Raw genomic sequence first — 288,358 nt, 5'->3', positions numbered from 1 at the left:
ATAGAGGGGCCTGAATCGAGAGGAAGGTGTTCAGAAAATACTGAACACCTAGGCCAAGCTAAAATGTATCAAGCCTGGCGTGCAAAATCAATGGTCACTTTTCAAAATCTCGCCCATAATAATAATACCCAGATGAAAACGACACATTACCTTCCTTTATGCTGAGTACCAATCGATCAGAGGAAAAAGAAGCAATGAAGAGCTCCCATTTGGCAATCCTGTACGTGCTGCACAACACATGTGCAGCAGATCTCCAAACTTTGCACACAACTATCTTTTATAAGAGGTCAAATGTGGCTCCATTTTTTACTTGGTGCAATCACATTCAGTTCAAAGGCTCTTTTTGCTTTTATCTCAGTAGCAGGAAAATGACTTGCAAATAAAGGTGAGAGATGCACTCCATATACCTCCCAATGTACATTTGCAGTTAGTACAGCAGAAGTTAGAAGGGCATCTGAATGTGGCCTGTTGGAGATTAATTTGAATTTGAATGCCTCATAACTCCTGAAAAACATTTGTATGCATTCTAATGAATACATTCAGTGTTCTATATTGGGAATCATCACAGGGAACCCATCCAGACTAGGATTAATAATTATGGGTCACATCCCAGCCTTAGTTACACGGATGGAAATCCGGAATAATTCCACTGCCTTCAGTTGAGTTACTCCAAATTTACACCCCTGCAGCTCAGATTTCAATTTTGCCCTATATTTTTATATTTAATTTCCTCAAACATCTATTTTCTTTTAACTTGATTAAGAGATTTTCAGTCAATTTTGGAATAATTGTACCTTATTTCTTTCCAATGGACTTTCAGACAGACATGAAGAAGCCCAGAATGCTTTAAATAAAACTTCTGCTAAAGAAGAATAAATGTAAATCCAAAGGAAAGTGCACAATCCCCACCTGCCCGGAAATCCTCCTTCTATTCACATCCTGAAACTTGGAAGTCCTTTCTTTCCATTTGGGTCAGAAGAAACCTATAGACCCACAAGCCATTTCAGAAAGGTGCACTGGCTCAGAAACTCACTTTTATAAGTGACTACAGGATGGTATTGGATGTAATGGTCTCAGAAATCAAGAATTCTGGGACATGGAGTTGGTCGGGCTGATCTTATTGGTTGGTGTAGTGAGGCGCCCTGGATCCCAGCTGCGCCTGAGAGGGCCAAGCCTCAGACGCCGCCAAAGTGGGCGGAGCCACCGCCGCCAGTTACCGCCCCCCGGAAGTCAAGGGGCAGGGCAGGAAGTATAAAAGCCCAGCCCCGGTGCTCACTTGGCGGCCGGTCGCTGAAGAGAACAGACGCCGGTGGCCGAGCTCCCGCCCGGCCTGAGCTTCCCCGTGCCCGGTATCCAGAGAAGCTGCCTGAGCTCCCCCGTGCCCGGTATCCTGAGGAACCCATGGTCTGGGATCCACCAGAGGACGCCGGCGAGACTCAGGTACCCAGACAGGGGGAGATTGGAAGTGGCCCGGGGGTAGCCGACACTAGTCTGGCTCCAGGGGACCCCGAACCAATGTCAGTGTGTTGCGGCCAGGATCCCCACTGACCCACAGCAGACTGCCTGCCGCTGTTAGGGCCCCGGGCTGGGACGCACTGGAGTGGGAGGGCCTGCGTCCCCCCTGCCACCCTTCCACGGGTGGCAGACTCCCCCTCTTGCTGGCCTGAGGAGGTTTTTCTTATAGACTATTTGTTTGCTCAAACCCTGCTGAAGGGTCTGGACCCTGACCTACTTGTTGTCTGTAGTGAGGTGCCCTGGATCCCAGCTGCGCCTGAGAGGGCCGAGCCCTGACACCGGACGTCCACACGTGGTGCCTTCTCTGAGGAGTTCCGCCCAGGATGTGGGCGCGAGCTCTCGACTCCGGTGAGAAGGGGGCTGGGGGAGAGAGAGTCCCCTCCCGAGAGATGGATCTGTCCCAGCTCCTTGCCCTCATGACCGAAAATCAAGAGCGACAGCAGGCGGCCCAGTCGCGGCAGCAGCAGGAGCAGCAGGCCGCCCACCTCCAACAGCAACAGCAACTTGTAGAGCAGCTGGGAACCCAGCAGCACCAACTGCTCCAAGAGGTGATCACCCAACATCAGGAGTTCCAACGCCAATGCATCCAGCAGCTCGCGGCAGCTCGGTCCGCACCGGAGCAGCCCCAGCCGGGGGGCCCGGGTGGGGCCCCGTGGCCCACTCCCCCCGATTTGGCTGACAAAGATGGGCCCCGGCAACTACCCCGAGGCCTACCTCGTCACATTCGAGCGGGTGGCGGTCGTCGCAGGGTGGGCCCGCGACCAGTGGGCTGCCATCCCGGCCCCTTACCTGACAGGGACCGCTCAGGTGGTCTATCGAGGCCTGTCTGCAGAGGCAGCCCAGGATTACGACCGGGTGAAGGCCGCGGTCCTAGACGCCCTAGATGTGAGCCCGGAGACGTTCCGACAGCGATTTAGAAGCCTGGCCTACCCCATCGGGGCCCGGCCCCGTATAGTGGCCCAGGAACTCCGCGAGACCTGCAAGCGCTGATTGCAGCCAGAACGCCGGACGGTGGAGGAGATAACGGAGCAAGTGGTGCTTGAACAGCTCACCCACATCCTTCCCCCGTGGGGAAGGGCCTGGGTCCTCCGCCATCGGCCGGCGACCCTGGACGCTGCCGTTTCACTGATGGAGGACTTCCTTGCGGCTGAAGTACCGGTGGGCCCGGTGGTTCGAGCAGCCCCATCGGGGGCAGAGCGCCCTAGCTCCGAGAAGAAGACCGTGCTCACCCGGGCTGACAGATGAGTTGCCCATCGGGGGGCGGAAGCCCAGACCCGTACCGTGGCAGCCCCCAGGCGACCCACTCGGACCCTGTTTCCGACGGCGCGGGGAGGCCCCTGGAACCCTCCAGGCGACAACCCAGGGGCCCGGCCTCGGTCCGGACAAACAGACCTGGGGCCCTGTTATTCCTGCGGGGAGTCTGGCCATCTACAGCGGGACTGCCCCGGACTTGAGCGCACCTTCGGCCAGGTCTGTTCAGGAGAAGCCCATTCCCGTCGATCCCAGGCAGCCAAAATCACCATGCCCGTGATGGTTGAGGGGTACCCGACAACGGCCCTCCTCGACTCGGGCTGTGGACAGACGTTGATCCGACAACGCTTGGGTCCCCCGGCTTATGCTCATCTGGGAAAATTCAGCTACAATGCCAGGGCCGCCCAGAGGAGGGGGCAATAGGGGCAATTTGCCCCAGGCCCCGAGCCCCACAGGGGCCCCCACCAGAGTTTTTCGTGGCCCCTGAGCGTGGTCCCTCACTCGCTCTGGGGGGGCCCGGAAAACTCTTGCGGGGCCGAGCGCAGGAGCGTCTTCGCTCCCGGTCTTCGCCGGCGGGGGGTCCTTCCGCTCCGGGGCAGAAGGACCCGCCGCTGGTGAATTACCGCCGAAGACGGAGCGGGACCCGCCGCCGAAGTTCAGCTCGGTCTTCGGTGGTAATTCGGCGGCGGGAGGCCCTTCCGTTCTGGGACCCGCCACCGAAGTGCCCCCAAGACCCACGGTGGGGGGCCCCCCGCTGCCGAATTACCGCCGAAGACCGGGCTGCACTTCGGCGGCGGGTCCCGCTTCGGCGGTAATTCAGCGGCGGGGGTCCCCTACCGCGGGTCTTCGGGGCACTTTGGCGGCGGGTCCCAGAACGGAAGGGCCCCCCGCCGCCGAAGACCCCGGGTCCCTGGAATCCTCTGGGTGGCCCTGTACAATGCATCCACGGGGACATCCAACCTTACCCCAGCACCTGGACCCAACTGACGGTTGATGGGGTCACCCGCTCAATGGTGGTGGGGTTGGCGCCGAGGCTGGCATATCCGGTGATCCTGGGCCGGGACTGGCCTGAGTTTCCCGCAGTCCTACGCCGCCACACCGGCGAGGGCCTGGAGCCCATGCTGGCCTTGGGAGGGGAGCCCCCAGAAGCCGAGGCAGACGAGCCGGAAGCCCTCGACCGCGCCGACCGGACGGGAGGTTTGGAGGACATCTCCGCGGGAGATGTGGAGGATCCCTTGGCTCCCAAGGATTTTTGCCGAGACCAAAGGGCTGACCCTACACTCAAGCAGGCATAAGAACAACTGGCCACCGTGGATGGGACCATCCTCGATCCTGGCCGGGTGGAACAGTGGCCGCATTTTGAGTTGAGACGAGAACGCCTGTATCGGGTCGAGAAGGACCCTCACACCAGGGAGCCCCGGACCCAACTCCTCGTGCCCCGATGTCATCGGCGGGCAGTCTTGTAACTGGCCCACGACGTCCCAGCGGCCGGGCACCTGGGCCATGAAAAGACACTGGCCCGGCTACTGAGGCGCTTCTTTTGGCCAGGTATATATCAGGAAGTAAAACACTACTGCAGCTCCTGCCCCGAGTGCCAGCTGGCTGCCCCAGCAAGAACTCCCAAGGCACCCCTAGTGCCCATGCCGGTAATCGAGACCCCCTTTGAACGTGTGGCTATGGATCTAGTAGGGCCTCTCCCCAAGAGCATTGCAGGGTTTCAATACATCCTGGTTATGCTGGACTATGCCACCCGGTTCCCCGAGGCAATTCCCCTGCGAAACATCACAGCCCGCACTATCGCAGGCAAGTTGGTGAAGATCTTCGCCCGCGTCGGCCTGCCCCGGGAGATCCTCACAGACCAGGGGACCAATTTTACCTCGCGATTACTATGCCAAGTGTGTGACCTCCTGGGGATCAAGCAGCTGCGGACGTCGGTATATCATCCCCAGACCGATGGACTGGTCGAAAGGTTCAATCAGACCCTAAAGGACATGCTGCGCAGATTCCCCCAGCAGGACCTCCGCCGATGGGACCAGCTACTCCCACCCTTGCTTTTAGCGGTACGAGAGGTCCCCCAATCGTCGACCAAATTTTCGCCATTTGAACTGCTGTATGGCCGCCGGCCCCGGGGCCTCTTGAACCTAATGCGGGAAACCTGGGAACAAACCTCATCCCCCGCCCAAGGCCTTTTGAAATACGTGATCCAGCTGCAGGAGCGTCTTAGGCAGGCGGGGGCCCTGGCCTGAGAGAATTTGAAAGCCGCCCAAGAAACACAGGCCCAGAGCTACAGTCGGGACGCACAGACCCGCGACTTTCAACCCAGGGACCGGGTCCTTCTTCTTCCCTCCAACGAGTCCAAGCTCCTGGCTCGGTGGCAAGGACCGTATGAGGTGGTTAGAAAAGTAGGCCCAGTCACCTATGAGATCAACCAGCCCAACCGGCGAAAGAAGCTACAGTGATACCACATTAACCTTCTCAAGCCCTGGTGGGAACGAGAGGATCTTTTGATCAACCCCTACCCACCAGAGCCTGAGCTCGGACCCCAGATAACCCACACCAAGGACCCGGAGGGGCCCCAGCTTGGGGAGACACTGACGGAGGCACAGCTTAAGGAAACCCGGTGCCTCCTACAAGCATTGTCCCGCACTTTCACGGCTCAACCAGGACACACCACCCTGGTACATCATAGGATTCAGACGGAGCCTGGGGTGGTGGTCTGGGGCGCGACCCGGCCCCTGCCCTATCATAGGAGACATATCGTGGACGAGGAGGTACGAAATATGTTAGTCTTGGGGGTGATTGAACCCTCGCAGAGCGAGTGGCGTAGCCCTGTGGTGCTGGTCCCGAAGCCCGATGGCTCCCAATGGTTCTGCATCGACTTCAGGTGCGTCAATGCCCTCTCCAAATTCGATGCATACCCCATGCCCTGAATAGATGAGCTGTTGGCCCGGCTAGGAGAGGCCCGTTATATCACTACCCTGGATTTAAGTAAGGGATACTGGGCAGATCCCCCTCGATCCAGCTTCCAGGCAGAAGACAGCCTTCGCCACCCCTATGGGCCTCTATCACTTTACCCGGATGCTCTTCGGCCTCCATAGGGCCCCGGCTACATTCCAGCGCCTGATGGACTGCCTCCTCCGGCCCCATCAGGACTACACTGCGGCCTATCTGGACGACGTGGTCATCTACAGCCGCCACTGGGAGAGCCACCTAGAATGGGTTGCCGCCATCCTGAGGTACCTGCAGGCGGCCGGGTTAACGGCCAACCCTAAGAAGTGCCGCATCGGCTGGCAAGAAACCACCTACCTGGGGTACACCATCGGAAATGGACAGGTGAAACCTCTCGTGGACAAGGTTCAGGCCGTTGCAGCCTGTCCTCCGCTAGCCACAAAACGCCAAGTATGTCAGTTCTTGGGGCTGGCGGGGTATCATTGACAGTTCATTCACCAGTTCGCAGCGATCGCTGCTCCCTTGACGGGGCTCCTAACCAAGGACAGTCCGCGACAAGTGAAGTGCACCCCCGAGTGTGATGAGGCCTTTCAAGCGCTTAAAGCAAGTCTCTGCCGTAAGCCAGTCCTGTATAGCCCCGATTTTGACCAGCGATGCATCCTGCAGACGGACGCCTCGGAGGTGGGGCTTAGGGCTGTCCTCTCCCAAGAGGTGGACGGGGAAGAGCACCCGGTCCTCTACGTCAGCCGGAAGCTGTTTCTCCGAGAGGAAAATTATGTGGTGGTTGAATAGGAAGCCCTCGCAGCGAAGTGGGCCTGCGATGCCCGGCGGTACTACCTCCTTGGGGTGCCATTCACCTTGGTCACTGACCACGCCACCCTCCAGTGGTTGGCATGCATGAAGGACCATAACATGCGGCTGCAGCGATGGTACCTAGCACTGCAGCCCTATGCCTTCACCATTCGCCATAGGGCCGGGAAGGATCACGCAAACGCAGACTTCCTTTCCCGCCTGGGGGGCATGGAAGGGTCTGGCCCCACTGCACGGGAGCCAGCCTTGAGTGGGGGACTTGTAGTGAGGCGCCCTGGATCCCAGCTGCGCCTGAGAGGGCCGATCCTCAGACGCTGCCAAAGTGGGCGGAGCCACCGCCGCCAGTTCCCACCCCCCGGAAGTCAAGGGGCAGGACAGGAAGTATAAAAGCCCAGCCCCGGCGCTCACTTGGCGGCCGGTCGCCGAAGAGAACAGACGCCGGTGGCCGAGCTCCTGCCCAGCCTGAGCTTCCCCGTGCCCGGTATCCCGAGGAGCTGCCTGAGTTCCCCCTGCCCGGTATCCTGAGGAACCCATGGTCTGGGATCCACCGGAGGATGCCGGTGAGACACAGGTACCCAGAGAGGGGGAGATTGGAAGTGGCCTGGGGGTAGCCGACACTAGTCTGGCTTCAGGGGACCCCGAACCAATGTCAGTGTGTTGCGGCCAGGATCTCCACTGACCCAGCAGCAGACGGCCTGCCGCTGTTAGGGCCCCGGGCTGGGACACAGTGGAGTGGGAGGGCCTGCGTCCCCCCTGCCACCCTTCCACAGGTATCAGACTCCCCCTTTCGCTGGCCTGAGGAGGTTTTTCTTATAGACTATTTGTTTGCTCAACCCCTGCTGAAGGGTCTGGACCCTGACCTACTTGCTATCTGTAGTGAGGCGCCCTGGATCCCAGCTGCGCCTGAGAGGTCCGAGCCCCGACACCGGACGTCCACAGTTGGTTAAAAAGTATACCATCCAAATGTTCCCAAAAGAAAGTTGTGTTATTACGCTTATGAAAATGATGGTTAAACATGCATATCCATTGCTATACAGCTGTATGTATGGTCTACCTATGCACATCACATATGCAGGGACGCTATCCATGTTGCAGGACCTTATAATAAATTACAATTACCTTTGGCCACCTCATCTGGACCCTCCCCACTAACCCATTTCTACTGTGACTACATACATGTGTTTCTATGGAGGGACATGTGGAGGTGAGGGACATAAAGGGGCATAGATCATGCAAATACTCCTATGGTACATAGCAGGGTACATGAGTTTATTGTATCACAGGGCAAGTGTGACAACAAGTATTAGAAAGCCATTATATAAATCAGTGGTGCAGCCTCATCTTGTTTTGTGTGCAGAACTGCTCACTCCATCTCAAAAAGGATTTTAGAGAACTGGAGGGGTTCAGTGAAGGGTGAGAAGAATTCTCAAGGGCTTGGAAAGAACTCCCCTATGAAGAGGGATTGAAAAAAGATGGATTGTTTACTTTAGAAAGGAGATGAATAAAAGGAGGTATGGTATGAGCCTAGAGTAGATAGTTTGTGAGCTCCTGTTCTCCCTGTCTAATGACACAAGAATAAGAAGACGTCCAATAAAATGAAAAGGTGGCAAATTTAAAAGGAAATACTTTTTCATACAATGTGCAATGAACTGCGGAACTCATTGCCACATGATGTTCTTGAACCCAAAAAATGTAGCAAGATTTAAAAAGGGATTGGACACTTGACTCTGGATATTCTTGTTATCCATACGTCATAGTTGCTACAAATTTAGAAGGGCTATTGTGCTTCAGGGTTTAAGCCAATCTTTAAATACCAGGGATAAGAGGTTTCTTGCACCTTCTTCTGGCCACTGTCAGAGACAAGCTGCTGGATTAGATGGGCTGTGGGTCGGCTCTAGGCTGGCAATTCTCATGTTCCTGAGGGAGAAGGTAGGCTGTGTATGGTCGCAGAAATGTCAAGCAGCGGTTGCAGCCCTCCACACTAAGAAGCAGTAAATCCAGAGGAAGGAAGGTCCAATGGTCAAGGCACTAGCTTAGGTGTGATGCGTGGCTAGAAAGGGTTAAACAGCTTGCAGGCTGAATGACCCAAAGTCATGTTAGAAAGGTATGCGAATGAGAATTAGGGCCATTCATGCTAAATAGGCTAGAACTTTGAAATGCAAACCTATATCTTTAGAAATAATACTGATAGTGTGGATCTTAGATGCTACCCCTGTAATCGGGCAGTTCCTGTCTGTCACTGTAACTATTGATTCAGAGATCAAAAGGGAATATTAACATTTGGATGAATTTTGAGTAAAAGAATGTCATTGTCTATATGTCTCTCTGAAGTTTGTAATAGACTGCCTGATGGATAAATTGCCCTATGTTAATTTGTGTAACTAATTACTGGTGGTGTTTAGAAAGCAATAGGTTACATCAAAAGCCTATTGTTTAACCAGGACAGTGTGGTCAAGGGGCTGCTAGAACACCATATAAAAAGACCCTTGGGTCCTGATTCTGTCATCTCAGATCTGCTTAATCTTCGTCAGGGGAAGCGTGAGTCGCAAGACTGAGGTCCCAGTTATGCTGGTACGCCCTGAATATGATATTTGGACATTGGACTATGACCTATGAACTGAATTCTAAAGGAACTCTTTGCAACTACAAAGCTCACCATCTCTGCTGTGAATCTGAACATCAACGGATTGAACTCATGTCTGTATGTACATTGATCTTTTAGCCATACTATCTTGCTTTTGTTTTTTAATAAATTTTAGTTTAGTTAATAATTGGCTGTAACGTGTATTTGGGTAAGATCTGAAACATTCATTAACCTGGGAGGTAATGTGTCCGATCCTTTGGGATTGGTAGAACCTTTTCTTTTATATGATGAAATAAGATTTTCAGAAATCATCATATTTGACGTGGGTACCTGGATGGAGGCCTGAGGCTGGATCACTTTAAGGGAACTGTGTTGTTTGGACTTCTGAGGAACCAGTAAGATAATAAAGAAGCTGTTTTATGCTGGCTTGGTAAATCTAAGGATGGGAATATCCACCAGCTTTTGGGGGTCTGGCTGCCCCATTCTTTGTAGTTCACCCTAATTGAGTGACCACAGCTGGCTCCCCACTAGGACCTGATTCACACTAGGATTTGGTAAGACCTGGGTTCAAGTCCCTGTTCCTCCAGACTTCCAGTATGACCTCACTGTGCCTCAGTTCCCCATCTGCACAGTGGGGATAATAGCACTGCCCTCACAGCGGTGTTGCAAGAATAAATCCATTAAAGATCGTGAGGTGCTCACATACTACAGTAATGGGTGCTAGATAAATACTTTAGATACTTCCAACCCTGTGCCCTTATGATCCAGTGTACAAGGTAAGAAAAAAAGAAGTTGGAGTCAGGCTGGACACATGTGACAAGACAGGAGCTTAAATATGGTCCTCAGCATGCTAAAGAAATGCCTATATATGTGCATCTCTATTGGTCCTCACTCCTATTTGCGAGGCTGGAGTAACTTGGTGGCCCTATGGCAGGGTCTCACTAATGGAGGACTGGAGTCCCCTGTTCTCATCACTTCTTACTGTGGAGTTATAGGCACAACATTGTGCAGCTGTGCTGCCCAGGAACAAGCAGAAATAGAGAGAGAAGTGAAGCGAGGGTGGTGATGCAGGGAGATTTTCAAAGTTGCCTAAAGGATTTGTGGGGCCCAGCTAATGGGAACTGGCAGCTTTGCAAGTCTCTGCCATGATTATGTATTTAAATATTTGTAAGCCCTGGGGCCTGCTGCTTTGGAGAGAAGGGAGTTCCAGTGCTGCCATTTGTTGGTGAAAGGGGAGAAAAGCATCCCAGAGCTGCTTAGGAATTGCAGACAGACAGCGAGAGAGCTCTCCGGTGGCATCTGTTGGAGAGCAAGGAGAATTGAGTGAACGGGCCAGGCATCATTTGCATTTTAGTTACATGACAGTTTGGGGCATTTTGGTTAAAGTACAGTAAACTTTAGAGTGTGGGGGCCATAAAATGCAAGAGACCTTGTTGGGAAATACGAGGACAAGACATCAACACTGAACGTGCCTGGGATCACCATGACCGACAGTTTCAGGCACAGTTTGGTAAGGGAACATTGGTCAGCACTAAGGCCTGGGGAGAGAGGAAAAGGTTCTTGCCTATTGTGGGGAATGCCTCTCTGGCTGTGAGGACTCTGAAGGGCCCTAGACACCACGGATCCCTCTCTGAGAGCTGAGCCAAGACTGCCGGAAAGCAGCAGTAGCTCTGCGGTGAAGGATGGCTCAGGGTGGTGGTGGTGGAAGCGAGGTGGTGACGGATAGCTCTGGGGGTGGTGGCAGTATAGTGACGGATGGCTCAGGGGGGTGGTGGCAGCGTAATAGTGACGGATGGCTCAAGGGGGTGGCAGAAGCGGGGCAGTGACGGATGGCTCAGGGCGGTGGCGGCAGCATTGTGGTGATGGATGGCTCAGGAAGGTGGCTGCAGCATAGTGGTGTCAGATGGCTTGGGGATGGCGGGAACATAGCGGTGATGGATGGCTCAGGAGGGTGGCTGCAGCACAGTGGTGACAGATGGCTCGGGGGTGGCGGGAACATAGTGGTGATGGATGGCTCAGGGATGGGAGCAGCGTAGTAGAGACAGATGGCTCGTGGTGGTGGCGGAAGTGAGGTGGTGACGGATGGCTCAGGGTGGTGGTGGCAGCAGCTTAGTGTTGATGGATGGCTCAGGGTGGTGGCAGCAGCGTAGTGGTGACGAATGACTCAGGGGTAGCAGCAGCGTAGGGGGGACGGATGGCTCGTGGTGGTGGCAGAAGCGGGGTGGTGACGGATGGCTCAGGGAGGTGGCGGCAGCAGCAGCAGTGTAGTGTTGATGGATGGCTCAGGGTGGTGGCGGCAGCATAGTGGTGACGGATGGCTTGGGGGTGGCAGCAGTGTAGTGGGGACAGATGGCTCATGGAGGTGGCGGAAGCGGAGTGGTGACAGATGGCTTGGGGGTGGCAGCAGCGTAGTGGGGACAGATGGCTCGTGGTGGTGGCAGAAGCGGGGTGGTGACGGATGGCTCAGGGGGGTGGTGGCAGCAGCAGTGTAGTGTTGATGGATGGCTCAGGGTGGTGGTAGCAGCATAGTGGTGATGAATGACTCGGGGGTAGCAGCAGCGTCGGGGGGACGGATGGCTCGTGGCGGTGGCGGAAGCAGGGTGGTGACGGATGGCTCAGGGAGGAGGCGGCAGCATAGTGGTGACGGATGGCTCATGGTGGTGGCAGAAGCGGAGTGGTGACGGATGGCTCATGGTGGTGGCAGAAGCGGAGTGGGGACAGATGGCTTGGGGGTGGCAGCAGCGTAGTGGGGACGGATGGCTCGTGGTGGTGGCGGAAGTGGGGTGGTGACAGATGGCTCGGGGGTGGTAGCAGTGTAGGGGGGACCAATGGCTTGTGGTGGTGGCGGAGGAAGCGGGGTTGTGACAGACGGCTTAGGGGTGGTGGCAGCAGCTTTGAGGTGACAGGCAGTGCAGAGCAGTAAGAGTGGAGCAGACCTGAGGCAGTTTGGGCTCAGCCACTGAATAAGGAGCAGTCTACCTAAGGGACTCCATACTCGACAATTAAGGCTGAAATCACCTCTGCTGGGTCAGGTGGTAGAGACCCCAGCCTGGCTCCATCCCCAGATAGCTAATCATGAGTGTGGAGCTGAGGAGAAGGGAAATGGTTTTAAACTCCCTATTACTTGGAGAGCTGAGGTTGGGATTATGGTTAAGGCTCGTGGGGGAGGGAGGAAGAGAGACTTACCTTATAGAATTTGTTGATTTATTAATTGCTGGTTTCCCCAAGTTTATTCTGTTATGCCCGTTGTCCCTCCCCCAATTCATGCTTCAGGTTTCTTTGTTTTAAACCCTTGACCCAATGCTTGCAAGTTTGGAAGTATTGTCCTACAGGGGTACCCAGGGTGATGAATAGTTTCCCAAGTTTCTGGACATGGAAACGCCTGGAAAATTGAACCCGGCCCTTTTTGCTGCCAACACCTGGTAGGAGGGCTATGTATTGTCTTGGAATAACATTTTGTTATTATTTTTATTGCACAATATTCAAATATCATAATTCATTTCTTAGATTAGTCTCATAGTGTGGCTGTCACGCCACAATTGCAGTGAAAGCACAGACTGTTTCCAATTTATGGGACAAAATTGGTCTTCAAATCCAATCAGGCTTGGAATTTATATTCCTAACAACTTGGAATGACAGATAATGTAACCCAACAAGGGTGCTATTCTTTTCCTCTTCTCAGATGTATGAACCTTTGAAATAATGTGAACCTTTAAATATAAAAAACTACCTGCCTGACTCTCCTAGACCATAATTCATTTTTCTCTCTTCCTTTATACCAATTGAAGGGCTGACATGAATGGAGGTCAGTTGCTCGTTTGTTTTGGTACCACCTATTGTAATAGATTTCTTTTCAGGTGCCCACTAAAACAGTGGTAGAAAATGTCATCTTGCTTTATTAAATGAGTGCAGTGGATCTAGGATACTCACCACAGGAGAAATAAGCTAGAAATCCATTTGCTAGACAAACAAGTAAACGTTTATTTGTAGTGAGTTGATATTGTGCCTGAGGCATTTTGGGTAGGAACAGTATCAGCAGAGAACTTGCATTGGGAGATCTGTTTGAAGGAGCTACCTGAGAAATGGCCATGCTTTAGCGTAAAGAGATATCAGAGTGGCCTGCAGCAGACCACTAATGAAGGCTGGTGGGAGAAGGTGGTGAAACTGGAAGTGGGTCCAGGACCAGGCACAGGGTGTGATGAGAGAGAGGACATCTGTTGTTCCTTCCTGAATGCAACCTCCTCCTTGAAGAGATCTGCCACTAGCATTAGAAGGGGACCCAGACCATGCAACTGGATTGCCCATTAGATGGAAAAGCCTGTGGAAAAGACATCTGAAGCAATTGCAAAACATGCCAGATTGTTTCCTGCAATCATCACACTGAATACATCAGCCCCAACCTTTGCTATGGAGGGAAATACCCTGAGTACCAGTCAGTGTGGCGTTCAGATTATCCAAGGGAAGGGAAAGACCCCTGAGTGCATGTGCAATAAGCAGTCACTCGTCTTCCATTCCTTAGCAGCAGGCTTTACTCTCTTTCCAAAGGGGGTGTAAGGTGGAAGCAGGGATGGTATGGTATGGCTGCTGGCCAGGAGGACATGGAGGAGTATTAGGAGCAGAAATGTGGGGGGCGGTATTGGGGACTGCAGCTGGGGATGCAGTTGAGGAGCTGCCATAGAGGGATGATGGGTAAGGAGGGATTGGAGCTTGGCTGGGAAATGGGGTAAGGAGCTGGGCCAGGGGGTCAGAGCTGTGTAGGGACTGGAGCCGCAGGAAAAGGATGGGGAAACAGGGATCCTGGGGAGACCTGTCAAGAGGGTGGAGTTGAAATGCTGGAGTTTTCCCCCAGGGGATGGATGAAGAGGAGGATGGTAAATAGCCTTGAATATGGGAGTTCCTGTCCTTGAGGAGACAGCATGTGGGGCGAGGGGGCTTGAGGCTGGAAATGTTTGAAATGGAAGCGGAGATACATGCCTGGGAAGTTTAGCAAACATTTTAACTCTGCTAATAGGTTTGTTTAAATGTAAGGAGGTTATTGGGATAACGTGGACATGGTAGCATTACAACATCCCAGAGGCTATTCAGGACATAAAACAAATCCATGAGGAGGAATCAGAATCAGCCTGTGAACAGAAATAAGAGCGACATTAATCAGCTACACAATGAAGCGTTCAAACAGCTGCAGACAGAACCCCAGCGTTCCAGGCTCCCAGTCCTGTGTTCAGACCGTCCTGTTATTTCTATTATGGTACTGCCTTGGGGCCAAACCAGAGATCAGGACCCCACTGTACTAGGTACTGTCCAAACACAGAACGAACTGCCCTGAAGAGCTCACAGTTTAAGTGTAAGACAAGAAACAGGTGGGTAACAGACAAGGGAAGCACAAGGCAATAATGAGGCAATTATTACACTGAGTTTCTTCCCACGTAGAGTTTGAAGAGACAGGAAAAAATGGACCAGGTGGGACTTTTATGGTTCCTAAAGTTCTGATTTGCGTAGCCAATCGTCATGATAAAAGCGAAAATACTGGCCAGCAGAACGGGATGAGAGGAAGTCTGGGTTCAATTAATAAGGTCTCATTTGGCTTAAACTACCACATCTGCTCATTTAAAGAACGACAAGTCATTTGCTCCGCACGCTGGGGACCAATGTTCTTTCTATGAATCCTTCCTCTCTTGTTTGTTGAGCCTCCCTCTCCTCCCTCACTTGTTAGTTCTTTCTGGAAGATTTGTGTGCATGGTTTTAGGCATATGAAAGGAGGAAAGTAACCTCCTGGGTCTGAGCACTGCAGCAAGGCACTGGGCAAATGTCTGCTTGTGGACCTGTGACTCATGAACTGATCCAGGAGAAGGTACAATTGCAAGGTTAAATCATAGTGTATACAGAATTACTTTTTGATAGTTACGAGTGAGGCAGATGTAGCTGAAATGCAAGTAGGAGGACATATTTTATGCATATTAGTGTTAATGTAGGTCTGGCAATACACTGAGGCCCAGTAGATGTTGGCATAGGTTTATTAACATAGTTACGCTATCTCTTATGTTACTTAAGTGACCCAGCATTATAAGAGTGTTTTGTGATAAACCAGTTAGCCACAAGAGAACAAGCCTAAGGAATATATACGTATTACACATTATTTTTGTTTTAGTTAACATGTACCATGGACGTTAACCACACTGAGGCACTGGAAAATATTGACCGATATTTTGACGCAAATATCTATGACAATAATCCAGACCCCAATTAGGGTTACCTGGAAGGCCAAATACAGACCACACTCCAGGACTTAACTGGAGTGTGGTCCAATAGTTATAGCGATGTAGATGTATGAACAAAGGGGTATAAAAACAGATGTACGTATATTCAGAACTAGGCTAATTGGAAGGATAGGCAGAAGGCAACCCAGTCATCATTTCCCCTTATGACGGTCTCTATTGACTGTTTGTTCACCTTTGTTTTCACCAGTCTCCATGAAGGGGTATGTCAACTTTGGGAATTGCTTTATACCGGGGTCGGCAACCTCTGGCATGCGGCTCGCCAGGGTAAGCATCCTGGCGGATCGGGCCAGTTTGTTTACCTGCCAGAGATTGCCGACCCCTGCTTTATATTTTCAAGCCATTTAGTGCTCATATTTGTTTAGCCTGGGATGGCTTTGGCTTTTAAGTAAAATGTCCAGGTTTGTGTTTGTATCTCACCAATTCAGTAAAACTTATTACATAGCCACCAGAGTAAAAGAACCTGCTAGTTATGACTTGCATCATTTGCACTCTGGTTTATCAAGGGCTACACACCCCAGTGCACCTTAGCCCTGACTTGCAATGCTTGCTGCTGCTGTCCCAGACCTCAGCTTTGTCTTGAGAAGACACTGACCATCATGCTGCAATTTTGCTGAATCTAGAAATGAAACAAGTTGGGAAAAAAAACAACATCCCTGGATCTGGATTCAGGCCCAAACATCCCAAATCTTCAGATCCATCAGCATTTAAAGCTCTTCGCGGCATTCTCCGAAGCGGAATGCCAATGCTTCTGGCCCAGAGAGCCAGGAGAAGGTGTCTCTGTAAATAGTGCAGCTGCTGCCTCTTAACTGAGCTGCTACCACTGCATGCTGCAGCCCAAAGAGAGGGAGAATTGGATGTCTCTTCATGACCCAAAGTCCCCGCACATTCCAGCTGTCAGGGCAGCCACTGGCCCTTTGAACCAGCTCAAGTGAACATTTTTAATCATTCCCCAGAGTCCTTTTCAACAGCAGTTAACTCATCCCAAGAAGCCTTCACTACCCTATCTGCAAGAAAATCACTGGCTGGCTTCTTAGCCGTTGTTGTTGGGTGTGGGAACAGTTTACAAAGGACAGCACAGGGGACTTTTCCCTGAGTAGTCACTGAAAAAGTTTAAAGAAAATTCATCTGCAAAATAAGTGTCTCAGATCCCTGCACAATAACTCTTTGCTTTTACTGCAGGGCATGTTTGATACTCAAAATCAATGGCAAACACTTTGTGCTCACATCCCATTTTGAATATAACAAGACAACGTTGCTCTATTTCCTGTCTTAGGCCCTGGTTCAGAAAGGTACTTAAGCACATGCCTAACTTTAAGCACATGAGCAGTGCCGTTGAGTCAGATGGGACTGCTCATATGCTTAAAATTACGTACATGCTTAAGCCTCTTGCTGAATCAGAGCTTAGGCCCGTGAGCTCCAGTTCATGCAGTATGAGTCTCTGGATGTTTGAGAACTTTCTCCTTGCTGAGTTTGTGATGATTACGTTGGCTGGTCCATCATGCTGGTGCTATGCAAACATAAATGAAGACTCCACCCCAAGGAGTTTACATCTGTGATTCCACCACTTATCCTCCCATTCAGGAACACCTTACTTTACCGTCCCACTGATTTCAGTGACACATGACATCTGAGGGGTGAAGGGAGGGATATACAGTCAGATCCATACCCTCTTTATACACACATTTACCCGTATAAAGAGCCAACCAGCTCACCCCATCTGCCACTCAACCCAGCCAATGGCAATTGGACAACTCCCTTAGGAGCACTGAGGCACAGGTGCCTCTTGGAAAGGCGTTTGACAGAAGGGCAGGTAGTGGCTTAGCTAATTAATTCTGGGAGTGCTACATGAAGAAAAGAAAACATTCCAACTCGGAAGAGAACACTGTGATGATCTAATCTGACCTGTATAACACAGGTCACAGAACTTCCCTAAAAATAATTCCTAGAGCAGATCTTTTTTTCTAAAAGATCCAATTTTAATTTAAAAATTGCCAGTGATGGAGAATCCACCATGACCCTTGGTAAATTATTCCAGTGGTTAATTACCCTCACTGTTAAAAATTTGCGCCTTCTTTCCAGTCTGAATTTCTCCAGCTTCAACTTCTAGCCATTGGACCGTGTCAGACTTTTCTCTGCTAGACTGAAGAGCTCATTATCAAGTATTTGTTCCCCATGTAAGTACTTATAGACTGTAATCAAGTCACCCCTTAGAAGAAAGTGCAAAGGCAGTTGTGCACAAAGCTGACAAGCTATTTTTGAATCCTTCTTATGCCTTCTCTTGTGCCTAGCAATAAATCCTCATGATGGTGCTGATTCAGGACTTACGTAACAGCAATTTCACAAGAGAAGAGCTACAAGGAGAATGATAAAAAGGAACAGAAAGATCCTCAGATGATTATTTGTCTCTCCTCTAGTTTGGTATTCTTGTTCTGCTGTGTGGGAAGTGCCACCTTAACTCTGCATTCTCTGGGTTTCTATGAATGTGTGTTTTGTTTGTTATTGTAACAAACTACCTACTCCACTGAAAGGGGGCATTTAAAGGACCTTAATTTCCACATGTCCTGGTTTTCCAACATTTGAGTGATTGTCCTATTCTGGAAGAGCATGAAGAGGACAGGGCATTGTGAAGGACCTCCAACCTTAACTCCACAGTCACAACGAGTTTTGTAGACACAAGGGGTTACATTCCACCATACACTATAGAAAGCAGAGTAAAATCTGAAAACTATTGTCATAAACTTCCAAAATAACATTTGAGAAAAGTATATATGGCAGTTCTGTTTTGCCCACCCCAGAATGCTTTGTAGAAGCATCATTCTATTCTACACCATGCCCATCACTGTGGAATATTATGGAACTTTTATTAATGGGACTCAAAACCCATACGGCGGAAGCTTTTCCCATTCTGTTACTCATTCCTCCCAAATGAGGAAATGTCAGACACAATATAACTTAGCAATTTTACAAGCCAATAAAAGATGTTGGAAGAGGTTTCAAGAATTTTTGGCATTTCCTACCCATGGGGGGAAAACCCTCAAAATAACAGCATCTTAAATAGACTCAGAACAATAGAAAGGACAGGCTAGAGTCTTTTAAACATATTTTGATATTATATCATGCTGCCTATGACGCTGACAAGTCATACCTATGGTCCCCCTGCCCTCCAACTGAATATTTAAATAGTAGATCAAGCATGGCATGGAACACATGGGCATGGTTGTAACTCGTATTAGGGAGGACTAAAATTGGGAATCTGTGTTTTCATTCCACTGGTAGAATTCTTCAGTTGCTGTTCTCTGAGGGATAGGGGGTTACTTGCAGAGAATAAGCCATGAGGCCTACCTACAAGCCTGGCAGGGGCCCACAGATCTGTGGGAAGCCAGAGCTATCCATGTAGAATTTCTGTGTCTCCATAGCATCCTCACCTCTGGCAGCACGTGGTGGCTGGAGAAGTATTTACAGTAATATGCAGTTTTGTGATGGGGGAAGAGCTGGACTGAGCAGGAATGGTCCAGAAAGAGGAATGGTCCAGAGAGGAGCAAGGAATTATGTGTCAGGAATGGATGGGAATGTGAAATGAAATTGATTTGGGGTGGGGTGGGGGCAGGAGATTGCTTTTGTGAGGCATTTCCTCCCTACCCCACCACACACAAGTAATTCCCCCATGATTTGTCTTGCTAGGGAGATGTAGAGCATGATTTGTCAGGGAGCCATCCATGAGGGAATCTGTCTCCTGAGAACAAGTCTAACACTGTGGAAAAAACTGTGGGAAACTGTGGGCTACCAGGTTTCTCATGGAGAAATTTACCTTGTTATTCAGACTCAGTTTCCCTGCATTTAATTTTACTTCATTACTCCTTGTATCTACTTGGCTTCACCTTAAACCTTTCCTCTGCTCCTCTGGAAGAATTACAAGCAAGACAAGGTCTTCTTCCTACATCTCCTTCTCAAATGGCTCTACGTTCCCAGAGAAAGTATCTGTCACATTTTTAGATTACGGGCCAAATTTTGCGCTCATTTATATCCACGCAACACTATGGATGGCATTAAGATTTAGTGCGTACCAATAACTGAAGAAAGAATTTGGACCAAGGGTTCTCGTGACTTGTTTTCAGTAGCTCTGAAGGATGAAGGTTCTACTCCATCCCAGGGATGCTTCTGCCTTTTCCAAAAACTAATTAATGGTACAACAAATCCGTAGTGACACAGACATCATACTTGTTGAAAACAAAGAACTCCAAGGAGTTACATTATGAGAAACTCCAGTTCATTCCTCTGAAAAGCCCAGTGTTAGACACAGACATGTGGGAATTGTGGGGAACTTGTTGACTCTACTAAGTTTGCAAGGGAAATAGTAACATGCCTTGAATGAGAACAGGGTAAATTGATATGAAAACTTCCTTTCTGCTAGCTTAAAAATAAAAGAAATCCATGTGTCCTGAGCATGCAGCAGGCCATCAAGGCAGGAGACCAGACACGACTTGAAGATTTCTAACCATTAGAGGAGTGAAGTTCTGGAACAGCCTTCCAAGGGGAGTAGTTGGGGCAAAAGACATATCTGGCTTCAAGACTAAGCTTGATAAGTTTATGGAGGGGATGGTACAATGGGATAGTCTAATTTTGGCAATTAATTCTTCTTTGATTATTAGCAGGTAAATATGCCCAATAGTCTGTGATGGGATGTTAGATGGGATGGGATCTGAGTTACTACAGAGAATTCTTTCCTGGGTGCTGGCTGGTGAGTGTTGCCCACGTGCTCAGTGTTTAGCTGATCGCCATATTTGAGGTTGGGAAGGAATTTTCCTCCAGAGCAGATTGGCAGAGGCCCTGGAGGTTTTTTGCCTTCCTCTGCAGTATGGGGCACGGGTCACTTGCTGGAGGATTCTCTGCACCTTGAGGTCTTTAAACCACAATTTGAGGACTTCAGTAACTCAGACATAGGTTGGGGGTTTGTTACAGGAGTGGATGGGTGAAATTCTGTGTCCTGCGTTGTGCAGAAGGACAGACTAGATGATCATAATGGTCCCTTCTGACCTTAAAGTCTATGAGTCTATGAGACTAGTGATAGAGCATCTCACTAGGAAGAGCCTAGCCTACTGCTTATGGCTGTTCTCAAATTAACTGGCAATGTGTTTTGAGTGATCACACTTAACTCAAGTAATTCTGGATTTCCCCACCATAGACCACACCGGAGAGGGACATGGGGAGTGAAGCTGAAGAAGCCAACTGGTGGATCATTCAGTGATTCTGTTGGGGCAGGGCAGATGCAGGTAGTATATCTGCAAGGAGCCCTTAATACTGCTTCAGAAAGGGGCAGTGAAATTCTCCCTCCCACACACCTGCAACTTCTGCTTCCAGATGCCAGCAGGGGAAAGGTGGTAACCCACCTCCAATGTATCTGACCAGCCATCTTTGGAGCTGTTCAGCACTGCATGCCTCTACCTTAAGGATCACTAAATCAGCAGGCTGCCTACCTCCTGGTAGGGGTGTGGGACAGGGAGATGACCGGCCCACCTTCTGCACCTCATGCAGCTATGGAACTGCAAGGAGATGGTAGCCTGTTTTCTATGCACCACATCATTGTAAGTCCTGCTCCCCATTGCAAAGGCCCTTGCCACTTTGTGTTGCAATTGAGATGCAGAATGTTACCGTAAGTACCCGTGTTTTCTCTTGTCCCTTTTCGTGGGCACCCTGTCTTTCTTTGTTACTTTTCTTAATGTGAAAAAAAAGAGTCACCTAAACTGGAAAATACAAGTTTGCTTTTTGGTTAGAGGTGATATTGCACTTTCTTACCTCAGCACATCCATCCAGGATAAGGTGTCACTTTGCTCAAGTTTTTTTTAATAAAAACCAACAGTTAATGCCCTATGCTGCTTCCAAAACGAGGTCTTGGATTTTTAACTACGTTAAATGCCTACAGATCTCCACCTGCTCCTAATCAGGCCTCATCCGACCTGCCAATTGGGTAGTTCTCCTTAAATGGCTTCAACAAGGATCTATTTTAAGGTTTATGTATCCAAGATAACAACTACCATGCTGACAAATATGGTCTCATTGTTTCCTTTTGCTTCCCCCATCTGTCTCCACCTGTTGTCTCTTGTCTTAGGCCTGGTCTACACTAAGGGGGGTGTTGAACTAGGGTACGCAAATTCAGCTACGTGAATAGCGTAGCTGAATTTGAAGTACCCTAGTTCGAACTACTCACCCGTCCAGACGCCGCGGGATTGAAGTCCACGGCTCCAAGGTCGACTCCGCCACCGCCGTTTGCAGTGATGGAGTTCCGGGGTCGACCGGAGCGCGCGGGGAGTTCGAACTATCGTGTCTAGATTAGACGCGATAGTTCGAACTCCGAGAAGTCGAACTCTCCGCGTCGACCCAGCAGGTAAGTGTAGACTAGCCCTTATACTTAGATTAACCTCTTTGGGGAAGGGACTTTCTGCTCTATGTTTGTTCATCACCTTGTACTATGAGGCCCTGGTCCATCACTGTAGCTCTGAGTTGCTATCATAATACAAATAATAAATAACTAGACTCCCTGAAAATATAACAGGTGCCTCAACTCGGCCATTTATCCTTGTGGAGGAGATCACTGAGTTCCATGCAGTTCACTGCACATGGAACTTTCAAATGAGACTTTGAGCACTCAGGTTTGGATTTCCACAGCAGCCCAGGGGGCTTAGATACAGCTTCCGTTAGTTTCATAGGTATGTAAATCTAAATCCTCAGACTGCTTTGAAAACCTCAGCCAGATTTCTAATCTGCTCTGAAAGGACATTTAACATTTTATGGCACATGATGTTTGTCCAGAAATCCTTGGCCAACATTTTCCCTTTTGCCACTCTTAGTGCCATGTGCCATCTTTCTTGGTGGCCATTCACCACTTCCCAGAAGATTCAACATGGTCCTGAAGGAGGTGCGGTCGCTAGAGCCCTGCCACCTGACCTTATTCTGACAGGCCTCATCTATAGGTGTTGGGGTAGGCTCTGAAAATGACCTGACCCTCTCAGGCTTGAGTTGGGTCTCGACTGCCAGCCACCCACCACTTCACTGCACAGTGTGCTCTGCAGTTTGCTGACAAGTCACAGCACCTCTCACACCACACTTGCTTGGCTAGGTGGTGGTGGCTGGTAGGGATGGGGCCTGTGGCCACCTGACACTCTGCAGCACACATGGCCCAGTCAAGACATGGGTTGGGTCTGAAAACAACTTGATCCTTTCGATTCAGGTTTGGGTCCACATTGGGGTTTAAAATTAGGCCCAAGTAGATGATTCCAGAATTCAGGTAATCCCAGTTCAGTAAAAGGGAAAACAGTCTCCCACCCTTTTCCTTTAAAAATGTACTTTCTTGTCATTTTTGTGCATACACATTTATTTTGTGACTGCACAGGAATCATGATCCGCTTTGATTAATGCATGTGTGCGTGTGTATATCTATATCTATATCTATATGGTCTAATTAGGGTGACCAGATGTCCCGATTTTATAGGGAGAGTCCTGATACTTGAGTCTTTTTCTTATATAGGTGCCTATTACCCCCCACCTCCTGTCTGATTTTTCACCCTTGCTGTCTGGTCACACTAGGTCTAATCCTCAAATTGGTGTAAATCGAAGTTGCTCTGTTGAAGTCAATTGAGTTATGCCGATTTATGTCAGCTGAGCCCCTGGATCATTTTTAAACACTGGAGTTTCTGCTCTACTCTTTTTGCCAGCTGAAAATCTGGACGAGAGACTTGACTTTACTAATAACTTTGCTAATACCACCGGAGCTAATTGCAGCAGAATGTATTTTTAAATACTTCATTTTACACGTGGCCCGTCATGCAGTCTGTTCAGTTTTGGCAATTCATTTTGAATGGTGAAATTAGTACGGTGAGTTTCTAGTCAGTTTCACTTTCTGGTGCTTGGGCAGGGTCCGGGTTAAAGATGCTGTGGGGAACTATTTTAATTTTTTAAGAGAGATGTGGTTTTCATTACATGGGGTTGTTTTTTTGAAAGTCATGAAGCTATTTCTCTTGGAACCAAGTATTTCCATGCTCCCAACTCCACCTCCTCAGCGTCACTATCTGCCCGGTGACTTTCACAACACAAATCAAAATGAAAGCTAGAGCAGAGTCCTATATTTCTATTCTGTACTTTCCCTGCCTGCTTCCCCTTGCTCTGCCTTTGATGAATAATGTAGGACTGCCTTCGTATTAATTTAATTTCACTTACAGCCCAATCCTGCCGACAATTTCCTGGGAGGCGTTGTGCGCCTTCCAGCCCCATTGATTTCAGGGGCAGATGAAAAGGCTCAGAACCATTTTAGAACACACAGAGCTTCCGGGAAGATTGGGCCCCAGATGGGAGACTATTAATATTTGCTATATATGGCTGTCCCTATTAATGTCCTCTGCTGCATGCCCACAGAGCTCTTAAATATTCCGGTTGCGGTGCCAAGCCAACTCAAGGTCATTTGACAAGATGCACTGTACTTGTTAAAGGTTTAGAAAACAAAATAAGAAATCCATTGCCTGTGTGTGTCTGGTTTCTGAATCCTAATGAAGAAGCCGAACATTGTGGGGGCTACAAAGCAGACAAGTCCTGCTGCCCCAGATTTGTTGGTCTTTGTAGCTAGGTTCTCAGCTGCTCCCACCTGGAACAGCCAAAAATGAACTGGCTTCAGTCCCGATTCTGTGGCTGGTTCTAGAATGGCCCCACCCTTGGTGCAGTTTAGAGCAGCCCCAAAGCAGCTCTAATATATACCAACTGGCTACAACCACCTGTGAGGCATCTCCTAGTCAGGGACTGGCTGCACAGGAAACACTGCTATACTGGAGGCTGCAGCGGGCGTGGTGTAGGTGCCGTCTACAGCAGCTGGGAGATTGAGCTGTTTTGTCCCATGCTGTGCCATTTTGAAGCGTTCACATACATAATTCTGGGCCAATTTGTTAATTTCCACCCCAACCCCATTATACTGAGTAAGCATCGCTATCCCTGAGGAAAGAATTTGCACCGGGAAGTAATTGGCCTTTTCCAATTGCAGTGACCATGCTCGATCGTATGCTTTCCCTTAGAGACAAGGAACTTTCTCTGGCATTTGGCATTATCTCTGCTGTTTTAGGGTGGAATAAATCCACACATACATACTCATTTTTTGATGAGTTTTCCCAATTCTAATCCTTATTGAAGGCAAAATTAAGTTAATGAAGAATCCATCCCATTTATTTTCATAACAGCCTCCCCCAGGTTACAAGAGGCAGATATCTATGTTCTGCTATTACTGGCATCAAATGTTTATCTGTCAGTTCACAAAGAGTCTCTCTCATATTACTGAAAAAACATTTACTTTCGCTCCAACCAATTTCATGCTGAAACCTTGGCTGCGGGGAAATAAATCTATTACATTTGGTATTGATTGAAATCCTTCCTAAACCAACACGCGCTTCTCTCCTTAGGAATTATGACAAGTTAATAATATCACATTTAAGCATTTCAGTGAATAAACATTTATGAGGGGAACTATCCATTTATATTTTCTGTCATTACTGATCCAGCATTTTGACAGCTAAAAATGCTACTATATTGTGCAGCCATGTGACTTCAGGTGGTGATTCTTATAAGCTAATCAGGGTTCGGCTTGCCTATGACATGATACCTACAACTATTAACTGCCACAAAAATGGAGTTCTGGGCTGACAATTTAACTGCACACGACACTTCACACACCTTGAGGGGAAGGCAAAGTAAAAGCTACTGTTTCTTCCCTCAGCAACCGAAGTTCTGCCTATCAGCTTGGCCATAAAAGAAGCAGCAAAGCCCTTCACTGATGTGTTACCTACCTTGTCTGAAATAATATCCCCTGCCTTGGCTACATCACAGCTGGCGGAAGTTAGCATTTCTGCCACCACCACTGCCAAGAGGACCTCTCGGATTTTGCAATTGACAATCATTGGAAGAGTTCAATGGGCTGGCTAGCACTTCCAGCAAGCGGATATACTCAGGCAGGCACAAGCATAGTACAAACCCTGGTTGAATTACTAATCAGAGAATCCAGTGGAGGAAGAACCCAAGATCTTAATACATCTTTTGCTGAACAAACTAAGATGTTGACACTGAGTGAGAATCTAGCAAAGTAATCACGAATCCCCCACTTCCCCCATCCAGTCCACAGTGAGATGCCATTCAAGGCAGTGTAAACCATCAGGGGAAACATCTCAGGGACAAAAACAACGAGGAGTCCTTGTGGCACCACAGAGACTAATAAATGTATTTGGGCATAAGCTTTCGGGGGCTAGAACCCACTTCATCAGATGCATGAAGTGAAAAATACAAGAGCCGCTATAAATACATGAAAGGATGGGGGTTGCTTTACCAAGTGTGAGGTCAGTCTAATGAGATAAATCAATTAACAGCAGGATACCAAGGGAGGAAAAATAACTTTTGAAGTGGTAAGAGAGTGGCCCATTACAGACAGTTGACAAGAAGGTGTGAGTAACAGTAGGGAGAAATTAGTATTGGGGAAATTAAGTTTAGGTTTTGTAATGACCCAACCACACCCAGTCTTTATTCAGGCCTAATCTGATGGTGTCCAGTTTGCAAATTAATTCCACTTCTGCAGTTTCACTTCATGCATCCATTGAAATGGGTGGGTTCTAGCCCACGAAAGCTTATGCACAAATAAAATTGTTAGTCTCTAAGGTGCCACAAGGACTCCTCATTGTTTTTGCTAATACAGACTAACACGGCTACCACTCTGAAACCTATCTCATGGACAGAATGCAAAGGAAGATGATTATGGTGCAGGGAATGGAGCAGCAAGAGGAAAAGGGATCACAATTCTGCACCCCTCCCTCCCCACCACCACCACCACCACCACCACCACCACCACCACACACACCCCCCCCTTGGCAGGAGTCATGTACAAACATTTATCTGTCAAATGGGCTCAACATATAAAATTTTCTCTGTCAGTTTTATTTACACTTGCAGGTTTTAAATAGGCAACTTTATGCAACCATGTACCTTCTCGCTACGCATCAGCTTCAGCAATTGATGTCTGTGCATGAGTTAACAATACTGCTGCAGCGTAGAGAATAAAGCGAAGAGTCACAACTTCATCTGTCATGAAATATCTTCTCACTTACCAGAGGACAATGCAGGAATTTGAGCAGCAAGCGGGAGAAACAGGGCTCATGTTAAAAATGGCTGAAAATGTTCCAGCTGAACCTTTTTTTTTTTTAAATCGAAAATGGCTTTTCAATTAAATGCAAATGTTCATGGGAAAAATTTCATTTTCGTTACCATTTCAGTTTGTTGTAGTAAAATAACCCCCTCTCCAAGCAGAACATTTAAATGAATTTCAATTTTGGGTTGCTAAAATAAAAAAAAAAATTGGTTTTCAGGTTTTTTTCAGATTTGTTTCAAAGATTGTTAAAACACACACAAAATCATTTTTGCTGAATTTTTTCACAGGAAAAAAACAGTCATTTCCCATTCCAGCTCTTACTCACATACGAAGCTCTCTCTGTCAAGAAGGCCATGCACACAGCTTTATCTGTTTGACATACAAGCAGGCAAAGGTCTCAGAGTTTTCCCTGATAAAAGGAGGGGGAGGGGGAATGCATACATTTTTTCTCTTGTGAAAAAAAGGTCTCACATGCAGTTTTCATCATTAGCTGCCAATGGCTAATTTTTATACTTTGGATTAAAAAAAAATCAGCTTCAGAAGCAAATGTCATGTTTTTTCCCCCAATCACTTCAGTGCATGAGTTAAGAACACTTCTAGTTATTTATTTAGCCTAAAAACCTAACTTGTATAGCTAAATCTCAATAAAAGCTAAAATCTGATATCACACCCTTCACATTTTAAAAAAAAATCATTTAAAAGTCTCCAAATAAAGAGAAATATTTGCACCTTTTCCTTCATGTCTTCAGGAAATATCTTTTTCACCCCGAGAGCTAACTGCAACTATTGAAAATATAAAAAGATATTTTTTTTAATGGTGTGAAATGGGTGAAAATTTACTCTTATACTGGAACACTTGTCACCTTAATCTATGTATACATACTTAAAAAAAACAAAAAACCCAAAACAAACAAACAAACAAACCACCACCAACAAAACCTATCCTATGTTAAAAGATCATTAAGATTGCAAAGTCAAGCACTCAAAAGTTAGGCAAAGCCAGAATTAAGGATGCCCACATAACCTTAATTCAGCTTCCATGAGCACATGAATTATGATATAATCATTAGTTACAGGATCACTTATTGTTTTTTTCCACAGTACTCCAGACTGATTCAGTGAATCATTGAATGTTTATTTTTATCCTCCTCATTCAGTGCGGGGACCTGGCCATATTTAACATACAGTCTGTCCAAACCCTGCACTGAATTCAAAATTATTAATCTTCTGATGAGTGTTTCTATTGTGCACTCACCATAATATGAGAGTGCTTCACAAATATTTATGAATTTACCTTCTCAACACCCACATGAGATGAGGTAGCATCATCATCATCCCCATTTTACAGCTGAGAAATTGAGGCACAGTGAGATTAAGGTAAAAAAATTGCCAAGCATCCGCTAATTTTGGGTGCCCAAGATGAGACACCTAGGGACTGATTTTTCAGAGTACTTTGCATATTTCTAGCACTTTATGTGTTCAAAGCACAACTCCAATGGACTTCTGATACAGTTGGGAGCACCCAGCACTTCTGCAAACCTGGCCCTAGGTGTCTCATGTTGGGCAACTCACAGTGGCCAACTGTGAACATTGTGATTTAAGTGACTTGCCCAGCATTACATAGGAACTCTGTGGCAGAGGCAGAGATAGAATCCAGTTCTCCAGGGTCGCATTCAACTTCCTTAACCATGAGACTATCCTTGGCCTTCCTGCACCCCGTCTTATTCATTATACACCTTCAACTTCTTCAACAAGGCGGGGGTCCTACAGACAACAGTGTAATTCACTACACAACCCGAAGCATCCCCAGAGCACCACCCATCCTGCACACTAAATGAGGCAGTGATCCTATGGACTAAGTAGTACGTGCCCATGTACGTAACTATGCGGTGTGGTGGTAGCCATGTTGGCCTCAGTATGTGAGAGAAGCAAGAGGGGTGAGGTAATATCAGCTCAAGAAGAGCTCTGCGTAAGCTCAGAAGCTGGTTTCTCTCACCAACAGAAGTTGGTCCAATAAAAGATATTGCCTCCCCCACCTTGCCTGTCATATAAGTAGACTATTATATTGCATAGTCACAGGGGGCGAATTAGCACTGTACGGGGCTCCCAATAATATACTTAATATTCAGGAGAAACCCATTGAGAGATTTCAAAATGGCTTTACAGAGGTGGGTAATTGTCACTAGTCCTATTATACAATAGGGAAACAGAGGCTACCTGTCCCAGCTGTGCAGCCAGTCCTGGATAGGGTGACCAGACAGCAAATGTGAAAAATCAGGATGGGGATTGGGGTAATAGGAGCCTATATAAGAAAGAGACCCCAAAATCGGGACTATCCCTATAAAATTGGGACATCTGGTCACCCTAGTCCTGGAAGGGAAAGGGGATTGGCCACAAAGCCAGTATATGTCTTGGCCAGAGATATGCAGAAATCTTTGGGACTGACCTCTGCTAATCTATGGATTCTCAGACTCTGGACAATCCAGCCACTTGATCCATACCTCTGACTACCACAGGGGATAAAAAAATGAGGCAAGGAGTGAAAAGTGGTTGCATAGCTCCTCAGAGCTGCTTATCTGTGTTTTTTTTATGTGAGCAGGTAAGAAGTGGGGCATCTGATTCTGGCAACAAAGGATCATTGAACAATGAAATTACTTTTTCTGTCACCTTCTCCCCAGTGTGAAAGAGGTTTGTGGCTTACTCTGTGCGTTTCCACTCCAGTAATTCTTAGCTTCCATATAAAGTTTGGATGTTCCCATTAGGAAGACAATTGCTTGTCGAACAAAAAACCTCTCTAATGTCCATGCTTCCAGACTGGGGGTTGAGGATTTCAAGAATGCAGTCGTCAATAGCTATTGTACGTTTTAAAGGGCCATAACAAAAATACCAACATGGAAGGAGTTGGAAATGAGTAATGTGTGGCTACGAATGCTTTCCTTGTGAAAGAAAGGCAATCAGTCCAACACAGTCAGGAATTCGGAGCTATCTAGTTAGATCAGATTAATAGGGTGACAAATCAAGCAAAGAACCAGCCAAAGATACGGTGCTTCTTCTTTTGTAATCATCACTCCTAAAATTGTCAAAACAAAACAAAAAAGACGTAACAGGAGTATATGGAATGCTAAGGTTAGAGTTGCAGCTAATTTAATACAGATGCAGATCAAGTTTTCTGAAAGGAAGGAACTCATGGTTGGAGCTCTTTTTTCCCCATTTCTCTAGATTCCATCAGCACACTACTGACCTATTTCACATTTACGCTTCTGTGGTCATCAGTGTCTGGGTTAATAACACAGCAACATCACTGCAAATGCAACAGAGAACAATTTCCAGAAATAAAACATTTAATCATAAAACCCCTCCGCATACAAGGTATGTACAGTATCTTAATAATTTAACATATTATGGCAGGAACAAAGTGATGGGTAAGAATTAATTCCAAGGAATTACACTTGGCTTTTGTGTGCAGTTTATTTCAACCCACACATCAAATACATTCCTTTCTTCAAGCAAAACTCTCATTGACGTCAACTGAAATTAATGGGAATGTTACCTGAGCAAGGATTGCATGATTGGACCCTTAAGTCACAACACAAGTTAGCTTCCTCCTCCTCCTGAAATCTATCATTAGCCAGGGTGCTGAGAAACAGTAACATAGGAGGACTGTACCTGGCATGTGTAAGGGAGTGATTTTAATGATTTAGTACAATTTGCTGTCTCTAACGATCAAGCATGTCAAGCTACTAATTTGTCATTTCCTGCAGTTCCATTAACAATCCACCAGATGGTGCAAGGAAATAAATCCACATCACAATGCACATTAAACTAAAATTTCCAGTTGGGGCATCAATGCGGCTGCAGTCAAACACAAGTTGGGGAGAGTGAATGGATCAGCGTTGCTGAGCACAAGCATTCAAAAATCATGAATTAGGCCTACAAAGTAATTAAAATGGCTTAAAAAATCACAAGATTTTAAACAAGACAAGGTAGATGCAGTAATATGTTTGATTGGACCGACTTGTGTTGTTGGAAGGAACAAGCATTTGCAAAAATTGGGCGTTGGTCCAATAAAATATATTACCGCATCTAACTTGTCTCTCATTCTGGGACCAACATGGCTACAATATTGCAAAGAAGATTTAAAAAGTACTAAATTGGGGAGAGGGGAGGGCAGTATTTATTATTATTATTATTTATTATTATTATAGAGTTGGAGCCTTCAGGCTCATCTTTTCCAGCTTTTCAACCATGAAGGCTAGAAACTTGAACTTTTTAAAAATGTAAGTTGAGATTCTCACCTAATCAAGCTCTCTGGAGCAGGGAACACCTTTTACTTCTTTATTTGTACAGCACCAGGCACACTGGGGTCCTGTTCCCTGACTAGGAACTCAAGATGCTATGGTAATACAAATAATAACCAACATGATTCCAGAAGCTGCAGCTTTAAGAAAAGCCACAGATATAATTACATTGATGACAAAATCATTAGGGTTGGCAACACCAGTGGAGTAATTGTTTCCCCAGAGATATGGGGAACAAGGAGCAGGTTCTACAGATGGGCTTGGTTCCCTCCCTCCAAGGCTGTACCATACCCCACATCCCAAAGCTATTCAGACTTCCACTCTTCATGTTCCTAAGACTTTCGACCCTGAAGACTGGAGACTTGACACAGACGATGCAGGCACCTAATTTGCCTATTGCTGGACAGGCACTCCCATATTTGCATAACACTCCACAGTGAGTCTTTCTATTTACCCTTTGAGCTCCCCTCCAAATCCATCAATTTCCCTGCTTCTCCTTCCCATTATTATTCCCCCCCGCTCTCCATATGCTTCTGTCTTCTGCTCTGTCCCTGTGCTTGGTCCCCAACCTGCTGATGGCTATTGAGACATAGCTAGAGCAGTGCTCTACAATAGGGTTGTGCCAAAGCCTTTTGCTGTAGCCATCTCTCCATGGCAATGGGCAAATGACTGTGGTTGGGGTCTTGGACGATTTTAGGCAATGTCTGCTAGGTGAAATATCTGTAGTTAGAGTGCTGGATGTAAAGAACAGATCTTCCATATCGGCTGTAAGTCCTTCTTTATCTCTTGCAGTGTTCTAGAAAGTCCAGGGGTCTGGAAGGGATATCCTTTCACCTGGCAATGTCTGACTCACTAGGATAGGGTTATATTCCTGGCCTACCATTTTGTTTAACATTGATTTACATATTATTGAACACTGGCCTCTTTCCACCCCAGAAAATGCTGAGCTGTTCTCTGTGCGCAGACTCAATGTCAAAAATGGAAGAGGCCCATTGGGTCATCTCATCCATCCGGCTGCCAATGCAGGATTGTTCCCCACATGACATTTTTTAGTACGCTGTCCAAGCCAAAGGGCTTTTGCTCTCTTCCCTTGGGAGACTGTTCCACACTCTAATGGATTTCACAGTCGGGATGTTTAGTCTAAACTTCTCTTTTTTTTAAATTCATTCTGTTACTCCTAGTTAAACCCTTAACTCTTTTAATGATTCCCATACATTCTTGGTATTCATACCCATCAAATATTTGAGGCTTGACTGACCAGGGCCCTAGCTTGGGTGCACATTGGGGTTCTGGGGTGAAAGTGCAAATGAAGCACCATGTTTCTGCTTTTTATTTTCCATTTAAATTATGTTATTAAACACCATAGCTCCTACAGTAAATTTTACAGCCAAAGTTTTCAAATGTGGGTGTCTAAAATTAGGGACAACAATTCATGTTTAGACACAACGTAAGTGGCATGAGGTTTGAAGGTATTGAGCACCTTCAGCTCCCTGAAGGTTGCAGATGTTCAACACTTCTGAAAATCAGGGTCAGTTATATAGGTGCCTAATTGTGCAGTATGACACATTTATTGTCCAGATCCTCTTACTGCTGCATTTCACTTGAGATTTAGGAATGTTCCCACTTGAGTTAGAAAATATAAACACCCCCATGTTAGAGGAGATGCCCTGTATTTTTACGGTTCACTTAAAGCATATGAGGTTGGAAAAGAGACTCACATTAGGACTGGAAAGTCCCAGAAATAACCAATATTTTAATAACCTAAAGTCATCTTGATTCTGTCTAAGGCAGAACCATCTGTAACCCCTCTTATTATCTAATAGAGAAAAGAGGATGAATGGAAAAAGTCTAATGAACGATCTATCAGACTATGCACATGGCAAGTATTCACTGCTCCCATTATACTAAGATCTTTGATTAGGCCCTTATAGATAACTCCTTATAGGTTTGTAAAAAGTTAAGAGCAGCAGACTGATTTAAAAGCTATTTCAAGAGCCACTTCATACTAGAAAACTTGGTTTGGAAAGGCACACAGGACATGAAAAAAATAGGCTGAACTTTTTTTGAACAAGAAAGAAAGAAAGAAAGAAAGAAAGAGAGCAAAAGAAAGAAAGAACTCAGCCAGTGAAAACTGGTGATTAGCCTTGGTGAATTCAATGCATTGACACAAGCTGAGGATGTGCACCAAGATGCTTCAGTAGAGTATTCAGGCTGGGTTCACAATCTGGTGATGGTTTGGGACATTTCAAATGTTAATAGACTTGCTTGGCTCAGCAGCATGGTGTAAATAACAGCAGTACAGAGCTTTCTCTATTTTCCACTGATTGTTTGACAAGTATTTTCATTATAACAACTTTGGAAACCACAGACGAAACATGATGCATTACAAAGGAGTTCTTTAAGGGCGGTTTTCTGGTCAGCAAAATGCTGTCCCACGGGACCATGGCTTGTTCTGTTACCCGGGGTTCTTTCAACCCAAATCTCTTGGCAACTTTACTCTGTGTGAGATAGTTCAGGAAATAAATCGATGGAGACACGGCCGTCTGACCGATAGATGGCTGGCACAAACCGTGCAATACAAGAGTGCTCTCACTTAAAGCTATACTTTATTTAGTCTCAAGTACTCACACATGTCCACAATAGGTTAATAAAACATCCCCACCATCAATAATTACCAAAGTTCAGTGTGTCTCTTGTACACTGGCAGCCTTCCAAGGGTCAATCTTCCCTCTGCTGGTGGACAACCTAAGAGGTGTCCACGAAGAGACCCCACTAGTCCAAACCTCTCCCCCCTCATTTGTCTTCGAAAGTAGCCAACAACATGTCAATCAAAAACCTTGTTAGGCAAGCAGTTTCAAACGCTAAGCAAGAGGTTTCCTCAGATCACTAATTAACCAAATGTGTTCCTGGAAGGTCTGCATGCCTTGAGGCCGTGAAAGACACATCCCAGAAGGCAAATACAATTCTTGTTTTTCTCCTAAAACCCAGACTTGCAGCATGTTCAATAAAGACTTCATCAGAGAGGCGTGCAGGGTCAGGCAAAGGTTGAACAAGAGGCTTAGTCCGCCTGGCTTAGTCATGCTAAGGCTGCACAGGACTGCAAAAAGACCTATTGACTTTGGCTGCCCTTAGCAACAAGTATGATAATTAATATTACATTACCGGTAGTGATCCCTGGCCTTTTATTGGTCTGTCAAAATCTTCCCATACACTTCACTTATCAGAACAGAAATGTACCCATGTGACAGGCAGCAGGTGTGCTGAGACCACTGTCTACCATGCTGACCAATATGGTTTCCTTGTCTGTCTGTCTATCCACCTGTTGCCTTTTCTCATATTTATGTTGTTTGCAGTGTATGCAGGTCCCAGGGTATGAAAGTGACAAGGTAGGTGCTATAATATCTTTTATTGGAGCAACTTCTGTTGGTGGATGGTACAAGCTTTTGAAATGCACAGAGCTCTGATATCCTTCCCCAGGCTTAAAGAAGAGCATCTGAGCTAAACATAAGTTGTGACAGACTGTTACGCATAAGGGGTAACACATGTTGTAGGCAGTCACTTGAAATGAAGTGGGCAATTGAGGGTTAGATTGTTATGCATAAGGGTTTAAAATAGACAATTAAGGGTAGCAGACAGCGAGGTGTGTTACAAATTGTTGTAATGAGCCATAAAAACAATGTTCCTGTTGAGTTCATGGTCTTTGGTTCTAACAGAGTTCTAAATTAAAGTGCCCAGGCTTGCCTTTTGAAGGGATTGTGCAGGTTTCCTTTGAGGAGGAGTACTGAAAGATCAGATATGGAATGATCACTCTGTAAAGTGTTTGCCCACAGATATGGCATTTTTGTCTTATTTTTCTGTGTCCATTGTTTCAAGAGTATAGTTATTGTCCAGTTTCACTCACATAGTTGTTATTGGGGCATTTGATGCAATGGATGAGGTATACCACATGTTGTGAAAAAGCATGTATTGGACCTATGAATCTTGAAAGGTGTGTTGTGTGAGGAGTGGTAGTGATCGGTTTAGCAATGAAGATATGTCTGCAGCTTTTGCACCTGTTCTGGCAGTGTCTGGTGCCGCTTTGAATTGATGCGTCCTGGTCTGTGCGGTGCTTGTTTCTGATGAGCTTGATGAGGTAGGGGGGATAGTTGAAGGCCAGAAATGGGGGTTCAGGACAGATTTCTTTCAGGATCCATCCCAACTTGTATTTCGCTCAGAGACACTGATTTACTTCCCAAGACCTGAAGGGCTCTGTGTATTTAGATTGTAAACTCACTGGGGCAGGGACCATCTTTTGTTCTGTGTTTGTACAGCTCCTAGCACAATGGGGTCCTGGTCCATGACTGGTGGTACTAGATACTACCACAAACAACAAACAATAATAATAAAATGACTCTCACTGTTGCACCATTGACTTCAATGGGAACCTTATAGTTTCACACATGGCCTAATCCAAAGCCCACTGAAGTCAATTAGGAGTCTTAACTGATTTCCATGAGTTTTTGATTGGGCCCTGACTGCAGTCATTGAAAGGTGCTAACTCTTTGGTTAGATGAGGTGATCTGGTAAATGGTGCACGTCAGATTTTCCTCTTCATTCCCTTGCATTACACAAGCAGCAACGCCCAGGCAGTTCCATGACTCTGAGGCCTGGTCTACACCTAAAACTTCAGTTGACCTGGTTGCATCACGCACGGCTGTGAAAAATTTCGTGCCCTGTGTGACATAGTTAGGTCAACCTACCTCCCCACTGTAGATGCAGCTAGGTCGACAAAAGAGTTCTTCTATCAACCTAGATATTGCCCTTTGAGTGGGTGCATTTACTGCTGTGATGGAAAAACCCTTTCTATTGCTGTAGTAAGTATCTGCACTACCGTGGTAAAGCGGCACAGCTGTAGCACTTGTAGTGCAGAGATACCCTAAGGCAGTGGTCCGTGGATGGCTGGGAGTCCGTGGACGATGTCTAAGATTTCCAAAGGGCTCTGCACCTCCATTCAAAATTTTTTTAGGGATCTGCAAATGAAAAACCACTGCTCTAAGTCACCAAGCACTTATCTCCAGTCTGGCATGGCTGAACGACTTCTGCACACCAAGAAACCATGGTGAAAGGATTTAGTGTTGAGAATCAGCTTAATGAGACACACGTTTGTCCAAGGGATTACTAGGGATTAAACAGTGCAAAAACCATAGCAACAGTTGGACAGCACATGAGGGTCCAACCTGACCTTTGCTGAAGTCAATGGAAATCTTCCCATCAACTTCAATGAGAGCTGGATCAGGCATTGCATGAGACAGCTGCATAATATGTATTTTTATCCTCTTTGTTCAATATGTGAGTCTCCCACACGCACTGTGCACTGCATAACCCCCACACGGTGGGTGAATTTCTCCCTCAGCATAGAGAGGCAGCACAAAGCCTATGTATTGCTTAAGTATAATTCAAGACCTATTCTGAGAGGGCCTTAGTGATGCATAAGCCTTGTATTGACCCTCTGCACAAGAGGGAATTGTACCCTGCAGACAATATGGGGAAACCAAGGCACAGAAGAATTAAGTGACTTGCCCAAGATCACACAAAGTCAGTGGCAGAGCTGAGACTAAAACCCTGGTCTCTCGAGTCCCAGTTTGATTCACTAAGTTACTCTGCTTCCCCTTGGCCTAAGTGCTCCTGATGGAGAGATTGAAGGTGTGATGGGTTGGATCACAGAAACCCCCTTGGGGCTGCCAACTGATGTGCCAAGCCTACTTCTGCCCCTGCTTTCCCTGCCCTCCGAGCCTTGAAATTCAGGGCCCTGCCTGGGTTGAGCCAGACCCACTAGCCTGCTGCAAACCCAGACCAAGGGTCTAAACCACGTCCCCTAACAGCTGTAGGCTTAAACTGCAAGCAGATTAAGCAGCATTCCTGGCTTTAACACTCAGATGCCCAACTCCCAGTGGGGTCCAAACGCCAAATAAAGCCGTTTTACCCTGTATAAAGCTTATGCAGGGTAAACTCATAAACTGTCCACCCTCTATAACACTGATAGAGAGAGATGCACAGCTGTTTGCCCTTCCCCGAGGTATTAATACATACTCTGGGTTAATTAATAAGTAAAAAAGTGATTTTATTAAATACAGAAAGTAGGATTTAAGTGGTTCCAAGTAGTGACAGACAGAATAAAGTAAATTACTAAACAAAACAAAAATAAAAACATGCACGTCTATGTCTAATACAGTAAGAAAACTGAATACAGATAAAATCTCACCCTCAGAAATGTTTCAATAAGTTTCTTTCACAGACTGGACACCTTCCTAGTATGGGCACAATCCTTTCCCCTGGTACAGCCCTTGTTTCAGTTCAGGTGGTAGCTAGGGGATTTCTCATGATGGCCGCCCCCTTTGTTCTGTTCCACCCACTTATATATATATATATATATATATCTTTTGCATAAGGTGGGAATCCTTTGTCCCTCTTGGTTCCAACCCCCTCCTTCTCAATGGAAAAGCACCAGGTTAAAGATGGATTCCAGTTCAGGTGACGTGATCACATGCCACTGTAAGACTTCATTACCCACTTGCCAGCACACATGTATACAGGAAGACTTACAAGTAAAACAAAGCCATCTACAGGCAATTGTCCTGGTTAATGGGAGCTATTAAGATTTCAAACCACCATTAATGGCCCATACTTTGCATAACCACAATAGAACCTCAGAGTTATGTTTCATATTTCTAGTTTCAGATACAAGAGTGGTACATTTATACAAATAGGATGACCACACTCAGTAGATTATAAGCTTTGTAATGATACCTTACAAGAGAGCTTTTGAATGAAGCATATTCCAGTTACATTATAGTCACACCCATTAGCATATTTTCATAAAATCATATAGAGTGCAACGTCACAGAAGGACCAATCTGAGATACTAAATATAGGGGGGGAAAGAATGGAACAAAACTCCAAAATCACCAGACTTGAACACTTGTATTCAATAGCCATGACAGATAGAGGAAAGATATCCACTGCATGGTGGTGGGGTCTTTTCAAAATTATTCACTAAGAAATCTGCACATAGTTTTTTGGTTAAATAATGTGCCAGAAACACACACAGACACTACACAGTGGTTTCTGAGCTTATCACAGCATTGCCTATTCTGTATTGCACAAATGCTGCTGGACGTTCAAATACTGCAGTGTGGTTAGTTTTAATTTCTCAGTCGTGAGCGCTGTAGTGTAATTTAATTGCCTACTGTTGCAAGTGGGCATTATGTGTATGTTTTAATTTATATTTTAGAACAAGTGCAAGCCATTGACTGGGCGGACAGCCCCATAGACTGGCCTAAGACCCACCAATACATTTCTATACTACCCATGTGAGATGTATAATGCTACAAAACAGGTCTCATGTCATCAGTTTCCATCTCTGATATCTTTTAGCAGGACTAGAGTAGGGTGAATAATTCAGAATTCAATGAATTATGTCTCATTCTGTCATGGTGTTCAACTCATTGAAGTCCTTTGCTTAACATGTAGTGGTGAAAAGTAAGGGTGTACAAGGAATGGGATACAAGTTATTATAATGCTGCCAGAGAAGTCACCTGGAATATTGTGGTCATCCTATCTCTAAGCAAAGGCAGCAGAAATATAAGGCATCTTGGTTAAAATAATAGTAACATTTGCAGAAGTAATTTTGCTGTCAGAGCACATTCTCAAAAGATGACCTACAACCCTATCCCCTGGGTGAGAAACAGCTTCTCATGATGCTAATGCACAGTGGCTTGGGGGTGCAGGGCTAGGGAGGTTTCTCTCTGCAAAATAATTTTTCATTGAAAGGAGCAATTCTCTTCTGCAGCTGCTGAACTTGCCAAGATCAATACCAGACTGAAATGTCTTCATTTCTGTTATTCTTCTCTTCCCACAGTAAAAGTTTTCCCATCCGTGCTCGTCATTGGGAATAAAGTTCAACTCTCCAACAGCTGATGGGACCAGAAGAGCATATGGCCAATCAAGAGCTAGAGTCTTCTCACAGAGCAGACAGATGACTTAGGTACCTTGTAGTAGCCTCTGTAAAACTGCTTGCATGCCTATTGTCTTTGATGCCTCCGACCTTCAGAAAGGAGATCAGGAGATGAGGGAGACACATGAAATATACAGTATAGGACTTCAGAAGGGTAGATCTATTCAGCTCAGTGCCCGTGTTTCAGACTCTAAATACCCAGTGTTTCATATTCCCGGTAAATAGGATGAACTTGTTCTTAATAGTGCATTCAGGGGGTTCTTACAAAGAAAAATTTGCTACTGATAGGAGATTTTTTAAAATAAAATCTCAGATATGTTTATTCTCAGCAAGAAGATTCAACTTCATGTCTTTGATTTCCCCCCCTCCTTTGCCCCCTTCTTTTTAGTCAGGCCTCTTTCCCCCATAGTTAATAATATTGATTCCCTGTGAGTCTGAACTTTTCTTTTTTCCACACTTCCTATGTTTTCAGGCCTGCCTAGCACCACTTCTGGGTGGTGCTCAGTGCTGATGGAAGTCTTGCCTTTTTGGAGAAGAAGTAAAAAAAAAAAATCTGTCTTCTACCTCAGGTTTTTTTTTTTTTTTTATAGTGCTGTTCACCATTGGATCTAAGGAACTAGAGCTGAGAAATAACTAGCCGAACCCAATCTGAAATAGGAATTCATTTCTTTTCAGCCAGTCCTCCCTTTTCAATTCTTTTCCAACCAAACCACCTCGTCCTGTGGTGCAGAGAAGCAGCGAGACACAGATTATGTTAAACTAAAGGAAGAAGGTATCAGAGGGGTAGCCGTGTTAGTCTGGATCTGTAAAAGCAGCAAAGAATCCTGTGGCACCTTATAGACTAACAGACGTTTTGCAGCATGAGCTTTCGTGGGTGAATACCCACTTCGTTGGATGCATTTGTTAGTCTATAAGGTGCCACAGGATTCTTTGCTGCTTTTAGAGGAAGAAGAAATGCAGCAGACATGAAAGAACATTTGGAGGGGAAGGCAACTGGCAAATACTGAGACAGAGTGGGCACCCTCTTCTGTCTCTCGAATTAGAAAGGAAAGGGGGAAAGGAAGAGAAACCAGCCCTCTCTATTCCTCGGAGTTGTCTGGGACAGGAGCCTTCCTTTCTCGGGTCCCAAGCAGTGACACTATCTCCTGCCACATGAAACATCTATCTCCCATTGGTTGTGCAGCAGCATCCACAGCGGACTAACCAATCGTATCTTGTTTCAGTTCATATGAGGTGACTGGATGAAGTGGGCTATGACCCCTGTTTATGAAGCAATAATTAGTAAAGTCCACTTCAATGCAGGACCATTTCTCTCTCCATTCTGATCAATACACTGCATGCAGATTCCCTTAAGCCACTTCTGCGTATGGCTGTGATTCAACAAGTCAGAAATCCATAGGGAGTACAAATGCCCCTTCCTGTGCATGGTCACTGCTTCGTCTGAGCAATGAAAGAGCTATAAAGAAACATAACCTAACTATAACCTGTGTATTCATTTCCCAGAGTAATTTTAAGCATCATAGATGCATAAACAAGAACATGAAATCCTGGGGCATAAGACTCATGTTTACCCAGGGGACTTAGTGATCTATTTTTCCTCCAGCTCTTGTAAAATAAATGGTTTCTGTTGTGACTCTTGGACTTCTCTTGAACCTTCACCTCTATTATTTTCCAATAGTCACTAAGAGCCTGATCCAGAGAGGTGTTGAACCCTGGCCACTGAAGTGAGAGAGAGTCACAGGGGCTCAGCACCTGAGGGAGCTGTGGAGAGAAGTGAAAAGGGCAGAAATGGCTTTTCAGAGGTTTTCTGGAAAGACAAAGGGTGAAAGGAACTCCTGGGCAGAGGGCCAGCACAAGACTGGAATTGTATTTTGGTAGAGGTCCAATCAGGGTATGAGGCCCCTTTGTGCTAGGTACATTACACATAACAAAAAGATGGTCCCAACCCCATTGATCTCACTATTTGCTATGAGAGACTATTTCTTCAATCATTGCTATCACAAATGGGGAAATAGCTCCCGTACGATGCTCCTCTTTGTCCTCCCACATACACTAAACCTTCCCGCGAAAATTCAGAATGGAGACAGGCTGCATTTGACCAGTGATGGTTCAATCAGAGTTCTCACTCATGGCCTTGGGACAAATGCTGGAGCTCAGGAATTCAAAGAGGGCAACTGAAGCACATTCAAGAATTCACCATGTGACGATTTTAGGGTTGCATGATCACTATTCATCTGACTAAAACTCCCATAAGCTATATATAAACTATACATCCCTCTAATAGAGGAGGTTAATTTACTTACACATTGCTGTAAGTGCCAAGGATTATGGTCCAATAAAATACAAAGAGGTCCCTCCAGAGTTTATAGTGTAAGACCCTGATCTTGCTTTAGAAGCTTCCAGTGCAGGTTTCTGCACCAAAGGAACTTCATATGGGTGAATGGATCTATGATAGTGGATACTGATGCAGGATGACAGCCTCAAGTAACTCAGTGCAGCTAGGCAGAAAAAGAAGTAGTGGGAGTGAAAGGGCATGAGTCAGACTAAAAGCCAGAAGGGACCATTGTGCTCTGACTTTCCTCAAGAAAGTCACCCACTAATTCCTGCATGTAGTCCATAACTTGTGGTTGAATCAGAGTATGTTTCAAAAGACATTCAGGCTTCATTTAAAGATCTCACATGATGAAGACCCCACCTCCCCCCTTGATAGGGGATTTTCTATAGGATTCAAGGGATTTTTGAGGTTCCCGTATGAGGTGAACTCTTAGCCTCTGGTTTATAAGACCAGTGTGCTACCTTCTAAACTATGGAACTTCAGCAGTGCATATTATTTAGAAGACCATGGGAGATGATTGTTACATGCATACCTTGCAAGCTGCTTCCCTCACCTTCCCATGGAAGTTGGCTATATGCATTTTAGATGAGTAGGTTTTATGCATATCTAAATAGGAGGAGGAAGCAGAAGCCAGCAGGAGCAATGAAGTGGAAATCAACCCCAGAAAGCTGGTGATCTGGAAGGAGTGTGTTTTCAGGAAGGATTTGAAGATGAGGAAGGCAGCAGGGGCCACAGGAAGGATATTCCTGACAAAGGGGGTAACATGGGGAAAACCAAATTAATCTGTGTGTTATGTATGGATGGATATATGTGTTATGTGTGAGTGTGTGGATAGATAGATAGATGATAGATAGATGATAGATAGATAGATATATATATATAGAGAGAATAGAAAGCTAATTTTCATTCACATGGATGGGGGAGGGTGATATATAACAATCCAGTACCTGGGAATAAGACCGAGTACATACCCACAATCATTTAATCAACAATAGGTTTGACAGGAAAGTGCATAGTTTCAGACCAAAGAATTATCATAAGTCATGTTATTGTTTCTTTGAGGCTTTCCCTTATTCTCACAGACAGCAGTTGTTAAAAGTATGAGGTATTTACATTCACATTATTTCGGTTGCTATATTACAAGAGGACAGGCAGATCTGGCATTTTAGCTGCTCAAGAAGCCAAGGCTTTTTAATGAGTCAATATGAAGTTAAACCTTATTTTAACTGGGTGCACCATTTACTTACTTCTTCCCATGTTTTTAGTAGTGGCTAGAGTCAGTCTCAAATAAAAAAATACATTCAGCTCTGAGGATTTTCTTCAGAATCTAATTTGGTGGTGGCATTTTTTGTTTTATTTATTGAAAACAAACAAACCACACACCATTTTCATTCCTCCTCCATTCACTTTATCTCTGCTGCTGCTACAAGCAATTGATGATAATTTTGCATGAATCTATACATTCATGTCACATAGTCAGCCTCCAGTAGAAACCACCCCTTCTCCTGTCAAATTATATAGATGCATTTATTTGAGCCCATTTCTCTCCTTAAATGACAAGGCTTTTTTTGTTTCCAAACCCGTGTTTTGATTTAGCTCCCTAATTTCAAACATGATTAACTTTTCAACTGCATTAGAGAGCAGCAGGTGTTAATCAGAATCACTTTGATGTAAATGTTTATCCAATTTACATCAACAAAGCTATTCAGAAACCTATTTTTGTATACTAGGCTCAAGCAGTTGCAAAAAAAAAAAAAATGTATCTAACTTGGTTCCTATTCTCTGAGTAAACAGCGGACATGTTTATGGAATACGTAGTGACACATCTTAACCCAAATAAATAAAGATATCAAGATCCAGCAAAAGGGGTTGTGAATGCAGGGAGGAAAACCTGGGAAACAATTCTAAAGAGCTAAGCTCTTGGGTTTGGTTCTGCTTGGTCCTTATATGGGGCCACCATTATAGAGGAAATTGGAAGGAATTTTCCTTCTCTAATTTAACAGCTTAAATAAGGACCAGGAGGAATTGTGCTTTGGTGTAGTGCTCAGATGTGTTGGTGTTCACTGTATCCTGTTTCCTTTGGAGAACGGTGCATGTTTAACACAAACTGGGTAAAGAGCCAGAGCTACATTTCCAGCTCCATCTCCCTCTGACCAGAAAGGTCACCAGCAGCTCTAGTGAGCAGGATGTGGTTGCTGCAGGGGTTTTGAAATCCCTGCAGCCCTTCAACAGCCTTCTGGGCTGCCTTGGATTTTTACAGATTGTAAGAACAACATTGTAGCTGCTTAAATAGTACCCTAATTGGTGAGCGGGAAGAAGGGCTGGAGAAACAGAACACACTGCTGAAGCACTGCCTCCCCTCTCCTGCACTGCACCGTCCCAGCTCCAAAAGGCAATGGAGGATGAGCTACTGCCTACAATGCAACTTTACTTTTCTGTGCACCTGGGAGGGATTCTTCCTTAGGTAATGCCATCCTGTATTACATACGGCACAATCCTGCACTGGGTGATGGTGGGCAGGGCACTTCACCTCTCCATGCCTTAGCTTCAGACATTCGAAAGAGGGACATGGCCCTTTAACTCTAAAGACCCTCCCTGGGGTGTCTGAGTTTGAATCAGGACTCACTGAGATCTTGAACTGAAAGGTTCTAGTGAAGCATCTCTACTGTTAAGGGAAGGGTAACAGCAGAACATCAAGAAGGAGAAACAAAGATGAAAGTCAATGACACTATGTTTGTCTGAGCAATTGCTCTTAGTGTGAGTGAAGGGTGAAGTGATAGGACTGAAATAATAGAACTCTGAAAGCACTAACCTCCTCATCAAAAGGGGTTATGTAGTGATCAACACAGAACTAGCAACTAAGGTTTCTAGTTTCCAGGCTAACTCTACTCAAAACCTTAGTGATATCTAGGGTTAAGTCCTACCTTTTAGCTATATCATTCCCCACACTCCACTCTTATCTGCTTAGCACTTCCCTTCCCTAAAGCAAAGAAACTGGATTACTAGCAACAGCCAGCCAGAGCCAGGCAGGGTTTTATATTTAGGCCCTGAGCCTTGCCCCACCCCTTTCCAATTAGTAAAAAACCCTCCCATGGAAGGGGGCTTCTTTTATAAATGGAGTGTCCTCACGTTGGCTTGTTTTTAAAATCACATACAGTACTGAGAATAGGAAGAAGAAGCTAGACAGGAGAGAATAGACCAGATACAAGAAAAAAGGGAGGGAAATGGAGGGGGAATAGGGGAAGAGATGTTTTGATTCCTGAATTTCCTAAAGGTAGTTGGTATTTCAGGGTTGTCTTTCACACTAGCTAGTGTAGATTATAAACTCTTTCAAACAAGGAACATTTTAAAATGTTTGTCACCATTTATAGTGAGAGATCTATCTTAATGCTAATAAAGATACCTTATAGCAGGGAAAGTTGTTTTTTCCCCTTAGGGATACCTGTGGCTATCAAACAGTGTGTTTAGAGTCTCGGGGACTTTTTGGCCTTTCCTGGAAGAGAAGCTTTGAATTATCTAAGCCAAGATGCTTTTTCTACAGAGTCATCCACAGGAAAAGCTAACTAATCAGACTTCTCGGAACCCCAGTAAAGGTTGAGATGAAGTTCTGGATAAAGATTTGAGTTGGCTTAGATTTTAGAAGGCTCTCCCTAATTCTTTAAAATGCAGCTGTTAGTGTAACTGTAGTTAAGAGTCACTCAAATTATCTGATCCAGAGTCAGAGGAGAACTTCAAACATAAATTGCTTGAGGTTTTTTTGTTTTGCTCTGCCCAAACGTGAGTTCTGGGCCATTGCATTTTAAAAAAAACAACAACTCCCAATTAGTTCTGGAAGTGAAGAAAATATTTCTTCCAGCAAGTTAGAAATAACTGTTCTCAATTAAGTTTTTTCCTTTAAAAGCAGTGGTTTAAAGGACACAAGATAAAAATCAGATCTTAAGAATCTGATTCTTTTCTCACATATATTGTTATAAATCAAAAGTAATCCCAGAGCATTAAACTGATTTGGGAGGAGAACTGGGGCCAAGTTCCTTACCAATGCTACAAATAGCTTTAATGGTCAGGGTAATATGTATAAAGTGGGTTTAAAATTAAAAATGGATTGTACTGTGGTGTACTATACATCATTAGGTTTGCTGAAAGGATCACTGGGTGAAATTCTATGGCCTGTGCTTTGCAGGGTATCAGAGAGGATGATCTTAATGGTCTATTTTGGCATAAAATCTATGAATTGCACATTAATCCTGGTTGCTTATTTAGTTAGGGGAATAATAATAACACCTAACTTTTATGTAGTGCTTTTCACCCTTCAATCTCAAAGCAATTGACAAGAGAGGTTGGCATCATTAGTCTCAGTTTATAAATGGGGAAACTGAGGTTTAGAGAGGTGAAGTTGGTTTTACTTTCTGCATGTCATGACTAATGCCAGAGTGTTTCTATTGCAAGCTCTGCAGGGGAATCTTTGCAATCCAAGCCAAAAACTAAAATACAAAACCCATAACATGAATATCACAGAAGATGCATAATTTACCATAAATTTGGGAAACTCATGCTTTTACAAAACTAACATTTGGTCTTAATGCAACCTGACAGTGTCTATTAAAATTGAGAGGGAAAATCTTTTGCAAAACTCAAGGAAACAGCAAAGGCCAACATGTTCCCACATCCTTAAAAATCTTTTCTTTGTAGTGAAAGGCTGACTTCTGTAAGTAGCTCTCACTGTTGGAAGGCAGGTTTACTATTTACATTTGCATTTCCCTAATTATATTTGCATAATGCAATTAGCATAATTATATCTCCTGTAAATTGATTTCTTTCACACCCCCGAACTGTTTCCTGCTGTTACAGGTTCAAATTGTTAACAATAATACGGATATCAAATAAGAGGATCAAGTGGCATTTATTTAATCAAAGATTATTAGTCAAAGATTAATGCAGTATAAAACCTTCCTTTCTGTATTCTACATTACCCAACCAACCTGAACACTAGAGAAGTGACTGCAGCTCAGTTCATTCTTAACTAATTCCCCAGGTCCCTTTCCTTATGTAGTGTGCAGGCAGGGGCAGCTCTAGACATTTCGCTGCCCCAAGCAGGGCGGCATGCCGCGGGAGGCGCTCTGCCGGTCGCTGGTCCTGCGGCTCCGGTGGACCTCCGGCAGAGCGCCCCCCGCGGCATGCCGCCCCAAGCACGCGCTTGGTGTGCTGGGGTCTGGAGCCGCCACAGGAAAAGAAATTCCTTTCCCATGATTGATTGTATTGCAGGTTTTATCCCAGACACCCAGCTTACCTAATCAATAAGTTAGACATCTGTAACTAAGCCATTATTACAGAAACCATCCATGACAAGTGATTTTTTACTGATCTAAACATCAATCTGTGGTTCATTATTTAACATACATGGTAACAAACATCGCTTGTACAGCACCGGTGTCTTGTCAATCACAGAACACGTGTAACAAACCATATTTGTCAATCACGAGCAGGCCTTCTCTGGACATCTGCACACAGTTACTAGGGGTCAGAGGAAGGGATTACACAAATTCCATTACTGATTAGATACTGCCCATCTCGTCACCCACTAAGGTTCAACCTAAATTCTCAGGTCCGAATCCCTTTCAAAGTCCACAAGCGGGTTCCTTTGTCATCTTAGGTGAAAGAGTGAGGAAGAGCAAGAGAACAGGAGAAAGAACATTGGGTGCTTTTGCCCCTCACTTTTATAGTCCAGTCACCCTTAGAAATGCATTTTCCTGAGGGTTACCCCTAGATAAAGTTCTTCCCTCTGTGAGGACAGAGACATTGAGGCTTGTGGTAAAAGAGGTTCCATGTTTGCTAAAATGCAGATCGGTATCTTCCTGCCCCCCCTCCATTGTCAAAGAATGGCCACTTGATAGGTGATTGCTAGTCAGCTTTGACACCTGGATAGAAGCATTAGTTTGTCCTTTGTCTTTGGGGAGCAGGTTTATCTATTGACCATACTTGTCTGGTAAACTAATTTCAGTTGTAATTTCAGTTTCTGTTCATAATTTACATATGATATAAACAGTTCACCATATTGACTAGTGAATTATTAGTTTTCAAATGACACCTCGCAAGGCCTATTTTGTTCAGATTATTACAATACTGGGTATCGTCAGATGTTCAACTGCATGCGAGTGTTCTCTCTGCGTGCTGCACTGGCTCTGGTCAGATAGCCCATACAGCAGGCTCCAATCGAACTGCCCAATGACCACAAAACGTGGTTTAATAGCAAAAGCGCCTGGCCAGGCTTATTGCCAACAAAGCAGTGTCCTAGCTCCCCAGATCAATGTCTACAGTTACACTAGCACATGTATGCCCGTGACAATGGATGCAGCTCAGTCAGTGGGTGTGGGACTTTCCACTGCCCCCTTGGCTGGACAAAGACATTGCCTCTGAGATGCAATTTGGTGGTATTGGTGTATAAAGATGCATCTTGCCCCTGACATATCAGGGTGCCACCCTCTGACGCATTTGGATGCCACCCATTACTTTGTATGTGTTTTGATCAAAATATCTCTATCATGCTGTTATCCCAACCTTATCCTTAAGATAGGTCAGTGTGTTCCTGTTACCTTTGTGGAGTGTTTGCGTATATATTCTTGTGCCTAGCACTACTTAGGAATGTGTTTCTGCAATATCAGCCCTGTTCTTGCCAGCTTCTGTGAGCAGGGCCTACCTCTTGCTCACAACTTGACTTTGCTTTATATCAGCAATGTTTTGACTACTTTAGTCCAGGCCTCATAACAGGCCTCTGATACAAGGCCTTATATTTCAGGCTCTTTTTCTACTACATTGTGTAGGGTGTGAATATAGGGGTGCACTCGGTCACCATAGGGATTCTTTGTTGTGCTTTTACAGAGCACAGTGGGCTCCCAGTCTGTGACTGGAGTCCCTATTTGCTACTGCAATACAAATATGTAATAATTAATAAAATGCAGGGATACTTGGTTCTAGGGGTTTGATTCTGGCCCATCTCAGTCTCTAGGAAATGGACTTAGACGACCAAGATATGGACTTGATGTACAAATTACTGGGTCAGAGTCTATAATCCAGGTTACACAGGAGGCCAATAGATTCTAAATGTTCCTTTTGGACTTAAACATCTATTTTATTTCCTGTATACTGTATAAACTGGCCTGTCTTTCACTAACAGGGGCTGGGTTTGACCCAGTGCAGTGTTGCCAGCCTCAAGGATTCAAAATTTGAGTCAGGTCCCCAGAATCATAAGTTTGGCTTAAAATTAATGAGATTTAAGAATAAACAAATAAACGCTAACATTGAATTCTTTTTCTTTGCATTCTGATATTTTAGCCTTTAGGGCTCTTATTTTTTCAAGTTTTTCTCTGCAACCATGATGGCTAGAAACTCACTTTTGCTTTGAGTAAAATATTCACGTCGCCTGGAACTGGATCTTCCCCCCAAAAAACCCCAACCAACCAAACAAAAACCCCAAACACTAAATGCACAAGATTTGCAATAAAATTGTGAGAGCTGTTAACACCACTATGGTCTATAAAGGGTAAAAATATCCTGTAACCTAGTTCAAGATTGCTTGGTACACTGGCTACAAGCAAATAATGTGTTTGTTTTTAATTTTGGCTAAATAAAAGTGTATACATCTGTGAATAAAGCATATAAACTATGAGGCCAGCATGAAGCCAATGGTGAAATAGATAATTCAGCTTCAAAGGCAAAGTGTTAAGAAACAAATCAATATTTGCTCTCACTTAATCACTGTATTGCAATAGGATGCTTTTGTGAAGCCTAATATTTATTAGTACAATTTACTTATGCTGGTGTAAATCTTAGTGACACAAATGATATCAATGGTTTTACATCAGCATAACTCCAATGTAGTGACAAAATAATATGGCGCATGGATTTGGATGGCATAGAAATTTTCATACCAAATCAGACCCATGGCTCATCTAGCCAGTATCCTGTCTTGAACTGCGGCCAGTATCAGATGCTTAAGGAGAAGGTACAAAAAATCCCATTGTGGACAATTACGGAATAACTTGCCTGTCAGAGAGGTTTCTTCCTAACTTAATTAATGAGTGGATGTTTTATGTCCTGTTTGCAGAGGTTTTTATTCCTCCTAAAAATGTTGTTCCCCTCTAATATATCTGTGAATGTTCTCATCAATTAAAATGTCCAAGCTTTTTAAAATTTTAGTCTCAATACCTTGTTTCAATGAATTCCACAGGCTAATGTTAATTTGCTGCATTTCAATATTCCTGGATTGACAGACTGAGCCAGGCTGGAGATCCATCTAGGTCATATCCTATCTCTTACCTGTACCAGCTGCTTCAGGTGAAGGTGCAAGAACCCACAGTAAACAGATGTGGTATAATCTACCTCTATGAAGGTCTCATCCTGATCTCTGATAGTTAGAGATTGGCTTAAGGTCTGAAGCATGAGTTTTAGGAAGGGACATTAAACCTATCTTAGCATAAACTATTACAGCTTTGGATATTCTTATCCATACACATGTCTATCCATAAAAATGTTTTGAATCTTGCTTCAATGATATCTTTGGGTAGTGGGTTCTACAATTTGTTTTTGTCACATGAAAGTTTTTTCCATTAATCAGTTCTGAATTTGCCACCTTTTAATTTCAATGATGTCCCTTTGTTCTTGTGTTATGAGAATGGGATATTCTGTTCTCCATATCTGCCTCCTCTAGATCACTCACTATTTAATATGTTATGAGCAGGGTTAATCCTTGTTAGGGGTTGAGTTAAAACCTCATTCAAACTGAGGTGTGAATGTGACCTTCATTTAAGAAAGTTGTAAGAGACAGTTAAGGGGCCTAATCAAGGGTTAATAGTCTGCCCAGAAACTAGCATCATGGGAGGTTCCACTAAGTATTTTGACCAGGTGTGTGAGGGGGGAAGAAACTGAGAACAGACAAGAACAGAGAGGCTGAGGCAAAAAGCAAGGAAGCCAAGAAGTAGCCTGAGAACACAGCTAGACAGAACTTTTGGGTCTGGTGTGGGCTAAAGAGGTTTGGAACTGTAAGATGACAAACTGCTCCTTTTGTGCTCAGTTCCTTCTGCGATCCGAGAAGCAGGACTTTGTACATTCCTTGTAAATAAACCAGATTGCATCAAAGAATACTAGACTCCATCAGCTTCTACTTCCAGCTGGAACATCCTCAGGTCCCCAAACTTTGACTAGCCACTCATGGCCGAAAGGGGCAACAATACTTTTGATTTCTGTAATGATGTTACCCCATTCCTTATTAATCCTATTTTGTTTTTTGATGACCACTGCACAACGGGCAGAGGTTTCGCTTGTGCTATTCACAATGATGCCCAGGTCGAACTCCCAAGCAGTTACAGTTCATTTAGTGCTCAGTATGGTCACATGCAAGTTGCTATTCCATTGTCATTATTGTGCATTTGTCACATTGATTGTTCATCTACTAACGTGCTGGCTTTAACTCTCCCTAAAGTTCTCAGTTATCTTCTCTAGTCTTGACTCACTCCACTAATTTGGTATCATCTCCTAATGTTGCCGCTCAGTGCTCACTCCTTTTACAGCTCCTTAGTAAATATATTAACTCACATCCTAGTACTGTACCAGGAGGCGCTGCACTGCTCGTTTTAATAGGTGTTCTGTTATAGTGTAAGTCACTGGGAAAACACCCAGGATAAAGGTTCAGGAAAAGGCTTCTGGAAATTATGTAGTTGGGGGCAGGGCCGGCTTTAGGAAGTGCGGGGCCCAATTCGAACAGTTTCGACGGGGCCTCAGCAGGGATGACTAAAAAAAAAAAAAAAACCCCACACATGTAAAAAAACATGTGGGGCATGTACTCACTGGGCGGTGCTCCGAGTCTTCGGCGGCACTTCGGCAGCGGGTCCTTCGCTCACTCCAGGTCTTCGGCGGCACTGAAGGACCTGCCGCCGAAGACCCGGAGTGAGCGAAGGACCCGCTGCTGAAGTGCCACCGAAGACCCAGAGTGCCACCAGGGGAGTAAAAGTTTTTTTTTTTTTTTTTTAAAAAGGCGCCTCTAGCCAGGGAAGGGATTCTCACTAGGCGCAGGGCCCTCTTAGGCGTGGGGCCCAATTCGGGGGAATTGGTGGAATAGACCTAAAGCCAGCCCTGGTTGGGGGAACTTGTGGGCAGGAGACTGGGGACAGAAATAACCAGTCAAATATTTTCCAGTTACTAAATAGGGCCGATATGTAAGTTTTATTTGCTTTACACCTCCCTGTATTTATATGGATTGTAAAATCACACTGCCAGAAGGAACAAAGTTTGCAGCTCAAATTCCTCAGGATGACAAAGTGCTAATAACTGTCTTGGGTTTACTGAAGATATATGGCTTTCATTTCAATTTCAAACAGCTCTGATTCTTTACCTTCCCCCCGCCAGTGAAGCTTGATCATTTTCAACAAATCGTTTGCTGAGTCCCAACACTTTCAAGTCCAGACATGACCTTTTCCTAATCACAGGGGAGGAACCTGATTTAATACAATCACACCAGTCAGTCCCAGTTTGGCTGAGTGAAGTTGCTATGAGGGGAATGATGCTTGGTACTTTAATTCCAGTTAATATACAAACAGCCTTTTTGTAAAAGGTGCAATGTTGTTCTGCCAGTTATTTCTCTTTCCCTGCGCAAGATCAGTGTGGCACCTATTAGTTTTCTAGTCAGCACAGTTGGACATTAAAAAGAACAATAAATATTCCTTGTAAATATAAAATGACAACTGCACTGAACGGTGCCCAACATATCAAAATGACTAAAGCTCTGAAGCTCCCACCAGTTCCTTACTTCTACATAGGGCCCAGTTCTGTCACCCTTACTCTGATTTCAATGGGATTCCTTGACAATGTCTACTCAGCGTGAGTAAGTACTATAAACTCTGTAGAATTGTGGGCAGAAGCCACTGGGCTTTACCATTGATTTCAATGGGAACAGGACTAGAACCATTGACATTTGATACAGAAATGTTAATGATAGTGTTTTGAACATTTTTCAGTACTAATGACTTTAATCAACAGTTGGTATTTTACATGTTGTTCCACTTTCTCTCTCTCTCTCTCTCTCACACACACACTTGAAAGGCTATAGGCTGTTATACATAATAACAAGGGGTCTTCTCAGCACCTAGAATCTGGTAGATGCCGTAAGTGCCTTAAACCAGGGGTTCTCAACCCTTTTCCATTTGTGGACACACAAATTTTGAAGGTCCAGGCATGACAAGCTGCCCTTTCCTGGTTACTTTATGTGATCAGTTTGGATCACAGTTCAGTTGATTATAGAATTTAAAATAGGATATTTAAACCAAAACAGTTAAAACCCAAGCAGGGGGATGGATGGCTCTGTGGTTTGAGCATTGGCCTGCTAAATCCAGCATTGTGAGCTCAGTCCTTGAGGGGGCCACTTAGGAATCTGGAGCAAAATCAGTACTTGGTCCTGCTAGTGAAGGGAGGGAGCTGGACTCAATGACTTTTCAGGGTCCCTTCCAGTTCTAGGTGATAGGTTTATCTCTATACATTAAATTACTAAAACCAATTCATATATTAAAAAGACTAGTTAAAGTAGTCAATGGAAACAATAGTACCAAATAACTAAGGTTCCATTCATTAAAAATTAAAATATGGAGAAACTAAAAGTTGATGAGGATTCAGTAGAACACATGGCATAAGGTTCCAGGATCATTATTTGTCATTAAATGAAGCCTTAATTTCTGCCATGGCATACAGAGCAAGACCACAAAGATTTTCTTTAAATTGCCTACTTCTGTCCATTTCCAAGAGCTTCAGTAGTTCATCGTGTCTCTGCTCCATTTTCCAAGTAACAAGAGGTCCAGGGCTCTGGCATCAGGCAGGACAGAGCAACAGTCAAGTAGGCTCAGGCCCTCAGGAAGGGTGGAGCAATAAACAGTCTAAACCTTGGCCAGTTTTGTCCTATGTTGATGGGAGAGGCGAGCCTCGGGGCCAATCCCATCGTCATGATGCAGGTCACCCTGTTCACTGTTGTCGAGACCTGAGCGCTGGGGTAAGTCAGATCTCTTCAAGCGCTGGGTCAGCTGTAGAGGCGAACCCCAGCACATGAAGGTCTGCTCATAGTCCGAGTCAACAAGGGCCGGGATCTGTAGCTCATGTATGCCCACCCTGATTGTGACTTTTGCAGCGGGTTGTCTGCAGGTGTAGGACTCCCCCATGTAGACCTGGCAAAAGCTGCAATCCATTACAGGACTCTCTCATGGCAGACTAGGCCTTGTCCTTCCTCCTACAGGGGAAGACTCAGAACCCATGCAGAAACCTACTGCAGTCCTGGCCAGAAAAACTCCAGAGCAAACCTCTGGAGCCAGGCCAGGATACCCAGGGCTGGGCTCAGAGTGTTGAGCCAATGCCAGAGCAAGGACAGGACCAGCTGGTTAAGCACCAGTGCCTGCCCTCGGAGGGAGAGGCACTGGAGCACTCCGGTCCATCTCCACAACTGCTCACTCACCCTGCCCTCCAAATCCTGTCAGTTCTCCAGTGGAGAAGGATGTGTGGTGGAAAGGTAAATGCCAACATAAAGCAGCAGACCCGTGCTCAACCAAATGGCTTGAAGCATGGGTGGGAGGGAGCTCATATTTCACCCATCCCCAACCATCAGCTCAGATCTCTTGACCAGTAGACCCGGGAAGCAGAGGCCACCAAGTAGATCACCTCCACTCCACCCACACCAGGTCGCCTGGGTCCTGGACCACGAGGAGCATGTCATCAGCTTACACTGACAGGACCAACCACAACTCTGGCCCATGAAGCACCAATCCTGTCGTCTTCTGGTAGAGGAGGCAGGAAGGGCTTGATCAGAGTATACAGCTGGCCTGCAGCAGACACCCTTGGTGTACCCCTTGCCTGGCTGCTCTCGGTTCCAGAGTGGTCCCATTTCTCAAGGGTGGTATTAGAGTCTCCACCCAGGACCAGGCACTCATGAGGATCCAAGGTGCTGAGAAATGCAGACACCTGCAGACAGAAATGCATCGCTCTGGGCCTGGTGTTGGGGCATAGACATTGACCATAGTCAATGTCCGCTCCTCCATGCAGACCTGGATGTGCAGCAGGTGACCTGGCATGATCTCGGTAACCCCCAGCACCTCGGGATGTATGTCAGGGGAGAATAGGGTGGCCACCTAGCTGAATGAGTGCGGAGGTGGCTAAAGTACACTCAGTTCCCCCAACTCCAGAAGGCCAACTGGTCTCAGCGGCTGGATCCATGTGGGTTTCCTGCAGGAAAATCACAAAGTACCCTCCCTCCTGAAGAAAGGAGAGCACTTGGCACCTGCGGAGACCCACCTTACAGCCTTGGGTGTAACACAAAGATTGTGGGCAGCAGTGGGATTAGGAACCCCAGTGGCTAAACCACTAGGGTGCAGCACCTCTCGACCAGGTTCAGGGGCAAAAAGGACAGGGACAGGAAGGGGTGTCAGAGTGTGACAGAGTGCAGGGCCCTGACTCCCATTTCCTGCAATTCACCATGACTCTCAGCCAGACAGTAAAACAGAAGCTTTATTAAACAGGAACACAGTCTAAAACAGAGCTTGTAGGTATGGAAAACAGGACCCCTCAGTTGCGTCTATCTTGGGGGGGTGGGGAGCCCAGACTTAGGTTCTGGGCCTCCCCCATCTCCCCAGACAGCTCCAAACTGACACTCCCTACAGCCATCTCACCCATCCACACACCTCGGCTCATCCTCTAGCCTTTGTCCAGTTTCCAAGGGCAGAAGGTGCCCCCAGCCCCAACCCACTCCTGGGCTCAGGTTATGTGTTGGTCATCAAGTATCATCCCTCAAGTGAAGTCACATCCTTATATCCCTCCACCATCTATTATCAATGCAGACAGTAAACTAGTAAAACTCCCATGCAACATTACCAGGTTAATACTCCCTACTCCATCACATCTCTTCCCCCCTTCGAGACTGAACTGAGCCGGGTCACTCTAACCAGTGACCTGGGGAAGTTCAGACCCGCCCCGGTCTAGGACAACACATCACTTATCACATTGGCACTCTCCTTCACATGGACCCACCTCCATATCGTAATCCTGCAGGTGCAGGCTTCAAGTCAAAAGGTTGGCATTGGCTCCTTTTATCTGGTGTAGCCAGGTCAGAGGAGAGTGATCAGTGTTCACAGTGAAGTGTCGCCCAAATAGATACGGCTGTAGTTTCTTAAGGGCCCATACCATAGCCAGGCATTCCTTCTCGATGGCCGTGTAGCTTTGCTCCCGGAGTAACAACTTCTTGCTCAAGTACACGATGGGATGGTTCTCCCCCTTTTCATCAACCTGTCTGGGGCATCAGTGAATACCATAAAGGGCTTGTCAAAGTCTGGGTTTCCCAGAACTGGCACTAACTGGAGCCCCCTTCAGTGCACAGAGAGCCCTCTAGTACTGCTTGGTCTAGACCACCTTGTTTGGCCTTTCCTTCTTGCACAGCTCAGTGATGGGGGCAGCTATGGACATAAGTGTGGCACAAATCTTCAATAATACCCCACCATCTCAATAAAGCCTTGGACCTGCTTTTTGGTTTGGGGAGCGGGTCAGTCTCTGATCGCCTCCACTTTGGCTGGTTCCGGCTTTAGGCAGCTGCTCCCCACCCGGTGGCCCAGGTAAGATACTTCAGCCGTCTTCACCTTGCACTTCTCAGCTTTTATGGTCAGCCCAGCTTCCTGGAGTTGGTCCAGCACTTGTTTAACCTGGGACACATGGTCCTCCCAAGTCTGGCTAAAGACACAGATGTCATCAATATACGCCACAGAAAAACTCTCCACCCCTCTCAGTAGCTGATCCACCAGGCGCTGGAAGGTAGCAGGCTCTCCCTTGAGGCCGAAAGGCAGGGCCAGGAACTCAGAGCCCCAGAGGGGTGATAAAGGCAGATTTCAGCCTGGCATCTGCATCCAGTGGTGCTTGCCAATAGCTTTTTGTAAGATCCATGGTGGTAAGGTAGTGAGTTCCTCCCAGCTTGTCTAGGAGCTCGTCAGGCCTGGGCATGGGGTAGGGATTGGACATGGTGATGGCATTAAGATTCAGAACCAGATTGACCCATCCTTTTTGGAGACCAGCACCACAGGTGAGGCCCAAGGGCTGGAAGATGGCTGGATCATCCCCAAAGCCAGCATGTCACTGACCTCTCTTTCCAGATCCTGAGTGTTTTCCCTGTGACTCGGAAGGGGGAGCACCCAGGGCCGGTGCAACCATTTAGATGACCTAGGCAGTCGCCAAAGGCGCTAGGGTTTGGGGGGGCAGCATTTTCTTCGGCAGCGACTGTGGCGCCCAGATCTTCAGCCGCCCCGGTCACCGCCGGCATTTAGGCGGAGGGAGCTGGGGCAGGGGAGGGCTGCCTGCAGCAAGTAAGGGGGTGGGGGCGGCATGCAGGGGAACTCTCCACCCCAGCTCACCCCTGCCCCACCTCCTCCCCGAGCACGCCGTGGCTACTTCATTTCTCCTGCCTCCCAGGCTTGCGATGCCTAAGCTGATTGGTGCCGCAAGCCTGGGAGGCGGGAGAAGTCACGGTGTGCTCGGTGAGGAGGGTGGGCAGTGGGGAGCTGCTGCGGGGGCGCCTCAGGGTGGGTGCTCGGGGACAGGGGAGGTTGCAAGGTGGAAGTTTCGCCTAGGGCATGAAACATCCTTGCACTGGCCCTGGGAGCACCTTATAGGAGGATGTGATCCTGTCTCCACCCGGTGGACAGTCAGATTAGTGAGTCCAGGCTGGTTGGAAAACAGCTGTCCGTACAAATACAGCACCCCTCTGATCTCAGCTTGCTGGGCAGGGGTTAGCTCATCAGAGGGGAATAGACCTACTAAAGGGTCATCTCCCTTCTCCTCCCAATGTTCACACTCAGCCAACACCACATTCCCCCTGTCATAATATGCCTTCATTATATTAACTTGGTACACCCTGTGGCGGTGTGCCCAGTTAGACATTCCACCACATAGTTTACCTCATTTAGTTGCTTGACAACCTTGAAAGGGCCTTCCCAGGCAGCTTGTAGTTTGTTTTTTCTCATGGGGTTGAGAACCATCACCTGGTCTCCGGTGGCGTAGGCGCGGGCCTGTGCCATGTGGTCACACCAGACCTTCTGTTTCCTCTGGGCTCTGGCCAGATTCTCCTTGGCCAAGACCATGAGCTCAGCAAGTCTTTCTCGGAAGGTCAAGACATACTCCACCACTGATTCTCCATTGGGAGTGGCCTTCCCTTCCTATTAGTCTCTCCTCAGGTCCAGGGGCCCCCTTATCCTTCTTCCATATAACAGTTCAAAGGCAAAAACCCGGTGGACTCCTGGGGCACTTCCCTGTACACTAACAACAAGTGAGGCAAGTACTTGTCCCAGTCCTGCAGGTGCTAATTCATAAAGGTTTTCAGCATCTTTAGAGTTCCATTGAACCTCTCCACCCGCACATTGGACTGGGGGGTGATATGCTAAGGCCCAGATGTGCCGGACCCCACAAGTCTCTCACAAGCACCAGAGAAGGGCTGACATGAAGTTGGATCCTTGGTCTGCCAAGACTTCCTTGGGGAACCTCACTTGGTTGAAAATGGTCAGCAGTGTATCTGCCACTGTGTCTGCTTTGATAGAAGACAAAGCCACTGCCTCAGGGTAACAGGTAGTGAAATCTACCACCACCAGAATATATTTCTTCCCCTATCGGGTCATCTTGCTGAGAGGCCCCACTATGTCCACTGCCATCTTCTGAAAAGTCTCCTCTATGATGGGCAAAGATCTCAAAGCTGCTTTTCCCCTTGTCCCGGGCCTTCCCTACCCTCTGACAGGGATTGCAGAATTTGAAATACTATTGGACAATATTAAAGATTCCAGGCCGGTAAAAGTTCTGTAGCAGCCTCTGCCTGGTATGCCAGATTCCCTGGTGTCCTGAGAGAGGGATGTCATGGGCCAGGTATAGTAGCTTGCAGCGATACTTCTGGGGAACTACTCAGTGCCTGTGTCCCAATATCCACTGACCTTCCTCCCATCCACAAGGACAGCCCCGCGTCCACCCTGTAAACTGAGAACCTTGAGTCCAGAGCATCCAGCCCCCAGGGGAGCTGGGCTGGGAAACTCCTCCCTCCTGAACAGTTGGTAAGCTGCCAGCCCGCCCCTGCCTGGGAAGCCTGCTCCTCCTCTGGCTGGTTCCCTACCCAGTTAACTCTGTGAGGGTTTGATTTGCTCAGTCTGTCCTTGAGCTTGGGGCACTGGATCTGTACATGGCCCCTCTGTCCACAGTAATAACAAGCCATGTTCCGTTGGTCCCCTTGAGCCAGTCGGTTGGTCCAGATGCCAGCTGTTCCCCTTGAGAGGGGGTTCTGCACATTCGTGGCAGTGGTCGAGAGGGTAGCTGGAGAGACAGATGGCGGAGCTGGCGGGGGGAGGAGGGGCAACAGGGTCCACTCAAGAAGCCTCACCCACAGTCTCCCTCGCCATTCTTGAAAGGGGCAGGAGGTACCACTGTTGGGAGGGGGAGAGTGAAGGGGAAAGGCCAACCACTCCTGCCGGCTAGGCTCTGGGTGGGGAGGAGGGTGCTGATGGGGGAGGGGGTTATGGGGATGCCAAATGCAGCAGGGAAGGGGAGTGCGATCACTGGTGTGGGGTGGGCATACCAGCTCCTCCAGCTGCACTGGGAAAGGGAGGGGCTACAATATCATGGCAGAGTGGGGGCAACATAAATGGGGGAAGGGGCACAAGCGCTTAGGGAGGGGACATTAGCGCACAAAGCAAGGAGGCTGAATGAGGGGGGGAGCAAGGGAAGGTAAAGGAAAAAGGGGAACAGAGTGGAAACAGGCCAGGGCAAGCACAGGGACAAACTCTCAGAGGGAAGCCATGTCCCCTGGCTACCGTAGATCTATAAAGGCAAGGCTCAGTGAGGAATTAGTGGTCTCAGGGCTCTGGCACTCTAGGCAGGATAGAGTAATACACAGTCTAAGGGGCTCTGACCCTCTGGACGGGGCAGAGCAGTAAGCAGGCTTTCGCCTGGCCGCCTGGTTCAGGCAGAAAGTGGACAAATGCATGCCTCTTGGCCTCCGGTGAGTAGATTGCCATACTGGCGTGGGACAGCCGTGGGATGGGGGGACTTGGGCTCACCCTCCTCCATCAGGTCCCAGCCCAGGGCCCTAACGGTGGTGAATGGTTTCACCACTGGATTAACTGAGATTCCACCAGAACATGCTGACGTGAATTCTGGCAACACACTGGACTATGTCTCTGGTGTCCATGGGCTACTTCCTACTCCCCTTTTGGAGTGTACCTCTGTCTCCTGGGATTCCTCCATCTCCCCAGAGTACTGATCAGTCCCAGCACCTTCTCTGGGTCCGAGGCGCAGTAGAGTTCCATCTCAGGCACAGGGCTCAGCAGCAGGCAAGAGGCATCTGCTTCCTTCTCCAACTCTGGCACAACTGAGCTGCAGGGCCTGCCTTTTAAATTTCTTGCCCTGCTCCTCTGCTTCCCGCAGGGTGGGAGTGGCAGGTCTGGCTCCACCCACTAGTCTTGGAGGAAAGCCATATCCCCTCACTACATAGTCTTACACAATTGCACATAGAGGAGTTCTATCAGGTGCTGCCTTTGTCGGGAAAAGGGGTCCGTGCCCAATCTGAAGAGAGAGAGGTGCCAGCACGCTATTCTAGGAGATCTACCAGCACCTGTATCCACCGAGGAGAAGGGAAGGGATTTGGTGTTTTAACAGCATATGCTACTGAGTGAGCATTTTATAGCATAGTCCCATTGTTTGCATTGACTGAGATCAGGTTCTTGGTTAATCTCAAAATATTTCAGTACTAATGCTTCTCTGACATCCTTTTTTAACGTTTAAAGCTTTTATTTTGCTAATAATCTCCAGGCCATTCTGTTCAGTCCCAGAAACATGTTCTGAGTGGAACATTTCAGTGTGATAAATTAGGGATGAATTTGCTTAGATATGTTAATATGCCCATCAGACTCTTCTCCTTGTTTTGGGGGTCTCTTCATTGATACCATTGCTCTGATCCTTTTTGGATCGAGTCACACTTCTTTGTCAATGAGTACATGTCCTAGATAACTAATCTCATTCAGTCTGCTCTGGCATTTGTTTTTGTTTCATGTATCATTCCTCTCTGGCATGCTGCAAACATTACACTGTATCTCCTGTTGTGATAATCAACTACTAGTTCTGTTTTATTCAGATTTTTAAAAACCTGATGCTTTGGTGTAACAACTCAGGACCTGAGGTGATCCCAAAGGGAAATCACTTAGACATGCGCCTACACAGAAGGGCAGCTGAAGGTGTGGAGTGTTGCATAGCAACATGGAAAATATTGTTGTACTTTTGAAGTGTAGATGTGATCTCTTCAACAGTGTTCCCTGCTCAGAGTGCAAGTTCCAGAACTTTATTCAAAACTTTTGGCTGTCTACAAATCCACAATTTGTTTGGTTTATGGTAAGAAGAAAATTATTTTCAAGATTTCCATATTTAGTTCAAAGATGACTTTACTCATTCTACTCTACCTACACACTATCATCTTCATACCAACTTTGGACCTGATTTTTCTGACTTACACATGTGTAACTCCATTGACTCAATTTCTGTCAGGTACTTTTCTGTTGGATCCTCCACCAAGCAAAACTCTATATGGTAATGCTCTGTATTATACTCTGGAGGGGGATTGCCTCATTTCCTATCCTGAGATGGGCACACTCGCTCCTCAGAGTCTGCCTCCATCCTCCTCCATGGAACCACACAGCATTAAACATGTTCGCTAACATATGCCAGGCAAGAAAGAAAAAGACAGTGGTGACTGCAGGAGAATCCGGGATGAGCTTGAAAGGGGAGCACTCTACTGTATTTTATTTTATTTCTTTAGACTTATACATGCCACCGTTCAAAAGTAGTACCTACTTTTTTTTGCTTTAGGCACCCCTTGAAAATGTATGCATTGTCTAGCATGTAACTAGGACCAGACTTGGTTGAGGCTTTGAGCTGCTCCTACAATATAAATGGCATCCACAGCAACCAGCAATAATTCAGTAGCAAAAGAACGTAGTTAATAACTTCCACCTGGATCTTCTCATTCCTTCCCTTGAAACCAGGACTGACTGACTTCTGCTCAAGTTCATTTCCCAGTGGATGGTTGCATGTAGTACTTCTAGTTGCCCTTTTTCAGTCTGGAAAGTTCTCAGGGCTCTCTGCAGGCCGAGATGATGCTTCGTTACTGAGGTAGCAGTGCATATTTTGGATGCTGGCCCCAGGTTCTCAGATCCTTGCATTCATATGGATATATATTAAAAAATGGCAAAATAAATCAATCAGAAATCCTGAACAGATGGTGGCAAGGTTCTGATCATGACTCAGCCATGATATAAAATATAACCTGAAATGGTTTTAATAATGTACATGGTGAATTAATTTTTAAATCATTCAGTGAAAAGTTCAGTTGCAAACCAAACATTGAAGAGTAGAGCTATAGTTAGGTTTTAAAAACCCGTATCCTTGTGCTGTATCCTAGGGTTGTTCCTTCCTTCATTGATTACAAATATAACAGGCCAGATCTTCAGCTGGTGTAATTCAGCATAATTCCACTGAGCAATACCATGGAGCAACTTTGATTTATATCAGCTGAGGATATGGCCCAATGTATTCATTGTTTTAACAAGGAAAATGCTCACCCTGGAAATGACTGCTATAACAGGAAACAATTTACAGTACCACCTAGTTCTTAAAATTAATGCATGACCTATGTAATTACCATATTTGCTTCTGTTAACAGTATAGATAAAAGTACACAAAACAGATATTACCCCTTGTTAAACTGATCCAGTGACGATGACAACAACAAATGATATGAGTCAGCAGTGTGCCCTAGTTGCCAAGAAGGCTAATGACATATTAGGCTGTATTAGTAGGAGCATTGCCAGCAGATCAAGGGACGTGATTATTCCCCTCTACTCGACCCTGGTGAGGCCACATCTGGAGTACTGTGTCCAGTTTGGGGCCCCTCTCTACAGAAAGGATGTGGACAAATTGGAGAAAGTCCAGCGGAGGGCATAAAAATGATCAGGGGGCTGGGGTACATGACTTACGAGGAGAGGCTGAGGGAACTGGGCTTGTTTAGTCTGCTGAAGAGAAGAATGAGGGCGGATCTGATAGCAGCCTTCAACTACCTGAAGGGGGGTTCCAAAGAGGACGGAGCTCAGCTTTTCTCAGTGGTGGCAGATGACAGAACAAGGAGCAATGATCTCAAGTTGGAGTGGGGGTGGTCTAGGTTGGATATTAGGAAACACTATTTCACTAGGAGGGTGGTAAAGCACTGGAGTGGGTTACCTAGGGAGGTGGTGGAATCTCCATCCTTAGAGTTTTTTAAGGCCTGGTTTGACAAAGCCCTGGCTGGGATGATTTAGTTGGTGTTGGTCCTGCTTTGAGCAGGGGGATTAGACTACATGACCTCCTGAGGTTTCTTTCAACCCTAATAGTCTATGATTCTATAAAATGCAGAAATTATGCTACTGGGATCAGTTTTTGAATTTATTTTGTGAGCACAACAAAAAGCTAATGCATTTGTGTCTGATGGTATCATCTGTCCTATTAGAACATCAGTAGGACAAGACGTTTTTCTGACAGCTGCTGCAAGTTGTGCTTAGAATCTTAATTGTGCATCTTTGCAGAAGAGTTTATAATAGCTCCTACCGGATATTGTGCTTGACAAACATTATCTAATGGAGCATACCTTTTTGAGAGAGCCTTTTGGAAATAGAAATGGAAAGTGTCTAGGAGGAGAAGAGGGAGGAAAAAGGGAAGGGAACAGAAGAGAGACGAGGGAGGGAAGAAATAATAAGGGTTTGGCTGGTGCCTTGTAAACATGTTTTGCTTGGCACTGTTGAGTTGAACTGGAACTTGCTCAAATCGCCTGTGTACATGTAGGGCCTGATCCAAAGCTCACTGAAGTCAATGGAAAGACTTCCATTGACATCTGTGGCTATTGGATTTTGCTTCTAGTGAGGAAATTATGGTAGCAGCAAGTAACTTGGCAATTATGTTATTTCCCTACTGTGAATAATATACCTTTCTTTTGTGACTGCTTCATTTAGTGTATCTAGGTCTACTCAGATGTGGAAGTGCCCGTTTTTACATAAGTCACCACAGGGGCACAGTGGTTCAGTAATTACTTTTTTATTATGGTGATCTGGTAGCACTTAAAGGCCCCCACAGAGATCAAGTTCCCATTGTTAGGCACAGTATGTACATAGACTAAGGCACAGTTCCTACCCTGAAGAGTTTAGTATCTGTATGCTCAAATATGCGTTTCTTCTCCATACTCATCTATTATCATTTATATGGTGGTAGTGCTTAGACATTTCAAACTAGTTGGATCCTCGTAAAGCTAAGTATTAGGCAAACATATAGTAAATGAAGGCCCTGCCCCAAAACGCTTACAGTTAAGAGGCAACAAGTGAATGAAACAAGCAACCTGTTTCTTTCTTTTTGATATAGAGCTTCTGCTTAGATCCTTCCCCTACCCCTGGCTCGTGTAGCTTCCCAGGACAGTTTTAAAGAAATATTTATACATTTCGACATGGATCGACGCTGTGTAAAAATTTCCAAATTAGCAGAGTGATCTTTGTGATGTTTTTCCACCAGAAATATGTAGCTGGGGGCTATTTTGTTTTCCAAATAAAGCTCTGCATTCATCAGAACAGAAATTTTGAGGTAAAGCATATCACAAAAAAGGGTGAGTTTCCCACGGCAGGACCACATGTTTTCGTTGTCAGCCTGGAAGCCAACATGAATGTGAATGATGAGCTGGAGCCTGCCAGAAATCCTGAGGAAGAGGAGGAGTGTGCCAGCCCCTGGATTGGGGGACTGATGGAATCAGAGAGCAGCAGCAGCAACGTGCCTGTGCTGAGTGATTGCCTGCTGAGTCCAGCTGGGCTGATAGTTTGATTTGTATGCAATTTCGCTGGACTTTGATAAAGGACTCTGGGGTGGACTCTGTACAGTGGCCTGGCTGGAAGGCTAGGACACTCCTATGGTTGAAGCAGGTCAAAAGAAGGTAGATGCAGCTGAAGCAAAAGTTGTCCAGTGCTGCAGCCAGAGGGCACGTTGGGGAAGCATCTTTGCCAGAGGCCCATTCATGGTTGTTTATGGTGCAGTTTTTATAGGACTTCAGTCCATTATTAGAATTGGTCCAAAATTTCCCTCAAAGCTGTCTTTCAATGGACAATGTTCATTGAAAATGCTTACTTTCCAGGGAAAATGTAGACATTTTGCCAAAAACCAAAACCATTTTCAAATCTTTTAGTTTTGAGGAAAAGTCAAATTTTTCTATAGGAATTCAGATTAAAATGAATTTTTTGTTTGCATGCGGAAAAACACCCCATTTTCTGACTATCTCTAATTATCATATTTGCATTTCTGTAGCACTTCCCGGCCCCAAGTGAGCTCGGAATCGGATTATACAAGGAGAAGAACATAAATCTTATCAGACAGCCCTCTGCTCTTGAAAGCTTATGGTCTAAATAGACAAGATGGACAAAGGGTAAGAGTAAGAAAGTGACTCGCATACATTCACACAAGAAGTCTGCGATAAAGCTGGAACTGAACACAGTCTGATCGCCAGGTTAGTGTCTTAAGCACAAGACCGTCTTTGTTCTCTGACATGTCATGAAACATTTTAAAGGGAAATGCAGAGAACGCCCTTTTAGGTGCTGTTTATAGTAAACTTTGTATGTTATACTTGTTTTATAGATCAAGTTTTGCAAGTGTAAATTCTTCCAACGCAAAAAGGAGAACAAATGACATAATACATCTGTTGAGGATCTGGCCCATTGTATTTCACTGTTAGGTGCACAGTTTGCTGATGAACTGTGTAAGATTGGGTTGGCACACAGTGAACAGTGCCAAAGCAGAACATCCGGGCCCATCGGAACTGCCACTGCGTGGCTGGGTAAGTGAAGTTTCATCTACACCTTTGGAATGTTGCACAGAGTGTAAATAATAATATCATCCTACATGCATTCAGCACCTTCCCTTGTGAAGGATCTCAAATGACTAAAGTAAATCCCAATAAAATAGATAAAAGCATTAAATAAAAAGTAGAGTTTCTGACATAACTTCATGCCCATCTAAAGCTGGCTCTGCTATTTGGAGATTGTTCAACAGTCTAGAGGACATCAGAATTCCAGCTACAATGTGGCTGATGGATGCTATTGTCATTTTTCCAGTGAAAAAAATATGCCCCCTAGACAACCATTAGTGAAGAATCTCTATCAGCGTTGAAGGAAACATCATTCAACTGAATGTGCCATTTGCTCTCCTTTCCGTGTTGAAAGAAAGGAAAAGTGCATTAACAGAAAGCAAAGGATCTTGAGATCATGTGGCCTGGGAATCAGGCACAGAATATACTGCTAAGGAGAAGAGGCTTTGAGAGACAGTCATAGCAAGTACTGTGGAACATACTGCTGCACAGTCCTAGAAGCTTGTCTTTGGTGAATGTCTGTCTTGCTGTGTTAATAGATTTAGGATGAAATTCACCCCTGTGCAGAGGACCAGCACAAGCCCTAGGCAACAATTACTCCCCACTTAAACCATATTTGGTGTTTCTACCACTGATCCTGAACTGTTAAAAGTCTGGTTTCCTTGTAACTGGTATTTTTCATTCTGAGTGTGCAGATAGTACAGAGGGTAGGCACCTTGGAAATTCAACAGATGGGGAATTTGCTAGGGATTGTCTGAAATAGGTACAAGGAAAATAATCTGAATGGAACAGTGGTTTCTGCTTCATCAAATATCTTTATTGGATGCACCTTATTCCTGCTTACTTCCTGTGGGCAGCCCACTTGACAGTGTTAAATGAGGTATCTGAAAAGACTAAGTCTCACTTCAGTAGGCTCACAGTAGACAACCATTCCCAGGGTTCTTGGTGGTTGGACAGTCTGTCTGTAGCTGCGGATGCTTCGATATGAGTTCTGTCTGACTAGAGATTAAGATGATGGAGTATAACAGAGGAACCTGTTTTTTAACTTCATATAGAGATGTGGTGGTCATTTATAATTCAGCATCATTTTACTTTGAAATTCATGTAAATATGTAAGTTTTGATTCTTCTAGTCATTCATCCTTTTGCAATTACACTTGAAGCTCTCTTCGCTGTTTGTAAAATGGGGTGCACCTAAACATTTCTTCTATTTCCATCCTGCCAAAAAAGGTGGTCCTGCTCCTCGGTGATCAAAAAGGAAGCAAAGAGAAGAACCATCTCTGCTGATTGCCTGCTGTTCACATGGAAATGCTACTGCCAGTTCATGTTCATTCCTATTCTCCACAGAGCAGCGGCATGAGCCTCAGTGGGTAAGTCTACACTTCAAGGTGTAAATTCCTGCTTGAGGAGACATTCCCACACTAGCACCGATCAAGCCAGCATGCTAAAAATAGAAATGTAGCCACCACGGCACGAGGGACTAGCCACTGCAAATACAATCCCATCTGGGATGCAAGGTATGCCCTGGGGCAGCTATCCTCCTTTGTTGTGCCTCCATCCATAGCTTGACTTCTATTTTTAGCACACTAGCTTGATCAGTGCTAGTGTGGGAATGTCTCCTCTAGCTACACCTCCAACTTGAAGTATAGACGTACCCTCTATTGGCGTGTTTGTCCCAATATGAACAGGGATTTGAGTTTACTCATCAGTTAATCTGATTGTTTTGTAAATGTTTTTTGAGCTCTCTTATGCATTAACTCTTTGATCTTGCAGGTGTGGGGAGGTTGCTGAGGAGGGGGAACTTATGGGGTGTTTTGGCCATGGAGGGTTGGTTGCTGTCTAAGCGATGATGGAATTTTATTCTATTTCAGTTTACTAAAGCTCTGCCCTCAAGTGCTGTTGAGACAGGATTCTGTCCTATAAGGCCTGATATTCTGGGACTTTTGCCTATATCATCAGAAGTTGATCAGTTGTCAGGTTCCGATGGTTGTGTTGTTGCAATCACTTTGACAGGAGAGGGACAATAAGAATTTCCATTGGTGATTTCCACAGTCTCATTTTCCTCTAAACGTCTTGTGTTTCACTTGCTATGGCTGCATTCCATAATGTTTTGTCTGAACTACACGGTAAACTCCTAAGGGCAAGGACCGTGCCTTTCAAACTACCCTGTGAACTTGTGGTGCCCCATAAGAAACTATGATGTATTCTAGCCCAGTGGTGTTTTTCTCTAGTAGGTTTTGAACTCTACCTTGTTCTATTCAAGCCAGTGGGAATTTCATTATCAGTTCATCCACTTATGTACGAGTCGTTCAGCCTCATATGGTTTTATTCCACCTCCTGCAATCCCCCAAAGATGACCACCTGCTCCCTAGTGCTAATGCTTTCACTCTCTATGGTGTCCTATCAGTTAGCCCTTTTATGCCCCTTTTCTGTTTCAAGCTAGTACTATTCTGCTGTTCCTTTGCAGAACATTGTTAGGTGATGACATTTCTTTCCTTTATTTTTTTTTATTTTTCTGTGTCACAGTAACTCCAAACTGGTCAATTACACTGCATAAACCAATGCAGCAGCACAAATGATTCACCTGTTAAAAGGGGCTGTATGGTATTTTTTAATTTGCAGCAAGAATTGAAAGAAAAGGTCAGCATTCAATGAATCAGTGGGGCTGCACTGACGCACTAGGAAACTAAAGAATTTCTGTAAGTTGCTGATGTGTGAGACCAGGAATAATAGAGGGAAGCAACGGCTGGGGTAATATGGTCTTTTTGGTGTCCACTGTCATCAGAAAAGGTTTAAAAGATTTGAACCATGAGGCTATGCACATTATTAGCCTACGTAATTATGTGACGTTATTACTGGGTCCCCTCTCTCTCTCACACTCACATGCACACACATCCGCCTCTTCCCTCCAATTGAATCTTACAACTACTAATTGGGTCTTAATCTGTATGGTAAACCCTTCAGCGAAGGGACCATGTCCACCTCTATGGCTTTAGAGATTGCAGAACAATGGGCCTGTGTTTCTGTATTGTAAATGATAAAGGGGAGGGAAGAAGAGCTGTGGGAAAGCAAATAAGCATTTTAAAAAAGTGGGGGCAAAATGCTCCCTCCTGGTGGAAACTATTAGAAGAGTAGAAGGTGGGGATTCTGGCCATAACCGAAGGCTATGTAAAGAGCAAAAAACAAAACAAAAACAGACAGAAAAAGGAGGGCCGTGTCTCTCCCCACCCCAAATAACTCACTAGCATAGAGATAGCCCTAGATGAAGTGCACTGGCTTTACAGTGGTTGGGAACAGGTGGAGGCCATCTCCAGAAAGCATCAGAGGAACTACTTTGATACTGCAAAAGTTTGAAAGGAAGTATCCGGACTAGGATGTGGGCAGTCTTAGCTAGTGGTCAGAGCAGGATGGTCAGACCCAGAGTCTAAGCCAGGGGTCAGAGCCAGAACCAGACTCCAGGAACGAAGCCATGTGTATGGTGGTGATTCATTCCTGTGGTAGGGTCCAGCCAATCCACAAGCCAGAAACTGGTCTGGTGACTCTCAGAGCAGGTATGGAAGACTCACAGGAGGAACAGCTCAGTTTGTTCTACTTCACTCCAGGGCTTGGGACTCTTCCCTGCCTCATAGTGGTAACAGATTCCCCGAACCTTAGCCTGGTCTAGCCCTGCTCTTGCTGCAGCCTTGTTCCTAGTCCTGCTCCAACCTTATTTTCACACTGGCCTTGCTCCAATCCCACTGATATAATTGACATGTTTTGCCCAAAATATGCCTTGTGAGGTATTATTCTAAAAGTCTTGATTGGCTGAACATTAATATCCTGTTAAGTTATATGTATTATCATTATATATGAAGTTAAAGTTTTGGTATGTAGGTGCTACTGAAACATGTTGTGAGGTTGGGAACACCCACAAACAACCTTTCAGGTACAACAATAAAAAGGCCAAACAATGTTGATGGCCCATTGAGAAAATACACACACTCACAAGAATTACCCCAGGAACTAGGCACAATAGAAACAGCTCAGAGATAGCACTACACAATGGGAACTCTTTGACCCAGGTCACAGCAAAATATATTTCCAGCAACTTGGAAAAAGATCTAAAAGGGGGGAGTGATTTCCCACTCCCCACACAAGAGAACACTTTGAAACACCTGAGTAACAAAGACTGAACTGGGGGAAGTGATGGTCCCAGGCTAAAGAGATTTCTAGCCTGTGTATGGAAGCCTGATAGATTGTTTAAACTCTCTAAAAGGGTGAGACACAGCTTAATTCAAATCTTATCTAGTATATTAGGCTTAGATTGCAATTTTGTTTATTTGCTAGGTAATCTACTTTGATCTGTTTGCTATCACTTAAAATCTATCTTTCTGTAGTTAACCTATTTTATGTTTTATCTAAAACAGTGTGGTTTGATTAAATGCTTGGGGAAAAATCTCAGCCCAGGAACGAGAGTTGGTGCATGTCCACTTTCCTTTGTAGAAGTGGTGGACTGGGTAATAAATTCATACTGGTCAGGATGGTACAACTCTGGGGTCCTACGCTGGGGAATTGGGGGTATTTTACCCAGAGCTTCTCTATTGTTGGTTCATGCAGTGGCTGGTCAGAACATTCATGAACACAGCTGGGTGTGGCCTCTGCCTGTGGATGTTGGTGTGAGTGTAAGCTTGGAGGGCTTTGCAGCTTGTCATAATCCAAAAGGGAACCCTGATTGGTGAGAGAGCGGGCTTAGCTGTACCCCAGTTCCAGGTGGCACCCCGGGGATGACCCGTCACAGGCCTTCATGCGTTTGGGAACATGGATATTGTCTGCAGAATCCCAGGAATGGTTTTGTGGTCCATAGGCTTCCCAGTCAACCAAATACCAAGGTTTATCTCATTTTCTTTTGGAGTGGAGGATTTCATAGATGATCTTGTCATGACTTTGGATGAGACTCAGAGTGGATGGTGGTTGGGAGCAGTGATGGATTGGGTCTTGCATCTAGGGCTTCGGCAATGACATGTGGAATGCTGAGTGTACCTGGAAGGATTGAGTCAGAGATGACTGGGTTGATTTGGTGGTGAATTTGGTAGGGTTGTATTTGCCCACATTTGGTTCAAATGATTGCAAGTTCCATAGTCACTGAGTAGTCTCAATTAGGTACTGCTGCTGGCTTCTGGAAACTGCACTTCCTAATTACTTTCTTTGGCAGACACTGTTTCAACTGATTTCTCTTTTGCACTTCAACACCAAGCCAATTCAGAAAAGAATATTGCATTCTGCATAGTGAAGAGACTTAAACAATTTCAGAGTGTTCATATGAATGTCTGTGACTGTCCCTCACGACATAAAAGCATGCCTAGATGCAAAGCTGATAGCTGTTCATAACACTTGACAGATTTTACCGTGAACTGAAAATAGGCATTCACAAAACAAAAAATCCAATTTCCCAAAGCTGATAGATTGAACTGACCCAGAGAAAATAAAAGCAATCTTAGGCTTTCCAGTACTCAAACACACTTTGGTATTACTAGGCCCTGTACAATTCCAGAACAAAAAGATGGGCCTTGCCCCAAAAAGCTCACCACCTAAGCTTTTCCGAGCAGTGAGCTTGTGTTCCACATGCCTCTAAAGTGCTGAGTACACTTAGCAATATATAAAATTGTGTTTTCATAAAATACCACTGTTTTGCTGCAAGACCCCGTAGGTGGGAATTCCAAAAGCGCTCAGCATTGGCCTAAGTCTGCTACCACTTTATTCCATGACAGAACTCCCACTGACTTCCAAGTGAGCAGATCTAAGTCTACACTGAGTGCTTTTGAAACTCCTATCTGCAGGGAAATCTGGGCTCAGACCTGCTCCATTTACACAACCACACAGAGCGCTCCTTTATGACCATAGTGCAGGGACCTGGAATAACCCGCAGAGGGAAAACTGCTATGAAGGCAGGAGCACTAATGATTCCACTCTGGGAATATACTAAAGTACTGGTGCACAGGAGCAGATGCCTCATCTTTTGGACATGGGTCACTGCTTATGCAATTTCAACAAGATAGCAAGTGATCAGTGACCATAATTTCCAGTGGCCTTATAGGAATAAGAGGATGGGAAACATGCTCATACCGGGGAGGAAAAAAAACACTTTCAGTAATATGTCTTGCAAATGCATTTGCAGTCTCAACCATCTAAAACCACTCAAGCCTTAGTTGGCATTTTTTAGTTCAAAATCCTGTTTAAACTTCTGCAGGGAATCCAAAGTTTTCTTCTTAGACATCTGCACTTTTAAGAAATTGAAAGATGTCACTCTTTCTGGGGCTATTCTTAAGCAACCTATGACAAAGGAGGAGAAAACTTAAAAGGCGTTCAAGTCTATATTAACTCAATAACAGAGACTATCCCTCCAGCCAATTAGAGCAAATAATGGCAGCTCAACATATGGATGACAGCTGCCAGCAACTTGTCAGACTCTAGAGAACTAGTTGGAGTTATAGGACAGAACCATCTGTCGAGAAGATTGTTCATTGACAAGGATGTAATAATCTCCATATGCTAAAAAGTCTTGCTCCTGCAACAATGAATAGTAACAGCAAAATCTTTGCCAGAGGAGGTGCTATTGAAAATTCACAAGGGGTTCCAATGCATATTCAATTGCCAGCGGAGGCTGCTGCCCAATAGCAAATGAAAGAAGTGGTAGAAAACTGACATGACAAATAGTCTATCTTGAAGAGCCAGAAGTGATGTCACCTACAAAGGTCTTAGCAGAGAGTGGCAACAGAATTATTCTTTGGGAAAGAACTCAGACCTCTTTGTAGCAGACTTCACTGCACATACTGAAATAGCAAAAGTTGGAGGAAACCTGTTCACCTTGTCATTCAAAAACCCAAGTTCATTCTTGATTGACAGAGTCTAAGATCCACTGATGCTAGATAATAATCTGCATTTCTTTCGAAACAGCCTTTTATAGAGATGGCCATGGACCTGGACTGTGATGACCAGCAGCTCTTCTTACCAATCAAATGAGGCTCACTAGCACAACTGGCAACTTCACTGGAACATGGATATTCCCCAGCAAACTCTTACTAGGAAAAAGCCTTCATATTCCACTTCCAGAGCCTTCAAAATAGCTTCACATCCAAGAGCTGTGAACATGGAAGGTTTCAAACAGAAAGCTGCAGTATGGACATGTTAGCCTGACTGTGAGAGCCAGGAAGCTACAGAGTAGAAAGGAGACTTGAACTGATATCACTCTGGTTTAGGGCCAGGCACTACAGATTGTTCAGGAGGCCAACTCAGGACACACTGTGGTTGAGGGTCTTCCCAAATGTGCTTCACATGCAGATGAGTATTTAAACCAAGAGAGAAACTTGGCCTGAAAGCTCCCTTATTTTGTCTCTCAGACTTTCCCAAGTTCAGTAGCCAGGCCCTGGGGAACCAGAGTGAGCACATTCAGCTAAGAAAGATTTTCTGATGCTGAGGTGAAAAGTATCATAAGCACTGCTTCTTCCCACTATGCATGTACACTGAGGCTCTAGCTAAGCCTGGGCCTGACCTAAATTCTACACTTTTTTCTTAGTGTAGATGCAGGGTAACACCTTTTCCTTGATTTTTAGCAGGTCAAGTTTAGATCAGACATAGCTAGCATGTGTTAACTAAACCAGACCTAAACTTTCCCCAGTCTAGAGACTTGTATAAAAACCACAGTTGAAAGCCAAACCCCTCCAAAAGAAAGTTGGTGATATGGATAGTCCCTCCCCATTGTTAGGCTGGCAGAAGTGAATGCCCTATCTACAGGATATGAGCCCTTACATTTGAGTTGGAGTCAGTCATTCAGATCCACAATGTTCAAGTGACTTTAAGTTCCTCCTTAGAGTTAGCTGTATTGCAGAGAGTTTCTGGGCAGAGGTAGGGGGAGATCGAGATGGAGGTATACGCATGGCCCTTCCCTCTCACTTAAAATGAATGGTCTCCTCAGTGCTGAGGCCATTTCTAATGTCACCCGATTGTCAAAACAGGCATGAGAGGATGCACAGTGAGCTGCTAACTCATTTACCTTTGGCGCCTGATGCAAACGGGTTGGCTGCCACCCCATGTGTCCACTCATGGCCGGGGTAGTTCTGCTGTGAAAAGTTCTTTTGCTTCTTTTGGCAGTGGGGTAGGACATGGGGGTGAAGAGCTCTGAACATTTCTTCACAACCCTTTTCCCAAAAGCCAGGGGGAATATGGTAGGGGTTGTGGGAAGCGCCATTGTTCCCATCCTGGAGAAGCTACTGGAGAAAGTCAGGGAAAGGAGAATGTTGTTTTCCTCTCCAAAAGTCCCAGGAGAAGGATGATTTAAGAGCCAGGGTTTGGGGGGTGGGGAGGAACTTTTGCTTCCTCCCCTCAGGCAATGAGGAGGGAAGCTGCAGAAAGATGGGGAAGGTTTTTTATTCTTCTTTCACAAAGGTTAAGAGAAGGGAAATAGCAGAGTTGTGGCCGGTGGGTTCTTCAATGGAGTCCCTTTCCCCAAGTAGCAGGGAGGGACACTGGAGAGCTGGGTAGGCGGAAATCCAGCATCAGTCGGAAGAATCAGCCAGTTTAGCTCAGGTCATGGATACCGAAAGGAGGGCTGCAGGGCTCGTTCACAGAACACAGGTCACTCAACAGCCTTGGAAGTGGTCGAGGGACGAAGGGAAAGAGCTGACATTGCCGTTGCATCTCAAAAGCCACAGCAGCAGAAAGTCCAGGGCTTGTCTGCATGGGGAAATAAACTGAAATGGCTATTCTGGAATAACTGGAGGGTAAATCCAGAAAAGGCACTTATTCTGGGATAACCCTTCCCACATGGGGGCTCATACCAAATAACCAGTCTGGAATAAATATTCTGGAAGAACTATTTGTTGTAAGTTTCCCCACCTAGGCAAGGCAGAGGGCAACACCTGCTCTCTCTACAAAAAGTGTTTAAAAAGCCTAGGTCAAGAGGTGAAAACAGTCAAATTGTGGTGGGGGAAATAACTCAGCCAGCTCACAGAAAGCACAGTAAAGCCGCAGACTCAGGAGTAATTGGGTGGGAATGGGAGAAAAGTATGGTCCATTTGCAAAGAAACCAGAACCAGCCCAAGGCTTCAGAAGAACCGACCTGTGATGCTTGCAGCAACATGGGGGAGGGATAGAGATGTCACAACAAGAGAGACACTCCCAGTTGAAGTTTAATTTTACGTAGACCAGAAGATGGATTAGTTGGGCTAAAATATTTTAATGATTCCAGAAATGCTTGCCATAAATTACTTAAGAGAAACTAATGTATGTAATTCTATCAGAATCTGACACTATCTTCATATCCATGTAACTTTTGTACCCTATGTATGGTATCTATGAAGGATCTGTACCTATGAATCTATGCATTAGACTACTGTATTCAATTTGTGGTCTATTGATATATCTATGTAATTTACTGTATGTAATATCTGTATCTATGTAATTTATGTAATACCATAACTAATATCTGAATCTGTGTAATCTCTGTGCATTGATGTATTTAGGTAACCTACTCTGTGATATATCTGTGTTTATCCAATCTGTGTAATTTATAAAGCTCTGTATTGATATTTAGGTAACCTACTGTATATAACATCTGTATTGATGTAATCTATGTAACAACTCAGTCTATGTAATCACTATACTGTTGTACTTAAGTAACCAACTATATGTAATCTCTGTATTGATGTCCTGTATTCAATATCTGTATCTATGTAATGGATAGTAAAAGTTTTGATTTGCTTTTTCAAAAGACGCAGCCATGGTGAGATGCAGTGGCAAAGCCAGAACTGGCTGTAAAGGAACTGGAAAAAATGAGGCCCATCTCCAAGGCACCGAGGGACAGCCTGCTTTTTGAATGAATACAGCAAATATTTCCGGCGGATAGGAAAGTGACAAGGGCAAGAACAACCCTGGTAACAGCACCAGAGCATTTTAATTGTACAGACTGTAGAAAATGAATTAGCTGGGCTAAATTATTTTAGCATCTCCAGATAGCAGCAGAGCTTGATGAGAAGACAAATTAGCTTATTGAGATAATTCCAAATATGTAATATCTCCTGATTAGGCCATTTGCATCCTCTCCTTTCCTAATAAAGACTCTTTTATTACTAATAATATAAACAGGATCTTACAGGGAACCCATGGGAGGGCTACAGCCTAATTTTTGGAGAACCTGTCATGTTGGGCATGCTACAAGGGCCTGTTGGGAATTTGCACATCACAATACTCAGTGATGCCACAATGAGGGTCAGTCACACTATAAACTTGGCCTGTGATGTGATACTGATATCTGAGTAAAAGATAGATATTAGAGATGGGCCTGAGCCAAACTTCCAGACCCAAGCAACACTGAATACAGTTTGGGGAAAGTCTGGTCCAGATCCATTGGATTGGTCCACTCTTTCAGTTATGTATTTGATTTAGAAAAGAAATCTGAACTAACCACTTAAAAAAAAAAAAGCAGGGCATAATATCACATTCCCATCTGTCTCCTAGGGTGCCATGAGCATCAATTAGTTGCATAGTGCTTTGAATATTTAAAATGCTATATAAAAATTAGTACACAATGACTGTCTGCACAGGAAAAGCATATGCTAAATTTGAACATGTAGTAACTGGGGATGGCAGTTAACCCCAAAATAATGCCACAGATAGACTGTGTAGGTTCACAAAGAATGAACATGCATATGCCAAGACAAGTTTCACTTCCATCCTCTTTTAACTACGCCAGTTCCAGGAAATATGGCGTTTTTGGAGTGGTTCATGTGCCTGGAACTTCAATAATGCAAATAGATATGGCCCAATGACATCTGAAGCATTTGAACTCTATTACATCAAGTTGTTAAGGGAGATTATTCTCTTTGGGTACATAAAATAAAGTCCTCTATAACCTATACACTCTTCATTGCACTTGACAGTCCTGGAGAGTGACAGAGTAAGAAAGTTGGTTCTGTGGTTACATCGAAACCAAAATAGAACCAGATTGCTGGCACTTAAAAAGGTCCTAGAGCAGTTTTTAAACTAAGGGCTGGGGGAAAGTGGACAAGTAGAGAGGAGCACGTGGTTTGGACAAAGACATACCTTAGGGGAGGATCTACTAGAGAATCTCTATTATGTCCTAGGAAGGAGGAGAGTATGGAAGATAATACAGGTAAGATCTGATGAGAAACAGTCAAATGAAAAAAAAGTCTCATTCAGTTACATCATGTAATGGGACACAGCTAAAAAGTGACAAGTTTTTGAAGTACTTATATACCACTTCTAGAAGTCTAAATAATAAGATTGGTGAACTAGAGTTCCTAGTATTAAATGAGGATATTGATATAATAGGCATCACAGAAACTTGGTGGAATGAGGATAATCAATGGGAGACAGGAATACCCGGGTACAAAATATATCGGAAAGACAGAACAGGTCATGCAGGTGGGGGAGTGGCACTACATGTGAAAGAAAGCATAAAATCAAATCAAGTACAAATCTTAAATGAACCAAACTGTACCATAGAATCTCTATGGCTAGTAATTCCATGTTCGAGAAACAAGAATATAGCAGTAGGGATAACCAAACACCTGACCAGGATGGTGATAGTGACTGAAATCCTCAGGGAGACTAGAGAGGCTATTAAAATAAAAAACTCAGTTGAAATCCCCCATTACTATTATCCACATATCGACTGGGTACATATCGCCTCAGGACGAGATGCAGAGATAAAGTTTGACACCTTAAATGACTGCTTCTTGGAGCAGCTAGTCCTGGAACCCACAAGAGGAGAGGCAAGTCTTGATTTAGTCCTAAGTGGAGCACAGGATCAGGTCCAAGAGGTGAATATAGCTGGACCATTTGGTAATAGTGACCATAGAATAATTAAATTTAACATCTCTGTGGCAGGGAAAACACCACAGCGACCCAACACTGTAGCATTTAATTTCAGAAAGGGGAACTACACAAAAAAGAGGAAGTTAGTTAAATAGAAATTAAAAAGGTACAGTACCAAAAGTATCAGAGGGGTAGCCATGTTAGTCTGGATCTGTAAAAGCAGCAAATAATCCTGTGGCACCTTATAGACTAACAGACGTTTTGGAGCATGAGCTTTCATGGGTGAATACCCACTTCATCGGATGCATGTGGTATTCACCCATGAAAGCTCATGCTCCAAAACGTCTGTTAGTCTATAAGGTGCCACAGGATTCTTTGCTGCTTTTACAGTACCAAAAGTAAAATCCCTGAAAGGAACCTTTTTAAAGCTGCATGGAACCTTTTTAAAGACACCATAATAGAGGCTCAACTTAAATGTATAACCCAAATTAAAAAAAAACTATAGTAAGAAAACCAAAAAAGAGCCGCCATGGCTAAACAACAAAGCAAAAGAAGCAGTGAGAGGCAAGAAGGCATCCTTTTTAAAAAGTGGAAGTTAAATCCTATTGAGGAAAATAGAAAGGAGCATAAACTTTGGCAAATGAAGTGTAAAAAATTAATTTGGAAGGCCAAAAAAGAATTTGAAGAACAGCTAGCTAAAGACTCAAAAAGTAATAGCAAAAACTTTTGTAAGTACATCAGAAGCAGGGAGCCTGCTAAACAACCAGTGAGTCCACTGGACGATCGAGATGCTAAAGGAGCACACGAGGACGATAAGACCATTGCGGAGAAAATAAATTAATTCTTTGCATCAGTCTTTATGATTCAGGATATGAGGGAGAACCCCAAACCTGAGCCATTCTTTTTAGGTGACAAATCTGAGGAACTGTCCCAGATTGAGGTGTCATTAGAGGAGGTTTTGGAACAAATTGATAAACTAAACAGTAATAAGTCACCAGGACCAGATGGCATTCACCCAAGAGTTCTGAAGGAATTCAAATGTGAAATTGCAGGACTATTAACTGTAGCCTGTAACCTATCATTTAAATCAGCTTCTGTACCAAATGACTGGAGGATAGTTAATGTGATGCCAATTTTTATAAAGGGCTCCAGAGGTGACCCCAGCAATTACAGGCTAGTAAGCCTGACTTCAGAACCAGGCAAACTGGTTGAAACTATAGTAAAGAATAAAATTGTCAGACACATAGTTGAACATACTTTGTTGGGGAATAATCACCATGGTTTTTGTAAAGGGAAATCATGCCTCACCAATCTACTGGAATTATCTGAGGGGGTCAACAAGCACATGGGCAAGGGGGATGCAGTGGATATCGTCTATTTAGATTTTCAGAAAGCCTTTGACAAGATCCCTCACCAAAGGCTCTTAAGCAAAGTAAGCAGTCATGGGATAAGAGGGAAGGTCCTTTCATGGATTGATAACTGGTTAAAAGATAGGAAACAAAGGGTAGGAATAAATGGTCAGTTTTCAGAATGGAGTGAGGTAAATAGTGGTGTCCCTCAGGGTCTGTATTGGGCCCAGTCCTATTTAACATATTCATAAATGATCTGGAAAAGGGGACAAACAGTGAGGTGGCAAAATCTGCAGATGATACAAAACTACTCAAGATAGTTAAGTCCCAGGCAGACTGCAAAGACCTACAAAAGGATCTCTCAAAACTGGGTGACTGGACAACAAAATGGCAGATGAAATTCAGTGTTGATAAATGCAAAGTAATACACATTGGAAAACCATCTCAACTATACATATAAAATGATGGTGTCTAAATTAGCTGTTTCCACTCAAGAAAGAGATCTTGGAGTCATTGTGGATAGTTATCTGAAAACATCCACTCAATGTGCAACGGCAGTCAAAAAAGTGAATAGAATGTTGGGAATCATTAAAAAGGGATATATAATAAGACAGAAAATATTATATTGCCTCCATATAAACCCATGGTACACCCACATCTTGAATACTGTATGCAGATGTGGTCCCCCCCCATCTCAGAAAAGATATATTGGAATTGGAAATGGTTCAGAAAAGGGCAACAAATGATTATGGGTATAGAACAGCTGCCTTATGAGGAAAGATTAATAAGACTGGGACTTTTCAGCTTGGAAAAGAGACAAATAAGAGGGGATATGATTGAGGTCTATAAAATCATGACTGATGTGGAGAAAGTACATAAGGAAGTGTTATTTACTCCTTCTCATAACACAAGAACTAGGGGCCACCAAATGAAAATAATAGGCAGCAGGTTTAAAACAAACAAAATGAAGTATTTTTTCACACAACGCAGAGTCAACCTGTAGAACTCCTTGACAGAGGATGTTGTGAAGGCCAAGACTATAACCAGGTTAAAAAGAACTAGATAAATCCATGGAGGAAAGGTTCATCAATGGCTATTGACCAGGACGGGCAGGGATGGTGTCCCTAGCCTCTGTTTGACAGAAGCTGGGAATGGGCAACAGGGGATGGATCACTTGAGACTACCTGTTGTGTTCATTCCTTCTGGGACACCTGGCATTGGCCACTGTCAGACAGGATACTGGGTTAGATGGACTTTTGGTCTGACCCAGTATGGCCATTCTAATGTTCTTATGTGTGTGACAGACTGTACCCCATATTCACCACTTTTACAAAACTATGATACATTTTGTAGAAAGTATGCCTTGTGTGAGATATCATTTGAAAACTCATAATTCACTGATCATTCTTGTCTTGGTAAAATGTGTGGCAACATTGTGTGTAAAGTTATAATATTCTACTGTATGATGCTACTAAGGCATATTCCAAACCTGGGGAAGCAGCCCAGATAAGTTCCTCAGAGACAAAAGGCTAGCCATCACCTCTGCCAGGTGTGAGCATAATCAAATGAACTATCACCTCGTTAAGCGGCCATAATTTGGCAAGAAGAAGGGTGTGAGTGAGAAATTTACATCTTGGCAGACAGCCTTGCTGTTGCCTGAACCCCAGCTAGAGACGATTCTCAAAGAAGAGAAATGCTATAAGAAGGGAGAAAAGAGGACACAAATCCCCTCCCCTCCCCTCATTTCTACTCATGGCATCAACAACAGTTGAAAGACAAAAGGAACATCAGACTGTGGGAAGAGATCCTGGCTGAACTATCCAGCCAGACTACTGTGAACATATGGTGAGAGAAATCCTCTTGCTTTAAGTTCATTTAGCTTGTTACATTAGGTATTAGTTTGTGTTCTACCATTTATTTCTTTGTAACCTATTCAGTCTTTTATGCCTCAGTACTTGTAATCAGTTAAAATCTGTTAAAAATTGTTTTTATTGCTTTATCTAAACTAGTGTGTGTTTGGATTGAAGTGTGTGGAACCTCCATTGGAGATAACAGGGTTTGTGCATATAATTTCCTATTAATGAAATGACAGGCTTTCTATGAGCTTGTATTGTATTCAACCTATCATGACTAAAGGCAAAGACTAATGTCTAAAAGGTGCTAACCAGAGAACTTCTGTTTTCTGATGATGCTGCCTTCATAGCCACTATGAAGATCTACCACAAGAGCTCATGCACCAGCTTTCAAGTGCTTGTCAGGTATTTGCTCTCACCTTAAGCATTATGAAAATGGTTGTATTAAAACAGGGGGTTCTCTTTGATACTGATGTTTCAGGAGACACATCACTGATCCTCAGCACTGCAGTTACCATGCCTCTCTAGTTGGATGATTCTTTCCCTTAGAGTCAGAAATACGCTCCTAAACCCCTCACTCCCAGGCTAAAAGGCCTTACTCTTTAGCACTGAAAGGATTCCACACTTGTACCTGGCACAGTTACTAAGATGATCTAGGGGCCTGGATCCTTGATCTGGTACAGGTTGGGGTCCAATGTCCTACTGTTGGCCATACTGGAACCTATGGGGATTTCCTCCCACCACAAGAACTCCCTGCTGCCTCCCTCTTCCAGATCCCTGAGCAGGTGATGGCATAGCTCTCGGGAAGAGGCTCAGGATGTTTCCCCCCAGAACCAGGTTGGTACTGAGCATAAGCAACCTGAACCTCCCACAGAGGAGGTATGTGAGACTCCATCTCAACTTCCTTTAAGCTCCTCCTCCTATTCAACACCTGATGAAGTGGTGGGGTTTGGAGTGTCCTCCCACTCCAAGATGACTACTCTGCGCATGTCCAGATTGAGGTAGTGCAATACAGCTCCTATAGGCTGGTGGACACACTGGGATCAGCAGGACTATCCCGAATGGCTCTGTTTATAAATGAGGCCATACTGTAGCCCACAAAAGTATTGTGGAAAACACCATTATCTTTGCTGCCAACAACCAAGAGGATCAACTGGAGGTATCATATTTATTCTTGGGGGTTTTAACATTTCTACACACATCCCTCCCCAGGCCTCTGGGTTTTCAGAGGTAAATGACAGGGAGCATCAAGGACAACCTTCTTCTACCCCAAAGGCAAAGGAGGTAAAGAGACTACACCTTTTTGGTAGAAAGGTTTATTCTACTGCTGGCCTGAAATTTCATATTACGAATTTGCAGGCCTTGCTGGCTAGGTACAATTTTTCCCTTGGGAACAAAATTTTCAAGTTCATGGACAAATTTCTAGAGGATGCCAGCCAGGAATTTTGGGCAATATTGGAAGAGGGCTAGGACCTCATGGCATCTACAATATCAATGTGCAGGTGTTCATGACTTCAATTGCTGGAGCTTCCACATGAAGTTCAACAGACTATATAGAAACTCCCTTTTGAGGGTCCGATCCGATTCTCAGAGCAGCCTGGTGAGAAACTTCACAATCTCAAAGACCCGAGGGGTATACTGAAGTCTCTGTGGATTTACACTCCATTCCCTAAAAAGAAATAGTTCAACCCTCAGTCAGTCCAATGTTATGTTTTTCTCACCTACACAATCTTACCAGTCCAATTAAAAAAAAAAGGAGGAGATCTCCACTGACACATTTTTCTTCCTCTGCTACAATTTCTAGGCAAGACTTCCTTTTGCTGTAGCAGAAGAGGAGGGAAACCAAAACCAACACAAGCAGAGCAAAGGATGCACATCCATCATTAGTGAAACTGAAAAATAATCCTGGGTAGATTACAATTTACATGATCCTTGTAGCAACTGGGATCCTAAGGGAAAATATCAGTATTTGCTCAGTGTAACTTTATAATTCTGACTCTTAAGAACATTCTTTATACATCAACAACAACAAAAATCGGATCAGATTCTATCGCTCTTGCTCACATTGAGTAGTCCCTTACTCTGGGAGCAATGTGGCTACCTACTGATGGAGGTGCTACTCAATATGAGTAAGTCTGGTAGATTTAGCCCATAGTAAATATATGAAGTTAGTAAGGCTTTTGATGCTATCTTGCATGACTGTCTCTTAAACTGCAGAAATATAGCCTAGAAGGAGCTACTATAAGATGGGGGTTCCAAAGAGGATGGATCTAGACTGTTCTCAGTGGTAGAAGATGACAGAACAAGGAGTAATGGTCTCAAGTTGCAGAAGGGGAGGTTTAGGTTGGACATTAGGAAAAACTTTTTCACTAGTAGGGTGGTGAAGAACTGGAATGGGTTACCTAGGGAGGTGGTGGAATCTCCTTCCTTAGAGGTTTTTAAGGTCAGGCTTGACAAAGCCCTGGCTAGGATGATTTAGTTGGGTTTGGTCCTGCTTTGAGCAGGGGGTTGGACTAGATGACCTCCTGAGGTTCCTTCCAACCCTGAGATTCTATGATTCTATGGGTGCATAATTGGTTGGAAAACCATTCTTATAGAGTATCAGTGGTTCACAGTCAAGCTGGAAATGCATAACAAGTGGGGTCCCGCAGGAATTGGTTCTTGGTCCAGTTCTGTTCAATAGCTTCATAAATTATTTATATAATGACAGAGAGTACACGTCTAAAGTTCGTGGATGATACCAAGCTGGGAGAGGTTGCAAGTGCTTTAGAGGACAGGATTAAAATTCAAAATTATCTGGACAAACTGGTGAAATGATTTGTAGTAAATAGGACGAAGTACCCTACTTAGGAAGGGACAATTAGTTGCACACATACAAAATGAGAAATGACTTCCTAGGAAGGAGTACGGCAGAAAGGGATCTGGGAGTTATAGTGGCTCACAAGCTAAATATGAGTCAATAGTGTAACACTGTTGCAAAAAAGCAAACATCATTCTGGGATGTATTAGCAGGAGTGTTATAAACAAGACACAAGTAATAATTCTTCTGTTCTTTTCGATGCTGATTAGGCCTCAGCTGGAGTATTGTGTCCAGTTCTGGATGTCGCATTTCAGGAAAGATGTGGACAAATTGGAGAAAGTCCAGAGGAGACCAACAAAAATGATTATAGGTCTACAAAATGTGTCCTGTGAGGGAAGATTGAAAAAACTGGGTTTGTTTAGTCTGGAGAGGAGAAGTCCGAGAGGGGACATAACAGTTTTTAAATACATAAAAGGTTTTTATAAGGAGGAGGGTGAAAAGCTGTTCGTTAACTTCTGTGGACAGGACAAGAAGCAATGGGCTTAAATTGCAGCAAGGGAGGTTTAAGTTGGACATTAGAAACCAGTTCCTAACTGTCAGCATAGTTAAGCACTGGAATAAATTGCCTAGGGAGGTTGCGGAATCTCCATCATTGGAGTTTTTTTAAGAACAGGTGCATGAAATGAAGCACCAGGCATTGGCCACTGTTGGAAGACAGGATACTGGGGTAGATAGACCATTGGTCTGACCTGTTCTTATGTTATGTAGGTTAGACAGACACCTGTCAGGAATGGTCTAGTTATTATGTAGCCCTGCCTTGAGTGCAGGGGACTGGACTAGATGACCTATTGAGGTCCCTTCCAGTTCTACACATCTATGATTCTATTATCTTGCTGTGAAAAAAGTATAAATTTTGAAGAAGCAGCTATGCAAGTGACTCAGTTTTGAGGATAAGAGGGAAGTGAAATGTTTGAGCTGAGATTGAAAAGCCTGCAGAAGGTATAAAAAATAATACTTTGTACTTATCATACCTTTCATCTGAGGCTCTTCTAGTTAAAACTAATTAATTAAAACTCAGGTGGCAAGTACTGTTTAAAGAGATTTGATGACTTAGGAAAACTAGGAAAATGTGGTCTAGATGAAATTACTATATGGTGCATGCACAACTGGTTTTTAAAAATGTACTCAAAGAGTAATTTATCAATGATGTGTGTTCAAACTGGGAGGTTGTATCTAGGGGCCTGTAAACGGTTGGTCGGGGCTCAACCCTCCGGCTGGCGGGAGGGGAGCCACACCGACTCTTCATCCTAGAATATTAAGGGAATTGGCGAGGGATATTGCTAGCCCGTTAGCGATAATCTTTAATAAATCCCTAAATTCGGGGATTGTACCGACTGACTGGAGATTAGCTAATGTAGTTCCTATATTCAAGAAGGGGAAAAAAAGTGACCCGGGAAATTATAGGCCTGTTAGTCTAACATCTGTAGTATGCAAAGTCATGGAAAAAATCTTAAAAGAGAGAGTGGTTCCGGAGCATGAGGCCGATGGCAACTGGGATAGATTACAGCATGGATTTACGAAAGGTAGATCGTGCCAAACCAACTTGATCTCCTTCTTTGAGAGAGTAACAGATTTTTTAGACAAGGGAAATGCGGTGGATCTCATATATCTGGATTTCAGTAAGGCGTTTGATACGGTACCGCATGAAGAATTACTGGTTAAATTGGAAAAGATGGGGATCGAAATGAAAATCCAGAGGTGGATAAGGAGCTGGTTAAAGGGGAGACTGCAGAGGGTAGTATTGAAGGGGGAACTGTCCGGTTGGAGGGGGGTTACCAGTGGAGTTCCTCAAGGCTCGGTTTTGGGTCCGATTTTATTCAATCTATTGCTGACCTGGGAACCAAGAGTAGGAGTGGGCTGATAAAGTTTGCGGATGACACCAAGTTGGGGGGTATTGTCAATTCGGAAGAGGATCGGGATATTCTCCAGGGAGATTTAGATGACCTTGTAAACTGGAGTATTAGTAACAGGATGAAATTCAATAGCGAGAAGTGTAAGGTTATGCATTTAGGGATGTCTAACAAGAACTTTAGTTATAAGCTGGGGACGCACCAGTTGGAAGTAACGGAGGAGGAGAAGGACCTAGGAGTCCTGGTTGATCGCAGGATGACTATGAGTAGGCAATGTGATGTGGCCGTTAAAAAAGCTAATGCGGTCTTGGGTTGCATTAGGCGAGGTATTTCTAGTAGGGATAAGGAGGTGCTAGTCCCGTTATATAAGGCGTTGGTGAGACCTCATTTGGAGTATTGTGTGCAGTTTTGGTCTCCCATGTTTAAGAAGGATGAATTCAAACTAGAACGGGTACAAAGAAGGGCCACTAGAATGATCCGAGGAATGGAAGGCCTTTCGTATGAAAGGAGACTTGAGGAGCTCGGTTTGTTTTCCTTAACCAAAAGAAGGATAAGAGGAGATATGATTACACTCTTTAAATATATCAGAGGGATAAATACCAGGGAAGGAGAAGAATTATTTCAGCTCAGTGCTAATGTGGACACGAGGACGAACGGATATAAACTGTCAGTCAGGAAATTCAGGCTTGAAATTAGACGAAGGTTTCTAACCATCAGGGGAGTGCAATACTGGAACAGCCTACCGAGGAAAACAGTGGGGGCGAAGGACCTCCATGACTTTAAGATTAAGCTAGATAAGTTTATGGAGGGGATGGTATGATAGGATAAAGGGCTTAGTCAATAGGTCAATTAAGTGCCACACTGGTAAATAGTACAATGGGTCAATGGTATGATATAACCTTTTCCAGAGGGTTTGGCTGGAGAGTCTTGCCCGCATGCTCGGGGTTCAGCTGACCGCCATATTTGGGGTCGGGAAGGAATTTTCCTCCAGGGAAGATTGGCAATGGCCCTGGAGGTTTTTCGCCTTCCTCCAAAGCATGGGGCAGGGGTCGCTTGCTAAGGAGTGGGTGGATCGGCTTATGTGGCCTGCATCTTGCAGGAGGTCAGACTAGATGATCATAATGGTCCCTTCTGATCTTGAATTCTATGATTCTATGATTCTATGACTCGCTCCTTGGCCCCTCTAACTGGTGGGCGGCAAGAAGTCAGGGTCAGCACCGTCTCATGTGTCAGGCCCTCTGGGTCAGGGGGGCTGAACAGCAATCAGTCTCAACACCTTCAGGCCCTCCGGATCAGGGGGGGCTGAACAGCAATCAGTCTCAAGAAGGTTCACAGGTTCAGACCCTCAGGCAGGGGCTGAACACAAGGCACACAGTCAATCAGTGTAAGCCCAGGCCCTCAATCAGGGCGGGGCAGCACAATAGCAGTTCTACGCCCAGACCCTCACAGCAGGAGCTGGGCAATACCAATAGTTCAGGGCTCAGGTCCTTGTCGCAGGAGCTGAGCAGTAACACTAGTTCAACTAAGCCCAGGCCCTCTGAGGCAGGGGTGAGGCAACAGAAGTTCAATATAAGCCCAGTTCCTCTGGAGCAGGGGACTGGGCAACAGCAGTTCAATATAAGCCCAGGTCCTCTGGAGCAGGGGACTGGGCAACAGCAGTTCTGTTTAAGGCTCAGGTCCTTGCCTCAGGAGCTGAGCAACTACAAAGTCAGTAAGCCCAGACCCTTTGGTCAGGGCGGGACAACCACCATAGTCCCCAGGGCTCAGGTCCTGGTGTCAGGAGCTGAGCAATGACAACAACTCAGATTAGTGCAGGCGTCTCGGTCTGCGCTGGGGTGAGGGGGAGACTGCCACCCGTGAGTAGGGTGGCAGGGGGACACAGGCCCACCCACTCCACTGTGTCCCAGCCCGGGGCCCTCTTAGCGGCTATCACTGCCGCTGGTCAGTGGGGTCCTGACCGCAACACACTGACATGGGCACCTCAGTGCCTACAGCCTGACAGGGGTCGGCTATCCCCGGGCTACATTCCATATCCCCCTCTATGGGTACCTGCTCCTCGGTCGCCATGGGTTCGGGCCAGTCCACCGGCATGGGGTCTGCAGGACCAGGGCTTGGGGGCAAGTCAGGCAACTCCTGCGGGAAGTCCGGCCCGGCTGCCTCCGATGGCGCCTCCGGATAACAGCAGGGCGGAAGCGGCGGCGGCGGCTCCTCCTTGTACCGGGCAGGAGGAAGTCCTAGCAGCGGCTCCGGGTTCCGATCCCGGGGAAGTTCCGCGGGTTCCTCGTCGTACCGGGCGCGGGGCAATGGGGGCCAGTCCTGATCGCCGCCTCAGGTCCTAGAGGGTTCCCAGTCTGGACCCCCCGCCGGCACGTCTGCTCGCGGCGCTAGCTGGCCCCTGACTGAGCTTTGGCGTTCTCCTTTTCTACTTCCTGTCCCGCCCCTTGACTTCCAGGGGGCGGGGACAGGAAGTGGTGACTCAGCCCACTTGGGCATCTGGGAGGGAGCTCCCTCTGCTGGGCAGGAGGGGAGCCACACCGACTCGCTACAGGGCCCTACAGGGATCTTTCTTGGTTCAGGTACTATTCAATATTTTCATTAATATCCTGGATGATGGAGTGGAGAATACACTTAAAAGATTTGCAAATGATGTGAAACAGATGGGTTGCAAACACTACGGAAGACAGGATTAGAATACAAAATGACCTTGATAAGCTGGAGAACTTCTCTGAAATCAACAAAATGAAATTCAATAAAGACAAATGAAAAGTACCATACCAAGGAAGGAAAGATCAAACGCAAAACTGCAAAATGGGTAATAATTGGCTGGGCAGTAGTACAGCAGAAAAGGGATTATAGTGAATATGAGCCAACAATGAAAAAAGCAAATATTATTCTAGGATCTATTAACAGGAGTGTTGTGTGTAGGACATAGGAGGTAATTGTTCTGCACTACTTGGCACTGGTGAAGCCTCAACTGGAGTATTGTGTCCAGTTTTGGACTTTAAGGCCTGGTCTACACTACGCGTTTATACCGAATTTAGCAGCGTTAAACCGATTTAACCCTGCACCCGTCCACACAATGAAGCCCTTTATATCAATATAAAGGGCTCTTAAAACAGATTTCTGTACTCCTCCCCGACGAGGGGACTAGCATTGAAATCGGTATTGCCATGTCGGATTAGGGTTAGTGTGGCCGCAATTCGACAGTATTGGCCTCCCACAGTGCACCATTGTGACCGCTCTGGAAAGCGATCTGAACTCGGATGCACTGGCCAGGTAGACAGGAAAAGCCCCGCGAACTTTTGAATTTCATTTCCTGCCTGCCCAGCGTGGAGCGCTGATCAGCACGGGTGGCCATGCAGTCCCAAATCCAAAAAGAGCTCCAGCATGGACCGTACGGGAGATACTGGATCTGATCGCTGTATGGGGAGACAAATCTGTTCTACAGAGCTCCATTCCAGAAGATGAAATGCCAAAGCATTTGAAAAAATCTCCAGGCTATGATAGACAGAGGCCACAGCAAGGACTCAACACAGCGCTATGTGACAAGCGTAACGGAAAGCCAAAGAATCAAATAGACGCTCATGGAGGGAGGGAGGGGAGACTGAGGACTCGAGCTATCCCACAGTTCCTGCAGTCTCCAAAAAGCATTTGCCTGAAGGGTCAAAAACATTGTTGCCAGTGGTTCAGGGAATATGTCGTCAATTTACCCCCCCTCCCCCCTCAAAGAAAAGGGAAAAAAATCGTTTCTCGCCTCTTTTCAATGTCACCATATGTCTAGTGGATGCTGCTGGTAGACGAGGTGCTGCAGCGCTAAACAGCAGCATCCTCTCCCCTCCCCGGTGGCAGATGGTACAGTACAAAATGACTGGTTTCAGAGTAGCAGCCGTGTTAGTCTGTATCCGCAAAAAAACCAGGAGTACTTGTGGCACCTTAAAGACTAACAAATTTATTTAAGCATGAGCTTTCGTGAGCTACAGCTCACTTCTTCGGATGCATAGAATGGAACACACAGACATATCCCCTGTCTGTGTGTTCCATTCTATGCATCCGAAGAAGTGAGCTGTAGCTCACGAAAGCTCATGCTTAAATAAATTTGTTAGTCTTTAAGGTGCCACAAGTACTCCTGTTTTTTTTTTACAAAATGACTGATAGCCATCCTCGTCATCATCCTGTGAGTGCTCCTGGCTGGCTTCGGTGAGGTCGGCTGGGGGTGCCTGGGCAAAAAGCTTTAAGCTTTGTGTCCCGGAGATACAGTCCTGGCAGATGGTGCAATAGGGCTGGTAATCGTCCTCATCATAGCAGCTGGAGGCTGAGCTCCTCTCCCCCCCCTTCATGTCTAATGGAGATTCTGGATTATCATAGCTCTCCCCCCCACCTTTTAATGACTAATGGAGATGTCCTGCCTGGAATATCAAAGCAGCTGGAGGCTGCCTCCCCCTCATTTTATCTCACTAAAAAGTCAGTGTTTCTTATTCCTGCATTCTTTATTACTTCATCACACAAATGGTGGGATAACTGCCACGGTAGCCCAGGAGGGGTGGGGGAGAAGGGAAGCAATGGGTGGGGTTGTTGCAGGGGCACCCCCTAGAATGGCATGCAGCTCATCATTTCTGCAGGATATCTGGGGCTCTGACCCGGAGCAGCTGTGCTCTCTGGTTCTCTAGTAGACTTGCCCCATATTCTAGGCAGGACTGACTATTTTTAGACAAAACATAAAGAAGAGAATGACCTGGGAAGTCATTCCCATTTTTGTCCATGCGCCCCTGGCCGACCTCAGCGAGGCCAGCCAGGAGCACCCATGACAGCAGCAGACGGTACAATATGACTGATAACCATCATTGCCAATTTCCAAAGCAGCAGACAGTGCAATAGGGCTGGTAACTGTCTCTGCTACTTAGCAAAGGCAAATGAATGCTACTGTGTAGCACTGCAGTACCATGTCTGTCAGCAGCATCCAGTACACATACGGTGACAGTGAAAAAAGGCTAAATGGGCTCCATGGTTACCATGCTATGGCGTCTGCCAGGGCAATCCAGAGAAAAAGGGCGCAAAATGATTGTCTGCCATTGCTTTCACAGAGGAAGGATTGAGTGACAACATTTACCCAGAATCACCCGCAACGCTGTTTTTGCCCCATCATGCATTGTGATCTCAACCCAGAATTCCAATGGGTGGGGGAGACTGTGGGAACTATGGGATAGCTACCCACAATGCAACACTCTGGAAATCGATGCTAGCCTCGGTACATGGACACACACTGCCGAATTAATGTGCTTAGTGTGGCCGTGTGCACTCGACTTTATACAATCTGTTTTAAAAAACCGGTTTATGTAAAATCGGAATAATCCTGTAGTGTAGACATACCCTAAGAAAGGTGTGGACACATTGGAGCAAGAGTCCAGAGGAGATCTACAAAAATGATAAGTTAAGAAATCTTCACCTATGAGGATAGGTTAAAAAAACCTGGGCATGTTTAGTCTTGAGAAAATAAACCTGAAGGAGCAGCTGATAAATCTTCAAGTATGCTAATGTCTGTTATAAAGAGATCAGTGGTCAATCATTTTCCATGTCCACTAAAGATGGGGCAAGAAGTAATGGACTTACTCTGCAGCAGGGAAGGAAAAACTTACTAACTATAAGGATAAATAAGTACTGGAGTAGGTCGTCAAGGGAGGTTGTTAAATCCCCATCATTGGAGATTTTTAAGAACAAGTTAGACAAACACCTGTCAGGGATGGTCTAGATATATTTGGTCCTGCTTCCATGCAGGGAGCTAGACAAGATGACCTCTTATGTTGCATTCCAGACCTACATTTCTATAATTCTGTGGATTTCCTATGGTCATGCAATATATCAATGTACATGATTAGAACAGAACCCAGGGGTCCTCACTCTGTCTTATGCACTTACTGAGGGATAACATTCCCTGTTCACAATAATATGGAAGCTAATTTAACTTTTAGCTATAATGGTGAATATATATAAAAAATTCACCATTATAGCTGTATGTTAAGTTTAGCTTCCATATATATATATATATATATATATATATATATATATATATATGGAAGCTAACTTAACATACATATATATATATAGTGGCAAATTGCCAGCACTCTTATGATGGGTCTCGCGCTTTCTCTTCTTTGGGGGAGGTTCAGGGCACCATTTCTTGCCCCTGCAGTAGAATGTTAACTGTCCCACTAGTGTCCTAGAGGAGGGGAGTGGAGAGGGAGGGACCTGGGCCCACCCTCTACTCCAGGTCCCAGCCCAGGGGCCCTGAGGATAGTGGTGAACCACTTGAACTGATGGTTCCTTCCCCTGGGCTACTTCCCTCTCCTGCCCTTCAGCTTGTGGGGGGGCTTCCTGCCCTCCCTCTGTACAAGCCAGGTGCCCCTTTACCTAGGGTCTTGGACTTCTTAGCTCACCGCAGCACTTCTCCAAACTGTTCTCTGCTCCAACACCAATTCCTCTCTGCTCCAACTCCTTCAAACTGTTCTCTGCTCCAACACCAATTCCTCTCTGCTCCAACTCCCACACTGTCTGATTGAAGCAGGGTTTTTTATCATGTGACTGACTGCAGGTACTCTAATTGGCTTCAGGTGCTCTAGTTAATCTATAGCAAACTTTCTTCCCCTTACAGGGAATAAGGCTCCCTTTTAACCCTCTCCTGCTGCCCTCTGGCCATGCTGTATCACATTTTATATATATATATAAATAAATACAGGTATGAAGCCGTGTAACAATTTAAAAAAGGATATTTATATAAAAACAATAGTCAGATTCAAGACCTGAGTCCTCTTTCATTTGTATTTGGTCAGTGTGCGTTCAAAGGCAATCAACAGGTGTTGGATGAAATAGGGCGGTAGTGCAGAGTAACAGTCAAGGTGTTATGTTTCTCACCCTGGTTCTTTTTCATTAGGCAGGCTCTGTGAGTGCCCTAAAACATAGACAAGGAAATAAGGATAAACTAGCAGGCTTTTTTTTTTTCTTCCAGAAATCACAGGGTGTTCTTTCCTTGTCTAGTATCAGAGGGGAAGCCATGTTAGTCTGGATCTGTAAAAGCAGATCTGTTAGTAAACGTCTGTTAGTCTATAAGGTGCCACAAGACTCTTTGCTACTTTTCCTTGTCTAGAATATTCTGTACATTGACAATCTCTTGACTGAAGGAGAAGTCAGTGAAGTAACTTACAGAATTATCTTATATGTGTCCCTAGCAGAATTATCAATGATGTGCAATAGATAGATAACCACTGCCTCTTAATGCTCTTCATATTTGACTCCTGAGACATTTGATCTAAACAAAAAAAATCATCTTGGCTAAAAGATTAGGAATATTACTGATAATATGTAATTACCACTATATGATTTGCCCTAATATCTTTGGCCAAAATCAAAGCATAAGCTCTAAAATCCCTCCTCCTGATTATTTATTCTACTCTATTATTTGGTTTTACAGATAATGATTTTACTTTCCAAAATCCAAAAAAAAAAAAATGCTCGTAATACAGAAACACAACTTATTTAATTTGGTTTCCTTTGTATTAGACACTCTGAGAATTATATTATTATAATTATTTAACATTTGAGTGATTTGTGAAAATACAGTAAGAAATGTTCCCTGTTCGGAGAATCTACAATCTCTGACAGACAAGACAAACAATGGCGAGACACAGGTAACTAACCAGGAAAGAAATTGGATTATTAGGATTTATCAACAAGGAGAATGAGGAAAATAGACTTACTTACTGCAGTGAGTTTTTCAGACCCCTTTCTGCTCTTTATTATAGCAGAAACCAGAAGATAAATTTGTTCTAAAGACTCCCAAGGAATAGTCCAGAATAGGAGACATGGAAAAACTAGTTTCCATAATCTCTATTGACTTTAATCACCCTATCTGCTGTGAGAGCAATACAGCAGTGCACAGACAATCCAGGAAGTTTTTGCAAAGTGTAGGGGACAAATTCCTGGTGCAAGTGCTGGAGGAACCAACTAGGGGCAGAGCTCTTCTAGACCTGCTGCTCACAAACCGGGAAGAATTAGTAGGGGAAGCAAAAGTGGATGGGAACCTGGGAGGCAGTGACCATGAGATGGTCGAGTTCAGGATCCTGACACAAGAAAGAAAGGAGAGCAGCAGAATACAGACCCTGGACTTCAGAAAAGCAGACTTTGACTCCCTCAGGGAACTGTTGGGCAGGATCCCCTGGGAAAATAACATGAGGGGGAAAGGAGTCCAGGAGAGCTGGCTGTATTTTAAAGAATCCTTATTGAGCTTGCAGGAAAAAAACATCCCGATGTCTAGAAAGAATAGTAGATATGGCAGGCAACCAGCTTGGCTTAACAGTGAAATCCTTGGTGATCTTAAATGCAAAAAAGAAGCTTACAAGAAGTGGAAGATTGGACAAATGACTAGGGAGGAGTATAAAAATATTGCTCAGGCATGCAGGAGTGAAATCAGGAAGGCCAAATCACACTTGGAGTTGCAGCTAGCAAGAGATGTTAAGAGTAACAAGAAGGGTTTCTTCAGATATGTTAGCAACAAGAAGAAAGTCAAGGAAAGTGTGGGCCCCTTACTGAATGAGAGAGGCAACCTAATGACAGAGGATGTGGAAAAAGCTAATGTACTCAATGATTTTTTTGCCTCTGTCTTCACAAAGAAGGTCAGCTCCCAGACTGCTGCACTGGGCAGCACAGTATGGGGAGAACGTGACCAGCCCTCTGTGGAGAAAGAAGTGGTTCAGGACTATTTAGAAAAACTGGACTAGCACAAGTCCATGGGGCCGGATGCACTTCATCCGAGGGTGCTAAAGGAGTTGGCGGATGAGATTGCAGAGCCATTGGCCATTATCTTTGAAAACTCATGGTGATTGGGGGAGGTCCCGGATGACTGAAAAAAGGCTAATGTAGTGCCCATCTTTAAAAAAGGGAAGAAGGAGGATCCGGGGAACTACAGGCAAGTCAGCCTCACCTCAGTCCCTGGAAAAATCATGAAGCAGGTCCTCAAGGAATCAATTCTGAAGCACTTAGAGGAGAGGAAAGTGATCAGGAATAGTCAGCATGGATTCACCAAGGGCAAGTCATGCCTGACTAACCTAATTGCCTTCTATGAGGAGATAACTGGCTCTGTGGATGAGGGGAAAGTAGTGGATGTGTTATTCCTTGACTTTAGCAAAGCTTTTGATACAGTCTCCCACAGTGTTCTTGCCAGCAAGTTAAAGAAGTATGGGCTGGATGAATGGACTATAAGGTGGATAGAAAGCTGGCTAGATCGTCGGGCTCAACGGGTAGTGATCAATAGCTCCATGTCTAGTTGGCAGCCGGTTTCAAGTGGAGTGCCCCAAGGGTCGGTCCTGGGGCCGGTTTTATTCAATATCTTCATTAATGACCTGGAGGATGGTGTGGACTGCACTCTCAGCAAGTCTGCAGATGACACTAAACTGGGAGGAGTGGTAGATATGCTGGAGGGTAGGGACAGAATACAGAGGGACCTAGACAAATTAGAGGACTGGGCCAAAAGAAACCTGATGAGGTTCAACAAGGACAAGTGCAGAATCCTGCACTTAGGATGGAAGAATCCCATTCACTGTTACAGACTAGGGACCGAGTGGTTAGGAAGCAGTTCTGCAGAAAAGGACTTAGGGGTTACAGTGGACGAGAGGCTGGATATGAGTCGACAGTGTGCCTTTGTTGCCAAGAAGGCTAATGGCATTTTGGGCTCTATAAATAGGGGTATTGCCAGCAGAACGAGGGACGTGATCATTCCCCTCTATTCGACATTGGTGAGGCCTCATCTGGAGTACTGTGTCCAGTTTTGGGCCCCACACTACAAGAAGGATGTGGAAAAATTGGAAAATGTCCAGCGGAAGGCAACAAAAATGACTAGGGGGCTGGAGCACATGACTTATGAGGAGAGGCTGAGGGAACTGGGATTGTTCAGTCTGCAGAAGAGAAGAGTGAGGAGGGATTTGATAGGGGGTTCCAAAGAGAATGGATCTAGACTGTTCTCAGTGGTACCTGATGACAGAACAAGGAGTAATGGTCTCAAGTTGCAGTGGGGGAGGTTTAGGTTGGATATTAGGAAAACCTTTTTCACTAGGAGGGTGGTGAAGCACTGGAATGGGTTACCTAGGGAGGTGATGGAAACTCCTTTCTTAGAAGTTTTTAAGGTCAGGCTTGACAAAGCCCTGGCTGGGATGATTTAGTTGGGAATTGGTCCTGCTTTGAGCAGGGGGTTGGACTAGATGACCTCCTGAGGTCCCTTCCAACCCTGATATGCTATGATTCTATGACTAACAAAGGAGAAAGGCATGAAAAAAACACTGGTTGAAAGTTAAAGCCAGACAAATTAATTCAAATTAGAAATATGCAGAATTGGTCAAGAATTTTCCATCAGGATTATTTTTTGACAGAAAATGACAGCCAATATAGTTTCCACAACATCAAAATATTGTGTGGGAAAATTTCAATTTTGCTTAAATTTCTCAATTTTTTGTAAGGTAAACCAAAACCAAAACAAAATACTTTATTTCAGGTCATTTTAACCTAAATCAAAATATTTCAGTGTGTTGAACTGTTCCACAATGTTTCATGTCAAGTCAATTCTATATTAAACTGCATTAATGTATTATTGTGCATCACCATATGGGAGCTGGAATTCAAGAGCCTTTTGCCCCCTTTCTCTCCTCCTATGAGCTAGGCTCCTTAGACTCTGTACATCTCTCATGATGCAACAAGTCTCCCCTCTGACCAAGCTGTGTGGTGCATTATGGTAGTCACATGGCTACGAGTGCATCATGGGAGATGTAGTCTGGCCGGAGAGCTTGGTCCATAAGTATGTGTGTCATTTCTGTACTGATTTTTTAAAAATATTTTGTTCTGCAAAAAATTATAACTCAGCTTTTAGTCCTGTTTCAGGACAAAAACAAATGTTGAAACACACACATTTTTAACAGTAAGGATCATTAACCAATGGAACAAACTCCCAGAGTATGTGGTGGGTTCTCCTTCTCAATGTCTTCAGAACAAGACTAGATTCCTTTCTAGGAGACATGCTTTAGTCAAATACAAGTTATTGGGCTCAATCCAGGGGTAGCTGGGTGAAATTCTATAGTTTATGTTATGCAGGACGTCAGACTAGATGATCTAATGGGCCCTTCTGGCTTCACAACCTATGAATTGATGTATTATGATTTATTTTCATTCCATACAGATAGAGCCCCGAGATTAGCTGCCTCGTTGTTTTGCTTTAGTTCGGACTGCCCCATTCACCTAGTTCAGACATCAGCTGTAGTGGGCCAAGATCTTTTGAGAGGCCTAAACAATTTTGCTACTACTTTGTCAAGGCTAACAGAGAATCCGTTCCGTATGTGTATATGTTTCTCCACTACCAAAGTTAAGACAATGGGAGTAGGTAAACCTTGTAAACCTCATAGGCAGCTTGTGAACAACTTACCTTAAGTCTGGATATTTTACAACAGACATGTATACAACAGATCTATGGATCCTCTCCGGTCCCTGGACCCTGAATTCCCAGCCAAAGGATTATTTTATCGACACATACAAAGGGGCTAGTTTTATTACATTCTAAAGAAGAGCTCTTTGTAAGCTCAAAAACTTCACTCTCACCAATAAAAGTTGGTCCAATAAAAAAAAAATTACTTCACCCACCTTATCTCTCCAATACCCTGTGACCGACATGGTTACAACAACACTGCATATAATCTTACTAACAGTCAGTCTGCTTGATATTTTGTATGTATATTTCATATTAGAGGCTAGACCGAATACATCCAGTTCTGAAATCAGTTCTGACACGGACACTAGAGATTGTGTGAGGTACAAGATGACAGGGTGGGAAGAGATTACAAATCACTTTTTATTGCATATTTCAGTGCCATAAATAATTCTTAGTCACTGTCTTTTTAACTTCAAACTTACTCATGTTAACATTGATTTATGTCCAGTCCTTTCACTTCACCAGAATGAGACAAAGATAACAATAGTTTTACTCCTCTTACATTCTCTGGTGAGGTTTCAAGATACCTAGTTCCTCTCCTGGGCACACAATGTTTCCTCGTCAGATAAATTTGTGTCACTTCATGTAAACAGATATCACAGTGATGAGCAAAATGTAAATAACTAGGAAGACAGGTCAATTATAACCTTCCACTAGAAAATAGTTGACTTCCAGTGGCAGTCTTCTCTATAGAACCATTAACTGGTAACTCAATCATATACATGCTTTTGTTTTGTAATAACTAATCATCATAGCGTTATCAGGTTCGTATATATACTACTAGAACTTACTAGTCAGAAATGATAGGAGGAATCTTAGCTAGATATTTGCTAGAGTGAAGAAGCTGTTGTCCACCTCAGCAATGGGGTTTCCTATTATTTATAGATGACACTGATGAGAAGCACAGTAAGACTCTTGATTTTTTTCCCCTACAGAGGAAAACTGATGCCACAGTCAGATGTTCCATTAGAGGTAGTGGGTCCCCAGGAACAGAATAAATTCTATAATGATTCATTTTATAAAATATGGAAAATTACTTGGGACATGGCTATTATTTCAACATTACAGTCCATCACCTGTAATGTAGTCACACTACACAAGACTGCATCCACTAGACTACTCCTCATAACTAACATTATCAGTTTTTATATATTTGGTCAACAGGTAGTGTTGTCCTGCTTTGAAAGCCTCTGCAAAAATGCTACTTTAGAAAAAGACCTGAACATTTTAATTTTAACGCGTGGAATTTGTATGTAACAGACTTGAATGAACTGTGTTTTTTTTCCCCAAAAAAAGTCACCAATCTCATCTCCCATGATGCAACACTGTCTCCCTCTCACTGAGCCCCTTAGTGTATCATGGGAATCATATGACTAACTGTGCATGACTGATGGAGCTCTTTGTGACTAAGAGGGCATGACTGATGAATGGGGCCTGATCCAACTTCCATTATAGCCAATAGAAAAAGACTCCCATGAACTTTAAGGTCCTTCTGAGCAGTTCAGCGTAATTCCAGCTGGAAAAAAACAGTCACTGAGGCTTATTCAGTTAAGGAAATTTCCTATGATAAGAAAGAGGAGATGAGTTGTTAAGGTTCCTTCCCCACTCTGAAATTTAGGGTACAGATGTGGGGACCTGCATGGACACTTCTAAGCTTAATTACCAGCTTAGATCTGGTATCGCTGCCACCATTCACAAGCACTCCCTTCCTTGGGTAGCCTTGAGAAACTTCACCAATTTCCTGGTGAACACAGATCCAAACCCCTTGGATCTTAAAACAAGGAGAAATTAACCATCCCCCCACCTTTCTCCCACCAACTCCTGGTGGATCCAGATCCAACCCCCTTGGATCTAAAGAACAAGGAAAAATCAATCAGGTATTAAGAAAAAGGCTTTTAATTAAAGAAAAGAAAGGTAAAAGAAAACCCTCTGGGAGAGATTAGCATACCAGCTACTCTCACAGACAACAGATTCAAAACACAGAGGATGTTCCCCTGGGCAAAAACTTTAATTCACACAAGAATACCCAAATTTGATAATTCCTTTAATGGTACCAAGACAAGTTACAAAGAAAATAAACATAGACCTATTTATTCCTTTCTAAAACTTACTACTCTGATAAGAGGCTGGTTCCTTGATCTTTTTCACTCCGGCTGAAACTGAAAACTAAACAAAGGAAAAAACTCTCCTTCCTTTTGAAACATCTTGTTCCCCCATTGGTTCCTCTGATCAGGTGTCAGCTAGGCTAGGTGAACTTCTTAAACCTTTACAGGTAAAAGAGGCATTAACCCTTAACTATCTGTTTATGACATGAGTTTTGAATGGTCGGAGACTGAAGTGATGGGTCCTAATACAGAGAGGATGTTAAGATACAACATTGTTAAATGCTTTAAAAAGTTTAGGTAGATTGGTGTGAGTGAGCTTCAGTCTGTTTTCAAGTTCTTGTACTGAGATGGATGTTGGTTCTGAATAACAAAACCCAGCACTTTGTATGCTTATTACAAACATGAGCTAATAATATAATCCGCTCCTGCATCCTTGTGCACCCATAAATATGCTGAAGCCCAGGGAAATTTTGCCATTAATTTCCAGGGGAACAGAAATGGGCCCTACATCATAGGACCACATTTTCAGAATTCCTGAGCATTTACAACTCCAACGGCATGATTAGACCTTTACTGTAGTATCGTCTTGTGTTTAGAATAGTAGAGCCCGTACCGTGGAAATGCGTATCAGAGGGGTAGCCATGTGGAAATATTTTAGGATGTCATCCTGCAAGTCATTGAAAGGTGCTGAGTGCCATCAATTACATTGATTTCAATAAACATCAAGGGCCATGAACACTCACAGAAGGTATCAAACAGTGCGCAGGACTGCATCCTAATCTACTGAATGTTTATCGAGTGTGCTCACCTTTTAGCCAATTGTTAAACAGGCAGGCAAGGTTTCATTACTGTACCAGAGATAATTGCAAAAGAAAAGGGGAAATAGAGGGTTTTTTTAAATATACATTTATCTCTAGGTAGTTGACATGTTTTGCTAGGTGTAATGTGTGGATGTGTGTTCTTGAAAGGACATACGTGGGTGGTAATCTTTTGCACGCATTAGCTGCTCCTGAAGAAAATTCTCCAAAAACGCTTTTTCCCCTTTCTCTGCATCTCTTTGTTTGTGAAGAAATCAAATTGTGCGGCAAATTATGAAAGGAAATAGGAAGAGATGCTTTGCCTTTGTCGCATCAACAACACAAGAATGCATTCCATAATGGATATGTTAAATACTAACAGATAACTCCACTTCTAATTATGTATATTTATTTTACCAAGGTACTGCCTCTTGAACTGGGATCTCTCCACATTAAGATGAGGAGGTAGATTATTAGCTAGTATAAATTGATACTAGCTCTATTGATTCCTGTGGAGCTAGTGCATTTTTCACCTGCTGAGCACTTGACCCTTTAGCTTTACTATTAGCTACCCGTTTTTTAGAACTACAGAAAATCATCCTCAAGCTATTTGTTACAGTTTAAAAAAAAAAAAGAGGAGGCACATGATAAATACAGGTGCCATTACAAGCTACAGCCTGCAGTCCTTTAGGAGACAATGAATCCACTGAAGTCAAGAACTCTATTCATTTAAAGTCAATGAGAGTTTTGCTTCAGTGAGAAATACATAGGCTAGTCAATTCTCTGTCTTGGTATTTATACCATGTTCATCTTTGTATTTATATCACACTCATCTAAGCAAAAATGTTGAGTCCTGTGTGTTAAAATTTCAAATGAAGTCAATCCATTGTTCAAGACACTTTATCCTCACCATATTTCAACCTAATTTCCATCTTTTATAGGGTCACTGGCCTAATGGATGGGGTTAGCAGTAGCCATGATCTATCTTGGGTGGCAAAACACCTCTTTTCTCTCACTAGACTTAGCATTTCCCCCTCTGGCAATGGCAGGCCTGGGGTAATCAGCCCCACTCAGGCAGGGTTTGCCTTCCCCTTTCTGTGCTCCCTTGGTTGTATTTTCAGTGTAGGCCTGAGGGTCAGCCTAAGGGGGTGATCCTCCACTAAAGAAAAAGAAACAGTGGCAAACAAAAACCAAGGGGGATGCCTTTCACTGCCCCCTTAGCTGGGGAAAGGTGTCATCCAGTTGGTTGCCCTGGGGTGTCAGTCCTTCCACTCGCAGGCACTCAGGTTTGGCTGTTTCCCATATAGGAATGAGCACAGCCTCACAGCTTATTTTCCTGCTGTTATTAGCTTGGAAGCAGTAGCTTTTCTTTCTCCCTCTCTGTCTCTCCCACCAGAAGAGGGTTTTTAAAGGCCCCAGGCAGCCCTTAACTGGATTCAGGTGTCTGTAATTGACCTGAGGTAACCCCTTCTCTAGTTTGTAAGAAAAAGGCCCTTTAACATTCCAGGGCTAAGATATTGGCCTTCCAGGGCTCTCTTGCAGCCGTATGGCCTAACTTTGTCACACTTGATTTTAGTGAGGTTTTTAAGATAGTCCCAGATGACATACTCGTAAGCAAACTAGGGAAATGTGGTCTAGATGAAATTACTATACGGTGGGTGCACAAATGGCTGAAAGATGGTACTCAGAGAATAATTATGGTTTACTGTCAAAGCGGGAGGGCATCATTCATGGGGTCCCTCAGGGGTCAGTCCTGGGTTCAGTTAGTCAATATTTTCGTTAATGACCAGGATAAGGGAGTGGAGAGTAGGCTAATAGAATTTGCAGATCCCCTCAAGCTGGGAGGTGTTGCAAGTGCTTTGGAGGACAGGATTAGGATTCAAAATGACCTTGACACACTCCAAAATTGGTCTGAAATCAATAAGGTGAAATTCAATAAAGACAGGTGTGAAGCACTTCACTTTAGAACAGGGGCGGGCAAACTTTTTGGCCTGGGGGCCGCATCGGGTTTCCAAAATTATGTGGAGGGCCAGTTAGCAGAGGCTGTGCCTCCCCAAACAGCCAGGAGTGCCCTGGCCCCTTGCCCTGCCCCCAATCTGACCCCTCCTGCTTCTTGCCCCTTGATGTCCCCGCCTCCCCCCGGACTCCTGCCCCATCCAACCACCCTGTTCCCTGCCCCCTGCCACCCCATGCAACCCCTCCTCTCATTCCTGACTGCCCCCCTGGAACCCCTGCCCCCATTCAACCCCCTACTTCCTCGCCCTCTGACCGCCCCAACCCCTATCCACACCTCCGCCCCCTGACCACGACTGCAAACTCCCCTGCCCTCTATTCAACCCCTCCGCTCCCTACCCCCTTACTGCGCTGCCTGGAGCACCGGTGGCTGGTGGCGCTGCAGCCGCGCTGCCCGGCTGAAGCCAGCTATGCCAGCGTGCAGCACAGAGACCTGGTCAGGCCGAGCTCTGCAGCTGCGTTGCCCCAGGAGCTCATAGCTCCACTGCCCAGAGCACTGTGCTGGCGGCAAAGCGAGCTGAGGCTGTGGGGGAGGGGGAACTGCAGGGGAGGGGCTGGGGGCTAGCCTCTCGGGCCAGGAGCTCAGGGGCCGGGCAGGAGGGTCCCATGGGCCGGATGTGGCCTGTGGGCCATAGTTTGCCCACCTCTGCTTTAGAAGGAAAAATCCAATGCACAACTACAAAATGGGGAATAAGTGACTAGACAATACTAAAGCAGAAAAGGATCTGGTGGTTATAGTGGATCACAAATTAAATATGAATCAACAATGTGATGCAATTGCAAAAAAAGGCTAATATCATTCTGGGGTGTATTAACAGGAGCGTCATATATAAGACATGAATACAGAGCGGGTAATTGTCCTGCTCTACTTGCCATTCGTGAGGCCTCAGCTGGAATACCATGTCCAATTCTGGATGCCACACTTTAGGAAAGACATGGAGAAATTGGAGAGAGTCCAGAGGACAGCAACAAAAATATTAAAAGGTTTAGAAGACCTGACCTGTGGGGAAAGCTTAAAAAAACCCTGGACATATTTAGTCTTGATTTAGAAAAGACCATGGGGGGATCTGATAACAGTCTTCAAATATGCTGAAGGCTGTTATAAAGAGGACTGTGATCAATTGTCTGAATGTCCAGTGTGGGTCTGATAAGAGATAATGGTCTTAATCTGCAGCAAGGGGAATTAAGTTTAAATATTAGGAAAAACTTTCTAAGTGTCAGGATAGTTAAGCTCTGGAATAGGCTTCCAAGGGAGGTGGTGGAATCATCATCATTAGAGGTTTTTAAGAACAGGTTGGAGACATCCCTGTCAGAGTTGGTCTAGGTTTACTTGGTCCTGCTTCAGCGCGTTGGGCTGGACTTGATAATTTCTCAAGGTCCCCTCTAGTCTTTTATTTCTGTGATTCTACAGGGCTCATTGGGAGCTAACTAACTTTAGGTCTCATGTGTTCAGTGAAAATTTCCCCTAAGTAAGGATTGCAAGACCTGGCCCTTCTGTGCTAAAACTTCATATGGATCTGATCTAGTGGCTTTGTTGATAGGCTCACGAGAGGCTTGAGTTTAGTTCCCATGCTCTGGGTGAAAGCCTAGCTCCATTTACATCAGTGGAAGTTTTGCCATTGATTTCAATGGCAGAATTTCTTCCTGTTTCTTGCTGGCTGAGCTAATGCAGCAGAAAACTCAACAGAGGTGGAGGATTCAACTTCTAGGATGGAAATAATGCCTTATGTCACTCTGAAACCACCCCCTCTGATTGACCTAGTTTTCATCTTCACTTACTGTGCTCAACTGTTATGTAGTAATACTGTGAACTATTAAACAGCTTTCACATGTTACCTACAAGGTAGCTTGCACTTGGTGGGTGAAGGGGATTCTCTGTATGTGTATATAGCTGAAATGTTTTTGAAAATTTTCTGGGTGAAAGGTGCTATGTAATTTTGTAAGGTGGTAGTACACCTCTACCCCGATATAACGCGACCCGATATAACATGAATTCGGATATAACACGGTAAAGCAGCACTCCGGGGGGCGGGGGAGGGGTACTCTGGTGGATCAAAGCAAGTTCAATATAACACGGTTTCCCCTATAACACAGTAAGATTTTTTGGCTCCCAAGGACAGCGTTATATTGAGGTAGAGCTGTATTGTTACTCAGGTTACACCATGCCCATTACACTGAAGTTTTGCATTTCTGCAGCTTTGTGGGGGTAAATATGCTTATAAACTCGCTGTTAGGAAAAATATTTATTTCCTAGCCGAATACAGTAAGCAGGGGGGTCTCAAACTTCATTGCACCACAACAACAAAAATTACTACACGACCCCAAGAGGGGGGGTGAAGCCTGAGCCCCGCTGCCCCGGGCGGGGTGTAGGGGGCAAAGCCAAAACCCGAGGACTTCATCCCTGGGCAGTGGGACTCAGGCTTCAGCTTTGAGCCTGAATCCCAGCAATTCTAATGCCAGCCCTGGAGACCCCATTAAAATGGGGTGGTGACCCGCTTTGGGGTCCTGACTCATAATTTGAGAATCACTGCAGTAAGCTCTTACTTCACTTAGTTTAAAAGGCTGAGGAGACTACTGAGGGTTTTTTTTAAGGAGTGATAATGGCGTATTTGAGGCAGCCAGTTGATGATGTATGTTTAATTTTTACACAAATAGCCCTTTTTGGGGAGGGGGGGAGAAGCTTTCTAGGAGCAAAGGGGATAGAGAGTCAGAGATAAAAGTTGCTGAAAGTGTTAGCAGCTTCTATATAGTCCATCTAAAACTTAATCCTGGAAACAGAACTCAACTACCCTTCGATATGGTAGCAATCTGTGTAAAACATCTTGTAGCAGTGGTTGGACTGAGTACTGAACTGATGCCAATTCTTGTAACTGACATTTTGAATCAACACACACACAAACAGAGGCCATCCCACACCTCCTAAGACATATTGTGCATACCAACCAACAGACAAAAAGACAGGAGTGATAATTTCGCTTCCTAGGGAGGCAGGGAGTGAAAATAGATCCCTCGTTTTTATTTAAGTTCCTTTGATAATTTGAGTAGGAAATTACCTGTAATTATATATGATCCACACATTGTTCTTTTCTGTCAGGTAATTTTCTATTTCAGGTATAAGTAGTGGTTTATAGAAAATAAATATGTGAAAGGTACTAGACTGATAGCCCTGGATGCTAAAGTCTTTTATTTTTCCTCAGATTAGCTATAGCGTTGGCAGTAGCACTGCAAGCTATCCCACCCCACCTCACCCCATCATCCAGTGAGCAGAGAGATGGGGCAAGTAGGTGAGGCTTTGTGATCTGGCAAGCGAAGAAGACCTCTTCTGTCTCTCGGCATGAGATCTAGAGAGGAGAGAGGTCTTCTTACCTTCCCCTGGGGAAGGAGTTTATTAAGCCTGGATGCCCTTCTGCTTACCCCAGTGTACATATGGTAAAGGGACTCAGAGCTGTATGGGGATGCATGATTTAGGGTGTGTTCAGGGTGAATGCACTGTCAGTTTTCTATGCAGAGGAAGTAGCTCCTCCCCTCAGAGACAGGGGACATGACAGTGGGAGGAGAAGAGGGAAGATGGTGGAGGGATGGGAGCAGGAAGTATGGGACCTAAGAGAGAGAGATGCAGAGAAACATCCTGTGAGTAAACTGAGAGAAACGGAGTGAGGGACAAGGGGCAGCCAGAGGGGTGGCAGGAAACAAGGACTGAGAGAGACCGAGAGTAAGTGGAGAGACTGAGGCTGAGCAGGAGACGCAGATGTGGAGAAGGTCCCTTGAATTTAAAGCTAGCTAGTCAAGTCAGTCCATGTTTGATGGCGTGTTTCTGAGCCTCAGTTCCCAATCATTGATTCCAGTTGTCTCTACTCATTGATTCCTGAGGTCCTGGAGATCCAGAAATATTATGCTTATAAGAAGCACACGGGAGTTTTTTTAGGGGAAAAGGCAATACGCCGCATTTATTGAAGATACAACAATTAGCATGTGCATTCAATCTCTCTCACACGCGCACGCGCACACACACACACACACACTGTCCCGCCAGTCGATGTTATAGTTACCAGTCTAGAGTCTGGATCAATCTAGTGACCAGCTAGGTTGATTATGGGTAGGTAGGAGCCGGGTTCTGTCGGCCGTGACACAATGCTCTGGGGAAGTCTTGGCAGGACAAGCCCAAAGTTTCATGGCAAGGCACCCTATTTATATAGTGATTTTTTTTTAATTGGGACCAATGAGATTTGCACTGTCATGCTATAATCAATTATTGTTTAACGAGTGCTTGTTTGTTTATTTTTTTATTGTTTATTTTGTTGTTTTATGATGTTTTTTAGGGAGTTATCCCATGCTGGTTTTGATTACAGCTATCTTGTTCCCATTGATAGGGACCTGTCTTATTTTTAGAGTCATTAATTTGCATTTCTTTGACATTTCAGTAGGGGCATGTTGCAGCCTCTTGGTGCCCTTGTGTCTGTTTCCAGTTTCTTCCTGGGACATGTGGTTCAGTGATGGCCTTTACACTTATTTCTTAACACACATTCCTTATTTACACACAAAACAGAGTTAATTTACACAGAACAGGAACATCAAAATGCAATGCAAAAGATAAACGATCATGGTATTTTTTTACTTATTTTAAAATGCTAAATCTACAACAAAGTGGTGACCCTCAAAGGTCTGTTGCTGCCTTGAAATCAGTCCAGACACAAAGAAATTCTGGCTGATGCATCTCTACCAATGGTACATTAGGCCATTCCTTTCTGCTACTTAAAAAGGTTCGCTGGCAGGATATGATCAAATCATATATCAATACATTTAAAATATGCTACATTATTATTTTTTATTTTTTTTCCAAATTATACAAAATACAAACATAAAATTTTACTACTACAGCTTCTGTCCAGTATATCACTGCCAGTTTGTTATTTAAATAAAGACTAAGGCTATGTCTACACTACAAAGTGAAGTCGACTTAAGTTACCTCGACATACAGCCACTCCTGTAATTAAACTGCTGTTGCATGTCCACACTATGCTCCTTGTGCCGGTGGAGCACATCCACAATAGCAGCACTTGAATCAACACACAGAGCAAAGCACCATGGGTAGCTATCCCACAGTGCAACTGGCCACAGGGAGCTTTGGGAAGGGTTTGCAATGCCTCCAGGGGGAAGGTACAGCATCACATGATGAAGGTTTCTCAATCTCATCATTCCATAAAAAGCAACAAAGAGTCCTGTGGCACCTTATAGACTAACAGATGTATTGGAGCATAAGCTTTTGTGGGTGAATACCCACTTCGTCAGATCTTTGTTGCTTTTTACAGATCCAGACTAACATGGCTACCCCTCTGATACGTGACATCATTCCCTAGGCATCCTACTAGATTGTCAGCTGCTTTTCAACTGCCCTGGTAACCTGCAAGCCACAAAGGAGGGATAGCTTAGTGGCTTGAGCATTGGCCTCCTAAACCCAGGGTTGTGAGCTTAATCCTTGAGGGGACCACTTAGGGATCAGTACTTGGTCCTACTAGTGAAGGCAGGGGGTTGGACTCAATGACCTTTCAGGGTCCCTTCCAGTTCTAGGAGATAGATATATCTCCATATATTTTTAGCCACTTCTGTCCGAAAGCATGGATCCTGCACTGCTGTTCAGCATTGTGCTGTGCCTTATGAACATAAGGCTATAAGAGAAGCCCAACGGGGGACTATTTAGCTGCGGGACGCCTTGAAGGAGCATTTGAACACTGAGCCACAGTAATGTGTGTTGCTGTAGTGTGCTGAGCCTGGCATTGTTTGTTTGCACCATGCTAGGAACCTTGTAATGATTGCTGCGTGCGCCCAAAAAGTAACACATTTTAAATCACTTTTTAAAGTACAAACAGTAATAGGACCAAACTGACATTGCGGAACACTAACACAAGTCCACAGAAGTAAGTGTGTGTGTGTGTGTCAGGGGGATGTGTGTGAGAGAGTGTGTGAGAGAGAGTGAGTGAGTGTGTTGGCACGCTGTCTCTTTTAGCATAGCACTCGCCAGCCTGAACACTTGTTCAGACAGCAGCTGGCAGCAGCAGATGAGGAGCACCCCCACCCCCATCCCCACCAGCTTGAGTAGCAAAGTGGTGCAGCCTGCCCTGCCTGCCTGCCACTGCAGTCCTGGTGCTGGGGAGAGAAGGATTCCTTGGGAATGTTTTGATTCCGTGAATCTGTCCAAGTTCTCCTTACCATGGATTTAACAGGGCCCTGTGTATGTGCGGCTTTCATTGTGTTTAAGCTCCTGTGGGGTAGAGTGCCACGAAAGATACATGGAAGGGGGGGAGTGTAGGGAGGCCCTTGTGATTGTCTCCTCCGCCTCCCTACAGTGATTTCTTCCACACTCCCAGCTCCAGACCCACAGCCTCCTCCCTCCACAGACCTAGGAGATCCATCTCCTCCTGTGTAGGTGTGCCTTTGCTGCAGTGAATCAGCATACTCATCTGGGCGGTAGCAATGCAAGCTCTCCACGCTGAGCAAACCGCAAGAGCAGTTTCAAAACTTCCAGGGCTTTGAAAGGGGAAGGGCGCATGCCTGTGTAGCTGGATGCAGGGCAGCGGAGTTCAAAACTGTGACTAGTGGGGTCATGGTGGGCATTGTAGGATGCCTCCTGGAGGCCAGTTATGGTGACGTGATGAACGCAGTGTCTACACTGATGCTGCGCCGCTCTAAATACATCACAAAAAGCTCTAAGCCTCTCATTGAGGTGGTTTTATTTTGTTGACGTAGCAGGAGAGTTAAATTGGCAGGAGGACCATTGCAGTGCATACACCTCCACTGTTTTGATGATAAAAGCTGCCTTTTGTCAACAAAACTGTGTGGTGTAGACAAGGCATAAATGTAAGTGCCTGAGCACTGTTTCCTTTTGTTACTGCTTCCGTGTTAAACCCAGCTAGCTAGCTCTAGGCTCTAGCTAGCTCTTAGGCTCTAGGGACCTCAAGAGATCATCTAGTCCAACCCCCTGCTCAAAGCAAGACCAATCCCCAAATCCCTTCCTCAAGGATTGAGCTCACAACTCTGGGTTTAGCAGGCAGGCCAGTGCTCAAACCACTGAGCTATCCCTCCCCCAAGCACAAGCTTTTGTGGGATAAAGCACACTTCATCAGATGCATGCAGTATATTTTCAGTTGGGATGAGCACTCAAAGAGAATCACATTATCTAGAATATTCAAGTCCTATTAAAGGACGGATTATAACCTCCAGCAAACAGCGTGATAATAGCTGCTTTCCCTGACTCTAATCACACTCGCAGACTTCACAAGTTGGTATGAGAAACCCCCACAAGGTAAAAATTGATAGCTACTGCCGTTCCCTGAGCTGGGCCCTGCTGTACAGCCACAGAGAAAATGCTGAATAGTGTTAAAAATAAATTTTTAGTTTCATGTATTATCCACGAAAAGACTAAGTTACAGACTCAGATAAAACAAAAGATCAGATAACTTGTTTTGGGAGGCTAGTTTAGCAACAAAATTTAGTGACTGAAATAATAAGGATGAATGCCCTAAAGGAGTCCGTGGAAGATAATTAAGGACTTAATAGTGCAATAACCTGTTCTTATATTGATTTATTAAGTACTAAATTCTTATTGACCATTAAAAATAACACAAAATGCTGTATTTGGTAGCTTTGTTGGTTTGCTTTCTCTATTGTCTTTGCCTAGTGGGCTGTTATAGCTGGAATCTGACGTTCTGGAAAAATAATCTCTCTACATAACTTTAAAAACCTTACAGCTTCTGCAAGTGTCACATTAGTATTGCTAAGGATGCCTGGGGCTCTGAGCAGAGAGCTCCTCTTTGATGGACCAAGATTCTCAGCACTAGGTCACCACTCTGTAAGCAATGGGAGAAGTGTTTTGGTTAAGATTCATACCTACAGATTTTTCCCAGAGTGCAGAGTTAGATCAATAACTATTCAGAGTTTGGAAAATCAGAGTGGAACATTTCCTAGAGGTGAGTTTTTGACAGTGTTTTCCTTTTTGCCCTTCATAGTGTTGTTTTCTTTATATAGTAAGATCATTGACAGAATTTTAATAACGGACTCCTGTAGATGCTCTCCAGTATATCACTGCTTGTTTTTCTCTTATATAAAGACTAAATGCAAGTGCCTGAGCACTGTCTCATTTTGTTACTGCTTCCATGTTTTTACTGAGTCTATGGCTAGGTCTGCACTGGGGGTGGGAGTTGACCTAAGATACGCAACTTCAGCTCCGATGATCAGGGCGTCCATCTGCTCCTTTTCCTCCTTCTTATTCTTCCTACCCCCTCCTGTATTCACCTGAGCAGGAGGGGCGCAGTGTTGGGGAAACGTAGTCATTCTTCTAACCCTAATTTTTTGTCAATGTCCGCAGGAGGATTCCTTTCCCCAGAGATCAGGAAACTCCCAAACTCAATTCCTTCCCCCCTTGAAAGCTAGTAACCACCCTGCACTCTCTTCCGTAGTTTCAGCCTCACTACTGTCTTTAAGTCCTGTTCGCACAACTCATTAATATGGGCAGTGGCTTCAGATTCAGGAGACATCAACCAAATCCCCATCTCCTGTGGGAAGACCCTGCTCAGAGTGGACTCAGGTTGAAGGCACCAACTCTTCTAGCCACTCTCCAGATCAAACCCCAAAGCCTGATTTTGGCCTGCTGACACATTGACGCAGTAAGAGCCTTTTCAGCTTTGGCATCTGTCTCCTGGACCTCCATTTCCTCCACCCACCTGAGCAGTGCAAACCTGTTGCCCACAGTTAAATGGGAAGAGTGAGAATAAGAAAGGGGGCACAAGCCACAAGAGGAGGAAAGGCCAGCTAACCCAGCTTAGAGTCCTGCAAGGCAGACACCTCCCTCTGCCCCACCCCTCCACCTTCCATTAGCAGCCATGAGAAATGGAGAGAGCTCCACACCTTCCCCTTCAGTCCTACTTCCCCTGCCAAAGGATCTGAGGGGCTTAGGAATCTTGCCAACTACCATGAGAGCCACCTCAGAGGGCTCCTCTCCTCTTTTCCCCCTCCTTATACTTTGCCATCAATGCCACCTCCTGAGACCTCTCCACTCCTATATTAGGGTCACCCTTTTACTGGAGCTTCCTCTCCCTCAGCTCCCGGGGTGCTTTCTGCAGTCTACTGTGCCTAGCCCCTACCACCTTTGTTCAGGTGCCCCCACAAGGCCATATTTACAAGGTTGAAGGCCCGGGGCTTATGTTTTTCAGAGGCCGCCTTGTCATGAACACGGTAATAATGAAAGCAAAAATGTATCCATCTTATGAGAATCAATGAGTCATGTATATTAGTGAATATACATGGAAAGAAAATCGAAGACAATGAACAGATTAAATACTTCCTGGACATACAAAAAACATTAAGAGGCAAATGAAATGCTGCATGTTTAAATTGGCTTCTTGTGAGCTGTAGGTGCTGCAAATTCAGTTATTGCATCTTCAAACTGTCTGTCATAACAAGAGCATTAAGCATCATTTCTACCACAGTTGTCTGAGGATGATTTTTTTATTAAGGAAAGCTGAGGCCTGGTCTACACTAGGACTTTAATTCGAATTTATCAGCGTTAATTCGAACTAACCGCTCAACCGTCCACACCAGGAAGCCATTTAATTCGAACTAGAGGGCTCTTTAGTTCGAATTTGGTACTCCACCCCGGCAGGTGGAGTGCTTGGTGTGGATGCTAATCGAACTTAGCAGCTCCGGGCTATCCCACAGTGCACCACTCTGTTGACGCTCTGGACAGCAGTCCGAGCTTGGATTCTCTGGCCAGCCACACAGGAAATGAAATTTGAATTCATTTTCCTGTCTGGGCGGTTTGAATCTGACGTTCTGGTTGCACATCGCACCTGCAACGATGCAGAGCTCTCCAGCAGAGGAGTCCGGGCAATCCCAGACTAGAAAGAGGTCCCCAGCATGGACTGACCGGGAAGTCCAGGATCTGATCGCTGTGTGGGGCGAGGAGTCTGTGCTCTCGGAGCTGCGCTCCAACAAGCGGACCTTCGAGAAGGTCTCTAAAGCCATGAAAGACAAAGGATACAGCCGGGATGCGATGCAGTGCGCGTGAAAGTGAAGGACCTAAGACAAGGGTATCAAAAGTCAGCCCCAGACATGCCGCTTCTACGAGGCACTGCATGCCATTCTAGGTGGGTCTGCCACCAGTGCCCCACCAGTGACGGTGGACTCCGAGGACGGAATAGTGTGACAGTTCCCCCTCCTGTTCGCGATGGGGAAGATGAGGAAGGGTCTTTAGAGGACGGCGCAGGCGACATCGAACCCACTCCCGCTTTCCCTGACAGCCAGGATCTCTTCATCACCCTCACAGAGATCCCCTACCAACCGTCCCGCCCGTTAACCAGGACTCGGAATCAGGGAAGGATCAGGCGGTAAGTGCTACAAACAGGGAAACATTTATTTTTAAGAAACAGGGATTTATATAAAAAATAGAAATACTATATAAACATTTTAAAATATGAAACTAAACAAACAGCAGGTCTACACAAACAGCAATGGAGCAATAGTCCTCTGGGGATATTTCAAAAAAGCTCTCAGAGAGCAGCTGGAAAAGCCTCAGCAAGAGGTTTCTTGGGAGAGGTGCTTTATTGGGTGCTCCGTTGAAGCACACTCTTCCGCGCCATGCCATCCTCAGGTAGAGGGGACCATCGCCTCTGAGCATGGCAGCGTAGGGTCCTGGTCTGTGCAGGGCTTCTATTAACATCCGCTCTCTCTGTGTGCGCCTGACACGCCTCAGGGTGATGTCGTTGTGGAAGTGCTGCATCTAATTAGTGGAATTAGTGTACTGTTACTATTGTGCATGGTAGACTTTTACTTTGCATAAGAATGACCCTCGCTTAACAGAGTTTTACTTTGCATAAGAATGACCCTCGCTTAACAGAGTTTTACTTTGCATAAGAATGACCCTCGCTTAACAGCCACTTGTGGCAGGCCTCAGAGGAAAAGCATACAGGGTCTTTCCGTTCACTGGCGGGAGATGCCATAACGCTCATCTTTTCTGCTTTGCACATTGCCTCCAGCAGGAGAGCACAGCTAAGCACTAACTGATAAGCACTCTGTACTGTAAGGCTTACCAGGACTTTGTGCAAGAGGGATGCAGCTGTCTCTCCAGTGCAATGGCGCGCCAATGAGAGCGTATTCCGAAATCTCGGACTAGTTCTGAGATCTCCTGAGACTTGGTTCCCTCTTTGGTCTTGTTCACTGAAACTGACTAGACTGTGTTTACTGTTGGCAAACATGTATGTGTTCAAGGAAATCACCTACTTTTTCACATCACACAGCTTGGCTCCTTCCCGGACTGCCCGCCATCCCAGAGGCTGGCTCGGATTAGAAGAAAAAGACAAGGGACGACATGTTCCAGGAACTGATGGCCAGCTCCAGAGCGGAGGCGGCAGAGCAGAGACAGTCGAGGGAGAGCCTGTGTCAGCAGCATCGCACACACCTGGAACGGGAGGATAGGTGGCGGCAGGAAGACCAGCAGGCGACTCAAACGCTGCTTGGTCTAATGAGGAGCAAACGGACACGCTCCGGCGCCTTGTAGATGTTCTGCAAGACCGCAGTCAGGAGGAGAGAGCCCCCCTGCAGTGCATCTGCAACCGCCCTCCAACGCCAAGAAGTCCTGTCCCCCCCTCACCCAAAGTGACAAGACGGAGGCGGTAGGGGCCGTGAGAACTGTCCCTGCACCGCAGCACCGATAATGTTAGAGACAACTGTAATTTGTACAAGCTCTTTCTTTACAGCATCAACCAGTCCCAACTCCAAGTTCAAACCCCCCACTGTGTATTACATTATTAAAAGCGGTTTGGTGTTACTGACTGTTTCCGTCACGTTTCTGGTGTCAGAAGACTTTCTGTTGTTCTGTGGGGGGGGGGGGGTAATTGTAATGTCACTGCATAGCCCACAGTGCCATGCTACAGACTTGGCTGCAGGGTCAACTGCAGGGCACACACAGACTGCAGTCACTAGGCACCAGGGACAGTCTGTGTGGTGTATGCTGCCCGGTCTTTCCTTGAGGTGTATGCTTGTGCAGGGTCCTGGTGCCTGACATCCCGAATGTAAAGGCAGGCTTCCCTTCACATGCATTTGGACCGTAGTCACGATCCTCCCGGTGCCCGAGCCCCAAAAATAGACCTCATCCAGGGGCAGATACTCACCCTTCCCCACACCCCTCACCCCTTCCAACGCCCAAACCCACAGCCGTCATGGTAACCCCTATCCCTTCCTGCAAACCCACCCATCAGTGCACACCTTAACCAGCACAGAATGCTTCCATGTTTCAACGAATAAACAGAAATGAAAAGTCAACGAAAGATTTATTATTAATTACTAAAACATGTCCTTAGTTTTAAAACGTCCTTGGGAAGTGGGGAAAACTTGGTTTATGATCAGGCTCTCTTAAAATCAAGTGGACAGTCACAGGTTACCCTGCTCTGCGAGGAAACTCGCTTTCAAAGCCTCCCTGATGCATATCGCTTCCGCTGGGATATTCTCTCAGCACGGGTGTCTGGCTGATCGTAAACAGCAGCCAGGCGATTTGCCTCAACCTCCCAAGCGGCCAAAAAGGTCTCGCCCTTGCTCTCACAGAGATTGTGGAGCACACAGCAAGCAGCAATAACTACGGGGATATTCTTTTCGCTGATGTCCGAGCGAGTCAGTAAGGTCCGCCATCTCCTTGAGAGCACACTCCACCACCATTCTGCACTTGCTCAGCCGGTAGTTGAAGAGTTCCTTTTCAGTGTCCAAGGCGCCTGTATAGGGCTTCATGAGCCAGGGCATTAGCGGGTAGGCCGGGTCCCCGAGGATCACTGTAGGCATCTGCACATCCCCAACCGTTATTTTGTGGTCCGGGAAGAAAGTGCCTGCCTGGGCGTCTAAACAGACCAGAGTTCCTGAACACACATGCGTCATGAACCTTGCCCGCCCACCCGACGTTGATGTTGGTAAAACGTCCCCTATGGTCCACCACAGCTTGCAGCACCATTGAAAAGTAGCCCTTTCGGTTAATGTACTCGCTGGCCTGGTGGGCTGGTGCCAGGATAGGGATGTGAGTCCCATCTATAGCCCCACCGCAGTTTGGGAATCCCATGCCATCTATGATGGCCTGGACATTTCCGACAGTCACTACCTTTGAGAGCAGTTGCTCAACGATTGCGTGGGCTACTTGAATGACAGCAATCCCCACGGTAGATTTGCCCACGCCAAAGTGGTTCGCTACTGACCGGTAGCTGTCTGGCGTGGCAAGTTTCCAGAGGGCTATGGCCACTCGCTTCTGCACAGTCAGGGCTGCTCGCATCCTTGTGTCCTGGCGCTTCAGGGCAGGGGACAGCAAGTCACACAGTTCAAGGAAAGTGTCCTTACGCATCCTGAAGTTTCGCAGCCACTCTGTGTCATCCCAGACCTGCAGCACTATGCGGTCCCACCAGTCTGTGCTTGTTTCCCGGGCCCAGAATCGCCGTTCCACACCATGAACTTGACCCATTGCCACCATGATCTCCACTGCCCGGCGTACCCTGCTTTGTGAGAGGTCTGCGCCTCTCCTCACCGTGCTGCGGAGCCTCCTCGCCCGGTTTCTCAGCATCTGACTGTGGAAGAGGTGGGCGATAACGGAGTTGACAACGGCCATAAGTGCAGCGATGATCGCAGCGGGCTCCATGCTCGCAGTGCTGTGGCGTCGCTGTAACCGACCAGAGAAGGCGCGAACAGATTTGGAAGAGAGGGAGGCGGGATTGACGGTTCAATGACGACACATTTTTCCCCAGCATGCATTGGGGTGAAATCCCACAATTCCAATGGGCAGCGGGAACTGTGGGATAGCTTCCCACAGTGCACCGCTCAAAGAAGCTGGCCCGTGAATGTGGACTCAGAAGTTCGAATTTGTGTATTTAGTATGGATACACAAATTCGACTTATTAAGGTCGAATCCACAAATTCGACTTAAGTAGATTCGAAATAGTCCTGTAGTGTAGACAAGCCCTGAGAGAACTATGGTTCTGCTTCACACCTGGCAATGGGTATAATCAAATACAGTCTCAATGCAGCGAAAATATTCTAGAAGACCTTGCTCAGATCTTTGTCATGCAAAGTTGATGATTTCAGTAGCGCTCTTATCCTGCATCTCACAATATCTTATATAAGCTGAAAATTGATACGTCAGTGAAAAGCTTGGGCTCTATATCATTCAAGTAAGTAGCAAGCAATGCCTGAGTGCATGGTTTCATCTCTTCATTTTGTACTTTATCAAGAGACGTAAGGAAGTCAAACTTTGTGGATAGTTCAGCATAACGTTCAGTTCTTTTTAGTTCTGAACATAGCTTGTCAATGATAACATAAAAACACTCAATCTTGAATTTTCGTCTTCCTCAAAGGATAGCGTCACTTTTGCCATCAAGAAATTTTGGCTTTAAAGTACAATTGTATTCTTCATGGTAGGACTCATCAGCATTATTCCCCCATTTTTTTTCTTGCTCCTCAAAATTGTCAGGCTGAGACCCTAAGCTGTGACAGACTCTTGCAAGAAAGTCAGCAAATTAACAGCAACAACATTTTGAATCTTGACATTAATTTTGTCATATGTTTCTAGTATTGTATTCCATAAGATACTCATAAAAGCAATTTCCAATTGGCACATTTTCCTGTATAATTATCGTGCTTCCCTTCAAGTTTCCCCATTTTCCTTGGCATTGTCCACTGTCTCCCTCCACCTCTGTATCTTTGTTTGCAGCTCCTCTCTTGCTCCAGGATCTGCAGTGGCTTCTTCATGACCCAGCCCTCTGGTTAGGTCCTACTGTGTTTTCTCCTTCCAGGGGCATGCGGAAGTCTCTTCTCCCAAACTGGCATAGGCAGCCTTCTTATGCACTGGCCCAGTGGCTGGTTGGGGGAGTCTAGGCCCATTCTCTACTCTGGGTTCTGGCTCAGGGACCCTTTAGTCAGCAGTCAAGGTCTATTTCACCCTGAACTTTGCTGCATTTCCCTGGGGCCTTTTCTAACGGTCTGGCTCTCCTTTCCTTCTCTGGGTCTGCCAGTTTCACCGCTCCCTCCTCTCTGGGAGCAACTGCAGCCTACACACTCTGCAGCTTCCAAACACCCGTCCCTCCTACCAGGGAGTGACTACTTTCTCAGCAGCTTCCTGGTTTATATAGGCCCTGCCTGTTCCTTCATAGGTGAGCTTCTTATAATTAAATCTTCCCTTTCAGCCTTCAGCCTAATAGGTTCAGTGAGTCATCTTGGCCTCCATTAATCCCTTCAGAGCAACTGTGAGGTGGACATCCCATCAAAGGCACATACTCAGCTAGTGGGTTTGGTGTTTTGACCTTCATACTTCCCCAACATTTTACTTGTGCTATCTTATTGCTAACCTTTGCAGTTGCCAATTGCAATGTCATTTGTGCCCAATGAAGACTTTGTGGTCTGGAAGAGCGACATGCCCACAAAAGTAATTGTTCCATTCTTCTCAGCAATGATAAGTCTTCAACTGAAGTATTGTGTCCAGGTCTGGGCTCCATGCTTTGGGAAAGATGTGGACAAACTGGAGAAATTCCAGAGGAGAGCAACAAAAATGATTAAAGATCTAGAAAACCTTATCTACAAGGAAAGATTGAAAACATTGGGTTTTTCAACTGAGGTAAGGGACTAGACTTTGGGAAGGCAGGTATGGAGTAGGACTGCTGATATACCCCCGGAAGGGGGGAGAACGGAGTAGTGGGCACTGTTGGAGGGCAGTGTCCTGAAAGGACACTGTGATCCAGAGAGTGGCGTGTCCCCCGATGGTGGAGACAACACATCCGGGCAGACAATGGGCAAGACACCACCTGCAGAGGGCACTCCACAGCTGAATGAGCTAATTGCCAGAGCAAGCCAGCAGAAGGCGCCACGGTGGTGAGTCTGCGCTGCGTTACAGGGTAGTTAAACAAATTGGCTAAGGAGGTTGTGGAATCTCCATTACTGGAGGTTTTTAAGACCAGGTTAGACAAACACCTGTCAGGGATGGTTTAGATAATACTTAGTTCAGCCTCAGCGTAGAGGACTGAAGTAGATGACCTATTGAGGTTCCTTTCAGTCTTACATTTCTATGATTCTAAGTAGCTTTCAACCAGTGATAAATTCCTGTAAGCAGTATTGTAAAATGACAGATAACTGATCAGCATGAGCAATATCAGAGTTGAATCTACCATCAAAGAGTAGTATTTCACCGGTTTGACTTCATTTGCAATGAATTCCAAAACCTCATGTTCCATTAGCTCAATGAACTAATCACAGATTGTTTTTGTCAAGTGGCATAGGATGACTTTGTTTCCATAGCATTTAAAATGCTCCTTGAGAAAGGGGTCAAATTTGGCAATGATTTCAAGATACCTAGATAATTTCTGATAATTTCCTCCCTTCCTCTAAATGCTAAACCATGTTCAGTGTCATTGTACCAGATGGCAAGATATGGCAAAATGGCCAGAAGCCCTACATATCTGTCACAATTAACTTATTCCATTTCTTCCACTATCAAGAAAGAGGTAGGCCAGTAAAATCTGATGGTTGTAAAAGGATCTGGACGAAGTGCACCATGAATGTCTATTCCCTATGATAATCCCCAGTACATCAGAATTTTCTCGCTTGGGCTCAACACAGTCGCTTGTCTACTTAGCCAGTCTACAATCAGCTCAGAGGGCACTAGATGATTATGGAACATGATGGTGATGTAACTGGTCTCATCGGGGAAACCACCACCACCTGCTGCCAGTCCCTCTTATCCTGCACCCTTGCATATACTCTCCAGAAGGTTTCCATTAACTCATTTGACCAAAAGCACAGATCAACTTCCTTGGCCCTGGGTAGCTGGATTACTACTAAAAGGTCCACTGGAGAGAAATACACCCCACCCCAGTACCCAAGTGCTCACCAATACTTCCTTCTCCAGGAAGGGGTGACCCACAGCTGGGTACTGTAACCATGCCACGTGCTTCTCTGTCTATTTACACCATGAAGCTCCTTCTTGTTCAACTCTAAGGCCTGGTCTACACTGGGGGGGGGATCGATCTAAGATACGCAACTTTAGCTACAAGAATAGCGTAGATGAAGTTGACGTATTTTAGATCGAATTAAAATTACTTACTTTGCATCCTCGTGGCGCTAGATTGACGGCCGCGGCTTCCTCGTTGACTTTGCTTCCTCCTCTTGCACTGCTGGAGTTCAGCAGTCGACGGGAGAGCAATCGGGGATTGATTTATCACATCTACACTACATATGGTAAATTGATCCCTGATAGATCAATCGCTATCCGCCAATCCGGCGGGTACTGTAGACGTACCCTAGCCCCCTCTCCTTATTCTCCTTTATCCACAGCAATCCCAACCCCCCCACCTCTTGGGCTGCCTCCTCTCACATTGTCCCCCACAGCAGCAACATCATTTTGTTTGCCAGCCCAGCTCCTGCCCAAGCTGCCCCCACTTCAGTCAATTTTTTTTTCATGCAGCAAATCTGCTGGCCCACAAATCTTGTCATTTAGGTATTCCAGACTTGTATAATAACCGTACCAGCAGCTCAGCTTTTCCTGTAATTTGGGATTACCTTCAGCAAAGATTTCAAGTAACTCATCAAATTCCCCTTATTATGCAAATCATTACCGTCATCATACCCTCTGAATGCTTGACCTTGCCAAGCTAAATAATTTGTAACTTTGAGAAGGAGCCTGCGCTCTCCATCTTCAGAGTGGGAGCCGAGTTAGTCTGTATCAGCGAAAACAACTAGGAGTCCTTGTGGCACCTTAGAGACTAACACATTTATTTAGGCGTAATATATAATTATGACCAAATAAATGTGTTAGTCTCTAAGGTGCCACAAGGACTCCTCGTTGTTTCTCCATCTTCAGTCACTTCATCCCTTCAACTCAGATTCAAAAGCTGATGTAACAGGCTTCCAACTGGCAGTCTGAATCCCTGAAATTCAAACCGAGCTTTGAAGGATGATGTATGCAATTCAAATTCTTGGTGCTTGTTAACTTTGTTAAAGAGGTTTTTCCAGTTCTTCATACAGTGTCAACAATGTCAACAAACAGGATGCTACCACTAACATTTCCATGGTTTCTGGACATGAAAAAATGCTGACACTAAAAACAGTAAACTGCATCTTCCTTCACAGAATCCTCCAGTCACAGACTATTCTCACATGTATTTAGGCAAAAATGATGTCTGTCCATTACAGGAAAATGCACCAATTTTGACTGACCTAGACAATCTGTCTCATACATGGATAAATCTACTGAATCCCTTCGTGTTGACTCACTGTTGTTCAGTTTTTCCGCTTGCCACTTGCTTTTGCAAACATACCTGAGATTTTCCTTTGACTCATGATAATCACTTAATGATGCAGTCAGGAGAACCACTTGACAACTAATCAAATAGATGAATAATAAATGCTGGCTGGTGTAGCAAAGAGAAGTGGCTGCAGGGCCATGTGGAGTACAAAGTGGTTGGACACCAGGTAGTTTTTAAAGTAAAATTGCCAAAAGAAAAGAAACAGTGATCCAAACCGATAATCAGAAGAAACAACAATTCATTAGATGGAATTATTACTTGTTTCTCACATGACTAGTTCCAGAATATCAAATCAAAAAATGGAATTATTGATTATGGTTATTAATAGTCTGACTCAGGGTATACTCACATACATTTTATTAAGAGTATGCTAAGGGATGCCCCAAAATAAACAATTGAACTTGACTTTGAAAAAAAAGAAACTTTTATTTAAATTATCAGAATGATACAAGAAACCAATAAACAATTAAATCAACAAGGATTATGCCAGTAAAATACACCTGATTAAAAAAAATTAAAATGAGTATACACCGTAGCAATATTTCAAGCATCATGAAATTCTAAGATATAAGGTATATTAAAAGAGAGTTGGTTAACTATATTGAATACTAAAATTAAAATAGTATGAGCATCAACCACAATGATATTCACTTAATGACTGCAGCATGAATGCATTGTTTACCCTCATTAAGACTAACTAGTAGCCAAGCATTATTAACATAATTTAACAGTTAAATTTAAAGAAATTGTCATATAACCAAGTATAAACTTAATGAAGTAACTAGATTACATCAACTAGAATTCAACTTGACCTAAAAAACTTTAAACTAAAGAACAAATTAGGATGAAACTAGATAGGTATCTTAATTTAAACAAAATCTAGCAAAACCGTTATTACTTCTTTTACTTCTGTCTTAAGAAAATAGCATTCAGGGGTTAAGCATGATGAAGCTCAAATTCCCTGTGGAATTTTAGCAATAAGCATTGATTTCTTCAACCTTTCTGCACCTTGAAGCAGGTTGAACGTCTCACTCTTCTTTCTGTTGTTCGGTGTGCAGTCTTCTTTTTTGTGATGGGATTTAGGATTCTGTCTTCAGGGAAACATCACTTTCCCCAAGATGCTTATATTGGGATTCTGGACATCAGCATCCCAGGATCCAAGATTTGTGTGTGTAAAAGAAGCTTAGTCACAGAAAATCACTCTTAGAGAGAGTTAAACAACCACTTCTTACATAGAATAGACCAGCTTTTTTGGAGTAGGTGTTGATCTGCTGGACAAAGAATTTGGGCTGGACAATCTGTTTTATATATTATTCCCCCATTTGACTGGGGGGCTTGGCCTACCCCAAAAGTACATATTTGGCATTGTTCCATTGGCTCTTTTCTTTTGGAGAAGTGGTCATTCATTAAGTGTAATGGCAAGTTTCCTGCCCATCTAATAGGTGGCATTCAAGCTTCATCTGGAGTGCCTTTTCAAAGGTTACATCTTTACTTGGAATCCTTAATTATTTGTTTAGCATAGTTGATTAAAATATACACTACCAGACTTATTTAAAGAGTCTTTTGGCTGACTTTCTGCTTCTAGTTCTTGAACCATTTAATAACAGGATAAAGTTTTCTCGTATTGTTGTAACTTGGTAATTATCTTCTAGAAGCTTTCTTCTTTCTTCTTACACTTAACTTTAATTTGAAGAGAGTTTTATTCCATTCCACTTATAAATGCAGGAAGAAATGTATCCCCAGTATGATTCTGATTTTAAACAACTTCCAGGTTCATTATAAAATCAATATCCTAACTCCAAATGGTTTAAATAGTTTAGCTTATTTTAAGCATTGTCCTAGATACATCAAAGCTGCACGTCAAAGCTGGCAACTCTGCAAGAGTGCTAATTCTTACTAATAACAATTTCTAATATAACCTCACAACTGTTACACTCAGTTTTATACAGTATCTCTAGATTTACTAATATGCGAGCATACATTCTGTACACCAAAATCTTTGTTTTGTTAGAAAAAAGATCTTTTCATATGTATATGAACTAATTCAAGTATGTAAAAACTTCCTTTATTACAGAACTCTTTGTTTGATCATTTTAAGCCTTAACTAAAAAGTCATAAAATATGATTTGGGCTTAGACTTCCATGATTCCCCAGTTGGCTAAACCATTTGTTGTTTACTTTTCTTCATTTTATGAATTATGGAATATTGTGAGATTACTTATTAAGTTACTTTATTACTTTGCATATTGCTAAGGGGTGCATAATGTTTATTATGGAACCATTTAGTTTGTGCAAAGCTAAGAGATAAACTTTTCCAAAAATGTTTTGGGGATATTGATTTTAGAGAGACTCAGGTTTATAGTCCCACTTTCCTGGGACCTTGACCATAGCAAGGAGATATCGCCTGCATGGACACCAAGAAAACATAATGTAACATCCTTTGTGTAGGTTTCTGTGTCACCTATTAGGAGATGAATTGAAAATGGAGGTTACTCACCTGTAACTGGAGGTTCTTGGAGATGTGTGGTGCCTATCTGTATTCCACACATGGGTGCACATGTGCACCATGCACCTGAGATGGGAGATCACTATTAAGTAGTGTCCCTGGGTCCTCACTGCACAGTTCCTTGTGTTCTAAATCAAGAGTTTGAGTGGCAGTATGGATCAACACCTCTTCAGTTCCTCTTCTAATGGTGAATCAAATAAGATCTGATGCAAAGGAGAAGGAGGTGGGTAGTGAAATACTGATGGGGATAGCAGATCTCAAACAACCTCCAACTGTGGGTGAAAAACCTCCATTTCTTCTTCAAGTGCTGGTCCATATGTATATTCCAGATGTGAGTGATTGGTAAGCAAAACTCAAACAGAAGGAGCATGTGAGGATGCATTTGCTATGAATATCTATACTGCTGCTGTCCCCACGTCTATGTCTGCAGAAGAGGTCTGGACTAATTTGTAACATTTTGTGAAGGTATGGCTGGAGCTCCAGGTAATTGCCCTACATATGTCCGGTATAGGTACCTCTTGATCAGACGCTGTTGACGTTGCTTGTGGTCTCATGGAGTGGGCTTTCAAAACATCCAGTGAAGGAAAATGTACTAATTGCTAACAAAGAATGATGCGGCTGGAAATCCACCTACAGAGTCTCTGAGCAGATAATACTTGTCTCCTTGATTGCTCCACTAACGTGACAAGTAGTCTAGGTATTTTCCTAATTGGTTTTTAAAAATATACTAGGAACAAAAAGAATCCTGACAAAGGTATTGGTCCATTACTAGGTGGAAATGATAGAATTATCAATAATAATGCAGAAAAAGCAGCAATGTTGAGTAAATATTTCTCTTCTGTGTTTGGGGGAAAAACAGGTAATATAGTCTTATCACAGAATGATGATAACACTCTTTCCATTCCACTAATATTGCTGGAGGATATTAAATAGAAGTTCCTGAAGTTAGACATTTTAAAATCAGCAGGCCCAGATAACTTACATCCAAGAGTCTTAAAAGAGCTGTCCGAGGAGTTTGCTGGACCGTTGATATTGATTTTCAATACATGTTGGAGTACTGGCTAAGTATCAGAAGACCGGAAGAAATATAATGTGCCATTTAAAAAAAAAGGGTAAACGGGGTGACCCAGGAAATTATAGGATTGTCAACCTGACATTGATTGTGGGCCAGATAATGAAGCAGCTGATACAGGACTTGATTAATAAAGAATTAAAGGAGGGCAATGCAGTTAATGCAAATCGACACTGGTTTATGGAAAATAAATCCTGTCAAACTAACTGAATATCTATTTTTGGATAAGATTACAAATTTGGTTGACAAAGGTAATAGTGTTGATATAATAGATTTCTGTAAGAAATTTGACGTGGCACCTCACAACATTTTGATTAAAATATTAGAAGGATGTAAAATTAAGATGGCACACATTAAATGGATTAAAAACTGGCTCACTGGTAGGTGTCAAAATGTAACTGTAAATGGGGAATCATCTTTGGGTGGGTGTGTTTACAGTGGGGTCCCACAGAAATCTGTTCTTGGTGCTATGCCATTTAATATTTTTATAAATTATCTGCAAGAAATGTATAAAAATTTATCACTGATAAAGTTTGCAGAAAACAGAAAAATGGGGGAGTAAGTAATGAGGACAGGTCAGTTTTAAAGTGATCTGGATCACTTGGTAAACTGCGTTCAAACAAACAGCGTGTGTTTTAATAGAGCTAAATGTAAATGTATACACCTCAGAACAAGAATGCAATCCACACATATACGATGGGGTACTCTATCCTGGGAAATAGTGACTCTGAAAAAGATTTGGGGGTTGTGGTTGATAATTAGCTCCCTTTGTGACACAGTGGCCAAAAGAGCTAAAGTGATCTTCAGATGAATAAACAGGGGAATCTTGAGTAGGGGTAGACAGATTATTTTACAGCTGTATTTGGCACTGATGAGACTACTACTGGAACACTGTGTCCAGTTCTGGTGCCCTCAATTCAAGAAGGATGTGGATAAATTGGAGAAGGTTCAGAGAAGAACCACAACAATGAAAAAAAATCCTTATAGTCATAGGCTCAAAGATCTCAATCTATTTAGAGGAGATTAAGGAGTGACTTAATCAGTCTAAGAGTATCTACATGGGGAACAAAATATTTAATGATGGGCTCTTCAACCTAGCAGAGAAAGTATAACACAGTCCAACAAGGTTGAAACTAGACAAAGTCAGACTGGAAATAAAACATACATTTTTAACCATGATAGTAATGAACCATTTGGAACAATTTATCCAAAGTCATGGTGGATTCTCCATCACTGGATATTTTTTACATCAAGATTGGATGTTTTTCTGAAATATCTGCTCTTGGAATTATTTTGGGGACGTTATATGGCGTGTGTCATATAGGAGATCAGACTAGATGATCACAATGATCCCTTCTGGCCTTAGAATCTGTGAATCTATAAACTTGTCAAACTCAAATCAAAGTCCTCTCTAGCTAAGGGAGGCTGAGAAGTGTGAGGGGAAGAACTGCCTGTGGATTGTTCACCAGGAACATGATCAAACTCCACATGTTTCAAGAAACTTTGTAGATCACTCACACTGTTCTGATCTTCTTTTTCATGGGCCTGCTGCAGCTTGCACTTTTAAACACAACTCTTACAGGTATGAGTGATGGAAATCACGCTCGACCGTAAAAATTCACCCACCAGGCTCTTCAGGAATGACTTGGTAGGTTTGGAATGACTGCGGTAGCTGGATGAAAGATCTAACTAATATTGCTGGCTGAAATCTGATGAAAGGTCATAAAATCGATATGAAACTTCAAGTTATATCCAGTGCTTAAAGTGGCAGAGGAGTGCGGATCCTCCCATTTTTTTTTGAAGGTCTAGATATTGCTGTGAGGCTCAGAGCTTTTTCAGAGCTGCTGTGACTTCATACAGTTCCCCAGGGTCCTGTGGTTGCCTCAGGCAATTCCCTGGGTTCCTCTTCACCGCTGCTCACTCATTGGCCCATCCGTCAGCACACAGGGAGTAGGTGGAGCTTGTATCCATGGGGGGATGGAGGGGAGCTTGGGGCTGAGAGCTGCAGCAGCTTGGAGAGTGGCAAAATGGCAGGGTTTTTTTGAGAGGGGGGGTACAGCTTAGAAGCTGGGGAGGGTCTGGGAGAAGCAGCAGAGGGCATGAACTCTCTCCTGCCAGCACTTTGTAGGGACAGGGTCCAAGCCAGGCTGTCAGGGAGGGATGGGTGCAGCAGCCATGGAAGGGCAGAGGCAGCAGCAGGGGCATAGCTAGGAGTGGAAATTTGGGTGGGTCCCGACTTTCAGGTGGATGGGCAATGGCAGACTGCGTTAGCTCAGCGTCTCCTCTGATGCCACCTCCTCTTCCCAGCCCCTGGTGCCCCCAGGCACAGGGCTTCACCTGCCAAGCTGGGCACGCACATGCAATCACTGCCAGCAGCTGCTTCTCCGCCGGGCTCATAGCTCCTCTCCTCGGGGGGGCATGGCACCTCCTCCTCGCCCTGCACTTGCAGGGGCCAGAAGCAGCACTGCACGTTGTTGGACCCAGCACAGCACCCCCATGTGCCTGCTACCCCCTCCCCTCAGAGCAGCTGCCTGTGGGGGTCCAACCATTCCCCCTCCAGTAGCGGGGGAGAGATGCGGCAGCCACCCTGCACCATGCACGTGGTTGATTTCCCACCACAAATGGCCCAGGCTGCATTCTGTGTGGGGAAGGGCACAGGCCCCACACTCTGTACGTGGGGTGATAGTTCCCATCGCCTCTTTGCCAACTCCAATCCTTACCCCCCACCACATTAGCAGCCTGATGGTGTGGCCTGGCAGAGTGGGGTGGGATGGCAGAACAGCTGGGGCACTAATATGTCTCTGTGGTGCTATGTAGCTAGAGGGTAGGATGTGTATTATTATGTGGCGCATGGACATTAATTATAATAATCGTGTTTATCATGGTAGTGCCTAAGGAGCTACCAGGAATGGGGCCCCATTGTGTGAGGCAATTTAGAAACAGAGTAACAGACAGTCCCTGCCCCAAAGAGCTTACAGTCTAATTGATTAGACAGTCACAGGGTGGGGAAGGGGACAGAACACACGAGCATAGCGAACAGTGTGATGGCGGCAAACATCATGTTAGCTTCACTTTTTTGAGTGGATTTAATTAGGAGGGGATCAGCTAAATGGAAAGAAAAGTGAAGGGCGGGGGGTGTGTGTGAGAGGGACAGGGCAGGGGAAGGCAGAAGGGGCAGGTGAGTCAGTATCATAGAGTTTAAGGCCAGAAGGGGCTCCTAGATCCTCTAATCTGATCACCAACTCTTAGGCCCTTAACACCACCCAGCACCCGCACGCTAAACCCAACAACCGAAATTAGACCAAAGTATTACAACCCATGGGAGATTAGACTAATATGTGCCACAGGCAGGGAATAAGAGGGACTGAGGTGTATCTGTGCCCGATGCCCCCACAATAGCTGGGAAATTATTAAGTGAGACACACCAATATAACCCTGGCAATTGACCTGCATCCACACGCTGCACACGGAAGGTGAACCGCCCCCCTGCAAACTCTCAGCCAATCTGACCTGTGGAGAAATTCCTTCCTGGCCCTGCACATAGTGATCAGTTAGACCTCAGCATGTGAGCAAGAACAAGCCAGCCAAGCATCTGAGAGAGAGACTGCTCAGTGCCACCTTAGAGCCCTGGTCCACCCCAGCTGTGGCTATCCCTGATACTTCAGAGGAAGGAGATAAAACCCTCAGAATACACTGGGGGCAAAAAATCCCTTCCTGACCCCTGAAAGTGCCCAGCTGAAGTATGAACTTTTAGGATCATAAGACTGTAGAAGTGAACACTGAAGTGGAGGTTTAGAGACTGTTGAGGAGAAGGCAAAGAGTCTAGTCACAGAAAGAAGAAACTGTGCAGTAAGCTAGAATCATCTCTGACAAGTTCTGATGGCAGTATTGGTACATGAACTCCAGAGTCTGCCATAGCCTGAGGATGCACTTGAGAAACTTCAGTTTCAGGAGTGGTTTTTCCACGTGTATTGTTCTACAAGTGTTTCTCACAACTCCAATCTCTGCGGTGCCTACAGAAAGAAATTTCTCAAAGCTTAAGTTAAAAAAAATGTATTTGAGGTCTACAATACTGCCATCAAAACTCATCAGAGATGATTCCAGCTTACTGCACACATTTTTCCAATCCACTTCTTGGGAAAAAAAAGTTTGCAATGTTTTTCACATCACACACAAATCCAATGCTCTCACAATCCACATTCTCCCAGTTTCATGAGAGCAACATCTATAGCAATATTGTAGACACACAATTTAAATCTCTTTTTCTGCATGACTAATGTTGATCCTCTGCTTTGTAGCTAAACAATTTCTTCTTTCTGTGGATCGTATTTCATTTAGCTCCACGGGTGCTCACATGTTTAGCAATTAATAGCACCTCTTCAAATCCATTTTCATGATAATTCTGTATTTCTGTCCAAGTAACTTTGGTTAATTTGCTAACATCATCAAGACCAAGCATTGAGCTCTGCAATTTTTTGCTTACTGTATTAATTTTAAACAATAAGTTGTGCCAAATCACAAGTGAGACAATTAACCAAAATAAAGAGTGTTCATATACCAGTGATCCGCCTTCTGCATATACCCCGTTATCCTTTTTTGTTTCTCTCAATTTCAGCAGTGCCGATTGCATGCTCTGTATTTGAAACCGCAGAACTTTGACACTTTTAATTTTGCTCTCCAGTCACGTCTCAGAGAGAGGCTTTAATGTTATGTTCACACAGGATTTCAAAACTGTCCATCTACTTGTTGAAGCTGCAAATAATAGTGTACCATTCATTGAAGAACACTGAAAAAAGCTTTTGACCAGTTTGAGGAATTTGCGGAATCACTCAACACTAGAGTTAAGTAATGAAATCCTTTTGTTCTTTTGAATTAAGCAAGCTTCCACCTCTTGGTGCTGCCCTCTGATGTTAGCTCCATTATCAAATCCCTGTCCCCTGCAGTTATCAAATGTCATACCGTGTCTGGCTAAATCTTGAAGTACCTCAACCTTTTCAGAGGTTTCTTTCACATTCAGAAATGATAGGAAGTGACTCCTGTCTCTTGGATCTTAACATACTTCAAAATGACAAACATTTGTTCCCCATGACTGATATCAGCCATGCAATCCAAAGCAATGGAGTAATACTTTATCTTGTTTATGTTGTTAATCATAGAATCATAGAATCTCAGGGTTGGAAGGAACTCAGGAGGTCATCTAGTCCAACCCCCTGCTCAAAGCAGGATCAAACCCAACTAAATCATCCCAGCCAGGGCTTTGTCAAGCCTGACCTTAAAAACCTCTAAGGAAGGAGATTCCACCACCTCCCTAGGTAACCCATTCCAGTGCTTCACCACCCTCCTAGTGAAAAAGTTTTTCCTAATGTCCAACCTAAATCTCCCCCTCTGCAACTTGAGACCATTACTCCTTGTTCTGTCATCTTCTACCACTGAGAACAGTCTAGATCCATCCTCTTTGGAACCCCCTTTCAGGTAGTTGAAAGCAGCTATCAAATCCCCCCTCATTCTTCTCTTCTGCAGGCTAAACAATCTCAGTTCCCTCAGCCTCTCCTCGTAAGTCATGTGCTCCAGCCCCCTAATCATTTTTGTTGCCCTCCGCTGGACTTTCTCCAATTGCTTCTTTCTCCAATCCACATCCTTCTTGTAGTGTGGGGCACAAAACTGGACACAGTACTCCAAATGAGGCCTCACCAGTGCTGAATAGAGGGGAATGATCACATCCCTCAATCTGCTGGAAATGCCCCTACTTATACAATCCAAAATGCCATTAGCCTTCTTTGCAACAAGGGCACACTGTTGACTCATATTCAGCTTTTCGTCCACTGTAACCCCTAGGTCCCTTTCTGCAGAACTGCTGCCCAGCCATTCGGTCCCTAGTCCATAGCAGTGCATGGGATTCTTCCGTCCTAAATGCAGGACTCTGCCCTTGTCCTTGTTGAACCTCATCATATTTCTTTTGGCCCAATCCTCTAATTTGTCTAGGTCCCTCTGTATCCCATCCCTACCCTCCATCGTATCAACCACTCCTCCCAGTTTAGTGTCATCTGCAAACTTGCTAAGGGTGCAGTCCACACCATCCTCCAGATTGTTAATGAAGATATTGAACAAAACCGGCCCCAGCACCGACCCTTGGGGCACTCCACTTGATACCGGCTGCCAACTAGACATGGAACCATTGATCACTACCCGTTGAGCCCGACCATCTAGCCAGTTTTCTATCCACCTTACCATCCATTCATCCAGCCCAGACTTCTTTAACTTGCTGGCAAGAATACTGTGGGAGACTGTATCAAAAGCTTTGCTAAAGTCCAGAAATAGCACATCCACTGTTTTCCCCTCATCCACAGAGCCGGTTATCTCATCATAGAAGGCAATTAGGTTAGTCAGGCATGACTTGCCCTTGGTGAATCCATGCTGACTGTTCCTGATCACTTTCCCCTCCTTTAAGTGGTTCAGAATTGATTCCTTGAGGATCTGTTCCATGATTTTTCCAGGGACTGAGGTGAGACTGACAGGCCTGTAGTTCCCTGGATCTTCCTTCTTCCTTTTTTTAAAGATGGGCACTACATTAGCTTTTTTCCAGTCATCCGGGACCTCCCCCGATCACCATGAGTTTTCAAAGATAATGGCCAATGGCTCTGCAATCTCATCGGCCAACTCCTTTAGCACCCTCGGATGCAATGCATCCAGCCCCATGGACTTGTGCTCGTCCAGCTTTTCTAAATAGTCCCGAACTACTACTTTCTCCACAGAGAGCTGGTCGCCTCCTCCCCATACCGTGCTGCAGAGTGCAGCTGTCTGGGAGCTGACCTTGTCTATGAAGACAGAGGCAAAAGAAGCATTGAGTACACTAGCTTTCTCCACATCCTCTGTCAGTAGGTTCCCTCCCTCATTCAGCAAGGGGCCCACACTTTCCTTGACTTTCTTCTTGTTGCTAACATACCTGAAGAAACCCTTGTTGTTACTCCTAACATCTCCGGCTAGCTGCAACTCTAAGTGTGATTTGGCCTTCCTAATTTCACTCCTGCATGCCTGAGCAATACTTTTATACTCCTCCCTGGTTATTTGTCCAATCTTCCACTTCTTGTAAGCTGTTTTTTTGTGTTTAAGACGAGCAAGGATTTCACTGTTAAGCCAAGCTGGTCGCCTGCCATATTTACTTTTCTTCCTACACATCGGGATGGTTTGTTCCTGCAACCTCAATAAGGATTCTTTAAAATACAGCCAGCCAGATAATAATTGTATCTGTTACCTTTTCAGATAACTTCTAAAGGATATCATTTTGTATTGTAGGACTTAAGTAATGGTGTCTTCTTTAGCAAAAAACCATCTTATATGTTCCTTCATCACAGGCTCAAATTTAGCCATTAACTCAACTTGGCCTAAGAAGTTTCCATATCCATGCTCATTAAGTTTTTCCTCAGAGCCACGAAATGCTACATTCCATTCAGCTAAGTGAAGAACAATGGCCACGGTTCTTTCAAATACACCTCCCAAGTGTTGTCTCTCAATTTTGAGCAATGATTGTGAAGTTTGGGCAATTGCAGATTCAGTTTTGAGTCATAGTTCCAATTCTCTCCACTTCACCATATTTCCAATGCGAACATGGCTTTTCTTGTGAGCTTCAAGAGTTTTGTGAATATATCGCCATTCCCCAAAACCCACCATCAATGAGACTATGTTTACCAACACCAAATAATTTGCACCAAAACCAGAACACTGCACCCTCCATACTGGAATATATGAGCAAGTGTCATTATACATTTTCTCCTTTTTTCTTACATAATTTTCTTCTGTAAACCTTTTTCCATTGTGACTTGGAAAACTTTTACTGTTAAACTTGCAATGGTCCATGTTTCACTATGGTTATTCTTGTTTCGTCATCTATGAATTTGGACCATGTTGAAGGATTACTGACGTTAAAAAGAGAGCCTGGAATTAGTGGAATGTTTTCTAAGTTGTGCCTGCTCTCTTCCACTTGTTGCGATACGGTGGCGTAACTGTCGGACAATGTTTCGTGCTCCTTATATTCTTCTTGCACCTCTAAGCTTTTTTCTTGGTCAGTTTCTACATTTGAAGAGCTGGCAGGAGTCAAAAACCTCTCAAGTGCACCTTTGTGTCACTTAAGCGGCTCCTCTCTTTCTTTTGTTCCCTTCCTTCTGGCTGCAGCTGATGTAAATTTTCTAAAACCTCCTGACATCTTGTGGAACAGGGCCTGGCTGTGAAAATGTTTAGATCCAGAGGGCAAGAGTGGAAGTGAGGTGATGCATAAAGGCCCACATCCAGCGCTCTTACCAGTTCCTCCCTCCTTCGTCTCTCTCACATACTCACCCTCTTGTCTACTCTTTCTCATCATATTACAGTAAAAAGAGGACGTTCAATTAAAGTGAAAGGCAATACATGTATGGAATTGAAAGGCAACTTTTTAGGCTCCCCTGGAGCCAAGGCTGTGAGGCCCTGACCTAGTGGTCTTGACTGGGGCCTCGGAGCACTGCAGTTCCTCCCATAAATAATAAAAATCCGTATTGAGTTTATTAGTCTTTACAGTCAAAGAGCATCAGACACACTAATTTAAACAGCAGCACAACACGTAACAGGCACCGGGGACTGTAAAGCAGAAAGACAAAAGCTCACCCCCAGCAGGTAATATATAATATACTATCTCTAAGGAACGGACCTGTGTGTAGGGTGGGGGGTGCGGGAGGGGTGGAATCTCAACCAGTCGGGGCTAGGAATGTATCATCTCTGTAGGGAACACAATGTATGTGTCTAACGATATCAAGCACAAAGTAGCCTCTCTAATTCTGTTTCCTTTACATCTGCAGTAGCACTCTGAGTGTGCAAAGGGCCATATAAGTACTACATGTCTCATAATTGCACTAAATTTTGTCTGTTCTGCATCAATCGAAATAGACTTTAAACTACAGACTGCATCTGAGGCCCCCTTCAGCCACAGGGCTTGCAGGGTGGGTTGCTATGGCATGGCATCCTGGCTTCTAGTTTTCCCACAGTGTGTATGTTGGGGGGCGGGAGGGCAGGGGTCTCTCCTGCACAGTTTGGGTCCAGAGGTCTGTTGGCAGGAAGGGTGGTCCCAGCTGACCCTCGTTTAGTTTTCTGCCCCTTCCGCCCCGCCCCAAGTCGCAGTCTTTGCTTTAGCTGCTTCTTCAGCTGCTCAGCCGTCTCTGCACAGATAGGTTACAGGTTGGATGGGAGATGTTTGTACTTTTTCCTCATCCCAAAGATCTGCAGTGGTGCTGTGTGCAGCTACTTTCTCCAGGGACAGCATAGGGAGCAAGTCATCCTTCCCTGGCAAGTCATAGCGGGACCCAGCATCGAAAAAAAGATAGTTTCCCCTGCTGATGACCAGAAAGGACAGGGGAGTGGTGAGGAGAGACGGCCTAAAATACTACTCCCTCCTCTGTAAGAGAAAGGGGGTCTCACACTGCGCCTCTCTGCTGCCACTCTTAGTGCCAAACTGCCCCGTTCCCTCCTCCCAACACATAAAATATTGTCTCGCTGTGTGATCCCATTGGTGTAAATGGGACACACCAGGGGTCGGGGGGTGTCAGTCCATAGCCATGGTTACAGAGTGATTGGGATTTGGAACATCCTTTGTGGGTTAGAATGTTCACAAGTGGATGGGACTGAGTCAACACTGGTGCACTTGATCACGGCACAGAGATGATGACCTGGGTTCATCAGTAAGACATGGTGGAGTTGGCAGTGAGAACCTCCAGGCTGGGGTAGGTGACCACAAGTACCAGTGTCTGAGAGCTCCCATCTTGCAAGATCTGTAACTAGAAGCATTTTCTAAGTGGAGGAGAAATTTGTTATTAACTTAAAAGGGGATTAAATCTGATTGCTGGGTATAGTCACACTGTGTTCCCAGCACATACTTTGGGTTTGGAAAACCAATTTAGATGTCTTTTTGTACCATTAACCAAGGAGCATTCTGTTCAATCACACAAGGTTTCAGCAAAAGAAACATGCCCATTAGCTAAACAGGGGAATGAATTAAGTTATCTCCCCAAATGTCCAAACATTTGGAGATCTTTAAAATAATGATGTATTTAAACATCAACACACTTTCCGTTACATTCTGTACTTCAGGTCTTGAGAACACAATGCAGGCTTGTTTTATGCTGTGCCCTGCAATCTGTCAGACTCAAGGCTTTATTTTTGACAACAATGGTTGCATCTTATGACTTGTAAGAAAGAGGCTTAAAACATTGTTACTCTCCCTCTCATGCCCTGACTGTTGCTAGATGAACCTCTCTTAAGTAAAAAGATTGACACTAATTGTTACATTGGCTTTTAAAACCTCTAACTAAGTTGTCAAAAGTGAAAATGGGGCGGAGAGAGAAAGGTACCTTTAATTTAAAGGAGTCCACTTTAAAGTGGTTTGACTTCATTTATGAAGATTGAATGTTTTGTCAGCTGCAGTTTGAATAATTTGGGGCAGTTTTGACGTGTTCTTGTACAGTTTTGCTATAAATAGAGAGAGATAGAATATGCATAGGCAAATGGGAGAGCCTTTGTTTGCAGGCCTGTGAGCAAGGTGATTGTTTTACCAACCATCCCACTTGTTTTCTGCCCTCATGGCTGCTGTGAGTGTCCATCAACCGCCCTCAGAATAATGCCCGTGAGAATGATATGCTCCTAGGAATGACATTGCAGTATTGTTCCTGCTCATTGGCTGGCAGCATGTGATGTCACTTACTTTAGTTCTGGAGGCAGTATTTATTCTAAAGTACATAACTCCAAGTCCACTGTGCCTTTTGGGTAGGTAAGAAAATTATGAAAATGGGGGCTCTAGAAAGAGACCTGGTTTGTTACAACAGAGTTGGGTCAGGAAGGCACTTTGTGGATCCAGAACTGGATTAGGGTTTGGGTGAAACTGAATGGGGCTGGAAATTTGGGGGAGTTACAGTCCTGAACAATTGCATAGAGTTGTGTATTAAACCACTGCTGATTTTCATCCGTAAAGTGACTGCATTTTGAGCAGCAGGTGAAACAATTTAATGTACCATGTAGTTTAACCTGTATGATACAGAGATGACGCAGACCTCTCCAGCCCATCCTTAGCAGGGTCAACTGCATGATTGCTCACTACAACGCCTTTGCCAGCTTTGTCCAGTCAGACATTTGGAAATCAGTGTTCTTCTTTGAGATACTTTAGGATGAAAGGGGCTGTAGCCAGTGCCATGGTAAAGTGGCTGAGCACAAGAATGGGAGATAGGATCTCTTGCTCCACGACCCCTTCTTACCCCCATCTCTCACTGCCTCCAAGCAGCACCTGTTCCTAACCACCCTCCAACTTTCATTCACTGATTCCCCTTGCCTAAAGTTAAGGTCATCTCTTAAATGGGCTGCGGCGGGGCTCTTTCACGTTCTGTCCAACAGTCCCCCCAACCCCACTGATTCCTGCTCGGAAGCTTTGTGGGCACGACTGGTCACATTGGGTATGTCTACATGTCTGCAGCTGGCCGAGAGCAGCTAACTTTGCTCACAGGGCTAAAAAGTACAGGATCAGGTGAGAGCCTGGGCTCTGAGACAAAACTGTCCCAGAGCTCAGGCTTCATCCTGAGTCTGAACAGCTACACAACAATTTTACAGCCTGTGAGCCCATGTTAGCTGACCCCAGCTGGGTGTTTAATTGCTATGTAGTTGAATCCATTGTGGCCATAGTCTGTGGCAGGTGGCTTAATAGAAGAGTCTGCCTTAGAGTTCTCAGATTCTGGGCTCAATACAATATTATAAGAGTGTGCAATGCTTTATCTGTCTAGCTGTGATCTTTTATAAGTACTCAAGAAAACTTCCCTCTTCTAATGTGTGTGCATTTGACTGCTCTGTGTGCTTCCTGGAAGTGTTGCTTGCTACTGATTTATTCCTGGGGATAAAGTTTATGCAGAATGTATCCTGATCATTCAGACTCTGTTCAGTCTTTCCTGTGTGAGATCCTTATATGACTCAATATATGTCTCCTATTTGTAAAAAGATACCTTATAAATCCTGCTTTGACTTCATCTTGTGCATGGACAAGAACCAAACATTAAAATGGCCATAGGCAACCATCATGAGCCAGTAGGAGGTTAAGTTCGAAACCATCCAGTTTTAACTTCTACTTTGGGCTAACTCTTTGTAAAATGAAATTTCTACTTAGCGTGGCACTGTGTAAATTTAGACCTCACACTTCATTAATTTTGCTCCTCAGCTAGAATACAGTCTTCACAAATAAGCCATGGAACAGACAGCAGGGAATTAAAATTGGTTGAAGCCACTAGGAATTATTCCAGCACATAAACTGTGAACTGTTAAAAAGTGACACATGGCCGTGTTCTCTACTGTTCATTTAATAATTATTATATCCCGGGGAATTGGTTTTTTTATTGGTTTAAAAGTTATAGTCTTTTAATCTTGTTGCATGAGTGTTGAAAGAAAGAGAGAATAATGTGAAGGCTGTGGCTTTAAAACTACAAAGAGAAATAAATTCAAAGCAAAGGAGCAAAGCTCTGAGGTCTAGGTTATGAGCTTGCACATTTGAACAATGTGCAACATATTGCAAAGCTGTGCATTCAGCAGTGCTGAAGGCACTCACGCACCCATGTGACAAGTGTGATATGTAAAAGTTAACTCGATTATATAAGTCTGATCTTTTGAATCAGATCAAGAATTTGGCTTGACCTGATTACCCTCAGTAAGCAATAAGTCACAGTACAAGATTAGATATTTATCCAAATTCCAAGCCAGCAAGTAGGCTCAATCCTGGACTGTCAGCTTCACTCTACCAATGGTGCTGAGGCTTAGACATTAATAGGGTGCACAACGCCATGTAAAATAGTTAGAGAGCCAGCTGTGGCTTACCTTGGCTCATCCAGATTGTAGCCGAATGTCAATCAAACAGTTCCAGTTCTGGTGTCCCCAATTAAAAAAAAAAGATATTGAAAAATTGGCAAGGTTGTAGAAAAGACCCATCAAAATGATTTGACGGCTGCAGAAAATGCCTTTGAGTGAGAGACTTGGAAAGCTCAATCTGTTTATCAAAAAGAGGATTGAGAGATGATTTCATTACCATGTATAAATACCTTCATGGGGAGAAAATACCTGGTAATAATGGGTTCTTTAATCTAGCAGAAAAAGGCATAACAAGAACCACTAGTTGTAAACTGAAGCCAGAAAAAAATAGATTTTGAATAAGTCACAAAGTTTTGATAGTGAGGGTGATTAACTATTGGAACAAACTGCCAAGGGAAGTGGTGGAATCTCGATCTCTTGATGTCTTTATCTCAAGCCTGGCTGCCTTTTTGAAAGATATTATTTAGGCAAACAGAAGCTGATGGGCTCGTTACAGGGCTAACTGGGTGACATTCTATGACCTGTGTTATCGGAGAGTAGACTAGATGATCTACTAGACCCTAGGGCTGAAGTCTGAGTTTCTCTACACAGTCAGTTAGTGCACAACAAGTTTTGATTGACTCTGTTTTGAAATGGGAGTAAATTAAAATACACCACAGCACTTCTAAGGTATGTCGTCACTACCGGCCGGATCGGCGGGCAGCGATCAATCCAGCGGGGATCGATTTACCCCGTCTAGTCTAGACGAGATAAATCAACCCCCAAGCGCTCTCCTGTCAACTCCTGTACTCCACTGCCACGAGAGGCGCAGGCAGAGTCGACAGGGGAGCGGCGGCAGTCAACTCACCACGATGAAGACACCACAGTAAGTCGATCTAAGTATGTCAACTTCAGCTACGTTATTCACGTAGCTGAAGTTGCGTAACTTAGATCAATCCCCCCGCCCGGTGTAGACCAGGGCCTAGTGTGCAGTTGAAGGGTCTACAGTGTGCTGTAGGTTGATACCCCAGCTTGTCATGCACTAATTAACGAGGTAGACAAGCCCTATGAATTTATGAAAACATTCTGATCCAACGCTGGAAGGTACACAGGCTTCGGATTGTATAGAAATAACACATACATTTCATAAACCCAGATATTTATAGTATGTAGCGAATGTGGAATGTGGCTGGACTGGAATTCCATACAAGGGCATTAAGCACAAAACTCAGTTGCAGTAGCAGGGTTTTTTGTCTGTTTGTTTAAATTATAAATATATGTCTTTAAAGAGAGACTGAGTTACACACCTACAAACTCCACAGGGCTGATTGAAGCTGGTCCCAGAATTGTCGATCACATATTTATCAAAGAAGGACAGTTTGTCTTAGATTAGTACACAGAAATCCCTTCCAGCACAATAATTTTCATGCATTGATACCCATGCATTTGAGACTATAACTAGGCTTAGTGAAATGTGAATTTTATTTTTTTATAATTATGACGGATAATGTCAATGTTGATTTTTAAGCATTTTTTTTTCTCTTTACATTTTCACGGTTGTGCAAAATTATGCGTTTTAAGCATTTTTAAATTTTTTTATCTATTTAAAATTTCATGGTTGGGAAGTGTCAGATAATAATTAATGACAGTAGACATTGACATTCAAAAAGTTAAAGCTTTATAGTTAAAATACCAAGTCGTCAACATCACATGTCAAAATATACAAAGTAAATATCCTTATATCAACTCTAATAAGTTCTAAAGCAGCATTTTTCTTATTTTGCCAATCTGTAAATTTCAGTAATTATCCATGGAAATATTGTTTCATCAGCTTGTGTGTGTACAGTGAAATCGACCTTTATCGACATTTACCGATAAAAATCTAATCCTTCCAAGCCTACATATAACCTTCATCTGTAAGGCTGTGATGTTAATGTAGTCTTTGACCTTTCTCAGGGGTTTCATCCTTTATCAATGCTTCCATGCTCAGTTCTGATGGTGAGCATGACTTTTAGATTAATTTCATACTTGCAAAAGTAATTGTACAAGGGGTGAGGTTTGTGGAGACAGTTTACAGCTTTCATAGATTCCATCCAGCCTCCAGACTTCACCTGACCTAGATATATCCCTATCAAAATAGCAGATAGTTCCATCATCCAAGTAACCAATGCATCATATGCACATGTGATTTTTCTTGTCCTGACTTGTTAACAGGAAAGAAACTTGTCTCTTTACTTATGTGAGCTATACATGAATCATGCCTGAATCTTAAAATGCTGCTGGATTAAAGAATTTCAGGGCCCTGTGCTCTATGGAATTGTCCCCACCACTACAATCACCTTCCTTAAACTAGACAAAGCATTTGATAAATAGCCTGTAAATATGAGAACATCTCCATTTATTATTATGATGAGAGTTAGATCCTTCCCAGCAGAAAACATAGAAGCACCACTGACAGTGAAAAGATTTTGTGTTCTTACATTAACTTGTACAGTATTGTGTTTTGACTGTTAGGAAGAATACAAATGTAATTTGAATATAAAATAAAAATGTTATAGATCCCCATTAAGTGAGAAAAAACACAACAGTGTGGTGTGCTGTGTATTTCATGAAGTGGAAGAAAACATGTATGCTTAATATATTTTAGCATGTTTTGTTTGTTTCGAGTTTTCTGTTAGCATTGCAACCACAGATCTCTATTGTTGCCTATTCATCACTTTGTTATTTTTTTTTCAACAAACCTAATTTTTTTTTTAATAGAAAATCTAGCTTCAGAAGACAACATTCACTGATGGACTTAATTCAATTGGTTTATTCAATTTTCATATAAATCTATTAAATGCTAACAATTAAAACAGACTGATATATAAGTATACAACAAAAACATGGCCTTAACTACAGTACTACAGGGGCTTCTTCTGAGATCAGAGGAAAGCAAAATCTTTAATTACCTCACTGGACTACAAGTTTCGTATCAAGTCACTCTCAATGGACAGTAAGGCAAGAGTGTGCAAGAGGGCCCCACCATTGAGCGATTACAGCTTTTAATTCTGCTCATCCTGCTGCAGCATTTGTAGCTGGCAATGTGAAATAAATACTAAGACCCATGGCCACATTTGGAAAAGTGGATTTTAGGCGGCAAGCCTTCAGCTGGTTTAATAGGTTAACTGGCGATTTTATAATCCTCATTTTTTGCAAAGGAACAAAACTCTTCAAAGACTCTTCAAAAGTTGCTTTGAAATCAGATGGATATTTTGCAGCCAAAGCTGCAGCTGCAGAACAAATGTCAGTGTGGTTAGGAAGCCAAAAGTCATACATAAATGAATATAATCTTCCAGAATGATTTTGCAGGGACATTTTTAAATTGTTAATTATGAAGTTAACAGTTTCTACTGTAAATTGTTCTGGTCCCCACAGCTCCACATTCATTGTATTGGATTCACATGCCTGCTGTTTATGCATTGGGACTTGATGAGTTTCAGCATGGTAGGATTTAGATACAGTGAGTGCCTTTGACTTTGCAAGTGCTTCCATTTAATTAAACTGATACCTTGGGTGCAATAAAAAATCCCCTCGTGATTTCCTGTGTTGGACAGTAGAATCAAGGTTGCTTCTGAAGTGTGGAACTTGTTGACTGAAATCACTTGTAAGGGACTAGGGCGTAAGTGGATTGCCCTAGTAGTCACAGCTGGGCTGAGGTCTGCCCATCAGAGACAGTAGTCGCTGGGCAGGAGCTGGAGGAATCACAAGAATGAGGTCCCGTAAGTCAGAGTCTGGACGGGATTGGAGACCAGAGATAATAGGTAGTACCAGGCTGAAATAGAGAGGCAGGAACCTGGGTCAAAGTCATGCTGGAGTTGGAGACCGGAGATCAGGAAATTAAGCAAAGTCTGGTACTGAAGCAGGCCAGAGTCTATGAGGTTGCCCAGACAACTTCCTGGGCCAACCCCTGGGGTTGTCAGAGAGCTACTGGGTACAGTCCCTCTTGGGCGGTATTTTCTGTAGTGCCTATTCTCCGTAGTGCTCCCTAGCTGTTCCTCTGCATGGACTCCTGTTGGCACTGCAGGAATATCAGATGTCCCAGGGTCTAGTGCCCAGGTCCTTACATTGCTGGAGAATATGATTCCATAGCTCTGCCATAACTGTGGTTTCAAAAATGTCCATCTTGTCTCACAGAAACTGAGCTTCTGTTCGTGTAACCCAATATTCACTGACATCTTTGACTTTATCAAGAGCTCTTTGTATATTTATATAACTGTGGCATAGGGCTTTTGTGGAGTCAGCACAGCAGGACCAATAGTTGCTGGATAGAGATTTTAGAACCAAAATGGGATTATTTTCAGTTTCTTTAAGTCCCTTTGTAAAGATGTTCCAGAAGTGTGCTGAGCCAGCAGAGAAGGTATAGAGTGGGTGGAGGAAACCAAAACAATTCACTGTTTGCAACAGCAATGAACATGGTGGTTGCTGATGAGATTCAGAGAACACGCAGCACTAGGGACATAATCTTCTAAAGACTAAATCTGCCTAATACATGTCTGAAGCCCAGCATAATTTTTGACATGTTGGCATTGTCAGAGGTCTGACTGCAGCAATCCAAAATATTAATAACAAATTTGTTTGATATAGTCAGCACATTTTCTGCAAGACCTTTGCCAGAGTGATAGGAAATGGGCACAAATTTCAGAAAATGTTCAGCGGGCTTTCTGTTTTCATTAACAAAATGAATAGTGAATGCCATCTGATCAACATGAGACACATTGGGAGTACTGTCAACTGAAAGGGAGTAATACTTGGCCATGCAAATTTTGTCCTGTACTGCTGATGGAACTTCCATCCCCATCAGCTGCAAAATCTCATCACAGATAGTGGAGGAAAGATCTGATGGTTTTCCACACCCAGCTTGCCAACCTTCTCAGTATCACTTGTGAAGAAGTTATCAAATTTGGAAAAGAGCACTAAAATGCCCCAAAAGTCTCCATTGAGAATACACTTTTTCATCAGCCCTGAAAAATGAGAGCCCTCTTTCAGCAAGAAATTTGATTACCTCCACAACTCACTTTAATACCTCTTGCCAGTTCTGTTTCTCACTTTGAAACTGAAGTGACAACTCAGGGCTGGTGTCCACTACCGGGGAGATTGATGCTGCTATAATTGATGCAGCAGGGATTGATTTAGCGGATCTAGTGAAGACCCACTAAATTGACTGCAGAGCACTTTCCGATCGACCCCAGTACTCCAGCTCTCCAAGGGCTTGTTTTCACTACCGGTAAATCAGCGCTGTTGCAATCAATGCAGCGGGTGTTGATTTAGCAGATCTAGTGAAGACCCACTAAATCAACAGCAGAGTGCTCTCCAGTAGACTCCAATATCCCAGCTCCCTGAGAAGAGTAAGGAAAGTCGACCAGACAGCGTGTCCCGTTGACTCAGCACCATGAAGACACCAGGGTAAGTCGACCTAAGCTATGTTGACTCCAGCTAGGTAGCATAATTTAGGTTGACTTACCCCTGTAGAGAAGACAAGCTCTCAGTGTCAAAACGCTGATTAACCTGACATAAATAAGTGATGATGGCAGATTGTTGGTCAATGCTATTCTCATGCTCAGTAATTCAAAAACACAGAATGAGCCCAATCATTCAATCCATCACAAAGCATGCTTCTTGTCTAAAAAAAAGCTTGCACTCAAAACAGAACACAGGCCCAGTTAGCTGAAGGCAAGTACAGCAACTGTGCCCACGTGATTGTTGCTCCATTGACTAACTTTCAAGTGAAAATATCTTTGGACAGATAATGATTAAGATTTACCATCCGTGCATTGGTACTTCCATTATGAAATCCGTATTGTGATTTGGCAGTCAGAAAGGCCCTGATGAATCCAGTACTTTGGGACATGATCAGTTACCTGCTGTTCAGCTGCACCCAATGATAGAAATGAGAGAGGTGATTGTACAAGGAGATTGCTTACCTCTGTCTCAGCCTGAGACATCTGTAGCTGGGGATGGGGGGACTGTAACTTGTTCTGCTTCAGACTGTACTGAGCCTTCTTTAATGGCACAGTCTGAACTTGACATTCCCTCCACTGCAGTGTCCATGTGAGTTACCTCCTGAGTAAAAAAAATTGCTCATTTTTGGTCCTTTCCTATGTAACTCTTTGTCCTGCAGTTCTTTCTCATTAATTAATTTCCATGTAGAGGAGCTGCTCTTGTATTTCTGACATGCCATTTCTTACATAACATTAATAGATCAATTTAACTATAGCGTGCGTGCATTGGGTTTCTAGTTGTGCTCTCTATGTACGTTAAATGAACCACAGCAGCTTCCAAGGGACAAAGGACAGGGGCTTGAATGCTTTGTGACAAAATAAATGTAGCAGAATGTCCTGGATTGTTGTTTTATGTCATTGCATGGACACATGATGTTGGCGAGTATTGTTGATTTGGTATGGCGGAGGTAAGTTTAGGGTTGTTTGGCTGTGTGTTTGTGGTGGGGAGTTTCCACTGGTGCTTTGAGGCCCCCCTGAGATGGGGGCTGGTGCAAGTGCATCAGGCACACACTGGTTAATCCAGGCCTGCTTTAGGAGCTGTGAATAAACTATCTAGTAGACTCGGTCAATAATGGATCGGTGAAACACCTGCCTAGTTGAGGTTTGGGTTTTCTTTATTTACGTATTTTCTTATTTGGGCATCATCGAGCAACAGGAGTCCACATTTCAGCTTTGCAATGTTCTTACTCCACACTTGTTCATCTGGACAATTCAGACTGGGTTTGTATACTACACACTATGGTTTTATGCAGTGTCGGATACCACTTAGAAGACTGTGATGCAGTTGAAGGAGAGCCTGTTGATCTTTTATCCTTCTATTGAGGTGGCCTCTCTGGCTATTCTAGCTTGGGCTACTTGCCCTGGCACGACTGAGTTCAGAACCTACTGGGAAGCAGCATACTTTGGATCTGCATGAGAACCTTCTCCTGGCACTGAACAGTAGGAGTCAATGATATAGAAGGGCCAAGCCTCTCCAGCTGCTTCTGTTCGCCCATTTCTGTAGCCAGCTGCTGCAGGTGAAGGGATCTTGACTCTGTGCATGGACTGATTTCTGCAGCAGGTGGGAGGAATTTAATGAAAAGACAAGGCCCTTGTTTGGAATTGGGCACTGTACACATGTAACAAAGAGATGGTTTCTGCTCCAAAGAATGTATAACTTAGGTAAATGAAACAGTTTTTAAAATTTTGTCTCCAAGTCTTTGGACAAGTTAGTTGCAGCTGTTCCAGCTTCCCAGGGTACAGATCAGAAGGGAGGGTTAAAGCAGTGTGCCACATTTCTGGAGGCACATGTGCACACGCACACAGACTTTTCTGCTAGGAGGAAACCCATTCCCCAGATTGCTAACTCAGTTGTAGGACTTGCACATAGGCAGCAGAGTCTGGAGCCTTTCCTACGTAGGAGGCTTACAAGCGCTGGATTTGGCATTGGAGCAGCTGCCTTTCCTGGTGAAGAAACAGTTGGCTGTCTTCAGTTGCAAAGCTAGGCATGTCAGGGACAAACTTGGCAGTAAAAGACAGTATGAAAAGGAGTCAAAGTTTGCAGCTGCAGTGCCTAAGCCTCAGTCTGGCATTAAGGTCCTGTAGGCACCAGACGCTGGCTTTGAGCTGCGAGCCTAGCATAAGAGAACAGCAGTATAGAACATTTTAAAGCAAAGTGTGGTTTTGACATCCGGAAGGGAGACTGTTTAAAAACACTAGAGAAGACATGAAACTTTATGGCTAGCATCTGTCAGCTCTCATTTTCAGTCACAGCTTCAGAATGGAAAAGGGCTTTGTACATGTCTCACCGACAAACGCAGAACGGGGAAGGTTCCAAAGAAGTCTGTCTTGTTTTATATTTTTTATTTCAAGCAATAAAACAAGCAAATAAACTTCACTGTAAACCTAAGTTTTATTATGCACATAACAAAGAGGCAGCCAGAACTCCACATAGGACCTGGTTGGTCTCAGAAGACTCCAGTCCACTGTGTGATAGTGCAGAGTGAATAAATCTGTACTGGTGGCACCTCAGGCTTCTGGACAAGAGGGCATTGGGCACACTCCTGCTCTGCATATCTGTACAAAATGAGGGGGGAAAAAAGACATTGCACAAAGGATGGAATGAGTGGTGCTGAAATTCCATGAAAAGTCCTCATTACCCATTGATCTGACACTGGAGTATTGAAGTGAAAACCTCACATGCAGTAATACATCGTATTTATGGGCAATTTACAGATTGAGCATCAGATTAAGACCACTTCTCTTTTGCTACCTGAAATCAAACAGACTCCTGAGTATTCGCAGTGCTCACATCAACTTAAGGCAACAAATTGTGAGCATATACAGACATTCACCATGACAACTTATGTGTTGTCCAATGATAGCTCACATTAATGGCACTGTTACTGCTAGATTGTGCATTGTCTTTAAACTGTAGCAGTGCAAATTACCAGAGCGTGTATCCATTGGAGCTCTCTGCCAGGAGAGAGAGGGTAGTGTGACTCCTCCTTGTGAGGTTCAGTGGTGGGTCAGCAATTGACACACATCTGTGCTATCTGAGTTGGCTCCAATCTGATGATATAATTTTCATTCTTATAAAGATCACTTATTTTTATACAGAGGCCGATCTCTCTCATTTCTAAAGCAGACATGTACAACTAATTAGCCACAGGGATTAGTCATCATTGGAACTGTTATTGGAACTATTATGTCACCATTCTACTATTACCGTCTGCACTGAGACTGACCAAAAGGAGCATCACATCTGATGTGATCTTGTGAGTCATCCAATGTGTTTAACCCAGACTTTTGATCATAGGTCTTTCTCCTTTCCAACAGACTTTATTAACTCAAGGCCAGCAGTTAGACAATGAGTAAATTAAATAGACTCCAATAAAATCAGAGTCAAGCCAGGCCAGTAGTTACCTGGGAAACAGCCAATATGTCATCTTTGACAATGTTTTCCTTTCTTAATGTATTGTAAAGAATGAATAAAACAGAGGATAGAATTGGTGATTCCATCTGTTGGAGAAAGAAAGCTACAGGATACCCTGACTATTTTTTAATAACACCAAATAGTAGGATATTTGTAAAATAAGGTTACTTACTGGTAATGGTTGTTCTTTATGAGTGCATACACAGAACTCCTACCTAAACTGTGCCCATTGGGGCTGCATGATTGTCCTCCAGAGGACACTTAACATCCGAGTGTATATAAAGGTGTGCAGGCCCACTGCTCTTCCTCACCTTTGCTCCTTCTCAAGAGCCGTGAAGCCCTAAGGTGAGAAGGTTACGCTGATGTAGAAGAGAAGGTGGGCAGGAAGTGGGAATGCACTGAGGTGACTCCGAAGAACAACAGGTACCAGTAAGCAATCTTTGTTCTTCAAGGGTTTCTGCACATTCACACCTTGGGGAGAATATTGTGCAGTACCACCTAGACTGGCGGGTGGGTCGAGGAGTACTTTAGTTTAACAGGGAATGAAACACTGCATGCCCATATTTAGCTTGTTAAAGAGAGACAAGGTCTAATGCATCGTGCTTAGTGGAGACATGCACCAAACTCCATGTGGCTACTCGGCATATTTTCCTTATGGGTACCCTGTCCTGGGGAATGTCTTCACTGCATTGATACCTTGAGATTGCTTGAGTGTAATATCTTGAGTATACTAACCTAGCCCAAGCAATGGCAGCCACACCCAAATGGTTACCTTGAGTTATTGCATGCTCACTGCTGCAGTACTGACTCAAGCAAGGCCATATCCCTTGACTCCTAATGCTGCACAATTCCGAGCCTCTCCTTCTAAACTTTTACAGGGTTTGTTGGGGAAAACTTTTCAGTCTTTTCTGGATATATGGGTAGAAGTGTTGTTCGCGGTGGAAGTTATTGCAGCACACCACTTCCCAGTGGGTTTATTGTCTGTGTTCTGCTGAAAAGCCATGGATCCTGCTCTGAACGTATGTGACATCCTGACATTAATGCATCAGTTATTTCAGAGATGCAAGCCATGCTGTGTAGTGGAGAGCTAGAGGCTTTCCAATATGAGAAGGCAGTGATACGCTTTCCTGAGGAGATCACACAAGTTGCTTGCACTTGTGGTGGAAGGTTGGAGAGATATAATGCAGACTTTCATTGCTCTGCAATCTCCCTGTGCAGAGTTCTGGACTAGGACCGCAAGCACTGAGTGGTAGAACTACATTGTAATGCAGACCTGGCGTGACGAGTAGCGAGCCCAGAAGTTTCACATGAGGGACTATGCGCTGAGTTGGCTCCAGTCCTTCAGCATTAGGACACACAGATGAGACCTGCCCTATCAGTCCAGAAATAAAGCTCTTGCTATCTGGAAGACTGCTACAGATTGGTAAAATAATCTAATTTGGCATGCATATTAGCTGCATAGAAAACTGTCTTATGAATGTTCATTTATTGTTCAGCATGTTGATGGTCGGTGCTGTGATGATGGAGGCCTGCAAGGTAATAATTAGTGTGGTTCACCTGCAAATGGTGAAAATTGCTCATGTTCCTGATGAAATAACATGCTTTGAGAATTTGGGAGTACCAAACTGTGGTGGGGCCACCAGTGGCCCGCATGTGCCCATTATCGGCCCCCGCAAGGCGCACATGATTATGTTAAGCACAAAGTGTACTACTCCATCATTCTACCAGCCTTTGTGGATCACCAAGGAAGGTTCACTGACAGCTTCGAGGAATGCATGGGTAGAGTGCATGATGCCAGGGTATTCTGAAGATCAAATATTTTTGAATTAGGACAAACAGGAACTTAATTCCTCCCAGTAATCATAGAAATGTAGGGCTGGAAGGGACCTCGAGAGCTCATTAAGTTCAGCCCCTGGCACTGAGGCAGGAGCAGAACCCTAGCCAAGCCCTGACAGCTGTTTGTCCAACCTGTTCTTAAAAACTTCCAATGACGGGGATTCGACAACCTCCCTTGGAAGCTTATTTCAGAGCGTAACTATCCTTTATAATTAGAAAATTTTGCTAATATCAAACCTAAATCTTCCTAGCTACAGATTAAGCTTATTAATTCTTGTCCTACCTTCAGTGGCTATGGAGAACAATTGATCACCATCCTCTGTATAACAGCCCTTAACATATATGATAATTATCAGGTTCCCCCCGTAATCTTCTTTTTTCAAGACTAAACATGTCCGGGTTTTTTAACCTTTCTTTATAGGTCCATTTATAATGTTGATGTAAACAGGGTGTTTTTGCTCACTATTATGGGAGACCCAGCCTACCCTCCAGTGCCCTGGCTCGTGATGCCATACCCAGACATCAGAGCATCTGGCAGAAAAAAGGTTCTGTTACACTTTCAGCAGGTGTAAGATGGTTGTGGAATGTGCTTTTGGATATCTGAAGGTGAGATGGCACTGCCTACGGATGGGTTTGGGCTGCAGTGTGCATAACACAGTGTGTCTTAGGGGCATGTTGTGCTCTGCACCACATTTGAGAGTACAAGGCAGGCCACGTTGGGCCAGACTGGGGACCTGATTGTGCTTCTTTACAGGTCAGCTATGGGCAGCAAAAACGTGTTCCAGCTGGGGGTAGGTAGGTGCAGGTCAGCTAGGAAAGTAAGGGACATACTGTGTTCCTACATCCTTGGCTTGCAGGAAGAAAAAGGAAGGGGATGGTGCTATTGTCTGATCAAATTACTTCTCTGTAGCAGTGTAGCTGCATAGAAAACTGTCTTATGAATGTTCATTTATTGTTCAGGTGATGGTGCAATAAAACCATGTTGTGAAGTATCCCTCCCTGTCCAATGTTGTCTGTGGCATTTGAAGCAGACAGAGGGGTCTGGTAAGCTGAAGGCAATGATGTTGAGGGTGGAGGGTCTGATAAATGAAGTTGAACAAGATCAAGCAGGTCTTTCAGAGGGTCCTCGGTGAGGTCCATAGGAATAGCTTCAAGGGACCTTGAAATGAATCTTTCTGAGGTCTCAGTGTTGTTGTAGCCTGTGCTATAAAGCAACAGTGGAGGACTGGAAGGTTCCACTTCTGGGGGTTCAAATGGAGAGGAGAATGGTTCCTGGATCTCTTTGAAATCTGGTTCCAATATCTATGGTGGTAGTTGTGGAAATGAGAGGTGAATCCATGACAGAAAAGTCTGATATGATGGATAGAACTCCTACCTCAGATGTCAGTGGAGGTGCATATGGATTATGGATGGGTAATGATCAAGGGTCTTGCAATGCCGGAAGAGGTGGTTGAGATAGTCACTCCTCATGGAACGCTGCCTTGCAACCTTCTGGTGTTCACCAATGTACTAGAATTCTTTGGGTGGTCCAACAAGCATGTGGACAAGGGTAATCCAGTGGCTATAATGTACTCAGATTTTCAGAAAGCCTTTGACAAGGTCCCTCACCAAAGGCTCTTAAGCAAAGTAAACTTTCATGGAGTAAGAGGGAAGGTCCTCTCATGAATCAGTAACTGGTTAAAAGATAGGAAACAAAGGATTGGAATAAATGGTCATTTTTCCAAAAGGAGAGAGGCAAATAGTGATGTCCCCAGGGGTCTGTCCTGGGACCAGTACTGTTCAACATATTCATAAATGATCTGGAAAAAAGGTAATAGTGAGGTAGCAAACTTTGCAGATGATACAAAACTACTCAAGATAGATAAGTCCAAAGCAGACTGTGAAGAGTTACCAAGGGACCTCACAAAACTGGGTGACTGGGCAACAAAATGGCAGTTGAAATATAATGTTGATAAATGAAAAATAAAGCTCATTGGAAAACATAATTCCAACTATACATATAAAATGATGGGGTCTAAATTAGCTGTTACCACTCAAGAAGGAGATCTTGGAGTCATTATAGATAGTACTCTGAAAACATCTACTTGATGAGCAACCGTAGTCAAAAATAGCTAACAGGAAGTTAGGAACCATTAAGAAAGGGATTGATAAAACAGAAAATATCAAAATGCCTCTATATAAATCCAGGGTACACCCACACCTAGGATACTGTGTGCAGTTCTGGTCACGCCATCTCAAAATAGATATATTTTGGAATGGCAACAAACGTGATTAGGGGTTTGGAACAGCTTCCATATGAGGAGAGATTAATAAGACTGGGACTTTTCAGCTTGGAAGAGAGATGACTAAGGGGGGATATGATAGAGGTCTATAAAATCATGACTGGTGGGGAAAAAGTAAATAAGAAAGTGTTATTTACTCCTTCTCATAATGCAAAAACTAGCGGTAACCCAATGAAATTAATAGGCAGCAGGTTTAAAACAAATAAAAGGAAGTATTTCTTCACACAATGCACAGTCAACCTGTGGAACACTTTGCCAGAGGCTGTTGAGAAGGCACAGACTATAACAGGGTTCAGAAAAGAACTAGATAAATTCATGGAGGATAGGTCCATCAATGGCTATAGGTCCAAGATGGGCAGGGACGGTGTCCCAAGCTTCTGTTTTGCCAGAAGCTGGTGTAACACTGACAGACCCCAGTCGTCAGCACTTACAGAGCTCTGTCAAATGATCCACACTGCACAATGAAGTGTGGTAGGCAAGGTACAGTGCAACAAAAGCTTTGATTTCTCTCACACGCACAGCAATATTTCTGGCAGATGATGATGCAAATCTATACTTACCTCTCTGGCATCTGAAAATGGCTTTGCTCATTCAACATGCTTTGCTGTGCCAGCATATTATAAAAGATCAGACCGCCCAGCTGATAGTGAGGTTTTGCAGTACTTGCAATAAGCTTTGTTTCCACATCCAAGCAAGTATTCAAGGGAGAATTTGAGTGATTTTTCATGTAACCATGCTTCTCAAAAATGCTGGGTGTGATTTCTTTTTTTGGCTGTTCTGTTTAAAAAAAAAAGTATTTCTAATATATGTCCCAAGAATATACCGCTATTTAATCACATCCTGGCTGGAGCAATGTTGCAACCCAAGGGAAATTGCCTTCCACGACCTGAGAAATGATCCTTTTGCACCAGGACTTGGTGTCAATACTAGACAGTCAGGTAGAGGCAAATGAGCTGAAAACATTTCTCTCTCTCTTTCCCGTCTCCCCCTCTTGTTATGTTTTATGTACTCTTGCAGTAGAAATTGCTTGCATAGCAGGGATAAAGTAATGAACCTAAACTAAAAACACATGGAACTTAAGAAGCTCTCTCCCTGAGCCTATGCGTGTCACAGTATCTTCTCATTCTATAATTAAGATTACAAAAAGTTGCCAGATTTCATTAAAGGTTCATTAGAAATCATAGTTAAGCTTTGCAATGACCAGTTGCTAAAAAATTCTCCAACAGACCTAAAAAGTTGATCAGTCTAGCAGTAAAATCCCTAAATTGGCAGCTCTGCCACAGGTCTGTCTTTAATTCCTGTGCTTATAACCTTTTCCCCCTTGTGCTCTGATTGTCTCAGCTCTGAGAGGCGAACGACGGTGTGACCTGCCAGGGAGGGTGCCCTCAATGAAAATGTCAGATACAGCTTCAGGAACAGCTACTGAACATGTGTAGTAGCTGCCACACCCCAGTCTGGATGTTTCTGGGCCCTTCTGATTTGTCCTGCCCTGCCCTGCACATGTGTGCAGAGACAGAGTATCTTTTTGTTTCTGGTCACTCTGTTCAAGATCCCACCATGTCCAGAGATCTCCTCTTCTGCATTCCTCTGGTGTTGGCCACGATCACTATTAATAAGTCCAAGAGGAGGCAGTTCAACTCTTTTCCTGACCCTTATTCATTCACACATGTGGGCAGCATTCCACGGGGGATATCCACTAAGTCCTCAGTCTCTTTTTCAAAGCAGTGGGTACTGGTTGGGGTTCTCTGCCTTTGTCCCCCACTGACATACTTTGATTACACCTTTGACCTCAACCCTGATCCTCCATCTTTGTTTTCTTTCTCCATGAGTTGAACTCCTCCATGCCTTTGAGGCCCTCCACCTCCAGACAGGAGAAGCCATTGTTGTTTTCCAGGAAAAGGCCCTTTCAGGGGCCCTCCTTTGAAGTCTTAACTAGAGCAGCACCTTCCCCTTCACACGCCCTAAATTCTTGGAAAATATGATTTTAAATGTGTCTGATTCTCAGTCTTTCATCTCTGTTTGCTGTCAATACTGAGCCTTACTTTCTGGGAAGTCAGGCATAAAAGAGAACGTGCACATATTTTTTTCCACCCTGGGGAAAATCTCAACTCTTCAGCAAATATCAAAACTAGAAGTGTTTCTTTTGTGTGTTTGAATTTTCAATGAAATATTGATTTTTTTCCCCCCTGTGGAAAGCAGATCCATTTTTTTTGAAAAAATTGTTTAGTCAAAAACCCAATTTTCTATTGACAAACATCTTTATCAGGAAATTTTCAACCAGCCCTACAGATTAGCCAGGCATGTACACGGCAGCTGCTCTCTGAGCCCAACAAGAGAAATTAACCCCATCATACACAACCTAACAAAGAAAGAAAAGTCTTCTGCTGCCACTATCTGATGGTGTATGAAGGGGTGGGAAGAATCCCACAGGTTCTAAATTGATGGAACTAGCCCTGTCTCCCATTCTTTCATGTTAAGATGATGTGCCAGTTTTCATGTCCGGTCCTGCCTGTCTCAAGAAACATGACCTGAGGCTGATCAGTAAACCCGCCCCGTTGTTAGATTAGCCCAGTACTAATGGGCCTACTGCTGCTCCCATTGAAGACACATGTGTTGACTACAAATGGAGCAAGGTTGGGCCCAGTGTTTGTTAATGGAAGCCTGCTATTTGAAAGCCCAGTCTTACAATGGAAATTCTGTCATTGACTACTGGGAACAGGACAAGGTCTTTGTTTCCCTAATTAAGGCCTTATTCCCAGTAGGAACATCTTCAACTCCACTTGAACTCTGAACACCTTGCAGCAGACCTCAGAACTACATAGGCCTGGCTCATCCCAATTAACAAGACTCCTAGCAAAAGAAGGGGTGGCTGGACGGGACTGTAATCTCTCTCCTTCTCTCTCTTAACTCCAGAGCATTTTGAACTCCAAATGAATTTGCCAATTACCATTTGGATATCTCCTAATGCTTTATCTCCGCTCGAGGCAATCAGTGGACAGAACGGAGCGAGCTGTGTTTGAGCAGAACATTTATCTTGATAACATTCAGTGTGCCAGTGTCCAAGTTATAAAAATGTCTTTCCAATTATTCCAGTGCCTGCTAATCTGTTTCAGTAAGTGAGGGTCATTAACATTATCCATCTGCAAAAGGCCTAGTGCAGTATTAAACTCCTGATTCCTGAATATTTAATACATGTTAGTTGCCCACAAAAATTGGAAGTGAGGAGTTATGGCCTGTTATGGAATGATCTAAATTAAGAGGTAATGCGTCTGATCTGGGCTAATTTTCCTTAAATCCTGCTATTCATCCAGTTTTTTAAATATCTTTCTTTTAAACGTCTTTCATGTTTATTGCTGCTAACTTAATGTATCCCTTCAGTTTATGCCATGTCCCTTGTTTTGGGGTGAGAATACTTCTCTTGCGAGGAAGCAGTGAAACAAGTTTATTCTGCCATTTTTTGTTTTCACTTGGGGAATTATATTCTGCCTATTTTAGGAAACAATCTTCCCACAGTTTCAGCTGGGTATGGAATTCTCTACTTCCTCTCCTAAATCATTATTTATGGTTGCTGTGCACTGTTAAACAGCTGCCGCGCTACACCTCAGATGTTGCTGCATTTTCAATGGTGGAAAAAATGAACCCTGTGTGTAATTTTCATATTAATTTATTGCATTTGTTAAAGTACTTTGAGATAGATTGTGCAATAGAAATTTATTATTTATTATTGAGCAGTGAGACTCATGAGATGCTTGAATATTCAACGTAATGTAAAGTGCGTCTGCTGAGTAACACGATGAAGCTCTGGATTCATCCTGCCTGCCATAGAGAGGTGTTTCACTATTGTCTTCCCTTAGAACTCACGCCAGCGAAGGGCCAGGGGCTACAAAGGGTTACACTTCAGCAGAATGTTTGAAGTTGTTGCTATACCTCCTCCAGAACACTAGCAGGGCCACACTTCCTGCTAGCTCTTACACAAAGTCAGTAACCAGTTGCAGAGGATATAGCTAGGTTAGATTATAGCAGTCTCAGGACTGTGCCTGCTTTATCAACTGTTGCTTCCAGTTAATAAATTATGCTAAAGCTTGCCTCTGTCATCACTGAAATAATAAAGGCAGCTTTACCTTCTTCAACCTGCTGGTGGAGGTTGCTCTGACAATGCTCTGAATCAGTACTTTGCTCAATCACCCTTGTCATGGCGTCTCCCCACATGGCATCTCCTACTGTTAGGGCAGCGCTGGCTCCCAATGGTCAACTCTTAAGGTTCCTTTCCACTGCCGCAAGCTCACTTTCAACTACCAGGGGTGCTGCACCCGGGTTTACACTGAAGGAAGCCAGGGGCACATTTATCCTAAAATATGCAGTTATGCTGGATTAAGAGATTCAGAGGTTCCAAGGCCAGAAGGAATCTGTGATGGGGTGTCCACCCCACACTGGAAGAGAGGGGGTTAAAAGCAGCCTAAAGAAGCTGCACAGGAAGCAGCCAATCCAAGAGAGGCTGCGAGAAGCAGCCAATCAGGGTCCAGCAGGCCTATATAGAAAGAGGTACAGGGCCAGAGGTGGTCAGTTGCTGCAGGGAGCCCAATGGAGAGGACTGGGTTACTAGCGGGTTGCAGGAAGATAGCACCTTGGACAGGGCAGCTGCTAGCAGGGACCAGAGGAGCTAGAGAGAGAGCTGCTGGCTGGCTGCTGGGACTCTCAGGCTTGAGGCCCTGCAAAGAGGTTGAAGAAGGTGCTAGGGCTGGGGTTGTGGGGAAGTGGCCCAGGGAATTGAAGCAGCACTGGTGAGAAGTTAAGGAGAGGCAGTGGGAGGCTGCTAGCTACAGGGTCCCTGGTCTGCGACTCAGAGTCATGGGCTGGCCTGGGTCCCCACCACTTGTCACTGGGGGCAGTGGCTGGACTATAGAACTGAGATACCCCACCCCTGGCAGGGGGAAATCATGGACAGTGACATGGCTGGAGGTTCAAGTCATGAAAAGGACACTGCAGTACTTGGATTGAGGCTGGTCTGCAGATGGTGATAACAATGGGCAAGGCTCCACCAGGATACGGCAGACTGGCTGTCAGAGCTAATCCCCTTGATGGCCAGCAGGAGGCACTGTGCTGGTGAGCGAACCTGTGACAGAATCATTGTGAACATCTAGGCTGAGCTCCTATTTAACACAGGCCAGAGAACTTTCCCCAAAATAATTCCTAGACCATATCTTTTAGAAAAATAACTAATCTTCATTTAAGAAATTTAATCTTATCACTGATCAAAAGCCACCATGACTGTTGGTAAATTTTTCCAATGGTTAATGCCTTTCACTGTTAAAATGTAATGCATTATTTCGAGTCTGAATTTGTCTAGCTTCATCTTACACCCATTGGATCATGTTATATCTTTCTCTGCTAGATTGAAGAGCCCATTATTAAATATTTGTTCCACAGGGAGGTACTTAATAGATTGTAACTAAGTGACCCCTCAGCATTCTCTTTAAGATAAATAGATCTTGCTCCTCGAGTCTATCACTGAAATGGAGGGTTTCTAATCCTTTAATTATTTTCATGGCTCTCCTCCGAAGCATCTCCAATTTATCAACATATTTCTTGAATTGCGGGTACCAGAACTGGACACCAGCAGTGGTCACACCAGTGCCAAATACAGAGGTAAAATAATCTCTCTCCTTCTCCTTGAGATTCCCCTGTTTATGCCTCAAAGGATCGCATTAGTCCTTTTCGCCATAGCATCACACTGGGAACTCATGGTCAGCTGATTATCCACTGTGACCCCCAGTTCTATTTCAGAATCATTGCTTCCTAGGGTTAGGGTGACCAGATATCCCGATTTTATAGGGACAGTCCCGATTTTGAGGGCTTTTTCTTATATAGGCACCGTAACAGGATCTGCACAGGTTTCCACTCTCTCGTGCCTGTGCCCTGTGTTGGCTGATTAAAATAAAGAGACCCCACACCTTCTTTGGTGCTTCACCTTGTGTCTTTATTTACAGTGCAACAGTGTTATCCCCTTTCTCCCCCAACAGCTATCTCCAGTCAGACCCTCCCTGGGTCTCCTGGCCCCTGAGGCTCCTTTCCTTTGGAGAGGAGACAGGGACGTAACCCTCCTATCTCCTCCCAGGCTAGCCTCCTCACTGAGTTTTCCTCAGGGCTTTTATAGCCCGCCTCCTCCTCAGCCCAGCTGTCGCTACTCAACTCAACTCATAGCAGTGAGCCAGTCCTTGTTAGGGCCTGCAGCTGGGCTCTCTGCTGACCGCCTGAGCCCCCACACCTGGCCTCCCTACCAGACATTAGGGCTTTAGCCAGCATTTTAGCAGGGCATTCAAGGGGTTTACCCCTACCCTGCCACAGGCACCTATTACCATCCACCCCGTCCCGATTTTTTACACTTGCTATCTGGTCACCCAGATAGTCAAATATCAGAGGGGTAGCCGTGTTAGTCTGGATTTGTAAAAGCGGCAAAGAGTCCTGTGGCACCTTATAGACTAACAAACGTATTGGAGCATGAGCTTTTGTGGTTGAATACCCACTTTGTCGGATGCATGAAGTGGGTATTCACCCATGAAAGCTCATGCTCCAATACATTTGTTAGTCTATAAGGTGCCACAGAACTCTTTGCCGCTCCTACCTAGGTGAGTATCCCTCATCTATTCTTTGTTCTTAGCTGTATACATCTGCACTTAGCCATATTGAAACACATATTATTTGCTTGAGTCCAGCTAACCAAGCAATCCAGATCTCTGTATCAGTGACCTGAAACTCCTGACCACTGCCTTCACAGCATGGCCATCAGAGCACCTTGGTCCCTCCTATTCTCTGCCTGTGGCACACAATAGTTTAGTCTCCTGGATGCTGTGACAATTTTGTCTAGTTCGGGTTACTGGGCTCTGTACAGAGATAGCTGGGCTTCGTGGCCTGTGGTGTGTACAGAAGATCAAACTGGATGATTGGATTTAAATTCTACCACTCTGTGTAGAGCAAGGCACCTGACTGATGGCCACCTGCATTTAGCTGGCTAGGAGTTCTTATTGTGCATCAATTTACATAATTCTCATTTCCCATTTGAAGTCTCATTTTCTGTTCTCTCCCCAAGTGTATGTTGCAGTTGCTTAGCACGGTCCATGTTTTATGTCTCTGGGACAGTACTTGTGTCTGTACCCTTTTCTCAAATTACTTCTTGGAAGCTGCCCTCCTGTTCCATCACTGTTGTTAAAGTGGACATGTTTTTTATATTATCCCCTGCGGTATCTGCTTAGTATTAAATAGGGACTTGTATTTCACCATGTCATTATTCTCCATAACAAATAAAGGTAATGTTACTGTAATAATATGTTAAACCAGCATTGAATTGAATCTCACTTGGAAAATAGCTATTTTTGGTTTTGATCTTAGAAATTAAAAAAACCCCACCTCCAAGCTCGTAACAACCGTGTGTTCCTTTTACTGCTGTACATAATCCCATTATATAAAAGAAATAATAGAAAATATGCAAAAACAGAAGGATACAATGTATAATCACTGACTAAGACTGGCCTCAGGGATAGAAATCTATGTTTTCTGCCAAATAAGATAGCATCAAACTTTTACTCCTTGCATTCTATTACACCTGGTTTAGCTTTGGCCAATCCAATTATAATATTAAATATTGGAACTACTCTCAGACATGAGCTGATGTCATCTTAGGCAACTTTCCTTGTGCTATTTACTGAAACTGAGCAAGTAGCAAGTCTAATTAAAGCAAGATGCACAGCTACTCCATTAAGAATGGCCAAGGGCTGCTTTTTATATACATGCATTGAAAGGAGAGACTTTAATAAAAGTTCCTGGAATTTATGTTGGAAATCAGTTCAGCGCTCTCATGGCAACAAAGAGTTAGAGTGCTCAGAGCACGTTGCTTTCCAGAGCAGAAGAAGACAGAAGTTTTGTGGGGGGTGGAAATGAAAAGAAAATGTTTGTGGTTGGAAATCAATTACAGAATATATGGCAAGGCTTAAAACATATTGAATACATTCATTCTTTAAAACCAAACATTTTGGGTCAGATGGAGCTACTTCCGTTTATATGAGCTGAATGGTTGGCCCTTTAAATCAGTTCGCTTCCATTTGTAAAGCATCCGTGGGAGGTGACTGTATAATAAGGCAAAAGAGCAGGAGTCCTGGGTTCTATTTCTGCTACTGACTTACCATGTTGACCTTGTGCAAGTTCCTGCTCTGAAGTAAAACTGCTATAGACTATTTCCACCCATCTCAGGGATGTTGTGGCTTAAAGCCTGATTCTGAGTAGGGTTGAACACTCACAGCATCAGTTTACTTTGGTGGAAGTTCTGGGTGGTCAGCCTTTTGTAGGCTCCTATTACACCCCACGTCCATCCTGTTTTTTCACAGTTGCTATCTGGTCACCCTAGCCTTTTGGAACATCAGGGTGAAATCATGGCCCTATTGAAGTCAATGGGAATTTTGCTAATGATTTCCATAGATGCAGGACTCCATCCCTGCTCCTTAACGTTGAAGCCCTTGGTTCAGCAGAGTACTTAAGCATGTGTTAGCACTTGAGTACAGCCCTCCTTATTTAGCAAAGCACTTGCTTAAGTATCACTGAAGTTAATTGGAGAGACAAGGTGGGTGGGGTAATCTCTTTTATTGCATCAACTTCTGTTGGTGAAACAGAGAAGCTTTCAAGCACTCATCTTCAGGGCTGAAGATGAGCTTGGGAGGGCCCAGGTTTTGAACCCAGGCCTGTGGGTTCTCAGGCAGCTCCTGCATCCTGGTCTCCATCCAGCATCTTCCCCAACCTGCCAGGCTGAGAAGCTAACAGGACTACAGCCTCATCCCAGGCTGGGAGCCCTGACTGGTGGATCCCTGGGCTCCACTGATTGGTCCAAGCACACTATTTATGTCGGAAGAGGTACAACAAGTTGTTTGAGCAGCAAGGTGATTTTCTGTTGTGGCTGCACTGGATCCTGCTAGTGCTGTGTCCAAACCAGAGTTTCTCAGACTGGGGTCACCACTTCTGTAGGGAAAGCCCCCAGCGGGCCGGGACGGTGTGTTTACCTGCCTTGTCCGCAGGTCCAGCTGATAGCAGCTCCCACTGGCTGCGGATCGCTGCTCTGGGCCAATGGGAGCTGCTGGAAGCAGTGCGGGCTGAGGGACTTACTGGCCGCCGCTTCCTGCAGCCCCCACTGGCCCGAAGCAGCGATCCACGGCCAGTGGGAGCCACGATCGGCCGGACCTGCGGATGGGGCAGGTAAACACACCGGCCTGGCCCGCAGGGGCTTTCCCTTCAGAAGCGGCGTCCTCTGTTTGAGAAACCCTGGTCCAAACCTTCTCCTGATTCCTGCTCCACTCCTGGCTCCTGCCTCATCCCGGCCTTCACTCCTGTTCCCATCATTCTCCTGCTCCATGCTTGATTCTTGCCTCTTCTCCAATGCCTGCCCGTACCTCGATTCCACCATCAGTTACCAGTCCTGGCTCGGACCCTGGCCTCTGTCTTCTGACCCTGACTTGACCTGTGGTTGTGGCATTTGGTATCTGACCTTGGCTCCAAACCTCCGCTTCGATTCCTGACTGTGACTCGACCCATGGTTCTGGTAACGGGCAGTAGCCTGTGATGCTGACCCTTGGCTTTGTTCCCGAACCTGGACACCTGCTCTGCCCACTAGACCGACTCCTTCTCTGACTACTAGGCCAGGCCGTCTACATCCCAGTCTATAACAGAGCTCCGTGTAAACGCAAAAGCTTGCGTCTCTCACCTGCAGAAGTTGGGCCAGTAAAAGATGTTACCTCTCACACCTTGTCTCTCTAATATCCTGGGACCAACATGCTTACAACACTGCATACACTGAAGTTAATATGAATTAAGGACATGTGTGAAGCTAGGCCTTTGCTTAAGTGCTTTTCTGAAGGGAACAGGATTGCTAAATGCTTTGCTGAATTGCGGCCTAATGAGTTGACCTGATCCAAGGCCCTTTGAAGTCAATGGAAAGGTTCCCATTTGAAACTTTGGATCAAGATTTATATGCTTTGAGGCCCTAGAATGAAAAGTGCCATACAAGTGCTACATCCAGCTCTGAAGTTTTCCAGAGTTTGAGCTGGGTGAAGTCCAGGGTTTCAGTTCAGGCCCCTCTCTAGTGTAGATGTTTGTCTCATTTAATTCCAGTGGAGTTTTTACGTACAGGTATGAGCTCAACAGGCAGAAGAAAGATTGGAATTTGAGTCACAGACATAGTTTCATGCTATTTAATAAGTGTGAGAATATTTAGTATCATCTGGGCCATAGCTTTTCAACCTGGGAGTTGTGAATGGAAATCATGGGGCCACAACCACCCTGCCTTTCCCATATTGCTAAATGAGACGAGGTCCCTAAGAGATCTTGGATACATAGGAGGAGGGTTTCAGGCAGGGATTCTAATAGTGAAATGGTTCAAAAGCCCTCTGGACCATCAGAAGTTTTGTATAACAATTCACCAGCTGTGCCTGTCAGCCCAATGAACACAAAATTTACAGTGGTTCCAATTTTCTCTGGGTATATTACCAGATTAACATTGATTTACTGGCCAGATCCCTTCTAGATTAGATGAAGTTCTCTGAAACACATCATAATTCAACCAACTGTATAAAACTAAAAGCGGGCGGACTTGCATCGTGTTCTTTTTCATTATACTGAAACGTTGCATTCCAGGAGTCTCATAAAGCCAAATGACATTTTGAGAGAAGACATGTACCATAAAGTAATGCAGAAATCCTTTTTAGAGAGATGTTTTGATTGCTGTGAGTGCTGCCCCACGCAGACTTTATGTTCCACTTGGCATGGTAAAGACAATTAAATGTATTGTTTACCATACTTGAAACTAATAACGTAGAGTTGCTTTTTCTTAAATTTAAGATCGTGTCTTTATAAACTTCATAAATCTCCAAGGCAGTAACATTTCATAGTTGAAAGAAACCAAAGGTTTCTTGGACATAGTTTTTTTTCCCTGTGAACTGGCATTGTAGGAGCTGGAAACTTTTCTAGCAAGGATTCTAAATGTTAATAAAACTTTTCAAAGGTAATAACTTTAAGTGCTTTTTATTTGGCACTGAAGGAAGACAATTAACATTCCCGGTGCAGTAAATTGTAATTAATATCTACGTGATGAAATGGGAACGATACATGAGACATCAGGTGAACGTTCAGTCCTGTACTTCTGCCACTCCTCATGGTTCACCAGCTTTCCCCCATACTTCTGGTGTCCTCAGCCAATATCTGAGTGGCTCCTGTAGGGGATTACCTAATCCGAATTCTCCAGGATAGCTGTTCTCCCTTGATTGCCATGTCCCCCAAAGTTATAATTTTGTCATCCTTTTAAGGTGATAGCCTATTCATTATGGGCCTGAACCAGTTCTCATTGAAACAATTGGGCATTCCTCAGCACTAAATTTACCCCGTTATTGCCATCTCTTCTCAGATGCCCACTATCTGTCTTAAAGTCACTACTATAAACACTGCCGTTGGTTAACAACGTTTAGCGCTCCTTCACCCTCCCCTTTCCCTGTGTCTCCCCAAATGTTCCTTTAAAGGTATATTGTTGTCTTTCCACTCATATTTACATCTCCCTAAAACTCTCCACACAATTGATTGTTGTCGGACGAGATCCTTTTGTGATACTAATTAACCTCCATTCTAATATTTACTATCCCAGACTAAAGATTTCATAGTCTGGTTTGCCTCTGATTTTAAAGAGACAGAACTCATATAGTTTGTCTGTATTTCAAATATGATTTGTTGACTGATTAATACCAATCTCTGGCAACAAGTTCCCTAGGATATAACGGAGGTGAGTGGGAATATTTTGTACTGTCATGTTATTTTAACAAGGGGAGTGTAGGCTAGTGGACCCGACCGCCAGCCCGGGGCAGACCATCAGCCGTACCCAGTTCAGTTTGTAGCCCTTATTTCAGGGCTCTGCTGATTCTTTAACACACACACAAATGAAATGTTGAACAATATCAAAAGCAACAGTTGTAGTCTTGATGTGTGGGGACCTGTGCCAGCTTAATGGTTAGCACCTTTCCCTGTCCATGGGGGTTCGCAGGGCTGTTCTTCTGCAGCCAAAGGAGAGTGTACGCCACACTGTCTCCTGGGCCCAAGCTCCCCGATGAAGCTAGGGTTGTCTTTTATATCCCCTAGCTGGAAATCATCCAACTCAGATGCTGCTGCCCACCTGGGTCGGATGATTCCAAGCACCTGCATTCCTGGCTCCTCTCCAGCACAGGGCTAGCTGCTCCTTGGCTCTTAAAAGGGCAGACCACCTGGTTCTAGGGAGGCTGAGTCTTTTCTCACTCATGGAATTTAATGTTCTCCTTTCCCATAGGGCTGTATGTTACTTGGCAATAACAAAATAATTATACCTATAAAATGTTACAGTAGGTGATTGCTTTTTATAGCATTGACACGGTAATCTGCTTTCAGTTAAAGACACCTGCAGAGCGGAGGAAGCTAAGGGTATTTCAGGACAAACCTCCACTGAGCTACTCTGGATTTGGTTGTCTCACTTCTCCATTTGGTCCTGGTGGTAGCACTCCTGGGCCCACAAGCCCTGGCTGGTGCAGAAGAGGTGTAATTCATACCTCCCCTTGGCATCACTAATCCAAGTAGTGTGTCATCCTCTCCCCTCCTCCTAGCTACATGAATGGGGTCATTTTCCACAATGGGCAACTGAGAAATAGAGTGCTGAACTGACTTGCCAAAGATGACGTGCTGCTAGAAATGTAAGCCACAGCTGGGAACAGAAGACTGGTTTCTAAGGTGGGAGCTCCATCCTGATTGGTAACAGCTAATTTAGACCACCCCACTTTATAAGTGTAGTTGGGATTAATGTTTCCAATGTGCATTACTTTGCTTATCTACCTTGAATTTCATCTGTCATTTTGTCTCCAAATTGTGTGAGATCCGCCCTGTAACTCTTTGCAGTCAGCTTTGGACTTGACTATCTTGCATACAGGGTTGCATATCTGCAGATGATACAAAACTATTCATTTCCCTGCCTCCGTTTCCTCACCACTCTGGAGAGTTCTTTTGGCAGAGGCCAGAGTCCTCAGGGGTGTCCAGGATCCTTTCTCTCCCAGCTGCCTGTACGTGGGTTTCTTATCCAGAACATGGAATATCTGGTCTTGTTTCCAGTGGTGTAGTGGTAGAGAAAGGAATGGGTAAACAACCTTTTTGGTGTTCCAGTCTGGGCAGTGGCCTTGGTAGGCATTATGCGCATGCAGAGATGCTCTTATTTTGAATTGGGATTAGGTTAGGATGATCATTATGTAATTATTTTAATCATTTTCACAGTCTTGTAAATAGCAAGGGCTAAACGACCATCTGAGGCAAACAAAATGCACTGGTTATAATGTGAGTACTCTGGAAGACCTTGCTAACCACCATCTGTCTGAAGAACAGTCCCAAAAGAATAATTAAACCAATGCCCTGTCTGAATACTTGTTATTCAGCACACCTGTCCTAGGCACAAAACGTAACAGCAGGTGCCACACGGCCTTTATGACATCACCCTAGGGATTGGATTGGGCCTTTGTGACATCCCAGGGCACAATCCAGACTAGTGAGTAGCTGTGTCACTAGTGCCCTATAAGCTGGGGTGCCCTTTACAAGGCCTTGCTGCTGTAGCCTCCAACTCAGACTGCTCACAAACAGCCCCCCAGCATGTAAGTCACGTCCAGCTATGTCTGTCTGTGCTGCAGTCAGCCAGCCACACTTTGGCTCTTGCCAGTTGTGGCTATGTTGCAGGGTGATCCCAGCATGCCCCCAGTCTTGGATCTTCCCCCAGATATGTATATCCTGTACCGCCCAGCCCTCTCCTACTAATAATAAGTTGTTATTCCTTTAAGGGAATAATATTCCATCTTGTTATTTTAAATAGAGTACCCAGACATGCCATTTAAACACACTGGATTAGATAAAACAGTACAAGAAGTTTATTAACTACAAAGAGAGTGATTTTAAGTGAGTACAAGTAATGAGGCATAAAAGTCAGAAATGGTTACAAGAAAAAATAAAGATAAACTATTTTACTAGTGCGTAACTTAGCAAACTATATCAGATTCAAGTGAAGTTTCTCACCACATGCTTCAGCAGATTATTGAACCAATTCTCAGGTCAGGACCCCCGTATCCAATAGTAATTTTCCTTTGTCATGATCCCAGAAATAGACAGGGAGAGAGGGGGTGTCTTTGGGTGTCTGCCCCTTCTTTTTATAGTCCTTCCCCCCTGCAATTGGGAGCAAGGTGAGAGGCAGTCTGTATGGAAGGAAACACCATGATGTTTCTTTGTTAGGATGTAGATTTTTGCCCCTGCCCCTTTTCTTTCCAAAGAATGCTCACTTAGCAGGTAATGGCCCATCAGCCTTGTTTACACCTGTCTGAGACATCAGCTTGCCCTTTGTCTCTGAGGAACTGGGCTGACCACTCCCCAGACTTATTTGGAAAACATGCTTTTTGTCATGATTTCAGCTCATGTTTATAACTTCACATATAACGCTGCTATGTGCATTTTACCATGATAATATCGATCAGCAAATTATGAGATTTGAAATGATACCTCACAAGGTCCACCTTGTACAAACATTACTACAACAGTGTGTAGGATGTGAACACAGTACATTCGGCCACAGCTTTGCACTACTTAGATCTGGTGTCATTGCAGAATGGTGATTTTACAAACCTATTTTGCCCCAGATAGTGAATTGGGGAGTCCATTCATATTAATCAGCATCAACCAGGCAATAGCTGACATTGATGGCCCTGCTCTCTTATCTGTTGCAATGTTATTCATGAGGCTGAACCTCTCATATTCAGCAGTGCTGCATGGAAATGGCTGCATGCATATCATAAGAAGTTTCTAGTCCTCATGTTCACTGTTAGGGTTTTCTGCAGAGTCTCTCATTTCATTGAGAGTTTGTGCACTATTCAAACTGAAGCATCAACACAGTCATTTCTCTTGTTCCTTGCCATGGTGAATGCTTGGATTTTATGTCCATCAACTTGAATCCAAGATGCTCAGATCTTCAAGGATGTCATCTCCATTTGAAAGCCGTTTTTCCATATGGCTAACAAGATGGAAGAAGCTGCCCAACATTAATGCAATTCAGCTTTGGATTTGGCTTCAGAGTAATGGATTTGAATTGTTCCAAGCTTTTGGCTTTTAAAGCCTTCTCACCTTTGTCCCCTGGTGAGTCCTTGAAGGAGACTAACATTTTAATAGATTAACTTAATGTTCGGCCTTGGAAATGTTCTTATAATGAACCTGAAGATCTTGAGACACAATAGCCAACTTGTAGAGCATATCATATGTAAGTGCCAGCTCACACAGGAATTCAGGACTTGCTAAACCCTTGTATATCTGCCTTCCTTTGTCATTTTTTTAGTGCTTCAGAAGAATTTTCACATGCTTATAAGGGGCCCAAAATTACACCCAGCTTGGACAGTCCTAAAATTACTAGCCATCCAATGTACATCCAAGATTTGAAGAATGTGTAGAATTTGGGAGCCTTCCTGTGCTCATGCTTCATTGAGCTCCCATTAATTTTTGTTTAACTGGCTGCAAATGTTATGGAGATTTTTCCATGAAGGTTTTGGAATGCTTAACCGTGGTGACCTCATCAAAAGCATCTGTCATGACTAATTCAATTCTGGTTCATACAGTGCCACATGAGCAAACATAGTCTTGTTGCCACACAAGAGTTCCAGTCTAACATGACACTGCCCCATCAGCTACAAATGAAACCCAATTTTCTTGAAGATTAGTGTCAGTAAATCCAGCATTCTGCAGACATTCAGGAGTGTTGAGACAATATCCTCAGGTCTTTGGTCTTCAAGTTCAACCAGGTCAAGGAACACGAATATAGGATGTTCACCCTCAACTGATGGTTTAACTATCAAGGTAGCTTTTCTGCTGACTAGTGGATTCATCAATAAGTACAACCAACTTTCTTGAAGAAGACATAAGACTCTTGAGTGTGTCCTCCTGCATTTCCTCTGCAGTGATTCACAATGCCTGTTGCACTATATCATAGATGCAAACTTTTTTCCATGTTTATTCCGAGTTCCTGTAACTCAATCAGATTTTCATGGTTGCTGAATGGGTGATTGTTCTTGGCAAGTTAATATGCAGTTCTAAATACAGCCTCACTTGCCTGATCTACACCTCCTAAAATAGCTTCAGTAATTTTTCCTAGCACACTTGCCTTCCTCTGATCTGGGGTTTTATGCACTACACCCTGAACACCACATGCTTCTTAATTTTAATTTTAAGGGATGCCAATTTAATATTTCTACTTTCATTGCCAGATGTTTCAACGTGATAGTTGCACCACTCATTTGCAAAAGAGGAGCCTTGTTCTTTTAAAAACTCTAGTTGTCCTGGCAGCTTTACAGTCCAGGCAGCCTGTAAGACAAATGGGATTACTTTAGAAAAGTTTTAAATGAAATATTGCAGTACAGCAATAATATCACAGCTGGATAGCTTATTGCTGACATTACAACAGTCAGAGAGTCATTAGGCACACTGCAGGTTGATAGATGAATCAGTTATACACCACTCCTGCTCCACACAGAGAGAATCTAAACTTTTTATGCTAGGATATAGAATATGTTAAACTATTCTTTGAATGTTTTTACTGTTCAGCAAATATTTTCAGTCAGTCCACACATGCAGTAGCACTGGATGGCTCATTACAGATTCTTACAGCCCCTGTAAGAGGGGCAAGGGGTTTGAGCATTGGCCTCCTAAGCTCAGAGTTGTGAGTTCAATCCTTGAGGGAGCCACTTAGGGATCTGGGGCAAAATCAGTACTTGGTCCTGCCTAGTGAAGGCAGGGGGCTGGACTCAATGACCTTTTTGAGGTCCCTTCCAGTTCTAGGAGATAGGTATATCTCCAATTATTATTATTTTTAATTATTAATTTTTAATTTTCATGTGTGTTCAGTTGCTTAACATAACCAGCTCTTAGACAATGCACAAGTCAATTGTAGTGATCATCAAGAATTGTTGTTTAAAGATTCTATGGTTTTCAGAAACTTAGTGCCACACTACGAGCACTGGAAATTGGACTTCCAGTGCCCTCCAGTATCTCGTGGATGTATTTTCAATGACTGTGGCACTAAGTACTGATATATGACATATTCAATTCACAAGAAATATACACATTGTTGTGAGAGGTTTTTGAAATGACTGACATTCCTCTTGTAACACTTGATCTTTTTGGAGACATGATATTGGACCAGTGACTAGAAATACAAGAAAAAAATGCCATTAAAAAAAAAAGACAAGAAACACAGGTATCTAACAAGTGAACTGTTGTCAGAGCGGTACCGGTATGGTGCTCTGCTGTCTCCCTGTTGATATCACTCGGCTGCGTGCGTGAGTTCCCTCTGTGTGCTGCCCCAGCTCTGCAGGTAGCTGACACAGCAGACCCGACAAGAATCCCCAATAACCACAGAGTCCAGTAAGATGCAAAGCCACGTCAGCTAGGTTTATTGCGACCTCGGACACCCGTGCAGGGTCCCCGTAGATTACTTATTCTACCGGGCGTACTGCGAGAGAGTGCCTCTTGGCAAGGACCCGGCTTAGTGGCGGGACTTTCCACTCCCCCTACGGCCGGACAAAAGGCACCTCCCCAGGACTGCATTCTTATACACAGATACAAACAAGTTACACATCACACCTGACGTATTAATGTACAACCTCTTTATGTAGCAAGTTACAACCCTTCTACATATTAAGGCACCGCCTTCTACCTTGTACATGTTGGTTCGAACAAAACAACTCTATCCATCATTTTACCCTTTTGCCCCTGTCATTGGGATGGGTCGGCCTGTTCTTTCGTTATCTGTGGAATGTTTTAGTATAATATGTTCTAATACTGTGTTTATTTTTTGGTATGCTAGGTGAATATGTATTTCTGCAGCATTAGCCCTTTTTGTGCCAGCTTCTGTGAACCAAGCCGGCCTCTGGCTCACAGCTTAACTTTGCTTTTTGTTAGCAAAGTCTTGTTCATTACTTCAGTTCAGGCCTCAGGCCTCATACTAGGCCTTTATCAGGGCCTGCACTTACTACATGAACAACTTACCAGAAGAAAATAGAAATGAATCAAACACAAAACCCAACTGGTTTGGCAGCTGGTGTTTTTATTGAATGGCCAAAGAAAAAGAGAAGGTAATTGACTTAAACAGTTTCTATTGAACATTTAAATGGTCTGTTATGAAAGTTCATGCGTCTGAAAACATCAAAAGTCAGTATCAAAAGTTAATGAACCTCATTTCATTAATTTATCATGTTTTCTATTTTCAGTAGAACATTTTACAATAAATGGAAATGCTGAAAACCTCCCGTTTAAAGGCTTACAACAGTGACTATTTTTTTCTCCAGAGCAGAAGGACATGTTGTAAAACTTATTTTTAATAAAAAATAAACTTGTTTGGTTTTTTTTATATAGTATCCATTTTATAAGTGGCATCACACACTCCAGGGCTTTTACAAATTTGTTGGTTGAAAGCACTCAGCTTCCAACCCAACTACTCAACGTTATACCTCCAACCCAACCCAATAACCAAATTAAATTTGGAATGTATGTTATTGCAACACAATGCATGCTCTGTCATGTGTATTCCCTTACATAAGTCTTGACTTTAACACTTGGTATAGTCAGGATTTGCTTATTACAGGAAAGTAGGAATGAGGAAATGCCATATTCCCTAAAAGAGAATGAGTAAACTCCATTTACATCTGCACTACAGTTTTTCTCCCTCTCTCTTTCTCCCAAGGCTGCTGAGAAACCTCTGTTATAACCACCAGGCATCCTCCTGATCAGTTTCAACAAGTGATCTTTCCCCTCATAAACCAGTTATCCTGGGTAGGAACCAGTTTTTTGTCTAGGGTGCTTCTATTTGAACAGAAGAGCATCAAGATTTAATCACTGTCTATTGTTAACCCTGTGCCATGGCCCCTTACAATTCCAGTCCAACACAGAGGTAGAAGAACAATTGAGAAGTCAAACAAACCTCATATTCAAAAGGAAGTTTGCAGCCTGACACAGACACACATAAAGAGCCCCTAATATCAAACAGAATATATAAATAGTACATAGACAAATTTTCCAAATCATCACACAGTCTGCTTCAAACAGCTTACAGTCTAAATAATCAAGACAGACAAAAGGTCTCAAAGGAAATGTTGTTATCCTTGTTTTACAGATGGAGAACTGGGGCACAGAAAGATAGTTTTGAACTTTGTGGTCCAGGCCAATTTCAATGAATAAGTTAAGAGTCTCAATCCTGCAACTATTTACTGCTAGGTATAGTGCTTAATACCTTGAATATGCCTTTGACTTCCACAGGACTATTCATCTTGTAGAATAGGGGCTGAGTTCACGAGTAATAGCATGCGTAATGATGTACTCAAATGTACATTTATTAACATGTTCTAACCTCAAGTTCAGAGTAAATGATTCAGTACAGTATGGAAATAATTGAGGGCCCTTTCAGTTTACTTTTTCCACATTTAATGAACTGATAGAGTATAGGTTGTGCTTTATTAATGGTCTATACCACTAATGGATAAATGCAGCACTAAAGCCAAGAAGTACTCCTGACCCCATTGATTTCAATGGGTACAGAATTTCACGTTAAAAATATTTTTAAAACCGAGTACTAGAGCCTTAAAACAATGAGGTGTAAATGAGGGCAACAGTTGGCCTGTGAAATATTTATTGATGCATGATGGTGGCCATGATGTATTAGAAGGAGAGAGCCCAGCTTGACTCTCAGATCCCAGGCTGAATTTGCAAAGCTGGAAGTTAGAAAACTCTATTCACTTGATGTCTTGTTCTCCCTAATCTGTCTAGCTGTGGTGTTTATAAAGAGCTCATAATGGAAGATTTGTGCAATCTCCAATGTCTTGGTGGTATGTCACTTGGGTAAACTCTGCCTACCAGGTGTTCTACTGTAGTTCCAACTGTATACCGTATACTGCGTCCTGCTGCCTACAGCCCATGTGCGGCAGGGACTCCAGGGGCTGGAGGGAGGTTGGGCAGAGATCCCTATACTCTGCTTCTGCAAGGCAGAAACCTGTACTCCTTGTTCTGTGTCTCCTTCCTCTGCTACCTGCAGCCTGTGGGCTGCAGGACCAGAATTTCCACCCCCCATGAAATCCAGAGGCACTGCAGCCTACAGAGCCTGAAGCAGCTCCAGCCCCTCAGGTGGCAGTAGGTGGTACTGCACCTCACAGTACACCAATCACTCTAGGGTGTGTATACTGGGGCAGACAGCTGTGACATCATGGGGGGAGCTTAGCCCCATTAGCCCCCAATCACCAATCACCCAGAATAGTTCCATTTCAGAAACGGGCAAAGTGATATATAGTTTGAAAATGTTGCCACACATTTGCATGGAAGAAAGAAATATCAGTTAAGTCTTAGCATTTTATTGCTAATTTAATGTGTCCATCAACAGAGCTGCATGAGACAGATGGTTTTTGCTTCATAAAATATTTGCAGGGAAAAAACAGAATTTAATAAAATAATTTTTTGCACTCTTTGGTAAAATGTGGAAATGGCGATGTTTCATATTCATCCAGTGCACTGAGTGCTACGTGAAACCTAAGCGTAAATAAAATAAAAATAAGAGACGCTTTCAGTGAGAAAGTTTTTCTGATTCTAAACTAATTTGAAAATGAAGCCATACATTCAAGGGTCAGATCTGTCTGCATTATGAAAAGATTGGAATTTGTCCGACTTGTAAACAGACTAGGATAACTCTGAGGCCTTGCATTTCCTATTGAGCTATCATTTTTTAATGTATGGTTTTACAGTTGACATGCAATCAAAAAAATAATTAATGGCTGGAAAGAATCCCATTAATTTGACTCTTCCTCCTAATAACAAAATATGCATTTAGAACACCATTGTTTGACTGTCAGCCATGGAGACCTGCTAGTAACTATACTTGGATACCAAATTAAATTTTGAATGTACTGATTAGTGTGCTGCATTCAGTTAATTCTTTGAATTACTTCTTCACATTATTCACTAAATCAGGGGAAATTGGTAAATCTAAATCCTATTGACTCCATATGGATTTTTTTGTTTTGTTTTGATCTTACACAATGCTTCCCTCTACATAATCATTAATCATATGTTCAGCTGTCGTGACAGTATGAGCCTGATTCTTTCCTCACTTGTACTGGAATAACTCCATTGAAGTTACACTGGTGTGAGTGCGAGGAGAATCATATCCATAAAATAGGAAAGAAAGTTTGCTAGGCTGGAGATGAAAGGAGGATCAGGGAGTTTCTCTGAACACTTCCTGATCAGCCTCAGCAGGTGACCACAGACTCCTACTAGGTGACTTTGTTGCCAGGCAACCTCTCCCCTTCTGTTTCTTTTCTGAACTTGGCCAAAGTCATGCATCTTTTGGAGCCATGCATCTTTGGCTGAGGGAAACTCTGCTCTATTGGGCCATTTAAATGGGCAGGTCATTCTTTACATTTGCTATTCTATTTGCCCATAAAGCCCACTGAGGTGTGCCGATGCCTCCTATGTTCTGAGTGGCCCATTCTTCTGCTGCACACATTTTGCATTCCCTCCGTTTTCCTTATAGTCAGTGGAAATGGCTGCTGTAGCTACAGCTACTTCGGTATTTGGCATCTGTGAGTGGGGATGGACAGAGATAGGGCTGGTTCAGATATTGTCTGATTTTAATAAAATCGTAGAACTGAAAAAAAAACACGATTGTGTCATTCTAGCTCATTTCACAGCCAGTGCTGGATTCAAATGCCAAAGGTTATTTTGGGAAGGGAAAGCAAAGTTTCAGAAACAGTTTTCCTGTTTTGGCTTTTCTTAGCTGTTCTCTCGTCCCTTGGCAGCAGTAGTCCATTCACAGTACGATACCAACCTGCAGGAAAAATACAGCAGGGAATTGCTTTGAGTATTTTTATTGATTTTTTTTGTTTAAACGAGGCCCTCTTGACAAATACTGAAGTGTCATAGATACAAATAATCAGCGAGTGGAGACTATTAAAGGGCCTTATCTGGAAATGTACAGAGTGCCTTCTGCAAGGTACAGCATGCCCCCAACTTTCCAGGCAACAAGCGCCAGTACATAAGACAATGGATAAGGAGTCAGCAGACTTTTAAATGCATAAACAGGGGAATGCCGGGTAGGAGTGGGGAGGGTATTTCACCTCAGTATTTGGCTTTGGTGTGATTGTTGCAGGAATACTGTCTCCAGTTCTTGTGTCCACAACTCAAGAAGGAAATTGGTAGATTGGAGAGGGTTCAGAGAAGAGCCATGAAAATGATTAATGAATTAGAAAATCTGCCTCACAATAACAGACTCAAGTTGCTCAGTTTAGTTAGCTTAACAAAGAGAAGGTCGAGGGGTGAGTTGATTAGTCTTATAAGTATCCACAGGGAACAAAAGTTGGATAATGGGCCTTCAGTCTAGCATAAAGGTATAACATGATCCAATGGCTGGAAGTTGATACTAGACAAATTCAGACTGGAAATAAGGTGTACAATTTTAAACAGTGAGGGTATTAACCTTTGCAACAATTTAAAAGGGTCATGGTGAATTCTCCGTCACTGGCAATTTTCAAATTAAAACTATGATTTTTCTAAGATACACGTCGGCTCAAACCGGAGTTCATCCAGGGAAGTTTTATGGCTTGTGTTATGCAGGAGATCAGACTGAATGATCGCAGTGGATCCTTTTGGACATAGAATCTATGAATCAATGAACCTGCATGTCTAGTCCTGCCTTTGCCACTGACCTATTGTGTGGTCTTGTGCACGTCAGTGCATCTCTGTGTGTCTCGGTTTCCCCATCTGTATAATGACACTTTCCCACCTGTGTAGAGCACTTTGAGATCTACAGATGAAGAGTGTTAATGTCAGTGGGAAGGGACAGCACTTGGTAACTGTCAGTATAAGGAAACTGTGCAAATGAGGTGCTCTGATTTAGAAGAGCTTAGTTTAATGTGGAGCTGTAGACCCACAGCAGGAGTCTCCCTACAAGATAGGGGAGCACGCAGATATCAGACACAGTGGTGTTATATAATCCACAAATATTCTTTATTGCTTACAAAATAAACCACTTGCTCCATATTCATAACCCAAACATACTACACCAGAGTCTGAAGATCAGAACTGAAGTCCCGATGGCCAGTCGACATTCAGTCCGATCACAAGATGCGGGGAGCCAGCATAACCACATCTTAATCTAAACAGGGCTCTGGATCCACGAACCACTCCAAATTGTGAGTGTATCTAACATCCTTTATCATCCACTCCGTGATGTCATCAGTTGTCCAGGCAATTTCAAAGAGATGGTTCTGGGCAAATTGCCGAAACCCAAGATGTTTAGAAACAGTCCCAGGCCCAAGATGTTCCTCTTTCCCCAGTTCTTGTTTACAACTGCAGCAGATGTACCTGTCATGGCAGTGCTCCCAATGTTATTTCCTTATCTGGTATTTCTCCATCTTTCTCAAAACAAAGTTATTTTTCACAAACAGCTCTTGACCACTTAAAACCTCAAATTCTTGCTTCGGTTGTCAACACGCAATTCACACTTCATCCACACTAGGCCTATAACATATTACATGGATATGTGGATTATGCATGGACATATATATTGTGATACAGCATGGCCAGAGGGCAGCAGGAGAGTGTTACAAGGGAGCCTTATTCCCTGTAAGGGGAAGAAAGTTTGCTATAGATTAACTAGAGCACCTGAAGCCAATTAGAGTACCTGCAGTCAGTCACATGATAAAACCCCCCTGCTTCAATCAGACAGTGTGGGAGTTGGAGCAGAAAGGATTGGTATTGGAGCAGAGAACAGTTTGAAGGAGTTGGAGTAGAGAACAGTTTGAAGAGAAAGCAGAGGAAAGTTTGGAGGAGTGCTGCGGTGGGCTAAGAAGTCCAAGACCCTAGGTAAGGGGCACCTGGCTTGTGCAGAGGATAGGGCAGGAAGCCCCCCCAACAAGCTGAAGGGCAGGAGAGGGAAGTAGCCCAGGGGAAGGAACCGCCAGTTCAAGTGGTTCACCACTATCCTCAGGGCCCCTGGGCTGGGACCTGGAGTAGAGGGCGGGCCCAGGTCCCTCCCTCTCCACTCCTCAAAGACACTAGTGGGGCAATTAATATTCCAATTCAGGGGCAAGAAATGGTGCCCTGAACCCCCCCAAAGAAGAGAAAGCGTGAGACCCATCATAATAGTGCCGGCAATTTGCCACAATATATATAGATAATGTATCCCAACAGAGTCACCCTGGAACTAGTTAATATTTGTAATGTCTTCAGGTAATAACTCTGGATTATAATCTGGTTATTTGAGAAGAATAGGCATAGTAAGACACAGTATCCTGACTAGTAATTATTAATTATTACTAATATTGAATATTGTTGTTATTATTATTGTGTTACCATTAAAGAGTGCTAGTCATGGAGCAGGACCCCATTGTGCCAGGTGGTCTCTGCTCTGAAGAGTTTACAATCTAAGTAAATCAACCTTCTATTGCTGAAAATACCAGCACAATTCATGGATAAAAGCAATGTTGCTGTTACATGTTTATTTCCAAGATTGTTTCATAAACATCTGGGGAGGGGGGTCTTTCTTCCAAAACATGAAGCAAGCCTGGCAGAACTTATTTTTATTTACTATATAATTGCTTCTTAGTCAAGCTGTGACATAATGGGGGTAATTAATTAAACCAACTGATGCAATATCCATATTTATAATGAACCTCAGTGCCCTGAAATGCTCCACAGATTGATATGAGAACACAGGAAGTTGTTCTATAAAGTTACTGCTCTGTTACATGCACCATAGTGGATAATATATGTCATATAAAGGACTTCCTGGCTTTGAAATAGTTATCTATTCTTTGTTATGCTAATGCACGGAGGACACAGATGAGATTTTTACCATGTTATGCCAGGTGCTGTACAAACAAATGGTAAAAACAAAGTCCCCACCCCAAAAACCTTCCAATCTAAATAGACTAGGGCAGACAAAGGAAGTGTTAGCCCCATTTTACAGATGAGAAACAGAGGCCCTGAGATTAAGTAGCTTGCCCAAGGTCACACTGGACACTAGTGACAGAGGCAGGAATTGAACATGTTTCTTGATTCCCAGCCAAATCTATAACCACAAGACCTTCTATCCTCTCTAAACAAAATGGCCCTCACTCCCTGCCCTAGGAAACAAATCATTTATAGCCATTCCACAGAGATGGGCAGGTGAGACAGCTGAGCAAATCTGGGCCCCTTGAGAAAGCAATGTGATTGGAGCCCCCAAGGCCTTGATTGGGTTACAGCACAATATTCATGGTGTGATCTTCTCTTCCTACCAAACGTCCCCCTCACACCCAAATGGCTCTATCCATTCAACTGGGAGACAGGAGGGCTTAGGAGGCATTAGCACTGGGGGGTGGGGGAGGACAATAGAAAATGTGTCCAGAGATGGCGTGTGTGTTTGTGGAAGAATTAAAGCAGGGGTCGGTGACCTTTCAGAAGTGGTGTGCCGACTCGTCATTTATTCACTCTAATTGAAGGTTTCGTGTGCCAATAATACATTTTAACATTTTCAGAAGGTCTCTTTCTATAAGTCTATAATATATAACTAAACTATTGTTGTATGTAAAGTAAATAAGGTTTTAAAAATGTTTAAGAAGCTTCATTTAAAACTAAATTAAAATGCAAAGCCTCCCGGACCAGTGGCCAGGACCCGGGCAGTGTGAGTGCCACTGAAAATCACCTCGCGTGCCACCTTCGGCACCCATGCCATAGGTTGCCTACCTCTGGATTAAAGGAATAGTGGATGAAGAGTTCCTGTTAAACAGGGAAATCTGCAATGTACCCCATTTAAGGCCTGGTCTACACTGGAGGGGGTGGTATCGAACTAAGATATGCAACTTCAGCTATGAGAATAGCGTAAATGAAGTCGACGTATCTTAGATTGAATTAAAATCACTTACTTCGCGTCCTTGCGGTGCTGGATCGATGGCTGCCACTCTCCCTTCGACTTTGCTTCCACCTCTCGCACTGCTGGAGTTCAGCAGTCAATGGGAGAGCGATCGGGGATCTATTTATCACGTCTACACTACACGTGATAAATCGATCCCTGATAGATCGATCTCTACCCACCGATCCAGCGGGTAGTGTAGACATACCCTAAGCCTCAAGGGGAAGAGAACTCTTGAGTCTCTGAGGGGTTCAAATTATTCTTCTCATAGAGCTCTCAGTCAGCACGAAGCAGCTCCTGCTCCATACAGTGGGACTGTGGAGAATGAGTAGCAAACATGACACTAACACGTCCACCAATCCCTTGCCGGTTGGGGCCCCCATGTTCCTGCACAGTTGCAGGTTGGGCAATGGTGACTGGTTCCATCTCCAACCAGAAGTATCAATGAGAAGGCAAAGCATCCTGCCATCTTCTGCCCAACCTGTGTCCTCAGACTCTGCGTGTACAGGCGCTGCCTCTGGGTCCACCATCACTCTTGTTTCTGGAGTGTAGGCTACAGCTCCTCACTTACCCTTCCAGCACCACTATAGGCTGGGACCTTCCATGATATTGACCAAGGATTTTTAGGAAGGTCCCAACATTTTCCAGGAAACAGACTCAAATGGATGCAGTGGGAGGAGGCTAGCTGAGTTTCCCCCACAGATTCTCACAGCCAGGTGAGGTGGGGCAGTGCTATCATGCCACTTTTATGGTGGGGGACCTGCGGCTCAGAGAGAGTAAGTGACTCGCCTCAGGGTTATACAAGATGTCTGTGGCAGGGCAGGGAATTGAATCCATATCTCTGATTATTGCTGTAACAACTTGGCCATCCTTCTTTCCCTGGTGTTAACATCTGTACCCCTATGGCTTTATTATGGTCCCTTTGTCTGCCCATCCTTACCCCCTTCCCTTCTATTACTTACTACACTCCCGTAGTGTGTCTAGCCTTTAACTACACTGCCAGCTCCTCAGGGCGGGGACTCATTCTTCCTGTGTTTGTGTGTACACACACACACATAGTACAATAGGTCCCTGATTCTAATTGGGACCGCCATAATAACAGAGGGCTTTATGTTAGCAAGCAGAGGGCACCTCTTTCTTATCCCAGGATCACTAACTAGTAGGAGACTCGTTTAAATGGGTTGTGATTTTCATGAAGTGGAACTCCCCTTAGCATTGCTTGATCACAATGCAATGGAGGCCAGAATGTACCTGTTAGGCACTGCCCTGCATTAGGGAGAATGTAGAAAGACACTATCTGGAGCTGGGCAGTTCCCCTGTTGGCTGAGTACAGCAGAGGAGGCTAGGAAATAGCTTCACCTTTATCACCCATTCAGACATCTAGACCTCACTGGAATACTTGCCATTCAAATTCCCTTGGGGCAAAAGTGTGATCCTTTTGCTCAGGATGAGTCGTATCTTACACCATGAATGCTCTCATTGAAATGAGATGGGTTTACTCAAGTAATAAGGTATTACTCACTGTTCATAAGGGTATGGATCAGAAGAGTGAGAAGATTTCTTGTGGCCAAAGGCTGGCCCTATGGATTATACTAACATACACACACACTTGGAGAGAGAAGCCGTTTTTGCTGTACCCCCATGTTTCATGTACTGCTTGCTGGGTAATTACATGAAAGGACTCTATGCATGTAAAAGTGAGTTTTGTATTTTTAACATGAGAAACTAGTGTGTGTATGTGTGCAGGGGGAGAAGAATGAGGGGATGGGTGTTGGGATGGAAGGGTTGTCCTTGCCAAATGGAAACATGGCTCACATTTCCCCCCAAAATACTCACTTTGGGGTTTGACATCAAGCAGGAAAAGTTTCAAAGACTTTAAGGCGAGAAGGGACCATCATGAGCATCTAGTCTGACCTTCTGCCCATCCCAGGCCACAGAACTCACCCACTCCTGTAGTAGACCCATAACGTCTGGCCACATTATTGAGGTCATCAAATCTTGATTTAATGAATTCAAGTTACAGAGAATCCACCGTTTGCTAGTTCAATCCAGCAAATGACCTGTGCCCAACGCTGCATTTCAAGCCAAAAGGAAACTTTCTTCTGAAAGTTTTGAGCATCTGAAAAGCATGGGTTATAATATATATTGTTCTGCTGTAGTTTTAAGGTTGAGCAATAATGTGTAGGACATCATATAGAACTTCAAAGCCTGGCACAAGCATTAATGAACCATAGAGAAGATTAGAAAGAAAACCCTAGTTAAACACAACAGCATTTTGGTTAATATTTTTAATATATGAATTTTGGTAAGACCTATAATTAACAGGGGTGGTAGAAATTTTGCTTTGACTACACAGAGTGCAACTGCCAATCAAACCATTTTTATACACAGGTCCGAGGCCACATCTGCATAGAACATTTTGGATTGACAGAAAAGTTTCTTTTCTCTGGATGCAACATCCTATCCTTCTATAATAATGAGGTTTTTGATTGGCAACTTAACAATGATAGAATTCAGCCATCCATGCACCCTTTTTATACCCCAGTTATTTGTTCCTCGGCACCCAGCTGTCAATAACATAATGATGTCTAACTCCAAACAATATACAGCCAGCAAGAAACAAGGGCATATGTACTTTAAAAACAAAACAATCAAATCTAAAAATTTAACCCACTATCTTCTCTGAATGATTAGAACACTCAAGAACTGGTCTTCACTAGATTGTAGGGTGATTAGTTCATGATGTCTTCTAGTTCTTTTTTTGAAAGTATGCTTTACTTTTATTATGGCACCATTTGGGAGAGTCCTGTATTATAAGTATATAGAGGAAAGCAGAGAAAGAGAAGCTGGAGTGGCTTTGAAATGTTCAGCAACTAGCTTGCTTTTGAGTAGAAAATGTAGAAACAGTGCACACTGCTTTCCTAGGCTGAGTATGGAGCATTGAGGGAATAAAACACAACAAAGTGATGCATGTAGTACGGCAACATAATCTTCTGCAAGCCTGATATCTTCACAGAAGCCCAAACAATTGCTGTCTCCATTCAGTAGGTACATCCTCGTGGGGTACGTGTAGATTAGGAACAGGTTGAGGTTAGGTCAGGGTTAGCAACTGCAACCTCTTCCCTTGCATAGACACAGGTTAATACGTTTTGCCTTAATTTAATTGGCCATGGTGGGTGTCATGGTTGGAAGGCTAGCTGCAGCTCCAATGTCTCTGAGTGCATCCCCTCAGAATCAGGCCTATTACCTATCCTGGGACTGAATCCCCCAATTCTCCCACTGTTATACCAGGTCCTCGGCTGAAATGTTTTGTATATTAACTGTGCTTACCCAACAAGTCTGGCTGGGTTCAGGTACATGGAATTCTTACCTTCAAGAACTTGTGATTAAAGAAAATACAGTGATTAGGCAGCTTTCTTAAACTAAAGTATTGTTTAATCTTAACATTAATAACGCATCACTGGAAATAAGGCATACATTTTTAACAGTGAGAGTAATTAATCATTGGAACAATTTACCAAAGATCATGGTGGATTCTCCATCACTGACAAATTTTAAATCAAGATTGTATGTTTTTCTAAAAGACCTGTTGTAGGAATTATTTTGGGGAAGTTCTCTGTGTTCTATGGTAGTCAGACTCATCATCATCACTCCCATAACCGCATTGGTCGTTGGGGCACCATCATTGATGAGCAATCAACCAATTGTCTCCACCCCTGATGATTGTGTGTCAGAGCTTGGGTCTTCATGAAATCCATTTCAGTCCACTCTTCTATGTTGTCGATCCATCTCTTCTTCTGTCGACCTCTTCTTCTCTTCCCCTGTACTGTCCCTTGGAGAATGATCTTGGATAGGCCAGATGATCTTGTTACATGGCTGTACCACTTCAGCTTGCACTTCTTTACGGTCATCAGGAGGTCTTCATATGACACAATGCATTTGTGATGATGTTGAGGACCTCTTCATTAGTGATGTGGTCGAAGTAGGAGATGCCCAGGATTTTACGGAAGCATCTTCTATCTAGTCTGAGTAGCCGGGGGCAGGGAGGAATTGGAGGTCTGAGGAATTGTGTGCATGTCAATGAAAGCAAGTTGGCTGTGAACAGGTCTGAGTTGTGGGTATCTGCCAGAATTATGGGAGAAGAGTTAACAAGCATGTGATCGAGAGAGCCTATCCAACTGCAGAGTATTACTAAAGGTGTTTGGGGAAGAAAGCAATTGCAGCCCTCTCATCCCTGAACCTTGGTGAACCCTGGCTGCCAGAAGAGCTCTTTGGGTCCTGTGATGGGATATTTATTCCACATTGACACTAAAAGGGTTAACTGGAGCTAGAAAGTTCAATTAAGGCACCTGATTGCCAGGCCACATTGAAGGTGAGGGCCACCAGTGGGAGGAGCTGTGTGGTGAGCATAAAGGAAGGAAGCCCAGACGGGGTGGGGCTGTAGGAAGACAGGGGAAGAATTCTGCACTCTCTCTCTGGTTGCTAGAGAATGAAGGAAGGGCCTCGAGAGAGGCAGATGTTCAGTAAGTTCAGGGTGGAGCTGTAGGAAAGGGTCTGGAGGAAAGCCTAGGTAGGAAGAAGTCCAGGGAAGAAGCTGCAAGGGGTCTGATGGAGCAGACTGTGTTTTTTTATCCTACAATTCTTGGACTAGAATCCAGTGAAGTGGTAGGCCCTGGGTTCCCCTACCACTCCACCAGAAAAGGGAGTGAAGGAACACCCTGATACCTGGTGGAGTAGGACTTCCCTGGAGGAAGCCCTGTGGGGCATCACACTGAACAAGAATGGGAGGACAGCCTTGCAGAACATGGGAAGGGGTGAAGAGTGTGTGGAGGAGTGATACCAGGTAGGGATGAAGAGTTATGGTTGTCTGAGTTCAGTTTATTGGGCTCTTTGTTTACCCCCGAAGGGATGAGATTAAACGTGACCTGGTCGAAGGGAGGAGCCACAAGAAAAGGCAGACAGTTGAGGGGCCAGAGTGACTGTCAGCAGGGCCCACTATCTGAGGGGAGGCTGCTATGCTGTGCCTAGCCACGAGGGAGTGCGCCGGGGTGAATCTACTCTTCCCTTTCTCTTTCTACAGTTGATTGGCTGAATCAGTGATGAATATAGACTGACTGAGAGTCTATCGACAGAGTAGAAATAAATAACAGTGCTTCCTAATGTCAGCGTATGGTGCTCTTAGTAGGGAGGGCCTTATGAAACTGCAGAAGGACATGCAGAGATATGACAAAGGCATGAAGCAACATTTGCAGACATGGGTGCCTAAAGCTAAGCACCTAAATCCACATTTAGGCATCTAAACTAGGTGGCCTGATCATCACAGCTGTGGAGCACTCCGTAGTTCTGTCTGAAGCATCTTTGAAAATCTGGCCAGTTATTCATGTACTTAAATCCTGATTGAAGTGTCTAACGTTCGGCTTCAAAGTTTGAATATCTTGGCCTTAATTTATATGATTTTACATTGCACTTTATTTAAAAGGACATGAGGCGAAAGTTTAAAAATTCTTTGGTTTTGGATTTGATTATCTTGCAGGGAACAACAATCTTGTGTCCAAAACAAAGGACAGAGAATCAGGTGATCTGATCTATATTCCCAGTTTTACTATTAGCTTCCCATGTGATTTTTGGGAACGCCACACAGGGCCCAGGCTTGACAGGTGCCGATCACATCCTACAAGGTGCTGAGCACCTACAAATCCTGGTAATTCGCACGGCATCTTCTGAAGTTGATTTCAGTAGGAGTAGAAAGAACTCACTACGTCCTAAGGGGTGAGCAGCCCTTCGCAGAATTGGGCCTTTTACTTACATATTTCTTGATCTCCCTATGTGTAATAATGCGTATCTACATCTCACAGGGGTGTCTCAAGGATTAATTCCTGAATGCATATAAAGCATTTTGAGATCCCAGAAAAAAGTTTTAAGAACAAAATAGTACTGCTTCTATTGGGCTTTATAGGTCATTATGAATAACTGCTGAAGCACAGAATCATGAAATCCAAATTTAATATACTGTTATGTCACTTTGTCTTGCAGAGTTTAAAAAAATTAAATAACTTGAGTATAAATGAATAGTTTATGTCTAGGTAATAACATTTTAAGCTGAGCAGAACTAGTGTAGGGAAAAAATAATTAAATTTGACAAGTGTCAAGCAGCTCAAAATTGCACCAGGACATAGTTATATCTAATAATATTCCCTCAAGATAGAATTCAGGGTAAGAGAAGCTTGGCTTAGTATTGCAACATTTCAAGTTGGATAAGTGACTCTTTCAGGGAATAGATACATCTTATATCATCTAGGAGTGTGAAATTACAGAGAATGCTCTTCTGTCCTTACATTTCATAGACTCTGTTGGATAGGAGATTGAAAACAAAACCATCTCCTCCTTGCTAGGACTTTGAGACTCTTGTAGGATTTGGTTTGAGATGGGAATGTAGGGTTGTGCATAGGTACTGAAGTGATAGGTACATAACAGTTGCCTAAGATGGACAGATAAATTAAGGGGGTGGATTTGACCCATCCTTTTATAGATGGAAATGAACAAGAAGTTAATCAGATCAGGTCACTGCTTGGCCATCATTGTAACACTGTCTAATCATGCCATTTCCTCTTCCTAGTGGTTGGTCCACAAAGAGGCTCCTTTCTATTTACCTCACTAGGATCTGACTTCCACTTTTTAAAAGATGCCTTTTTATCTCTCACTGCTTCTTTTGCATGGTTGTTAAGTCAGACTCAGTGGTCATACTTCTTCCTTTTGGCCTTGGTATCCATGAAACTTACCTGCTTTTGTGTATCTTCTAATCATAGATCCACTTACTTTGATAAAGAGCTAGATATCACAGCAAAGAAAGTTATATTAAAATGCAACAGGTGCATGCTGCTTAACACAGTTATCGAGAATATAAAGGTGAAGGGGATGCAGTAATAGCGTTCAGAGCCTCCCCATCTAATACGCATTATAAAAGACAATACTTTCATTGGCTGAGTGAAAAATAAGTATTATGAGCAAGTTTTCAGGATATTGTAAATCCCTTTCTGACAAAATGAAAACTCGTCAGTGAGTTCAAATGTATAAACAAGTGTCTGCAAGATTAAAGTAATTGAGAACAACATAAGTGGTACTTAAGAGATATTATTCACAGAAGATTAAATTAGCCAAGCGTGAGCAAGCAGTGTTGTGCAGTCATTGTATAGCATGACAGTAATTCAGATAACCGATTATATATAGACACTGACATAATTAATGGTGTAGTAATACAGGAGGCAACCCACAGCTCTGCTAGCACCCAGGCATATGATTGGAGCAACTTATTGCATTGTACCCTTCTCTCTTAACGTCAGTATCTTGTAGGTTTCCATGAACTTTAAGAAGAGGTGAATCCATGAGCTGTCATGCATTTTCTGTGATCCTGTTCTATTTTTTTCCTGCAAAGTAGATGTTTTGGGCAAATAAGTATGCACATATAAGGAGGGTGTAATATGTGAGTATTTGGTGAATCTGAAAACTAGATGAGCAGATATAATGCCCACAGCAGGTCAACTTCAACCCAAAAGGTTTCATCATGAGAAAGTGGCAATATTTGTCACTATTGTAATAGCTGTTACCAACTTCCAATTATGATGTAAGAAAAGACACTTGAGACTTTATAAGTAACAGTAAACACTTGACTTGTCGCTGAGAACTGTACAGATAGGTGTTGCTAGCTTGCCTGCCTGGCTCCAAGTGCTGTAGCAATGTAGTGGGTCTTGGCCACCGGTCTGGGGGGGGTTCTGCATTTTAATTTAATTTTAAATGAAGCTTCTTAAGCATTTTAAAAACCTTATTTACTTTACACAGAACAATAGTTTAGTTATATAATATAGACTTACAGAGAGACCTTCTAAAAACGTTAAAATGTATTGCTGGCATGCAAAACCTTAAATTAGAGTGAATAAATGAAGACTCGGCACACCACTTCTGAAAGGTTGCTGACCCCTGGTCTAGTACAATTACTCTCTATCTAGCAGGTTTTCTTATCACTCTGCCTTTAGAGGAGGTAACAGGAGTATCAGTATCCCATTTTTTTCTGTATTTCAACTGACTGCTTGAGACTCAGTGGAGTCAGTAGACTGGGCTGGTATTGCTTGCATTTCTGAATTGGATGTTCCATTATTTTCATTCCCCTCCTGCACAATTCTTTTAGTGCTCATCAAATCCTTTCTGTTTCGTCTATCGATGTCTTTCACATTCTGCGGTGTAATTCAGACCAGTGAGGGGTTGTGTCACTGCCTGCCCTGTAACCTTGAGTGTCTCAAAATTCTCGGCTGTGCAAGTTATCTTGTCTGGATGTTCCCAGTCAGCATAAAAGCATGCCCTGAGTGTCTGTGTATAAAGTAGCCCGTACTCAGCAATTCTGATTCCAGCAGCTGGCTTGTTATGCCACAGCCATACTCAAACCCCCACCAGCCTTGGTTACCCGTAGCAAGATGACCCCAACATCACCCAGTCCTGAATTTTCCCCAACCGTATGATCTGCAATGTCCAGTCCTCTTCTGGACCATTCAGAGAAACATTAAGGTTGGTTTGTTCCTTTAAAGATCCAGTACCCAGCAGCTTGCCACATTAACTGGCATTAACATGCTCTTTAAATCAAACACCATCCTGAGTTGGTTTAGATTAAAAGTAAAACAAGCTTATTAACTAAAGGAGATAGGATTCAATATAAAAGTTTTAAATGGTCTCTATAGGTTAAGACTTAACAAAACAAGCTGCAGCCTTTGTTCAAGGTAGTTTCCTTACCATTCTACATTCCAGCAAAATGGCTCACCAACCCTCCCACAAAGTTTACAGTAATTGGTTCCTTTGCTGTCTTAGGTGAAAGATAACCTGAGGTTCTTTGCCCATTATAGTCCTGTGAACCTTCTAAATGGATTCTTCTGAAGATTGTTCCCCGAAGTAAAGTTTATTCAAATTGTGAGGAAGGCAACATGGAGTCTGGTGCTTAAGGAAGTTCCATGCTAGTTTCTTCCCTCGCTGGTGTTTGCTAAAATACAAATTGAACCATTTCCTGCAATTTCTTCCTCCTGCTGTGATGCTGAGTGGCTATCTCTTCCCATTGTTGGCTTGATGGTCCTGTTTACATTTTAGGTAAATTGCATTCCCATTGTCTCTTAATGTACCTTAGAAATACCTTCCAGATGACAGAATCAACTTCCTTTGTCTAGGGTGGGGTAGCTTTAGCACTGTCTGGCAGAAATATTGTGATAGTATAATTTCCAATGACTTTAATTTTGAATTTGTCTTCCATGGAATAATATTGATAATTAGAATATTATTAGCTTTCTGTTGATATCTTACATGACACCTTCTAGATACAGATTATAACATTAGTGAGTTGGGATAAATTCAGCTGGTCAGGCCAGCTGAAATTCATTACCAGATACCCATGCATCCCTTACCCTCTTGAACTGGGACACTGTTAGGGCCCCGACATCGCCTTCCTCTGTCTCAACAAGATAAGAAGTTGGAGCAGGGTGTTGGTCTGTCACCTGTGCATGTTTCCATGCTCCTTTCACAAATACAGTCTCTCCATTTTGAATTGGTGATAAACGCTTGTACCTTTGTCAAAAAATACTTGGGATTTTCTTGTCTCGATTTTAGGCCAGTTTGTATGTCTCCATGTATCAGCTTGGGTTGCAACAACTGTGATGAAGTCAGAAATGTGGTCCTTTGATGTCTTCCTTTGAGGAGCTAGGCATGTGACCTTATATCTCCCATAAGTGTATTCCAACAGTCCACCTGGCTAAGATAATGTTCTGTGTTATCCAAGCTAGATTTATTTTTTTTTAAGAATCCCTTTTACAGTTTGAAATACTAGCTCTTTCGATTGTGGAAACGATAAACTTCATTCACAAAACATGAAGTTCCATTGCTTTACAAAAGTTTTAAAGTCTCTGGAGCAAAATTGTGGTAAATTGTCACCAATTAATTCTTCAAATATGCCATATATTGCAGTGTCTGATGACAGATACACTTTTAGTGTTCTGAAGCAAGCAGACTAAGATAATCTGGACCTTGAAATTCAGACAGGTCCATGCCAAGTTTCTGCCAAGTTCTCTTTGACACCTCATGTGGTAGCACTGATTCTTTTAGGTTTTTGTTTCTGAAGGTTTGACATGTGTTACAAGACTGTACTATGTTCTCAATTTGACTACACATGCCTGGCATCTCAAGCTTTCTTTTCCAATAGCTCTGCTCCTCAATGACTCTCATGGATAGTAGCCAAGATCTCTTTCTGGTGCTAATCCAGTAGAACTGGTATCCACTGACACAGTAACTGGTTCTTTGACATTAAAGAAATTCAGCATAGGTGCCCTTGTGCGTAATTCTTTCAAGTTTTCATATGCCACCTCCTGCCTTGGCATCCAGGGGAATTTGACATCTTGTCCCAACAGTTGTCTCCAAGGGGTTGTTGCTGTTGACATGTGTGGGATACATTCCCCAACATAAGTAACAATTCCAAGAAATCTTTGCCATTCAGCTTGGCAGGCTGGTGTGGCCGTTTCAATTATTGCAGCAGATTTTGAGTTGTCAGGTTTTAGACCTTCTTTTGTCAAGTGATGTCCCAAATATTTTATCTCCGTCAGACCCAATTTGCATTTGCTCTTGCTTAATTGCAGATTCCTTTCACAACACCAGTCTAGAACTCTCCTGAGCCTTTCATCATGTTTTATTTGGTATTTCCTCATGCCAGCATGTCATCTATATAACATTCAACACTTTCCAGATCTTCAAATATCTATGGGTCACTCTTTGCTACAGTTCAGAAGCTGAACAGATGCCTAAAGGAAGTCTAATGAACCTCTATCTACCAAGTATCAGAGGGGTAGCCATGTTAGTCTGGATCTGTAAAAAGTGACAAAGAGTCCTGTGGCACCGTATAGACTAACAGACATATTGGAGCATAAGCTTTCGTGGGTGAATACCCACTTCGTCAGATGCATGTAGTGGAAATTTCCAGAGGCAGGTATAAATATGCAGACAAGAATCAGTTTAGAGATAACGAGGTTAGTTCAATCAGGGAGGATGAGGCCCTCTTCTAGCAGCTGAGGAGTGAAAACCAAGGGAGGAGAAACTGCTTTTGTAGTTGGCTAACCATTCACAGTCTTTGTTTAATCCTGAGCTGATGGTATGAAATTTGCAAATGAACTGAAGTTTCTCTTTGAAGTCTGGTCTTGAAGTTTTTTTGCTGGAGGATGGCTACCTTTAAATCTGCTATTATGTGTCCAGGGAAATTGAAGTGTTCTCCTACAGGTTTTTGTATATTGCCATTCCTAATATCCGACTTGTGTCCATTTATCCTTTTACGTAGGGACTGTCCGGTTTGGCCGATGTACATAGCAGAGGGGCATTGCTGGCACATGATTGCATATATTACATTGGTGGACGTGCAGGTGAATGAACCGGTGATGATGTGGCTGATCTGGTTAGGTCTTGTGATGGTGTCACTTTAGTAGATATGTGGGCAGAGTTGGTATCAAGGTTTGTTGCATGGATTGGTTCCTGAGTTAGAGTTATTATGGTGCAGTGTGTGGTGGCTGGTGAGAATATGCTTAAGGTTGGCGGGTTGTCTGTGGGCGAGGACTGGCCTGCCTCCCAAGGCCTGTGAAAGTGAGGGATCATTGTCCAGGATGGGTTGTAGATCACTGATGATGCATTGGAGAGGTTTTAGCTGAGAACTGTAGGTGATAGCCAGTGGAGTTCTGTTGGTTTCTTTCTTGGGCTTGTCTTGCAGCTGGAGGCTTCTGGGTACACTTCTGGCTCTGTTGATTTGTTTTCTTATTTCCTCGTGCGGGTATTGTAGTTTTGAGAATGCTTCGTGAAGATTTTGTAGGTGCTGGTCTCTCTCTGAGGGGTTGGAGCACTGAGGGGTTGTAGCCAAGCGCTGAGGTACAAATGCATTTGCTCCAACCCCTCAGACAGAGACCTTCACCCACCTACAAGATCAGGGGCAGCTCTAGGAATTGCGCCGCCCCAAGCAGGGCGGCACGCCGTTGGGGGCGATCTGGCGGTTGCCAGTCCCACGGCTCCGGTGGACCTCCCGCAGACGTGCCTGCGGGGGGTCCACTGGTCCCAAGGCTCCGGTGGACCTCCCGCAGGCATACCTGTGGATGCTCCACTGAAGCCGCGGGACCAGCGGACCCTCCGCAGGCACCCCTGCGGGAGGTCCACCGGAGCCACCCGCCGCCCTCCCGCTGCACGCTGCCCCAAGCGCGCGCTTGGCGCGCTGGGGTCTGGAGCCGGCCCTGTACAAGATCTTCACCCACAAAAGCTTATGCTCCAATACATCTGTTAGTCTATAAGGTGTCACAGGAGTTTTTGCATCTACCAAATGGTGCATTGAAACTACAGAGAGCCTAGAACTTTCGTCATCCAGCTGTATTTGCTAAAATCCACTACTGGCATCTAAAACAGTGAAAGTGCAGCTTTCACTAACTTGCTGGTGATTTCTTCTACTGTAGGCAATTGAAAATGTTCCTTTCATAGCGCTTTAGTCATATCTCTTGGATCCAAGCATATTCTTATTTCATCTTGACCTGGTTTGTCTAGTTACTATAGAATTGACCAATTTGGTAGGTTCTTGCACTTTTCTTATTTGCAACTTTTCCACACAGTGCAATTCTTTTTTCTAATTTGTCCCCATTAATGCCACTGGAACTTTATAAGGTGCATGAATTACAGGTGGTAGTTGTGAGTTCATCTTTGGTGTTCTGACCCTAAACTTTCGAAATACAACCTTTTATCCTTTAAATATATATTCCAGTCACCTGCTGGCCCTTCCTTTACCATATTGACTCATTTCACTAAGTTTAAACATGTCACAGCCTATAAGCTCAGTATGGCTGGAGAGTCAAATTCCACCTCCTGAAATTCCTGCAATGCTTCCTTAACCAGTACTCACAGTCTATGTTGCATTTACCACATTCTTGCAGTTTTCCCCTGAATAGGTTATCAGCTGGGTACTCAAGCTCTGAAGTAGTTTGCCCCTTAAAGTGCTGGACAACTTTACAGATATCACCTTGCTCTGAGTCCCAGTATTGATTTTAAAACTCAGTTTTGTGGTCATTAACGAGCAAATCCACATTCCACTTGTCCTTGGGAGGCTTAGTACTCAGCATACCGAGGAACAGATCTTGCAAGTGTTTGTGTGCTCCTATGAAGGTAGTCACCTGTTTGCCCTGGGACTCTCTCTTTCCAGAGTTGCACATGTTGGCAAAATCATGGCATTTGCACATATTTGTCATTCTTGCCCTGATGCAGGACAGTTCTTTACAACATTTATAACAACCCTTATTTGCCTCTGACTGATCTTTTTTCACTTCTCTTGATTTCAGACGTTTATTAGCAGCAGGACATCCTCCAGTCCATGACTGCATGCCTGGGTGCTTACTAAAGGTGGACTTTTGCTGCACACATTTTTCTGGTTCACCAAGCCTTTTCAGCTATTTTCCAGTCATTTCATCTGCATGACATATATCCACAGCATGTTCGAGGGTTAAATTAGTCCCCTTCAACCACCTAGAGTGCACTGAGTCTGATGCAATACCACACATGATGTGGTCTTTAGTGAGCAATTCACACAATTCTCCAAATTCGCAAGGTTGTGCTGCCAGTTTTAAATCAGTCACATATTGGGTCTATACTTTCTCCATCTGTCTGGCTTCTGGAAAGAACTTGAGCCTTTCACATGTGACATTTCTTCACAATGCACAATATGCCTCAAACTCATACTTTCCTACCTGTATTTTTAGTTTATCTGTTTCACTATCAAATTGAAAGGTGTTAAATACCTCTCTTGCTTCTTCCCTGCCACATGAATGGCTGCAAACAGCATTATTTCTTCATCTTTTTTATCCTTGCCATTCCGAATCCCATAGAGCACAAATCCTCACTTTCACTTTCTCCAGTTTTCTGCTGCACTTCCTTCAAACACCAACTTTCCTGGAGGCTTTATCTGGTCCATATTTTTTTCCAGATTTGTTCTTCTCTGTTCTTTCATTTCGTTTTGTTCTGACACCATGTAATAGTTGTTGCCAACTTGCTATTATAACATAAGAAAAGAGACTTTCAAGTAACACTTAACTGGTTGCTGAGAACTGCATAGATAGGTGTTGCTGGCTTCGTGGTCTGGCTCCAAGTGCCATGGCATCTTGCTGATGAGGCTCACTATATAATTCTGCCTCCTGCAACACTATGAATAACTTTGGTTCCTACTATCGTTACACCTATAACCCCCATCTGGTCTATATATTTGCAACAGAGGGCTGTGGCTGGACATTGGCGTCATCATTTTCTTTTGCATAATATTCTTTATATGTGTGTCTTTTAGGCCCGGATCCTGCAATGAACATCATGTAAACAGAGCGTTAAAGTTTATGGGGCTCCATTCAGGTGCAAGAATCTGCCTGCACCAAACTCATGGCAAGATCAGAGCCTCAGATTGCGAGTTCTTTGGAGCAGGCCCTGCCTTCCTGCTGCACGTTGTACAACACTGAGTATCTTCTCTGCAATGAACAAATAATAAATAATCCCAAAGAGGGGCCATGCTGGGCTACAGCAAACCCTCAGATGTTAGGGTGCTGCAGCAATGTGCTCTGCTGTTATATGATGGGGTTTTTCAATGGACAATCTAGGAACATTTGGAAGCATCCAGCACTCATGCTTTTGCTCTCTCCCACAGGTTCATGGTATTTGCATGTTGTTATAATCGCTCCCCCCTCCCCGCCCCGTCTCTTTACATTTGTTCCTGCTGCAGCAGCTTTCTGTTTCTTTAGGCTATTCCCAAGCCTGCCATGTTCAAGGGAGAAGGAGGAGGTGGAGGACAATAGAGAGTCAATATTTTCTCCCCTTAGGCTGCCATTTTGATTTTTTTTCAGCATCAAGGAGGCAGCGTTGAGGATGAAGATTTGCATCCCTCAGTTAGTTGCATGAATTCCCTGCCAGGCTTCCTTGGTGCATTTTTCCCTTTCAGGCTGGGAAAAGAGGAATGGTTCCGAGTGAACAGAGGGGAACCTCAGTGCTTCAGGGCAAACCGATCGCTGCCCTTCTGGGACTGCTGCAGCTCTGCACTAAAGAAGAAGGCAGCTGTAATCCACTTCATTTCATGCAAAGCAGGTACAGCCCTCGGGCTGCTGGCAAGTGTAGCCCCTTGGCTGGGCAAAGTGCAAGTACCCCTGCGACTAGTGAATCTGGAGTCCAGCTTCTGCAGACAAGCTTGAGCTCCGAGCCCTGTATCTCTTGCCACCTACCTGGGTTATTGGCGCATCAGGAGTATTACACAACAGGCATGTTTCACATCACTGACTGCAAACCAGGGACATGGATTTGCGTTCACGTTGCTCTCCCCATCCGTACCCAGCCAGAGCTGGGGAAGCTCCAACCAGCAGACCAAATTCGGTGATGAATCCTGGTCACATGGCCACAGGCACCAACTTTTTCTTTTCCCTGTGGGTGCTCAACCCCGGCATTGCCCTGAGGCCCAGCCCCCACCCCCCCCTTCCGCCAAGGCCCCACCTTCACTCCACCTCTTCCCGCCCCCACTCCTCCTCCTCCCCGAGGCTCCTGCCCACGAACCGCTCTCCGCCCTTCCCCAAGTCCCTCCCAGAGCCGCCAAACACCTATTTGGCAGTGGCGGCGATACCTCCTATCAGCTGTTTGGTGGCATCTCCGCCACCTATTAGCTGTTTGGCAGCAGCACCCCCCCCATCAGTTGACGAAGGGGTGGGGAACAGCTGCAGTCAGTGGGTGCTGAGCACCCAGTCCCAGATCACCCATGGAGTCAGCGCCTATGCACGTGGCACCTGAGGCATGTTGCACATAAAGACTGCAAATGGAAGTGTAATGAATGAAGTCACATGCCTCAATGTGTTTCACTGATACTTGGGCACCTATCGAATGAACAGGCTAGAGGTATATTTGTTAATGATTATTTATTTACGTCGCCCCCATCATACAATTTAGAAGCATCCCTGAAGAACTTACAGGTATCTTGACCCTGCAGTCTGATCCATGTAGGAAAAATGACAAATCTGTGAGACAAGGAATGCAGAACATTTTTTTGTCAAAATTAAATTCTTTAGCCTTTTGCTTACCTGTCACTTTCTTACCCCTTTTGCCTATTTCTTTTTCTCTGTACATTTTTTTAAAATCTCTGCCTATTTTTTCCTGTTTCTGGAGGGTGGGGTCTGAGCCCATAGAGATGAGGTAGATAAAATGGAGGTTTCTTTGGTTTTTTTTCATAAAGGGACATCGGTAGAGGTCCTGTTAGCAGAGCTCATCCCCTCTACTTCTTTGCTCAGGTGGGTGAGGGCTGAAGGCAGGGCAGGGGAGAAGCCCAAGTTTGCTTTGACACTTGATGGTGGGCCCCTCACAAAGTCAGCAGACAGTTCTTGTAGGGGTGGCCTCACTGCAAGCAGTGTGGGGTCATGTTGCAGGGGTAGAGCAATGGGGGAGCACAGTGTTTTAATGCAACCTGCTTCTTCAACGCTGTGCCTTGTGCAAGGAACCCCCCCGCCCCCTAAGGTCACTATCCCCACCTCCATCACCTCTCTCCCCGTGATTCACCTATAAAGAACCAGCCAGTTAATAATTGCTCCAGGAGGGACCGATGGGGATAGCTGGAACTTCACGCCACACATTCATATAAATAAACTGCACGTTCACACGATTGTGTACATACACTGTGAGTTTATATAGGATCATGACTTTCTCAGTGTTCATTGTATGTCCTTTGTCTTATTTCTCATCTTAAATTTTAAGAACTTTTGGCCAGGGTCCATGTCTTCATACGTATTTGTACAATACCTGGTGCAATAGGTATCTTTCTCTTTTCATCCGTATTATAGGGCTTTTTGAAGTTGGTAGTGCTCCCACATGTTTAACTGGACACTTCTATGAATAGTGGCTCTTAAATGACACTGCATTATCTCTTACACAGGGCATACACTTGCAGACCTGTGAGAAGCAATAGGAGATATTACATGGTCCTGAAAGCTTGCAGATTTTCACAGCTTGGCCCCAAAGCTCTTCCAAGAACATGTAAAAGCTAAATGTCACATTGAATTATTACAATTAGCTTTGCAGGGTTTTATTTATTTATTTTCTTTTAAAGGCAATTAACATAAATTTACAGTGGGCAATTCACATAAATGCCTTTAGTTCAGACTCTAACTCTGTAACTCCCAGCACAAATAATCCAAAGAAGAGATGTTATCTGCATTTCTCCGCTGACCTGTGTTGTATCTAATCACCTGACACAGGACTTGCCCCTCCTCTCCAAACTAAACAGGCTAACATTACCCAAGACAATAATGGTATTTCAGGCCGATCTTGGATAGTTCCTCTTGTTTAGTCTGCCTATCAGGGTTAAATTTAATAACACACTAACCCACCCACCCCTGTCACTTTCTATGTTTCAAAGTCATCCAAATCCAATTTAGTTTACTTCTAGTTAATCATTCATTTTATAGCATGATATTCCCACACAGGGTTGTCACTTATCAGAGCTTGTTTTCCAGAGTCTCTTAATCAATTTGATTAACTTCTGTGTACTCTTTCCAAGAACATATGGGATGTCCTTTTCTACATCAATTAGCCTCTTAAATTGCTAGTGTCTGTTTGTTCAGTAATCTCCTTTTAACCTCCAGCTCTTAGGTGATAGCTCCTCAGGTCAGGTCTCCTTTTGGGTGTCAGATAAAAGCTTCATCTACATCATTCTAGACAGTTCCTCAGTTCTTACTCTGATTTTCCAGTTTAACGAGCTCACCAGTAAACAGTGTTTATAGATCAGGATCCCGAATTGTGGCGGAGGGGGGAGTCAACTGGTGACTTAGAGTATTTGTCATCCAGTTCCTTGGAACTGAAGATACAGCATTTTCCTGGCATTTAGCAGAGCAGCAGGCCAAAATAATCATCTGGGACTGAATCTCACCTTCAGTTGTATTTAAAGGAGACATTGCATTCTCCATGGTAAAATTAACATTTTTTTGGCTAACATCACCTGTTAACATCACTTCATGGATATAATAATATTCGTAGTGCTCGCTTCGGTATTTGCCTACTTTACCTAGGAAAGTTACTGGTTTTGCAACTTAGCCGCATTATCTTCCTGTTGAATTAAAGTCAAAAAACGACTTCTAAGTTTCAGCTAACCTGGCAGTTCTGATTAATATAGCTACACCTCCAGTTTTCACATTATTAATTATTATTATTGTGATAGACCCAGGCCAGTTGGGAACAGCAGAGTAGTAGAAGGGAGATATACTGGCCACTGGATAAGCAGTTTTCTGTTCCCTGAGTGATCAGAGCCGGGGCTGCTCCAGGATAATGAGAACACCTGACTCCAATTAACCTGCTAAGCATCAGGTGAGGCTGTTAAGCACCTGACTCTAAGGTCCCTCTGATGCTATAAAAGGGCTCACTCCAGTCAGGCCAAAGGGAGCCAGGGAGCCAGAGGAGAGGAAGTGCGTGCGAGGAACTGGGAGCAAGAGGCGTGCAAGAAGCTGAGAGTGAGTAGGCATACTGCTGGAGGACTGAGAAGAATAAGTGTTATCAGACATCAGGAGGAAGGTCCTGTGGTGAGGACAAAGAAGGTGTTGGGAGGAGGCCATGGGGAAGTAGCCCAGGGAGTTGTAGCTGTCATGCAGCTCTTACAGGAGGCACTCTAGACAGCTGCAGTTCACAAGGCCCTGGGCTGGAACCTGGAGTAGAGGATGGGCCCGGGTTCTCCCCAAAACTCCCAACTCCTCATCAAACACAGGAGGAATTGACCTGGAATGTGGCTTCTACCAGAGGTGAAGGTCTCTGGGCTGTTTCCCAACCCACAGGGTGAATCTGTGAGGCCAGCAAATCCGCCAATAAGCGCAGGACCCACCAAGGAGAGGAGGAACTTTGTCACATTACTGATTATTTTACAGGTCAAAAGGGCGATAGGCACAAAGCAGAAGGATATGTAAAAGTGATGGTTCCCACCCCACATTGTTTAGAATCCTAACTGGTGATGTGATGCAGTGAGAGTGGCAAACAATGCAATGTAGATGCTATCATGAGTGAGGCACACAAGGGCTACCATAATAAAACCATGCGGCAACTCAGGGTTGGCTTATGCACATCTTGAGATTCCGTTGTATATCATTATATACGAATAGCATTTAACTGACTACCTGAAGGCATTTTTTACATGCTGTGTTCTTAGCTTCTTCCAGGACTGGAGAAAAAGGACAAATGCTCCCCCTAGTGTCTTGTTATTTAACATTGTGTGAAGTTCAGTAGTTTGCTTTCAGGGACATTGTCCAACCTCTCATTTGGGTTTGATCATGCTTTCCTCTAATTTGTGCTTTAAGCTTCCAGTTTGGGGAAGAAAAACACACCAGAAGTTCAAAGTGACTCACATTTGAAACTAAAGAGAGATCTAACTGCAACATTCCAATCTGGATTGGAAATTATTATTTATTTGTACTACAGTAGCACATAGGAACCCCTGTGGTAGCCCAGGACCCCAGTCCTGTGTGAAAGTGGACTATTTTAATGTGAACTAGGTGGTCCCTTTTAGTTCGTGCCAGGAGCTTCCACACAGAGCAGTTAGAGTGCAACTCTTTGGTGTGCTCTGCAATTCACACCCCTGCACTACTGCTCAGTATAGACATATTTTAAGTATAAGAACATAAGAACGGCTATAGTCGTCCAAAGGTCCATCAAGCCCAGTATCTTGTCCTCTGACAGTGGCCAATGGTAGGTGCCCCAAAGGGAATGAACAGAAAGGTTATCATCAAGTGATCCGTGCCCTGTCACCCAATCCCAGCTTCTGGCAAACAGAGGCTAGGGACACCATTCCTGCTCATCCTGACTAATAGCCATTGATAGACCTATCTTCCATGAATCTATCTAGATCCCTTTTGAACCCCATTTTAGTATTGGCCTTCACAACACCCTCTGGCAAGGAGTTCCAGAGGTTGACAGTGCATTGCATGAAAAAATACTTTTTTGTGTTTGTTTTAAACCTACTACCTGTTAAAGTATAAAACAAGAGTGCAGGGAGAGTTGGATCCAGTGTTTTGATGTGCTCTACTGTAGATATACCCAGCTGCAAGTCTGAATCCAGATCTGGAACTGGATCCACATTTCACCAAAGGTATTTGGATTTGGGAGTTTGATTCAGAGTTAGTTCAACGATCACAGGTTTCATAACCAAAGTGAGTGACAGTGTGTAGCCATAAATCCAGCTCTAGTGTTGCTGGGAAGAGTTATGAATCCTCCAACAAATCCTGATTGAGTTTCTATTTTGACACGAAAATCTGGGACAGGGCGTGTTTTTTATGTGGCTTTGTTGTGTGTGTTTACCAGAGCTAAACAATGCTTGAATTCCCAACAGCTGTTCAGATCAACCATGTTTGTACTTATTATTCCATATCACAGATCCATCATGTAAATGGACTTTCATTCACCCGAATGTTCAGGGAATGGCTGTTTTTAATACAAATACCCACATTCTCAGGCAGACAGGCATATTTGTCTGGTAACAAGAACAATCACTGTCCATAACTATCTGTTATTTGCTGTTCTTCTGTTTGAAAAGTTGGGGAGTAGAACCACTGTCCCATGACCGTGGTGACCAGTTATTCATGACAAATCGTGAAAAAGCTGAAGGGACTACTTAGCGAAGGACCCACAGGCTGACACTTGTTCTCATAAACTGCTGGAACAACTGAGAATAATGGCCAAGTTTGTGAGAATCCAGGACTGCTTGTAAATGAATCACTTACTGTAAGTCTATTGCTGCCAGAGGTTACAGAATAACTTTCTGCAAAGGATACAAAGGTGATTACAGGCACTGCCATGGAACTAGACATCAGTTAATCCACTTGTCCATGGCGCTGGCAGTTCTCATTACAAAGCAGATGAAATGATAATAAATACTGAAGAAAGAAAGTTCAGCTGTATCCAAAGCATTTTAATGAGTAAGACACTATCAGCACAGCTCAGCTCTTCAATCAACTTTGAGGTCTGAAACAATAGCTGTTTCCCTGCTTTAACACTGAAGGGAATATCTTGCCTCCAGTGATGCTTTCTGTAGCATGGAGTTACACTTCTGTTCAATCAGATTGGTTCTGTCTCCTAGATACTCTGAATGGTAGATGAACTATTCCATATGTGTAACCCACACATCTCCTGGGTGTGGTGTTCTGTCCCATCCAGTGGCACCGAGACCACTTAGAGAAGGAAGAATGAGTTTGCTGCAGCCTTAGCTAACCATCAGTTGGCTTTTAGCTCATGCAGTAGAGGCTCATGCATTAAGTTCCAAAGATCCCAGGTTTGATCCCGCATGCTGACAACCAGAGCCTGTCAGCATTACACATGCATTGCACACTCTACCCAGGATTTCCCATCCCTTCCCTGTCTTACTATCTCAGCAATTCACCTTCAGGCTGGGAAAAGAGATAAGTAGTAACCTCTAAAGCAGTGCCATAATATCACAGGACACTAGAACGGACTGAGACAGTACAAGCCTCAAAAACAGCTTTTCAAGTTGTAACACTTCCCTCACCCTTTGCAAAACGCACTCAGTCTCCCCAAATATAAAGTCTGAAATCCTTCCAGCTGGCAGCACAGAACATCACTGGGTCATTTTGTTTACCAATGTGGTAACAGGTGCTATGACAACGGACTTACTATGGCAGTGCCGGTATTTGAAAAATGGTAGAGGTTTAGATTGTGTATACAGCATTGGTGACTCCAGGGATCAGACTAAGTATCAAATATCGGAACTGAGAAAAGAGTAAAAAAATATATATAGAAAATTTTCAGTCTCTGTCTCTGTCTTCAGTTTGTTAAAATTCACACATGGAGAAAAACTTTTTTTTTTCTTAATATACAGAATAGAGGAGGGAGTGTGATCTAGTTGTTAGAGCAGAGAATTGGGAGTCAGGAGAGACAGAGGGAGTGTGGGTGGTGTGACACTGCACCCCAGATTTTTCACAGTAATATTATTATGATATGATTATGGCATAATCATCATGTATTTTATGTAAGATGGGTCATGTGAGATATCATTGAAAAGGCTATGGTTTACTGAATATGATTATCATATTGGTATGCATGTAACATTTCAGTATCTGACATTAGGAACATTGTCTATGTATCTATTACAAATGTGTTTACACCTGGAGAATGCAAACTAGGCAAAAGACTATCAGTCTAGATGGCTGGCTGGGAAGGGCCATTAGGGAGACAATGGGTCTTAGAAGAAGCTAATCTCCTACTGGGGGCCTTCCTGGGGAGCCTTCTTGAGGACCCTACAAACAGACTCCAAGTCATGGCTGCTATGACACTACAGGAGCATGTGTCCAGATCACCTGGTACTGAACTCCATCTTGGAATACTAATGTTTTTCCACTGAAAGGCATGGGAACCAAGCTTGGAGATAAAGGGTTCCTGCCATATGAAAAAAAGCTATTAAAGGCAGGGGGGTGACATCATAGTGGTTCTTCACTGACTCACCGCCCGAAGTAGACCCTTGGAAACACCTAAGGAACAAGGACTGAACGGGGAGGAAGTGCTGGACCCAGGCTAGAGGGATTTCTAGCATGTGAAAGGAATATCAGGGGTTTTAAGCTGCAAGTGCAGCCCCTTAAGAATCTCTGCAGCTGGTTTAAATAATCATTTAGGGTGAGAATTTGTTACTCATATCCAATCTCTTTAGTATATTAAGTTTAATTTGTGTTTTTGTTTATTTGCCAGGTACCCTGCTTTGATCTCTTTGCTGTCATTTATAATCACTTATAATCTATCTTTGTAGTTAATACATTTGTTTTTGCTTTATCACAAACCAGTGTGTGGGAGTTATACCTTGTATATTCTCTCTCCACATTGAGGGAGGGGGTGAATTTCATGAGCTTACACTGTACAGATCTCTGTGCAGTGCAAGATGCTACAATTTTGGGTTAACACTTCAGGGGGAGGGGTTGCTCTTGAGCATCAGGGAAGTTCCTTAGCTGTAGCCTTCCCATGCAGAGATGATCACAGCAGCCTGTAAGTACTGCAGCTGGACATGTCCCAACCTGTGTGTATGCTGGTGAAAGATTAAGCTTGGAAAGCTTTGCAATTCGTCACAGCACCACAGTGTGAGAGGGAACCCAGGCTGGTGGGTTGGGGGGCTCAGTGGTACCCCAGTTCCAGGTGGCACCCCCGGGGGAACCCATCACAGGTGGTACATTGAGAAAGTCAGGTGGAAGAAAAGCAGGGAAAAGAAACAATCATGAGCTAAAAGGAGAGAGTGAAAGTGAGAGATGGAATGATAGAAAGGAAGGCATAAAGATATGGAATAAAGCAATAAAAGAGGGAAATTTAAAAACTGTTAAATATTTTAATTCATTTTGTCTGACAAATTCTACTGGAAATAGAATGAGGAGGATGTTGGAAGAGAGAAGTTGTGTCTTTAAGGGCTGATGATCTTAAGACTCGTGAACTTGGACAAGGCACTTAAGTTCTCTGCCTCAATTTCCTAGCTGTAAAATAGAAATAATAAAACTTACCCACCTCACAGGGGCTTTGGGGGATCTGACTAAAGACTTGGTCTACACTTAAAATGTCAGGTTGACATAGTTATGTCATCAGGAGTGTGAAAAAACTCACACCCCTGAGAGTTGTTGTTATGACTTAGCTGCTTCTACACTGGAGGTTAAGTTGGTATAGTAATGGCAGTTAGGGGTGTGGGTTTTTCACACCTCTGACCATAGGTGCTGACTTTTGGTTTCCATAGAATCATAGAACAGCTGGGTTGGAAGGGACCTCAGGAGGTCATCTAGTCCAACCCCCTGCTCAAAGCGGGACCAACCCCAACTAAATCATCCCAGCCAGGGCTTTGTCAAGCCTGACCTTCAAAACCTCTAAGGAAGGAGATTCCACCACCTCCCTAGGGAACCCATTCCAGTTCTTCACCACCCTCCTAGTGAAATAGTTTTTCCTAATATCCAACCTAAACCTCCCCCCACCGGCTCTGCCGCCTCCACAAAGCCCCACCCCTACTCTGCCCCGGGGCTGCACCCCCACTCCACCTCTTCCCGCCCCCGCTTCGCCCCCTCCTTCAACACCCTCTTCCCTGAGCACCTCCCCCCCACCACCGCTCGCTCCTTTCCGTCCCCTCCTACCTTGAGGGCAAAGAGGAGTGAGTGTCGGTGCAGCCCTGCTCAACAGCTGAAGAACGGAGTAGCCTCGCTCAACAGCCAATGGGCAGTGCAGCCGTTGAAGAGCTGATAGGGGTGCAGGGCCAGCCACTGAATAGCTGATTGGCAGCCAGCCCCAGAGCCTCCACAGCAGCTGCCCCAGTTAGTCCTTTGGATGCTGAACACCCCCTAGTTTTTCTCTGTGTGCACTTGAGGCCCTGAGCATCCACGGAGTCGGCGCCTATGCATGTAGCTATGTCACCAGAAGAATGGTTCTATGGACCTAGTTACCATTGCTCGTGGAGGTGGAGTTCCTATGCCAGTGGAAAAACTCCTTCTCTCTATATAGACTGTGTCTACACTATGGGGTTAGTGTCATAATTATGGCAACCTAGCTATTCCGGTATAGTTTTCACAGTGTAGATATACCCCAACTGGTGTATCTAAGGCCTTGTCTACACTACACAGTTTTGTAGGCAAAAGGCAGAAAGGGGAGCAGGGTGGGAGGAGAGGCTGCTGTGTGGTTCAGAGCCAGGGGCTGATGGGGGGGTCTTCCCCTCCCCCAGGATTGGTTGTTCAGGCTGCTGGCTGAACTTAAAGAGCATGCCAACACACTCTCCCCCAACACACACACTTCTCCAACACACAGTGTCTCTCACATATACACTCCCCCCCGCACATTCCCTGTCACACACCCTCCCCCCCCACATACGCGTCAGTTGAAAAGCATCTGGCAATCTAGTAGGATGCCTATGGAAGGATGAGATTGAGAAACTTGCAGCATGTGATGCTGCTCCTGTCCCCATGAGGCATTGCAAACCCTTCACAAAGCTCTCTGCGGCCAGTTTGCACTGTGGGATAGCTACCCACAGTGCACTGCTCTCTGTGTTGATGCAAGAGCCACTACAGTGGATGCACCTGCTGACAGAAGAAGCATTGTGTGGACAAGCAACAGCGGTTTAATGAAAGCGGCATAACTTTTGTGAACAAAACTCTGTAGTGTAGACAAGGCCTAAATCCTTATAAAACCTTGGATGGGGAAGCTCCGTATGATAACAGAGCATCCTTGCAATATTGTTGAAAGGGCCATTCTATTTCAAACCCTAATGGATTGTGGTGTCCATCCGGGGTTCTTCGTGCACTATCAAGCAGCTTTCTGCTCTCAGACCCATCTGCTTCCCATTTCTTTGAAGCGAGGCAGTCAGAGGTACTTTCCTCTTCCTAAGGAGCAGCAGAGTAACATAGTTCTCATGCTTTCATCTTCTGATTTTTGCTGGGCTTTATTTGTTGCTATTTTGCTGTAGTCCTGCTGTAAACTGTTTATCAATGACTAGTGTACAGCAGTCTGCAGTACTCCTGACTGATTCCTACAGCAAGAACACATTTGGGAGACAACATAAAAAGTTATGGGCTCCTATAGTAGTAATAGCTGTGTCATTTAATTCTCTGAAATAAATTCTGAAACAACAAAGGCTTGTTTTGCAAAGATCCACTGCAGCAAACCAATGCAATCCATGTCACGCATGTTCCAAATGGTTTAATGTATTAAAGGAACACAAGCAATGTCTTTGATTGTCCTTAAAAAGTTGCCAGTGCTGGTGTCAGAAAGTGAGATGTTTCCTTATATATGCAGCTTTCCCTATACTTTCCTGCACTCCCTGAATGGAATATGAGAACACAAGAACATCTAGGGAGTATTTAAGGAATACTGCTAATTTGGAGGTAATGCTATGTAGTTATCCAAGGAAATTGAAAAGCTTATCAGGGTGATCAGTTTTCAACTCAAAGCACTTAGTAATACACATCTAGGAAAGCCAGTTTGTAAGTTATCAGGGAGTAGCCGTGTTAGTCCATCCACAAAAACAACGAGGAGTCCAGTGACACCTTAAAGACTAACAGATTTATTTGGGCATAAACTTTCGTGGGTAAAACCCCCACTTCTTCAGGTGAAAATTAAAGATGCAGGCATTATTATACATGAAGAGAAAGGAGTTACCTTACAACTGGAGAACCAGTGTTGACAAGGCCAATTCAATCAGGGTGGATGTAGTCCACTCCCAATAATTGATGAGGAGGTGTCAATACCAAGAGAGGAGGGGGCAGGAAGAGGTGGAGTGGGGGTGCAGCCCCAGGGGCAGACTAGGGACAGGGCCTGGGGGAGGCGGCAGAGCCGGTGTGGGGCAGTGGGGGAGGCCTAGGTTGGATATTAGGAAAACCGGCCATTCCCTGACATCTGTCTGTTTTAATAATCTAATGCATTCTTGGGTAAAACACCTCACCTCTTCAGATGCATGGAGTGAAAGTTACAGATGCAGGCATTATATGTACTGATGTAAAGGACCACCCACACTCCTATCCTGGATAGCACTTCAGTGCCTCACTTGCAAACAATTGGGCTCCTTCCCAGATGCCTAAGAGGGCCTAAGGGAGGGTGTGTATGGCTTCCTCTGCCCAGTAGGAGGATGGGGTCCAGGGAACCCCCAGCCTCACACTACCCAGGGTGACAACTGTGAAGCCTTTCCCTGTGGCTTGGGTTGGAGAGCCTGATCCCTTCTATGGTACATTTGGGTGGACATTGTGGCTGGCAAGAATGCCTGCATCTGTAACTTTCACTCCAGGCATCTGAAGAGGTGAGGTTTTTTACCCTGAAAGCTTATTATGGTAACACCCTCAAGGTCCCAATGGAGACCGTTGGGACCAACACCCTCAAGGTCCCAACGGAGATCAGGGACCCTGTAATCCTGAGTGTTATAGTAACACATAGACAGTTCCACAGGTTACATGCCACAGGCCTGAGCCTGCTCCTGTCCTGCTCCTGTTGCAGCCCTCCCCTTGTTCCAGCCTAGCTCTGGTCTGAACCTGCTCTTGCTTCCTGACTCTGGCTTCAACCTCTGGCTCCCATTCTTGGCCTGGCTGCCACTGCACTGACCAGTAGGCCCAAATGCCTCTGCTCCAACTCCTAGGCCTGACCTTTCACATCTTGGTTTCTGACAGGAGCCTAAAAGGGATTCACCAAAGGCAGCAAGCAGAGTGCAGAGCTGCCTAAAATAGCCAACACCCTAACACCCACCCTCAATGGTAGTTTGGCACAGCTGTGAACCCTTTTCTGGACTTAGGTGCCTAAGCCAGATCAGTTCTCTATCATGGACAAACCAGAGAGATTCTCCCTCCCCACAGCCTTTTATAGCCAATAGACTAGTGGTTACAGCACTCCTATAGAAGGCTGAATTTCAAATCACCTCTTATTATTGATTTGGAAGAGGCCCTAGAACACAGGTTTCCTACGTTAGGCTCAGTAGTGTAATGCCTCAGTCCTTCCTGTAGGATATAGCTGTGACGTTATTGATATAAATGGGGACCATATAGAACATGGGTTGCAACCAAGGTCCTGTAGTGGCACCAAATCCTAAGTAAAGGGGGTCATATAAGGTGTCTAAGACCAGGTTATGGGTTGCTGGTTATAATTATGCTGTCTGTATGTCTGTATCATTTTTAGTTGAAGTTATGAATGTTGGTTCTATGCTGTCAGTATTTCAAGTTTGTGCTGTGCTTCTGGGGGAAGCCTCCCAGACAAGCTGATGTTAGCCCGGCATAGCTGGATTGATGGCCCATTAAAGAGCCATCGGCTACACAATTGACCCATGGAGAGAAGGCAGACACGCCTTGTGACTCAGCAAAGTATGCAGGGACTGGCCCATGTGACTCTAGGCTCCATTTTGCTGTAAAATTCCACAGTGAAGACAAAGGGATTCTTACACCTGGAAAAGTCTATATAAGCCTAATGCCTCATCTCCATCTTGTCTTCAATCCTGCTTCTGACCTCTGGAGGGACTTTGCTACAAACTGAAGCTCTACACCAGGGACTGAGGACCCATCCCGGCGGGGGATGCATTCCAGAGACTTAATCTAAAACCTGCAGTTTACTCCAGCACTGCTGCAAGCCTGAACTAAGAACTTTGCCGTTATTGTATGTAATTGATTGCATTTAACCAATTCTACCTCTCTTCTCTACCTTTTTCCCTTTGTAAATAAACCTTTAGATTTTAGATTCTAAAGGATTGGCAACAGCGTGATTTGTGGGTAAGATCTGATGTGTATATTGACCTGGGTCTGGGGCTTGGTCCTTTGGGATCGAGGGAACCTTTTTCTTTTATTGGGGTGTTGGTTTTCATAACCATTTATCCCCAGGACGAGTGCACTGGTGGAGATACTGGGAGACTGGAGTGTCTAAGGAAATTGCTTGTGTGACTTGTGGTTAGCCAGTGGGGTGAAACCAAAGTCCTTTTGTCTGGCTGGTTTGGTTTGCCTTAGAGGTGGAAAAACCCCAGCCTAGGGCTGTGACTGCCCTGTTTAAGCAATTGGTCCTGATTTGGCACTCTCAGTTGGGTCCCGCCAGAATCGCTCCGTCACAATAGCCATATGCGATTGGCCCACAGTCAAACAAGAAACTTGTAGCTTAGCCAGGAGTTGAACTCAGACCTCATGAGTCTCAGTTCTGTGTCTTTAACACAAGATCATCCTTCCTTTCAGGTACAGCCCCATGAGTCAAGCTCAAAGGGAGCCTTTCCTATATAAGCAGCAAAGAATCCTGTGGCACCTTATAGACTAACAGATGTTTTGCAGCATGAGCTTTCGTGGGTGAATACCCACTTCTTCGGATGCAAGCAGTGCCACTGCTTGCATCCGAAGAAGTGGGTATTCACCCACGAAAGCTCATGCTGCAAAACATCTGTTAGTCTATAAGGTGCCACAGGATTCTTTGCTGCTTCTACAGAACCAGACTAACACGGCTACCCCTCTGATACTTTCCTATATAAGGACTGGACCTTATACAGAATACACAGGTGATTTGTTAATGTCTGGTCCTTAGTCCACTTTCTTATTTTCCATTGGGATAGTGCCCAGCCTGGATACATTTTGGGATCTTTTTATGTATTTTGAGATCTCTCTGTGGTGTGGTTAAGTGTTTTGTTTTGTTTTTTCCCCAATGCTTGTTACATAAACTTCAACAACACTGCAAAAGAGGAAATACATGCCCTGTAGTTGGATGAGGTAATGTGAACTGGAAATGCCAGGAGATCTAATGAGCAGAAAGGAGTTCACTCTTACTGTCACACACACTACATTCCTGTATTATATTGATTCCTGCATCTCTTGTGCAGTTTTGCAGAACACAGAGAGACCATTGAACTAGGGGGTGTTCCACTTACAACAGGGTAAAAGAAAGCAGAATTTTGCTCATGACTCTTGCTGATAGTTAACTCACTCCCTTGCCCAGACACTGTGTGTTATAACCCTAAAGCTTCTTCTAGGGGCTCTAAAAGAGCTGCACATACTGTCACATCTTGATTTATTTACACTGTAAATTCTTCGGGGAAAGGAGCAAATATTAGTTTATGTTCTCATGAGAGATTCCCTGGATCTTCCATTGTCCGTCACAACTTAAACCCTGGTCTGAAACCAGCCTGTAATCTCTGTTTTTATTTTGGATGTCATTTTGGATGCCACTGTGCCTCGTATTTTCTGTGTTACTTTTCTTTTTAGCATGTGTAGCCTATGTGCCCAGTGTTTATGGAATCTGTGACATTTTGCACTTTTTAAAAACAATATGTATAGTTTCTAAGGCCAGAAGAAACCATTACAATCATTTAGTCTGACCTCCTGTACAACAGAGGTCATAGAACTTCCCCAAAATAATTCCTAGACCATATCTTTTAGAAACCATCCAGCCTTGATTTAAAAATTGTCAATGATCTACCATGAACCTTGGTAAATTGTTCTACTGTGCAGTTTTGAGTCTTTAGGATTTAATTCTATCTTGTAGACTGGGAAGCTGCATTTAAAATATATATATATTTCCTGTTTTAGCTGGAGTCTCATGGCTGACTGATATATCAACAGCCTTTTACAGTGGTAAATCTGTTTCTGCAAGTAACAACATTTGTGTTGCAAAGGAAATGAACCCACACAAATCTGTTATATAAAATCCTCTATAAATGGCCCAGAACTTTCTTAACTGCTATAAAAATAAGGTACTATAGATTCACTTTCTTTGTGTTACTTCACTTTACAGTTCAGCAATTATAAGCAGCTTTGCTGGGTTGGATGATATTGAAAAATTAGAGAGGATGCAGAAAAAAACCCACAGAAATTATTCATGGGCCTGACAGTGAGACACTGAAAAAAATCACAATCTGATTATTTTATCAAAAAGAAGATTCAAAGATGACTTGATTACAGTGTAAAATATCTTCATAGGAAGAAAATACTGGATACTAAACTACTGGGTAAAGGCATCAAAAGAACCAGGAGTTGGAAGTTAAAGCCAGAAACATTCAAATTAGAAATCAGGCACAATTTTTTTTAAGAATGAGGGTGATTAACCATTGGGACAAACTGCAAAGGGACATTATAGATCTTTTTGGAAGATCTGCTATAGTTAAATACACTTATTGAACTCACTGCTGGGATAATTGAGTCTGATTTTATAGTCTGTGTTACACAACAGGTCAGACTAGATTATTTAATGGTCCTTTCTGGCTTTAAACTCTATAACTCTTTATATTTGTGTATTCTTAATTCAATTGGAGCCTTTGGAATCTTAGCCATTTCAATATTCTAATTAATAATCAGGAATGAGTGAGCCATTCCCTTTTAAAAAAAGAATAATTCTGAACCAAATCAGAACCATTGAAATTATTTAGGTTATAGTGGGCAGAAATACTACTCCTGGTCTTCAATGCCCAATGAGCCTCCAATATTTTGTTATCTTTGAATAGAAGAATGACATATTGGGTTCTCAGCAGGGATGCCAGTGTCCAATGGGTTAGTCTCTGCATTTAAATTTTGAGCAGTCCAAGATTTCCCCAGATCAGGTGCATGCAATGAATTCTGGAACAAAACTGACCCAGTTTACAGCAAAAATTAGCAGAGAAATGTCACCTCTTTTTCAAAGGATGAACAGTGGATGATATTCTGGAATGAGTGTGCAGGCAGTTTATCAGGAGTATTCCAATTCCAAAATTCAGCTGTGTTGGTTAGTTTCAATTGGACACATAAGTCACATGCTATGTGTCTGTTTTCTGATTTGAATGAATGTGAAACTCTTATGGGTTTCTGGTGTGAATACTCTTTTTTTTTAGTTGTTGTTCTTGTCATTGTCTTCTTCTTTCTTGACACTTCCCTGTTCCGGGTCAATGACTTTTATAGCCTTCTTCCTAAACACATGATTGTACACCTGGCTGTGCAAATTGGTCTTTCTAAGATCTGCTGATGTTTGGTTCATGTGCCTCCTCCTTGGTCACGTCCATCCACAAACAATGCAAGAGCCATCCTAACAATATAATTATTGGGTCCCCTCTGGATATGCCTATATCCATGTAGCTGTATAAAAGTGGCCATACTGAGTCAGATGAATGGACCATCTAGCCCAGTATCCTCTCTCTTCAAGTGACCAGTACCAGATGCTTCTGGATGATGGATCACCATGAGAACTGTAATTACAGGCTGTAAAGCATAACTTTAGTACCAGACAAATTGGTTGAAATTATACTAAAAAACAAAATTATCAGATATCAGAGGGGTAGCTGTGTTAGTCTGGATGATCCAGTGCAGGGGTTGTATCCTTCACTATCTTGGCGAGTAGCCATTGATGGACCTATTGTCTGTGAACATATCTAATTCTCTTTTGAACTCAGTTATACTTTTGGTCTTCACAACATTGCACGGCAATGACTTCCATGGGTTGACTGTGCATTGTGTGAAGAAGCACTTCCTTTTGTTTGTTTCCAACCTGTTGCCTATTAGGTGATCCCTATTTCTTGGGTTATGTGAAGGGGTAAATAACACTTCCTTATTCACTTTCTCCACACCATTCACGATTTTGTAGACCTCTATCATATCCCCTGCCACGCTGTCTGGAGTGGCTCACAATTGTGAGTGCCAATCTGAAGTTAGACTGTCAGAAAATAGGGCAGATACCCCAAACTGGTGGTATAGTCTATCATTAGATTTCATCAAGCCAGTAACAAATGTGAACTCCTGGGTCACTATATTAGTCTTACTATGGAGTCACAGACAGTCCTCTTGCCAGCCGACACACTGGACTTTGTGACACAAGATTATATAAATGAAAAATCACATCACATTAGGTTACTTCCAATCCCAAAGGATCAGTCACTTACCCCAGATCAATTTGGTACTTTGGATCTCACACCAAAGACAACCCTGGCAACTAATTCTCTAGTAAACTAACCAAAGATTAATTTTGTCAGGGTTACCCAGAATAACTCTGGGGATCTCCATCTTCTTCCACCCTGTTAGAATCCAAACGTTCCAGAGATAAAGATCATTCCTTTGAATCAATATTTCTAGTTTCTGCTCACAAAACACAATCTGAACAGTGTTTTCACCCACATGGGCCTTTCCTTTGATGACTATGGATAAGAAATGCAGAATGAGTCTATGAATTTCCAGTGTCAAACACAATAGCCTTGGCTTTAAAGTTAGCAGTCTTCTTCATTTACATTTCCAAGCATCCAATCACATTGGATGGGTAATTTCATTACAGGGATATACACAATGTAAAAGATAATGTAATAGCAACCAACAGTCCTTCATGAGTTTTCATGAAGTTTACACATCAAGTACATTCTCATCTTAACACTAGCACACACTTTTGATCTAGGGTTAACTAGTTACAGGGATATACATAATGTAATGTGACAGCAATCAACAGGTTATAGATAAGTGAAGACAATATCATTAACTTTTCCTTTGAACTAAACTAATCCACAAGAGAGTTGGCCTGATTAGACCACGATACCTTTTGACAATCGTTTGATTTCTATTAGCATGTGAGTAAATTAGCCTGCAGCCCTGTCCTGAGCTGGCACCTGGGAAGACAGCATAACAGTTATCCCTTAGTTATCTATCTTCTAAGATGAACAGTCCCAGTCTTTTTAATCTCTCCTCACATAGAAGATTTTGCATACCCCCTGTGAATGGATGTACCCCCAGGGTGAAGCCTGGGAGCTGTTGGAACTGCTGTGCCCCCTAACTATTAAGCTGGGTTGGACTCTCCCACACTCTGCTAGTGACACAAAGCCAGCCTCCTCTGGGCCCTATTATGACCTAACATGACAGCAGGTGGCGCCACACACCCAACTGAATTACCTGAGTGCTTTACCTAAGCCACTCATGGACTAACAATGGAGGCCCCAGCCAATTTCCCATCTCCTCAGCCTTACACCCCTACTGGAGTATAAACCCAGAATTATACTGTCTTGCACTGCACAGGGGTCTGTACGGTATGAGCTCATTAAATTAGTCTGCTCCCCCCTCGATGTGGGGAAGATATGCAACAGCCTTTGTTTACCAAGCTAAGATTCCCTAACTCTTCACTCAAAAACACACTGGTTGAGACAAAACATAAACCAAGTTTATTAACATCGGAAAGATAGATTTGAAGTGATTATAAGTGATAACAAACAGATCAAAGCAGGTTACCTAGGAAATCAAACAAAATTGTGAACTAAGACTTATATAAACTAAATAGGATTTGAATCAGCAATATCTCACCCTGACTGAATCAGCAATATCTCACCCTGACTGATGATCTCACCCAGGCTTACAGGTTCTTGAAGCACAAGCTGCATCTGTTTTGCAGTTTGGGTTCTCCTCCCCCATTCAAAGTCCTTTGTCTTCCAGAAGTTTTTTCAGGTGTTGAGTTGTGGGGGAGTGAAGACAAGTCATGATGTCACTCCACATCTTTTATAAGTTCTTCCAGTTTGCTGGAAAGTCTATGCTTGTGACGTGGGAATTGGCCAAACATTCTCCAGTGTCTCCATGCTCCCTCTGAGGAAGCTTCCTTATACAGAGTTCCTGTGTTAGTGGATTCTTCCCTGGATGGGAGTTGATGACAGCAATTAACACTGTCTGGCTACTCCATTGCTATACCTAAAAGGCTGGGTTTCGGGTGTTTCCAGCCTCACATCATACTTTAGGGACTTACACATATCAAGATTTCATAACTTCACATACAACGATAGCACATACAATCCAATGAGATATTAATGTTTAGCAGATCAAGACTTTTAGATACATCCCAAGGCATACTTTGTACAAAACATATCATAATTACATCGCCATGGTAAATCTCTGTGACCCAGGCCTGTAATTGCCTGGGTCATCTCTAGAGCCTTTTTTAAAAATAAGAATGTCATTAGCTATCCTCCAGTCACCTGGTACAGAGGCTGATGTAAGTGATAGGTTATATACCACAGGTAGTAGTTCTGCAATTTCATATTTGAGTTCCTTCAGAACTCTTGGGTGAATACCATCTGGTCCTGGTGACTTATAACTATTTAAGTTATCAATTTGTACCAAAATCCTCCTTTATTGAGACCTCAGTTTGGGACTGTTCCACAGATTTGTCACCTACAAAGAATAGCTCTGATGTGGGTATCTCCCTCACATCCTCTGCAGTGAAGACCAATGCAAAGAATTCATTTAACTTCTCTGCAATGGCCTTGTCTTTCTTGAATGCTTCTTTAACACCTTGATCGTCTGCTGACTGTTTGGCAGGCTTCCTGCTTCTGATGTATTTTAAAAAAAATTGTTGTTAGCTAGTTGTTATTCAATTCTGTCTTGGGCTGTTTTATTATACTTTCACTAGGATTAGACTTCCTATTTTTAAAGGATGCCTTGTTGCCTCTTCAGTTGGGTCAACCCACATTAGGCCCCTCACAACCTGGTTTCACTTCCTGTCATAGAGCGTCCAACCATTTGACAATCTCAACATCTTAATTCCTGTAGCAGAGAGCATATTGAGTTCTTTTCTTGTGTCTGGCTAAGTCTACGTGCCATGTACCCCTCTACTCTGATATAACGCTGTCCTTGGGAGCCAAAAAATCTTACTGTCTTATAGGTGAAACCGTGTTATATTGAACTTGCTTTGATCAGCCAGAGTGTGCAGCCCCACGCCCCTGAATGCCACTTTCCCGCATTATATCTGAATTCATGTTATATCAGGTTGCATTATATCGGAGTAGACTACCTTTAAAATGTACCAAGAGCCATTTCAAGCTCTGATCTTTAAAAGCTTACAGTTTTATACATTCTACCATTTAACTTAATTGGCATCTATTTATCACAGAGAACTGGAATCAGCTAGCACCATTTGCAGCTTTGGTACAATGGCAGGTATCGCTCAGGAGGACACCATTATCAACAACCATTGATCATAGATGCCACAGTTCAGGGCAACTGCACCTGTATTCCCCCTCCATGGTCTACCAAGGGCACCCGCTCGAGGCTCCTGACACCTCAGCTGCCACATCTCTTGAATAGAGAGACCTATGACTCTCTCTCTCACCAAGCTTTTCCAGGCCCCACAAGTCCCTGCCTATCCTGTGATATTCCCAGCAAGCTGCATTGCCTAAACAGGCCAGTGTCTGTGCTTTTCTTTTTCTCTGAAGGCTATGAACAACAGTAATGGCCAACAGTGACAAGTTACCACTTACCCCATCAGTTGGTCCAAACTTCTAGTAATCTCTGTCACATGCCTCTGCTTTGATTTCTTCCAGAATGACTCCAACAGCACCTCAGGAGGTTGAACTCCCTGAATAGTAGATTTTGTAACCCTCCACCATCATCTTAACTTTACAAACTTTCCTTTTAGTCTCTTACACACATGCCACATTTATTCTTTGCCTCTTTAAGACCTTGACAAGCTCCAAGCTTCTTCCGGTCAGCGTTCCTATGGTCCAGCTTGCGTATCTCAGCATACTCTCCGGCTTCTTTAACTGTAGAGTCCCTGGCCCAATTGCAACTGTCAAGCAAGGCTTTTGTACACCGCTCTCAGGGAATGCCCTAGCCCTCTGGGGTTGGTTCACATGCACGTATCTGTGGGACAAGCTTTAGAAGTCAGCTGTTCGAGTCTGACTCCTTTGGTTTGAAATCAGAGTTTCCTTTCTCCTAGTTAAGCTGCCTACTGAGGCTATCAAATCCCACCTGTACAAGACTTATTTTATGGTGGTCATTATTCATCTTGACATCCATGTTGTAGGGCTATGTGCCATTTTATAGAGGTAGCTATGCCACCAGTTACCCCACCACAACCGGCTGAGAGATGCCACCAGATGGTTCATGACTGTTTATTGGATATTTTCAGCTGTTGTACATTTACAGGATGTTCTTCTATACACCTTCTGGGGTCACTCCTGATGGGAATTGGTCCCCAGTATTTTATAATTATATATGTAATATCTCTAAGTATTCCCTCCTGCGTGGTTTGCATTTTTTCTCAAATGCTTTAATTTTTCACATGGGAGGGGGCCTGGTTAATCACTTTGGGTTGCTGAGCTGGAGGGGGAGAAGTCCTCTGATCCCTGGTGGGAAGCCTCAGGCCGGGCTCACCCCTCCCCTGGAAGCCAAGTATGAAAGGCAGAGCCTCTAACCCAGTTGAGTCTGAGCCAGGGAATGGAGTAGACGTCTCCAGGCTGCTGCAGAGCCCTGGAGCTGAACCCGCACTGTGCCACACGCTGCACGTGACGGAGACTGACCCCGGTGAGGAACGGCCAGGTCTGCTGCTTGCTGCATATTCTGAGAAGATGGAGTACACCTGTGGAGTGCACAGTGGGCCAAGGAAACCAGACTTTAGTCCGGTTGGCTTGTTGCCCGACTATATGGCAGCATGTTTCGGGTGGATCCCTGCTGACCCAGTGGCAGAACACTCTGACACTGTTAGAGTCCTGGGCTGGGATCTGGTGGAATAGAGCGGGTCCATACCCCCCCCCCAACCCCCTGCTGCCAACCCTATCCCTGGGGTGGCAGCCTCCCCACCTTAGGCCAAGAGGCCTGTGTTTGTCCTCCATCTACCAGAACTAGGACGTCAGACTGTTTGTTTGCTCTGCCCTGACTAAGGGCCTGAGCCTCGAAACTGTTTGTTGGCCCTGCCTAAGAGCCAGAACTCTAATCCATGACGGGGGCAGCACCCCAGAGACATAGTGAGGCAGCATGGCCTCCCACTGAGCCAGAGGGGGAGAGACTGCCACTAATCCATTACAGCTGCACATTGAAAACACCATCAGAGCTGGTGCTTGAGGAGACTGTATTCCTGGGGTGATCACCTTACCTACCCGGTAAAAATACAACTTGGAGTAGTCACAATACTGTCTCTTGATGTCACCCAAGTTGGACAAAACTATTCTATGAAGCTAGGTACAAGAGCAGCAAATTCAGCTACCACAGCATCGCTTAGCTTAAAATCATGGTCAGGTTTCTGTGAAAACCACCATTTTACCTCCCACTTGTAGGTAAAATCATAACTAGTGAATATTTTATTTGTATTACAGTAGTGCCTGGTGACCCAAAATGAGATCAGGCCCCCATTATGCTAGGTGCTATACAAACGGTTTAGTAATCATTGTATCATAAAAATGTAGGGTTGACAGGGACTGCAAGGGATCATCTAATCCATCTGCCCACATTAACGCAGGATTAAATAAACCTAGATCATCCCCGAAAAATGCTTGTCTAACCTTTTTCTAAAAACTTAATTGACAGGGATTCTACAATCTCCCTAGGTAATCTGTTCTGGTGCTTTGATCTCATACAATGGGGATATCAGCATTACCCTACAAATATACCTGTGTGGTGAAATACCCTGAAGATTGTGAGGTGCTCAGATCCTATGGTAGCAAGGCCAGATAGGTGACTTAGCTAGATAGGCACTGGAGAGTTTGTCTATTAAGAATAGGAACAGAGGCAACAGTACTTCGACTGCATCTAACCACCTTACCAACCTCACTTGTTCAAAAATCATGACTCAGACACTAAAATGTCATGATAGTGGCTTAAAAATTATGAGATTTTAAACAATCATTTTGGTGGGTTCTTCTGATTTTTTGGCTTCTAGGTGTTATATTTCCAACCTTTTCCCTGTAGCCATGAGGGCTAGAAACTCACTCCCTATTTTAAAAATGAAAGCTGAGATTTTCACAAAATAACAGGTCTCCAAGACCCGAGGCTTAACCCCCCCTGCCGCCGCCAAACATTGCAAAATTCACTATAAAATCATAAGCATTGGCAACTCTGCCACTACCAATAATCTGGCCCCTCCAAGTTAGGTTCAGAGCAGGCCATGGCACAGAAATGAAGCTATGGAAGGATGTGGAAGGATTTTGGAAGGATGTGACCATTGCTTTCAGCTCCAAAACACAAGTCTCTGCAACCTATGCTAAAAGAGAGTTTACTCTTAACTGACAGCAGTAACAAGTCCCTCTACATCAGGTACTCTTTCCCCATATCCAGTATCCAGCACTGTTTCACATCTCAGATTGAATCTGAAGGACTGACAATTAGGGAAAGAATAATATCCTGGGTTTTTTAAACTGAGCATGTTTGTTATCAGTGTTAGTGAGAGACAATAAACACTGAACCCTAAGGTGCCACTTCTACAGAGCCACTTTTCAGAGCAGGCTCTTGCTTCACATTTTTATCTCCATAATGTTCTGATTCATCAGCATGTCAGAATCACTTTTTGTAAACATTAGCAAGTCTACATAGAGCTGTGTCCGCTAGAACCCCCAATCCAATGGGGTTCAGGACACACACGGTCCAGTGGCCTCTTTGCTGGCTCGAGCTGATAAGTCTCCTCGTCTGTCTTTTGGAAACTGTTGTTAAATTTCGAACATCACCATCCCTTTGGTTGGTATATACAGAAGTGTGATGATCACAGCAAGTTTCCAAAATTTTGCAAAGCAAAACAGGAGAAGAGAGAGGGGATAACAGGTATGAGAAGAGCAGGCAGGAGAAGTGGAATGCTCAGGTGCAGAGAAGCACGGTCAGTTTCATCCTGAGAACAAAAAAGCCAGGGGTAAATGTACAAAGATTGGTGTGGGGAAAATAATGTGAAATTCAGTAACACTCTTCTACAAGTTATCTGTAAACCAATAAAGTGGGAATTGGAATGCGAAGATCCAAGATGAGGGATTAGCTGGAGAAATAAATTCTAAAGTAAATCAACAGATGGTGCCCCAGATGTTTATGCAAGAAATTATGTCCTAAAGCCTATTTCAAATGCCGAATAAGTTTTACACATTCTTTCTAGCTACATTGTTTTCAGTATGAAGATATATTTTAAAGGAGTAACTTATTTTATTCATTCAAGCAAATGACTGTAAATATTAAGGGAAATTCTACTGTTGTGAGAATACCCTTCCACTTCTTGTTCCTCAAAACGTAGGGTTATTTTTTTTTAAAGTCATATTAAGTCAAACACAAGCTGCAAACACATACACATATGAGTAGTCCCGTTGACTTTATTTGTAAAATTAAGCATGTACACTAGCATTTACAGGATTAGGGCCCAGACTAGTTCATAAATCTTTTATGTTACCTTGTCGGATGAGACCCTCCAACACCTCAATGTCCCCAAAAGGTAGAACAGCCTTAAAGGGACAAAAATACCAAATGGTAACCTAGCCCCAGTGTGTCCAGCATCAGAACAGTCAATTCATGGAAGCCTACTTGTTGTGAAGCAAGTTGCTATTGTACTGTGGAAGCTGGCTATATTAAACTGCTACAACTCCATTAGAAACCACGTTGAAGTTGGAAAGTCCATTGTTGGGGTTGGGGTTGAAGAAGTTTGAGGTGATTAACACATTGATCTACCCACATTAAGCCCAAAGCTGCCTGCAAAGAGTTGCAAAGGGATCTCAGAAAACTGGGTAACAAAATGGGAGATGAATTTCAATGTTGATAAATGCAACGTAATGTTAATTGAAAAAAATATTCCCAACTATACATACAAAATGATGGGTTCCAAATGATCTGTTACCACTCAAGAAAGATCTTGGAGTCTTTGTGAAGACCTCAGGAGACCTGAGACACATGCCTCAAGGGTTTGAGAGTGGGCAATAGGGAGGTTATGGCCTGGACACATGTAGAGTTCCCAGTGCAGACTTACTCTTATACTGCCTCAGCCTTACTTCAGTTTACTTAATTTGACTCGCAGCCATCTCACTTTGTTTCACTGAACCTGAAGGCAATAAACAATTCCCATGATGAGGGGCCAGAGGAGAGAAGTGTAGGAGGAAAAGCAGTTAATGGGAAGAGGTGGGGCGGTGCCTCACCCTACCTAAACTCTCATCATCCAACTACTCTGCATGTAATGTATACCATCCTCAACTTCATTACATGTCGGGCATGGGTGGAAGCAAGACTAAGGGAGTTTTAAAGAGTTTAAGGGTGTGAGTCTCAGCATACGGCCACCTGATTTACATCGCCTTATATCACCTCAGAATTTGGCCCTCTGTTGACCTTCTGCTCTGCTAAACGATCAGAGGAATGAATGTGCTAGTGCTACTCCTGTGTGTGGGCATAAATTTCCTGCTCTTCGTGATGGGAACAGGGACTAGTTACAGTCTAGATTACCCTCTTCTTCCTGCAGTGTGAACAAAGGTTGCATTTCCTTGTCTTCTTCAACTCCCTGTTATGTGGTGGCTGTTGAGTCAGTCTCTGATGCCATCCTTGCTTCCAAATTTTGACCTTCTGGATGGAGCAAATTCTTGCTCATGAATGGCCTTTCTCATGATCTCTATTGACCTCTCTCTGAGATGCAGCTATTGCCGAAGACCTGCCTTTTGAGGTAGGGCTGCTTTGTTCCGAGTGAGTGCCAAATACCGCTCCTCTTTTGTGATCTTTGCCAAAGGGGAAGGATGCAATAGACTGTCAGTCAAGGAGGGCCATTCATGTCTTCAATGTCAGGCATACTGGAATTTAGGATGATTATTATCAAGCAAAAGTTGCGGTTCAGTTTTCCGTTCTCCTTAGGAAAGCAGAGAGAAGTTGTTCTTTATCACTAAAAAACTTTATACTCCCTTGCCCCAAGGAAGTTGAGAGACTGCATATCATATTCATTTCTGGCTGGGAAGTATCTATTGCTAACAACAAATCAGCCACCATGTTGACCAAAGCCCTGGAGGCCTACAGAACTATGCAGTATATTCAAAGGGGACAAATTAAATAGGAATTAGAGATGAAAGCTGTGTTATGGTTCTGTAACCCAGGACAGCCTCATTCTCCCATGACGTTCTGCTCATAAGATCTCTGACCTTCTAACAGTTTGCCAGTTCTCTTGTAACCCCACCAAATGTGTTTTTGATTAAATGTCCCTTTTGAAAGTAGTCCCAAATGAGTTATCCCTCAGTATGAACTAGTGAAAAGAAGCCCAAATATGTAGACCTTACTCTGGGTCAGATTCTGGCACTGTTATTCGCATCAAGTAGCACTTTGCTTCATGAGTCATCCCATTGAAATTAATGTGTGATAGTGTGTAATGGTGACAGAATCTTGCCCAGCATGGGGGATGCAGGATCGGGTTCCTGGCCCGTTAGATTACGTCAATTGACAAACTGATTAGGAGCTAATAGCACATAAGGAGGGAAGGAAACTGTGATTTCTTTTTTTTTCATTTGTCAAGTTGCCTTTATCTTGACTCTTCCACATTTGGAGATAGGGAGGGGGGAAAGCATTGTTATGAGATTTGCAGCACAGTAAACAAGAGGGCCATCCACTGACGTCCATAAACAGTGTGCTGGCAGCTGCTCAGTGTTAAGGGCACCAGGCATTGATCGAAGACATCTGCAACAGTAGGTATCATTTAGAACCTTCACACAGGATGACAACAGTCATGAGCAGCTCAAGGGGCTGCTCATGAAAGATGAGGCATGAGGAATATAGATGACTGTGGAGTAAATAACTGTCAAAGAGCACTCGATTTGCAAACCCTTTTTATTTTCTATTATAGGGGAATATGACCAAATCAGGTTAATTATACATTTCCTTTAAAGAAAATTGTGTGTGTGTTTGGATGGGGGGGGGGTTCCTCTACACACTCCATACGAAAATCTTCCATATATAACCCCCCAAAAAACCACCCTCCTAAACAAAGCAAACGTCTGTTCTTTGGCACAAACCTACAGGCCAGTTTAGACGCAAAAGTATCTTTCAACACTCCATGTTAAAGGCCTATTCCAAAGCTTCATATTTAACATAAAAGAGGGTGAGGGATTAGTTTAGGCACAGTAGAATAGTATCACAAGGAACAATGAGCTGATACTAAAGACATTTAAAAGAATAAGCTTAAAGAAAGGAAAATCAATGAACTGAAACTAAAGAAATTTAAGCTAGAAAAAATTCTAGCCATACATTTAGGCACTGGAATAATTTTTCTAAGAGAGGAATTCAAGGCACCAAGTGACAGAGAAAGAAAATATAATTTTCTTTTGGTTGGGAGGAGTTGTGTGAATTTAGTGTCCTATATTAGAATGTCCCAAATTACAAGGTTTACCTCAATGGGAGCACAAAAAATTGGGCCAATTAGTATTATAAGCTTCTACACATATTTGAGAGCACTGATCTTGTGCATATCTTGCTCACGATGGTGAGCACTAATTAAAATTGGGCTACACATGTATGTATCATTGCTCACCAACACGATAAGGGCTATATGCCCAGGCCCTTAAATGTTAAGGGGAAAAGCACATTCTGACCTTATGTGCTACTGCAGGAAGGTGGAATAGAAAGCTTTAAGGCCCCATTTATTTCTACCCAATAACCTGTCAAAAGTCAGTCTGTGTGTACATGGCTAGAATGATAGCTGGAGTTGGAACCGCTCTGAAAATTGTTCTCATAATGCAGGGCCAGGTTTGTTTTAGTCACCAAGAATGTGGTACATGAAGCAAGAATCACCTTTGAAAGAAAGAACAGTAAAATCTCCAGTTCAGAGCACAGTGTGTGTTTATGTGTGTTTTTTTGATGCAGGCTATATTTTCACACAAGATAGCAGCTACCTCAATATCAAAGATGGGGACTTGTGTTCATTTAAAGGTGCAGTACCCAAATCAACTCACAACAGATACAATTTATGCATGCCATTATAGGCTCAGATAATCTTCTGATGGGTGTTCACACTTGGTTGCTTATCTGAACTTCATTACATTTTAAGGTGCCCTTAAATTTCCTGAGTATTGCGTCCAGTTTTGGGCCCCCCACTACAGAAAGGATGTGGAAAAATTGGAGAGAGTCCAGCAGAGGCGACAGAAATGATTAGGGGGCTGGGGCACATGACTTACGAGGAGAGGCTGAGGGAACTGGGCTTATTTAGTCAGCAGAAGAGAAGAGGGAGAGGGGAATTTGATAGCAGCCTTCAGCTACCTGAAGTGGGGTTCCAAAGAAGATGGAGCTAAGCTGTTCTCAGCGGTGGAGGATGACATGACAGAACAAGGAGCAAAGGTCTCAAGTTGCAGTGCGGGAGGTCTAGGTTGGATATTAGGAAAACAATTTCACTAAGGGCAGGTCTACACTAAGAGCGGGGGTCGAACTAGGGTACGCAAGTTCAGCTACGTGAATAGCGTAGCTGAATTCGAAGTACCCTAGTTCGAACTACTCACCCGTCCAGACGCCGCGGAATCGAAGTCCGCGGCTCCAAGGTCAACTCCGCCACCGCCTTTTGCAGTGGTGGAGTACCGGAGTCGACCCCGGCGCTTCCGGAGTTCGAACTATCGCGTCCAGATTAGACGCGATAGTTCGAACTCCGAGAAGTCGAACTCACCGCGTCGACCTGGCTGGTAAGTGTAGACTAGCCCTAAGAGGGTAGTGAAGCACTGGAATGGGTTACCTAGGGAGGTGGTGGAATCTCCATCCTTAGATGTTTTTAAGGCCTGGCTTGACAAAGCCCTGGCTGGGATGATTTAGTTGGTGTTGGTCCTTCTTTGAGCAGGGGGTTGGACTAGATGACCTCCTGAAGTCTCTTCCAATCCCAATCTCCTATGATTCTATTATTCTATCACTACTTCTTTGCAGCTTTTGGGACTCTTTTATTGTCTCCCACTGTCTGCATCACTCAGCCTTTTTAAGCAGCAAACTAAACACCTACAATATTTTTGCCACTTAGCTTACAACAGAAATGCGGGATGGGAAATGTCATGTAGTGTAAAGATGCTGAGAGATGCCACAAAAATGCTGTAGACATAGAAATTGTTCTGTTTATTTGTGATTTCCAGTCTATAAAGAGAGAGCTCAGACTAGCACCAGAGTTAGACAGGGCCAGAGGTCTATTTAATGTTTGACTTGGGACACTTTGCATACTGTGTGATATAAGGGTGATCACGGGGTTAGGTGTACATAACCCCTGTTATTATTGTGGGTCCCTCTGTGAAAGGTTCTGTTAAGGCCATTCATTTCTGAGCCAGTAGGTAAATTTCTAAATTTAGTTTGTAATGAAAAATAGTAGGTGTAACCAGGCAAATAAAAGGCAGCTAACACAACTACTTAGTATGGTTTTGCCATCTTGCCTGAATCTCTGCACCATTTCTGCAGCACTACAGTACTGACTATTGTAGAGGAACATGACCAGGTGCATCTTTCATTGAGAGCCTCACCATTGGCACCAATGCACAACCCTGCCTATTCTAGTAGCCCGAGCTGAGACCCACAAAGGGAATGCATAGTAAGGCATCTCATTCGTATGATAAGAAAGAAATGTAAAGCCAAATCTCCTCAGATATGCCCATACTCTGTCCACATTCTTTCTTAACTTGTGCGCATATGAGAAATGGGGTGGAGTTGCAGAGAGCTCGTGAATTACTGTGCAATGCTGCAACTGTCTGCTCTTTGCTCTACAGCGTGCAAAGATAAGGCAATTCTACCTCCATTCCAGTTACTGAACATGGCTCAGCAGAATTCATTCGCTGTAATATCTATTGTCGCTTTGGTGATTTTAAGGGTTGAGTAATTTTCTTGAATCAGATGGGGTCAAAACAATGACGCTTTGGGATCTGGAGCCAAACAGCCACCGATTTTGGCTTTGTAAAAACCCAAACCAAATAAAAAAGATCAGGCAAAAACAGCTCAATAATAATGTGATTAAAAAAAATAAAAGAAAAAGATGTGCTAAATACAGAGCCAGCAGAATTATTAAAGCCGATGTGAGTTGAAATTTCAAAAATTACTATGGAATAAAAATTCTAAAATATTTTGTTTTGGAAACAACAAAATGACCATATGAAAACTTTTGTTTAGATAATGTTTAAACATTATAATAATAAATAGATGCTGTAATCTAGAATGTTAAATATGGTATATAATATTAAAATTAATTAAAAAATACAAGATTACAAAATTAAAAGAAATGTTTTCTGTCAAAAATTGCCTCCAAATCAGCACATTCTCACAAAATGCTTCAGTTTTGACAGAATAGCATTTACTGACAGAGAACTATTTGGAAATGTTTCAACCAGCTCTGATCCCAGCAGTCAAAGATAACTGTGAATGTTGTGCCTTGACTCCTGATGGAGGTTGTTTGTCAGGAAACTCAACGAGCAGCTGACAAAATTGCAGGTTAATTAAAATTCTCATTTGCTTTAGTTGCACAGTAATTGATATTGATAACTAGGTGTTTCCCCCCTTTTAACACTGGCTGTGTGCACTTATATCTTCACTATGAGAATTCAAGGGTTTGAGCCTGTTATGTGCTGGGCACCCTTGGCTCACACTGAAGACAATGGGAGTTGAGGATGCTGAGTACCTCGCAGGAAGTACCTCACAGGAAGTTTAAGATCAGGCCTGAGCAGCACAAAGAACCCTGACTTCTGAGGCTGTACAAGACTCATGGTTCCATTTAAATAAAGATGTCCAGCGTGGCTATTGAATTACACACCAAAGGAAGGAGAGGAGGGCGGCTTAATGGGGAAGATGATAATTAAATATTTGCGGTAAAGGCAGCATGAATCATATGCTGAAACAATAGAACCTACAGATAATGGGCCGGATCCTGAGCTGGTGTAAATTGGAATAGAGAAGAAGTATTATCCTGTGCTGAGGCCACAAGCCTAGGATGAGGGAGATCTCAGTTCAAGTCTCTGCTCTGCCAGACTTCCTGTGTGACTTTGGGCCTCAGTTCCCCATCTGTTGCCTCAGTTTGCCCCATTCCTATTCTGTGAAATGGGATAATAATGAGGTGCTCAAATAATATGGTAATGAGAGCCATATAAGTACCTTAGAATGATAAGTCCACTGAAATCAATGGGGCTATGCTGATTTGTACCAGCTGATGATCTGGCCTAAAAGTTCTAAAAAGAGATTCCTCTTGTCTGTGGGCCCAATCTTTAAAGTCAGATTGGAATAGAGCTTATTCAGCACCATTCAGGTTGCAGGATCAGGCCATTAGTTTCCTTTGCACTTAATTATTTTACATTTGTTTTAAAAAAAAACAAATTACATTTTTTTAAAAATAGCAGAAATATATTAAACACCAATGCAGGCTAAATGGCTGATGACGAAATCTTGAAGTCTAAAACCGTAAGTAATTTTTTACTTTAAAGTGTCTTGCTTCTGCTTTTTATTCTCTATTGTTATTGTAAGGTAAAACTTCTGAATTCAGCATGCCCAAAAATACAAGGGAGAAAACAACTTGATTATCCCACTGGAAGAGGCAGTTATGTCTAATATCAGACTCCAATAATGCAGCTCTAAAAGAAGAAGATTTCTTGAGATATCCTGTAGTGTGTTGAGGTTGCTAAGCATGGAGCCCACTTCAAAGGAACAAAATAAAGCTAAGTAAATAGAGATCTGCTATCATAATTTTTCCTAAAAATGTGCATGGAAACCAATGAACTGCTAGGTTCATCTATTGCCTTGCACTTGTAACCTCCTTCGCCTTGGCAGGCTCCTTAGCAGGGATTAACATCATTCCAGATTCTTTCAAAAAATCAGGTAGTTCTGCAAAGGGGTGGAATAGCCACCAGGATATCCCCAGCCACCTAGTTTCAGCAAACCCAAGCCAAGGATATAAATATGCACAGTGGAATACCTACAGCACTAATGCTCTGCCGCAGCATCTAGCTTCCCATGTCCCACTTATTTATTACTTATACGATAGCACCAAGAGATTCTGATCAGGATCAAGAACCCATTGCGCTAGGTGCTGTACAAGCACAGAGGCAGACATGGGCCCTTTCCGAAAAGGCTATGTCCAGTGCTACTAATCTGTATTAAGCATTTTCATACAAACGATGAGCCGCAGATTCTGTAGAACCACTCCTTGCACTCTATGTTCATTCAAATTTCCCCTCCAAGTGCATCATTTATATATCTTGAAAAAGTTAAACTCTTACTCACACAAGTAATCCATTCACATGTGTCACCTTTACTCACATAAGCAGTTTCATTGACTTCAATGGGGAATGTGCAGTGAATTGCAGTGGAACTTCAAGGTGTGGTACAATCTGATTCCTGATCCAGAGAGGTGGGAACCAGAGGTCACTCAGCACCTGCCAAGAAACTTTTAGCACATTACAGGATGTTTACTTCAATTATACTGCAATCTGCTGGGTGTAAATCCATCGGCATACAAGTAAAATGTGAATTATTTGGGCCAGGCCTTGCCAGTTGCTGAAGTTAAGTCCAAAGAGGGAGCTTGGCATCTTTCAGCATCAGACTCTTCACAATTTATTGGTATTTATCAATTCTTATTCTTCCACTGCCCGTGCTACCGAGGGACGAGGAAGTGATCACGAGCACATGCATGCGTGTGTCTAAAACCAAAGTCTTACAACAAGAAAGATGAGCTCATCATCAGCACAATCGTATGACCCAGATTCCTCTCTGCAATACATTGCCTATAGATCAGCAGAGGCGCATGTGGAGGAGGGACAGTGAAGCTTGCAATTAAATCTGACAGGAAGTAAAACTGAAAGCTATTCATGGCCTCCTAACAAGCAAGTGTTTAGATGAACTCAGGCAGGTATTATGAGGAGAAGGTGACAAATGATGCAATAAATGGGAAAAGATCTCAAAGGTGGGAGATAAAACTTAAAGCAACTTTACTAATGAGCACTAGGGGCCTGATCCAACACCCAAGGAAGTCAATAGGATTCTTTCCATTAACTTCAATGGAAGCTGAATAAGTATCACTGGCCAAGATACTGATATTATTATCATTTATTATTTGTATAGCAGTAGTGCTAGGAGGTCCCGTCATGGACCAGGATCCCAACATGCGAGGTGATGTACAAACATAAGAACATAAGAACCGCTACACTGGGTCAGACCAATGGTTCATCTACCCCAGTATCCTGTCTTCCAACATTGGCCAATGCCAGATGCTTCAGAGGCAATGAACAGAACAGGCAATCATCGAGTGATCCATCCCCTGTCGTCCACTCCCAGCTTCTGGCAGTCAGAGGCTAGGGACACCCAGAGCATGGGGTTGCATCCAATGTTCCCTCTAATTTTTTACATCCATGTACGGAATGAATTTTGTTATGTGCACCAATATAGAGGTGATGTATGGCGGGGATGGGGCTCAGGGGTTCAGACTGTGGGAGGGGGCTCAGGGCAGAAGGTTAGGGTATGGGGGGGGTCAGGGCTCTGGCTGGAGGTGCAGGCTCTGGGATGGGGCCAGGGATGAAGGGTTTGCGGTGCAGGCTGCCCAGGGGCTGCTGCGGGGAGAGAGGACTCTCTCCAACCCTCTCTTGCTGCAACAGCCCAGGGACGGGGGAGAGGCACTTCTCCCCGGCCACAGCAGCTCTGGGGCTAGGGCTGGGGCTGGAGGAGAGGCACCTCTCCAGTCCAGGCCCCTGTGGCTGCGTGCCTGTGTGACCCTTGATAGCTGCTGCATGGCTGCGCAGCCATGCAGCTTAGAGGGAATGTAGGTTGCCTCCCTGTCCATCTTGGCTAATAGCCATTGATGGATATATCCTCCAGGAACTTATATAATTCTTTTCAGAACCCTGTTGTACTTTTCGCCTTCATAACATCTCGTGGCAATGAGTTTCACAGGTTGATTATGCATTGCGTGAAGAAGTACGTTCTTTTGTTTGTTTTGAGCCTGCTGCTCATTAATTTCATGGGTGACCCCTGCTTCTTATGTTATGTGAAGGGGTCAACAACACTTCCTTATTCACTTTCTCCACACTAGCCATGATTTCTTAGACCTCTATCATATCCCCCCTTAGTCATCTCTCTGCCATGCCAAAAAGTCCCAGTCTTTTTACTCTCTCATCATATGGAAGCTGTTCCATACCCTTAATCATTTTTGTTGCCCTTGTTTGTATCTATTCCGATTCTAATACCTATTTTAAGATGGGGCGATTAGAGCTGCACATAGTATTCAAGTTGTTGGCGTATTATGGATTTATAGTGGCTATGTGATATTTTCTATCTTATTATGTATCCCCTTCCTAATGGTTCCTAACATTCTGTTAGCTTTTTTGACTCCTGCTGCACATTGAACGGATATTTTGCAGGCCACAGAACCTCACAGAACTCCCATAATAGACCCTTAGCCTCTGGCTGAGTTACTGAGGTCCTCAAATCATGGTTTAAAGACTTCAAGTTACAGAGAATCTACAGTTTACACTAGTTTAAACCTGCAAGTGACCTGGGCCCCATGCTGCAAAGGAAGGCAAAAAATCCCAGAGTCTCTGTCAATTTGACCCGGGGCGGGTCCCATCCAGGCTAGTCTTTGCCCCCCTGCTCTGCCCCCAATCCTGACTCTAGTTCACACCTTTGGCTTAGCTTCTCAAGTCTGACTTTGACTTACCCTTCAGCTTGGTGTCCCAATCCTGACTCCGCTTCTGACCCTGGGCTTGGCTCCTCAACTCTGATTCCAGCTTTCCCCTCACTGACTTCTGGATCTACCTGACTCATAGACTTAAGGTCAGAAGGGACCATTATGGTCATCTAGTCTGACCTCCTGCACAATACAGGCCACAGAATCTCACCCACCCACTCCTGTAATAAACCCCTAACCTATGTCTGAGTTACTGAAGTCCTCAAATCGTGATTTAAAGACCTCAAGATGCAGACTCCTGGATCTATGTTCACCGCTGCTCCGAACTGCCACCACAACCACTTGACAAGGTTCACTCCACCCACTAGGTAGGCTGTCCACGTCTCGCAGCTCACACCATCTAACCTTGTGCTCTTCTCTGGCTCTTCCATTGTGCCTTTTCTGATCTGTCTCTGACCTTAAACCTGGATCCTAGTCCCATGGAAATCAATGGCAACATTCACATTGATTTCAGTGGGTGGAAGAACTTGCCTTTAGACTGTATGCTCTTCAGGTTAGGGTCTGGTCTTATTTTTCCCTCTTGTACTGTGTCCATCATGTTGTTGGCACATGATAAATAATGAATGATAATGTTTTTTTTTTCAGATCCTTTAGTTCCTTCTTTCAAGAACTCTAGTTCAAATTATTACTGGCTGTGCCTTGACTAGTAGATATTTTGAAACTTTTTTTGATTGATTGTGGATCCTTTGAAGATCCCTTTCGTTTGGTAACAGAGCTATCAAAGGCCCAGTGTGTCTTATTATTTTACAGAACTGTGCACAAATGAACACACAGTTGTTGTTTTTTCTTGATTATTCTTTATAAGTGTCAAATCATAGAAACTGGAGATGGAAAAGAAGTATTAGCATAATCTAATGCATCCCCCAGCCAATCCAGGATTGTTCCCTACAATATCATATTTCTCCCTCCTTGTCCAGTTTAATGTTAAATATGGATATAGTACAGACAAAAAATTACTGTGGGATGAAGAGTGTTCTGTTCTATTTGTGTAAAGTAATTGTGAGTATACATCTTTCCCAACCTGGTTTACAGACAACTTCCAAATAGTATATAAAATCCAAACACCCCTCATTGCTAAGGTTTAGCTTTATTAGTGAAGAAAACAATACAACCACAAAGCTTTTTTATCCAGCATGTTGGGGGAATGGGGGATGCCAGTAAATGAAAAAAGTTAACTAAGGGGGAGGGAGTTTGCATATGGGAGGGGTTGTGGGGCTAGGGGTTGGGGCGTGGGAGGAGGTGGCGGGGTATGGGCTCTGGGATGGAGTTTGAGTGTGGGAGGGGGCTCGGGGCAGGGAAATGGGGCATGGGAGGGGTTGCAGGGTGCCGAATCTGGGAGGCACTCATCCCAGGAAGCTCCCCACAAATGGCAACCTGTCCCTGCTGCTTCTAGATGGAGGGGCAGCAGGAGGCTTCCCTGAGTGCTGTCTCTGCAGCTTCCATTGGCCAGAAACCACAGCCAATGGGAGCTGTGGGGGCAGCGCCTGTGAGTGGAGGCAGCACGCAGAGCTGCCTGGCTGCGCATCTGCCTAGGAGGAGCTGGGACAGGTCATTGCTTGCGGAGAGCCACCTGAAGTGAGCGCTCCCAGGATTCAGCATCCCACACCCCAGATCCTTGCCCCGAGTCCCCTCCCACACCCAAACTCCCTCCCAGAGCCTGCGCCCCACACTCCAACCCCACACCCTCTCCTGTACTCTGACCCTCTCGTGGCCATTCCTCCACCTAGGAGCAGCAGGGACATGTCACTGCTTCAAGGGAGCAACACTGAGCCAGGTAGGGAGCCTACCAGGCCTGCACCAACTGCATAGGTCGTGTGTGAACTGCAGGCTGGGGGAGGCTAGCCCCAAGCCCCACCTCTTCCTCCCCAGGCTCTGCCCCTTCTGTGCACCCCCCACCCCCACTGTGGCCACAGGCCCTTCTGCCCAAAGCCCCCCCTCACTGTGGCCACCGGCCCCTGCCCCAGGCTAGCTCCCCCCAGCTCCGGAGTGCTGGCAGGGCAGGTGGCACGGCCCCAGCCCGAGCCAGGGCTGCCACACAACTGCACACAGAGCAGGCAGGAAGCAGGAGAGGGGGCTAAGGGTGGGGTGTGAGTGGGGCTATGCCTGGCTGGTTTGAGAGGCACAGCCTCCCCCAGCCTATGATACCTGCCACCCATGGCCAACCGGGTTTCCTATGAAGATTAGAAATGCCATTTTATAGAGCTTTCCGGTTGATACAGGGCCAGATAACACAGCTGTTACTATAATAAGATATCATGAAGTTCAACACAGACATTCTCCTTAGCTTTGGCTGCTCCTCGGTTTCCTCACTCAGAATTGTTCAGTCTGTATTCTAGATCCCGTCGCCTCAAAAAGCCACTCCCACGTCTCTTATATCCCTGATGGCTAATAAGTCACCTACCTCCATAAGTCAGTAGAACATTGTTAATCATATTCCAGCAGGATCAACACACAATGGGCTGTTTCAGGAAAATGTTGTCCACTGGGTATATTTATGTAGATTCCCCACCGCCACCACCATTCTGATAGAGGATTATACATCTCACCAGCATCCTATTATAATAATTGGGCCTACAAATTTATCCTAATTGTAAGGTCACTGTGAGAAGTAAGTGAAAAGTCATAAAGCTTTACACTAACCTAGAACAAAATATGTCGATGGGAAAAGGTGAAAAAGGGAGCCAGGGAAACTGAATTAGTACAAACAAAAAGGCCAATTGCTATAAGTCAAGGACTCTGTTCAGATCATGTTGGGTAACCAAGAGAAGTGTGGGGCTCGAAACCACTAAACCAAAGTTGGTGTGTAGGAAATGAGGCTTTATTGGTGGACAAAATAATGAGAGATGGGCTATTCCACTCATCATTCCCTTCTTAAAAAGTAAATGCTTGTCAGAGATCATTAGCAGAAGAAGCTGTTGGCCAGCAACCACTGCAGCAAGCTTTATCGTCATGGCTGCCACGCTCACAGGCTCCCGGGACCCCCAGATATGCCATAACACCACTGGGCCTCTGTAATTCTGACCCTGATAGATATCCTGGCCAGACCAGGCTAATAAGAAGTGCTCAGAGAACATCGTTACCTCTACTGGCTCTGGCTAAATCCCAAACACCACCGGGGATGTGAGACTTTGTCATCTCTCCACTATTTGTGTATCCTTTTCCTTCTCTCCTGCCCCCAACCTTATTCCTTTTCTTTCCTATATCTCTCCTTTTGCCTTATGTTTAATAAGTGTCTGGTTTTGCTGGCCAAGAGCGTGTATTTTGCAGCACGGCTCTAAGCCTGTGACCGGAAAGAGGCAGTTAAAAGCAATGCCCTAAATGACTGGATGCCGGTACAAGTTTGCCCAGTCTCAGAGCAGCTAATAAGATTGCACGCTGCTCCTGTGTTTTTCCAGCAGTGAAGTTGCAAGTGAAAGTCAACACAAGAGTCAGAAGCTGCATTTTCTATCTTTGCTATTGTTTTCTCTACCCTTTTGTGTGTGTTTCTCTTGTTTTGTCTTTTAGAAACAGGACTGGACTTCCACAACAGCTCTAGTCCCTTTCAAGTAACTTCTTCTCTTTTTCCCACAAAGGACAATAATAATAACCATTTTTAATATCATCTCAAAGACTGGCCTTTTAAAAACCCTCTCCAGCTGAAGGGAAAGGGAACAAGGGATATAGTTAAAATAAAAGCGTTATTTAATATTTTACATTTCAAATGCTTTTTCTGTGTTTTTAATAAAAGGGTAAAAGGATATTTAATGGTGTGTTTGCCATGGCACTGAGCAGGCTGCAGTCTCTGTATATCAAACTCAAAACCTTGTTTACAACTGTTAATATTGTACAGTGACAGGATCATGTTAACACCTTTGACCCTTTGGGCCATTTATTCCATCAGCATTAATACAGTAATCCACAGAGAATGAAATTTCTAAATCCATCATTCAACATTTCTTTCATGTAGCAGCCCACTTCTGGGTCTCTTCGCCGTTCGTATGTAAAAATCAACAATGAAATTATTGGGATCGCTACAGTTTAGTGCTCTGTAGCAACTCACCTTAAGGTGAGCCATAAAGACTCGTGCATACGTATGTAGTTTTGAATTTGGGGCCTGTAGCAGGGTGGACCCTCGCTCGTGCCCTGAAGGGCTTGAAACGGCCCAGGAGAGGGCTGTGGCTGGGGCAAGAAGCCTGGGCTGATTGGGGAAAGTAGGCTCAGCTGTGGCCATGCCCCAATCAGGCCCAGCTGGCCCCTATAAGAGGCAGTGAGCCAGGAGACCAGACAGTCTCCTCCCTGTGTAGAGGAGAGAGGGCCTGGGCTGCAGAGCTAGAAGCAGCAAACCTGGTGGAACAGGGGGGGGGGGGGCAGGCTGAGGAGGGAGCTCCAGCAGCCTGAAAAAATCCCAGGCTGCGCCATAAGGCCAAGAGGTACTGCTGTAGGCAGCAGGGGGCAGGCCAGGGGTAGGGCAGGCAGTCCAAACAACCCCTATGATGAGTGGATGAGTGGCTTGCATGCCAGTCTGCCCCAGTGAACGGGGCCTATGGAGAGGAAGGTAGGCAAAGTGGAGGCAGTGGGGTGGGGGGGGTTGGGGTTCCAGGGTAGAGGAGAGGGAGAGTTGCCAGGGGGGTTGCAGGGGCAGTACCCCACATGGGGCCAGGGAGGGTCCAGGGAGGGACACGGGGGCCAGAGGACTGGCTGATCACTGCAGAGTCTGGCCAGCCAGAGCTGGGGAGCTTCTAGCAGACAGCAGGAGGCAGGAGGAGGTCCAGGAGGTCTGGCCCTAGTGGGCCACAGCAATGAACTCAGACCAACAGCAACAAATAGCAAAACAAATATTAAATTTTTCATATTTTTTTTTAGCATTTTTTTTTTTAGCATTTTTGCTGCTTCTGTGCCAGTGCCATACAAAATGAAATGATAATTAGTGGCATGATGAATGATGCAGTTTGATCCATTCCATTTCCACCTTTTCTTCCACCTTCCCACTTCCCTCCCTCTTTTTTTTTTTTTTTTTTTTTAATAATTCAGAATTTTAAAAATTCAATTGTTTCTTATCTATTTATTTAATTAATAAACTGCTGATTTGCTTTTTTTTTTTTAAATTTTTTTTTTTTTTTTTAATTTTAAATTTTTTTTAGTATATCTTTATTATTAAATTTTCTATTTAGATCTTTAGAGATCAGACAAGTTTCTGGTCCACTATCAAGACAATCTGATTGCCCTACACTTTGCTACAAAGAAATTTACAGTGAGTTTTGGTGTTCTTTAAAGTGAGCCTGCTATTATTTCAGGTAGAAATTTCACCAAACATCTCTGCCATTGTAATGTCTTGATCCCAATCTACATGGTACATCATATTGTCTGGTTTTATTCACTAAGATCAACAACATTTTACAGTACAAAAGATAGAGGTATACAGCAAAGATATCTTCCAAGGTGAGACCATGCCAGTTTCAAATGATGTACGGAGAAACAAATTATTTTTCCACATGCCTGCAAACAAGGTATTTTGTGCATTTGGTTTAAAATAACAAGCTAATGCTAAGAAGAATCCCATTAGAGAATGCCAGTGCTGGTCAGAAACCAAATGAGTTCTGTCATGGTTCTGTTACTTAGAATTATACAAATGTCAGGCTGGAAGGGATCTTGAGAAGTTATCAAGTCCAGTCCCTTGTGGTAGGACCAAGTTCACCTAGACCATCCCTGACAGGTTTTTGTCCACCTTGTTTTTAAAAGCTTTCAATGATGGGGACTCCACAACCTCCCTAGAAACCTATCCCAGAGTTTAACTACCCTTATAGTTAGAAAGCTTTTCCTAATATCTAACTTAAATCTCCCTTGCTGCAAATTAAGCCCATTCCTTCTGGTACTACCTTCAATGGACATGGAGAACAATTGATCACCATCATCTTTATAACAGCCCTTAACACATCGGAAGCTCTACCCCAAGTTGAGAGGGTTAAGGCATTGATCTCTAATCAGTCATGGATGAGGAAGGTTGGCAACATGATCTTAACTATCTACATGAAGCCCCAGTGGGCAATGTTTATAAACAAATGTGATTCTTCATTCTTTGTAGGTGTGATTAATCACTTCCTTAAAGAATTCAACTGACCTACCAGCCATCCTGCCTTGTGTGTCACCTACTATCAGGATTCTTAATGTTTTGCCTATGGAGTTGCCCAGTGATTTATCTATTTTGAACTTGAGTAAATTATTTCATTGTGATGGTGCAGTGGTGAGGCAATTAGCTGGAGATGTGGGTTTAAATCCTTGCTCCGGTACCTCTCTGCCTTAGTTCCCCAACTGTACAAGAGGAGTAATAGCACTGCCCTGCCTCACAGTGGTGTTGAAAGGATAAATACATTAAAGACTGTGAGGTCCTCCGATGCCATGGTAATGGGAGCCACCTACGTATTTAAAGATACGATGTTATGAAAACTTGAACCACTCAAAGGTATACGTGTCTTTCTGAACCTATGTTTGTGGACTGTAAAAATATCGGTGCAATTATTCTTTTTGTAACTGCTACGTGCTACATGATGCTGTTTAACATGTAGATGGATGCAAATAAAAACAGTTTGAAAAAGAACTGCAGACTGAAGCCTCAAATGTGAACCCATTTGAATTTCAGGTGTCGTAGTTTCATTACTGGGATCTGTACCCAATACTCACAGTTAGAACAGGCCTATTTTCTAGTTTGGATCCTGCTGAAACGTAATGAGATTACGTTGATTATCCAAACCTCATCTAAAATAAGGCCTTGTTCCTTAATGTTCATGAAAAAATCCTTTGCTTATCCAAGTGCCTTTTAAACTGAATTACTTAATTATGCAATGGAATGAGGGACACTGATCATTTTGTGATATTGCCTATTTGCATATCATTCAATTACATAGGAATATGGCATCAGACTTACATTGGCATAACACCCTGTCCTCATCACTGAAATCTGTAGTGTGTAGTGTACTGAATGAGGTTTGGCCAGCTAATGCATGAGCCTATCGGATCTCCCAAGCTAAGCAGAGATGAGCAGGATTAATACTTATGGTCAAAATTTGTTTCTATTTAAATCAATGGGAGACTTTTGCCTTTAGAAAAGATGTGTCTAAGCAAATCCCAGGATTCTGGAGAGTCCGGTGTTGGTGAGTCAGTAAGTAGTAATGCATAGAAGAAATTATATAAGAAGAAGAGTTTCTCTGTGGAAAATAGTACCATTGCAGTGCTGACAATTATCAGTATTTTATTTTAATTCTCCAAAGATATGATTAGAAATAGTTTCTCAGAGTCTTTTCCAATAGAGATTGATCACAGATCTCAGAGTTGGGGTGTTTTAACCCTATTTAACTTAATTTAAATTTGAGATAATTAACATTTGGAGCACCCTTGCCCCCTTACCGAAACCACCCAGGTAATCCCATGTGGAAAGTGCATTAAGATCCTCCACTGAAGTACACTATGTGTGTGCAAACCCTGTATTCCAGTCTTGTGCAGATATAATCATTAACACTCTTGCATGTATAAGAGAGTAACTGAATCCTACACAACACACACAAACTCAGGGTACATTTTAATTCCATTGGAAACACAGGAGGAAAGCATCAGTGTCTGCCAAGGGAAAAGGACAAAAACTCATTGAAACTTTTTGAGGATGGGACAAACAACAGCGATTTCAGCAAATGACGATTGTAAAGATATATTTGACTGTGTCCATTTAAGGAGAGAAGAAGTCAGGAGCGATTGTATTCCTAAGTGCCACAGGCAACTCTACATGCAAAGTGCCATAACAGAAAGATACACTTGCTCCATGTGCTTTTATTTTATTGGTTTTCTACCATTGATCCACACCAGATCTTGACATCTTTACTCATGCAGACCTCTGACAGACTTCAGTGGAAGTTTGCCTGAGCAAGGACTACGTAAGGACTTAAAAGAAAGAACCCAGAGGAAGACGTGAGATGGTGACTTATCTGTTACTTTCCATGGGGATTATTTATTAGGACCATATGTCACTGTGACATTATCTGATTAGAGCATGACCATGCAAATCATTGTTGCTACCACTGTTATATCATGGCAATGGATCTTATACAGAATGTGATGCATGGCCAGAAAGGGTTAAGCATCCTGCAGGATAAATGGCCTAAAGTCAACCTTTGGAGACATGTTAGAAAAAGTATGTAAATGGTAATTAGGGCCATTCCATTTTAGATAGGCTAGAACTTTGAAAGGCGAACCTGTATTGTTAGAGAATTGGAGGTGATACTAATTCTGTGTGTTTACTTATATCTTGTTAGACGTTAGCCATGTAAACAGACAGTTCCTGTCTGTCACTATAGCTATTGATTCAGAGATCAAAAGGGAATATTAACATTTAGATGAATTCTTGAGTGAAATAATGTCATTGTCTATGTCTCTTTAAAGTTTGTGATAAACAGTTTAATGCATAAATTACCTTATGTGTTTGACATCTCATTGAAGGACTATCACTGAGAACCACAAAGGCTGCAGGCTGGGCCCATTGACTTTGATTATCTCTTATCCACTTGCCTACCCATGGAACAATGGTTTTTCTGCATAGGGGTCCTCAAAGGTGTTTGAGAGGGATCATGACTGGAGGATCAGGAACTTCTCAGTGTGAACACATTGCATAGAGATGGAGGCACTGTTTAAGAGCAAGGCTCCTCTCTGAAGGGAGATGGACCATCACCACATAGAAGGTCTTGCAGGAGAGAAAGGGCAGGCAGGGCACTTCCAAGCCTGAAACGCTGATGAAAGATGGACACTCAGAAGGGGTTAGCTCAGACTGGAGAGGATGCATCTAAGGACTTTTGTAACATTCAAAGGTCTGCATCTTTCAAATGCTTTAGGAGTAAAGTCACAGAGGTTGAGAAATTCCTTTACTAAGTCTATGTTCTCTACTTTCCTGCCACATTGTCTCTAAAGGGGTTAAGCTAGAAGCCCTGAGAGCCCACAATCTAGGTACAACTCTGGGGGAGCATGTGCAAGTGAGTGGGGAAGGCTCTGGCGGTCTGAGACACTGGTGCCAAGATCTAGGGTGGCTAGCTGGTGGAGTTCCATGTCGCAAGGAAGGACATCAGACAACAGTCTGGGTGCTAGAAATAGTGATTAGACTCTTCTCAGACCCAGCTGGTTTGGAAGCATGTGGGACCCAGCAACTGGGTCCACTTGCACCAAACTGGTGACCATACAGTGGAGTACTGGGCCAGTTTGTAACACACAGAATCATAAAATCATAGGACTGGAAGGGACCTCGAGAGGTCATGTAGTTCAGTCCCCTGCACTCAAGGCAGGACTAAGTATTTTCTAGACCATCTCTGACAGGTGTTTGCTAACCTGCTCTTAAAAATCTCCAGTGGTGGAGATTCCACAACCTCCCTAGGCAATTTATTCCAGTGCTTAACCACCCTGACAGTTAGGAAGTTTTTCCTAATGTCCAACCTAAACCTCCCTTGCTGCAATTTAAGCCCATTGCTTCTTGTCCTACCCTCAGAGGTTAAGAAAAACAGCTTTTCTCCCTCCTCCTCGTAACAACCTTTTACATACTTGAAAACTGTTATCATGTCCCCTCTCAGTCTTCTCTTTTTCAGACTAAACAAACACAATTTTTTCAATCTTCCCTCATAGGTCATGTCTTCTAGACCTTTAATCATTTTTTGTTGCTCTTCTCTGGACTTTCTCCAATTTGTCCACATCCTTCCTGAAACGTGGTGCTCAGAACTGGACACAATACTCCAGCTGAGGCCTAATCAGCAGAGTAGAGCAGAAGAAGTACTTCTCGTGTCTTTCTTACAACACTCCTGCTAATACATCCCGGAAGGATGTTTGCTTTTTTTGCAACAGCGTTACACTGTTGACTCATATTTAGCTTGTGGTCCACTATGACCCCAAGATCCCTTTCTGCAGTACTCCTTCCTATGTAGTCATTTCCCATTTGTATGTTTGCAACTGATTGTCTCTTCCTAAATGGAATACTTTGCATTTGTCCTTATTAAATTTCTTCCTATTTACTTCAGATCATTTCTCCAGTCTGTCTAGATCATTTTGAATTTTAATCCTATTCTCCAGAGCACTTGCAACCCCTCCCAGCTCTCTATCTCATTATCTAAATCACTGATGAAGATATTGAACAGAACCAGACCCAGAACTGATCCCTGTGGAACCCCACTTATTATGTCATTCAAGCATGACTCTGAACCACTGCTAACTACTCTCTGGGATCAGTTTTCCAACTAGTTTTGCATCCACCTTATAGTAGCTCCATGTAGGTTGCATTTCCCTAGTTTGTTTATGAAAAGGTCACGTGACACAGTATCTAAAGCTTTACTAAAGTCAAGATATACCATGTCTACCACTTCCCCCTTAGTCACAAGACTTGTTGCCCTGTCAAAGAAGGCTATCAGGCTGGTTTGACATGATTTGTTCTTGACAAGACCATGCTGACTGTTACATAACAGTTACATGACATAGGAAGCCTCACGCTGGATCAGACCCAAGTCAGTGTTCTGTCTTTGGCAGTATCCAATACCAGAAGCTTTAGAGGAAGATTTACAAACTTTATAGCAGGTAGATGTGAGATAATCTATTATACACATCTGTCTCATCCTTTAAAAACCCTCTCATGTACGTAGACTATTTCTCCTGATTTCTTTAAAGGTGACTGAATTTGGTTGGGAATTTTCCATCAACACTTTTTTTTCTGGAAGAAAAACAGGTTTTTGACTAAACAGAAATTTTCATGGGGAGTGCTTTCCTCATAAATGCTCGATGTTTCACCAGAAAACTGAATTCTTTTGGTGTTTGGTTTGCTACACTCTTCATAATCCTAAATTCCTCAGTCAAGTCTCTTCCTTACCTACCCTAGTCTCAGATCCATCTAATCCGAAGCCAAACTTCTTTTGGTAGGGCATTCAAAGATCAGGGACAACAACGTTCAGAACTACTCACTGCTAGGACTTGTTCCTCCATCTTGTGTCACAGTACCATGTTACGCTCATGTTACGCTCATGGTCACAGTACCATGAGCGTAAAGGCTATTTTCAGGTTTAACTCTCAACATCTTCCATTGTGACCTAATCCTTCTAGGCTATCCTCACCGTATGCAAGTAGATTTCTTTGAATAGCACTTACTCCTGGCAACAGTATAAAGCTTTAAAATGTTCCATACTCAGGAACAAAGAGCAGTGGAACCTTCCTTAAGAAGTGTGTATCTCATTGATAGAGAATGGCTATGGATGAGTCACCTCCTATCATTGTTACCGAATTACAGTGAATCGTCAGCAGAAGGGCCCATTCATACAATGCCAACTCCCCCTCCCTTTACCCATGTGAAATGCCATCCATTGAGCTAAACCGGCTCCCTGAAAGAATAATATTCAATTAAGCTGGAGTGAATGAATAAGCTTGTGTAAAGTGATGGGGGTGTTCACCTCACCTTGGCATCTACTTCTGCTGCATCAAATGAATCCATTTCAATTCAATTCAGTTAGATTTTGTTGGCATGACAAGCTATACGAGGGCTGCCAAAATGTAAGGAAAAAACAAGATCCTTCAGATAACTGTCAGGGGAAGGGGATAGAAGTACTGGAATAGGTTACCTAGAGAGGTGGTAGATCTCCATCTTTAGAGGTTTTTAAGGCCCGGCTTGACAAAACCCTAGCTGGGATGATTTAGTTGGGGTTGGTCCTGCTTTGAGTAGGGGGTTGCACTAGATGACCTCCTGAGGTCTCTTTCAACCCTAATCTTCTTTAATTTATAGAACCCCCCACATTGTGTCTGGGGTGTGACCCCCTGTATGTGTATATAATTACTGTCCCTTACTGATCTGGTACCTACCAGGTTGCTGCATAAAGCGATGCTGTCTCTCTCCTTTCTCTCAGGATCAGATACAGTTTTTCCACATCACTTTTAAATAAGATTTTGATGCTTCTTAATAAGTTGAGGTAATATTTTTCTCACACATCCTCATATCTTTCTCACACAGGGTCACGTTCCCCCCAGTTACAACTTTGAGTTTGAAATCAATGGGAGTTAGGCACCTAACCTGCTTACAGGTGCTTTTGAAAACCCTACTAGGTGTCTATCTGCATCTTTAGATGTTTAAAAGCTAGAGCTGGTCAAATATTTTCTAATCAAACAGTATCCTGGGAAGGTATCGATTTAATCAACACTTTTGCAGGAAATTATCAAAATGTGTTTCAATAAGGTCAAAAAGTTTCATTTTGTCTTTGACCTTTTTATGTTATACATTATATATGATATACTAGTAGCTGAAAGCCTGCGCTGTCACACGGGTGTTGCAGTTTAGCCAAGTAATCCACCCTCCGTGCAGTCTCCCTCACACAACCAGCGAAACTGTTGCATGAAAATTAGCTGTGGAGTAAGGCCGCTGATTGGTTTTGTTACCTCTAATATCACAATGGCCTAGGGCTCTTGGCATGGCATAGATACATGCCTTACTGTCGCGGCACACTGCATGGGTATGAATAAAATTGAAAGTAACTGACTGCAAATCCTAGTAGTGATTGAATCTGGTGATATTCTGAAGAAAAAGAGCTCTTAGTTAGCCCATCTTGTAGCTGTTTCTATCACTTCACACTGACTCAACAGACTCTCTAGGCTGCAGAGTCGCGTACAGCGTGACAATCCTGGAATTTAGATTAATGATATTAACTCATATAATATAAATTAATGACAAATTCAAAACAAAATAAAGTCCAAATGAAACGTTTCCACCTAAGGATAGGGTAGAAACAAAATATTTTTGGAATATATATATATATATTTAAATGCACAGATTTCAATATTTAGCCCCAACTCCAAATGAAACAAAATTTAAAACTTTCTGAATCTCTGATGGGATGAAAATTCCATTTTTCAACCAGCTTCACTAAATACCTTGAAAAATCTGGACCAGGGTGCACTATGTACACCTATTAAATACAACAAAGATGTAACCTTCAGTCTAGACAGGCCTGGAGGTCCAGTTTGCTCCGATTATTCATATGGGACCTCTTCCTGAAGGCAGAACGCCTACTGAACCCTAACCAGTCCTGACTCCACTGAGAGTTTTGTCCAGATCATGGTCCTGATTCTCCTCCCTTTTGTGCTGTTTTTATAGTTGTGTAATTCCACTCACTCCAGTGAAGTGACTCAGGGTTGACACTGGTGTAAGCAAAAGGCGAAACAGGCTGTGTGACTGCAGTACTGGATCCAAGGATTGCAGGGTTGGGTCCATTCACCTCTAGTGCAATGCCCTTGAAGTAAACGAGTTGGGAGTGGACCCGGCCCATGGTGCTTAGAATATCATTAGCTAAACTACAAAAGTGGTTTTAAGTAAAGAAATGTAACTTGTCATGGGGTTGATCTGTGTGAGTCTCTTTGTCTTTTAATTGCAAAAAGCACATTTCAATCTTATTAAAGAAGCTGCATTAGTAATTTCGTATTAGTCAACCAAAAACTCTGTTTGCACCCACTTCATGTGCACTAAGAAAGCAGACAAATAGCACCCTCTGCAGTGAGCAATGGGGAACTGAGAGCTAATTTGCATCAAAGCACATTACTTGGCATGTAACTGGCATTCCTTGCCCTGAAGAAATACCCATCCCCTGACCTCTGCCGGTAGAACACCATTTAACACTCAGATCTCAGCTGGTGGCACAGATGCTGCATCATTTGGTGCTAATGTGAGAACCCAGTCAGGCAGATGGATCTCCATTGTGGCAGTGCTGTATGAGTTGTGTGCTGCTGGAGGGGGCGGGGCAGGGCGGCGCGTCACTAGTTGTATGGTTCATACTGTTTCATTTCAGTCTTGTTTCACTCCCTCTTCTCAAACAGACCCTTCAGCTCAAGTCTGACTCTGGAGCTTTCATAACGGTATGAAGATTTGACCTCTTTGACCTCTGCAGTGTTAACAGAAGCATATCCAAGCTCTGCTCCCCTCAGCTATTTCTTTCTCTCCTTTCCCACTCTGATCTGGCCTGCCTCTTTTGGGCCTATTTTGTGGAGCAGGAGGTTTAGCCATTGACAGGATGTAGAGCCTCATTAACTCAAACTTGCTTTCTTAAGAACAGAGGCCAGTTTGCAGCTCTCTGGGGTGCTAAACTGGTTGTCCCTAAATGACTAGTCTTCCCAAGCAATTCCAGTAATTTTAATAAAAATAAAGTTTATTTGGCATAGGATAGAAAATCACCACAAAAACAATCATTTAGTAGATGATAAACACAGTTAAGACTGAAAATTGCAAAGAATAGAGCCCTGAGCTTAATCTGTTAAACACTTTGAAGCACTGGAGAAGAATAGTCTTGTGATGAAGGCATTAGATTGGAACCCAGGAGATCTGGGGTTAATTCTTGGTTCTGCCACAGGCTTTCTGGGTGACCCTGGGAAATTCTCTTAATCTCTCTGTCCTTCACTTTAACCATAGGTCAATTAAGGATAACAATTATTGCTTCCTCCCACTGGTGGTTTATCTTATATATTTAGAATATATAGCCTCCAAAGTAGAGTGACCAGATAGCAACTGTGAAAAAATGGGACAGGGGTAGCAGGTAATAGGCACCTATATAAGAAAAAGTCCCAAAAACATGACTGTCTCTTTAAAAGCGGGACATCTGGTCACCCTACTGCAAAGGCAAAGCTAACATAGATTTTATGTTTTCAGTGTTGTTGTAGTTGTGAGGTCCCAGGATATTAGAGAGAAAAGATGGGTGAGGAAATATCTTTTATGGGACCAGCTTCTATTGGTGACAGAGACAAGCTTTCGAGCTTACACAGAGCTCTTCTTCAGGTTTCTATGTAAGCTCGAAAGCTTGTCTCTGTCACCACAGAAGTCGGTCCAATAAAAGATATCACCTCACTCACCCTGTCTCTCTAATTGACTGTATGCTTATTTACAGACCACCACAGATTACAGGTTTCATAAAACAGCTTCTTGATATCTTGTTGGCAGTGGTGATGAAATACCCCAGGCTTGAAATCTCTCAGGATGACAACACACGTATCAACAAGGCTGCAAAAACAAATGCCCCAAAACTCATCCCTTCATTTGCCTACCTAAGATTTTCACAGGTCATCCCTGGTCCAACCCACGCAGCCAGTCACACCCTGAATCTAATCTTTGGCCTCACTATTAAGATTGATGATCCAGTCACTGCCTGGGATGAACCATCACCTCATTAAGGCAGTGATCCAGCTCCTAGGCAACAAGAAAGACCAATGTTTTTTATTTGACCATGAAGACTCATGGACTCCAACAGACCCAAACGCCTGCTAAAGGACAGCCTCACTCCATCCACAGGGTGAGGAACCAAGGACCTGGTGAATCACTATAATTCTACTCTAGCCTCAGCCACTGCCACGCTAGTCCCCAAATGTCCCCTCTATCCCCGGTGCCTGACATAGATCTCCTTGGTTTTCTGATACCCTGCACCGGAAGAAGAAAGAGGGGTGGAAACTCAAGTGTTGATAGTGGAAAACAAAGTTTGATACAGACAGGCTGAAACATAACACAGTTCTCAGAGTCTACGCCGAGGCTGAATTACAGGCCCAGAGAACTTTGCGATCAGCCTCTACCGAAGCTGCTCAATCTCTCCCCAAGGAGCTACCCTGGGTGGGAAATTGCTCCATCAATCCTGAATGCCTAGAATCTGTATCATAGCCAATCACCAAGCTCTGTGAAGAGCTCTCATCCCACTTCACTGAAAAGATCATGCACATTTGGGAAGTCTTCTCAAACAACTTGGATTCTCTTCACCTCCACCCGCCAACCAACAGCTCACCTGCCTTCCCAGAGTTCAGTACATTCACTCATCAAGCAATTCTTGACATCCCCAAAAGAATCTCAACCCAAGACATGAATACCATTTATGTCCTTCCTGGCTTGTGAAAGAGACTCATGAACAACTGGTGCCACTCCTGACTGACATGGCCAACAATTCACTCAGAGAAAGACTCTTCCCTCCCTCATTTGAACACACATGAATCCAGCTGATGCTGAAGAAACCTAGCCTGGATACATCAGTCACAGCTAATTACCTCCCACTTCTTAGCCGGCTCACCACTACTACCACGATGGCCTCATACTTGGAGATGATAAGGTCATGGATGAAGACCAGCTGGTTGAAACTGAACCTGAGTGTCACAGGGTAGCACTGGGCCTTTAAAAGAGAGCAGGGTTCTATGCACCTGGAACTCGTCAGCTATCTCCCAATTAGCCTTATAAGAGGTCACCTGTTCCTGAAAGGAGAGAGAGACCAGGAAGTCAGAGCTGCCTGGAAGTGAGGAAAGGGGGCATGAGAGGGCTGCTTGAGAGTCAACAGATTGATAGCTGCTAGACATCAGTGACTAGAGGACATCCCTGGAGGAAGCAGAAGGTGTTTTCAGGGAGAAAAGCAGGAGAGCAGCAGAGGGGTTTGCTGGCTGACCTCCCCGAGGTAGGGCCACAGGACTGTAGTGGGCTGAAGGCCAAAGAGAAGCAGAGGAAGGAGTCTGATGAATCTAAGCCAGAGAGCCAGAGTTGAGGGCTGGAGAGGGCTGAAGTCAGGGGAGCAGTGGAGGGGTCTTACTCACTGATGTCTCTGTGCTGGAGAGCTAGAGCCAGGGGAAGAATAGAAGGGCCTTTGTTTGTTGGTCTGAGGACCGGGGAGCACAGCATGCCTCCTTGGGAAGAATGAATTCCCAGCAGAGAGGCAATGGGGGTTTGTGCTGGGAAGAGCTGGACTGCACTTCCACTGGAAGGACTAGGGTGGCTGTCCTGGTAAAAGGACAGGAGAGGAGCGAAGAAGAGCCCCTGTGTGATTGAAGATGCTGGAGCATGGTCTGTGTTACGTCAGTGAACTAGAAGATGTGGTATTTTAAGGAGTATAGGCACAGGGTGTGGTAAATGGACTAGGTTTAGGGACTTTTGTTATGGACTATTTTGCACTATGATTTCTAGTAAACTGGCCCCCAGGAATGGTATTACTGAAGAAAGGTTACTTGTCTGATGGCTATGCAGAATGTAATGGATATAATATACCTGGACTTCAGCAAGGCATTTGACAGAGTCCCATGTGACATTCTCATAAGTAAGCTGCAGAAATGCAGGCTCGGTGGAACTACCATTAAGTGGATACACAATTGGCTAAACAACTGAAAACAAAGAGTAACTATTAATGGAATGATGTCAGATTGTAGGGAGGTCTCACGTGGGGTTCCACAGGGAATCCCTGCTCTGGATCTGGTGTTATTTAACATCTTTATTAATGACCTGGATGTAGGAATAGAGAGCACACTGATCAAATTTGCAGATGACTCAAAGCTGAAGGGGGTTACAAAAACTTTGGAGGATAGAGATAAAATTCGGAGGGATCTTGATAAAATGGCAAACTGGGCTATAGACAACAACATGAAATTCAGCAAAGACAATGTGAGGTGCTATGCATAGGGAAGAAAAACCAAATGCACAAATACAGATTAGGGGATCACCTTTGGCAACAGCACTGCTGAGAAAGATACAGGAGTTGTGATGGATCACAATCTCAACATGAGTCAGCAATGCGATGCTGTTTCAAAAAAAGCACATGCAATTTTGGGTTGTATTGATAGAGGCATAGCATGCAAGTCACAGGAAGTGATAGTACCACTCTACTTGGTGCTGGTTAGGCTTCAGCTGGAGTACTGGTGTCCAGTTTTGGTCACCAATGTATAGAAAGGATGTAGAGAAACTGGAAAGGATCCAGAGGTGAGTGACAAAGATGATCAAAGGCAGGAGCGGCTCTACGAATTCCACCGCCCCAAGCAGGGCGGCGCGCTGCGCCACTTGCGGTGGCGGGCGCCGGTCCCACGCCTACGGTGGAGCTTCCGCAGGCATGCCTGCGGGAGGTCCACACGAGCCGCGGGACCAGCGCACCCGCCGCAGTCATGCCTGCGGGAGGTCCGGTCGTCCCGCGGCTCTGTTGGACCTCCCGCAGGCATGACTGCGGAAGGTCCGCCGGACCCGCCTGCCGCCCTCCCATTAAAATGCCACCCCACGCGCACGCTTGGCGCGCTGGGGTCTGGAGCCGGCCCTGATCAAGGGGATGGAATGCAAGCCATCTGAGCAAAGGCTGAAGGAGCTGGACATCTTTAGTTTGGAAAAGAGGAGATGGAAAGGGGACGTGATAAGTCTTCAAATACTTAAAAGGCTGCCATAAAAATGATGGAGAAAAGTTGTTCTCTCTTGCCACAGAAGGCAGGACAAGAGCCAATGGGTTCAATTACAGCACAGCAGATTTAGATTAAACTCAGGAAAAACTTCCTAACTGAAAGAACAGCAGGACAATGGAACAGACTGCTTAGGGAAGGGGTGGAATCTCCTTCATGGGAGCTTTTCTAAAAGAGGATGGACAGCCATCTGTCTTGGATGGTTTAGAACCAGCAAATCCTGCATCCCTGCAGTGAGGGTAAATCAGGTGACTTTGGTGGTTCCTTCTAACACAATGGTTCTGTGATTCTATAATGTGATATATCTGGGCTTGAACCCTTCCCAGATTTGGAAACACCAACCAATACAGAATGCTGCAGTGCATCTCCATAAAACCACTGGTTACCACAAGCACATCAAACCTGTCCTCCACTCTCTATGCTGACTTCCCATAGCCTATTCAATGAAGTTCAAGTTCTCAGTCCTTGTCTTTAAAGTGCTCCATAGCCTGGGCCTGAGATATCTAAAAACGAATAAAGCTCTGGCACAGACACCACTCTGGTCAACAACTCCACTCCTCTGGCACAATGGGACTCTCTACAATATGGGTAAAGTTCATCTGTGCAGTAGAGAAAACTTTCTTCAGCCTGTGGAATGTACTACCCTAGGAACTAAAGAAGTCACAAGCCTCACCACCTTCCCTCCAAGCGCAGGACATTTTTTTTTAACCTTGTCTTTTCTAACATAAATACACAGTCACATGTATAGTCAAACAAAAACACCCTATAAAATCAGAACACTCCACTGGACACATTTCTACCCCTAGGGAGAGGATGAGAGAACAAATCTCTTGTGATAGAAGTGTAGTCATGTTGCTTTATGAACTACTGGAAGGTGCTCAGATACTATGGTGGTGAGTGCAGTAAAAACTGATATAGTACAGAATAAAATGTAAATTTTTCTGGGCAGATACTGTCACTTACTCTGTGTCTGCACAGCACCTAACATAATGGGGCCCTGGTTACAGACAGGACCTTTAAATGCAATTGTTGCACAGATAACACTAGATACCTCTCCAAAACATAAGTCTTAGGGAAAATCTACACTTACACACTGCACCCATGCAGCTACACCACTGTCATGCTTTAATGAGGATGTTCTGAGCCAACAGAAGAGAGCTCCCTCATCAGCGTAGTCAATCCACATTCCAGAGAGGAGGTAGCTGTGTCGACGGAAGAAGCTCTCCCACGGACATAGCACTGTCTGCATGGTAGGTTAGGTAAGTATAACTACATTGCTCATGGGTATGGATTTTTCACACGCCTGAGCAACGTAATTATACCCATATAGGTCTGTAGCGTAGCCCAGACCTTAGCTTTAACCACAAGACCACAATCCTTTCTTTGTGATCAGCCTTAAGAAATTACTTCCTCTCTTTCAACTGTTTAACTTTCTCATCCCATTTGAAATAACAAGAGTGATTAGAGTGGTATTTTGTCATCCCAAAGACATGTAATTAAGGATGAAAGAGCTGAGAACAGAGTAGGACTATTGAATATCTTTCTCACTTAACTGTCTCTCTCTAATGTAATGCTGTCTAAAACTAAAATGCACAGTTTGTCATGGAGCATTAACTTCAGAGCTTTAAAGCTTACTTTATAGGAGAACAAAATAAATTAGGATTAAGCTCAAATGTAATTAAGGCAGTCATTTTTCAAAACTGGCTCACAATGATTTTCCACTTCTACTTTATTTACCTTTAATAGCAAAGACTTTCTTGTCTCCTGGAAGCTACGACTGCTTTAGGCAGCTAGATTTTCAAATATGTTTAGCTGGCACTGCAAAGCGCTAATATAGGGCCAGATTGTAGTCCCGTGTCCTGTCCCATACAGGCCAGCAGGATTGGCTGTCTAGGAGTGGAGTGAAGTTTGCTGCCTTCTAAGGGGTGATGCTCTGGGAATGAGTCCCTAGCTACTCCACTCCAACCTCCAATGCGTACTGTGCCTGATGCTTGTAATCTAGCTCTTAATTGTAGGTTTAGGATGCTACTGTTTTTGCAGGCCTCTAACCTGGCATTATTTGGGATTGTTTCTCATACAGATAAAAGTTCTTATTCCTTTGCATGGTCACCATATTGAAATCTCACTGCCACCTGCATCTATGCATGTGGAATTAAAGTTGGGCAAACTTCTTTTCACCAATAGTTTATTGATGAAAAATACAGTTTTAGTTGATCCAAAGTTATTCAGGATTTTGGGCAAATAGTTTTGGCCTTTCACAAAACAGGCAGAGGGAGGGGTGTTGCTTCAGTGTGTCCTCCTACTCAGTGTGATCTTTAGCACTCACCTTGCAGATAGAAAACACAGGTTTGGATTTCCACTCTAGCACGGACCTCAAATGGGCTTTTTTGATTTACCAGTAAATTCTGGAATTTTAGATTTGGTTTGACCCAAACTGATTTTTTTTAATGGACCTTGTCACAGGGTCCCGTGCAGGCTCTCCCACTTTTGGGCCTGCACCTGTGTTTAGGCTGGTATTATAAAGAGTTTTCCACGTGCTTTTGTTGGATCACCCCAGTGTCTTTATTTACAGTGCTTGTGCAGTTCCCAGATCCCCCAACAATTAGTGCCCCATAAACCCTCCCCAGGGTCTCCTGGCCCTTGAGGCTTCCTTGTTGGCCAGGAGACAAAGATACCACCCTCCTGCCTCCTCACTGAGGTTTGCCCAGGGCTTTTATAGCCCGCTCCTGCTCCAGCCCAGCTGTCACTACTTAGCTCAGTATGTTCCTCTGAGCCAGCCCTCCTTAGGGCTTGCAGCTGGGCTCCCTGCTGAGTACCTGCATCTCTACACCTGGCCTCCTGGGTAGAGAGCAGGCTGCAGCCAGCATTTTGGCAGGACTTTAAAGGGGGTTTTACCCCTACCCTGCCACAGACCTGAAAAAAATAGTTATTCACTGGGCTCTGTTTCGGATGTATTCCCATGACCTCACATGCTTTGCTGATTTGGGGCCAGAAGACTCAGCATATTGCAGGGCTGAGCTCAACATGTGAAGCTTTGGTTCACATAAATACCTGCAAGGCTGGGTATTAACATGAACTATTCTAGTCTCTGGAAACTGCTAGAATACAGAATTCTGAGGTGAAGAGACTCTCAGCATTTCCTTCTTCCAGTTAGTCCAGTAATACCACAACAAAGTGCTTTCTACCCAACTTTATTTGGAGACTGTAGAGCAGTGCTTGGGAACAGTGTGCTACCACTTTAAAGGATGGGATGTAGCCTAGCACCTGGGCATAATCAAGGAGGCCCTGCCCTGGGGCTGAGCCATATAAACAGGAACAGAAAGCAGAGAAAGAGAGGAGCAGAAGAAGCCAGGTAGGCTCCAATGGGTGGCAGCTGCTCTCTCAGGCACTAGGAAACAAGCCTAAACTGATTCAGAGATGTGTGTGTGGATTGTAAGTTTGGGAGCCCTGAAACAGGGTTCTGCTGAAATGTTTGTGACAATGATTCCTGTCCTGGAAACCTGAGTAAAAGGACATATTTTGTTTACAAATGTGTTTGCTTTTTCTTGCATTGGGTGGACAAATTAAGTCAACTGCTGTTTTATCAAGGGAAATTAAAGTGGGGCACATCTGCAATGCCCCAGCAGGCCACAAGGGGGCACTCTAGGGCTGCCCGTACCATGCCCGACTGTAACCAAAATTACAAGCAAGACCCTAAAAGGGCCTTGTAAACTTGTCATGAAGTTCTACCAGTCCAGACACCAAGTGGTCATCCATCCATTGCCATGATGCGCGATTAAAAGAGAGAGAGAGAAATTATATTCATGCATTTAAAAAATATTATTCACTGTGGGCCAACTGAATTTTGCAAGGCTGCCCTCAGCGAGCACTGGTAATGGGACAAAGGAAAAAGCATCAGGAATAAAGAGCAGGCTCAAAAAAAGCTGCTTATAAAAGTTGCTTTGGGGGCAGTTTTTAGAATCTGAAGTGGGGTTAATGATACTGATTATAGCTGCGGGAAAATGTTCAGATGAATAGTTTATTCACTAAAAAATGCACTTTCAGGTAGACTAAAAGTGTTCACAATAATGGATCAAATTTGGCAAATAGTTTCAGCTGAAAAAAAGTTTTGTTTTTTGAAAAAGTCAAAATGGTTAATTTCACCATTTTTTCTAAACAAAACGCTGGCCTTTAGCTGGGTATTTTTTTTTAATTGAAAAAAAAATCATATTGGGTCAAACCAAACTGTTTTGTTCAACTCAGAAATGCGTTTGGATTTTTCAATTCGGCTTCCAAACAAAAAAGTCAGTTATCTGTTCTTCTATAAAACTGTCGTCCTTTGTAAATCACTTTGAGAGCCATGGATGAAAAGCATTAAATAAGGGTGTCATCATTATTGTTAGTATTATTAATAATAAAATAAGTCCAACTCCATAGCAGGTGAGTGCATGGAGTGGCTTCAGAAACTGTCTTTCTAGCTTGTAAATTTCTGCTTAACAGCCCTTCTTTGGGTCCACAGATTAGAAAGCTTTTCCTATGGATTTTTTTCTTTTTCGTCTTTACCTAATTTGATGAGTGGATATCGCTAGTAACAAATAATGAAGGCCATCACTTCTCAAAGTAAGCTAATGGCCTTTGAAAGCAGTAATGTTTTTATTTTGGCTCTGGCTCCTGGATATGTCATTCTAAAAAGCAAATCCTTCTAGCTAGCTCTTAGTGCCTCTTGCTAGCTTTGATTTCTGCAAGCACCAGTTATTTGTTTTACTTTGGTTTCACAGGAATACCAGCTCACAATTTCTCACCTTGGAAACGCTATCCCACTTTTCACACCAGCATTCCATTCTGACACCAACATTGCCTTCTAGCACAGCAGAAATTCCAGGGCTTTGCAGGTCAATTTCCCAGGGTAAATCAGTGAGCCAGTGTCTATATATTGAGTATAACTTGTTTTATTTATTTACATACACAAGTCCTGGACCAGAGGCAATCACAAACAGCATGCAGGCAAACCTCTGTTCTAGAAATTTCAGCCCACATGCCAGTCCCCAGTTCCCAAGAAGCAACTCTTCACCAACTACTAATTCTATCTTCTTGCTGCTTGCAACAGCTTCTTCTGTACAGTGCCTCGCATAATCAAACCGACAATACAGGATTAAAACCTAAGAAAAAGAACTTGTAAGACTGTGTAACAATGTAACCTGGTCACCCTACCAGAACAGTACTTTGAAATCAGTTGTCCATCACCCAGGAGAAAAAAGCTTGGTTTGATCCATCACCTATGGACAAGTTTGAGGAATCAATCTTTTTCCTTTTCTCTTCAGAAAATGTTATTGGAGCTGAGATTGAATTTTCCCAAACTTTGTGGGTGCTTGGATACAGTATTTTGGTTCAGGCTCACTGTAATGAGGTCATTGTCTGTTCACTTCTATAGGATTTTTGCATAAAGGAAGAATGGAGCTGCTAGCAACCCACAGCTTTGGAATTTGCTCCCCCAAATAGTCTGAATTTGATAGCCTTGGAATACAAAAGGCTGGGAGAGAGGTTAAAAGAACGGGGAATTGCTTCAGGAGGAGTGAGATTTATCTATCTAAGGTACTTACATGGTCCTTTGTACTCTGGTAAGTGAACATCTCACAATTTTTAGTGTATTATCCTCAAAACATCTGAGGGAGGCAGGGCAGTGCTATTGTGCACAAGGGAAACTAAGGCACCACAAAGCTAAGAAACAAGCCCAAAGTTACACGGGTAGTCAGTGGTGGAGAAAGCTATCTCATCCTACTTAATACCCTATACACTGGATCCCAGCTTCCTCTTCACTTGAGCTCTTGATTTGCTGACGGTAGGCTGTATTGGCTTGGTCTGCTGCACTTTAGTTGAGTTATGTCAAGGGTGCATAGAGTGTATGGCTAGATACCTTTTGTCAGTGTACGCACACATTTAAATAAATACATATACACTTGCACAACTCTGTGTTGACTGCCACCCTTAGGAAAACTGCCAATTAATGTAATTTACAGAACAATAAAAGCCTAATGAAGCTAAATGAAGAGGCAATGAAGAACTTGCTAATGCAAGACAACTAATGAGAGTCATCACTGTCGATGGATATTCTACACTCACTAACATGCAGCTAATGAAAATGAACACTCAAGCACTCTGTGAAGACATACCATGGCTCCACCCAGACCGTGAAGATTAGGGACAGGCCAAAGAAGTCAAAACCCAAACCATGATTTGTTTGGAGCCAGGATCTATTTGATCTGAACTCTGAAAATTCATGAGGGTCCCAGGAAGAGGTTCTGGGCCTGGCCCATCTCCAGTTGAGAGATTAGAGCAAGATGCAATGTATTAAGAGAAATAGTACAAGACCTCTAGGTGGGCCTGGTCTGTTTTAGGGTATATAGTGCTCTCAGAAGAGTACTGTGTAATCTTGTTGAACCATTTCAAGCACATGGTACATGGGAAGTGCTAGACATGTTTACACAAAGGTCTACTTTCATATATAAGGACAGAGCGCATCTGGCCCTAGCACATGGATGGGCTGGTGGCACAAGCAGCCTTCTACCCACCTATCAGACAAAACAGCAGGGACTGCACCCTCCTAATACCTCAGTACAAAGAGGGCAGGGTAGGGACAGAGAAGGGGCATAGCCATAGACTCTCTCTTTGCAGTGACTCATGGAATTGGCCAGGTACAGCAGATGGACAGCAGGTAGATCCTTCGGGTGGTGCAGAGTGCCTTCTCATGTGTGCAGGAGCTTGGAGAAGCATGGTACCTCCAAAACAACGATCCCTTCCCCAGCTTTCCCCTGGGACAGTGGAGCGCTCCATTGCCCTCAGTGCTAGCCAGTACCTAAGCAACACAACCTAACCAATATTCATATTGGGATCGCTCTATAGAAGTAGTTGTGCTTTGAGTATTGCCTCTGTATGTTTTGACATTTGAACCTTATGATCATACTGTAAAACTCTACAACAGGATGTATTTCTTGTTAGAGGGAGGTCTGGTAGCACTCCCCCCCCTTTGTATTAGGTAGTTCATTTTCCATTATAAGATGCCTGTTTTCAGTTGTTTATGAATTTGCCAAACTTTAATTATTTGGGCTGAAATTTTCTATGTCGAGTGTCATTCTCATTTTTGGGGGGGGGAATTTTAGCCAAAATGGTTGAGCTGTTTCCAAGAATAAGGCTAGGGGAAAATCAGGTTTGCCAACATTAAAACATTTTTGATGCCTTTATTTGAACAGCTCGAGGAGCCCCAGGCTTTGGAGCAGAGACTGGAAATTTGGCAATGAGGTGGCCTTTGTGTCGGATGTGCCTTTTGCTACCCTTGTGAAAATTTGCCCAATGTGGCCAAGTGACAAGCCTTGCACAGGTTCAGTAGAGACTTCTTCAATTTTAAATCTTTGAAGAGTCTGTCCTCACTGAGCATGCTCCATCCTCTGACAGCACCTAGTGCTGACCAGATTGTGCATGCACCATTGCCACAGAGCAACTGAGTATGCACCAACCTAGGGCTACAGGGGCTCCGGCGGACTTTCACTGTAATTTCTGCTCCCAGCTGATCCAGGCCAGGGTGGTAGCAGACAGTGGAACTGAGAGCAAGGAGCCTGTCCCTCCTGTGCTCTGAATGATATCTTTCCCTGGCTGGCACCCAGGCAACGTATGCATCTTTAATAACCTTAACATTCCACAGGGATCCTGAGCTGAAAAAATGTGATCATGTCATCAAAGACTGTATCATGGTGCATATGCACAAGCCACCTTAATTCTGACATTTCTTTTGAGCACCTGACTTTGCAACCTTAAATGTTCTTTGAACATCATTTTTTTAGTGTGTGTAATACATTCTATAAGGCAACTTAAGAGTTTTATAGAAGGGATCCTATATTCTATATCACTCTGCAGGTGTTCATAGTGAGGGCTACAGAACTCTGTTGAACTCCGGTAGAACCCGATTGGTTGGATCCCTGTTGAATTCCATAGGGCGTTCCCAGAAGGGATAGGGATGGCAGGAAAAGGTTTAATCTCCTTTTGGAATGGCTTTGGTTACTTGCCTTTACGGTCCCTATGTGCAGGACAATGTGACAAAGCCCTGTTACTTAGATATCAGCATGTGAGTTAGAGAAACAGATTTATATGGGGTAGAACTGGCAGGAATTTTCCAGCCGCCAATTGAAAACAAAGAGTGTTGGAGTGTCAAAGAGACAATCAGAAGGAGAAGGTGTTCTTAAAATAATAACAGTAACAGTGGTGTCTGTTCAATAACAGTTCTCCATATGTCATTCGTCGGGATATTTTCATTTATGTTATGTGCCCAGATGAATGCATAAAACTCATTAGACAATAATGATTAAGACCTTGATGGATTCTTGATGTCTAATTGTGAGTATGGGGGAACACTGTTGTACTTTTTTGCTTGATTGGTTGGCTGGAAAGGTGCTGGATTGACAGCTGTGGCACCCCCTGTTCAGTGTGTTCTCAGCTGTCCTTGGCTCGTCAGCTTTGGGACAGAGAAGCTGGCTGCTTCTGTTTAGCACTTACACCATTTCTATGGGAAAGGCCAGCAATTCTCTTGCAATAACCACCCAAAACATGCAGAAGTGGTCAAATGACTGTAAAATAATAATAATTCATAATACTCTACACCTTTGTAACAACTTCCATCCTAGTTGTTCAAAGTGCTTTAAATCTATCCAATAACTTCACAAAACCTCTGTCAAGCAAATATTATCTCATTTTACCCATGGGAAAATCGAGGCAAGGAGAGGTTAAGACATTCCGAGATTTTGATGCTTGTAGGTTTATTTTGAGCAAGGACATTAGCATGAATTCACAGTAGCCTTCTACATATTTACATATTTACAAGAGAATTAGCAGGAAAGTAAGCAATGTGCAACAGACAGCTTGGTTGTAGTGCATGAACAGCTCGTGATCTGTGTAGAGACTGGTTCCCAGAAATTAATTAATTAAATCATAAAGTGTGTGATACAATGCAGAATACAAGGCACGTGTGGCATCTGTTTTAGAATGTGTATATATGCTGATTAATACTTTACTTTGGATGTGTTGTATACTCTGTACTCACCCCTGTTTGTGAGTCTGACCCGCTCTGTGTAGTTTGATTGCATGTGAATAAAGAAACCTCAGTGACTAGTTTGGAATCAAGCTGAGTTCTTGGGAACCGAGTGGATAAGGTCTCGGAAGCCACCCCAACAATATTAGCACCCTAGAAACAGGTAAGAAAATATATAAAGTGCCTTGCTCAGCTTCATATAGGAAGGCCTTGGCAGTGCTGGGAATGTAACTCAGGTCTGACTCCTAGCCCATGCTTAAGCCACAAGACGATTCACCTTCTCCATCTTTCCACTAGGGGAGACAAAGTGTCTCATACCCCATCATTCCTTTCTCATGCACCCACCATTGTGGTTCCACATTTCCCTTAGAACTTGATTTCCCCTCAATGTGGTGGCACTCAGAGCCTTTCAGGATCAGGCCTCTAGGCATTAGCACTATTTTAGGCTGCAAAAAACCACTGATCCAAGACTGAGGTCCTGTCCCTTACTAAGTTCTGTCCGAGGACAGTCTTAGGTCAATTGAAATTGTCATATGTGAAGAAAAATCTGCAGTACTCTGGAATGAAATAAAGCAGAGCTTTCAGGAGTAGGGTCAGAGATAATGGGACTGAATTTATGTATCATGGAATCATAGAAGATTAGAGTTGGAAGAGACTTCAGGAGGTCATTTAGTTCAAACCCCTGCTCAAAGCAGGACCAACCGCAACTAAATCATCCCAGCCAGGGCTTTGTCTAGCCAGGCCTTAAAAACCTCTAAGGAAGGAGATTCCACCACCTCCCTAGGTAACCCATTCCAGTGCTTCACCACCTTCCTAGTGAAATAGATTTTCCTAATATCCAGCCTAGACCTTTCCCACTGCAATTTGAGATCATTACTCCTTGTTCTGTCATCCGGTACCACTGAGAACAGTCTAGCTCCATCCTCTTTGGAACTCCCTTTCAGGTAGTTGAAGACTGCTATCAAATTCCCCGCCCCCACTCGTCTCTTCTGCAGACTAAATGAGCCCAGTTCCCTCAGCCTCTCTTCATAAGTCATGTGCTCCAGCCCCCTAATCATTTTTGTTGCCCTCCGCTGGACTCTTTCCAATTTTTCCACATCCCTTCTGTAGTGGGGGGGCCAACAACTGGACACAATACTCCAGGTGTGGCCTCACCAGTGCTAAATAGAAGGGAATAATCACTTCCCTTGACCTGCTGGCAATGCTCTTGCTAATGCAGCCCAATATGCCGTTAGCCTTCCTGGCAACAAGAGCACACTGCTGATTCATATCCAGCTTCTCATCCACTGTAATCCCCAGGTCCTTTTCTGCAGAACTGCTGCTTAGCCAGTCCCCAGCCTGTAGCAGTGCATGGGATTCTTCCATTCTATGTGCAGGATTCTGCACTTGTCCTTGTTGAACCTCATCAGATTTCTTTTGGCCCAATCCTCCAATTTGTCTAGGTCACTCTGGACCCTATCCCTACCTTCCAGTATATCTATCTCTTCCCCCAGCTTAGTGTCATCCATGAACTTGCTGAGGGTTCAATCCATCCCATCATCCAGATCATTAGTGAAGATGTTGAACAAAACTGGCCCGAGGACAGACCCTTGTAGCACTCCCCTTGATACCGGCTGCCAAATAAACATCAAGCCGTTGATCACTAACTGTTGAGCCTGATGATCTAGCCAGCTTTCTATCCATTTTATAATCCATCCATCCAATCCATACTTTTTTAACTTACTGGCAAGAATACTGTGGGAGACCATATCAAAAGCTTTGCTAAAGTGTAGGTATATCACATCCACTGCTTTCCCCATATTCACAGCGCCAGTTATCTCATCATAGAAGGTAATCAGGTTGGTCAAGCATGACTTGCCCTTGGTGAATTTATGTTGACTGTTCCTGATCACCTTCCTCTCCTCCAAGTGCTTCAAAATGAATTCCCTGAGGACTCACTCCATGGTTTTTCTGGGGACCAAAGTGAGGCTGACTTGTCTGTAGTTCCCCAGATTCTCCTTCTTCCCTTTTTAAAAGATGGGCACTACATTAGCCTTTTTCCAATCATCTGGGACCTCCCCCGATCGCTAAGATTTTTCAAAGACAATGGCCAATGGCTCTACAATCACATCACCCAACACCCTTGGCACCCTCAGATGCATTGCATCTGGCACCATGGACTTGTGCATGTCCAGCTTTTCTAAATAGTCCTTAACCTGTTCTTTCACCACTGAGGGCTGCTCACTTCCTCCCCATACTGTGCTGCCCAGTGCAGCAGTCTGGGAGCTGACCTTATCTGTGAAGACCGAGGCAAAAAAAAGCACTGAGTACTTCAGCTTTATCCACATCATCTGTCACTAGGTTGCTTCCCCCATTCAGTAAGGGTCCCACACTTTCCCTGACTTTCTTCTTGTTGCTAACATACCTGTAGAAACCCTTCTTGTTACCTTTCACATCCCTTGCTAGCTGCAACTCCAATTGTGCTTTAGCCTTCCTGATTACACCCCTGCATTCTCGAGCAATATTTTTATGCTCCTCCCTAGTCATCTGTTCAAGTTTCCACTTCTTGTAAGCTTTCTTTTTGTGTTTACGCTCATCGAAGATTTCACTGTTAAGCCAATCTGGTCGCCTGCCATATTTGCTATTCTTTCTGCACATCAGGATGGTTTGTTCCTGCACTCTCAATAAGGTCTCTTTAAAATACAGCCAGTTCTCCTGGACTCCTTTCCCCCTCATATTAGCCTCCCAGGGGATCCTGCCCATCAGTTCCCTGAGGGAGTCAGTCTGCTTTTCTAAAGTCCAGGAGCTGTATTCTGCTGCTCTCCTTTCTTCCTTTTGTCAGGATCCTGAACTCGACCATCTCATGGTCACTGCTGCCCAGGTTGCCACCGACTGCTACTTCCCCTACCAATTCTTCCCTGTTTGTGAGCAGCAGGTCAAGAGCAACATGGCCCCTAGTTGGTTCCTCCAGCACTTGCACCTAACACTCTCCAAAGTTGTCTCCAAACTTCCAAAAAAGTTGTCCCCAACACTCTCCAAATACTTCCTGGATTGTCTGTGCACTACTGTATTGCTCTCCCAGCAGATGTCAGGGTGACTGAAGTCCCCCATGAGTACCAGGGCCTGTGATCTGTATCAATTGAATTATGCAGATGGAAATAAAATATCATGATCTCAACATCTGGAGGATAAATGTGATTTACAATGGCCACTTCACTGCATTTTCATTATTTATCCCAACTGATTCCTTTGATCACACCAGAATATGTCCATGTAATGGGAAAACAGGTCTCAGAAATCCTCAAGACAAATTAATAAAGAAAAATCCTTTGCAACAATCAAGCACGGCAGATTCCTGGGGCCAGCTCCCCAGCTGGTTTGATTTGAAGTCAATGGAGTTCAGATAATTTACATCAGTTGAAGATGTGTCCCTTGCTATGTAACAAAACTGACTTTAATGGGAGTTGAGGATGCATTGTCACCTCACAGGAGCAGCACTAGAAGTTTTGCTATGGCCAAATCTCAATATTTAATCATTATTAGGATGTTTTGTTCAATTATTATCAATATCTGTATTACAGTACCATCTCAGGGCCCCAAACACGACGGTCACCCATTGCATTAGGTTAGGAATAGAGACACAGTAAAAAAACAGTTCTTGCCCCCGAAAGTGCATGCGGTCTGAGTTCAAGATACAATGTAAGAGGTGGGTAAAATAAACCAAGGAGCTAATTCCTCAAAGTACTTAAGCATGTGTTTAAATCTACTCTGTTTCGCAAAGCACTTAAGCACATGATTAAAAGATAGGCACATGTTTAAGTCCCATCGATTTCAATATGGCTTAAGTCTGTCCTTGAATGTACTTCTGAATAGGAATGCTTTCCTGAATCAGGGCCCAGCAGGGGCAGGGACAGAGAATGGAGTAACAGTCAAGCAAAGCTTTATATTTTTGTTCTGATTGTTATGGCCAGTAGTTCCAATGCTAGGAAAAACAGTGATGTTGAAAGTCCATCTACTCTTTTGTAATAGGATACTGCAGCTTTTCTCTTTCTTTTCTCTAATTTATTCACCTCAGGTTTGAGTTGAAAAAGCATCAGCCTGTACATTTTGTTTTCTCTATCTCTGAGTTCTCTTTTTTTGCCTTCCAAAGGGAGGAGTTTACAGCTCATGAGCCTAAATTTAAGGCTATTAATGGGGATTACATTGTAATTCCTTGCCTGACCTTTGTACAGCTGTTGCAAAACTGACTTTACAGTCCATGCAAACTCAACTGCATGAGGACGAATTCTCATTAGTCTGAGGGCAAATTATCCAATCAGTCTGATTAATCTGACTTTATAGGACCAGCCAAGAGCTTCCACTTTTCTCACTTCTAAGACCTTTTTAGTTAGAGTCTTGATTACTCTCTTCTCTCTTCCTCGATAAAACAAATTTTTGTTTTATCCCAGGGGAAATTCTTTCTCCCATCAAGTCTTTTCCAAGGGGCAGGAGGGGGGAGGGGAAATGTTAATGCATCCTTGCAGAAAGTATGTGAGTTTTCAAGGCCAAGAAAACACTCCCTTCCCCCAGCCGGGGATAAGCAGCAGCACAACTACTGTGTTTTACAAGGCACATGAGCCGGACAGTGGATCAGTTTAGCCATCCCTGCCAATTGTTCCTCATTTTGAAACATCACACATTTTAGTCCACATAGGAAAGCCTTTTCTGGGTATGTTTATTGCATTGCAGACAACGCCTAGTTTAAGTCTTCAGATTTTGAATAAAGCTTTGCATTTGTAACCATTTTATAACTTTGCCTGGGGGAAAGCTTTTGTTGGCTCGCTCTTAACAGTGAACATCAGTTAATTTAGTAATAGGGGTCTTGGGGGATTCTGAGCTGTTTTCTGCCTGGCTGCGGATAAATGCTGTAGCTGTATGTGCATGTGTTGGGAAGGGAATTCTCACGGGTGAGCACTGCATGGAGCTTCTGAGAGCATGAGCTCACTGGGAAGAGGCTTTGATACTGTCAAAGGAATTTTGCATCTAAGGGCCAGACCCTCAACTTGTGTAATTCAGCATAGCTCTCTTGACGTCATTGGAGCTTGGCTTATTCATGCCATCTTGGGATCTGCCTCTAAATCCTTGTAAGTGATAGAACTGATAGGGACAGCATGTCTTCACAGGAATGCTAACATTCTTCTCTGTTTCCTTCTTGCACCACCCTAATAGGGCCAAGACTCTGCATAAAAAGGACTAGCTCTACAAACAGGGGTGGGGTGGTCAAGGGACAGAGTCTTCAGCCCCATGCTCGGTGTCTGGGCAGCTTGAACAAACTTGGGTGTGGGGAGGAGAGGCAGTGAGGGTCCATTATGACACCTCTCAGAAAAACACTGCATTATCCTTACTCCATTTTGCACATGGGGTGTCCATTGCCCCTCTGGACACTTTTCAGTCCCTGGACTCCTATGCTGCAGCAAAGTATTATTTCCACTGTGTTAGGGTCTTGTAGGAGTGGAGCTGAATGAATAATTCCTTTTGCATGTTGTTTCAAATCAACCTTGTCTTTAAAAGTTGTTGCAAAATGACATTTTGTTTAGAAAATGTCATTTTGAAATGAAATGTTGAAATAGACTCATAGACTTTAAGGCCAGAAGGGACCAGCATGATCATGTAGTCTGACCTCCTGCACATCGCAGGTCACAGAAACTCACCCACCTGCTCCTGTAATAGATCCACAACCTCTGGCTGAGTTAATGAAGTCCTCAAATCTTGATTTAGAGACTTCAAGTTACAAAGAATCCACCATTTACTTTAGTTCAAACCAGCAAGTGACCCAGGCCCCATGCTGAAGAAGAAGAAATAAGAATGCTAGGGTTTCTACCAATCTAACCCGGAGGAAAATTCCTTACCAGCCCCAAATATGGTGACCAGTTAGACTGCTGAGCATGTGGGCAAGACCCACCAGCCAGACACCTCAGAAACAATTCTCTGTAGTACCTCAGAGCCCTCCCCCTCTAATGTCCCATCTCCAGCTGCTAGAGATCTTTGCTAATAGCAGTCATGGTGGGCCATGTGCCATTGTAGGCAATCTCATCATACCATCCCCTCCATACATTTATCATGCTCAGTCTTGAAACAGGCTAGGTTTTTTGTCCCCATTACTCCCCTTGGAAGGCTGTTCCAGAACTTCACTGCTCTGATGGTTAGAAACCTTCATCTAATTTCAAGCCTAGACTTACTGATAGCCAGTTTAGATCCATTTGTTCTTGTGCCAGAATTGACCCTTAACTTCAAAGGATTTGTTTGTTTTTTTGTTGAAAATTATTTGATAATTCGACCCAAATTAACTAATAGTTTCAAAGAATTTACTATTTGCCAAAAAAACTTCATCCAGGCCTACTTGTGAGCTTACTTATGGACTGTTTCATAGCCCACTGAGACTCTTCCAATTGACTTCAGTGGCCTTTGGATCAGGATCAGAGGTGCTACAGGATTTGGGTGTTTCTTTGCAGTCCTGAAATACTGCAGTGCTCACAACAATAACAACGTACTTGGTTCTGTAAGGTGGCTTGCGTTAACGAAAGGCAAACAGATTGATCAAAAATGCACAAGGGTACATGAATGGTTGTGCAATTATACTTAAGACTTACAGAGCCTGGCTATCCCCTCACACCTATCTTATAATGGTTTAATTCTATTGACTTCAGTGGAGCTGATCTTGATTTGGTGAAAGAAGATCAGAATGATGACCATGTACATTAGAAATTTTACTGGAAGTAGTTTGGAGGTAAACATGTCAAGCAATCTGTATAAGAAAGTATCAGTCAGCAAAGTTAGTTCTTAATGTGGGACTTTCATAGTAATTTTAAAAATGGGAGGGAAAGTTACTTACCACAGGTCTGGAATTATGTGGAATCAGTGCAAAATGTGTCTGTTGTCTTTTCTTGCATTTCCCAGGTAGTCCGTGGTTTCATTTTGTACTCAAATCTCAAAGTAACAAAGCTCTACTCATCTTAAATCAATTTAAAATATTACTTAATGCCATGTGTTTACTACACTGGGGAGAAAACATGTCTGGTTATAATGCTATTAATGTTTCAAACACTAATCACAAGTCTCGCCTGAAGAGATTTTTTAAATTGCATGTAAATGTTATACAAGAGGAAATTTATATTGAACCACATCATTAATTTGCAATTACAAGAAGACTATACATACAGAAATAAATATTCAGCTTGTAATAAACCATATTTAATATTTGATTGACATTTTTCCCTGCCAAAGTTGGGCCTAGTAATCTCTGAACAGGGCCATCACTAAATATAGCCAGTTATTTTTTTTTAAAAAACTCAATTATTAAAACCCAAATGATGCACAAAGTCTTCACTCTTGAGCATGAATTGTTACTGTGCCAATGGGACGGGTCCTCCATATATTGTGTGTCTACTACTGTCCTCTTGTGTCTCTCCCCCCAATGTCCTTCCCTCATTATATTCTACACACAATACTCATCATGACTCGGGTCGATTTAGATGGAAAGCTCTTAGGGGTAAGGACTGGCTTTTATTTTATACTTATGTAGTGCCCGGTACAATGGGACTCCAATCTTCATTGGGGTTTCTGGGCACTAGTACAGTAAAACAGTGGCAGACCATATGTGCCTCTGTCATAGGTTTCACCCCCACTCTGAACCTTAAAGTATAGATGTGGGGACCTGCATGAGATGCCCTAAGCTTAATTACCAACTTAGATCAATATGCTGCAACCATCCAAATATTTGAGTTATTTGGAAAACTCTTGTTTCCCCCCTAAAAAACCTTCCCCTCCCTGGGTAGCCTTGAGAGACTCCTCCACCAATTCCCTGGTGAAGACCGATCCAAACTCCTTGGATCTTAACACAAGGAAGAATTACTCCTTCCCCCTCTTTTCCCCCCCCACCAATCTCTGGTGAGTCCAGATCCAATCCCCTTGGATCTAAAAACAAGGAAAAATCAATCAGGTTCTAAAAAAGAAGGCTTTTAATTAAAGAAAAGAAAGGTAAAAGGAAAAAAAAACCTCTTGGAGATAGCATACAAGCTGATCTCACAGACAACAGATTCAAAACACAGAGGATGTTCCTCTGGGCAAAACTTAGTACACTAAAGAATTCCCAATTTGATTATTCCCATAATGCCAAGACAAGTTACAAAAAGAAAATAAACATAAACCTATTTATTTCCTTCCTTACTACTCACTACTCTGATAAGAGGCTGATTCCTTGATCTTTTCCACTCTGCCAAACTGAAACTGACTCTAAACAAAGGAAACTTTCCTCCTTTCTTTTGAAACATCTTGTTCCCCCATTGGTTCCTTTGGTCAGGTGTCAGCTAGGCTAGGTGAACTTCTTAACCCTTTACAGGTAAAAGAGGCATTAACTATCTGGTTATGACAGCCTCTTAAGATCTTAGCAGATAAAGCTAGTGATCTAAGGAAGTGACCCAAGATCTAAGCAAGCAAGGTGGGATGACTCAACTCTTCTCTTATGGAAGAAATGTGTCATTCTCTACATGAAAGTGAGAATACAAAGTATAGCCCTTCAATATCCCTAATGACATGCCACCTAGAAAGCTGGAATGCCAAGAACGGAATTCTGCCACCTGCACTTTGAATATAACAACCAGGGCTCCCAGTTATATGGGTGTCATCTGAGTTGGTTACAACGTGCTTACAATTTATACTACAGGCAGGCGCTAACCTAAGCATATTGAAATACTGGTCTGAAAAGTGCTATGTGAGTGCAGAGCATTATTATCTGTGGTGCACTGGCTAAGTGAGCTGGGGAAGCAAGCTGGCAATGCACCTGTTGACAATACATTTGATAAGTGCCATTCAGGCTATTGCTTTTATCATACCAAGTCCCCACAGACTTTGAAGCTCAATATAAACTTGGCAAAGGTTTTGCCCACGACACCTATTAACTAAGGATAATTTCCACCAGCTGTAGATCAGAAGGACAGCTAGTTTTGACTGCTTCTTTTTGCGTGCTGTCCATGCTTGCTGGGACATTCTGTATAACAAGATTTCCCCCCCACATCCCATATACGTAGTGTGTGTGTTTGAACCCCCCCAATTTCTTAGATCCAGAGTGGTGTTGGATTGCTACATTAAGGAAATCATCTGCAAACATTTGGAAGGTGGTAAGGTGATAGGGAATAGCCAGCATGGATTTGTAAAGAACAAATCGTGTCAAACCAATCTGATAGCTTTCTTTGATAGGATAACAAGTCTTGTGGATAAGGGAGAAGCGGTGGATATGGTATACCTAGACTTTAGCAAGGCATTTGATACGATCTTGCATGATATTCTTATTGATAAACTAGGCAAATACAATTTAGATGGGGCTACTATAAGGTGGGTGCATAACTGGCTGGATAACCGTATTCAGAGAGTAGTTATTAATGGTTCCCAATCCTGCTGGCAAGTTATAACAAGTGGGGTTCCGCAGGGGTCTGTTTTGGGACCGGTTCTATTCAATATCTTCATCAACGACTTAGATGTTGGCATAGAGAGTACGCTTATTAAGTTTGCAGATGATACAAAACTGGGAGGGATTGCAACTGCTTTGGAGGACAGAGTCATAATTCAAAATGATCTGGACAAATTGGAAAAATGGTCTGAGGTAAAACGGATGAAGTTTAATAAAGATAAATGCAAAGTGCTCCACTTAGGAAGGAACAATCAGTTTCACACATACAGAATGGGAAGAGACTGTCTAGGAAGGAGTACAGAAGAAAGGGATCTAAGGGTTATAGTGGACCACAAGCTAAATATGAGTCAACAGTGTGATGCTGTTGCAAAAAAAGCAAACGTGATTCTGGGATGCATTAACAGGTGTGTTGTGAGCAAGACACAAGAAGTCATTCTTCCACTCTACTCTGCTCTGGTTAGGCCTCAGCTGGAGTATTGTGTCCACTTCTGGGCACTGCAATTCAAGAAAGATGTGGAGAAATTGGAGTGGGTCCAGAGAAGAGCAACAAGAATGATTAAAGGTCTTGCGAACATGTCCTATGAAGGAAGGCTGAAAGAATTGGGTTTGTTGGAAAAGAGAAGACTGAGAGGGGACATGATAGTAGGTTTCAGGTATCTAAAAGGGTGTCATAAGGAGGAGGGAGAAAACGTGTTCACCTTAGCCTCTAAGGATAGAACAAGAAGCAATGGGCTTAAACTGCAGCAAGGGAGGTTTAGGTTGGACATTAGGAAAATGTTCCTAATTGTCAGGGTGGTTAAACACTGGAATAAACTGCCTAGGGAGGTTGTGGAATCTCCATCTCTGGAGATATTTAAGAGTAGGTTAGATAAATGTCTATCAGGGATGGTCTAGACAGTATTTGGTCCTGCCATGAGGGCAGGGGACTGAACTCGATGACCTCTCAAAGCGGCCCACAAAGGTAAATAGGTTGAGAACCACTGCTCTAGAGGTATCTTGGCAATCAGAGATGTGTGGCAAGCAGGTGTTCATGCTGATGCTTTTAGATCTTTTACTTGCTTTTGGTACTATTGGCCATGAGCTGTCATTGACTTGCTATAGTATTTGTGTTTTTAAATACCGTCCAGGACTCGTATATCCAGGGAGAACTGCACTTTTACCTTTGTATAAATCAAAGCTATCCCAGCTGTACTCTGTTAGTTTCGAGGCAATTTAGGTTTTTATTCATGGGATTCAACTGTCAAGAATTGCTACAAGGGAATGGCACTTGCCCACACCAAGTTTCTGCGACTATTTCATTTGCATTGGAAAAATCCCTCCACCAGCCATTCTCCATCCCAGAGCTTGGACTGGGGAAGTGTGGGCAGCTCTGTTGTACCCCTTGCTCCTGGTCCACAATGTGGGGAAGCACTGAAACATCACCACCGTCAGTTTTAGTGCAAACTCTACTCTCTCCATTTTCCCCAAGGTGCTGATTTGATCATACAGTTATAATTCTTTTGTTGTTTATATTACAATAACTAGAGGTGCCAGTTCAGCTCAGGAGCCCACTCCACAAACACTTTCTGACAGAGAGTTTTTGCCCCAAAGAGCTTACAATATAAACAGATAAATGGTTGTAAGGAAACAAAGGCACAGGAAGGTCATCCAGCAAGTCAGGGCAGAATCAAGAATAGTGCCCCTGATCCAGTGCCCTCTCCACTGCTGCCACTCTGTGCAGATTTACACCCCCATGAAAACCTCTTGCACATGTAAATCTTTACACGGGGCTGGACAAGAGGCTTACGTGCCTGAATTGTATTTCTTTGGCCTGGTAGTTGGTGTTCATCACCGTGACTATCTAACTGTGTGTGTCCTGGCACTCCGACATTATCAGAGAATACATACAATGAGGCAAAGAGAGTGTAAATTATTCAGTTTATTGCAGTGCCCAAGCACAAAGGGATGCAGCACTTCCTAGTGATGCGGGGGGAAATACTAGAAAAATGAAAGCTGTAGATCACAGCCAATCAGGGCATGTTTGTAAAATCTCATGAGCAAATCAAACACATGATAAATAAATACAAGCCACTCACGTAGTCCATTGTGCAGCAGTAGTTGAACATATGCTCTCAGAATTCCTTGTCATGCAAAAATGACAGCTTCTTGGCCTTAGAAAACAGACGCTACTGGGACGCTGCCGGAGGCACCAAGAACCAGGCTGCTATGCCAAGCAGAAGGACACCCTACCAAGAATGACTATGCTAAGGTTCATAGGGAGTAATATGATTTGTTCTTTCACCTAAGATTAAATTAAAAAAACAAACAAACAGGTGAATTTATGCCATTTCTGAACATTTTTATATCTAATTTTAAGGGAGATGTTTCAGGAAAATACTGTCCGATTTGAGTTAACCTGATTTTTACTGATGTGAGTAAGGCTGAAAGGCAAACATGGAATACTTGCAAATAAAAATATGTTTGTATTAAGGAATATTTGGTGCCACTTCTTTGCAGGAGAGATTGTAGGGTTTGAGCAGGTGGCTGTTGCTAAAGGAGCAGGGAAGCCATGCTGCAGCGGGAAACCCCAGGAGGAAATTTAGCTGACTCAGCCAGAATTCTTCCAGAATTCCCCCAGGAAAGTAGCATATGCATTCCATGAGGCCAGAGTGTGCACCTTCGTTTCAGTCAGCTCGCTCCATGGGCCAGTGCAGGGGCAGCTGGAGACGTGGCCGCAGTTTTGCTGTGATTGGGGTCAGCCAATTTCCAATTAGGCGCTCCTAATAAGGAGTGATGAGGTCAGCCAATTTCCCCTTTCTAAGTGGGAGGGTTCAAACCAGTCAATACAGAAGTGGGCATGGAGTGGAATGAGAACATCATTTTCATCCGGAGAAATGTCTGCAAAGAAATTGTAATTCCAGGGGGAGGGATAGCTCAGTGGTTTGAGCATTGGCCTGCTAAACCCAGAGTTGTGAGCTCAATCCTTGAGGGGGCCACTTAGGAATAGCAATCTGGGGCAAAATCAGTACTTGGTCCTGCTAATAAAGGCAGGGGGCTGGACTCAATGACCTCTTGGGGTCCCTTCCCGTTCTATGAGATAGGGATTAAGCAATTCAGTATAATTTACTGTGGCAAGAGCATCAATTTTAGAATTGCTAAAATTTAGGCCGTCTACACTACAAAATTACCTAACTTACATCAGCATACAGCCACCATAGTGATTACATCACTTGTGCATGTCCACACTTTGCTCCTTGTGTCAGCAGTGCACATCCTCACCAGAAGCACTTGTACTGTCAGCGTAGGGCATTGTGGGATGGCTCCCAAAAGCCAGTAACAGTCGACGTAAACAATGCAGTGTCTACACTGACACTGTATCGGTCTAATTACCTCAACCCTGACTCTACGCTGCTTCTGAAGGTGGAGTTAAGTCAGCGTAGAAAAGCAGTTACATTGGCACGAATGAAATTTAGGTGTGGACATTTCCATAGTTAGGTCGACATAAACTGCTTTGCATTGACCTAACTCTGTAGTGGAAACGAAATCTTAAATAGTGCAATATGTTTATAGGTGGAAATGTAATAAGAAATTATCAGTTACTTTCTGGGTTTCACTATCATGTCAGGTGCATTAATAAATTTGCAAAGGAGATTGTTTGGATACTTGATAAGCATGTACTACAAACACAGACCATACATACTATTTTATTTGTAAAGCCTGTGAAATTAGAAATGTGCTTTTAGGTCTGACTCACTTTAAGTATCAAGAGTTTCTTAGACAAAAGATTATATTGATTTCTAATAAACACTTAAATGGTTTAAATGTGTAATAGCTTGCGGAGTTGGGGACTGGGGTATTTGTTTTGCTGTTTTTGTTTTTTCTTATGTTTTTACTGACAAAGTTTTGGTTTCTCAGTTCCAGAAGAATGAGACCCAAGTCTTTGGGTTAGTAGCATATAAATCAGCTTAATTAAAGCTAGTGAATAGAAGAGAGGGAAAAATCCTGGCAGTAAAATCATCAACTGGTTAAGCAGTCAATTAAAGTCAAGCTGAATTCCAGAATCAATGAAAATAGCTTAGTGTAGAGTTTAAATCTTAAGCTAATGAAAAAGAGAGCATTTCCTACTGCTAGAAAAAGAAGATTAAAAGTTAATTAACAGACAGTCAAAAGGCTTATATTTAATGCAAAGTGAAAAGTTGCCCAACAACGGGAAAACCACCATGGGCAAATGCTGAGTTTTATGTTTAATGAAGAAACATCAGACTAAGATCAGAAAGATGGCTTTAGCGTCTCAGATGTATTTCACTGCTTTTCTTTATAGACTGGGTGTGTTGCATCACAAATAGAGGCACACTTCCCTCATCTAAATCCTTTGAAATAGTGCTCTGTCATTCTGCCAGGCTACATAATAGCAAACCTACATTGATCATGTGTTTTTCAATGCAAATATGCCACAGCACTTGGCAAACTGGCTATCTGAGAACTGCTTTGACCACCGCTCTCCTGCATCCACCTTGGCTACTGAATAGCAACAACCTGCAGTAATGCAGAGCAGAAAGGGAGGAAGAGAACTGCATCCAATTGCTTCTGCAAGGGAAGTTTAAATAGGCAAACCACAATTGCGCCAGTGAATTTGGCTAGGGTGCTGAGGTTAACATCCCTACAGATGCAAAAAATGGTAGGAGATTTTAAAATGATAATGTGTGGTTAGGACCTCATCTTCATGTCTCATCTGAAAGACATCACAATGTGCTATAAAACTAGCCAGTCTCTTATTTCTCTGCTGAATGACAGAGAAGTGTACCACCTAAGGAACTGTAAGAGCAATTCCTGCAGCACCACGGCCTTTCATTCCCATACAGGAACTACCCGGCTTATCCTATGAGATCTTACTCTGATCAGTAGTTCTGATGACCCACCTACTGGAATAATTAAGGGGATATGACTGCTTATGGCTCATGATGTTGCTGAAGGGGATTTCAGCCATCATTGTTATCTATAATGACATCCCTTTTTGTGTTGAGAATATACATTTATCATGACTCAAACGTCTGGCTCACATGGGCAGAAACAAGCACACCACTCCACTCTAACCAGAGCAAATAATTGTAAGGAATACATGAGAGCATCTGTCCACTGTCAGATGCTCCACATTATAGCTGTCACGGTTATAGGGCTAGTTGCACCTCTGTCCTCTTTCTGGTCTCTGCGTGCACCCCCTCAGGTGTTTGGCCTCTTGCCTTTACCTGTCTCAGGGTGGAACCTCACCATTCCTCAACTCTTATGATACGTCTACACTGCAGCTGGGAGATGTAATATCCATTATGAGTGGACATACTAGCACTCTCCCTGATTGAGCTGGCATGTTTAAAAATAGCAGTTTGGCCATGCTGGCTTGGGATAGCCACCTAAGTATGTACCTAGGATCTCAGACAGGGCTATACTATATAAACTATTAGAGAGTGCTAAATAGCGAGGAGGACTGATCCAGAGCAATGTGGATCGCTTGCTAAGCTGGGTGCAAGCAAATAATAGGTATGTTAATATGTATAAAAGTAAAGTTATACATCGAGGAGCAAAGAATGTAGACCACACTTACAGGCTGGGAAATGCTAATCCAGGAAGCAACGACTCTGAAAATGATGTAGGGGTCATGATGGATAATCAGCTGAACATGAGCTCCCAATGCGGCACTGGGACAAAAAGAGCTAATGCGATCCTTGGAGGCATAAACAGGGGCTTCTCGAGAAGGAGTAGAGAGGTAATTTTACCTCTGTATTTGGCACTGGTGCAACTGCTGATTGGGATACTGTGTCCAGTAGTCAATTCAAGAAAGATGTGGATCAGTTGGAGAGCTCAGAGAAGAGCCATGGGAATGATAAAAGCATTAGAAAACGTACCTGCTAGGGAGAGACTCAAGGAGGCCAATCTATTTCACCTAACAAAGAGAAGGTTAAGGTGTGACTGGAGGGAAGGTCATAAGTACTTATGTGAGGAATAAACATTTTGTAATAGGCTCTTTGATCAACAGATAAATGTGTATCAAGATCCAGTGGGTCGAAGTCGAACTTAGGCAAATTCAGACTGGAAATGAGGCACACATTTTTAACCCTTGAGGGTAATTAACCATTGTTTCAGTTTGCCAAGGGCCATGGTGGTTTTTTTTGTCACTGGGAACTTTTAAATCAAGATTGGATTTTTTCTAAAAGATATTCTCTGGGTCAAGTATCAGAGGGGTAGCCGTGTTAGTCTGGATCTGTAAAAGCAGCAAAGAGTCTTGTGGCACCTTATAGACTAAAAGACGTTTGGGAGCATGAGCTTTCATGGGTGAATACCCACTGACATGCATCTGACGAAGTGGGTATTCACCCACGAAAGCTCATGCTCCCAAACGTCTGTTAGTCTATAAGGTGCCACAAGACTCTTTGCTGCTCTCTGGGTCAAACAAGAATTAATTCAGGGAAGTTCTGTGGCCTGCATTATGCAAGAGGTCAGACTGGATGATCACAGTGGTCCCGTCTGGTCTTGCAATCTGTGAATCTATAAAACAATAAGGTCTTATGGAAATTAAATAAGGTTCCACAGAAACTACTCTGTGAGCCTATGGGATTTGCTAGAGTATGAAAACTATGAAAGAACTATTAGCATCATCTTTAGAATTATGATGCATACAAATGCAATACATTTCCATAGGGTGGTTTAAAATGTCTATGCAATGGTTGGCAACGTTTATTACATTTTATAGGGCCTTTTGGTAAGTTAGTGGCTAATTATAAGAGGAGAGAAGGAGGAACAGAAGATGTATATGAATTTAACTGTTCTCAATGGTCACATATTTAAAATGCAGAGGAAGTTCCTGGGGACACTTGTCCCTTCAAGACAAACTGACCCTTCCCTGTACCCTCTGATTTTCAGATTCACAGCAACTATTCAGATACACAAGGACTGCCACCTGATATAGGGCCTGATCCAAAGCCCATTGAACCCAATGGGAGTTTTTCCACTGATTTCAATGGGCTTGGGATCACATCCCCACAATGCATTGCACAGCAACCACAGATCAATATAACCTGGTCAGGAACAAGCACAGTGATTTTCTTGATGATTAGAAGTGCCTTTGCTGTACTCTGCAGTGAGTGGGCGAGAGCCTATCATGCTGTCTTTAACCTTTACTCCACAGATGCCTGGGGATGAAGAGCTGGCAGGGGAGCCATCGGGCATTTGTGGAATGGGTCTGTATTTGAAGGAGATGGTGGGCGGGAGTGGTAAGATATATATATAACAGTTTTTGCCACAGGAAGTTCAGCAACAGCCATTAAACAGCTCGACTGAGAAGCAAGTTTCAACCACATCTTCTGTTTCTATATAGCTTTAACTGCCTCCCATTAGAAAGAAAGGCAGCAAGCAAAGTCATTGGAGCGAATGGCAGTGATGTAAGGGCCACTGTGACCACAGTGTTAAAATCCCACTGGAAGGTGGTTCTTAGTCAGAAAGTCTCTTGCTGAAGTTGAAAAACTCCTTAAAACTTCTACTGCGCATTTGCCTGTAAACTGAAAGATTACCCAAATCTCTCACGCCACCCAGTCCCATCTAATCCTCACAAGTGAGTTATTTCCTGTTGATTAAGGCTGTGTCCACACTACAGCTGGGATCCACGCTCTGAGATCCATCCACTGGCAGTTGATTTAGTGGGTCTAGTGAAGACCCACCAGATCGAAAGCAGATCTCTCTCCAGTCGACCCCTGTACTCTACCCCCAACGAGAAGAGTAAGGTAAGTAGACAAGGGAATTTCTCCCATTAACCCGCTGTGGTCTAGACCCCGCGGTAACTCGACCTAAGGTACGTTGACTCCAGCTATGTTATTCGTGTAGCTGGGGTTGCGTAGCGTAGGTCGACTTACCGCAGTATTGTAGACATAGCCCAAGGCGTCTCTCCAGTCAACACATGGCTCTATTCTCAGCCACTCTTCACTTTTACCATTCACTAGGCAGCATCAGGTCCTAGGAATTATTTAGGGGAAGTTCTATAGCCTGTGTTATACAGGAGGTCACAGTGGTCCCTTGAAATCTCTGAATCTTTCTTTTCTTTTCTTCACAGCTCTCTGTTTCGGGAAGCAAGGTTTGACCAGACTTTCTGGTTAATATTCATTACTCTCCCCGAAGCACAGCACTCCCGTGTCACATCCGCATTTCACTCAGGAGTGACTGCACTGTGCCCATGCCCTGAACAGTAGCAAGCTATCTCTGCAAAGGTACCATGGCTAGCAGAGGTGCAGTAATAATAAAGCTGATGTACTCCCTAGGTTGGCTGCTGGTTTACAGGTCTCCCCATGGAGCAAGAAGCAAGCTATGCCATGACATTTTGCCTTCCTTTTAAGAACAAACATTGAACTAGGAAACTCTGCTCTGGCCAAGCTGTAGATGGCACTGGGATGGAGTAGAGATAGCAAGAGTGCCTCTGGGCCATGTCTGTGGCTTCCTCATCCTGGGGTCAGCCAGAAGGCACAGCTAAAGCCTTGTCTATACTTATGATACCCCTGACTCAGACATCAGACCCCTGTAATCTGTGTATATGCATCCCAGGCTGATCCCTAAGGACCGGCAAGGCCAAATGGGTTTGCACTAGTTGAGAGGAGGCACAAATGTCTATTATCTTATTCAGTGCAAACTCCAACTAAGGCCTTGGGGTGGGTTTTCTACCACTTACAGGGGCTGAGTAGGTTAAAAAGGACCAATTAGCTGCATAGGTTACACCTGGAACAGAGCCAGGGATGGATAAAGCCTACCTGAAGATGAAGCCCAGCTTGTCAGAGCAGGCTGGGTTTGTATGAAGACAGGAAATGAGAGCAAGAGGGAGCTGCCAGGAGGAACTTTGCTGGGGAAACAATTGTATTTTGTTTATTACACTGTAGAATTTAGCTGACAATTTGATTGATGGTGCATGAGACAGAATCATGCCTAGCTCCTTCTCTCACATCTGTGTTATAACATTCCAGGTTAGGTCTGCTGCAGGGATTGAATCCATGAGTTCTGAATCTAAAAGCATGAGACTCTATTGCTTGAGCTAAAGACCTATCACCCGGGGCTTGCAGGTGGTTGCAAACTCAAATCTTTGTGCAATGTGTAGCCGCTAGAATAGAACGAAGAGCCACGTTGCATCAGTCTGAGTTATGGCGTCATGGTCCAAGAGGAATAAAACCGTCCGTGTGAGCCACGTCATCTCCTCCCACGGTGATTTCATTGGATGCATGCAGGGGTCTGGGAAACTAGGAGGTGCCCAGTGTGCCTTCTGGATGAGGCAGTATGCTGCACCCTGCAAACCTCACACATCAAGAGTCTGATTCTGGGCTCACTTAATCCAGTTTTACAGCCATGTCCCATTGTTGGGCATAGAGTTTCTCCTGATTTACATTAGTGCAAGAAAGAGGAGAATCTGGTTTCTGAGTTACCAGTCTAACTAGCAAGCTAAACATGCGGTTTCCTACAATCCATTTGTCAAGGGCATAGGGCTTCATAAGAAGGGAGTGCACCATGGAGCCCTGGAATTTTCAGGAATGACCCATATTTGCTACTCTGTTCCCCTCACACCTTCCTTTGTCTGGCAGCATCCAGACATGAGCAGCTGCAGATGGCACTCAGTGGGTGCAAGTGCTGTGGAAAGCAGCATTAATAATCCCCACTGTATTTATAATCAGAAGTACATTGGGCCAGAGGATGATGCCATAGAGAACCGTTGGTTCTCCGCTCCATCCCAGCCTGCCTTTCAGAGTGGTGTGGACACACTCGACAGTGCTCCATGCTTACCAAGTTGTTCAAGGAAGACATTGACATAGAAGCCGCTCTCCTTCCTTTCACACAGCCTAACCCGGGTCTGCCAGGAGTGGTGCCACGACTGGGATGATTCCAACCAGAGCCAGCGAAATAGGCAGATGCAACAGTTGAGAGAGACAGACAGAGGAGGTATATTCAACAAGGGTGCCATCGGGGGAGATTGCAAAGGCAGAAATGGGAGTTGACTTTCAATAGGAATTAGGAGCCTAACTGCCCTTTGTACACCTCCCCCACTGTTCGTTCAGAAGGTCACTTCTTTCATCTGTCGATCTCACAGTGATAAGTGCCATTCTTCTCATTTTTTACAGAGACTCAGATTGATTCTAAGTTACACAATAAGTGAGTGGCAGAGCCAGGAATAGAGTCCAGGTCTCTGAGGCCAGAGCTCTTTCCACTGAATCACTGGCTGCCTGAATAAAGCTTTTCCTCTGTCTCTTGCTATAGCACAATTCATAATTTCCTCCCAACCTTTTCCCCCTCTGTTTAGCTCTGAGGTTTTCAGATGCTACGGAGGTGTCACTCACCAGGCCCTGGTAATTTTCTATGCTATCCTGTATCCTCCTGGTGAAGTAGAGTAATAGACATATGTTTTGTTAAACCATAATCCAATTTTAAAGCAATGCATGAGTAAAGTGCAAAGCATCCTCATTAGGGATTTGTGTTCCCCTCCACTCCTCCCCCCGTATGACAGAGATCCAGGCAGGTTTGTCAGCTGTTACTCACCATCACCTCTCACCTAAGCAGGTGGGCGGAAGGAAGGGAAACGGGAGGAGACGCAGCCTTAATGGAGTGACAAACAAAGCAGTGACTGCCAGAAACACGCTGGAGATTCTGTGCTTTGTAACACACAGCCTTGACATTTGCGTTTCTGCCTCCCCACCCACCAACTGCTTACAATGAACTCATGCATACCCTGGGGAAGGATTAGGGGTCCTAACCGTCACAGAGGAGCAACAGGGGGGTTTACCTACAAAGAAGGATAAACTCTCTCTGAAGGACTAAACAGGACAACCTCCATGCTGACCATATGTGAAGCAAATACGAGTGCTATATTAACCCACCTTTCCTCTTCCTGTTTTGTTGTTTTAGATCCAGTTAGATTGTTAGATACTCAGTTAGATTCAGTGAGGGTTGCAGTTCTGCTGTGTTAGGTCGGCAAAGGGCAGTGCACAGGGAATCCTGTGTTCTCCGGTAACTCTGCGGACTGGAGAAAAAGCAGGAAGTGCAGTGGGACAGGTGAGACTCTAGAGATGGCTGCCAACCTGGGCTGTCCCCTACTGGGTTGCTCCTACATGAAACCTCAGCCCTGTGAGGGTCAAGAGGCCCTAAAGAATGCAGCATGTAAATCTGCCCAAATTTGGCCAAATGATAACATAATGATAGTGCAGTGGAGGTTGTACCTTTTAGCAGTTAAAATCTGTGAAATCCATCCTCCCGAGCGTGCTTCATCCCCTTGCAGCTCCTGTGTATGACTGGACTGTGTGGGTGTCATCCCCACCGAGTGACTGAACATGCTTCCTGGATCCCAGGTCTACAAGAGTGAAGCTGGATTTTCCCTGTAATGGCATCTCCCAGTTATTCTGGGCTGGGCACCAGAACTGAGAGCCTGGAGCCCGTCTCTCTTGTAGTGTCAATGACTCCCGTCCCCCATGCTTAATTTATGTCCGGGCTGAGCCCAAGCACCACTAGGCTTGGCGGTTCATAGCCCTGGCCCTCTGGGCTTGCTGCGTCAGTTATGAAAGTTAAAAATTTGCTTGAGCCCTAGCACGTCTTTGATTACAAATTACGCACTGCCTCCCACAAACACCCTGCTGATGCCCAGACTGCTGCTTGACTTGAATGCAGCCAAGACAAGAGACAGACCGGGTGGGGGGAAGGAAAGAAGCAGACTTCTGGGACTAGAGACTGGGACTAGAGGAGAGGAGAAATTGGGCCTGAGAGCTTGTGGGGAGACTGGGAGCCATTTGGCCGTAGGGGGAAACTTGAGATTGGACAAAGAGCTGGGGGGATGGGGAAGACTGGGCCTGTCTGAATAAGGAGATGGGACTAGAAACCAGTGTGGAGGGAATAGGGAAGAAAAGACACATCTGATAAGGAGCTGGCAAGTCAGGAGAACTGGGACTGTCGGAGCAAAGAGAATGGAACAAGGAGCTGGAGTACTAGCGGTGGGACCATTATTAAAATTGCAAAGTCAAGCACTCATTCATCCTTGTAGGTAAAGTGTCAGCCCCAATGGTTAATGGGTGATTTAAAGGGTTGTCTTGGGCAAACTTATTAATTGGCAGCTACACACACACAGTACTACTTGAAGTTCTCATTGGGAAGGTGAGTTTTAATCGGCTGTAGCGATGACCATGCAAACCAGGATGGGAAATGCATTCCATACATAGGGGACACGTAGTGGTTATTAATATGTGTGATAGGTTGCTACAAGAATAGGAAGGATGGGAACCAGCGCTCAGACCTTAGGTAGTCCACAGACCTTAAGAGGAGCTATGCAGGTTGTATCATCTGAACTTTTGTCCTCTCAGTATTTGACTCAGAGTAGCTATTTCGGGGAGGAGGGATAGCTCAGTGGTTTGAGCATTGGCCTGCTAAACCCAGGGTTGTGAGTTCAATCCTTAAGAAGGCCACTTAGGGATCTGGGGCAAAAAATTGGTTCTGCAAGTGAAGGCAGGGGGCTGGACTCAATGACCTTTCAAGGTCCCTTCCAGTTCTAGGAGATTGGTATATCTCCAATTATTACCTAACACAGTGTTGATTGGGTATTTGACCTGTGTGGAAATGGCAGTTGCAAGTAACATTTTTTCCATGAATGATGGAAAGAAAATAGCCATCACATAACACCCCCAGTCCCAGCATGTTCCCATTTCATGCATACTTCATTAATACTCTTCATCTGCAAAGAACAAGGAGAAACAATCCACTCAGGATGGGGAGGGGACGGGGGGTGAGTCAAGGAGCTCTGAGCCCTACAGCGAAATACTCTCTCTTACAGTTCTGTAAATATTTACAACATCCTTCAGCTATGTAAACTATTAGCAAAATAGCATTACAGAAGGAAAGAGTGCTTCAGAATAATTACTCAAGGATTTTGGCATTAGCCAGAGATGTTGCTCAGTTTAGTGTTTGCACCAGTGGCAGTACATCTAACACTGGATTTAAAAATTCACAGTTCTCACGACTGATTTGAAAATCACTAGCAACAATAACTTCTGAGCGAAATGCAACCACTCTGTGGCTGCATAAGACTTCACGGTTGTCATTTTACTGAACATCATGACAACGCAAAATTTTGTGGCAACGGTTGGGGAAGAATTAGAAGAAGGTTTCTAACCATCAGAGGCGTGAGGTTCTGGAACAGCCTCCCCATGGGAGTTGTTGGGGCAAACAAACTACTTAGTTTTAAGATGGAGCTTGATCAATTTATGAGTAGGTGTAATGGGGGCACAGAAGCATCCATGCAAGGCTGGAAGGGGTTGATGGCCTGCTGAGGGCTCATATAGCCCAAATTGACACCGGGATCAGAGAGGGATTTAAAAGGAAGAGCCCTGCTTAGCTGGAGAAGAGCAGGCAAATAGAGCAGATGTAGAGCTCTCAGCCTGGTCTACACTGGGGGAATCGATCTAAGTTACACAACTTCATCTATGTGAATAGCGTAGCTGAAGTCAATGTACTTAGATCTACTCACCATGGTGTCTTCACTGCAGTGAGTTGACAGCTGATGCTCTCCCATCGACTCCGCCTCTTGCTCTTGTGGAGTATAGGAGTTGACAGGAGAGTGCTCAGCAGTTGATTTATCATGTCTAGACTAGATTACCCAGTTCTGATCCTGTTGTGTCCCGGCTGCCACTGGCCCCACCCCAGGGGCTGTGTTTCTGGCCCCATTCCCAAGGTCCTAGCAGCAGGACCCACATCTGGAGCTCAGCTCACAGCCCTGGGCCTAAGGCTCCACTCCACACCCTGCACCTGGGATCCCAGCTGCCATCAGCCCCACACCTAGGGCTTCGCTCCCACCCCCAGCTATGGTCCCAGCTGCAGCCTCCTTACCTCTATCCCTAACCCCAAGCTATGATCCCATTCCTGGCCCCAGCTCTGGGGCAAGGGGGCACAGACATGGCTAAGTGGGGGTGCCTATCTATCTCATAGAACTGGAAGGGACCCTGAATGGTCATCAAGTCCAACCCCCTGCCTTCACTAGCAGGACCACGTACTGATTTTTGCCCTAGAGCCCTAAGTGCCCCCCTTAAGGATTGAACTCACAACCATGGGTTTTGCTAGGCTCATGCTCAAACCACTGAGCTCTCCCTCCTGCTGAGGTAAAAAGTTTGGGAAGCCCTGGCTTTCAGCACCCCCACTGTAAAAAGCCTTCCCGCACCACTGCAGACCACCCTGAGGAAAGGGAACAGTGTAAGTTTGTGTTGCTGTACACTTGTTTTGGCTTTGAGTGCCTTTCAGGCAGGTAGGAGGCACAGAACCATGAGTGACCTAGGTGGAGGGCAAAGTCTCTGCAACCCCAAAGGTGTTGGAAGGTGGGCAGAGCTCTGGAAGACCTGGTGGGAAACTGAGGCCAAGTGGTTCCTGTGCTGCACTGTGCCATGCTGGAAGGGGATGTTCTGGGGAGGATGTACTATAACCGTGGGATTGTGTGACAGAGTTGCCTCCAGGGCCCTGTGGCTGGGGGGCAGGCCTCGGTAGCTCTGGGAGTCCCTTCTGATGCCTGTGTTATGTTCCTAAAAAATCATTTGGGGGAGGGATAGCTCAGTGGTTTGAGCATTGGCCTGCTAAACCCAGGGTTGTAAATTCAATCCTTGAGAAGGCCACTTAAGGATTTGGGGCAAAAAATTGGTCCTGCTAGTGAAGGCAGGGGGCTGGACTCAATGACCCTTCAAGGTTCCTTCCAGCTCTAGGAGATTAGTATTTCTCCATTTATTATATGTTTGGAGCTTCAGCTCCTTACTGTAGGGGTCAGAAAGGGAATCTCTCTCCCCAGTGTATTCTGTTTGTAGTGTATGTGTGGCTTTTTGGCCTCTTTCCTCTGAAATGTCCTGGCTGAAGAGGAGACACTAGACAGAGAGGGCCAGTGCTCTGAGATGGTACAGAGAATTTGTTCCTCACATGCTTGGCTGGCTGGTCCTTGCTTACCTGGTCAGGGTCTAACTGATGGTCATATGTGGGGTGGGGAAGGAATTTACCGCCAGGTCTTATTGTCAGGGACTTTGGGGATAAATCCTCCTGGAGTAGGATGTGGGAGACAGCAAGTTATATGGCCATAACACTCAGCAAACTCAGTACCCATTATTGGGCATTCGGCTGCAACTTAAGGCAAATATTTCTTGTCTGGAGGACTGTTGATTTGCATACTGAGCCTCAGAATTCCGGGCAAGCATATGACACAGCATTTGCTTTGTTAGACTGATAAATTGGGGTCTGTCAGCCAAGCACTTACATATGATAACAGCTTGTTATAAAATCATGAAAGCCATCATTAGCAAATCTTTGCACGGCTCTGAATTCCAGCCTGCATTACAGTGGAAGGTACTGTTTGAATCCAGTGCAGATCGGCCCCCTACAACATCTCTTAAATGCACACCTTCATCTCTGTCCTCGCTGCCAAAACTCTGAGGCAGGCTTCGGTAATTGTGTCTCTGGAACGGGGAAAAAGAGGGAGCTTAAAATAGTCAATATATAACAGCTATTCCTTGTTGAGTATTCTCATCATGTCTCCTCCCCCAGCTGTGCCTACAATAATTACACCCTTTCATTGGCATGTTAGCTCTATTGTCACATCTGCTTGTTCTCACCTTCCAACACGTATACAGGATTAGCCCCAGTAAACTCAATGGGACTACTTCTGTGAGAGAACTTCTCCATATCTTCTGTACACTACCAGGGTAAAATGACCTAAGTTATCCTACGTAGCTTAGGTCGACTTACTACGGTGAGTACACTGCGCTGCATTGACGGGAGATGCTCTCCAGTCGACTTACCTTACTCTTTTTGTTCTGGGTAGAGTGCTGAGTCGACCAGAGAGCGCTCTGCAGGCTAAATCGATCCCCGCTGCATCGATCGCAGCAGCGTCGATCCCCGGTAAGTGTAGACAAGGCCATGGTCACATAAGTACTTGCAAGATCAGGGCCTAAGGTGCTTCTCATGATCAAGAGGGGCTGAGTCTGGCTAATATACAGTAGTTAAAATGGACTTCACCCTCTCAATATGTCTCTACATTACTATGGGTTTTCTACTCAGTGCTGCAGACCAGTCTACAGGGGTGTGAACTGAAGAACACTCTAATAGCCCTGTGTTGCCCTGCTGACATGAATTAAAAGTGCATACTGATATAGTCTCAGGCCTATGTTAGTGCGTTCTGGATACCTTTTAGTTTGCCGCAGCAGGATCAGACTCTCAAAGTTCCATCCCTGGTCAGAGTGTATCCGAGCTGGGAATCCATACACTGAAAAATATTTCTCCCACGACACTCGGGTGATGGTGGTCACCTTCTGGTCACACCTGGAATATGCCTGCGAATACCATGTAAAGTGGTCAGTCACTACTAAAAGGTCCCAAAATTCTCTCTCTGTCCACATCTAAAGACAAGAAGTCAAGACGTACCAGCTCCAAAGGTTTGCTGCTCGTGATATGCTTCAGATATGCAGCTCTAGGGGACAGAGTTTTCCTTGGAACAAACTGACCACGTCTCACATTTCCTGCAAACATCCTCAACCACCTGGGGTCAACAGAATCGACTACGAATAAGTTCCAGGGTGCTCTCCATTCTTAAATGTCCAAAGTCATCATGCGTCATGGCCAGGCCTCTGTACTTTTTTGGTAGCACTACTTGTGTTACTTGATTTTGTAAAGGATCTACTGTGATTTGGTGCAGCACTCCTGGAATCAGTTTTAGTTTGCTCCATTCTCTCAAGAGTAGTTTTCCCTCGGGGTAGATGGAATAATTGCAGCTGGGTTTCTTCCCTCCCTTTTTGCAAGTCGTGTGTCAGCGAAGACACCACAGAGTTCAGAGGTGTGTTCACACGAGTTCCCGTCGAGCAATGCCTTCACTGCTGCTGTCACAACTGCCGCCATTCTCTCTGCGTTGTTGCCTGCTGCCACGGCGCCATCATTCACTCCTCTACTGTTATTCATTGGGCCACCTTTCACTCCACCATGCCATCATCTGTGGTGTCGCTGATGGCCCTGTGCCGTTACTTTCTGCTGCCCTCTGCTCTCTGCTGTGACCTCTGTGAGTTGCAACAGAGTCCTGTGGCACCTTATAGACTAACGGATGTATTGGAGCATAAGCTTTCGTGGGTGAATACTCACTTCATCAGACGTAGTCACGAAAGCTCATGCTCCAATACATTTGTTAGTCTTAAAGGTGCCACAGGACTCTCTCTTGCTTTTTACAGATCCAGACTAACACGGCTACCCCTTTGATCTGTGAGTTGGTCTCTTGAGGTACCACCTGTCTCTCAGCAATTTCAGCTCTCGGGGGGGGGAGCCTGATTGCTAGTGCACGCTGGGCTGTCTCTTTCGCAGAAACGCTGTCCCACAGCAGATCTAAGCAGCACTGAGACAGGTTTATTAGTGATTTCAACTCTAGTGAGCACTTAACAAAACAAAAGACTCTAATTAGCTCTGTTTTTAAACAGTGGAGAAAGGCAGTTAAAATGGTGCTTAGGACTCTTAGGAAGATCCCATACCTGCAGGCAGGAACACCTGTCCCCACCCCCTCTTGCTCCACTGGGATCTGGCATCTGACCCCCCGGCTTAATGAGGGGGCCCCCTCAATCAGGACAGGCTAAGAACTGTTCCGTTGCCCTTTACTCATACAATAAAGATAACAACATTTCATTACCTTGTATTCAACACTAAAGTGATTTGTAACCAACACCAGCCACAATTGATCACTTAGACAACACAGCTCTGTCTGCTGAATACCTATGCAATGTAGGTGTGTTCATGTTAATAGTCTTGTCCAGCAGTCTTTCCTTGGGAGAGCAGCTTCAAATCTTACTTACACTTCTGTTCACATTACAAATCCAGAACCTAAATCTGAGGTCTTAAAGTACTTGACAGAATCCCTTTAAGTCCACAGAGAATCATACTGAAGTTTTCTACAGTGAAACTCTGCCAAAGGACACTCACTACCCTATCCTAAAGGTAATAATTGGAGATATACCAATCTCCTAGAACTGGAAGGGACCCCAAGAGGTCATTGAGTCCAGCCCCCTGCCTTCACTAGCAGGACCAATTTTTGCCCCAGATTCCTAAGTGCCCTCCTCAAGGATTGAGCTCACAACCCTGGGTTTAGCAGGCCAATGCTCAAACCACTGAGCTATCCCTCCCTCTCTTTGTTTCCCTGTACTCCTCAGTTGGTCTGGATCCATCTGTTGTCTCTTGTGTTACAGTTTGGCTATGTCTACACTGCAGAGGCTATACCAGCATAACCCCATAGGGTAGATGCAGCCTATACCAACGGAAGGGGTTTTTCCATCACTGTGGGAACACCACCTCCCCAAAGGACAAGTAGCTAAATTGATGGAAGAACTATTCTATTTACCTAGTTGCGTCTACACTAAAGGGTGTGTGGTGGGAGGTGGGGTTGGTTGGCATAGCTATGTTGGTCAGCGTGGTGGACTTTTCACATTCCTGAGTGAGGTAGTCATGTTCACCCAACTATTAAGTATAGACCAGGCCTTAAATGATAAGCTATTCAGAAGCAGGACTGTCTATTTGTTCTGTGCTTCTACAGCCCCTAGTGCAGTGGGGTCCTAGTTTATCTCTGAGGCTCCTAGGTGCTATGTTAATACAAATAACATTTCAGAAATGAGCTGTATTCAGATTGGAGCTACCCTACTTTCCAAGGCACAAGAAGCTAGTAGTTTGTTCTTCTCTAATATCTCTGACACTGTAATCATCACCACTCACAAATCTATGTCCACACAGGGCAGCGGCTTTCTAGACGCAGAGAAAAGAAACAGGCCAAGACATGCCAGCTACTTTTGCTTGTATTTTATATGGATTAACTTCATTTTATCTAAAATCTCACAAAGGCACCTATTACCCCAGTCATTTCAGGAAGTGTGTTCCTCTTTACATTTTTATGCCAACATAATAGCAAAAAGTCCTACCGCGATGTTCATCTAATACGTATTCCATGCTGAATAGCCTAGCCATTGCTATTCCCTTCAGGTTCTTACACTATCCTTTTCCCTGTGGTGACACGTGACACAGGCACGGCTGGTATACAAGTATTTATTAGACCAATGCAAACACTTAGGAGAATCACCGTTTGCTGAGTTCCTGGGACACAGTCTCCTTAGATTCTGACACACAGCTAAGACAGTGAACTGTGACAACCACCATCTTGGCTGACCGACAAGGGATTGAATGGGGGGACCTCCAGCACTACAACTATGAGCTACTACAGCTGAAGCTAAAGAACCAGGCCTTCAAGCTCAGGGAAGTCAAACTTCCAGCCTCTATAGCTCAGGGAGTGAAGGGGACACTTGACCAATGTATTACACAACCATCTGTGGATAGGGGAGGGAACGGGGTCAATGAAAAAGAAAGTATCAGTCGATTTAATTTCCCACTATATGTAGGTATTATTTCCTTTTAAATGGCAGTAGGCTAAACCTAGACGTCATCTGAAAATCCAAGCCCAGGATATTCCATATTAAGCCTCTGCTGCTTTTAGGTACTATTGTAATAACCTCAGAACGGTGCTTGTTATGCATGCAAAATTTAGGCACAGCTAGTGGGGAGGCAGGCAGAGTGACAATTGTCGAAGAAAAACTCAGCTCTCGCTTTTTGTTTGGGTGCAGCAAAATCAAATTCTTTATTAAATACTCTAGTGAACACAAGAGGGAGAGAGTGTCAGGAACTGGGTTGCCCCTTGTCCCGGACGGATCTCTCTCAATTAGTAAACAATTCATAACAATCTTTATACCTTTCTAGCAGACAATGGTTAGTAATCTTGGAGACATTGAAGATAAACATTTGCATTTGTTTATACATAAGCCTATTCACTATCTTATTTGTCTGCAATACTAGAACAGAAAACAAGACTGCAATTCACAAGGTCGTAATGACTCTTCACACAATTCTCTTTGTACCACATACCTTACAGCATGCAGGGTCACGTTAACTTCTAACATACATTAAGATCCTTTCAAACCTATATTAATTAATTCTTGGCCTCCACACTCCCCCCTTTTGTACAGGGGTACCCTTAGGGGGTAAGGTGGAAAGTTTAGACTGTCCCTCCCCCATGTTCCAATCACACAAACTCAGAGGGGTTCCCTGTCCGCGCTCGCGGACCAGAATCTAAGGAGTTCTCCCTACAGGGTACTCACATACAGGAGAGACTCACAAGAAAGACTTCGACCCTCGTACACCTCCTTTCAGCAAAGAGCGTCGGCTAAAGACTCCATCTCCGGGAGATAAAGCCGCGTACTCTAATTGCTTCCAGGGAGACGATCAGATTGTCAGTAGCCCACACAGAAGGGAAAGGGGAGGGAAGATGGGTTCACACACTCCTAGACCCAGGCAGCTTCCTCGCCGGACTATGCCAAGCTGAGTCAGCCCACCGTAGGTCGGATCTCCTAAAGATCCACTAGTTACTGGGCTTGCGTTAGACTACTCCTGATCATTAGCAATCGCTTCACAGGGCAATCTGGGCGTCTTCCAGTAACGAACACTCACACAGGTATACACACACACACACACACACACCAAGGCCTCTTTTCCTCTTTTTAACCCTTTTTTAACCTTTTTAAATTTGTTTTTTTTTTTTTAACCAAGATGCATCGTTACCTGGTCCGGACCAATACTATGAGGCGGTATGACAACCCCTCTTGAGGCGGTAAAAAAACCCCTCAGCACCGGTGCATTCTAATGCATTTACCTATGCATTACCTCATGCATTACCTTATGCATGTACCTGTTGGCCAACTCAGCAGTTCCCAGTACTGCTATAAACTAACCTTATTGGGGTCTCTCCCCAATACCACTCTGCATTTGATCCTGCTGCACAGTCAATAAGTTCAGATGGCGTGAGCCCAGCAGAAACAGACGTCCCCCACAGACAGTCCTCCTCCGACACCCCAATAGAGATTTCAAAAGGTCTCTTACCTCTATTGTGGCGCCTTGGGGTTCGAAGGGGAACGATCCGTAGTAGCCGTCTGTGTGTCCGTGGGCGTTGCCATCCCGGACGAGCCCCCAAATTGTCGAAGAAAAACTCAGTTCTCGCTTTTTGTTTGGGTGCAGCAAAATCAAATTCTTTATTAAATACTCTAGTGAACACAAGAGGGAGAGAGTGTCAGGAACTGGGTTGCCCCTTGTCCCGGACGGATCTCTCTCAATTAGTAAACAATTCATAACAATCTTTATACCTTTCTAGCAGACAATGGTTAGTAATCTTGGAGACATTGAAGATAAACATTTGCATTTGTTTTATACATAAGCCTATTCGCTATCTTATTTGTCTGCAATACTAGAACAGAAAACAAGACTGCAATTCACAAGGTCGTAATGACTCTTCACACAATTCTCTTTGTACCACATACCTTACAGCATGCAGGGTCACGTTAACTTCTAACATACATTAAGATCCCTTCAAACCTATATTAATTAATTCTTGGCCTTCACACATCCTAAACTCAGAATGCCCTTACCTATCAGTTTTTCTCTAGCTTTCACATTATTTTAACTCTGTTTTTTAAATATGGCCTTATGGATAAAACACAGGAGTAGGAGTCAGGAGTTCTATTCATGGGGTCTGTGAGAACTTAAGAGTTTCCTGAATACACTGTCTCACTTTTCCCTTGGTATGTTAACAGAATAGGAAAAGTCTGTACCAAACTGTGAACTACATTTTTTTATTGCAACTACCATATTGTGCTATGTGCTGAACACATGTCTAATCTTGCCAAATGTAAGTCTATGGTGATGTATTCCAGACAGTGACCGTGCCCAGGAAAGGTGCTTGATGCCTCCTTGAAGGTCTATCCATGCAAAGCCACACTAGAGCAATCTAGGGCCATCAACTTTGATTGTCTCTCAGGTGCTGGCCCAACCCCATGGAACAACTGGTTTTCTACACAGGGGCACCGGCACGGCTGATAGAACTGCAAGTTCTCAGCATGAGCAAACAGTAAAAGAGAGAGATTTTATTTAAGAAGGGGTGCTTTTCTGAGGAGCAGGACACACCACCACCACATGTAATCAGGAGAGGCTAGAGAGGAAAGAGGGACTCAGCCTTGCCTAAAATGCTGAGCAATCTGAGGACTTTTGTTTTTTTGCAAAGATATGTAACTCTAGTGGTTTTGAAGAGTAAAGTGACAGCGGTTAAGAAAAATCCTTTGCTAAGCCTGTGTTCCTTGCCTACCTGCCACATTGTCTCTGAAGGGATTAAACTAGAAGCCAGAGAGCCCACAGCTAATTGGGACTCTGCGGGAGCATGTGTGCTTACAGTATACTGGTATAACCTGCAAAATTCCCTATATTTGTTGGAACAAATTTCCTGGTTTCTTTCTATTACATGAAAGATCCTTTCCTTGAATTGAGAGCTGGGATAACTTGACCTACTGCTTCTCTTCTTCCCTTTCTGTGCTTGTGTTTAGAGGAATGATTTTGCTGATAAAAAGCCTGATGGAAACAGAACAGTTCTCTCCCATACATGGATCTGCTTTACCCATGTGGCTTTATTTCCTTGGAGGGGATGTGCACATTCCACTTTACGCCACCACTTTGTTTTGAAATAGCTTGTGGGGTCTGCTTGTCTACTGAAGTTGGCACTTGGATGGGAGACCTGGAGGGAAAACTCAAGGACTAGCAGAAATTTTGGTGGTAAATGGCTGGTTGTGTTTCTCTTCCCAAGTCACTATTAAACTAGTATCCAAACCTGGTGTTAGAGAGCAGCTGGCTGCAGAAGATACCGCCTGTGGGTGAGATGGAATGAACAGATAGTGAGTACAGCACCTGCGGTCATTAAAGATCTTAGCACATGTTTCAAAGAACAGAGGTTTTAACTACAGTGTCCTGGCTAAACTCCAATTATATTCTGCCTAAGCGTCCCATGAAGTTGCATTTGGAAATTGTACCGTCCACTTCCTGTTGTGCTATGCAATGTTGACATGTCTTTTTTACACATTTCCTAATGTTTCACCCCAACTGTGTCTGTGAATAGATTCATATATAGACATTTTGCACCATAGTCAGAACTGAGGAAAGCATTTCTATTCAGGATGTGTTTAAGTACTGTCCGGAATAGGGATGGACTTAAATACATCCTGAAGTGGTTTCCTGAATTGGGGACCGTGATGATCTTTTGGTCTGAAAAATCTTGCCTTAGCCTCTCCACAGTTAACATTGTAAACTGCTTCTATTAGAATGCCCGGTTTCAGCCTCCACTCTAACTGGTTTTGGAAAATGGTTTGGCTGGAAAAGTGCCAGATTTATTCTGAAGGCGAAGAGGAATTTTTCTGCTAAGTTTGGACAACAATTGTCAAGTGGTTTTTGTGGGCAGGGTGACATATTTAATTACCCTTTGTAAAGATGCAAAGCTCTTGTCTTCAGGCATCCTATACTTGGGTCCTGTCTACACTTTACTGGCATAGCTATACCAATATAATTCATACCAGTTTAGCTAAGCCGGTGTACTCCTATGGACACTTGTATCTCAGAATGAGTGGCCTGTTACTACACCTTCAAATGTCTGATAGTGACATCTCTTTACCAGCCTGTGAACCTGCTATATTAAAAGAAAACAAGCTCTTCACCTGTCTAACATTATTTTCAACAGCAATTACATGTATTTCAAAAAAAGCCACACAACCCGCATACCCTATTGCCCGTTAATAACAGCATTCTTTAAGTGATAATATTAATATACTATATTCAAGGTCATAAAATGGGTTAGAGCTAAAGTTGTTTTTGTAATTAAATATGCATTATTTTTTGCACTTAAGAATAATGTATTTGTTTATGCTTCAGGATGTGTCAGATTTATCATGGCCTTAACTTCACGTCTTTCCTTTAAAGTGTTTGGGTCTTGCAAGTGATTCCCTGTGGTTACTTAGCAACCTTATGACGCTATTAAAAAGTGTTGTCCTTTAGGAATGTATATGAATATAGGTCAGATCAAACCTTCTCCAGACTCAACAACCAGCTATTCATGCCAGCAGTTTTCCTCAGACTGGATTTTGCAACCCTATGCTGGTCCCTGCAATGCGTCAATGAGAATTTTCTTTTTTTCAAACCAGTGAATAATTCATGCTGTGCCATTGAAAAACATAAGGCAAACAATACTTTGCATTTCCACAGCACTTCCATTAGAGGATCTCTCAGCTTTTTCATCAAAAGCGTCCACTAATTATGGATGCCTCGCTTCTGGGACGTGACACGCTCTGGGTCGTTTTTTCCATCTGCAGATCCACTCACCTCGGATGGGGTTGCTGGTACTCAACAGCGCTGAAATTCAAGCTCAAGGAGTTCAAGCTAAGCACCAGCTGATAGCAGAGGGCTCTTTAATCTAGCGGACAAAGGCAGAGCAAGATTCAACGTCTGGAAGCTGAAGCTAGACAAATTCAGACTACAAATAAGGAGCATTTTTTTTTTTACAGTGACGGTAATTAATCATTGGAATAACTTACCAAGGGATATGTTGGATTCTCTGTCACCTGACGTCTTTAAATCAAGACTAGATATCTTTTTAAAGAATACACTCTGGCTCATCTACCACAGATAGGCTTGATGCAGGAATCACTAGGTTAAATGTTATGGCCTGTGGTATTCAGAAGGTCAGATTGGAAGATCATATTCTGGTTTTAAAATCTATGAAACAGGCAATTACAATTAAAGGACACTCTCGAAAATGGTCTACTGAGTCAAGTCCCATAACCAAGGATGCTGGAACAAGTTTTATAGTGGGGGTGCTGAGAGCCATGGAACCAAACTGCAAACCCTGTAATGGAAACCAGTTCAAGTCAGGGGGTGCTGTATTGTCTGTACTGTCTCCCTCTGTACTGTCACTAGTCTGTTGCATGTGGACCCAACCACCGTGTCCCACATGTTTTTTAAGCTGACTAGGTCTGGGTAGAATCCAGTCACTGTTTTAAGCTCTGAGTCTATAGGGAATACTCCCTGGCACAGGCTAGCACCTCAAACTTCCAGAGCCCTCACAGTCATCCTTCGCTTCAGCATCGGAGGCCATTTGAATGAAGGGCAACAGCTAGTTTTCTTAATTATATCAGCCTTCAGGCAAGGGCATTCCATTGTTATGCACATGGAATAATATACCCTAACTTTTTTTTTAGATGCAGTTGTCTTAGGATCTTGACCACTCTGCATTCAGGAGCAAGCCTTGCAGCCCAGGTCCAGATTTGTGCTTTCAGAGCTTGTCATAGGTCTCACCCCCACTCTGAACTTTAGGGTACAGATGTGGGGACCTGCATGGATACTTCTAAGCTTAATTACCAGCTTAGATCTGGTATCGCTGCCACCATCCAGAATTCTCAGTGTCTGGATCACTCCCTTTCCCCCCAAAACCTTCCCCTCCCTGGGTAGCCTTGAGAGACTCCTTCACCAATTCCCTGGTGAGTCCAGATCCAATCCCTTGGATCTTAACACAAGGAGAATTTAACCATCCCCCCTTTTTTCCCCCACCAGTTCCTGGTGAGTCCAGATCCAATCCCCTTGGATCTTAAAACAAGGAAAAATCAATCAGGTATTAAGAAAAAGGCTTTTAATTAAAGAATAGAAAGGTAAAAGAAAACCCTCTGGGAGAGATTAGCATACCAGCTACTCTCACAGACAACAGATTCAAAACACAGAGGATGGTCCCCTGGGCAAAAACTTTAATACACACAAGAATACCCAAATTTGATAATTCCTTTAATGGTACCAAGACAAGTTACAAAGAAAATAAACATAAACCTATTTATTCCTTTCTCAAACTTACTACTCTGGTAAGAGGCTGGTTCCTTGATCTTTTTAACTCCGGCTGAAACTGAAAACTGATTAAACAAAGAAAACTTCCCTCCTTCCTTTTGAAACATCTTGTTCCCCCATTGGTTCCTCTGGTCAGGTGTCAGCTAGGCTAGGTGAACTTCTTAACCCTTTACAGGTAAAAGAGGCATTAACCCTTAACTATCTGTTTATGACAGCACTTGTGCTAGCATAATGCCTACGGACCCCAGTTGGTGGTGGCTGGGATCAAACCTGGGACCTCTGGAACTTAATGCTGGAGTCTCTACTGTATGAGCTAAAAGACACATCTCTTTCAGCTAACGCTCTAGCAGGCTCAGCCAATTGCTACCTGGTCTAGTTGCCCCTAGAGGGGAACAAAGTGCCATGTCAAGCAGGCATGGGTTACACTAGCACACTGGCTGTGTAGACATTGCAGATCTGGCTGTTATGCCTGCTTGCATGTATTTCCCCTCCCCAGGCTTAAGAGCCCCTTTTCAATGCTGCTAGGAGGAAAGGTCAAGACGCTGCCCTTGACAGAACAGAGTGCACTTCCTTTCAGCACAGAGCGCAAGGCAAATGCCATGTCTCTTCAGCAAGCCCCTCTAGGCAGCAGTGATAACCCTCAGGAGGAGCTACTCTGTTGCCAAAGCAAGACAAAGAGCTGGAAGAAATGAATTTAGATCTCTGGAAATGTACAAGTTAACAGAGCAAAATAGATGTTCACTAGCTGGAGAGCTCCCCCTAAACCTAGGTCCCAGTCAGAATGCATCATGATATAAACTTCATCCAGTCCAATATACCAGGACCTTTCCGAACGGCGATGAGTAACCAGCTGTTCACATGGGTATATAGCAAGTTATCCATCATACTTTAGGGTGTGGATCACTTAAATTGGATCAGACTGAACTGGGTGCCTTTTGAAAAGTGAGTTGTACAGCAAAGCCAACCGCTACCACAAACAGTTTCAAAAAGTATCTTGCAGATCTGTGCACAGATTATTATTATTT

General features: G+C 44.1%; 2 long non-coding RNA genes across 4 annotated transcripts; both read left to right on the top strand.

Annotated features, from left to right (window-relative positions):
- The first annotated feature begins 58,028 nt into the window (after positions 1-58,028).
- Positions 58,029-75,216, top strand: LOC120406729. Of its 2 annotated transcripts, none has more exons than XR_005599534.1 (4): positions 58,029-58,091; positions 64,575-64,773; positions 64,902-65,100; positions 74,876-75,216. It is a non-coding gene; the product is annotated as an uncharacterized LOC120406729 (long non-coding RNA). The 2 variants fall into 2 exon arrangements; XR_005599535.1 differs by lacking the exon at positions 58,029-58,091 and adding an exon at positions 58,157-58,273.
- Positions 75,217-132,800: 57,584 nt separating this feature from the next.
- On the top strand, positions 132,801-277,439 carry LOC120406824. Of its 2 annotated transcripts, none has more exons than XR_005599612.1 (3): positions 132,801-132,917; positions 248,501-248,687; positions 277,393-277,439. It is a non-coding gene; the product is annotated as an uncharacterized LOC120406824 (long non-coding RNA). The 2 variants fall into 2 exon arrangements; XR_005599611.1 differs by lacking the exon at positions 277,393-277,439 and adding an exon at positions 249,087-249,420.
- The last annotated feature ends 10,919 nt before the right edge of the window (positions 277,440-288,358 follow it).

The sequence above is a fragment of the Mauremys reevesii genome, linkage group 5, assembly GCF_016161935.1.
Source record: "Mauremys reevesii isolate NIE-2019 linkage group 5, ASM1616193v1, whole genome shotgun sequence".
In the NCBI taxonomy this organism is placed as follows: domain Eukaryota; kingdom Metazoa; phylum Chordata; order Testudines; family Geoemydidae; genus Mauremys; species Mauremys reevesii.
Note: the sequence above shows the minus strand (reverse complement) of the source record. Positions and strands in the feature narration are given on the sequence as shown.